Source organism: Adiantum capillus-veneris, chromosome 11 (genome assembly GCF_014529385.1).
Source record: "Adiantum capillus-veneris isolate H3 chromosome 11, ASM1452938v2, whole genome shotgun sequence".
Lineage (NCBI taxonomy): Eukaryota > Viridiplantae > Streptophyta > Polypodiopsida > Polypodiales > Pteridaceae > Adiantum > Adiantum capillus-veneris.
Window position 1 is genome coordinate 67,216,020 of NC_140941.1, and position 288,358 is coordinate 67,504,377.

At 43.7% G+C, this 288,358-nt stretch overlaps 1 protein-coding gene and 1 pseudogene across 5 annotated transcripts; both read right to left on the minus strand.

Moving 5' to 3' along the window:
- Window positions 1-61,862: 61,862 nt before the first annotated feature.
- LOC147447386 (vacuolar protein sorting-associated protein, putative (DUF1162)) lies at window positions 61,863-212,685 on the minus strand. Of its 5 annotated transcripts, XM_086523199.1 has the most exons (48): window positions 212,480-212,540; window positions 212,103-212,180; window positions 198,540-199,413; window positions 193,794-193,906; window positions 193,610-193,715; window positions 193,230-193,273; window positions 168,856-168,927; window positions 168,365-168,429; window positions 168,101-168,275; window positions 167,783-167,851; window positions 167,610-167,689; window positions 165,857-166,012; window positions 165,552-165,615; window positions 165,252-165,359; window positions 164,976-165,170; window positions 164,548-164,672; window positions 163,980-164,139; window positions 163,686-163,880; window positions 163,495-163,596; window positions 145,500-145,558; window positions 145,298-145,400; window positions 144,966-145,205; window positions 144,740-144,889; window positions 144,360-144,658; window positions 142,615-143,854; window positions 142,306-142,437; window positions 126,947-127,093; window positions 126,243-126,851; window positions 126,083-126,154; window positions 125,524-126,006; window positions 125,117-125,306; window positions 124,346-125,018; window positions 124,142-124,258; window positions 123,376-123,649; window positions 122,640-122,753; window positions 122,476-122,559; window positions 122,327-122,377; window positions 122,077-122,241; window positions 78,195-78,502; window positions 77,759-78,115; window positions 77,584-77,668; window positions 77,356-77,502; window positions 77,090-77,194; window positions 76,904-77,014; window positions 76,730-76,807; window positions 76,564-76,633; window positions 62,890-63,122; window positions 61,863-62,282 (listed from the first exon to the last, which is right to left on the minus strand). In XM_086523199.1, exons 3-48 carry the CDS (start codon window positions 198,544-198,546, stop codon window positions 61,887-61,889), a joined length of 8,928 nt encoding a protein of 2,975 aa, XP_086379325.1. In that variant the 5' UTR covers window positions 198,547-199,413; window positions 212,103-212,180; window positions 212,480-212,540; the 3' UTR covers window positions 61,863-61,886. The 5 variants fall into 5 exon arrangements, with proteins under 5 accessions (XP_086379325.1, XP_086379324.1, XP_086379326.1 ...); XM_086523198.1 differs by lacking the exon at window positions 198,540-199,413 and having other exon boundaries at window positions 212,480-212,685; XM_086523200.1 differs by lacking the exons at window positions 198,540-199,413; window positions 212,480-212,540 and having other exon boundaries at window positions 193,230-193,280; window positions 212,103-212,128.
- Window positions 127,361-139,562, minus strand: LOC147447387 (uncharacterized; annotated as a pseudogene).
- Window positions 212,686-288,358: the final 75,673 nt, after the last annotated feature.

Here is a 288,358-nt window from a genome sequence, read left to right on the forward strand (position 1 = left end):
CTGAGAGGTCAGTTTTTGGCCTGTTCGGGGTCCGTTTGAGGTCATCTAAAAGGCCAAGGGTGCCCAAATAATAAATCTAAGTGTGGGAACTGAAAAAACTGAGAGAAGACCAGAAAAAACGTGGAGAGAAGAGGAGGAACAGCCGCAGGTGTGTTTTTGGGGTTTTTGGAGCCTGTTTTGGCCGTAAACTGCTCATCCGAGGTCGGATTTGAGCACTTCGACATTGTAGACTGGGGTTTTGGGCCGTTTTGGACGCGATGGCGCTGTCCATTTTGCCAAATTCCTCACTCTTTTTCTGCTGTTTTTGTTGTGTAAGTTTCTCCTATGAGCGAAGCTTCTGCTCCAGTTTGTGATTGTATCTGGCATATTTTACCCATATTGTGTGAGCTGCTTGCCCCATTGGTGTTGGCCCAAGATTTATTGTATCTAAACATCATAAATTCTCCTCTTTTGAGCTGAGTTTTTGAGTGTGTGTGTGTGTGTGTGTGTGTGTATCTCTCTGTGTGGAGTGGGTAAACGAATAGTCTCTCTCCTCTTGCTCCATTGGTGTGTTCCCTGTCTCAACCAGGTGGGTTGTATAAGCCGAGTGGTGCCCCATAGTTTGTATGTGTATCATCCCAAGAGTGTGTGTCGGGTCGTTATAGAGGCGTTCTCTGTGTTTTCATCCCGCTCACATTCTTTTGGTGCCCCCACGGAGGATCTTCTTCGAGTACCTTCTGCTTCGAGCTTCAAGCTTCGAGATTCGGGATTACAGGTTGTAGAATACAGGTTACAGGTTACACGGACAGGTATAGGTACAAGTGATTCACACAGGTACAGGTAGCTGGAGTACAGTGATATACTAGCAGTGGTGTCACATGCAGTTGTCGTGGGTATGCATCATTTGGCGCCTGTTTGAGCGCATTGTCTGCTGAATTGTACGTTACTTGTGGAAACTGCCATTGTACGCCTTTGTGGAGCCTACTTGGTTTTCTTTGGCAGTCCCAGCCATTTCTGAAACTTGGTCTGGAAGATAGTCATTTCTGAGACTTGACTATACGCGATTTGCATTAGCCTTCGTGTGAGGGTCGATAGCGTGAGGTTTTATTGAGCTGGGGGATTCTCAAATGTGGAGATCCTTTCGGTGATACAGGTAGCTAGAGCACCCTTTTCGTGACCTCACCATAGGCTATGTACTAGTTGAAGGAGTACGAGCGGAAGTGCGACGCGACAGAGAGTGCGAGAAGAAGAGCACGACGATATGGTGAACTCGCTCTACTGTAATGTGTAGAGCATAGTGAGTTCTTATTAGGTTTTTACAAAAGAATATGTGTACATACCTGGCGGCCCGCCCACTTACCTGGGCGACCACATTGGGCTTTATACCCCAACAACCTCCCACATAAATGTAAAGAATGAGGATGCAAGAGAGATACACAAGACAAGCACAAAGCACACAGAGATGGAAAGCTTCTTCTTCTTCTTCACAGAAAAGAGAGTACAAAATGACTAAGTGCTAAAGCTGAAAAGTAGCACATATGTACATGCGGTCACTAAGTGTGAACTCGCTAGAAGCGTACTAGGCTGGCACTATAAGTGTAGTCCAGCTGTAGAATCACTGGCAGAGATCCTCCATGTCGGTCACCTAACGCGCTAGTGAGTAAATGCCGTAAGCGGCCAAGACCCGTAGTGGATGCCAGCTCAAGGTGTAGAGCTCGACATCTCAACACTCCCCCTCGAGCTCTGCATGTCGCAGAGTCCAAGCATAGTCCGGAAACGTCGAAGCTTCTCAGCTCCGAGGGCCTTGGTAAAGATATCCGCTATCTGCTCCTCTGTGCTGACGTAGACCAAGTCGATGTCGCCCGCCAACACTGGCTCTCGAACGTAGTGGTAATGGACCTCTATGTGTTTGGTCCTGGCATGGAACACTGGGTTCCTAGCCAACTGCATGCTGCTGAGGTTGTCACAATGGATGAAAATCTGTTGGTCCACCTGCACTCCCAAGTCCTCAAGTAATGTGCGTAGCCAAGCTACCTCGCACGCCGCAACTGCTGCACCTCTGTACTCGGCCTTTGTGCTTGATAAAGCAACCGTAGGTTGCTTTTTGCTACTCCAAGTAACAGCAGCACTCCCAAAAGAGAACATGAAGCCACTCGTAGATCTCCTATCGACAATGCTACCTGCCCAATCTGCATTTGTATACCCATACAATGCTAATGGTGCATCTGCTGCATAGAACAATGCGTAGTCAAGAGTACCTTGCACATACCTAAGTGTGCGTCGTACTCCATCCAAATGTGGCTTCCTCGGAAGCTGCATGAACTGACTCTCCAAGCCTACTGTGTAGCTCAAGTCTGGCCTCGTGATAGTCAAGTAGATTAGACTACCCACAATCTTCCTGTACATGTTGACATCCTCAACAACATCACCCTTCTCTGCACTCAGCTTTGCATTCACATCCAAGGGAATAGAAATTGGCTTACAATCAGCCATACCATACTTTGACAACATGTCCAAAGCATGCTGTCTCTGTGATAGCCATACACCCTCTGGAGTCCTGATCACCTCAATGCCAAGAAAGTAGCGCAACTCGCCTAGATCTTTCATTTCAAACTCCTGTTTGAGAAGACCCTTCACATGGTCAATCTCCATAGCATTGTCACCAACAATAATAAGGTCATCTACATATATGGTAATGACCACAATCCCCACATCACTCTCACGTACATAGAGTGAATGATTAGCATGAGCTCTCCTAAAACCAATACTGACAAGATACTTGGCAATCCTGTCATACCATGCTCTAGAACCCTGCTTCAAACCATACAAAGCTTTGAGAAGTCTGCATACATAATCTGGGTAACCTAGATCGACATAACCAGGTGGCTGATCCATATACACTTCCTCTTGCAACTCACCATTCAAGAAGGCATTCTTTACATCCATTTGATGCATAATCCATCCTCTAGATGGAGCCACTGCTATGACAGCTCTCACAGTCATCATCTTTGCCACTGGAGCAAAGGTCTCCTCATAGTCTATGCCATACGTCTGTGCATAACCCTTTGCAACCATCCTTGCCTTGTGACTCTCAATGTTACCATCAGCCTTATGCTTGGTTTTATACACCCATTTACAGCCAATAGCTTTCTTGCCACTTGGCAATGGCACCAACTCCCATGTGTCGTTTGCTTCCAATGCAGCCATCTCTTCATTCATTGCATCATCCCAATGCACATTTCCAACTGCATCCTCAAAACATGTGGGCTCCACATCCTGTATCACCTTAGCCATGTAGGCTTGGTGATGCGCTAGATACCCATCATAAGTCAATTTCTGAACTGGATTTCTGACTCTATTATATTTGCACGGTCCTGGGTCACTCCTTTGCCCTCTAGCATCTTCTTATACTTTCCTTACACCAGGTGTCCTGACAGTAGGAATTCCAAATTCTTCATCAAGACTTTGTTCAGAACCATCTGAATCCATGTCTACATGTGAAAAACCTAATGATGCATCAGCCATAAAGGGAGGTTCATCAACCTTTCCCTTTCCTTTTCGTGATACATTCCCTGTACCTGTTGGTGGAGTAACCTGCATACGTAGTCTACCATTCCATGGTTTCTCAACAGAGCCACGAGAAGAGGACTCTTGTGGTCCACTCAAAACCTGTGACTGTGGCCTCACATTTTGTACAACCACATCATCTTTTACATCAGCCCCAATAGTGCCATGTGCATTACTGTACCAGCTGCTCATCTCATCAAAGACTACATCTCTGCTCACTCGTAATTCTCGTGTAGTAGGATTGTAGCACATGTACCCCTTTTTTTCAAGGGAATATCCCACAAGAATACATTTCTCTGCTTTAGGATCCAATTTCCTACGCAACTCATCTGGTACATGCACGTAAGCTATGCAGCCAAACACTTTCAAGTGTGCCAAATCAGGCTTTGTACCTGTAAACTTTTTCTCAGGTGTTACATCATGCACCGCAGCTGTAGGTGTCTTGTTCATAATGTACACAGCTGTATTTACGGCTTCAGCCCAGAAATAATGAGGCATGTTCTTCTCATTCATCAATGCACGTGCAACCTCTGCAATGTGCCTGTTTTTCCTTTTTGCGACCCCATTCTGTTGTGGAGTATATCTGCATGTAAACTGCCTGCGTATACCATGCATTCTCATAAAATCTGAAAAATCATTGGAGAAGTACTCTCCCCCTCCATCTGAACTCAATGTCTTGATTTGCATATATGTCTCCTTCTCAATCATGACTTTGAAGTCTTGAAAGTGACCAAACACTTCACTTTTGTTACGCATGAAGTAGACCCATACTTTCCTTGTATGGTCATCAATGAAAGAGACATAATACCTGCAACCATGTATACTTGCAGTATCGGTTGGACCCCAAACATCTGTGTGCACCACCTCAAGTGGATTTTTACATACATTGCGCTCATGTGGAAATGAGCCCTTTGACTGTTTTCCAAACTGGCATGCTGCACACACTTTATGCATACCATCCACCTTGAATTTGGGAAAACCTTTTACAATCTGTTTTGATTGCATGCTGCGCAATCTCCACTCATTGACATGGCCAATGCGTTTGTGCCAAATGTCAACATCAGCCACAACACCTGTGCCGTGTGCAAATAATGCAGCTTTTACCTCAGGCATGTCTACATTCAGCGTAAACATTCTGCCCACACATTTGCCCTCTGTGATCAGCTTACAGCCATTCTGGAAATCTTCTACATAACAGCCATTTGGATTGAAGCGAACCTGCAAACCCTGCTCAACCATTTTTCCAACAGAAACAAGATTCTTTGTAATGTTTGGGACATGAAGTACATCTGCTAAGTACTTTGATTTCCCACTCTTTGTATTTAGAGGTATGTCCCCTACATGAGCAATGGGGTGAGCTGTTTCATCTCCTGTCTGCACATAGCCTGACACATCTGGTTTGCGCATATCTCTAAACCACTCTCCACGAGACGTCATGTGATTAGAGGCACCTGAATCCACATACCAAACATCATCTTGGGTGGAATTCTCTGCAGTCATTGTATTCATTACATGTTGCATAACAAACATGCGCTCGTTTTTGCTGTCATATGCATCTCTGCTAGTAGATGCATAGTTGCCATGTTCTCTCTTTCCACTTGCTTTTCCCTTTGGACAGTCACGTGACATGTGACCTCTTTCACCACAAGTCCAACATTCTCTGCTATCTGGAGTATGTTGCTGCCTGCTTGATCCTGCACCACGACCTCTTTGACTCCCCCTGCCTTGAGACTGGTTTCCCTTGCCACCTGTATTGTTTTGATTTAATTGACCTTCCAGAAATTGGCCCCTGCAACCCCTTGGGCCTCGACCACGACCTCTACCTCTACCTCTGTTGGAGTTAGAATAGAAGGCCTGTTCAGAATTATTTCTGCCATGAGAAGAAGATGTGTCAAGGTTCTTCTCCTCAAGAATAAGCATAGAAATCAAATCTTGGAACACGGGGATGTCGTCTCTTGTATTCATGGAAGACCTAAAATGTACATACTCATCTCCTAGACCATCCAAGCATGCACGGACAATGTCATCGTCTTCCACTGAGACTTTAATAGATCCAAGAGCCTCAATGATACTCTTGATCTTCAAAGCATAATCATTGATTGAGAGGTTGTTCCTCTTAACCTGATTTAGCTCCGACTTTAGTTGAAGCTTCCTGGCCTTGGTGTTCACCTCGAACACTCTGCCTAAGTTTCTCCATGCAATGGCGGGGGTTTCAGCATCCTGTAGATGGCCCATCATGCCATCTGTGATGCTCATAGAAAGCCAATACATCACTTTTCTCAGGCCTTGTTGCCAGTCCCTCAAAGCTTTCCTTTGTTCTGCTGTAGCATTTGCCTCGGGAATCTCTGGTTCCTTTTCATTGTCTCCTTCTACATAGTCCCAATAACCTTTTCCTTTTAGGAAATTTGTTATTCTGAACTTCCATGCGGGGTAGTTATTTTTCTCAAGCTTCTCAGTAACAATCTGACTGAAACCGTCAGACATCTTGAAGCACTAAGACAAAATAGCTGCAATCTGCAAAAACCTGCAAATCTGCTGAACCTGCTATCGTGGTACCTGTAACGCTTTCTACACTCAACGAGTGTCCACAATCAAGCGTACATACAACCACTGTACTTGTAAAGTAAATCTCTGTATACTGCACTTTGGAGACCTGTTCAAAAACTTGTGCAAAAAACCCCTAAAATTGCATCTGGTCGTGGATTGCGAACGAAGGGATTGTGATGCTCTTGCTCTCTTGCCTGCACCAGGCTCTGATACCATGTAAAGAATGAGGATGCAAGAGAGCTACACAAGACAAGCACAAAGCACACAGAGATGGAAAGCTTCTTCTTCTTCTTCACAGAAAAGAGAGTACAAAATGACTAAGTGCTAAAGCTGAAAAGTAGCACATATGTACATGCGGTCACTAAGTGTGAACTCGCTAGAAGCGTACTAGGCTGGCACTATAAGTGTAGTCCAGCTGTAGAATCACTGGCAAAGATCCTCCGTGTCGGTCACCTAACGCGCCAGTGAGTAAATGCCGTAAGCGGCCAAGACCCGTAGTGGATGCCAGCTCAAGGTGTAGAGCTCGACATCTCAACATTAAAGTCCAATGTGGTACTTTAAGTGTGAGAGAAGCTACTATACAAGCTAATATACAAGAGATGTAGAGAAGTGATGTACTACCCTACACCTAACTGCTTGCGAAAATGCGCAAAGCTCTCTGAGGGAAGTCCTTTTGTAAGTAGATCAGCAGGATTTTCTGTGGTGTGAACTTTGACAAGCTGAAGTTGCTTATCCTCGAGCATTTCCCTGATGAAATGATACTTCACATCCACATGCTTTGTCTTTGAGTGATAAACTGGATTGCGAGCCAATTGTATAGCACTTTGACTATCACAATATAACACAGGCATCTCTTCTTTGATTCCCAAATCTGTTACTAGTTGATTAAGCCAAATTGATTCTTTGCATGCCTCTGATGCTGCAACATATTCAGCCTCTGTAGTAGACTAAGTAACACAATCTTGTAATCTAGAACGCCATGATACTGCTCCACCAGCCAATGTAAAGACATACCCTGACGTAGACCTTCGATTGTCTAAGTCACCTGCATAATCTGAGTCTGTAAAACCCTTTACACTTAGCTCCTGACTCTCATAGCATATACGCATACTCTTTGTAGCTTTCAGGTATCTCAATATTCCTTTCACTGCCTCCCAATGTTTCTTGCCTGGGTTTGACATGTATCGACTTACTACTCCCACTGCAAATGCAATGTCTGGGTGAGTAGCAATCATTGCATACATTAAACTACCCACTGCAGACGCATATGGAATCTTATCCATTTCAGCCTGTTCTTCCTCAGACACAGGACAATCTTGTTTGCTAAGTTTCACATATGGTGGCAATGGAACACTCAATGCCTTTCCCTTCTCCATATTGAAACGTTGCAAAACCTTGTCAATATACTCTCTTTGAGATAACCAAATCAAATTCTTTGATCTGTCTCTCTCAATGCGCATACCAAGTATATGACTTGCCTCACCCATGTCTTTCATGTCAAACGATTTTGCCATCTTTGACTTCAAAGCTGAAATTTCTTCCAAGTGCTTGCCAGCAATCAACATGTCATCCACATACAAAATAAGGATCAGCCAACTGCCATCCTTAGCCTTCTTTGTATATAGACAGTGATCGAACTCACTACATTTGTAGCCTTGAGAAAGCATAAACTTGTGGAATTTATGGTACCATGCCCTCGGTGATTGTTTTAAGCCATAAAGACTCTTTAACAACTGGCATACCCAATCTTCCTTGCCTTTCTCAACAAACCCTTCTGGCTGCTGCATGTAAATTTCCACATCTAAATCACCATGCAAGAACGCTATCTTGACATCCATTTGGTGCAACACCAAATCCAATATGGCAACCAATGCAAGAAAGCATCTCAATGTAGTCATCTTGACCACCGGAGAGAAGACTTCATCAAAGTCAATGCCTTGTTTTTGCTTAAAGCCCTTGGCAACAAGCCTTGCTTTGTACTTTGGCTGACTATCATGAGCGGTGATCTTATACCTCTAAACCCATTTACAGGGTAGAGCCTTTTTGCCCCGTGGTAACTTAACTAGCTTCCATGTCTGGTTTTTATGCAGAGCTGTCATCTCTGACTGCATGGCCAATTGCCAATTCCCGGAGTCCTTCATTTTTGCTTCTTCCTTGTAACATGAAGGCTCATTGCAATCAGTCAACATGACATAGTTCATAGATGGAACAAACCTATTAGGAGGTCGCGTGACACGTCCAGATCTACGCACAATAGGTGGCTCAGGCTCAGCCACAACCTGTGGTTCCAATCTATCCTGTCCTTGCTCCTCTTGAGCCCTGACATTTTGTCTTGCACGTGCAGGTCCATCTTCTTGGAAGACAACTCTTCTAATCTCCTCAACCCTCTCTGGTTTAGAATGATATTTGGATTCATTAAAGTGAACATCATTGTTGCGGACAACCTTTCTGGATTCGGGATCCCAAAGTTTGTACCCCATCTCACCAGAATTACCATAGCCTAGAAAGATGCACTTTCTACTCTTTGGCTCAAGTTTGTTCCTAAATTCCTTTGGAACATGAGTATATGCCTCACAGCCAAAGACTCTGAGATGCTTGTATGAGGGCATTTTGCCTGACCATACCATATCTGGCACTGAATCCTTCTGTTAAACCTTGCTAGGAGATCTATTTACAAGATGAACAGCTGTTGATACAGCTTCAGCCCAAAACCCATTTGGCAGTTGTGCATTAGACAACATACTTCTGACCTTCTCTTGTATGTCCTATTCATCCTCTCAGCAACACCATTTTGAGGAGGATTGTAAGGAGCAGTAAGTTCACGTTTTATACCTTTTGACTCACAAAAGTCCTGAAAGGCCTTTGAAACATACTCTCCACCATTGTCAGTGCGTAAGCATTTAAGCTTCTTGCCACTCTGATTCTCCACAAGTGTCACAAACGTTTTGAAAACACTAAACGCTTCATCCTTGTGCTTGAGAAAGTAAACCCATACTTTCCTCGAGTAATCATCTATAAATGTCATAAAGTAAGAAGCTCCCCCTAGAGATAGGTTAGGCATAGGTCCACACAAATCACTATGAACAAGTGCCAACTGTGTATCTCTTCTACTGCTTCTATGCTTATGTGGCTGCTGTGTTTGCTTGCCATACAGACAATGTTCACAGAATTCAAAATCATTAAATGAAAAGGCAGGCAAATAACCAGAACGAGACAAGATTTCCATTCCCTTCTTGGCCATATGTCCTAACCGGCAATGCCACAAAGCAACGTTCGGCTGCTCGGTTACATTGATTACATTTCTAGAGACATTTGATACATAAATCATGTAAAGTCCTCCAGACTTTACATGATTTATGTAAAGTCCTCCAGACTTTACTCCATGTGCTACTGTCATAGAACCCTTGGATATCTTCCACATGTTCTGTCCAAAAGTGGTGACGTAGCGAGCATCATCAAGTAAACCTGTGCTGATCAAGCTCTTTGTAATTGCAGGAACATGTCTCACATTCTTCTGCGTGAAAGAAGAGCCATTCTGAAACTTCAATTGAACATCTCCAACACCTAAGATCTCACATGTCTGCCCATTGCCTAGCCGAACATGATCTTTAGTGGTCACATAAGAGGTAAACCACTCCTTGTTTGGAGACACATGAAGTGATTCCCCTGAGTCTATAATCCAGTCACTCAGTGCATTTCCATCAGATTCTGTAAGAAGAGCTGAGTCCATTGTATTCTTCAAGAAGTAGATGTCTCCTGACACTAGACTGTCATCCTCTGCAACAGTGTTTGTCACATTTATTTCTTGAATCTTCACTGAGGACTTGTTCTTCTCACCATGGTCTTCAGCTTTCTCTTTGCCTTTTTCTGCTTTCCATTCTCTGCAGTCTCTTTTCATGTGACCCTTCTTGCCACAATGGTAGCATTCTATGTCACTCTTGCCTTTAGCACTGCGGGACTTGCTACCAGACTGATTCCTCTTTCCACCTTTGTACTTTTCTTTGGTCCTTCCTCTGACAACTAAGGCTGTTCCTTTGCCTTTGTCCATTGTCTTTCTATTGGTTTCTTCAGTAAGCAGACTTCCTTGTACACCTGCTATGTTCAAACCATCTGGAGGTGCAGAATTACTCAAAGCTGTGCGAAAAGTGTCCCAACTTTTTGGCAATGTGATCAACAGGAACATAGCTCTAACAAGTTCATCAAACTTGACACCTTGAGCTGACAACTGACTGTAGATTGTGTTGAATTCATTCAGATGATTGGACATAGGTGTCCCTTCTTTCATCTTCAAGTCAACAAGCTTCTTAAGCCAGTATGCCTGTGAAGCTGCACTCTGCTTCTCATAAAGATCACTCAGCTTTAACCATGCTTGATAAGCCGACATCTCGTCTACTGCATTGAAGTAAACGCTTTCTGTCAAAGTCAGCATAATGGTAGAAAGTGCCAATTCATCCATTTCTCTCCATTCATCTTCGTCCATATCTTCTGGTTTTATCCCCTTGAGCTTTATAGGTTTTATCTGCTTCATTTGTACCAACACGTGCCAAATCTGTTGCTTCCACAATGGGAAATTGGTTCCATCCAGCTTCTTGATATTGTAAAGAGCAATGTCCTATGATCCAGCCATAGCTACACTTCACAGTAGTTTACTTTCCTGGGAAAAATTCGGCAGATTTTCCCCTGTAAACTAACCTCTGAACCAATATCAACCTGTCAAATGAACCAAGAAAGCTTCAGATTCTGCAGAAATTTTGGCAGAGTCTCCTTTGTAAAATGGCTCTGGTGTACTAAAAACAGACCAAAAAACAGCTCAAAAAACCACTGTCTCTCTAAAACTGTAAGCCGTGGGTAAACCTGTCCTGCACCTGTACTGTCTCTGACTGTCTTGTCACTGTCCTGTAAGCATAGACTGCGACAATGCCTCAACGGTAGTAAAGCAAAGATGCAATCCCAACTGTCTAACTCACAGTCAACACATCCTAGATGCCTATCTAAGGGTGCTCGAGGGATCGCTCCAAGACCTGTATCACCGAAAGGATCTCAACATTCGAGAATCCCCCAGCTCAATAAAACCTCACTCGACCCTCAACAAAGGCTGTAGTAAATCTGACAGTACATAGACTTCCCACAAAGTCATACATCCACAAATTTCCCACTGTATGCTATAACCGCTGCGGCGAATGTTTGCTGCGTGACTCACAGCCAGCAAACCCTCAACAGACATAAATCATCTCTGACAATACATCCCATGTGGAAGTACCTACAATGTCAGGATGAAATCTAGAATATCAAGCAGCAAACACAAGCTACCTGATGAACTAGTGGATGTCGCCTACAATCTGTGTGTAGATGCGCCCGTGTCGTATGTGACACGTTTCCAAGAACTGTGAGCCGTCCTTCTATGTGTAGACAGCCACAAATCAACACTCTGGGAGTGTCGATATCCTCAGCACCTGCAGTCGTAGGCCAAAAACCCCAAATTTGCAGAGTCAGATCTGCACCCGCCGAGACCACGTAGTCGAAAATGGCCTGCGCAGACCTTTGTCGAAGCCAAACGGTGGCCGAGATGACCTCAGAATGAAATTCTGACAACACCAAGCCCTTCGGGCTTACCCACGAGATTTGGGGCCGTGTCTTCGCCTGTCGAATTCCACTCCAATCTGAGCTGGTGACTCTAGCATCTTGCAGTGCTGCCCCGAGCCTCGATCTGAGCTCTGATACCAATTGAAGGAGTACGAGCGGAAGTGCGACGCAAGAGAGAGTGCGAGAAGAAGAGCACGACGATATGGTGAACTCGCTCTACTGTAATGTGTAGAGCATAGTGAGTTCTTATTAGGTTTTTACAAAAGAATATGTGTACATACCTGGCGGCCCGCCCACTTACCTGAGCGACCACATTGGGCTTTATACCCAAACACTAGTGATTCCTATTTGATGCTCAGGTTCTATTGTTGGCAGTTTATGTATACATATTTAGTCTATGTTTTGGGTTCTCACTGCTCTACTTCTGGGGAGACTCTGTCAAAATTTTTCCAAGTTATGATGGCTGGTATTTTGGTCTTTTAAGCCATTTATGATGTTATGCTACTGAAATTTTGGCAAAATCAGAGATAAGATAGGTGTGCTTTCTTGCGAGCTTCATGGTTGGCTTTATGGATGATCAAAATGGCCCTCAGTTCACTCCTTTTCATTTAACTCAAAGAATCCAGATTAATGTTCATGTGTCCAGGAAGATCTTTTTCCAGCAGCGCATAGTCTTTATGTTCGGGCCAAGAAGATTATGAGAGATCCTGGAATGTCCTTTGCGTGTTGTAATTCTGATGATTAACTATGAAAACTCATTTGATGTGCATGTGTTTATCCTTATCTAAAGTTGAGCTCCATTGAAGTTTCTGGGAATTGAGTCAGTCAAAAGTTTTGGGTTCTTGCACGTGTGTTCGAAGGGGTTCTCAAAGCATCGTAACTTGGGTACCCATGGCTTTCTCTTATCCGGATTTTCATGGAAGAAGTGATGGAGATGTGGAAGAATTTTTGAAAAAGATGGAGATTGCCTGCATTAGCAACCAGATTCATGACCCGGCACAGATGTTACGTTGTCGTGCTGTGACACGTACATAGTGGGAACGCATGCTACAAGATCTATCTTGTATTTTTTTTAGATACATAATTATATTTCCTATAGTGTACATATGCATATTTAAGTATAATAATAAACCTTCTATCTCACCCTATTATTTTTCTCAAGGGTAACATATCCTTACTTTACCATCAGAAAATACTATGGGAAAAGCATCAATAGCTCCGCCTCTTTAACTTGGGGCAAAAAGCATTGATTCTTTATTTCTACTATTTCATTATCATTTCACACCCTAGCTAGATCCTATATCTAGGGTAAACTCCAATATATATATATTCTATGTATTTTTTATACTTTTCTTATATTTCTTTTTAAATAGCTACTAGGAGAGAATCAAATCCTAGTGGGACACTAGGTGGCATGATTTCAAAGATACACTTATTTTAATGCATTATTGCAAGCATGATTACAAAACTTTGTCAAGGAGTAATGTCATGCTTTCATATGGCATGAGGTGTCCTTTGGAATTAAATGAAAGTCAAGGCTAAGGAGACCACATGAAGACTTTTGCTGCCATAAATGGACCTTATTTTGTTGAATTTTTTACACAAGGTTCCAATCCGAATTGGAAAATGATTTTAAAATGAAAATCGTAGCTAATGAGCTGAAGTTTCTGCCCATATTTTTACTTTTTTATTTGGAGTCACGGTTGAGGAGATATGATCAAAATACTGGACCCCAGTCTGCCCACATCATGCAGGGACAGCTCATTTCCAACTTTTCCAATTCCTGTTCACACTGGCTCCTCTCTTCTTGTGTAAACCCTTGGGGGTTCCCTTCACCTATAAAAGGGGACCTCTTCTTCCTTGGAAAGAACTCAAGCATTCAAGCCATTGATGAGAGGAATTCTCGAGGGAGTGAGTAGTAATGCCTAATTGTACTTAGCCATTAACATAAGCTTGGCCAAGCCTACACTTTCTCCTAGAGGGAGACTAGCCATTCTTGCAACAAGCTAACCTTGGAAGATCAACTCTAATCAAAGAAGGTCTTGCACTTGGTGTATCAATCAAAGTGGAATTATCCACTCTTCTTCTCTCTCCCATCAATAATGGTGCCGAAGGGTTTCAAGTAAGATGTGTTCTACATTGATGTTTTCTTGATTTCTTGTTGTTTTCATTTTCATCTCTAATCCAACATATATATATATATATATGTATCTAATCTCATCTCCTTAACCAAGCCTATCTCTCTCATTCTTAGTAATTCATCCTCTCTAGGTTCTCTTTGCTACAGGTACATCTCTCCCCGCAGTATCCTTGTTGCCTACGGGCAAGAATAGGGCTTGGGAGGGAAACTTCTCATCTCTTCACTTCTCTCATATCTACATTTCTCACATACTATCCTAGATGAATAACCCACATGATGATCATTTCTATCGCTTTCACTCTGTACGATCTATTAGAATTAACGTATGGATTAGCCGTAAAATACACTTTCAACAACGTATAGTGTTTCTCTTCGGCCCTGAAAGGCTCAATGAAATACTTCTATCACTGAATCCCATCATACTACCTCTCATAGACTATAATTTTTCTTTTGATGTAAGCGTAGTTATCTTGCTATGAACCAAGAGGATTTGTACACACAATTAATCCCAATCACTAGACAAAATATATATATTATGGTAAGCACAAAACTACAATTCCAAAGAACAATTCGTAGCCTATTTGGTCAGCCAAGATTGAATGCCATTAACTCATCCATTAACCCTTTCATATTACCCATGATACGATATGACCATAGCCTTGATGTTTTCATCTTCGTATTGTTTTGACATTCTCTTTTGCGTTCTTTCTTTGTGTGTGTGTGAGTGCAAGAGAGAAAGAGTGAGTCTTCTTTGATTGCACTTCTTTCCAAACCCTAGTCTTCATGGCATCTATGGTTTAACTCCTTCATATAGTTTTTGTTGAGTTCTCTCACAAACTCTCACAGCCATAAGCCCGGTGCTTTCCTGGCAAGACCGCAAATTTCTCGACAACGTCTTCTCCAAATCTGTTTGAAGAGTGATGCACGAGTTTGGTCCAAAGCATTTGAAGAGGAGTTGCGTGTGGCTGATCCACCTGTAAGATTGAGTTGGGACAATCTAAGCCATGCATTGGAAGTGGAGTTTGTGAAGACAAAAGATCCTGACAAAGTGTGGCAAGAAGTACAGGATTTAGTGCAAAAGGAAGGTGAGCCAGTAGATGCGTACATACGTAAGTTTTCATTGGCATGGGAGCGGATGTGCAAGGCCTTAGCACCACAGGTACCCCCGCTTGACATGATGAAGAAGGACAGGTTCTTGGATGGTCTTTGGGAGAATATACGTTGGAGAGTGGAGCTAAAGAACCCTAGGGCATATGAAGATGCACTAGAGGTAGCAAGGAACAAACAGTGGAAACTGAGGAAAATGAGACAGTTAGGGGTGAAGTCTTTGCCCATGAGGTCTAAATTTCAGCCTATGGATTCTTCACAAGGTTGCATAACAGGGGTTCATCATGAACCAGTGGTTCCTATTACTCCTAAGGTTATGCCAGCAGTGGTCACCACGGCAGTGCAAGATAATGGGCTAAGGCAAGACATGAGGCAAGTAGTAGATTTAATGAAGAATCTCAACCTAAACATGCTAGGTCAAGTGGGAAATAATCGAGGTCGAGGGAGGTTTGCAAATCAGCCAGGAGGTGAGGAAAGACCTAGGAATGGTGTTGGACAAAGCAATGGTAGGTTCTGGAGGCAGACGCCCACATGTTATAATTGTGGAGAGTTGGGACACATCAGCCCGCAATGTGATAAGCCACCAAGGATGGGGGGAGACATGTATCCATTGCCAAGACAGGTGCTAACTAGGTCAAATGATTATGGCATCGAAATTAAGGGAGATGAAGGAACCAGTGGATTAACCCAGGAGGAAAAGGGAAAGACAAAAGTGCTAAGTGTAGTCACCTTGGAAAAGGCATCAAAGCTAGAGGATACATTAGTGATGCCTATTGGGAAGAGGACCACAGAGGACAAGGAAGGAAGAAGTACCCCAGGTCCTAGTAAGAAGAAGGGAAAGAGTCATGAAGGTGAGGATGTCAACGCCAAGAGGAAAAGGAGAGCTCGTCGCAAATTTCATGTTTCAGATTTTCTACTAGGGGATGGGCAATTAAGCTATGACTTGAAGGAGGATCTGACAAGCAAGAAGGCGGATGTTACTTTTGGGCAGCTCATAGAGATGGTTCCTAAGCTAAAGCGATAGTGGAAGAGGATGGTTAACCCAATGGAGAAAGAGCCAGAGAGAGGTTAAGTGAAGGTGTTGGCGATGGATGAGCTACCAGACATTTGTCCAATAGTAGATGTGTGGAATAAAAGAAAAAATATGGGACAAGGTTATGTGGATGGTGGAGCCCAAATATGTGTCATAACACACTCATGCGTTGAGAAGATGAGTCTTACAGTGTCTGGGGTGTCAGGCTTCCGGATCAAATTGGCAAACCATCAAAAAGTAAAATGTTTGGGTGTTGTAAAGAGCTTAGAAGTGGAGGCGTATGATGCAAAGGCGGTGGTTGATTTTCATGTGATGCCAGTAGGATTGGGAGCATATTCTATTATACTGGGCAGACCATGGTTACGTGCAGTGGGAGCTGTTCAGGATTGGCGACGTGGTACGATTAGCCTCTATGGAAAGACACGTGCCAAGAAGCTATATAATATGGACACAAGGAAACGATTGGAGGAGATTTATGAAGATGAGGATGAGTCTAGTGATGAAGACTATTCCAAAGTGACAGATGAGGACAGTGATAGTACTACTAGCAGTGATGAGGATGCTGAGGTTGCATCTCTTTTGATGGATAAAGAAATCCAGGAGGATGGTTTAGTTGCATTTGTAAATGAGGTTGAAGATGAAAGTGAAGGGCCTTATGAAGTGATTGAAGGGTTGATGCAAACCAAGGTTGAATCGTCAAAGAAGCAGGAATTGATGACACAGATGATCAGTGGAGATCTTTCAGCTATGGAGAAGGAGATAAATTTGCACATGCAGGTCTATGCCAAAGTAATTGATGGTTTTCTTGATGCAATGTTGATATATGGCATCTCTATAAGTTTTCTTTGGGAACCAAGTGGAAGCTTGATTTAGCTTTTGATGCAAGAAATGCAAAGTGTTTTTGTGTGGGATCCAGGTGGAATGAGCATCTACTAGTGTTGTTGCTGCTGAGCATGAATGCTCTAGCAGGCTAGGTGATGGGCAAATTATGTCAGGAGCTTTTTGGAGCAAGGGATTGCGCATATGTACATACACATGCATGGTGCATCGAATAAAGAATTGCCCATTTTCCAGAGCCAGGTGGTTACGTGGGGCCCACATGTGTACAGGTAGGACACCATGTACATAGTGCATCGATTTTCATTATTACCAGTACCAGTGTGTTTTTTCTACAATAATGAGGAGTTGGTAGCGCGTAAAACTTCTCGAGGAAGCTATCCACGGGTCGACGACATGAGGTAAGCAGGTGCGTCCGATGGCATCTAGTGGCGTCAGGAGGGCGAATGGGGTCAATACTTGCACGCGGAGAAGTACGGACACAACGCGTTTTGTGATAATTATGCAGAGAGTTCATCATGAGGACCACTTTTTGGGTCCACTCCACGTGGTGGCGGGATGCATTATTGAAAATAAATGAGTGCCAGGTGTGCGTATGGATGCAAAAAGGTGACAACTATGCACTGCGAGGTCAGTTTTTGGCCTGTTCGGGGTCCGTTTGAGGTCATCTAAAAGGCCAAGGGTGCCCAAATAATAAATCTAAGTGTGGGAACTGAAAAAACTGAGAGAAGACCAGAAAAAACGTGGAGAGAAGAGGAGGAACAGCCGCAGGTGTGTTTTTGGGATTTTTGGAGCCTGTTTTGGCCGTAAACTGCTCATCCGAGGTCGGATTTGAGCACTTTGACATTGTAGAATGGGGTTTTGGGCCATTCGAGACGCGATGGCGCTGTCCATTTTGCCAAATTTCTCACTCTTTTTTTGCTATTTTTGTTGTGTAAGTTTCTCCTTTGAGCGAAGATTCTGCTCCAGTTTGTAATTGTATCTGGTATATTTTACCCATATTGTGTGAGCTGCTTGCCCCATTGGTGTTGGCCCAAGATTTATTGTATCTAAACATCAGAAATTCTCCTCTTTTGAGCTGAGTTTTTGAGTGTGTGTGTGTGTGTGTGTGTGTGTGTGTGTGTGTGTGTGTGTGTGTGTGTGTGTGTGTGTGTGTGTGTGTGTGTGTGTGTGTGTGTGTGTGTGTGTGTGTGTGTGTGTGTGTGTGTGTGTGTGTCTCTTTGTGTTGAGTGGGTAAACGAATAGTCTCTCTCCTCTCGCTCCATCGGTGTGTTCCCTATCTCGGCCAGGTGGGTTGTATAAGCCGAGTGGTGACCCATAGTGTGTATGTGTATCATCCCAAGAGTGTGTGTTGGGTCGTTATAGAGCCGTTCTGTGTGTTTTCATCCCGCTCACAACGGTAGCTTTGAGATGTAAATCCCAAAACTTGTCCACATACTTATGGATATACTCATTGGGAGTTAGCTTCAAACTTTTCCATTCGGTAAGCACTTTGTCTTTGGTGTTGCTCGCAAGAAATTTCTTCATTATGGAAACTCGTAGAGTTTTCCATGTCTTGGGAGCTTTTCCATTACCTCGTAGACTAGACCACCATTGTCGGGGAGACTTTTGAAAATGCATAGCTACATGACGTAGATTGGAGAACTCCGTGAAGCCCTCATCTCCAAAGCCCACATCAAATTGCTGGATAAAGGCAAAGACTTTGTGTAGCACCAAAGCTTCCATCATAGTGAGAAAAGAGACACTCTTTCCTCCCGCCTTGAACTTCTTAAGCTTGTAGGGCCTTTTCCAAGTAGCATAGGATTTGCTATGTCCTCCCCTCTTGTATTCTCTAGGAGAAAAACCACTGCTTTCATCGAAAGAGGAGGAAGGTGATGAATATGGAGAAGAGGGTGACCTCTTTCTCGCCTTTTTCTTACTTTGATTCCTATCTTCCCTCTCACAATGATGAGGAGAAGGACTATATGATGATCTTTTCCTCTTGGGAGGAGTAGGGGATTGTTGAGACTGCCGTCTTCGTGGAGCAACATCCTTCAAAGAATTTAGAGATTCACTTATTTCTCTTTAATAGGGTTCCTCATCTTCACCGGAGAGTCTTCTTTTGGAAGTCTCTACAAGGGGCTTCCTAAGCTCTCTCTCCTCTTAGGGATTTTGGAGAATCCCATTAGTGCAAAGTTGTTGGTTAACTGCGGCTTGCAGGGCAAGGTTTCCCATAGCTTTTTTTAAGGTAGTTCACAAACATGGGGGCATCATAAGTAGCACCTTCATGTTCAAAATCAAAGTTGTGAATATTCATTCTACTCTCTTTATTGTTGTCAGAGCCATGCTAACTAAATTTATATCTATGCTACTTTGTGCTTTGGCAACTCAAAACTCTAGTTTCTACTCTTCTTTATTTTTAAAAATTAGCTCCAATCAACCACACCCATGGCTTAGAGACTATTGATTGCAAAGAGTAGTGGAGAGGGTCTAACATTGATCGGTTGATTATTGAGCTTGCTAGTAGCTCAATAATGGTTAAGCCAAAGGCAAGCCCCGAAAGATTACATTATTAAATCCTTAGTTCCCAATGGTGCAACTCAACCTAAGTTCTTTTCAACCGGGATAATAAATCCCTGTCCCACTTACCCTCTTGCAATGAACAGGTCCAACCTTAGGAAAAACTTAAGGGCCTCTCTTCTTAAGCAAGAAAAGAGAAACCAAATGTTATGATACCAATGTAATGGAATATGGCTATAACATTGATTGTAGCAGAATTAAAGTAACAATAGTGAGCATTTCCTTAAGAGAATTCTTAAAGAGCATAAGGAGAGTACTTGATTAAAGGTAGAAAAATTTAAATTGTACCTAGTTAGCTTGGCATGAAAAATACTTGTAAAAGAGAGAGAGAATTAGAGAAATTGAAAACAATTGAGGACCGGATTTACTTGGAGCCGATCCCCCCTCCAAAAGGCTTTTGTATTATAGATTCTCCCATGAAGAGAGACTTGGTACAATACATGCTTTGTGTTCCTTGAGACCTTGTTGATGCAATGAAGGTGGTAATCTTCATGCACCAAAGTTATGCCCGTAACTACCTTGCAAAAAAATTAACTTGTCCCTGGCCTCAATCCCAAGACCTTGTTGATGCAATGAAGGTGGTAATCTTCATGCACCAAAGTTATGCCCGTAACTACCTTGCAAAAACATTAACTTGTCCCTGGCCTCAATCCCAAGACCTCAAACACCTTCAAAGGTGGAGAGAGCTAGTAGGGAGTGAAGGAAGGGAAGAGGAAGAAGATATAGCCTATGAGAAAGAAGTAGTTCCTCTCGTATAATTACACATAGAGCATAGCATAACATAGTAATGAAGATAAAGAAGATGGTAAACATTGCTTTGAAGCATGATTCTTGGTTGGATTTGCATTCCATAGCCAAGAGGTGTTGTTGTAGGCTCTCTACTTCTCAATCTTGGAGAAGGAGATGGAGTTCTTGCTCAACACAATGAGAGAGTGTGTGAGTGTGGTAGAATGAGCTAAAATGAGATCCCTAGCCTTGCCTTGGTCGACCCCTCTCTCTCTTGACTCTAGCTTGATCCCTATTGGCCCTTGCCAGGCTTGGCCAATCATAGGCTATGGTCATTTAAAGCAATAGGGGTAGCATTTGGAAAAGTGTCCTTGTTTTCTCCTTTGAGAGAGAGAGAGAGAGTGAGAGAGAGAGAGAGAGAGATTAATTAATTAATTACATGCATCTAAATTCTCATGGGATCTCCCTAAAGGCCATCCAATAGGATTCAGGCACACCATGAGGGCAACATGTGTAGGTGCTTGACATGTGTCCTTATTGCCTCTTGAGTCTTGGTCTTTCCTTGTGTGTGTGTGTGTGTGTGTGTGTGTGTGTGTGTGTGTGTGTGTGTGTGTGTGTGTGTGTGTGTGTGTGTGTGTGTGTGTGTGTGTGTGTGTGTGTGTCTCTCTTATGCTCCTAGCTTTATGGCTCGCCCCCTCCTTTGTAGGACACAACTTTGACTTGAACACCTCAAGCACCTTGGGCATCAAGCATGACAAGCACCTCAAGCACCTTGGTCATCAATCATGACAAGCACCTCAAGAATCAAGCACGAAAAGCACGACAAGTACCTTACAGCCGGGTCGCACCCAAGGAGAGTGGGAGGAGAGGGGGAGAATTCTTACCATTTTCAAAAATTCTGAAAAGTTTTGTAGGAAATTCGAACGCTGCCAGTAATCCTACTATTACTTTGAAAAAGGGGGGGCTTAAGAGAGGGTTACGGGAGAGTTGCTTTCTCCTTCAATGTAGGGTTAGGGGAGCCAATGAAAGAAAAGCATGTCTATTGGTCTTTGGTGTGTTGGTCTTTTCTGTGCTGCTGAAAGAACGGTGAAACTGTGCATCCCACTCCCCCCACTCCTCCCATTGACACGGGCGCGACCCGGCTCTTAGTCATTTCAAGCATGACAAGCACCTCAAGCACCTTAGTCAACTCAAGCACGAAAAGCATCTTAGTCAACTCAAGCACGACAAGCACCTTAAGCACATGCCTAGCTTGCCTAAGGTCTAAAGTACCTAAAGGTCCTAGGTCTAAGTACTACTAACACTAACCTTTGGAGATCTTTAATGAAGCTAACCCTAAGGTCTTTTAAGCTCCATTACCTGTTCATTGCTCTTTGGTAGACCATCTCCCTTTTGGACCCTTCATGAGATATAGCCTTCTCTCCCTTTGGTCCCGTGCTGAGATAGGTCTAAAAGCACATATGTATATTTTAACTCTTATTCCCATTTATTTTTCCACAATAAATGATCAGTTCAATATGAGAAAATTATTTGGAATAGTTATATATTAGTTTTTATGACAAGATCAAAATCCCAAAGGATTCTCCATGCTGTAGCTGCTTTCGCTTGTGAGAGAGGTGGTACCTCTTGTCATAATAGTTAGATATTAGATTTTATGACAAGATCAAAATCCCAAAGGATTCTCTATGTTTTAGCTGCATTCTCTTGTGAAAGAGGTGGTACCTCTTGTCATACTTGTGTCACCCATTACTGTGAGGTCTTAGCCACTTGATCTTTTTTAAGATGATCTTCTTTACCTTGCTCTATAGGTTTTCTTTTGTTCAAATTCAATGTGATTTTGACCTTTCTTTTCCGCATTAGACTCTTTATTTTTGGCTCGATCGTTAGTTTTTTCTTGATTTTGATCCATAGGAGGATAGGATAGTGGTTTTGGAAATACATGTTGCTCCATCTCTTTCTCCTTCTCCTCATCCTTTGTTGTTGTAGCCATATCCTTTTCAGTCTCTTCATGGATAGACCGTTGGCTTCTTGGAGAGTCCTTGAGAGAATCTAGGTCCATCTTCTATCGCTTTGACTCCTCTCCAGGCCTTTCTTTTGCTTTCATTTTTAGAACATCATAGATCCTTTGATGGGACTATCGGGCTAGCTTTACATCCATCTAGGCATTTTGGAATCTTTCTTGTTTAATCTTTTTGAATTTCTTATCAAGCTCATCATCATCTTCATCATCATCAGAGGGGGGAGGGTTTTGTTCAGCTTCCTCCATCTTCTTCTTTTCTTCTGCTATCTTGGCTGGTCTCTCCGCTCGGAGCCTTTATGCTTCCTCCATAGACTGCTATGCTTGGTGATTTTGGGATTTGATCAGCTGGTTGTGCTATTTTCCAAATTAGTAGTACTTCTATCTCTTTTACTTCTTCAAAGGATTGGTACTCCAACGGGACGTCTTCCTGTTTCTTGATCTCCCCACCTAGGTCAAAGTTTGACTTTGTGGCCTCACTATTTGTTGATGTGTGTGGTCTTGAGCTCTAGCCCCTCGTTCTTCTTTTTGTAGGAGTGCTAGATGAACTTCCCACCATCCTCACTACATGCTTTACCTTGTGTAGCAAGTTCAGTTGAGCGTCCGCTTCAAGCAAATCTTCAATCATCCCAAATGCTTGGTATGCTATCCAAGTTAGCATTGTCCCTGTATTCATGTACATCTTATTGCGGTTTCCACCTTTCAAATTAGCTTCCTAGGATGTAACTTCCCAAATCACACTTTAAAACTCTCCTCTCTACCAAGCCAATGGCCATCACTATGACCACATGGAGAATGGACTTTATGTATCGCGGTGGCTTCTGAACCTTTAGGTGCTCGGAGATTAAACTGAGGGGAAATTTTGATAAGGTCTTGTAAGTGAGTTTATGCCATTGCTGTTTGATAATGCCTTATCATTGTTGATAGCCTTTGTTTTGTGGAGAAGATTGTAGCTTCCTACAAGAGCTTGGTTTATGAGCTCACTGATGATATTCACTCTAACTGTATCCCCCTCTTTGTTGGTAAGGGTAGCTTTGCATTGCACTTCATTGAACTCATGAGCTCATGGGCTCTTTGGAAATTTGTTCCCCATGGAGGCAGTCTCAAGAAACTGTCTGGCTAGAGGCATCTTGCACTATCCAAGGCTTTTGGCTTCTGCTGCAATGTCCAAAGCTCTTTAGGGAAAATGGTTTCTTTGACCTTGGTGCCATCTGTAGCTTGAAAATTGACAATAAAGATATTGGTAGGTATTTAAGGAAGCTCCTCATCTATCACGTAAGCTTTTTTGTTGGAGGAAATGTCAATGATTCTGTATGTTACGACCTTCCACTCCTTTTGAGATTTTTAGCATGGCATCCTACTACCAAAAATTTCACATGTTTAGGCCCAAAAAATTGATTCAGAAAGTCAAAATAATGCAAACTTGACCTTAAAATGAAAAAAAAAAAAAAGCAGAAGTTGAGCAAAACAATTTTAAATTTTACCAAACTTCACCACTAGGTCAAATTGATCGTGTCAATTCTAGGTAAGAGGTACATGGATCGTGATCCATATTGGAACACATTTTGAGGATGTCTCTTCACCATTTAATTTAGCATATTATAGAGATGTTATGGGTGGAAAATTTTGAGATTTGGATCACTGGTTTGTAAATTTGGATCGAAGCCAAAATTTGTAAATTTTCTGTAGACTTAGGGAATTCTAGCACTTCTAGGAGGATTTTGATGTCCAAATGACTTGAAAGTTTAGGTTATGATATATTTGGCATATGGGACTTGATGACTAGGTTCTAGTCGTGAGATGTGAAAAAGGTACATGGATTATGATCCATGTTTGGTCACCAAGTATTTAATATTTACATAATTACCTAAATTTTTGTGTGATCACAAGATCTTATTAACATATTTACATAATCACACTCAACATAATATTTACGTAATTACCTAAATTTTTGTGTGATCACAAGGTCTTATTAACATATTTACATAATCACACTCAACATGATCACAAGCAAGCCGGTTGAGAGCAACCTAGAAACCCACAAAAAGCCCGTTGAGCAAAACAATTTTCCCTGCGGACCCGTCAAGAAACCCTATTGCCCGATGGGCCCGCAACTAAAAATATATTGGGCCTCGATCGTGCCCGCTGGGTGTTATTTTTTGAGCCACACCGAGAGAGAGAGAGAGAGAGAGAGAGAGAGAGAGAGAGAGAGAGAGAGAGAGAGAGAGAGAGAGAGAGAATCGCCTTCACAAGTATGTTGAGAGGAGAGAGGGGGTCGTCTGAGAGCGGTGCTCTGTATCATAGTGCACGACAACAACAGAGTACCTGACCACAGGACCTGGGTGTGTGTTGTGTGGTAGCGTGTCTGTTGTTGTATTGCACGACAGTCATAAGGTACCTTACCACACAATGTGAGTGTGTGCATAAGCTGTCCTATGGAACAATGATTACCACAGGGGCATCACCACGGTGACGCGGGGAATATGGTGTCCTTGTGGGAAGTATTGGCTCACTGTTTGGGTACTATGTCGGTAACGCGGTGATTCTAGTATCCTTATGTGAGTCAACTTCCCTATCCCTTTCCAAAAAAACATATGGGAATCAGTTGATAATACGGCTATATGATGCTAGTATGCAATCCATTATTGCTCTTTAGATTTGGCGGCACTTCATCAGTAATGCAGCTAATTGAATGTCGTTTGTTAAAGCTTCTTTTTTGCATAAATGTGGCGGTCAAGTCATTAACCTGGCCGTACGAACACCATATAATTTGTATGTGCACGTGTAATTGAATTTTTTTAATTTTAAGTATATGAAAGTCAATAACGCGTCTGTGAATAGTATATCATATACAAATGTTTCAATTGTCCGAAATTGTTGTTTTTAAGTGTTTTTGTGAAAATATATACTATCTAATCATATTCAAAAGAATGTTTTATTCATCAATCATCGTTGCTATTTTAAATGCTACATTTACATAAATAATATTCACACTATGCTTTTTTTTTGTGTCTACAAATAGCTAATATGCTTTCAATTTAAAAAAATATATGCATACATTTTGCATGTAAGACATTCATTTTAATCTTTTCAAAGAGCAAGACGTTCTTTGCAATTTACAAGTGGTTTGTATACTACCAATGTTTTTTTTTCCGAGAAAAAGATCCTTCTATTAGTTAATGAAAACTGCCCATAGGGCTACATCCACCTCTGCAAGAGAGGGCTACAACAAGCATGATGGGGAGACTCTCCCAATGAAAATATATACAATGAGGCTAAATCAAGAGATGGGAGGAGGGAAGAGCCACACAGGTGGACAGTAGTGCCATCTGAGCACCCCCTAGACTATGGTGTAGAAAGGCCCAGGGCGCCAGAGTCGAAGGAAAGCCTCGCGGCGCTCCCGCATGCGGTCGGAGCTACCCTGTAGTCCCTCAAGCTGTCCTCTGAGAGTATGGATCAGCTCTAGCCAAAAGTCACACACGGTCTCTGCAGGTGGCACAGGGCGAGCCTCAAAGATGCGAAAACCACGGGCCCGCCAGATGAACCAAAGTGTCAGGCCACTGATGAGCTCCCAACACTCCTCTCTCTCATTGCACCACTCCTGTGGAGTAAGCTCTGTAGCAGGCTGCAGTGTAGGTCTCCCCCCCTGCATCACCATCATCCTGCTGGTGGAAGATAGCTCAAACTCAAGTGTCGGGCCCGTGAGGGTGGACCAAGCCGCTGCCCCCCAAGTGTACTGTCGAGCCGTGGAGAGGGCAGGCATCAGCCGAAGAACTCGTAGCCACACCTGCTAGGCCAAGGGACAGTCCCAAAGACAATGACACTGACTCTCCACCAACTGGTCACAGGCTACACATGCGGCCGAGAGACCACTATGCACAAGCCAGCTCCCTACTGTTGTGGCTCTGTGTGCAACCAGCCACTGAAACAAAGTGACGCGCCTTGGCTGTCTGGAGTCCCACAGCCTCTGCCAAAAGGCTTCCAAGAACTCGACTGTGAGGCCCTCCTCCTGCCAATGAAGTGCTGTAGCGGGGCGGGCCTCTCTCTGTGCTGCAAGTATATGACGTCCAAGCCGAACAGTGTACTGAAACAAGGGGACTCTTGGGCGGTCTGCAGAAGAGAAGGGGTCCCTCCATAGCCACTCACCAGGATCCCACTGTACTCATGCCAGTGGACAACACTCCCAAGCCCATAGCCTCCAGTGTCCTGTCTCAAGAGCTGTTGGGTCAGGATCTATGACGCAAGTCCTCCCACAGATGCCCACAACTCAGATCCTCTGGAAACAGCACTCTGCTACCTGCAGGGCCTCTACTGCAACTCGCTGTAATCATCCCCCACCCTGAAGCTCGAAGAACAGGGCTGGGACAGTCTCTGAGCAGGCCCTGACTGAAATGAGAACCTCCAGTCGTGTGAAGGCTCCCATCCACTGGAGTGCTACTGGATCGAGAGGCGTGAGCCACTCAGCTGGAACTGACTCTAAGATGTCCTGACACATGCTCTGCACCCCTCTCATGCCCTGTAGCTGGAAACCCTGCACCTCCTCTGACAAACCTGTGAACTCTAGCCAGTCACCTAGAGAGCGCGCTGGACCTTCTGCCATGGGACCCCAAGAAACATGAGCCCGACTCCCAACCAAGTGGCCTCTCTGAGTGCCCAGGCACTCCTCCATGCACGTCGGTTGTTTCTGCTCTAGGCCACGCCATAAGAGTTCCCAAGATCGAAGCAAACTCACAGCGAAGCAGTCCTCCACTCTCCTGCTCAAACCAACTCGGCGCAACTCTGTAAAGATCCATCTGGTCGAAGGTTTGCAAGGGCCTCCTGACTGAGGCATCCTGGCACAAAGCCTCTGGAGCAAGAACTCCTTCCAGGGCTCCTCGCCTGGAAGAAGTCCTCTGACGACGAACTTCCCAAGAAGGGCTCTGATCTGCTGTGCTGGATCAATGATCCCAAGCCCTCCCTGAGAACAAGGAAGTGTGATGACCGACCAAGCCACCTTGGCTCCGGCAATCTGAGTGTCATGACCTGACCAAAGGAAGTTCTTGATCAGCCTCTCTACCTAGCTGATACAAGAACTCGAGAAGATCCAGCAAGAAGTGATGTACCACATAGTCGCCAACAACACCTGGTTGGTAACTACTACTCTACCAGCCAGTGAAAGTCGTGCTGAGCTCCAATGTAACAGCTTTCTCTTGATGGACAGCAGAAGAGGAGCAATCTGCTGCTCGGGGGACAAGTCCAAACCAACCTGACAACCCAAGTATCGAACTGTAGTCCCTGGGGGAATCCACCTGAAACCCTCCCCTGGCATCCAATCTAGCACAGGAGCACTGCCAACCGAGAAAGCCACTGTCTTTATCTAGTTGATCAGTGCACCCGATGCAGAGAAGAAGGTCTCCAAAGCCTGCTCACAACTGTGTAGATTGGCCTCCTGGCCCTCTAAGTACAAGGCTGAGTCGTCGGCAAACTCAACGTCCAGAAGCTCATCTCCCCGTATAGGGAGTGCTAAGCCCCTCAGACCAACCTGCTGTGACACCAAAAATCTGCTCATCGCCTCCGCATAGAACAGAAAGAGAAAGGGGGCAAGAGGACAACCCTGTCTGACCGATCATGTGAGCATGAAGCACTCACCTCTACCTCCTGCCAAAAGCACCTGACTGTGAGCCTGTCTGTACAAAGTTGACACCCCTCTGATCCAAGCATCTGAGAAGCCCATCCTGCGTAGAGTGCCCTCTAGAAAGTCCCAGTCAACTCTGTCGTATGCCTTCTCAAAATCGAGAACAAGAATCACAAGGTCCTCCCCACGGAGCCGTGCCAAGGTAGAAGCCTCCTAGAAAGTGAAGATGTTGTCAAGGATACTGCGTTCCTTGAGAAAATCTGTCTGATTCCCATGTATAAGGCTCTCCAAAAGTGGATGAATCCTCAAACTCAGAGCCTTGGCAAGAATTTTGTAGGCTGAGTTGAGGATGGTGATGGGGCGCCACTGTCAAATCTCATCCAAGGAGCCACCCTCTTTTGGAATGAGGTAAATTAGGGCCTCACTCATGCTATCCGGCATCACTCATGTGTGCAGAATGTACTGAAAGGCACTACAAAGATCTGGGCCAAGCAGGTCCCAGTACTCCAAGAAGAAGCTGGGAGTCAGCCCATCCTCACCTGGACAGCTACCACGAGGAAGGGCCCTAAGAGCCGTGTGCAGCTCCTCAAGCTGAAGAGGCATCTCTAGCCTCTGGCGCATTTCCTCAGTCACAAGACAAGGCATCTGTGCCCAAACCTGCTCCCTGCATGCATCTTGTTGCTCTGGCTCGAGCTCAGCCCTGACACTAACTCATGATAAAAGTCAGTAGCGACTGCACGCATATCCTTAGGCTCACAAACAACTGACCCATCCGGTCTCCTCAACTGATTGACCTTGGCATGCGAGTGCCGAGGTCCCACTGTCTCAAAAAAAGCACCAGTCACTCTGTCACCCACCTGAGTCCACTGAGATGCCTGGCGGTGAAAGGCAAACTCATGATGCCTCTCCTCTGTGCAAGCAAGCTCCTGTCGAGCCTGCTGTAACTGCTCCTCCAACCATGGACTGTCTGGATGTTGCTCCTGCATCCTCTGTAGTGAAGCAATGCCTCGTATGAGACGCTGCTCGTCCTCTCTCGCTGCAGCCCGTCGAGCCAAAGACTCCTGGAGAAAAAAGTGGCTAAGCTGAGCTAGGCCTAAGGCCACTCTGTCTGCAGGTAGAGCCTGGCTGTCCATGCCCTCTGTCCAGAGAGCCTCTACCCTCTCTCTGAGTGCTGAGTCCAACAAGACCCACTCAGGGATGCAAAGCATCGTCCTCCCACTCCTCTGCCTGTCTGCCACTGTGAGGATCACTAGTGCATGGTCCGAGAAAGATGTCCCTGTCAGGATGCCCACTGATCCCCCCAAGTCACTGAAGTGGTCACTAGTGTAGAAGCGATCTATCCGCAATAGATTCACTCCTCCCACTCTGTGGTCCAATCTAGAGAAGGCAAGACTCTCTGGAGGCCTCACAAAGCCAGAGTGCTGCCATGTATCCGAGACCCTCAAAGTCATACACAACCTCTCCCAAGCTGCTAACTCGACTCCATGCACAGTAGCATGGCTGCCTCCAATGCTGTCAGAAGGGGGTCCTCCAACATGTTGAAGTCCCCTCCTACACACCAATGGTCAGCCTTTGGCAAAGACTCAACAATCTGTGACCAAAACTCTGCACGAGCACTCGCCACATTGGGCGCATAGATGTTCAGGAATCCCACAAGGCCACCTTGAACCTGCATAGTAATCCACTGAGCCCTTCCTGGCACAATAATCCATCTGCCCACAATGGTCTGTTGCAATGAGTCCACAATAGTCATACATACCCCACCCTGGATGCCTCCAGGTCCAAAAGCAGCTGACCAAAAGGTATCATATCGTCCAAGCAAAATCTGACCACATCGCCGAATGCGGCTCTCAAACAGATGGTGCTCCTGAAGCATAAGGAGATCAATCTCTCCTCCCACAAGGAAACGCTGAAGCTCCTAACGGAATCGGCCCCGTTGTCGCTGAAACCGGGGCCCACCTAGTCCCTGCACATTCTGCGAGATGATCCTCATGGGGAGCGAGAGAGAACAGATGGTGCCGCAGCAGCAAGACGGGCTATCTTCGAGGCTAGCTTGGATGGGGAGTAATCTGCATCTGAACGTCCTCTAGATAAGCAAGACTGCAGTGAGTGCCTAGCCCAAGCCCAAGCAGAGCGAGCCGTGCATAAAGCAGCCTCCTCTGTCCAGGAGTCCTCATGAATGTATACATAGCAAGGCAAACACTGCGTATCAACAAAAAAGTACACCACAATGTGCCTACATCCTGCTGAGTCTGGGGGTGTCACCGCAAACGTGGCCAGTGGCCACAAAGTCTGCAGCAAATCTGTAACTCCAAGTTCTCCCATGTGGTGAGAGAACTCGAGAACCTGTGTATGCAACCATCCCACCACTGAGTCGAGGGACCACTCTGTCTCAGTCCTACCACAAAGGGGGAAGGAGAAACCAACTGCTAAGTCCAAGGCCTCTATCCCCCTAGCGGCGAGGAACAAAGCATGGACCCTGAAGTAGGCTGCCTCGTGGTCTGCTGTGGAGTCACCGAGAAAGCGAGTGAACCCGTAGTCGAAGAAATCCCAGCGGCGTTGGAGGTCAATGCTTGTCAGACCACGAGGGATATCTGCAAGGGAAGATGTCTGAATCTGCAGAGGGGGCCGCAAGAAGGGCTGACCCTCTCGCGCTAGGCAACTCATGGCAAAGGCGCTGCCAAGAGATCTCCTAGCCGCCGGCGAGGGACCAGTCTCCTAAGACGATTGAGGAACTGGAGCAGGAGGGGGGGGAGAAGGAGCTTGGGGGGGGGGGGGGGGGGGGGGGGGGGGAGGAAAAGCGGGGTGGGGCGATAGAGGTAGAGGGGCGAGGTGGGGAGTGGACGGGAGCAGAGGGCGGGGGGGAGGATGAGGAGGAGGAGGGGAACTCTGAAGGGGGGGCGGCTGGCGAGGGTGAAGCAGGGGTGGAGGCTGGCGTAGGGGGCTCCTTCTGCTCAAGAGGACCAAAGCGGTTCCTCGTGGGAACCCACTGCTGCTGAGTAGGCACCTGAGGGCCACTCTGAGTGCCAGGCTGTCACTGTGGCCCTTGGCGTCGACGGCCACGGGCCTCCTACCACCCCTCCTCCGCTGGAGCCCAGGCTCGGAGGGTGGCTCTGAATCTGTGCGCTGTGCCGCTGGCTGTGGCTGCAGCCCAGTCTTGGCAGGCTGGGGCTGAGGTTGACGTGCAGGTCCTGGTCTCCTCCGTGGACAGGCCCTCGCTAGGTGGCCCATCTGTCTGCAAATGAAGCACTGGTTCGGGAGACCCGAGTATTCCACACTCTGTCTAAACCAACCCCCACTCACCCGAGGCAGAAGGATGACCTTCAAGAGCGTGTGGGTATCTCTGACCAAAACTCGAACTGAGGGGATGCCAGCCGCCTTGGCAGCTACTGATGCTGCCGTACGAGGTGACTCCAGGACAGTCTCGATGGTGGAGCCAATCCTGGAGAGAAGTGGTAGGTACTCCCTCCATAAACCCGGAAAGCAGACTAAGATAGGGATGTCTGCCTCCTCTACTAGCACATCCAAAGTCGGGTCAAAACCATGTCGCCACTGTCAAAAGTGGGCGCGTGATGCTCGGATGGCCAGTGGACTCATAGCTATGACCTTGGAAGCCATCTCGGAGGTCTCGAACTCGATCTGGTAATACCCCCGTCCGCGAATCTGGACATCCAAGATCTTGCCCACCTCTGCAAGAAGGCGGGCCTGGAGAAGGTCTCGCAGCTCTCCTCTACTAGGATGGGTGTCGAGAATTTTTCAGATGACCAAAGTCGCCTGCAAATGCTCAACCTCAGCGGCTAGGCTCGCTTTCTCTGTCGGCGATAGAGCAAGTCGAATGGGGGGCTCAGCGGGGTCGGGCGAGGGGGCTTCGGATGAGTCCCTCTGTGGCGGAGATGGAGCCTCCATCTCTATCTACTACTGTGGCGAAGAAGTGGGCGGTGAAGAGACTCTACAACCGAGCACAATGAGCACTGTCCGAAGAAACAGTGTTGCAGAGCCAAGTGCAGGAACCTTCGGGAATGGTGAAGACGGGGGGGGGGGGGAGAAAGGATAAGGCAGAGAGCGAGAATTCAAGGGGCAGCGGGCGACGCGGGGGGGGGGATGGCGGCGCGAGAAGGGGCAGCGGACGGGCTGGGGGGCAGCGCGAGGTGCGGGCAGGGTCTGCTGCGCGCAAGGGCAGGTGGGGCGGGCTGGGCTAATGCACGCGGGTAGGGCTGATGCACGCGGGCAGGCGGGCTGGGATGGGCAGATGCGCGCAAGGGCAGGCGAGCGACAGGTGATGCCACTACCTAGCAAACTTCTTCATCATTTCTGTGTTTATGTTTGTGTGGACAGTATTGATTGTCTATCTACTACCAATGTTTTAAAATAGGCAAAATGAGATTGGCAATATACACATCATGATGCATATGTCTTCTATTGAATCAATTGTTTTTTGAAGTGATAACGTGCAAAAATAAACTCACCTCTTATGTTCTTTCAGAATATTTTGAAATGTTTTGGGTTTTTAACATGATCTGTTGGATTTGGATGATTTTCTTAGGAGTTACTTGTTCTTATTGCATTTTGTATGATTAAAAATAGCATTTTAAAGTGAAAAGGATTATCAATATAATCTTGCACAATTTTTTGAAGTCTTTAAGTCACGAGTATGGTTTGTCTGAACTAGTGTGAGAGTGCAACGTGCAAAACATGTGAGAGTGCTGAAATGTTTTGTGTTTTTAACCTGTATTGTTTTAACTGGATGGTTTTCTTAAGAGTTACTTGCTTTTTTTGTGCATTTTACACGAGTAAACATAGCATGTTAAAGTGAAAATGGTTTTCAATCTGTATCAATATAATCATGCATATTCTTTTGAAGTCTTCAAGTCACATTTGTGGTTTGTTTGAACAAGTGTGAGAGTGCCAGTGCGCCCATGAAACTCTATGATTGGTCATGTCATGTACCAAAATCTTTCATAATACATAATGCACTCCCTATATAAACCAATGCATAAAACAAGGCAATGAAATCTTCAATACAATCACACAATTGAGGACTATTTGTACCCAATCAAGGATTGTAGCCCCCTTATGCATCCAATCCAATATATAAATGCTATTTCCACCCAATTAAGGATTATAGCTCTCATATTGTGTAGTGACAATGTATATCAACTCAAATTTATGATGGTGAATAATGCACGACTTCAAGGATCTTTATATACCTAGTACACTAGTATAGGGTATCTGACCCTTGACTATCGACTCGTCATTTACATATGCCCATCTTCTAAACCAACTTCGACCCTTTTATGGACCAATGGTCGGCATCGCAATGAGCATGGCTCTCCAAATTCTCAATTGTTTTGGCTTAATACCTTTATGTTCGGTGAAGGATTTAAATATTTTTAGAAGTGGTTACTAAATTAAGAATCACGTTCGGACTTTGTAACCTTAGCTCAATTCACAAGAAGATGACTGTACGTGATGCTCAAATACACTCCCTAGGGATTTGCCTAGTCAAAGGGCCAAGGTTAGAAGAGGTTTTACTTTATATAATTATGCATGTCGGGCAGTGTTCTTTACCCAGAGGGCCCGTCGGGAAAATAAAAAAGACCAGTAGCTTCGGAGGAAAAATAATGGAACCCGGTGGGCAAACCAGCTCTATTGGTTTTTGCAGGTCATTATCAGCATCACACTAACAATTAATGTGATCATGTCTTTTTCTTGTGTAATTATTGGTGTTATTAACGTATCACACGATCGTGATCACGTCAGTGAAATCCCTGTTCGTCACATATTGAGGTGAAACTTGGTGGACATGTTCCTATAGCCTATCTTAGCACACTAGTAAAATATTTTCAAATTTGGATCTAATTTTCCTAAGTTTACCCAAATTCCCTGTTTATGACCTAGTTTTGTCGACTTTTGCCATATTGGTTTTTTGGAGCCCAATTTAATTGATCCCTGTGGCTCGTGGGTGTTGATTTTAGCTGACCTGAAGCTTTGAGATTGGCTTTTATTCTCAAGTCTAATTGTCTATCAGTTTCTATTTTGATCAGAGTTTGATTAATCTCCCTGGTAGAGCTGAATAGATTGGCACTTTGGTAAGCATTTCTTGACTCCTTCTGCAACTTTAAAGCATAACATAAGTTCACTTTTCACTTTTAAACTTTTCTTTTTGAAATACCCTAACCTTGCACTTTAACACTCTGAAACTACCTACCTCTTGAAAATTTGGCCAGCAGTGTGCAATTTCTTCACTACTTGGTCACCTTTACCTATACACACACGATGGACATGAAATCTGCCAAATCTACCCCTAAGGTACATGGATCGCGATTCACATTAATAAACCACTTTTGGTATGTGCATATTAGTGGGTATATGCATGAAAATGTGTATATAAAGAGGTTTTTACATGACTTTGGAAGATTTTCTGATGTGATATTTGGTTTCAAGTATGGCGAACGATGTATATATGTCAAATAGTCATTTCGCGTGCCGACGGTCGGGCACACGCACGTGCTTGGATATGTATTGAAGCCTTGGATGTGGTCCTAAGTAGCTTCTTTTAGCTCTAGGGAATGTTTTTGAGATTTGTGGAATGTAAGTAATGCAAGTGGGCACCGTGCACCCTTGACCCGCCGCCTGAGAAGTTTGACACATGCAATAACTATCTATTTGCGGTGCCTGATACATAGCAATGCGTGCACCGTCCTAGAAGTGGTCAAAAGTGGAAAGTGGGTATGTGGAAATGTAGTTTGGGTATCCAAAGCCTACAAAATTTGGTGGACTTGGGAGCCTGTTTGGTATTTTTCCCGTGAAAAATGCCCATCCGAGATCAAAGTTGGCAACAAATGGTCCTAGAACAGTAAAAAATAGTGCGAAAAGCCCATATTTTGCCACATCACTCACGGTGCCATGGTTTTTCAAGTTGAAGGAGGATTTGTGGAGTTATTTCTTGGCACTTTCACCTCTCTATGTGTGGGAGGAAGCAGGGTTTCCATAGGTGGTCTTATGCAGTCTTGTCTTGTTCGCATCCTGTTTTTGAGTGTGTGAAGGATTGAATGAGAGCTTTTTCTCTTCAATTTTGCAGTTGTGAGATTCTAAGGTCTCCATGGATGTGTGTGTGTGTGTGCAAGTAATTGAGGGAAGAAGGTGCGAGTTTCTGCAAGACTATGTGACCCTGCATCGGTGCCATTAGGGTTGAGGCTACTCCAAAAAGTGAAACAGAGTGGAGTTTGGTGAAGCTTTTGCAATGGTTTGAGAGAGGTATTTTTTTGGCTGGAGTCTTTTAGTTTTTGATGGTTTTACTTGTATATTTTGGTCACCATCAAGTGTGATTTCAAGTGTTGATCAACTCGACTCACCTTGTAGTGTTTGCGGGCAAGTAAGGGCTTGTAGGTCGAGGTGTTTGGAGTTTGAATGGAAATTGTGGGGAGAATTTTCATTGATCTCTTGAGCGGTGGTGTGTGTGATGTGGAATTTAAGTAAATAACTTGTGTTGCACGTCGTCTTTTGCTCCATCATCCTTTGATGATCCCGCTGGGGAGGTAAAATTGCCGATTGTGCGCTCAGAATTTGAAGTTCGAGCGGTGATATATCCATATTTTGGGTAATGCAATGATGGTGGTGCCTTTCCAACCATCAATTTTCACAGGTTCTGAGGATGCAGAGGATTGGCTTGCATCTTATGAGTTTGATTTGACATGTTTATGCCATGCAGTTCCAAGTGAGGTGCAAAAGCTTGCAAGTATCAATCTGATGGTCAGAGGTAATGCAAGATAATGGTTTGAGGGTTTGTCAAAGGATGAAAAAGTGAATTGGGACAAGCTTAAGAGATGCTTCTTGAAGCCGTTCAAGAAAGTGATTTCTCACCAGGATGCATGGAAACATGTCACTAGTTTGTTTATGCAAGAGCACAAGTCTGTTGCAGATTTTTGGTCAAGATTTGATGATGCTTGGAGAGTTTAGAAAAATGCTCTATTGTATGTGTAAGCCATTTCTAAGAAGGAGTTCTATTCCGGTTTTACAAATAGCCAAAGAATACAGGTATTCACAAGTTTGTTGCCATCGGTCCTTAAGATGAAATTGCAAGAGAAAGAGCCAAATCTATGTGTGAAGCATTGAAGATAGCACTATGAAAAGAGAGAAAGCTACGTGTTTCTACAGACATGAAGTGCCCTTTGTCAATACCTAGTATGGATAGTGTGGATGACCTTTATGTGCATAGAGTCATGCTTGTAGATGCTCATGATGGCAAGGATAACAGTTTGGAGATAGGTGCAAATTCCCATATGCTCAAAGTTGATGCAAATGAAGTATGTGAAGCAACTTTGGAGATCATACACATGCCTATGGTCCAAAATGGCAAGGACATAGTAGATGAATGCAAAAGTGTGAGCACTAGCATGGGAAGTGAAGATGATGAGAGTGAAATTGACAAGGATGAGGCAACCTATGATGGTGACATATATGATGCTTGTGAGAGTTGTTGTGATGATGTATGCGATGATGATATAGAGTCACTAGATCCATTGAAGGATATGGTAGCCTTGCACAAAGAGAAATGTATATTTTGGGAAGGGCTTTGCAACAACATGACATGTATGCTTGTAACGAGGATGAAATGATGGGCTATGGTCATGGAGTTATCACATTAATTGAAGACGATGAAGGAGAAAGTGGTGCTATGCTCGTTAATTTGGCCTTGGGTCCATGCGCTTTACTAGAGCCAACCATCTAGTGGTTGTGATGCAAAGGTATTAGGTCATGAAGGTGATAGGAATGAAATCTATGTATGCAAGGATTTGATGCTAGTGCCATCTATAAGAGAAGTTGTTGATGATACATACCCTCTGGTTTCTCAATATAAACATCTTGATGATGCAATAGAAAAGGAACTTAGAGTGATCTTTTGCTTGCATGGTGATTTGATGGATGCATTTCACATGCTTTGATGTATGGATGGGCCATATCCTTTTATCTACAAAGATCATGATTGGCAGTTAGTGAGCCTTGGTGCGGGTTTTCATGTGATGAGGAATTGGTTATGATGTGCTACGTAGTGTTGTATCCATGTTTCCATCCTTTTGAGTTTCCATATGATCATGAAAGAAGTTTGCGGTCACTTTTATACATTTTTTCCACAGTTTGATGCAAGTGTTGAGTATAAATGCTCAACTTGGGGTTGGGCAATGATGATAAACCACTTTTGGTTTGTACATAGTAGTGGATATATTCATGTAAATGTGTATATAAAGAGGTTTTTATGTGACTTTGGAAGATTTTGTAATGTGATATTTGGTTTCCAGTATAGGGAATGATGTATATATGTCAGATAGTCATAGGGAATGTGTTTGATCTTTCTAGAATGTAAATAATGGAAGTGGGAGGTGTGGGCAGCCTCGACCTGCCTGAGAAGTTTGACACATGCAATAACTGTCTATGGGGTATGTGAAAATTTGGTTTGGGTATCAAGGACCAAGCCTACAAAATTTGGTGGATTCTGGAGTCTATTTGGTATTTTTTCTATGAAAATGGCTGTCCGGGGTCAAAATTGGCCAAAACTAGGCCCAAAAACGTTAAAAATGGTCAAAAATGGTATGAAAAGCCCATATTTTGCCACATCACTCATGGTGCCGTGGTTTTTCAAGCTGAAGGAGGATTTTTGGAGTTAATTCTTGTCACTTTCACCTCTCTGTGTGTGGGAGGAAGCAGGGTTTCCACATGTGGTTCTATGCAGTCCTGTCTTGTTCATGTCCTATTTGTTAAGTATGGAGCCTGATTTACCCTTGTAATTTTCTGTGGTAAAAGCACACATTTGTAAGGCCCCCATTATGAGGAGAAGCCATCGTGCGTGAAGGAAAATCACTCACCGGAAACCAAAATTTTCACGGGCAAGAATCAGGGGCAACTTTAAAGGCCGGAATATTATGGCCGGACGCCGGAATATTCTTTTTCGCCAGAATATTATGGCCGGACGGCGGCCGGAAAGTGGTCAGAAAACAACCGGTCGGTTGGCCGGTGGCCGGTAGTCAATGGCCGGTGGTCAGAAGTCAATGGCCGGTGGCCGGTGGCCGAATTCAAAAGCGGACTTGTCTTCTCAAGGGCGGCCACACATGGGCGGATTGGAGGGTCCGATTTGGACTTATTCACACAAGGGCGGCTACACATGGCTATCTCTCATAAGAGAGGGCAGCCCTTTTGGCCTATAAAAGGAGGCCATTTCTACACACATTTCATAGTGTGAAGTTGATGCAACAAGGTGAGTGTGAGGTGGTGAGAGTGAAGCAAGGCGGGAGCTCCATTAAGGGTATAATCCCTTTGTAAACTACTTCTTGTTTTGAAGTACTAAAGCCATTGAGTGGCTGCTTTCCCGTGGATGTAGCCCACATTGGGTGAACCACGTATATCGTGTGTACTCTCTCTCTCTCTCTCTACTCTATAATCTCATGTATATAAATCTGTCTCTCTCCATTAAGTAATCTACTCAATTATCTATTTAGCTACGTCTTATTTCCTAACAACTGGTATCAGAGCAAGGTTTGCTCGTAGCTAAATTATCTCAAGGAAAGGATTCCTTGAATTGAGTGGGAGTTATGGCGGAGGAAGGGAAGCTCAAGATTGAGAAGTTCAACGGCAAAAACTACCAACATTGGAAGATGAAAATTGAAGACTGTCTCTACCAGAAGGACCTCTATTTGCCACTAGGCGGTCTTGCGAAGAAGCCCGCAACAGTGGCAGATGAAGCATGGATTGTCCTTGATTGAAAGGCACTGGGAACAATCTGGTTAAGCTTGGCGTCAACAGTGGCCTTCAATGTTTCGGAGATGAAGACCACGGAGGACTTGATGAAGTCACTTGACGACTTCTACGAGAAACCATCGGCATCCAATAAGGTATTTCTTATGAAGCGCTTGTTCAATCTAAAGATGGCAGAGAATGGTTTAGTTGCAGAACACCTAAATGACTTTAACACAAACATAAGTCAACTTCAATCAGTGAAAATCAATTTCGATGACGAAGTGCGAGCTCTCCTTATACTATCATCTCTACCGAATAGTTGGGACAGCCTTGTGATGGCTGTAAGTAATTCTATCTCTGGCACAAATACTCTTAAGTTTGATGATGTTGTGGGTGTTCTCCTAAGCGAGGAAATGCGAAGGAGAAGCACAGGAGAATCATCAAGTGCTGCACTATCAGTGGAAACAAGAGGAAGGCCTAAGGAGAGGTTCAAAAACCAAAAGGGTCGTGATCGCTCAAGGCGGAGCAAGTCACGCACAAAGTCAGTTCTGGAATGTTGGAACTGCGGCAAGAAAGGCCACGTCAAGAAGGATTGCTGGTCCAAGAAGAAGAAGGAGACAGAGTCTCAAGACAACAAGCCAACATCGGAGGCCAATGTGGCAGGTAAAGTAGAGCAAGATGCTCTAATTCTCTCATTAGACAATGTAACTAATTCCTGGATAGTAGATTCCGGGGCTTCATTCCATGCGACACCACACAAGAAACATTTCCAAGACTACACCAAAGGTAATTTTGGGTATGTATACTTGGGAGATGATGAAGCTTGTGAGATTGTCGGCATGGTACAGTTTCTGTCAAAACTGCTAACGGAAATGAATGGAAGCTTAAAGATGTTAGGCATGTTCCTTCTCTTCGCAAAAATTTGATCTCTACAGGACAATTGGACGATGAAGGTCACAACATTGCATTCGGAAACAAACGGTGGAAGATCTCAAAGGGATCTTTGGTGGTTGCCAAGGGTGAAAAAGTCGGTACACTTTACTTGTGTACTATTAGCACGCAACCTTCAGCTTGTGCAGCAACTACAAAAGTTGACAGTGCGGTGTGGCACTACTGACTTGGGCATATGAGTGCCAAAGGAATGCAAATCCTTCAAACAAAGAAGCTTCTACCAGGTTTGAAAGAAGTGGACTTAGAGTTCTGTGAAGATTGTGTTTATGGTAAACAAAAGAGGGTAAATTTTCAAAAATCAGGAAATGAAAGAAAAAATAAAAAACTTGAGTTGGTTCATTCTGATGTTTGGGGTCCTGCAAGTACACCATCACTTGGTGGCTCATTGTACTATGTAACATTCATAGACGATGCGACTAGGAAAACATGGGTTTATGTCATGAAGAATAAATCCGATGTATTTTCCATATTTCAAAGGTGGAAAGCCTTTGTGGAGAATGAAACAAGTACCAAGGTTAAATGCCTCAGATCCGACAATGGAGGCGAATATTGCAGCCAAGCTTTTGAAAGCTTTTGTGCTAGCAATGGCATTCGGAGGCAAAGGACAACCCCAAGGACACCTCAACAAAATGGGATTTCGGAAAGGATGAACAGGACAATCATGGAACGAGCACAAAGCATGCGGCTACATGCAGGCCTACCGCTTGAGCTTTGGGCAGAAGCTGTAAGTACGTCTGTGTACTTAATCAATCAGTCACCCTCAACGGCATTGGATGGGGGAGTTCCAGAAGAGGCATGGACAGGTAAACCGGTGAATTATGCATTTCTCAAAGTGTTTGGGTGTGAGGCTTTCATGCACATAGATAGAAGCCTAAGATCAAAGTTAGATGCAAAGTCCAAAAAGTGTTTCTTCATTGGCTATGGAGAAGGAGAATTTGGGTATCGCCTATGGAATCCTGAAGATGGTAAAATCTTAAGGAGTAGGGATGTAATTTTTAACGAACAAAATATGTACAAAGATTACTTGGAAAGAAAACAAACAAAAGAAACAGGTGATGAGTACATGGAGCTTGAGGACGGTGAAGACTCAAGGACTGCAAACGGTGACAATGTGCAACAACGTCAACCAAATGAGGAGCCTCAACCTATTCCCGGAAGATCTACAAGAGCAAGTAGACCTCCAGAAAGGTTTGTTCCTTCCTTCAACCATCTCTTGATCTCAAATTCTGGAGAGCCCGAATCATATGAAGAAGCTATGCAACATGAATCCAAAGAAGAATAGACGAAGATCATGCAAGTGGAGATGGACTCACTACATCGCAACCAAACATGGGAGTTGGTTGAGTTGCCTAAAGGTAAGCGGGCACTTCAAAACAAATGGGTGTACAAGCTAAAGGAAGAAGAAGGTGGGAAGAAAAGGTACAAGTCTAGGCTTGTGGTAAAAGGTTTTTCTCAAAAGAAAGGTATTGACTTCAATGAAATATTTTCTCCTGTTGTAAAAATGAACTCAATTAGGCTTGTCTTAAGCCTTGTGGCTTCTCATTATCTAAATCTCGAGCAAATGGATGTAAATACGGCATTCCCTCACGGTGACTTAGAGGAGGAAATCTACATGCTTCAACCAAAGGGGTATGAAGTAAAAGGTAAGGAGAAAATGGTTTGCAGATTAAAGAAGAGCTTGTATGGTTTAAAGCAAGCATCAAGACAATGGTACTTGAAGTTTGATCGATGGATGTTGGATCATGGATTCACAAGATGCAACTCGGATCACTGCGTCTACACGAAGAATTTGTGAGATGGGAAATTCATCATCCTAATGTTGTATGTTGATGACATGTTGATTGCAAGTGCTAACATGCAGGACATCAAAGACCTAAAAGAGGAGCTGTCCAAATCTTTTTCAATGAAAGATTTAGGTGCTGCAAAGAGGATACTTGGTATGAAAATATCAAGGGACAGGATGAAGAAGACAATAAAGCTATCTCAAGAAGATTACATCAAGAAGGTACTAGAAAGGTTTGCAATGCAAAATGCAAAACCAGTTTCTACACCTTTGGCTGGTCATTTTAAACTAACGAAGGATATGTGTCCAAAGACACAAGAGGAGATAGCCTATATGTCTAAAGTTCCATATGCTGCAGCGGTAGGTTCTCTAATGTATGCTATGGTCTAGACAAGGCCAGACATTGCACATGCAGTGGGAGTTGTGAGTAGGTTCATGAACAACCCAGGTAAAGAGCATTGGCAAGCTGTGAAGTGGATACTTAGGTATCTAAAAGGGACAACAACAAATGCTTTGTATTTTGGAGGAACTGATATTTTTCTAGAAGGGTATGCTGATGCAGATATGGCAGGTGACAAAGATACTCGAAGGAGCACTACTGGCTATGTGTTCACGGTTGGAGGCACAGCAGTAAGCTGGGCTTCAAAGCTACAGAAAGTGGTTTCACTTTCTACGACGGAAGCAGAGTATGTAGCAATGACGGAGGCAAGCAAAGAAATTCTGTGGCTTCACAGATTCTTAGAAGAGCTTGGATTCAAACAAGACAATTGTGTCTTGTACAGTGATAGCCAAAGCGCTATCCATCTTGCGAAGAACTCAGCCTTTCATTCAAGGACAAAGCACATTGAGGTGAGATATCACTTCATACGCACTCTTTTGGAAGAGGGACAGCTAAAGCTAGGAAAGGTGCATACAAGTGAAAATCCTGCAGACATGTTTACAAAGGTGGTCAACAAGGAGAAGTTGAGCTTTTGCTCATCTTCAATCGGCATTCAAGGATAAGAAGCCAGAATGGAAAGCAGTCACAGGTTTGGTTTGGAGATCAGTCTCCAAGTGGGAGATTGTTAAGTATGGAGCCTGATTTACCCTTGTAATTTTCTGTGGTAAAAGCACACATTTGTAAGGCCCCCATTATGAGGAGAAGCCATCGTGTGTGAAGGAAAATCACTCACCGGAAACCAAAATTTTCACGGACAAGAATCAGGGGCAACTTTAAAGGCCTTAGGGGCAAGAATCAGGGGCAACTTTAAAGGCCTCGCCCCAGAGACTTTTTTTTTTCTCCGGAATATTATTTTTCGCCGGAATATTATGGCCGGACGGCGGCCGGAAAGTGGTCGGAAAACAACCGGTCGGTTGGCCGGTGGCCGGTAGTCAATGGCCGGTGGTCAGAAGTCAATGGCCGGTGGCCGGTGGCCGAATTCAAAAGCGGACTTGTCTTCTCAAGGGCGGCCACACATGGGCGGATTGGAGGGTCCGATTTGGACTTATTCACACAAGGGCGGCTACACATGGCTATCTCTCATAAGAGAGGGCAGCCCTTTTGGCCTATAAAAGGAGGCCATTTCTACACACATTTCATAGTGTGAAGTTGATGCAACAAGGTGAGTGTGAGGTGGTGAGAGTGAAGCAAGGCGGGAGCTCCATTAAGGGTATAATCCCTTTGTAAACTACTTCTTGTTTTGAAGTACTAAATCCATTGAGTGGCTGCTTTCCCGTGGACGTAGCCCACATTGGGTGAACCACGTATATCGTGTGTACTCTCTCTCTCTCTCTCTACTCTATAATCTCGTGTATATAAATCTGTCTCTCTCCATTAAGTAATCTACTCAATTATCTATTTAGCTACGTCTTATTTCCTAACACTATTTTTGAGTGTGTGGAGGAGTGATTGAGATCTTTTTATCTTCAATTTTGCACTTGGGAGATTCTATAAACATTTTGAGGTTTCCATGGATGTGTGTGTGTGAGAAATTGAGGGAAAAAGGTGCAGCTTTCTGCAAGACTAAGTGACCCTGTATCGGTGCCATTAGGGTTGAGGCTAATCCAAAGGGTCCAATAGAGTGGACTTTGGTGAAGCTTTTGAAATGGTTCGAGAGAGACCTTTTTTGGATGGATTTTTTGAGTTTTTGATGGTTTTTCTTGTAAATTTTGGTCACCATCAAGTGTGATTCCGAGCATTGATCAACTTGACTCACCTTGTAGTGTCTGCGGGCAGACAAGGGCTTGTAGGTCGAGGTGTTTGGAGTTTGAATAGGGATTGGTGGGAGAATTTTTATTGATCTCTTGAGTGGTGGCGTGTGTGGCATGGAATTTAAGTAAATTTCTTGTGCTGTGTTGAGTTGTTTGGGTGTGTGAGTGTGCACACGGCGTCTCTTGTTGCATCAACGTTCTGGGCCCAAATTGCACTAAACTTGAGGGAAAGATTCTAGACAAGTCCCCTAGGGTATTGGTCATAATTTTTGGTGTTTGGATTAAATGTTCATTGCATGGGTCAAAATGACCATTTGCATATACTAAAATCTCAAGATTTGAGGTTTTTTGGGTCTAGTAGACTCCATTTTGACTAGAATCTATAGGGAGACTCCCTCATGTTGGGACCTAAGTGCAGGTAGAATTTTGCAAGATTGTGGAATGGTTGGGTACATGGATCGTGATCCATGTTTGGCAATATTTTTGAACTTTGATCATTGCAATGGGAAGGCGTTGTGGAGAAGAGTAAGCAAGTGAAATCTTTTGGAAATTTGAGGTGGAGGAACATGGATCGCGACAATCCTGACTTTGATTAAATGATTGCATCTGCCTTTTCTTGGGGAGACCATTGGTCAACTCTTTTGGATTTTGACTCCATTTTCACCCCCTAATGGTCCTCTGATAGTTTGCTAACAATCAGACATTGATTTGATTCATACACTCAATTTGGTGTTTCTTGCACATTGTGAGTTACAACAATTGTTAAGGAATGGTAGACCACCATGCCTATCAAATCTGGTGGGTTGTGGTGGTCCAAAATTCCCGTGGAAAACAAGAATGTGGCGGCAGACTCTATGTCACAAAGGAGCTCTCTCTCTCATAGGTCACTTTGGCCTTTTGAAGACGTTAATATAACATTTCATTTCTCTCTCTCTCTCTCTCTCTCTCTCTCTCTCTCTCTCTCTCTCTCTCTCTCTCTCTCTCTCTCTCTCTCAACAAGTGGAAATGAGCCTAGTTTGCCCTACTTTGCCTATATGTGCTCGACTTACATACAGTCCCAAGTGCATACTTACCTTTCTTGCCCTGATTTTCCATGGTATATCACTTGCGGTAATTTGGCCTGAAATTTGACTTGTCAAATCTTTCCGATTTTGATATTCTTGAAGCTCTTGCTTTGTTGATCTGGTGTTTGCTTTCAAAACTCAATTTCAGCCCCCTTGGTTTATTTTAGTAAATTTTTACCTTTATTATCTAAAAATCAAAGAAAATTAAAAAATATATATTATTATTCAGCCAAAATTATTCCACACACTCACATATATACACTCTTCCTCTAAGCATCATGTACATTGAAAATCAATGTGGCTCATTATCATGCCTGATAGGAGGTAAAACCTAATAAAAAGCAACTAAAAGCTAAAAATTTAAGCAAAAAATACACTTTATACACTATACACATGAATTCTCAACATCTTACAACTCATGATCTTGCAATAGGTTGCTATAGCTGTTGCTACTCCCCCTTCCCATTTTGAATAGTGGTGGCGGACGAAGGTTTTGTGCAACGTGCATGGACGCGAACATTGTGTTTATGCAAGGCCATGTAATGTGGCCGTATTATGCCAATGGGAGAGATGCATGGGGAAACAACATGTTTTGTAGGATGCAAGTAACGAATGCATGGTCTAGTGGCATTTTCTGACAAGGTACCTCGATCTAAACTATGTGGTCCGAACAAAATCATTTAAAGATGGGGTGCTCTATCTTTAATCGTTTGTTTGGTGAGTACCGTTGGTTTGATTTTCATGGTTGGTGTCGTCTTTGATACCCCCTTATACTTTGGCTATGGAGAGGACTAAGTTGATTGTTTGGGTGGTTGCTTTGGTCTCCATTGCGAGGTTGTCTTGATTGGTTGGGGTTGACTGCCCTGGTTGCCCTACGATATCCATTGATACTCGAGCTATCTTGCTTTCAATTTTTCAGGTGGTTTGGTATTAAGGGGTTGGACTTCTCAAATATAATCACCCTATGCCAAAGGAGTGACATAAGAGGTTTCATAAGTCTGAAGTTTAAAGTGTCCTCTCTTGCCAATCTGAAATTGCATTTTAAGTTTGCATCCATGGTACGCCTAGGATGATTGCTTCATTAAGATCTGTGTTTAACATTACATGAAATTGATGTGGGCATCAATGGCGGTTGATGTTGATTGATATGTTTGCTTGGACCAAGCCGACCATCTTGCCTCTATTTGCAACTTTGAGCTTGATTTAATTTTTCCTTAATGGTACATTTGACATCTTCATGTATGTGGAGTACTTCATGGCATTGGCTCGTACTCCAGTGTTCACAAGTACTCACTCAGTTGATCCATCTGCCAATTATATACAGATGCGTATATCAATACCTCCAAGCAATTTCAACTCTATGTGAATTGATTCAATAGGAGGAGGTGGGGTTGCAAGTTGCTAAAATTGGACGTTGTTTTGTCGTTCTTTGTGCTTTAAACTCTCCAAATTTGCTTCCTCGTGAGCTTGTTCTTGATTAGCCTCAGTTTTTTTCTATTTTCTGTTGCTTTGTGAATCTTTTCTAGCATTTTTGTGGTTAGTGGTAGATGGTATCTCTTCAACCTACAACCACTAATTCAATTGAACATCTCTTCTCCCTCTAATGTAGCAAATTTGATGGCTCCACTGGAAGATATACATGTCGCTAATCACATAAGGTCCATTTTCTCGATTTCTCAACCTTTTGGAGTGTTGTTTTAAGATATATACTAATATGTAATCTATAGACTATGTATAGATTAATACATAGTCACCCTTTTTAAACTCCTTATTGATCTTGTGTTGATCATGGAACTCCTTTATGCGTCATATTTGCACGTAACCTATCTTGGCTACTCGAAGTGTAGGAATCAAGAATTCCATGGATAGTATGGAATTAAGACCGACCATATCAAAAGGTGTTGTTTCAATTTTTGTTTTATAAGCAACTAGATATGGCCAAAAAGCTAAGTGTAATTTTTGGTCCTAGTTTTCTCTTAACTCACTCATTATCTTTGTGAGCACTATGCATAAAATCTTGTTTGTGCTCTCTACTTGTCCATTAGCTTGAGGGTGATATGGTGGAGATTTGCAATGAATTATCATGAACTCATCCAACAAGAACTCAATCACTTTGTTTAAGAAGTGAATCCCTATGTTGCTCACTATTTCAATTGATAGTCCACATCTTGTAAAGAAATTCTTGTACAAGCGCTACACTATCGTTTTTGTATCATTTTTTGTGTGTCTCTTTGGCTTCAACCCACTTGTTTAGATAGTCTATGTCCACAATGATATATTGAGCATGCGTACGGTATGCGGGAGGAACTATTGGTCCAACAAAGTCCATGCTCCATTTGGCAAAATCTCTTGCTCCCATTACAGGTCATAAAAGCATTTTGTCTCACCGCATAGGTGTTGGGCCCTCTATTTACCAAGACTACTATCTTATTGTAATGATAGTAAGAACCATGGGACGGAGTCAACCTGACTATTTCATGGAGGCTACAAGAGGTTGTCAGACTCTCGAAAAACACATTCAATCCCTACTTATCCAAAACAACACTCAATCGCATTTCAGGCAGCAAAAACTGGTTAATATAGCGCAAGGAAATCTCATCATTTCACTAAGCAAACCAAGTCCAAACGAGATAAAACTTATAGGATGGGAATATAACACCTAAGGGCACATTCCCATACAATCAGATCCCCCTTTTGACCATTTTCCTTGCCAAGATCACGATTAATAGCTGCAAGGCAGATTTAACTTAATCATTTTTTATCCTGAATGCACCTGCTAGCTTAGCAACGATGCCCTATAACCTCACTTATGCATAAAATGCAGATTTGATTTGTAAAACATGAGTTATGAGTAGATTTAGGGAGAGGTTAGTGACAACAAAATCAGAGATTTTTCGTGAGAAAGTTACAAGGTCATGTAGAGATTTCGCCTACAAATGCAATGCAAGAGTTGGCACTTCAAACAGACCATCCGTGAGGGAGATACGAGCTTCAAACAGAAGAGGGAGAATACACAATGTTCTTTGTAAATGCACGTACCTTCATTATCCAAAAAACTTGAAAAAGCCTTAGAAAAGTTGGCTTTTATACCTTGCGACAAGGTTTAGGGTCAAAAATAAGGAATTGAGGGATCAAGAGTTACAATCTGAAAGCTTACATTCCTGCCTCATGGATTTAAGTTGGCAGTGGACTAGAGCACTAGTAGGGAGAGTTTGATCTTTTCCAATTTTTAGAGGTCTGTTGTGGCTGCTTGGAGATCTTGAAAAGTGGGTGATGGCTTGAACCCAAAGCTTGATATGTAGGTTGTCGATCTGTTTTTACGGCTCGATCATTGGATTAGCAGATAAACAATGCCATGTACTAAAAAAGGAGCTCAAATAAAAATTTTCTTATGAGGATCAACAAAATGTTTTTTGGTTTTGGGGGTGAGCCTCGTAAGGGCACCAAATGGTGGTTCAATAACCCGTATGTGGTTTTTAGAGAAAGAATGCCGAAGTATATATAGTATATGGAGAACTCTTATAAGATATTTTAGAGAGAGAGAGAGAGAGAGAGAGAGAGCTCCATGGCTTTGGCATGGCTTGCATGTACAGGGCTATCACTGCGTTGTCAGGAGTTTTTTGGAGCAAGGGATTGCCCATATGTACATACACATGCATGGTGCATCGAAAAAAGAATTTCCCATTTTCCAGAGCCAGGTGGTTACGTGGGGCCCACATGTGTACAGGTAGGACACCATGTACATAGTGCATCGATTTTCATTGTTACCAGTACCAGTGTGTTTTTTCTACAATAATGAGGAGTTGGTAGCGCATAAAACTTCTCAAAGAAGCTATCCGCGGGTCGACGACATGAGGTAAGCAGGTGTGTCAGATGGCATCTAGTGGCGTCAGGAGGGCGAATGGGGTCAATACTTGCACGCGGAGAAGTACGGACACAACATGGGTGTTTTTTTTGTGATAATTATGCAGAGAGGTCATCATGAGGACCACTTTTTGGGGCCACTCCACATGGTGGCGGGATGCATTATTGAAAAGAAATGAGTGCCAGGTGTGCGTATGGATGCAAAAAGGTGACAACTATGCACTGCGAGGTCAGTTTTTGGCCTGTTCGGGGTCCGTTTGAGGTCATCTAAAAGGCCAAGGGTGCACAAATAATAAATCTAAGTGTGGGAACTGAAAAAACTGAGAGAAGACCAGAAAAAACGTGGAGAGAAGAGGAGGAACAGCCGTAGGTGTGTTTTTGGGGTTTTTGGAGCCTGTTTTGGCCGTAAACTGCTCATCCGAGGTCGGATTTGAGCACTTTGACATTGTAGACTGGGGTTTTGGGCCGTTCCGGACGCGATGGCGCTGTCCATTTTTCCAAATTCCTCACTCTTTTTCTGCTATTTTTGTTGTGTAAGTTTCTCCTATGAGCGAAGCTTCTGCTCTAGTTCGTGATTGTATCTGGCAAATTTTACCCATATTGTGTGAGCTGCTTGCCCCATTGGTGTTGGCCCAAGATTTATTGTATCTAAACATCATAAATTCTCCTCTTTTGAGCTGAGTTTTTGAGTGTGTGTGTGTGTGTGTATCTCTGTGTGGAGTGGGTAAACGAATAGTCTCTCTCCTCTCGCTCCATCGGTGTGTTCCCTATCTCGGCCAGGTGGGTTGTATAAGCCGAGTGGTGTCCCATAGTGTGTATGTGTATCATCCCAAGAGTGTGTGTCGGGTCGTTATAGAGACGTTCTGTGTGTTTTCATCCCGCTCACATTCTTTTGGCACCCCCACGGAGAATCTTCTTCGAGTACCTTCTGTTTCGAGCTTCAAGCTTCGAGATTCGGGATTACAGGTTGCAGATTACAGGTTACAGGTTACAGGGATAGGTACAGGTACAGGTGATTCACATAGGTACAGGTAGCTGGAGTACAGTGATATACTAGCAGTGGTGTCACTTGCAGTTGTTGTGGGTATGCATCATTTGGCGCCTGTTTGAGCGCATTGTCTGCTGGATTGTACATTACTTGTGGAAACTGCCATTGTACCCCTTTGTGGAGCCTGATTGGTTTTCTTTGGCAATCCCAGCCATTTCTGTGACTTGGTCTAGAAGATAGTCATTTCTGAGACTTGACTATACGCGATTTGCATTAGCCTTCGTGTGAGGGTCGATAGCGTGAGGTTTTATTGAGCTGGGGGATTCTCAAATGTGGAGATCCTTTCGGTGATACAGGTAGCTGGAGCACCCTTTTCGTGACCTCGCCATAGGCTATGTACTAGTGATTCCTATTTGATGCTCAGGTTCTATTGTTGGCAGTTTATGTATACATATACAGTCTATATTTTGGGTTCTCACTGCTCTACGTATGGGGAGACTCTGTCAAAATTTTTCCAAGTTATGATGGCTGGTATTTTGGTCTTTTAAGCCATTTATGATGTTATGCTGCTGAAATTTTGGCAAAATCAGAGGATAAGATAGGTGTGCTTTCTTGGGAGCTTCATGGTTGGCTTTAATGGATGATCAAAATGGCCCTCAGTTCACTCCTTTTCATTTAACCCAAAGAATCCAGATTAATGTTCATGTGTCCAGAAAGATCTTTTTCGAGCAGCGCATAGTCTTTATGTTCGGGCCAAGAAGATTACAAGAGATCCTGGAATATCCTGTGCCTGTTGTAATTCTGATGATTAACTATGAAAACTCATTTGATGTGCATGTGTTTATCCTTATCTAAAGTTGAGCTCCATTGAAGTTTCTAGGAATTGAGTCAGTCAAAAGTTTTGGGTTCTTGCACGTGTGCTCGAAGGGGTTCTCAAAGCATCGTAACTTGGGTAGCCATGGCTTTCTCTTATCCGGAGTTTCATGGAAGAAGTGATAAAGATGTGGAAGACTTTTTGGAAAAGATGGAGGTTGCCTGTATTAGCAACCAAATTCATGACCCTGCGCAGATGTTACGCCTTCTCCAAATTTGTTTGAAGAGTGATGCACGAGTTTGGTCCAAAGCATTTTAAGAGGAGTTGCGTGTGGCTGATCCACCTGTAAGATTGAGTTGGGACAATCTAAGGCATGCATTGGAAGTGGAGTTTGTGACGACAAAAGATCCTGACAAAGTGTGGCAAGAAGTATAGGCTTTAGTGCAAAAGGAAGGTGAGCCAGTAGATGCGTACATACGTAAGTTTTCATTGGCATGGGAGCGGATGTGCAAGGCTTTAGCACCACAGGTACCCCCGCCTGACATAATGAAGAAGGACATGTTCTTGGCTGGTCTTTGGGAGAATATACGTTGGAGAGTGGAGCTAAAGAAGCCTACGACATATGAAGATGCACTAGAGGTAGCAAGGAACAAAGAGTGGAAGCTGAGGAAAATGAGCCAGTTAAGGGTGGAGTCTTTGCCCATGAGGTCTAAATTTTAGCCTATGGATTCTTCACAAGGTCGCATAACAGGGGTTCATCATGAACCAGTGGTTCCTATTACTCCTCATGTTATGCCAGCAGTGTTCACCACAGCAGTGCAAGATGATGGGCTAAGGCAAGACATGAGGCAAGTAGTAGATTTAATGAAGAATCTCAGCCTAAACATGCTAAGTCAAGTGGGAAATAATCGAGGTCGAGGGAGGTTTGCAAATCAGCCAAGAGGTGAGGAAAGACCTAGGAATGGTGTTGGATAAAGCAATGGTAGGTTTTGGAGGCAGACGCCCACATGTTATAATTGTGGAGAGTTGAGACACATCACAATGCTTTTTGGCCAAGACTTTTGCAAAGAGCCGAGATGTGTGTGAGTTTTTTTGTGCAAAGGTGTGTACCTGCAAAGGCCGTATGGTACACATTTTTTGCCCAATGATTGAGTGGGCGTGCTGTTTGATGTAGACGAGTTGTATATGGTGTTTTTTGAGCACGGTGAAGCTTCCATAGCAGTTTCTCGAGTGTCATTTCTCTTGTCCCTTCTCTACTTCTTCTACTTCTGTGTTGATGCCGATATGTGTGAGCAGGTGTGCTCCTAGACCCTTTTTGTGTGCCGAATGGAAGTGAGAGAGTGGTTTTGTGTGCGACAAGAGTGTGTGGCTTGAAACAAGTTGTGAAATGTGTGTGTGGACGAGCATGTTTGTGCATCAGTGTATGTGCAGGCGGTGGTTGGCTAGAGGAGTTGTGTTTTTTGAAGGTGTTTTTCAAGAGGATAGGGGTGATGTGAACTCCCTGAGCTATAGAGAGGCCATTGTGTTGTGTGCTAGCTGTGTTCCCCCATTCCCCCTCTCCATCTTCTGGTGCCCCCACTGAGGAGCACTCTGATTGCTCCGTCGTGATGAGTTTCTGATTAAAGATGTGGCAGATTTCAGGTCCAATTTTCAGTGGAGTTGAAGGTGCAAACGAGTGGCTTGCATATTTTGAGCTGTTTATGCTCTCATTCTGGATGCAAAGTGATGAAGAAAAGGTGTAGACGTTGTTGCTAGTGTTGTGAGGTAAAGCGAAGGCATGGGTCAATGGTCTAGAAGTTGCAGATAAGCAGGATTGGGGTGGCTTTTGAGAGAAATTTCTAGGATTCAAGGCCTATGGCAAGAAGTAAGTGAATATTTTGGTATCTTTGTTGATAAGTTTGAAGCTTGTTGGAGCGATTTGGTGGCTGTCACCCAAGTGGAAAATGCAGTCTGTTTCAAGCTGAAGAAGTTTCTAGCTTGCATGCATCCTTGTGTTCAGCAGAAGGTCGATATGAAGAGCCAAGAAGCTATGCCAGGGCTATCAAAATTGCAAGGGTGAAGAGCAGGAAAGTGAAGAGAAAATTGGAATAAGGCTGGATGAAGCTTGCAGAGTATATGCCTGTTGTGGCAACAGGGTGTTTTATGGACGAATCGAGGATGGTGCCAAATGTGCAAAGTGTGGAGCTCGTTGAGGTAAGGCCTTTGATTGATTATGTTCCTTGGAAATGTTTTGTTTGTGAGATGCCTATGATGATTGCGGAGGAGCTCATCAACAAAGATGAGCCTTTTGTTAAAGAGAGCTTGTACGCAAAGGAGTTAGCAGATGCCAAAGTTCAAGTGTAGCTTAAAAGGTGAAGCCCGTTCTTGTAAAGTATTTGTATGGAGAGGTAGCATAGTGTGGCCAGGTTGCAGATGCCAAGATCCTGGAGGTAGATGAAGAGTATGTGCGGTGTCAAGATAGTGATCAAGCTCTTGACAATTTCTTATTGTCTTGCTATTTGTTTCTTAAACAAACTAGAGTTTGTAAAGATTTGAGACTATTGGATTTCTTTTACTACTCCTTTAGCTTGAGGAATTTGACCTAAGGTCAGCACTCTTAGTTATGGTCATCGGAGTTGTAGAATCTACATGGATTTTTATATTTGTGTGTATGTGGGTACATGTTGGTGCTAAAGCAAGACAAAGCATATAAGGTAATTACATGCATTCTAGAAACCTTTGATTTTTTTAATGTGAGCTGAGCTTCTGCGGCTATTTTTGTGGTAAGGGATTATGATCCAACTACTCAATACAACAACCTGTTGGATCGTGTCATTCATCATCATCCCACTTCTCCGACTCGCAGGATCCAACTTGGGTATGTTAAAGACCTAGGGCTGTCTGGGTTTATAGAGACTTGAGGCTACTTGTTGTTAAGACTTAGGGCTACTTGCTTTGTACTTTCTAATTTTGACTTAGTTCTAAGCACTTGGTTATGGCACACTATGTAAGGCAAGGCTGCTTGAGGCTTTTTATTGTACCTTTTGAATTTATTGATATCTTTGACCTAATGATAAGCTCTTGTGCCCATTTTCCCGATGATAACATAAAATGGACCTAAGATAAGTACGGCTTTAGTATGACTTTATGTGTTTAAAGTATACCTTCTTATCTTTGACCTAATACAAAATTATTGGGTATGTCATACTATGGAAGTGGGGGTTGTTGACTCATAAGATGCCTAAGTGTTAGATTGCATAGAGAGGCATCACTTGCATTTTGGAACTTGGATTTTGTTTTTATTGTTTTTAATACACAAGAATCGATTGAGTGGTGAAATGGGGTTAGAAGGGTTGGAAGCTGGCAATTGATATAGCCTTGCTCGTTGAACATGTAAAAAAATAACTAGTTTGCTAAGATTGAGAGCTACTGGTTTTTGGTATTATACATTCTGACTATGACCTTAGTTTAGAGCTCTTGGGTATGCTAACACATAAAATAGTCATGCTACTTAACTAGTCCAATACATAGAGAGTAACCACTTGCATTTTGGAACTTGGAGTCTTTCTTTGATGTTTTTCTCAAAAAAACACAGAATTGAGATGATAATTGTCATGGCTCTTGGGATGGCCTCACTTATGGTACCCTAAATGGATCTTGGGTGTAGGTCTTGTGTTTTTAATGGTATCTGTTAAATCTAGTAAAAACTAATGATTTGGATTAACTTTGTCTCTCTATGGACTAGACAAACACCTTCTTTGAATCTTTTTCTCTTAATAATAGAAAGGGAAAAGAATCAATGAACTAATTTTTTCTATATCATCTTAGGATCCTATATATTTACATTAAAAATGAATGGGAAAGGGACAACTATGCTCACTCCCCTTTGATGATTACAAAATGAAGGAGGTAAATGTTGTTTTTTGATACTACTCTGAGATATGGTGAGTAGATTATATGGCTATGTTAAAGGAATTTGATTAAGGGAAAAAGGTATTTGGGTTGTAATACTTTGATGGACATGATCAATGGTGTCTATTTTAGGCTTTTTATATGCCACACTTATCTTGTTATGGGTAGCTTGATACCCATTGATTTTTGTACATAAGACTGTAAGGAAAATACCGGGTATGGTATGGTTATAATCTTATTGCAATGGAATGTCTTATTCAAAAAAAAAAAATATCTCTTAAGTATGTGTATTGACACTACCTCATCTTTCTAGAAAAAGTCTAAGGTCATATGAGAAAATGGATCTAATGCTTTAAGAAAAGTTAAATATTTTTTTTATACTATTGTGGTGGAGGCACTCTAAACCTCTTAAGAGAACTTGTTGCCACTGGCCTTTACTTATTGGCTTTCAAGAAGTTGATTTTTGTCTTAAAAATATGAAATAAAAATTTGACTTATGAAATTTTGAAAAAAATATTGCGAAAATACCGAATTCTATACTTGGACATTTAAAATAATATATACACCAAGAAAATCCAAATTGAATATGATACTCATAAAACCATATTTTGCATTAAAAGGGGAATAATGGAATTTTAATGAAGGTCTAGACAGATAATGAGCTCTTGATAGATTATAATAAAGAAGAAGAAGATGATGAGCTTTTAAAACATGGCTTGGAACCTTTGAGGATGTCACTGTCTCTTAGTGTTTCAATAAATCTATTAGACCATTGGTTTGATAAATTTTAAAGCTTTACTCCAAGCTCCTAAAGTTTGAACTAAGTAGGCTTGTAGAGTTAAACTAATATTGAATACATTTTGACATGGTTAATAATTGATAGGCTCTTTGACATCTGTAATATGGATTCAAAGCTAACAAAAGTTGTTGTCTTGTTTATATGGATCCATGCGAGAATCTTATCCTTGCTTGAAGGTGTTTAGGTTTGTTGTAGTTTGACCTTGAAGATGAAGACCTAGTTCACCTATAAAGTCACTTCGTGTCCTAATGAACATGATCATTGGAATGGACATTCACGCTAATTGAATTATCAAGGAATGCATTAAATACAAAAATATTCTTGTGCAAATACTTTCTTGCGTGTGAAGCCAAGCGTCTTTTGAACATAATATTGTTATGTATCTAAGTCGTCTATTTATAACCACAACACACACACAAAATCTAAACACAAGGTCCTCTTAGGAGATTAGGTGCATTAGAACACTAGCTCTGGAGTACACTTTTTCTCTGGTTTTTGCACAGAACCCCTCTCAATAGTTCTTGCGTAGCTTGACAAGTGTTAACCAAAGTGTACAAAGATCTTAGATGGGGGTCTTATTCACAATCACAATAGTTCCTTGACTTGAGTGGTTTCAAAATGAACTACCAAATTTACTCTCCCTTTTTAGATTTTCTTCTAAACTTGATGTCTTTTTAGGAAAAGACTACATTTAAATGGATAGCTCAATTGAGGGTAAACTTCCACCTTGCTATAAGAGAAAAAAATCAATGGAGATCATTCTTAAAGCTCTAAATGTGTCTCATGATAGCTAAAATGTGTCTCATGATAGCTAAGATCATGGTCCACACTCCTAAATTATAGTGCTAATCATAACTTGGCCCTGTCCATGGAAGGACCTTCCACTTAAAGCATAAAATTTGTAGCTCTCCTATGGGCCAAATCCCTTTTTTGCTTAAAGCTCTTTGGTTTGTATGCATCTGGTGGAATGCACCCCTAAACACGCTTATATTGAGATGCTACTCTACAATGGTATGACCATTCCCCTAAAAAAATTACTTTCAATGGGTGAAATTACCGTGGCATAATTTTGTACAAACCCTTGATGGAGATCCCCCCATTTGAGCATGATGGGTCACTCTGTAATGGCTTTCTCCCACCTACCGCTTAGCCCATGTACCCGATTAATGCTTAATGTGTGTCTATATATATATATATCTAATCTATCCGAGCCTACAACTTGGCTGACACACTCTACTGTCCTCTCCTCTCTCCCCGTTCCTCCCTAAATAGATACTACTTTTGGGCTTTGAAATGTTATACCCTATGGCTGGTTTATTCCTTTGCACAATTTTTTTCTAAAAAACATGTTGGTTTATTTAGTTAAGTTGGATAGGCACTTTTTATTGATAGTCTAATTTTTTTACCTTTAACTCTAAGATGATCTGACCAAATATAGGGGCATCTTTTTCATAAGATGATGATTGGCATTTGATGATGATGCCTAATGGCTGCTAGCATACAATTTTACTGCCTCCGTGGTTCCTTGTAGCATAAAATTTCAGTTTTTAAAGTGATGTTGGCCATCTAGGTGATGTCGGCCATTTGGTGGCTCGGAATGCCTAGTTGATTTGGTGCTATTAAGCTTTCCTAGTTAAATTTTGTTGATAGATTTAAAACTCCACTTTTCCCTTTAGGTCTATAAAGGTTAAGTGGTATTTTTAGGTGGTTGATGGCCACTTGCTGGCTCAAAATGCTTAGCTAATTTAGTGCTATTAAGCTTTCCGACTTATGCTTCGGGCAGTTCTGATATGATATGCCTTGCATGTAGACGGTCAGGAAGTTTTCTATGATGAAAGGATTCAGATAAAACAAGGTGATGATCTATATATTTAGCTATTGCAAAGACTTGCATGATAATTTTGAAACTATATTGTTGTTATTCTTTGGGGAGCTTTACGTGTTGGCTGGAAAGAATCATGAGGCCAAGTATTTATTTTTACATGGCTTATACCTTGGTAGGTTTTGGATACTATATTTTCTACTGCAATAACCTCTGGCATGAGTGAGTATTTGGTATTGGGGAATCTATACCCTCACTTAGACGTGGCTGTTGGTTGTTTCAAATTTAGCATATAGTTGTACTGACTTAAAATCTACCTTAGATATAGGTGTTTTCTTGACCTAAACTATAGGTATAGATATTCTATGACTATCGGTATTCAAAACACTACCTCTATGTTGATAGTTTTGGTTTTTTACTTTAATTATGCTATATAATAGTTTGGTTTGAATAAAGTGGTGTTGGCTACTTACTAGCTCGGAATAATTGGTCGATATGGAGCTGTTAAGCTTTTCTACTTGGTAATTAGTTGATGCTTATTGGCAATTACTATACAGTTTACTGACTCTAAATGGGAGATTTTTACTTCAGATGTAGGTCTTTCTTGGCCCAAACTATTTCCTAAACTAATGGGTAGTGGCTGGAATATCTTTTGGTTAACACTAAGAGTGGACCTCACTAATGGGGTTGATTGGGGATAAAGATGGCATATGTGATCCTAGGTTTAACAACTACATAATTCCTATGGGATAATACATAATGTGTAGCTCAATACTTAACATGTTGATAGGATCCTTATGATGCTTGCTTACATAAGGATTCTATGTAAGCAAGCATAGGATCCTATCAACATGTTAAGTATCTCTCGGATAACATATTGATTACTGTTGATGAAATCCATTAATTACAACTAAGCTCTGTAAGAATCGGTAATGGTTTCTATTCCCCTTTTAGGTTATAAAGGGGGTGTTTCATCTCAAACCTAGCTTATCAATGGCACTTACTTTATGACAATTGATTCATAATTTGCTTAATGCCTGGTTGATAATACCTTTTACTACCTAGCTTGTATTGATGATATTGACTAGGAATGATTTAACATTTGTAACTCCTGAACTATATTTCTTAAAAGAGTTACTTGGATTGCATAGATAGTGATTAAACCATTTTTTTGAGTTAAATGTTCATGCATGTAACACGTGAGTTAAAACTTGTTTACACTAGTTGGTTAATGATCATGCCTGTACCACGAGTTAAATCTTAGATTTCAGTTCTTGTTTAACAAAACCCCTTGAAAAACAAAAGGGATTTACAAAAAGGCATCATGTCTTAACTTCTTTGGGATACAAAAGTGGGTAAAAACGCTTGGATCAAAAAGGGTGATGGCCTTCTGATCAAAATTTAATCTAATCAATAAATATACAATTTCCTTTAAAAAATTGGGGTGACTACTAACCTTAATACAACCTATTATAAAGATCTCACTTGGATCAGAAGGGTGATGGCCTTCATCTCACAAATTAAAAGGAATTAAAATTAAAAAAAACACTCTACACTTAACAAGATGGGTAATGGCCTTCTAATCTTAAAAAAAGTGACAATCATTTTTTTTTAGAATGGATACTTGCTGATATTTGACACTAAATAGATGGTAGCTATAAGTTAAAAAGGTTTTACGTAGGACATGGATAACAACTGATAGATTTGTTGACACCTGTAATATGTATTCAAAGATAAAGAGTATGTTGTCTTGTTTATATGGATGCAAGTGAAGACTTTATCTTTACTTATGATCTTTTTGGATTTGTCATTGTCCATTACTGTCAAACTTGGCCTCTGTCACTTTAATATCAGTTGTTCTAGACTATCTTATGTACAAATTACTAGAATGATACCTCATTCTCACTATGTACAAAAATGAATCAAAGATTGAATCGTTTTTGTGCTAATCCTTGTTCTATGTTTAAAGAGAGTTGTCTTTTGAATTTTTATGTTCTTTTGTGTATTTGTATAAGTTTAGAAACAGCAACACACACAATCCTAAGATACATTACATGTCAATGTGTATGATTCTTAAGAGGGAAAATAGGATAACCATTCTACTAGATGGGTGACAAAAAGGTTACTTTGTTTTTCTCCTCTCCTCTCCTCTCCTCTCTCTCTCTCTCTCTCTCTCTCTCTCTCTCTCACACACACACACACACAACACACACACACACCTATTACATTGTCCACTTTGAAACATGGGCTAAGAAATGGTGCATATTTCTATCCTTCTCATAATCCTTCACTTCTCTCATCATGTGTAATCAAGAACCTCTTGAAGTAGTTGAAAGTTTCAAGTACCTTGGATTTGAAATTTCTACCAATCCCAAATGGCATGAATGTGCTATAGCACTATGCATCTGAAAACATGCGCTAACAAGGGAATATAAAATATTTTATTCTCAAGAAATATCTCTTCAAAACCTTGGTAAATCCTATACTTCTTTCGAGGTTGAAGTATGGCGTGGAACCACATCTTCACTTGGAAAGATTTTGAAAATGCTCAAAATCATTTTCTTACAGCTTCTCTCCAAGCGAAGGCACGAACATTTCTCAGGACCACTTTCCAATGAGGTTATAGGCATGGATAGAGTTATCTACATGATAAAGATGCGCCAAAGCTCTTTGAGGAAAAAAAAAGAATTAACAAAAAAGATGAACTAAACTACTAAGGATGTAGTGCAGAATTTTATTGTTTTTTTGTGAATATAGAAGATAACTAACCATCAAGGATCGTGAAGGAATTATAACCAATGATAATTAATCTACGCAATTTAATGAAGGTGCATTACTATAAATTACTATCATGTGTACCCATTTGTAGACCATTAATTGATTGAGAATACATATTCACAAGTAGAAACATGAAGGACAATCTTTTCTAGACTCGAACTTTATCTCATTTGGAAGAAAGAATTTTGTTAGGCTAGACAACTCATGTTCCCTCATCTATCAAGGGTTACTTTCTCTTCATGTATTATTACTTGATGCTTAACAAGCACTAGATGATGTAATATGGGGATTGGCCCAAGGTCAAGTCTTTTTGGAGATTGGGGATGCAAACAGTATTGAACAAAGCTTTGAATATGTACTTCAACATCTACCCAAACTCAATAGTCTAGGTTGGTATGGAGTCAATTGTTTCTAAAATATGCTAAACAGACAAAAGCCATGCTCTTTCAAAACATATGGCATTTTGGTAAAATGTCCAATTCTTGGAGGTTAGGGTAATCAACCTTTTGCGTAAAGTCTCTCTTTTTTTTGAAACAATGAAGGCATACATCACATTAAGGTGTTATCAAATCTTCTTCGATATATATTACTTACAAGATGCAATACCTTGCATAATATCCTCAAGTTCCAAATAGGGATATACTATCTAAGTGCAACCCTCCAAGTCATGGCTATGATGTAATTGAATATGAATTGGCTTGAGATCGTTTCAATTTGTCTTTTTGGAGAACTTGATGCATTATATAGGCTTTGATTTACACATCATAGCTGATTTGTATAGATAAACCAAGTGTTCATTTGAGTCCTTTGGTGTCCAATGTGGAAAACATTCCATTTGTTAAACTACTTACAAATATGGTTCAAGAAGGAAAGATAGGTGGATCTACATTTCTTATGCTTATGTGGTGCAACCGTGTTGAAATATGACTACACCTTCGAACAAGTAAGTCCTATGGTATGCATTGCTTCTCAATTTTTTGGAATATTATGTCTATCTATTGCGCACCTTGAGGACATTACAAAAATGGAATAAGCAAATTCATGGTGGGATCTATTGAATTCTTCATTGGTTGAGTGTGATTTGACTGACCAACTTCGCACCAGCTGGTAAATTCATGGGAAAGTAAGTACATCACCACCTAGAGACCATATTATGCTCAAGAGTCAAACTCTCTCTAAAAATTCCTAGCCACATCTCATTACATCACCTAGCCAATACGACATTCTTATGGAGAACAAATCAATCACAATTCCAATCTAAGGATAGGACGAATCCGTGACACACCTATATAGATAGCTTAAAATGCCATCTTTTCAACACACTATACTTCATCTACCTACACAATTGCAACAAAAGATTCGATTGTTTTGAAACCTTCATAGCCTAGGATTGTGTGCTTGGGATGCTGGCCTTTACACACGTGGGGATAGCAGAGAGCTACTGACAATGAGTTTGGTGGAAGTAAATGTAGTATTTGATGTAGCCAATAAAGTGAGGAGTAAATAAAAGGGATCTAAGTGGAAGAAAATTCTTTATGATCCTTGACATTCATGAATTCCTTATTAAGACACTGTTTGGTTGATGAATAACGATGAGGCTTTAACTTTCACATTAGGCTTGAAATGAATAGACCTTTCTCGTGACAATTATTGTTTCCTTACAAATACTTCCAAAAACTAGTCAACAAAAATGCATACCATGTTTGGTGCCTCCCATATAACGGAGTTTGATTCTTCGATGTTCCATGCAATGATGGGACACAATACGTACTACAAAAAACACTTCTTGACTTGAGAATTTTTGCTGGGAATGATGTAAATGCAGTGATCTTTGCTCTCTTCTGACCAATAGGCCGTTGGCAAAGCTGGGACGTACATAACAAATTTATTTTCGATTTGCAATCTGGAGTAATAGGCCATATTAGGGGCCCATGTGGTGCTGTGGTGCATTGCTTGGGGTATCTCCTTGCTCATAAGTGACCTATCCCCATTGTTTGCCCCCGTTCATTGAAGTTAGCAAAGTCATGCAAATAGATGGCAACCTAGATACCTTAGACTCCAAGGCGGCTTTTCGTTAAGGTTGTTACATTTTAATTCTCAATATGTGAGAACATGCTATTCAATGGTTGCATGCTATTCATTAAGCACATCCACAAGTCATCATATAGCCAATGAGGCTATGAGTAGGCCATGGGTTGAATACTTTCTTTCTTTTCGTTCCTAATCGACAATATTGAATTGCTAGAGGTACAATTCTAAGCTAAGACATTCTTGGAAGCAAGGCCAAGTTTATATCTTCAGGTAATTAGTGCTGCAACTAGCCTTATAATCAAATGCAAGGCGGAGATGAAGTCGTGCAATCGTATTGATATTCCGTGTGGGGTTAATTCTTCGCCACTGCATATTCAAAATGAGAGTGAGAGAGAGAGAGAGAGAGAGAGAGAGAGAGAGAGAGAGAGAGAGAGAGAGAGATTCAACTTCCCTGGAAACAAGAGAGGAATTTTAGAACTGAGCATAGGTTCTACTTTTTGAGCGTCCCTCCAACACATCCCTCAAATAGGCTAAGAACTCTTCTGCATCCTCACTTTTAGCCATTGAGATAGACTCATGCAACAAGGGACTGGAGGTGGGTAGCTGTCTCTTGTAGAGAGATGGCTGTTTTTTCTTGGAGGTTATAATTCTTGAAGGACACCTTGGGGATCCCATCAGTATATTTAACACCTCTCCATTTCTTTCAACATGTAACACATCATCTAAAAAAATTTGTGTATCTATGGTCCACTGAGAACCTACCCTGCCATTATGAGTGCTTGCTGAATTCTTCACAATTAAGAGAAACCGTTCTGTCAATAGAACATATCCCCCCTGCTCCATTACGGGTCTGCAAGTCACATACACCTGCAAGTGCAAAAAGCAGAGTAGAATATTTGATTATATACATTAAAAAAAAAGTAACGTCCAATAGTACAAGCACCACTAGAAGAGAGTACAAATGGAAGATACTAGTCATGCATACTCCCATCTAGGCTTATCATAGTAGGATACAAAAACTTGGAGAAAGGTCTGAGGATATTTGATTCTCTTATAGAGCATCTTTGTCAAATCACCCCTTTGTCCGGGAATTCATCTACCTGTAACCTCGAAATAGTTAAGAGTTACTCTGACAGATGTCCGAGTGTTGATTGTCTTATCGAACATCTTTCTCAAACCAACCCTTGTTGGCTACCTTTAGATCGTTAGAGTTACTCAGACAGATGTCCGAGTGTATTCAATTGTGTTATCAAACAACCCCTTTCTCCGGGAATTCTACTACCTTAGGATAGTAAGAGTTACTGCCACAGCCTTTCCATAAAAATATATAACACTTGTCCTCTTACCTTCCGGCACAGAAAACGTAATAAACATACACATGTATGCATGAGAATTGACAAAAGAATAACTCAAAGCCAAACATTTAAACTTACCTAGTCACAGACCAAGACAAATGAAGAGAATTGTCCCATACCTCATTCTGAAGGCGTGAACCTGCTGCTTCTAGTAGAACAGCATTCCCAATGGCCTCGTCCCATGAGTATGCAAGTATGGGGAAGCCCTTGTTTAAATATCTTGGTGGCCGCATGCGTGTAGTTTGCTGTATAGGTTGACTCCAGCTCCGAATGCTTTGGGCTGTTCTACCAGCAACCTCTAGAATACTAGCTATTGGTCTAGCAATTACGCCTACTGCACCAACAGCGACACCTGCAAAATATCAATCGGGCTGTCAGCAAATAATCAAAACCCTTGAGATACCTTTAAATTTAAGGAGTATTTACACCATGTAAAATAAAAAATGTAAATGGCCATGCTTCGGTGAGGCCAACAACCTACGCTTGCATAGGGCCTCTTATGATATGGCAAGCTTTCCTACAAGGAATGATGCAAGAGCTTGTAACAATTACCAAGCAGCAAAGAGGGTTCCTTAAGACTAACAGCTTAAGAGCAAATCATGATCTTCTCATCATCTACACTGAGAAGAGGTTCAAGCCCAGTATGCGAAATCCTCTTGCACTAAATTTCACTGTACTCAACATCCTTCGTTTCTTCGGCCGTGCAGCTGCCCATGTCTCAACCCTATCGTGTGCAGGCTGTTCAAGTGGGATCAAGGGTAGAGGTTAAATTGGTGTGCGCATGGATTCTAGGTCCGGTGGTCGGATTTTGGGGTCCATTTGCCAAACATAAAACTCTTTATGCGATACACGATGGCTTCAGAGAGTACCGTCAAACTTATACAGAGATTCAGATGTATGCATGCCATGCACGGCCAGAGTGGCCATATATGTCAGTTGGCACCCAAATTGGAGGAGCACTATATGTCACTGTCCTGCTTACTGCAAGATTAGAGAATTGTTCTGCTGCCTCTTTCATTAGAGATCCGCCTCTTTCAAGTGGGGTTTCAACCCCTCTCTAGAGTTATGGATTACATGGATTGGTGATATATCGGCTTGTGTAACAGACTTGGACACCCTAAGTCAGGAATTTGGCACGACACACGAAAGAAAATCACTCAAAAACACTTGACAAATTTAATCACAATTCACCTGAGTCGACACGGCCCGGCGTAGTTCCATGCCCAAAGATATTGGCCCAAAGTATGGCGCCCCTTTCGGTATTTATTTTTATGTTAATGCTTGAGCAAAGATACAGAGTCCGAGGGTCCTCTCTGCTCAGCTGCTCGTCAGCAAGACTGAGTTCAAGAGGCCCTCAAGTTACAAATTTAAAGGCCCCAAGGGCTCTCAAAAGCAATACATCAAAAGCTTCAACTCAAAAGCATCATTCCCAAAAGCTGACACTGCCTTAGGGCAGCAATGCAAATCATGGACTTCCGTACAACTTCCATGTCATTAGTCAGTGCAAATCGCGAAGCGTCCGTACAACTGCCAAGTCAGCCCCTTTCTACGCGATCTTTTTCTCTTTTAATTATCTCTAGTCCCCATGGCCCCCATCAAACGGGACCCTATTTGGAACAACTTATAACTTTAACTCTAGTCAATTTTCGGACGGACAAGCCATGTCATTATTTTGTGACATACCCCCCTCTTAAAAGAATTGTAATCGAGGGCAATTACACCTGCAAAAACACACATAAGTTATAAACCATTCCAGTAGACTTCAACTCTAAGTACTGACGCACTAGATGACACAAATCCAACACCTGCACAAAGACATCAAATCACATTCACATCAAATCACATAGAATCCATCGAGATTTAGGACCAGGGTTCCTGGCAACGTGTATAGCAATCGCATTTAGATCCACATCAGACCTCACTGATGCGGATTAACTAATTCTTATTGCTAAACACGCTTCTTGGCTTTTCGTGCATTTGCAAAAGAAGACTGTCGACCCAAATAACCAGGGTGATCTGTTCCCTTGCTGCATCTCTTTGAAAGCTTCGTGGTCTTCAATATTTGGTTGACTCGTCGTTCGATCACATCATCAAGTTCATCTTTAGTGTACACCCGCGGGGCAAGTGGTTTCTTCATTGCGGACTTTAATGGTGACTCGATGGCCGTACGCCATCGGCAATGCATCTCATCAATTGGATGTCGGGTCAAAGATTTCGCGTACTGGGGATCCTTTGATTACTGGAGCATCTACTTGGCACAAGCATCAACTTGCTGTTGACGCTGCATCTCCATTTGTTCATACTCCGTAGGCTGTGGAGCCCCATACTCTTCTTCCGACTCCCCCGGTCTCTGTCTTTGAGAGAGAGAAGCATGGCTTGTGCTAAAGCTAGCCCCCTGCTTCAAACAGCCTTCTTGCTTCCTTATAAATCATGACAAGGCTTGATTGTAACGCTGAATCGTGGGCTTCTCTTGTGGCTGACCGGGGGAGGGGGGGAGGGGGGGGGGGGGGGGGAAGACCCTCTACTTGAATCACAAGGCCCCTGCTAAAAGCTTGCGCTAACATGCTGACGTGGTAGACAATACAAATTTTCGCGTTTTACGATGATGACGTGGCAACTGTACGAATCTCCACAAAACGCGCTGGTTGCTTTTGAGGCCATATGCTTTTGAGTTTGAAGCTTTTCATGTAATTGCTTTTCATAGGCCAAGGGCCTTTAACTATGTGCAGAGGGCTCATACTCTGGGACGCTTCAGTGTGGAGGTACAGAGCTTGGAGTACCAACATTGTACTGAGTTCAGAGGGACAATGAATTTTCTCATTCCAAATTGGAGCACTTGATATCCTAGGTCGTTGGCTTCACACAAAAATCTCATCCATTAAGGAGTATATTATCATTCTAGATTAGAGTTCTTGATATTTTGGCGTAGCAAAATTAGCCATCATACAAGACCGTACTGATTCGTAACGGGTGTCTTGATGCACTAAAATTACATACCTAGGCAATCTCATCCAATTAGGAATATTTAGTGGTTGGCACATCACAATGTAAAAAAAATGCTCACATATGCATGTTACAAGACACAACGAACAACGCCCCTAAGCACTTCCCTGAGACATACGGTCTGCGATATGAAGCTACTCAACGACTATCTCATCACTCCCCCCGTAAATGACCTAAAAGGATCAAGGCCATGAGCTCACAGGACTGATATAACCAAACGCTCCCCAAACCCCAAGTTGCATCGATTGGAGGTTTCAAGCATACAACCAAACGCTTCCCAGACATATCGTCTGCGTTGTTTGGAGGTTTTCCAGCATACAATGAAACACTTCCCAGACATCCCGTTTGTGTCGTTCCAAGGTTTCCAAGCATACAATGAAACGCTGCCCAGACATCCCGTCTGCATCATTCTGAGGTTCAAAAAATACCAAAACAACATTTCTCACTGCTCCACCCGAGAGTAAATCACCAAGCCTTGAAACCAGTATTAAAACCGAAGTTAAATAATACAAATCATCACCAAGGCAGGTTTAAAACAGATACCATCCATTTCAAACAAATTCAAAACAAGTTCTCAAACAAAATTTAGAAAACTGAAAAAGCATTCTCGACATCAATCAAGCTTGAAAGTCGACAGGGTTCCGTCTTGAAACCTGCAACAAAATTAGGGTTAGATTTCTTCCATAAAATTGTAGCTGACCGCATCATGATCCATAAGCTCTTGAATCGTTGAAACTGGCTTGGTCAGACAATGTTCCTGTAGCGATGATGATATTGAATGATATAACAATCACACTGGGCCTCCAAGTTTATCAGCTCGAGAAGAGACACTTGTTGCAAGATGTCCAAATTTTTTTGAAGTTGTAATCTGCTAGGGTTTTCGTGGCAAGCACTTTGCCAGAAGCTGCACTCTGCAGGAAAATGCCAGAAAATATGTAACTTCCGGTAAAAATTTTCCTGACAGCTTGCCAAAGTCCTTGGAGTATACAGCTTGATAGCTATAGACATCCACCACTTCATTGGCATTGAGAAAAACGGCGGCTCGAAAAAAAATCTTTGTTTGCAAGTAGTCTATCGCCCCGTAAGACAGAGCGATGAATACGGGAGCACGCTTGATGCGCGATGGACTAAGGGTGGGAGTGGCTAATAAGTCCGGCGCAGGGACACGAAGATTCTTTGAATTTTTTTTTTCTGTAAACTTTGGAAGCGCCATCTTGCTTTGTCTGCTCTCTGATAGGACCCGTATGCTTTCAGGAAAGCACATGCGTGAAGTTCTGATACCATTGTACGGGACGCGCACCATGTGCCAACGGAAAGGAGCAGATTTGAACAAACTTTAGACGCTTCAAAAACAACTGAATTGAAAGAGATGCACAACACATGAGACGAGGAGTGGCGGAGTTCCACCCCAAGAGAGCACTGGCCCCAACCATAACCTAGCGCCCCGCCCCTTTGCGTATTTCTTTATATTGTATCAACAAGATACAACTCCCATGGCTTTGCTCTACATCTCCCACGAATAGATTGCCAAGGTGAGAGCCAATGGGTCATATTTAAAGGCCCCTGGCCTCTAAAAGCAATTTACATGAAAAGCATTCGAGTTCTAAAAGCATCTGGTGTGAAGAACTGTGCTTTATTACTTCATATGTGTTTACTATATTTCTGAACAAAACTAGAGAGATAGCTCTGATAAGAGACTTAAGAGACTATGTTTGATTCATTGAATGCTTGAACATTGAGTACAATAGGCTCCTTATATAGGAGACGAAGAGTCACAAATGAAAAGACACGTCTCATGGTGAAGAGACGCGACTTTAGACGTAAACACACATCCTTTGGACAAAGAGCTGCAACCATTCGTTGAAGGAGTGTGGCTTTTGGCAAAGAGGCATGTCTCTAGAGCGAAGAGTCGTGACCATCCAAGCGTTGGGGTTGTCCTTGGATGTCACTTCTCGTATCTGCAATTAGTACAAGATGTAATAATGTAACATAGTCACAATCGTGTCCCTCCCCATTAAAATAAAACCAAGCTGTAGTTGTACAAACTCCGGGAGAAGGAAAATGTATTTCTGCTTGCTTCTGCATCCAAAGCTCTAATTGTTAAGTCCCTTAGAGCGGATAATGTGTCGTGCTCTCTACAGAGGGTGCTCCTCCGTGCAATGTGCGCGACAATCTCACTCAAAACAGACTGAAAACAAAGCAACGATAGATAACAACTGATCTCACAGAGACACAACAGCAGACCAGAACATATGACTCGACTATCTCAAAGAACCGATACAAACTCTGGCGTGGCAGCACACTCAGCTCCATCCCAGGACTCACAGGTACAATGGGGGTGTCGAGGCTCAGATGTGAAGGGATGGTGAAGACGTGCTGTGTATAGACTCGCTACTGTAGACGACGACGCTCGACCATATATGAAGAAGAAATTAAACAAGACCCAACATCTACTACTCATGTGTCCCACCATAAAGAGCCACCAATGGCTCATAAATGTCGGCCATCTAAGTCTATCTCCAAACTGAGGTGATGACCTGGCCACGATGTCCACTAGATCACCGTCCGTATCTTGCCACGTCACTGCCAAGCCCAGAGAGTCCGTCCAGTGTGAACCAGACCAGACCAATTGTACTAATTGTGTGTCCTGTGAAAGTGACATGACACTGTAGCCCTGCTACAGTCCCATGTCATGGCACTCTTATTGACCATAACTATCTTGCCAATCTAAAAATTGATCATATCTGCAACTTGATTATTGTCAAAGTCATTTGTAACTTCGAGCTTTGCCCAAGAAAAGATTGAATCTTTATCTGCTTCAAGTGAAACTATTGGTAAACTGACTTGAGTTATTTTGTTGAGTGATGACCACTGATTGGAGATCTGCAAGGTATTCCATTGGTTTATCTGGACATCATGGTTTTAGACGCATGGCTTCACCATGGACAGGCTGCCCCCTTTCCAGTACTCTCTTCAGGCACCCTCGATGTTTCTTACACAGGTGGAGATTACTAGACTCATTCGTCAGGACCTGATCCAGCTGGATACCGCCACAGGAGTTGGGCACAAGGATGGCTTTCTATAGAGAGCATCTTCTCCACTTCACAAGAGATGGGTTTGTGATTCGACCCAGCTACATGGACACACACATGTCTCATGGTTTGCGGTGTGCCATTGGTCAGATACGCACATCCTCACATCAGCCGGAGATTGAGACTGGTAGATTCAGAGGGATACCAGCAGACAACAGGACATGTCGATTGTACAAGTATCTGGTCTAAGTGCATCAAGACATTTGTGAGAGATCAATGTGATCTACATGTTATGACTAAGAAGATCACTACCCTGGGACGATGATGATATAGCTTGATAGAATCTGATTGTGGAATTGGATTTTGTGTTGACGCACGCTAGAGCATTTACTGTCTAGGTGATGTTCATTGACATGTATGCACGAGGTCAGTATCTACTAAAGAATCAGATTGAACTTTTTGCAGGTATAATCGCCGCCATGTACCTTTCTTTAATTGGGGGACTATGTCACAAACAGATGAAGTGGAAAGACTCTAGACCAAAAGAAAGGGTTCACCTGAACTCACGCCAAAAAAGTGGACCAAAATCTGGCCACAAATGTCCATAAAATACACCGCATTTTGCGGCAGATTTTGCGCCACAATCGTGGGCTGCTGATGAATGGCATCTGGCGGCAGGTTTTACCAAAGACAAAAAGCAGTTAACTTTGTAGTCTTTTGGGAGAACTAAGAGTAACTATCTTTTGTTTTTAAAAGCAAGGCAAAGAGCTTATAAAAGAATGCCTTGGGGGAGCTATTTCACAGACTTGGACAAAGGTGAAGCTCTTCCCGGTAGTTGTAACTTTTAAACAATATTGAAAAGGGGCACCTAGTTAGGGGCCAGTGCATCTGGGAGTGGAGCTCTACCACTTCGTGTCTCAAGTGCGGAATCATTTTGTTACTCTGACTTTGTATCAGATTCACCACATTGTAACGCTCTGGTCTCCTAGGTCATTTTGGCCTTTTGAAGACGTTAATATAAAATTTCATTTCATTTCATTTCTCTCTTTCAGTTCAAGTGAAATAAGTGCTGAAGTTTTTCAGTTGGCATGTGGTGCCGCAGTTGTTAGCAGCTTGACAGACTTGGGCATTAAACACTACACCATTGCTAAAAAATGATACACAGTTGCGTTGAAAATCAGTAAGCACTAAAAACACTATGCTGAGGGGTTAAAGAGGCCTTCCATTAAGTTGAATTAGAAAAAAAAGGAGGTCAATCTAGACAAGCAGAGCGATGTGGATGAGCGGGACGTGGAGGATGACCAAGACGAAAGGAGAGGGTCGACTTGGGCAAGCTGGCCGAGGCAGCCTAGTGGGTGATAAGGCAAGATGGGCACATGCCAAGTTGCGGAGGGTGGACTAGGGGTTAAGTAAGGCAAGGTAGGCCAAGTCGGATCTTCGGGGGGTGAACTACTGGTAAACTAGGGAGTGTGAACTAGGGGTGAACTCGGGGTAAGCTAGGGAGGGTAGTGAGCTAGCATTACCATGGTAAGCCACACCTCCCATAGCATGATGCGCGTGATAGTGTGATGGTAAGCCCCGCACCCTGCAATGTGGGGGTCATGGGTTCAAATCCCTCGGGGGGAGTGGATGGTGAACTAGGGGTGAACTGCGCATTTTTCCCCTCGACCCTAGTTTATCCCTAGTTCACTCCTAGTGAGGAAAGTACTCTCAGTTAGGTTGTACTTCTATCCCCAAGGTGCAAGGCACATTACTAAAAGTCAATACTCAATGTCACGGAAACGCCAACAATGAAGAAAGAAAACGAGACACTGAATACGTAAGTGCTCCACTGATGCGATTCACTGAAGACTGAAAACCAACACTGGATACTAGATGGCAGAGATTTAGACTGCAGGAAGAAAAACCACCAAGAAGTTAACAAAAAATAGATTAGATGGCAGAGATTTAGACTGCAGGAAGAGAAACCCCAAAGCAAGCAGATCATAAGGGAAAACCACCAAGAAGTTAACAAATAATAGATTGATCGCGGAGGTGCTCTATTACGTAATAAACCTTCTCAGAAATGAAATGAAATGAAATGTTATATTAACGTCTTCAAAAGGCCATAGTGACCTATGAGACCAGCAAGTTACAAGGTGGTGGATCTGATACAAAGTCAAAGTAACGAAAATAACCTAACAACAGTACAAAACAAAGATATATACTATGGGATCCTAGGTTGGTCGATGTGAGCTAAGCAGAAGACTAAGCAAAAATGGGCGGTTTATCACAAAAAATCTAGCATCGGTCGTTGGCGAATCTCATCAATTTCCTCCATGGTTAGTAATCTGACCGGGCGTCGTGCATGGCTGGCCAGCGTGCTCCGAATCTTTTGACGTAGCCTCCGTCGGTGCTGTGTAGTCCTTCGCAGTCATGGGCACCTGGATTTCCCCAGTTCAATCGCTCGGTCGATCAATGTGCCGCTGGTGTGAGACGAGGGGGAGCTCTGCTGTGGGGGTGGCTCTTGTGGCTGTCCTATGTCTGCTCTGAAGAAGTCTATGATCCGTCTTTGAGACTGGCTAGCCCTGCCATGCCTCAGGCTCTCTCTGTGTCTGCGCAGCTCGAGCAAGAACAAACCTAGGCATCTCTGGTCTTCGTATCCCATTACTCTTGCGAGTGGTCCAAAACCCTTTCTGAACAAGCAATGGAAGCGGCCTCGTATCTCGTAGTAGACAGGGCAGCGGCATGTATAATGCAGCTCTGTCTCCGGTTCCATGTCACACAAGGGGCATGTCCTGGCCTCTGTTGGTACTCCGTTGTATCTCCAAGTTTCAATCCGCAGCTGGTGAGACGATGTGCGTAGTTGGCCAATAGCACATCGTATCCCATGAGACAAGTGGGTATCCATGTATCTTGGTCTCGTCACAAAACCATCTTCCGTAAGTTGGAGAAGGTGGTCTTTGTAGAAAGCCATCTTCGTGCCCAATTCTTGTGCTGGTTGTATCCATGTCCTCCTGGTGTCTAGCTGGGTCAGGTCTTGGCGGATGAGCTTGGTGATCCCCGACCGTGTAAGAATGAGAGATGGTGCATCCAGTGAATACTGGAATGGTGGCAGCATGTCTATGCTGAACCCATGTGCCTGAAACCATGATGCCATCTCCCCATACCAGCATGTTGTATCTCCTTGTATGGCTAGTTGTCGAGAGGACTCAAGTGCTATGCGAGCATATCTGTCTCTGGGAAGTTCCCATGTGCGGTTTATGAAGGAGACTGATCTGGTGAGCACCTCCACCACTAGTGGGGGGGCCGCTAGCTCTGCGTGGATAATGGCCCGTGGTACTGATGCCTTGGCTCTAATGACCCGCGAGATCATAGAGACGAGAGGTTTCTCCATGTTCCCCAATCCGTCTCTGCGACCCGACCTCCCGTGGTGATCTAAAGAGGGCCCCCATATCTCGGCCCGATAGAGCAATGCCGAAGCCACCAAGGTATCAAAGAGCCAGAGCTTCATCCGGGGTCCTGAAACTGAACCTGCGAACACATCCTCTCCAATCTACCCAGTGCTGCATGGGCTCTAGTCAGTCTAGTCTCTGCTGCTCTTCTAAGTGAGAATGTGGGTCCGCAAAAAACCACTCCAAGGTAGGTGTAAGCGTCTGTGTACTCCACAGTCTCCTCGCCCTATGTGAATGTAGGTGCTGACCTCCTGATCCACTGTGGGGTGGTATTAAACACCACAACCTTGGTTTTACTAAGGTTAACAGACAAACCACTTTCGTAGAGTATCCAGTTGACGTTGCATTCCCTCTGGGGATTCCGAGATCAACACAATATCATCAGCATATAACAGAAGTGGAATCCATGTCCCTACCAGCTGTGCACCTTTATCCCCATCGCTGTCAATGTAGTCAGAAACCTCATCCACATACATATCGAAAAGAGTAGGAGAGAGCGGGCAGCCTTGCTTCACCCCAATAGTGGAGTGAACCGGTGTAGAAAGTCCCTCCGGGGTGCGTACATGCCCTACTACTGATCTGTACAACGCCATGATTCCCCAAATGAGCTCTGTGGGTACTCCCATTTCCTGTAATATACGCATCAATCTAGCTCTGGGTACTGTGTCAAAAGCTTTGCAGAAGTCCACAAAGCTACAATAGATCCGTCTCCCATGAGATCTGCCTTCCTCGATGATGGCCCTGAGTGTGAAGATATGGTCAAGAGTAGAGAAGCCTCTCCTGAACCCTGCCTGCCCTGTTGCACGCATTCCTTCCCTCTCTGCCCATCTACTCAGCTATTGCTTAAGAATGGATGCATACAACCGTGCCAGTGTGTGCCCAATCATAATAGTGCGATAATTCCCAGGCTCCATGGGGTCTCCTGCCTTGAAGATAGGTACAATCGTAGATAGACTCCAACTGTCCGGTAGGCCCTCACACATGGCACGGTTAAACATAACTGCTAGAAGCTCTGCTAGTAGGTCTTTGGCATGCATGAAATGCTCAACGACTAGGCCATCATGATCATATGCTCTCCCAGTCCTCATCCTGTCAATGGCTTTTTTCACCATCTCAGCGGTGAAAAAAGCATATGTGTGTGGGCATGGGCGGGGGGGTTGGGGAGGGGCGGTTGTCCAGGTACTGTGTACAAGGATGATGCGTACTGACCACAGGTCTCTATGGAGGAAATTGCGGGGGGGGGGGGGGGGGGGGGGGGGGGGGGGGGGGGGGGGGGGTGCTTTGAAAGAGCCGCCATGCCTCCCGCGAGTCCTGACTCAAGAATAGCTGATAAAGATCCTGCTCGAGTCGAGCCAAGAAAGCTCTCTTTTTCCGCCGTACCAGGCGTCGGAAGTCAATCTGTGACTGTTTGTGAGTGACATCCCCCAAAAGCACCTCCCTCTGAAGTTTGGCTCTAGTCTGGCGGCACTCCTCATCGTACCAGCTGTTCTGGGGCATGCTTCCTGATCGGCGGCTCTGCTCAGGCTGGGTGTGTGGGTATGCTTCTGTTGCTGCCTCATGCAATGTCTGTGTCAGTATAGTAGTTAGCTCCTCCAAAGGTCGCCCCGGGTCCTCAGTGCATAGGCGTCTGTAGATCCCGTCCATGTATACAGAATCCGTCTCCCGTGTGAACGTGTAGCAAGTAGGGGCTGCTACCCGTGGCCCGTGTGCTACATTGAACTGGAAAGAGATGGTCATCAACACCAGAGCATGATCTACTGCTACCCCGACTGGTCTGGGCCCAACTATGAGATCCTGGATACTAGCGATGAGATTCGGCTGTGCCATGACATAGTCCACTGTGCTGGCTCCATGTCTGTGTGGGAAGCATGTAAAACCTCCTGCAACAGGAAATCTCTGTAGGCCGTTCAAGATGGCCAATCCATGTGCAGTGCCCATGTCTATCAAGTGTCGCCCATACTCAGTATATTCCACATCGTGTGATAGTCTGGACAGGCCCGTCTCCATGACATCTAGCTCTCTTGGCATCTCCTCTGAAGTATGATAAAACACTGCCTGGTGATGGGCAGTCCTAGCATTGAAGTCCCCTAGTATGATAATGTCACCATCTCTAGAGAACTCCCATATGTCATCATCTAGAATAGAGAAAGGGGACTGTCCTCTGGGTGATGCATAAACTGATGTACTCGGGGGAAAGTAGCAAATAGCTAGGTAGAGATATCTACTTGTCTCTGCTTTCAATCTCACCCACATGTACCTAGCCTATTCATCTCTGCGGGCTATATGTATCAGTGGCTGCAGATCCTCTCTAAATAACATTGCCACTCCCCCCGAGCCCCGTCCTCTGTGCTCTGAGCGTGTCTCCTGTCTGTAAGCTGTCTCCCACCTGTATCCACTGATGTGAGGCATGGGTTGCCCACGGGTCTGGTGTGTCTCAAAGTAAAAGATGATGTCTCTTCCAGTGAAGCTATCCTCAAAAGCACCTACATCAAGACGCATAGATCCATTACAGTTCCAGCCAGCCACTTTGAGTGTGGTCCCATAAGTCTCGCACCGTCATGTGGAGCATCGCTCTAGTATTACCACTTTTCCATCTCGGTAAAAGGCAATCTTGCCTTTTCCCCTTGCCGCTCTAATTTCCGGCATTACTTCCTGCATATGGACGATCTGTGAGAGGGTGAGATCATCCCCGAGAAAGATGCTAGTCTCTTTAAGAGTTGGTCTTTTCTTCAAGAAGGACTTCTTCGCTTCCATGGAGGGAAAACGGAGGATGAGTGCTCTTTCTTTTGAGGTTTCTCCATTGCTTCTATTTTTCTTTATGTTGCCCACTTTCCATGCCCTTGTGTGCGTCGGCTCATGCACCCCCATCAAGGCTGTGAGTTCTTTTACTTCTTCGTCAACATTGCCTTTGTCTTTAAGACCGCAAATTCTAACATGTAAAGCGCGCATCCGTCTCCTTTGTTCCTCCTCTAGTGTTTGATTAATGATAGTGGGTGTGGACGTGGGCGTTAACTCCTTGCCTTTTCCTTTCTTGGCCACCTTGATCCATTTCTCGGCTTCATCAACCTGCTGTTGAGTTTTGGTAAGAACATCCACCCAAGAAGTCGTCATTTCTTTGTGTTGCTCTTCTCCCTCTTTGATGGCCCGTACTTGCTCCTTGATTGTGTTGATTTCTTCGATTACTGAGGGTTGCAGTTCGCCCTCTTCCAGCGTATTTCTTGATCGGGCTTCGGCGAGATCTTTCTTGAGCGACGCAATCTCTGCCTCTTGAGTCGTCACTCGGTCTTCCAGCGTACTTATCTTGCTCTCTTGGATCAGCATGCGTCCTTCGAGTATGTTTATTGTGCCCCAGAGCTTGCGGTTCATCTTGGTAGTGGCCTCCGTCATTTCCTCTTTGCACTTTTGTATGGCATTCTCTAGGGCGTCGGCTTTATCGTTCAGCTTCCTCATGCTTGATCGCCATCCGTCAAGGGGTCCCTAAGCGTACATGTGCACCCACACTAGTAGCAGGCACGGCAGCTGGACGAGTGGGGTGGCGTGGAGCTACGAGAGAGTGCAGACGAGAGATAGAGAGAGGGGGGAGGGGGATATCAAAAGGAATAAAATGAAATGATATATTAGAGTGCAGACGAGAGAGGGAGGGGGGTATCAAGAAAGAAAAAAGAAAATAAAATAAATAAAATGGAATGAAGTGATATGCTAACGTCTTCAAAAGGTCAAATTGACCTATGAGAGCCAGTTTATACACCAACAGACTCCCGTATCCCGGCCCCAAAAAATAAATAGATGAGAAAGAAAGATTTTATTAACGTCTTCGAAAGGCTGAACTTAGTCTATGATACAGATCAAATGTATATGTGGTATAGCCTCTGTTTTAGGGAGTATTTCTGCCAAATTTTAGAGAGAGAAATTTCAAAGAAACTCTGCCTGGAAAGAGAAAGATGTTTAGAAAGAAAATACTCTGGAGAGAAAAAACAGGTTTAGCAAGAGAAATCATCTCTACAGAGCAGAGAAAGAATCTAAAGAGAGAAAGTTCAATGCCAGAATTCAGGCTTTGACACAGTTTGGCACGGATCACCTTCCTGGAGAGAAAATACATATAGATGGATGCAATTGCATCTTTGACACAAGCTCCAATGGTGCCAAAAAATGATCACTCCCATAAGAGTAGTGGTGCTTGAAATGCACACTCATTCAAAGGATACAAATATTGCTGTGAATGTGTTGGCCATAACTTGTTTTTCTCACAAGATGCAAACCAATTTATAGATAAGCCATTTAAATAGTCATGATACTTATTTCGGAAATTTCCTCCAGGACTCACCAGATAAGATTCCAGGAAGCCCATGTTTCTCAGCACCCGTCACTGGAGACTGTAGCAACCCAGTGAGGCCCTGCCAATGAAACAAGAGGACCCATGAAAACAAGAGGCCAGTATGATATAACCAATTAGTTCAGGGCAGTTGCACTTGTAAAGCAGAAACACACACCTCTAGCAATTCGCTAATCACACCATAATCTTGAAACCCAGGATCTTGCTGATGTCCTAGTGCCAAACTCGTTACACCCTGCACCAATTTTAACCAATACTTTAACAGCACAATGCAGACTCAGAAAACATGGACGTGCACATATATCAACAACAACACGACAACCGTACTTACCTTTTTTGCTACCCTGCTAATTAATGTTGCAGCATTACTGACGGCAAATACTGTATTGTTCACCAGACTTTGAGTTCCTTCAGCAAAACCTCCAACCAGTTGTCTTGGACTCTGCTTAGATACGCATTCAATCTTTGCTACATTGGATAAACTTGACCTGAGTATTAGCACTACAAGTCAGAGCACCTGTACAAAGCTCTTTGCTGGTGCAGCAACGAAGTCATGAACACCTGATCCTAAGCTCTTCATGAAGCCCATAGGGTTTCCCAGAAATCCCGCAGAACCAAGAATCTAGAATTCAAATCGGTGGAGTAAGCAGTGGGAAAAAGTAACTTCACAAGATAGAAAGTCCATTCTTATTCTGTCCTTTGTTCCAACATCAAAATGAAAGAAGAAACAGTCTTCATTAATTTTCTCTAGTCTTTGTTCCAACATCAATGATGCAGTATTACCTTGTAGATTTCATGTAGCAATTGCCGAGTGTAGTGCCTGACAATCATCCCCCTGATTGCATCCCATCGCGCTAAGGGATGCGCAATAGAAAGTTCTCGCAATTGAACAGGAGCTCCCTCAATGTCAAACAATGCCATTAAGCTTCGCTGCAAATGCCAGCAGTCATGATACTACCTTTCTCTCATATCAATCAATCTACTAAGATAATTTCTCCAAAGGACAATTACCTGCACAAATGGTCCTGATTCCCCAAGAAAACTGTGCGACTGTCTAACAGACACATGCCTGTCTGTCCATGGAATGCTAGAGAAGCTGAACCAGTCCAAGTTTTTGCATGAGAGACCATGTCTTCCCCGTAAAATTGAAGAAACACAAACATCAAGGGAAAGGTGCATACTTTACCTTACAGTTACCTCAATGGGTGCTATTGACAGAGACTCTATGTACACTTTTTTCCCACCTCTTGCTAAGAAGAGAACTTTTAAACTTTGACTATGCAAACAATGAACTGCTCGAGCAGGCCAGCACCTGTATATTGCTTCAAATTTCAGGGTCTTCAGAACATGGAGTTGAGTGCTTTTTGGGTCCAACAGTAGCCTATATTTATCAAAAGCCATAGTACTGCTCTCAGCTAAAAAGCTGGACTGAGCATTATTGTCTTGCTGCACTGTATGAAAGCCCATATCATGTGAACCTCTAAAAAACTTGATTAAGCAGCTGACTATTTGTTCATCTAGCTGCACTTCAATTGGAGCTAATCTGCACCAAGATAACATTTCTTCAAACAAATAACTAGAGAAAAGTAATGGAATGAAAGAAAACAAACACAAAACAGCACCGAGCATGTATTTTTTGGAAACAATCTACAGAGCTCACGAAGTGCCTCCACTTTGCAACCACTAAGGTAAAAGCTGATTGATCTGAAAAAACTCCGGCGCTTTTTGAGGATCCTCCTAATGATCCCTCCTCCTTTGCAAGGGTTGATTCATTCAAGCAGCACACACCAGCCAGAACCATGACAGGATATTGAGCAAGTGGGAGCTGATTATCAAACTGAATATACGAGACACTTAAGTTCAAATTTTGTTCATGAGGACTCTGCAACAGCTGCAATGTGACCTCTTTGGCAGTGGCAAATAGGATTTCCTGTGATTAAACGTTCAAGAATGAGCACACTTATTTCTGTTAAAATAATGATTAATTGCTGTTAAGGAACAAATAATAAACGTTACATCCAACCAGCAAAAAATATGACCTCACATGCTTAAACAAAATTTGTGCTACTCATTCCTTTCCCCATTTTTGAAATATTTTAGTCCTGTTTTGCACTGCAAGCTCACAGAAGCTGACTGGTGCAGTCCTTGACCCTGCAGCAAGGTGTTTATCCTTTTACAGTTTATTTTCTTGGTGTTGTGCACCTCTGCGATGTAATTTAATATGAAGCCATCATCATAAACATTCAGGGACCAGCACAGTGCTTCTAAGCTGTAATATAAGGGTTGCAACTGATGGTCATAAGCGAACGCATAGTTGCCATGCGTGACAATAACAGTGGATCAGAATTGACCAAATCAACTTAAAGTAAGTTTTTAAAAAGGAGAAATGAATAGTGCTATTCCATGCATGGGGTCGATGCGGATTGAGCTGCAATCGCTACTTGCTGTGCTTCCTCCCCACGTGCTTGCCCCCCGCTCGCCTATGGTGAGTGGCAGCTGGCTCTGTCAGAATGTGGAGTATTTGGGTCTCCCGAACTAGTGCTTCATATGCAGATAGATGGGCCATCTTGCAAAGGCATGTCCTCGCAGGAGACCTCGACCGGAACTTCTTCAGAGATGGGAGGTCAATCATTTGATGGTTGGAAGCAGGTACATGGCCATCGCCGCCAAGGACGAGCTCGCCACACGGTCCCCTTGGTGAGCAAGATACTTCTGAGGAGCTGCTGACGTGGAAGGTCTGTATGGATTTTCCATAAATTGCGCTGCTGTGTTGATGTGGCAGGCTGTATGGATTTTTTAAAATTACGCTGGTTGCTTTTGGGAGTCCCCAGTGCTAGCTTTTGAGAGCAAATGCTTTTGGGTTTGGTGTTTTTGAACTAATGCTTTTTGGGGCTCTGCTTTTGAGCATCCCTTGTAAGTTTATAAGAGCCCCTGGGGACTCACGCTGCCGAGCATTTGGACGCAAAGGTCCGTCGGGAGATGTTCCTTGCAATGATTAATGATAAAGAAATTCCGAAAGGGACACTAGACTTTGGGGCCAATACGTCTAGGCACGGAACTACGCCGGGCCGTGTCTACTTCTCTCTCTATCCCGCCAAACAAACCCCCCCCCCCCCCCCCCCTCCCCCCCAAATTCCGAATCAACTTCAGATTCATTTCCTTTCTCCTTAGTGTTTTAGGGTTAGTGTTAGTGTTAGTTCTTTGTAATTTCCGTACTCAGACATGATATCAGATTCACCAATTGTAACTTTTTCGGTCTCATAGATCATTTTGGCCTTTCGAAGACGTTAATATAACATTTCATTTCATTTCTCTCTCTCTCTCTGACTTTGTATCAGATCCACCACATTGTAGCTTTCTGGTCTCATAGGTCACTTTGGCCTTTTGAAGACGTTAATATAACATTTCTTTTTTTTTCTCTCTCTCTCTCTCTCTCTGGTCTCATAGGTCACTCTGGCCTTTTGAGGATGTTAATATAACATTTCATTTCATCTCTCTCTCTCTCTCTCTCTCTCTCTCTCTCTCTCTCTCTCTCTCTCTCTCTCTCTCTCTCTCTCTCTCTCTCTCTCTCTCTCTCTCTCTCTGAGAGCACTCCCCTCCCCCAGTGATTACTTCTCCTGATGTGTGGGGCCAGTATGCGGCATCGTTATATACGGTTCCTGGGCAGGATCCCCTTCCAGATCCTACAGAGCCATGTCCACCTACGAGCACCTTCTTTACCACTGAGATGGTAAAGAGAGCCATTGACAGGATGAGGACCCGGAGGGCTTACGATCATGACGGTCTAGTAGCGGAGCACTTTATACATGCTAGGGATATGCTGATGGAGGTTCTTGCAGTGTTGTTCAATCGTGCCATGTGTGAGGGATTACCTGAGACTTGGAGGTTGTCTACTATTGTGCCTATATTCAAGGCAGGTGATCCTACAGAGCCTGGAAATTACCGCACTATTATGGTTGGACACACACTGGCACGATTGTATGCATCCATTATTGAGCAGCAGTTGAGTAACTGGGCAGAGGGTGAGGGTGTACGGGCAAAGGGACAGGCAGGTTTCAGGAGGGGTTTCTCCACTCTTGACCATATTCTGACACTCAGAGCTATCATTGAGGAGGGCAGGTCACATGGGAGACGGATTTATTGTAGCTTTGTGGATTTCCGCAAAGCATTTGACATGGTACCGAGAGCTCGACTGATGCGCAGACTGCAGGAGATGGGGGTGCCCACAGTGTTGATTTGGGGGATTATGGCTTTATACAGATCAGTGATGGGACATGTACGCACCCCAGAGGGGATATCTGACTTAGTTCACTCCACTATCGGGTGAAACAGGGTTGCCCATTGTCTCCTACTCTATTTGGTATGTATGTTGATGAGGTGTCTGATTACATTGACAGAGAGGGTGATAGAGGTGCCCAGCTGGCAGGGACGTGGATCCCATTGTTGTTATATGCTGATGATATTGTCTTGATCTCTGACTCACCAGAGGGTATGCAGCGACAGTTGGATGCATTACACAGTTTTGCAGAGGATAGTGGATTGTCTGTAAACCTTGGTAAAACCAAGGTCATGGTGTTTAACACCACACCGCAGTGGATCAGGAGATCGGCACCGACCTTCACGTATGGTCAAGAGATTGTGGAGTATACAGATGCATACACTTACCTTGGGATAGTCTTCACTGGGCCGAGGTTTTCTTTGGGAGAGCAGCAAAGACTAGACTGACCAGAGCTTATGCGGCCTTGGGAGGCTTGGAGAGGATGTGTTCGCAGGTTCAGTTCCAGGAACCTCGGACAAAGTTATGGCTCTTTGATACTTTAGTAGCCTCAGCTATGATGTATGGGGTACAGGTATGGGGACCTTCTGTAGGCCAGGATGGTTGGAGACGTATGGAGAGGCCCTTGGTATCTATGATCTCCCGATTGATTAGAGCCAAGGCCTCCGTACCTCACGCGATCATTCGAGCAGAGCTAGCTGCCCCCCCCATGGAGATTGAGGCGCTTACCAGATCAGTGTCCTTTGTGCACAGCCTATGGGATACTACTAGAGACAGATATGCTAGATTGGCCCTTGAGTCTTCCAGACAGTTAGCTCTACAGGGGGACACTTCATGTTGGTATGCACAGATGACTTCATGGTTTCAGACGCATGGCTTCACCATGGACAGGTTGCCCCCTTTCCAGTATTCTCTTCAGGCACCCTCGCTGTCTCTTACACGGGTGGAGATCACTAGACTCATTCGTCAGGACCTGATCCAGCTCGACACCATGAGGACATGGATAGAGCCGCCTCAGGAGTTGAGCACGAAGATGGCTTTCTATAGAGAGCATCTTCTCCACCTCACAGGAGATGGGTTTGTGATTCGACCCAGCTACATGGACACACATATGTCTCATGGTTTGCGTTGTGCCATTGGTCAGATACGCACATCCTCACATCAGCTCGAGATTGAGACCGGTAGATTCAGAGGGATACCAGCAGACAGCAGGATATGCCGATTATGCCAGAGAGAGCCAGAGACAGAGTTGCACTACATATGTCATTGCACAGTGTTCTATGAGATACGGGGGCGTTTCCACTGCTTATTCAGAGAGGGTTTTGGTCCTCTATCTAGGGTCATGAGTTATGAGGATCAGAGATGTCTTGGACTATATCTACTTGAGTTACACAGGTATAGAGACACTTTACTGGGGAGAGCTAGAGAGAGGCAGTCCCAGAGACACATTACAGATTTCTTTTCACTAGATATGGGACAGCCAGAGGAGCAGCCACCACTGCAGAGCTCGTCCCACACTCATTCGACCACTACTGGCACTCTCATCGACCGAGCATTGGAGCTACAGAGATACAGACGACCGCGACTGAGGAGAGGAGCTACACAGCATCGACGGAGACTACAACAGAAGATTCGAGCCATACTCTCTCGACATCCAGAGTGCAGATGAGGATGGATCCTCACCATTTCTTCCATCTTTGTTTCACACACTGTTACATCCAGTTTACCGGGTACCTATTGTATCAGCTGCTACACCCACGTAGTTTTAGATTGTAGTAGTAGTAGTAGTATTTTGTTCCACTTCTAGTTCTTTTGTACCCAGACATGGTATTAGATTCACTATTTTGTAACTGATTGGTCTCATAGGTCATTTTGGCCTTTTGAAGACGTTAATATAACATTTCATTTCATTTCATTTCTCTCTCTCTCTCTCTCTGACTTTGTATCAGATCCACCACTTTGTAACTTTCGGGTCTCATAGGTCATTATGGCCTTTTGAAGACGTTAATATAACATTTCATTTCATTTCATTTCTCTCTCTCTCTCTCTCTCTCTCTCTCTCTCCCTGCGCGCTGCTCCCTGCGCGTTGCTCCCTCCTGCGCGCTGCCTCCCCTGCGCGCTGCCCCACCCCTGTGCGCTGCTCCCTCCTGCGCGCTGCCCCCCCCCCCCCCCCCCCCCCCCCCCCCCCCCCCCCCCCCCCCCCCTGTGCGCTGCTCCCTGCACGCCAAGACGACCAGCCCATCCATTGAGCACACACACCCCATCCCCATCCCCTGCCCGCTGCCCCCTCCTCTCTGACCGTCTTGTTTATTGCCGTACCCGCAGCCATCTCTCTCTCTCTCTCACACACACACACACACACGGATACATACCCACACACACACTACACACATACACACATACACACACGCTGAGTGTTCTCTTCCCCTTCTCCCCTCTTCTTCACAATATGAAGAGAGGGTAGCTACGAAGACAACCATGTCTTCCCCCATCATCAAGACGCCGACACCGACAACGAAGACAACGTCCTTTATGCTCACGAACAAGAGGCTTGCACAATTGGAGAAGGACATGAAAGAATGGCGGATGGAGAGAGAGATATGGAAGGAGGAGAAAGCCACCTTCATCAAGCTATGGAACGAAGAGAAGGAGGACATGAGAGCGGAAATCCAAAATCTCAAAGAGGAGAAGGAGAGAAGGGAACGGGAGAACGAGAAGGAGAGGGAGAGATGGAGGAAAGAGCAAGAAGAGATGAAGGCACAAATTGATCTCCTTCATGCTTCCATCACATCCCTCACCCCCGAGGAAGGAGAGATTAAAGGGGAGGCTAAGGAAGCCCTCAAGGAGGAGATCACCAAAGCCCTCACCGCAAGCATTGAGGACAAATTAGAGGCCACCAAAGAAGGATGGGTCGAAGTGGTCAAAAAGAACATCAAGAAGGTAGCAAGAGAGGAAGCCCAAAAAGATGAGGTACTCATCGTACACACAACCATCGAAGAGGAGAAGATGCGACAAGCTCGCCGTCTCAATGTGCGAGTGACCGGCATCAAAGAAGAAGAAGGGTCTACACCCGAAAGCGATGGGAAAGCTTTATGCAAGAAAGTGGGATACAAGGAAGAAGAGATCCCTTTCTCCAAAGTTTGGAGAGCCGGCAAAGATCCAAAGAAAAGAGCTCTCATCCTCCAATTCGCCTCCGAGGAGTCTCGAACTTCCTTCCTCCGAAAGAGGGTCATCTTGAGAGGGATAGAAGGCCCCCCGATTTATCTTGATGATGACCTCACAAAGATGCAACAAGATCACCGTCGCGCGTGCATGCCTCGAGTCCACCAAGCCCGCAAAGAAGGGAAGAAGGCAGTATATCGAGATGGTAGGGTTATCATTGATGGCAAGACCATCGCATAGGGACTCGCGGCCTGTGGGACACACGAGGAGATTCATGTCACGGTTTGGAATTGCAATGGAGACCTATGGACACACCCAGAGAGACTTGAGGAGGTGATGAGAGGTCAAGACATCATTCTACTTACAGAGACACACGAGAGCCCGGAGAGAGGGTTACCACGGATACATGGATTCCAGTGGGAGTCTCTACATCGAGGATGTATGCGCCAGCACACCACTCGCGGCTCAGGAGGAGTGGCCATACTCTTTAGACAGGGGCTTCACAGCAGACTACAGATTGTTGCCCGGGACCCACAGGCCCGCTACATGTGGATTCGCCTCGAGCTCTCACGAGACAGGATCGTCTACATTGCCCTTTGCTACTTTGCTCCCACATGCTCCAGATTCGCCCCTATTGAGCAGGAGTCACCGTACGCATGCCTCACGGAGGAGATTATGGAGTATTCCACACTGGGTGAAGTCTTCCTTATGGGAGACTTCAATGCTCGTACGCGCAGTGAACAGTGTGAGGCATATGACCATGAGGACCCAGAGGCACTACACACTCTAGATGAGGAGGCTACTATGAGAGATACAGCAGACAGAGCTCCAGTCACAGCCTACGGACGACATCTACTTCGACTTGGCTCCCAGCACCGTCTTGTTATTTATAACGGGATGGTCCAGTGGCCCACCTCAGGGGGCCTGACTTGTATGCCACATGGAGTTGCAGCAGAAGGGGGGAGTACAGTCGACTATATTCTGGGACCCAGGGAGGCTACACACCTTATCACATCCTTCACCATTCCACCCATACCCATCGGAGCCGACCACACATACCTCTCTTTCTCCATCACCGGAGATACCATCCCACACAGCTCCACAACACACACTCCACACACCACCATCCATTTCACACATGAGCTCGCCTCTATTTACTCGGCCAAGGTCGAACATGGCCTATGCCTCCTCCACCCATCCACACCACTCTCAGTTCTCACATCACATATCTCTTCCGTTCTCCACACTTCAGCTATTAGCTCTTTTCCACACACCACTCACACAGGACGCACTCCCCCCCCCGGGACTATGCCTCAGAACCGCTGGTATGATGATGAGTGCAGAGAGCTATACCGACGCCTCCGTGCACGGAGAGCCTTAGGAGAGATCACAGAGAGAGAGGCCAGACGGCATATGAAGACGCTGACACGCCAAAAGCGGCGAGCATTCGAAGAGGCACAGGAGCTTGAACTATACCACCTATTCATGAGCATGGATAGCGCGACGGCATGGCGCACCCTGCGCGAGCCACGTCCGACTACAGCTATTGAGGATCCACAGATATGGCATGATTATGCAGAGCGACTTTATGAAGTGCCAGGGCAACCTCCTATCCCACAACCACACGAGCCACGCCCCACGTGCTCCTCCTTCTTTACAGTAGAGATGGTAGAGAGGGCCATACGCCGCATGCAGCACAGACGATCAGCTGACCATATTGGATTACAGAGTGAGCACATCATTTATGCGGCCTCCACTATAGCCCCGTTGATTGCACAAAAATATCAAATTATCAAGGAATGCATTAAATACAAAAATATTCTTGTGCAAATACTTTCTTGCGTGTGAAGCCAAGCGTCTTTTGAACATAATATTGTTATGTATCTAAGTCGTCTATTTATAACCACAACACACACACAAAATCTAAACACAAGGTCCTCTTAGGAGATTAGGTGCATTAGAACACTAGCTCTGGAGTACACTTTTTCTCTGGTTTTTGCACAGAACCCCTCTCAATAGTTCTTGCGTAGCTTGACAAGTGTTAACCAAAGTGTACAAAGATCTTAGATGGGGGTCTTATTCACAATCACAATAGTTCCTTGACTTGAGTGGTTTCAAAATGAACTACCAAATTTACTCTCCCTTTTTAGATTTTCTTCTAAACTTGATGTCTTTTTAGGAAAAGACTACATTTAAATGGATAGCTCAATTGAGGGTAAACTTCCACCTTGCTATAAGAGAAAAAAATCAATGGAGATCATTCTTAAAGCTCTAAATGTGTCTCATGATAGCTAAAATGTGTCTCATGATAGCTAAGATCATGGTCCACACTCCTAAATTATAGTGCTAATCATAACTTGGCCCTGTCCATGGAAGGACCTTCCACTTAAAGCATAAAATTTGTAGCTCTCCTATGGGCCAAATCCCTTTTTTGCTTAAAGCTCTTTGGTTTGTATGCATCTGGTGGAATGCACCCCTAAACACGCTTATATTGAGATGCTACTCTACAATGGTATGACCATTCCCCTAAAAAAATTACTTTCAATGGGTGAAATTACCGTGGCATAATTTTGTCTCTTACGCATTAAATTATCAAGGAATGCCCGGTCAGACTACTGACCATGGAGGAGATTGATGAGATCCGCCAGTGACCGATGCTGGATCTCCTGTGATCTAGCTCTCCCAGCTAGCTATTTTAGCTGCTTAGTCCACACCCAGCAATCTAGGATTCCATAGTATTTTATTTTGTCATTTTGTCATCTTGTCATCTTGTTACTCTGACTTTGTATCAGATCCACCACATTGTAACTTTCTGGTCTCATAGGTCACTTTGGCGTTTTGAAGACGTTAATATAACATTTCATTTCATTTTCTCTCTCTGATGGCTTTCTACAGAGAGCATCTTCTCCAGCTCACGGAGGACGGTTTTGTGAGGAGACCCAGATAGATGGACACTCACTTGTCTCATGGGATACGATGTGCTATTGGCCAGATACGCACATCTTCACACCAGTTGAGGATCGAGACTGGGAGATATAGCAGAGTACCAGTAGAGGCTACGACATGCCCCCTGTGTGACCAAGAGCCTGAGACAGAGTTGCACTACACATGCCACTCCCTCGTCTACTACGAGATATGCGGCCGCTTCCACTGCTTGTTCAGAGAGGGCTTCGAACCACTCTCTAGAGTCATGCGGTACGAGGATCAAAGATGCTTGGGTCTATTTTTGCTCGAGCTACGCAGACACAGAGAGAGCATGATGATGGGAGAGGCCAACCAATCTTAGAGACGGATCACAGACTTCTTTAGAGCAGACATTGGACATCCGGAGGAGCTACTACCACATGAGAGCTCGCCGCCTCACACCAGAGGCACACTGATCGACCGAGTGACCGAGCTAGGGAGATGTAGCAGGGCTACAGTGTCACTTCACAGGACAGGCAGACAGTTGGACAGTTAGTCACAGTTGGTCTGGTTCACACTAGACGGACCCTCTGGGCTGGGGGTGACACGTGGCAAGGTACCGACGGTGACATCGTGGCCAGGTCACCACAACCACTCAGTTTGGAGATAGACTTAGCTAACTGGACATTTATGAGACGTTGGTGGCTCTTTATGGTTGTACATATGAGTAGTCACTTGAGCCAGTGGGATTATCTTGTACATAGTCGTCTAGAGTGGGTCTTTACACAAAGCACGTCTTCACCATCCCGACACATCTGAGCCTCGACACCCCCATTGTACCTGTGAGTCCTGGGCTGGAGCTGAGTGTGCTGCCACGCCAGAGTCTATATCAGTCTTTGAGATAGTCGAGTCATATGTTCTAGTCTGCTGTTGTGTCTTTGCGAGCTCTATTGACGTCTATTGTTCCTTTCTGTTCAGTCTGTTTGAGGGAGATTCAGTCTATTTGAGTGAGATTGTCACGCACATTGCACTGAGGACTACCCATTGTAGAGAGTACGACACATTATCCGCGCTACAGGTGCTCACATTTTGGCGATCACGGTGGGACCTCAACTGAAATCTCACTCTGTGAGGTGCAAATCTTGAAGCTAGTTAGGGTTATCTAGCTTCGCCGATCGCCTTGCATTGTTCTCCTATCGCCTGGTCCAATTGGTCTAGTCCCCTCTGGCCTGATCCAACTGGTCTAGTCCTCTCTCGCCCTGGTCCAACCTGTCCTCGTCCCTGGTCTAGACCTCCTCGACCCCGGTCTAGTCCTCCTCGTCCCTCGTCCAACCTGGTCTAGTCACTTGCCTGGTCTAGTAGAGTCTAGACCAATCTTCAGCCAGCCAGTTCAAGGTTGTCTTGCCCAAAGGTTGGTTGGATTGGTAGTCACTGCATGACACATACAAGGCGGTCAGTCGAGTGTCAAAGCGCACTACTGAGCCCTCTGAAGAACTACAACAGAAGACGACCTTTGGTACCGAGTAGAAGTTCATCAACCTCGTCACCTATCCCTCCACATACATCACCAATTCCTTCATCCGCTTCCACATCTTCCAGATCACCTTCTCTAGTAAAGCTCTCTCCTATTTTGCTACAGGCTACTGTGCTACAGGCTCAGCAAGGGGCCATGGAGCCGTTGGCTAGCATTTTGGCTAAAGTAAACATCAAGTTTCCTACATTCAAAGGACTCTCTTCAGAAGATGCTGACGACCATGCAAGGAGGTTTGTATCTCTCTGTAGGGGTCGTGGTCTTAACAGGGAAGATGCTTACTTGGTACTCTTTCCATCCACCTTGAATGGCTTAGCAGACAAATGGTACAGCCAGTTTGCAGAGAACCATTTTGCAACTTGGGCAGCCTTAAGGCAACAGTTCTGTGCAGCTTTCAGGCCCGGTGACTACCAGGAGAAGGTGTTGGATGAGTTAGCCAACATGGTGCTCCAGCCAGAGGAGACTTTTGCAGAGCTTATGACTAAGACCAAGTCTCTGGTTGCCAAGCTTCCTCAGCAACCCGGTGAATTCATGGTGAAGAAGTGGGTGGAGAAGGCGCTTCCCAAAACTTCTCAACAAAAACTCCGAGAGAGTCTCCGGCCCGACGCCACTTTGGAGGAGTTCATCGTAGCTGCTACCAGGATAGAGGGGGCTAGGAAGCTGTTCAACAACTCCCCTCACACACAGACCTCCTCTGTGTTTCCGGAAAGTCCTGCTGATCCATTGACTTCTTTACATAAAGAACTTGAAGCCCTAAAACTACAACGCGCTCTTCAAGAGGAGAAAAATCTCTCTCTTCGTCAGGAGAAACCCCACATCTTGAGGCTTTGGATCAAATCAAGAGAGAGCTAGAAGAGCTTCGGTCTCAACAAGAGACTAAGGCTATGGTATGGTGCAGCTCGTGTCACTCTCCAGGGCATCCTCCACAGGACTATCCCCTTCAGGGTTATTGCCACTTTTGTGAAAAATCTGGACACGAAGACAAGGATTGCTACTATATCAAGGGGTTGCGGCAAATACAACAAAGTCTAGGTCCTTCTCTGCAACAAGGACTAGCACCTGCATCGAACATGGTCTCACCCTATGGCCATCAAAACCCGTTGCCACCTCTGCTGACAACACCACCTATGCAGCAAGGTATGCACAATAACTTTGCATCTCCCAGCTTTTATCATACTAGTACTCCTTCAATTCCCCGAAGCTTCTACACGTCAACCTCCGGTCCCATGCAGCAAGGGCAGAGACCACCTCGCCCCTCAAATAGGCCAATTTTGTGCTACAGGTGCGGGGAGTATGGACACTATCAGAGCAAATGTCCCGTACCAAAAGGGTCCCCTCCTTGCCGACATTGCCTTGAAGCTAAGCATCACTATAGTAAGGAATGCCCAAAACAACGAGCGTCCAAATCTGCAAGCACAAGCCAAGAGGAGTTTACATTTCCAAAGCTTAACCTCATCACAGTAAGCTCTATTCCACAGGCACCGCCTTCCACTCTTGTAGTTGCCTCTCAAGAAGGGTTGAAGCAAGTGGAAGAGCCGGCTGGGGTGCTCACACGGGCACAGAGAGCTGCTCTTGGCCTCAGCCTCCCTAGTGGTCCAATCTTTCCATCTCCTGTCACACAAATGAGTCAACCTCCAGTAGTAGCTGGCAAACCAGCAAGTAGTGTCAAGAGCCAGCCTACCTCGCTTCTATCAGATATTGATGGTGCTTTCATCGAAGCAGTAGAGGACTCGCAGAAGCTTAACATACCAGAGCAAGCTCTAATCAAAGGAAACAAGCCCACAGCAGAGTCTATCTTGAAAAACACTTTCCAACAAGTGTCACTGTACGACATGCTTCGACTTGATGCAAATTTTAGAAGTGACACCCTTTCCATCATCCAGTCTCTGTACCCTGGTGCAAGGCCTAGTGGCGGGTACCTACCTGTGCAGCCCTTGGAGTCCTACCTGATTTCATATCCAGCTGCTCCCCTCACCGACTATAAAAGTCCTCATCTCACTGTGTCTATTCTTGGGCATCAATTCTCAGGCGTCATAGTGGATGGTGGATCTGGGATCAATCTGATGCCAAAATTTACTATGTTGGCCTTAGGCTTGCAGCCTACCCGCCCTACTCCATTCACTGTTACATTGGCAGACCAGAGGACAGTCTACCCTGTGGGCATAGTAGAGAAGGTGCCTCTGATGATACAAGACTTCACATTTAGCTTGGATTTTGTGGTGGTCAGTCTTCCTCAGGTGGAGGGAGGATTTCCTTTGCTGATTGGTCGACCATGGTTGAGGCATACTAAGGCACTTCATGATTGGGGCAACGACGCCATGTGGATACATACTCCTGGCTCCCCCATGCAACCAATTCGGCTCGAAGGAGGTATGGATCCAATGGTTCATCACAGCTCATTGTCAGTACAGTCCAACCCCGACCCTGAGCAGCCCATCCCACCTGACGGGTATGACGACGACCTGCTGTAGTGGTTGGAAGCTACCACCTCGATGCCATGCTATATGGTCTCTATTCAAAACTTACATGTGCCGGGAACACTCTCTCTTCCAACTCCTCAGGCGGACACAGATGTCACAAGTCCTATACTAGACAGTAGTCCTACAGCAGACAGTGGACCAGTCCAAGGAGTAAGTGAGTCAGCCTCAAATTCTCAAGATTCAGATGATCCTCCTATGGAAGCCCTCGGCCTCGGGGAACCTATCACACATCACCGAAGGGGGAAAAAATCTCCTCTGCATGAACTCGCCAATGATTCCCCCCTTCCTCTAACATCTCCCAGGTCGGATGCCCCGCCCACTCTAAGGCACCCGGTTATGTCTGTGTCTGAAGATTTACCCTTCGATGAGCTTCCGTCTGGATGGTTACAAGAAGAGTATGCGGAGTTTCCAAACGCCAACACATGATGTCTCGAAGCTCCAAGAGGCAGCTCATGTTTCAACTTCTGAAGTACCCTCCACAATTACACCTCCTGACCCTGTCAAAGAAGTCAACCTGGGCGACCTTGACAACCCTCGGCACGTCCTCTTAGCAGCTTGGTTATGGGAGCATCCCGCATTACTCAATCAGGTAGTCTCTTTCATACACTCTTTTAAAGATGTTTTTGCTTGGTCCTACAAGGATTTGGAGGGGATCCCACCAGAATTGGGTGTCCACACTATACCTCTGGTTGAAGGGGCTAAGCCTGTAAGAGGCCGAGCTTACAAGCTCAACCCGAAGTATGCTGAGGCGGTCAAGTCGGAGTTGGAAAAAATGAAAGATGCAAGGATCATTGTACCTGTGGAGCACTCTGAGTGGTTATCACCCATGGTGATAGCGCCTAAGAAGCAGTCCAACAAAATCCGTGTGTGCGTAGATTACCGTGCTCTGAATAAGGTAACTATCCCAAATGGTTTCCCAACACCTTTCACTGAGCGTGTGCTCGAAGATGTAGCAGAGCATGTATTGTACAGTTTCATGGATGGGTTTAGTGGATACAATCAGTTGGGCATCCATCTAGGTGATCAGCTGAAAACGGCCTTTGTGACTCCCTGGGGTATTTTTATCTACAATAGAATGTCTTTTGGGTTGAAAAACGCTCCACCTTCTTTCAATCGAGCGGTGTCTCTCATCTTTTGTCTTCTGCTTACGGATCATCTTCGCATCTTCATGGACGATTTTTCGACCTTCTCGGGTGCTCAATGTTCAACCCCAGTGGAAAATTTAGAGGAACACCTCGCTCAGCTCTCTGCTGTCTTCCTCAGGTGCAGAGAGGCACGGCTAAAACTCAATCCTAACAAATGTCACTTTTTGGTCACTAAAGGCACACTTCTAGGCCATGTGGTGTCTGCCGAAGGTTTAGCACCAGACCCAAAGAAGATCGTGGCAATCTTGAAGTTACCACCTCCTATCAATTCGAAAGGTGTTCAGAGCTTTGTAGGCCACACAGGATATCATCGTAGGTTCATACGGATGTATGCACAGGTGGCTCAACCATTGACCCGACTGACTAGTGCTACAGTACCCTTTAAATGGTCAAAACCTGAGGCTGAAGCATTTGAATACCTCAAAAAGCGTCTCATTGAAGCACCTATTTTAGTGGCTCCAGATTGGTCTCTTCCTTTTCATGTGCATACGGATGCCAGTCAGCTGGCTGTGGGGGCTGTGCTGACTCAGGCTAGTAAAGAGTACAACCTGGATCGTCCTGTTCACTATGCAAGTCGCCTGCTCACCAAAGCACAGCGCAACTACAACACCACCGGGAAGGGTTGGCTATGGTGTATTCTTTACAAAAGTTTCGTCATTACTTGTTAGGGGTTCACTTCACTATCATCACACATCATCATGCGCTACGCTATCTTCTAAATAAACCCCAAGTTGAAGGAAGAGTGTGGAGATGGCTACTCATATTCCACGAGTTCGACTTCGAAGTAGTTCTTAGTCCAGGCAAGCGGCACGTCATGGCCGACCATCTCTCTCGCATACACACAGGTGAGCCCAATACTGGGGTTGATGATGATTTTCCTGACAGTCATCTTTTTAAGGTGGACACAACCCCAGAATGGTATGGAGATGTGTTACATCTGCTCTCTACTAGCCTATATCCTGAGAATGCTTCTCCCTTGCAAAAAAGAAGACTCTTGCTAAAGTCTAGACCGTTCTCTTTGATTGGTGGACAGCTCTATACTTCTGAGCCACATGGTGTGCTGCGCAGGTGCGTCTCCCCTCATGAAGTAGACCACATTCTGGAGGATGCACACAGTGGTCCTACAGGTGGACACTACCCTGGTCACATCACAGCACAAAAAATCTTACAGACGGGCTTGTGGTGGCCCTATATATTTCGAGATGCTATTGCTCATGTCAAGATTTGTGATGTCTGCCAGCGATGTGCGCCTAAGCCTAGCAAGCAATCGAATCGCCCTCTCCAGGTATCTATGGCGTGGTTGCCCTTTGAGAGACGGGGTTTGGACTTTGTTGGTCCAGTTACTCCATCTGCTCAACCAGGCAATCGTAAGTATCTCTTGGTAGCAACAGATTATGCAACGAAATGGGCCAGAGTGGTGGCTACCATCGATTGCACAGCCGCCACTATCGCAAAATTTTTGTATGAAAATATTTTTTGCAGGTTTGGGTGTCCTCTGGAAGTCACTAGTGATGGAGGTAGTCATTTTGTCAGCGACTTGATCTCCACTCTCCTCACGACCCCCATTGTACCTGTGAGTAATGCGCAGGAGCTGAGTGTGCTGCCACGCCAGAGTTTGTATCAGTCTTTGAGATGCCTCAACACCCCCATTGTACCTGTGAGTCCTGGGTTGGAGCTGAGTGTGCTGCCACACCAGAGTCTGTATCAGTCTTTCAGATAGTCGAGTCATATGTATGGTCTGCTGTTGTGTCTTTGCGAGCTCTGTTGACGTCTATTGTTCCTTTCTATTCAGTCTGTTCAAGGGAGATTCAGTTTGTTTGAGTGAGATTGCCACGCACATTGCACTGAGGACTACCCACTGTAGAGAGCACGACACATTATCCGCGCTACAAGAGATCCAGACACCCACTACTACGGAGGACTACACAGCATCGACGGAGGCTGCATCAGAGGATTCGGATCACTTTGGCCCGACATGCACGACACCCGGTCAGGCTATTGATTATGGAGGAGATTGATGAGATACGCCAACGACCGATGCTGGATCTTTTGTGATCTGTGATTTAGCTATCCCACGTAGCGTTTCACACCTAGTTGTTTCGGATTCCATAGCATTTTATTCTATTTTATTTTGTCATTTTCATTACTTTGACATTGTATCAGATCCACCACATTGTAACTTTCTGGTCTCATAGGTCATTCTGGCCTTTTGAAGACGTTAATACAACATTTCATTTCATTTTCATCTCTCTCTCTCTCTCTCTCTCTCTCTCTCTCTCTCTCTCTCTCTCTCTCTCTCTCTCTCTCTCTCTCTCTCTCTCTCTCTCTCTCTCTCTCTCTCTCTCTCTCTCTCTCTCTCTCTCTCTCTCTCTCTCTCTCTCTCTCTCTCTCTCTCTCTCTCTCTCTCTCTCTCTCTCTCTCTCTCTCTCTCTCTCTGTGTGTGTGTGTGTGTGTGTGTGCAATGCGTCCAAATGTCTCTGCATACCCTCTGGTGAGTCTGATATCAACACGATATCGTCAACATATAATAAAAGAGGGATCCATGTCCCTGCAAGCTGAGCACCTCTATCTCCTCCTCTGTCAATATAATCAGAGACCTCATCAACATACATGCCAAATAAAGTAGAGGACAATGGGCATCCCTGTTTCACTATGATAGTGGAGTGAACTATGTCAGATATCCCCTCTGGTGTGCATACATGACCCTTCACTGAACTATACAATGCCATAATCCCCCATATCAATTCTGTGGGTACCCCCAATTCCATAAGTCGGCGCATCAATCTGGCCCTCGGTACTCTGTCAAAAGCTTTGCGGAACTCCACAAAGCTGCAATAGATCTGTCTACCATGTGCTCGACCCTCCATGATAGCTCTGAGTGAAAAGACATGATCCATTGTAGAGAAACCCCTCCTGAAACCAGCCTGTCCAGGTGCCCGTACGCCCATAATCTCTGCCCAACTGCTCAGCCTATGCTCAAGGATGGATGCATACAATCGTGCCAATGTATCCTACCATGATAGTACGATAATTCCCCGGCACTGTGGGGTCTCCTGTCTTGAAGATAGGTACAATAGTAGACAATCTCCAAGACTCAGGAAAGCCCTCACACATGACACGGTTGAACAACCGTGCAAGCATCTCCGCCAACAAGTCCCCCGCATGAATAATGTGCTCAGCTACCAAACCCTCATGATCCTGTGCCCGTCTGGTCTTTCATCTTGTCAATGGCCTCCTTTACCATCTCAGTGGTAAAGAAGGTGCTCGTAGCCGGACATGGCTGTGGTGGATCTGGTAGTGATGGCTGTCCAGGTATAGTGTATAATGATGCTGCATACTGCCCCCATACGCCGGTCAGGACATCAGCACCTACAACATATGGTCAGGACAGTATGGAGTACACTGATGCATACACATATCTTGGGGTGGTCTTTAGTGGACCGAGGTTTACACTGAAAGTGGCAACAGACACTAGATTGACTCGAGCCTATGCAGCCCTAGGCGGTTTTAGAGAGGATTTGTTCGCAGGTTCAATTCCAAGAACCTCGAACAAAGCTTTGGCACTTCGACACTTTGGTCACTTCAGTTATGCACTACGGGGTTCAGGTTTGGGGACCATCTGTTGACAGTGCTGGATGGAGTAATATGGAGAGGCCCTTGGTATCTATGATTTCTAGGCTGATTAGAGCCAAGACCTCAGTTCCACATGACATCATACGAGCGGAGCTGGCTGCCCCATCTATGGAGATTGAGGCACTTACCAGATCAGTATCATTTGTACACAGCTTATGGGACACCACCAGGGATAGATATGCTAGGCATGCTCTTGAGTCATCCACATAGCTGGCATTGCAGGGAGATACATTATATTGGTATGCACAGATGAGCTCATGGTTTCAGCATGGACAGGCTGCCCCCTTTCCAGTATTCTCTTGATGCACCATCTTTGGCTCTTACACGGATGGAGATTAATAGACTCATTCGGCAAGATCTTATCCAGCTTGATACCAAGGAGGACATGAATAGAGCCATCACGAGAGTTGGGTACGAAGAGGGCTTTCTATAGAGAGCATCTTCTCCTACTCACGACGGACGGATTTGTCACACGGCCCAACTACATGGACACACATCTATCGCATGGGTTACGATGTGCCATAGCCAGATACGCACATCTTCACACCTGCTTGGGATTGAGATAGGTAGATTCAGAGGCATACCAGCAGACAGGAGGATATGTGTCACAAGACGGGCACCACGTGCCAACAGAAAAGAACAGACTAAACAACTTTAAGCACTTCAAATAACAACTGAACTCAGAGAGAGAGAGAGAGAGAGAACACGCGACACGAAGTGGCGGAATTCCACCCCAGAGAGTATTGGCCCCACCTTGGCGCCCCTTTCGGTATTTCTTTATATTGCATCATCAAAGTACAAGCCGGTACTTCAGACTCTGCACCTTCTCCAGGAAGCATGCCAGAGAATGAGCCCTAGTCTCATATTTAAAGGCCCTTGGCCTGAAAAGCAGTTTACAGTAAAAAGCCTTCAAACTTAAAAGCTTTTGGTCCAAAAGCAAAGCCAAAAAGCTGCCAGCGTAAATCAAAGAGATCCGTACAGCCTGCCACGTCGTCAGCCAGTGCAATTTTCGGAAATCTCCCTACTGCCCTTGAGGTTAGGGTTAGGGTTTCTGCAGTTTCAGGGTTTTTGGCAGCAAAATTAGGGTTTGCAGGTTTTAGGGTTAGGTTTCCAAAATTAGGGTTTCAGTAGTTAGGGTTTCTGGCAGAAATTAGGGGGGGTTTCTAGTCTCGGGCAGCCACGTCATCACTTTGTGACAGTTTAGGCCCCTCGGCCACATCTGTAAGTTGGCTCCATTCTTTAGGCTTTGACACGTCAGCAGTTTGTTACAATATGTCAGTTATGCCATGCAGAGCCGGAGAGAGTTTCACTTCATATGTCATTGCACAGTCTAGTATGAGATTCGGGGACGCTTTCACTGTTTATTCAGAGATGGTTTTGACTCGTTAGATAGAGTCATGAGATATCAGGATCAGAGATGTCTCGGATTATTTCCACTTGAGATACAGAGACATAGAGACTCTATTGAGAGGGCATAGACAGAGACAGTCCCAAAGACGCATCTCAGATTTCTTTAGTCCGAGTACCACAGAGCTCGGTTCCCACCGATACACACCCATACACACACCAGTGGTACTCTCATTGATCGAGCTATAGAGTTGGGGAGATCGAGACGACCACGACTGAGGAGGGGAGCCACGCAGCACCGACGGAGATGTTCACTTGCAGGAGCCTCGGACGAAGCTCTGTCTCTTTGACACTTAGGTGGCTTCTGCATTGCTCTATGGAGCTGAGATTTGGGGACCTTGATTGGACCATCACGGGAGGACAGGTTGCACTGATGAATGGGGGGACATGGAGAAGTGACTCGTCTCTATGATCTTGCGGATCATTAGAGCCAAGGCTTCAATACCACGTGCCATTATCCGGGCAGAGCTAGTTCCCCCCCCCCCCCCCCCCTCCTCTAGTGGTGGAGGCGCTCACCAGATCTGTCTCCTTCATACACCGCATGTGGGAACTTTTCAGAGACAGATATGCCCACCTTGCACTTGAGTCCTCTCGACAGTTAGCCATGCATGGAGACACAGCATGCTGGTACGGGTGGATGACAGGCGCATGGATTCAGCATAGACAGATTGCCCCCCTTCTAGTACTCATTGGATGCACCCTCTCTGACTCTTACACAGTCCGAGATCACCAGAGTAACAACTCCTGACGTTTCAACCTACTGAAGAACAGAGCTACCGGCCGAGGGGCCTAAACCCTAGAAGAAGCAGAAGCAACAGAAGAAGCAACAACAGATTTCCCAAAATTGCGTAGCTGTTGATGACGTGACAGATTTCCGAAAATTGCACTAACATGATGACGTGGCAGGTTGTACGTGTTGGGGTATAAAGCCCAATGTGGTCGCCCAGGTAAGTGAGCGGGCCGCCAGGTATGTACACATATTCTTTTGTAAAAACCTAATAAGAACTCACTATGCTCTGCACATTACAACAGAGCGACTTCACCATATCGTCGTGCTCTTCTTCTCGCACTCTCTCTCGTGTCGCACTTCCGCTCGTACTCCTTCAACTGGAATCAGAGCTCAGATCGAGGCTCGGGGACGCATTGCAAGAAGCTAGAGTCACCTGTTCAGATTGGAGTGAGATTCGACACGCGAAGACACGGCCCCAAATCCTGTGGGAGAACCCGGGAGGGCTCGGTGTTTTTAGAATTTCATTCTGAGGTCATCTCGGCCACCGTTTGGCTTCGACAAAGTTCTGCGCAGGCCATTTTCGACTACGTGGTTTAGACGGGTGCGGATCCGACTCTGCAAATTTGGGGTTTCGGCCTACGACTGCAGGTGCTGAAGATATCGGCACTCCCAGAGTACTGATTTGTGGCTGTCTACACATCGAAGGATGGCTCACAGTTCTTGGAGGCGTGTCACATACGACACGGGCGCATCTACACTCAAACTGTAGGCGACATCCACTAGTTCATCAAGTAGCTTGTGTTTGCTGCTTGATATTCTAGATTTCATCCTGACATTGCAGATACTTCCACATGGGATGTATTGTCAGAGATGATGTATGTCTGTTGAGGGTTTGTTGGCTGTGATCACGCAGCAAACAACCGCCGCAGCGGTTATAGCATACAGTGGGAAATTTGTGGATGTATGACTTTGTGGGAAGTCTATGTATTGTCAAATTTACTGCATCCTTTGTTGAGGGTCGAGTGAGGTTTTATTGAGCTGGGGGATTCTCGAATGTTGAGATCCTTTCAATGATACAGGTCTTGGAGCGATCCCTCGAGCACCCTTAGATAGGCAGCTAGGATGTATTGACTGTGAGTTAGACAGTTGGGATTGCATCTTTGCTTTACTGCCGTTGAGGCATTGTCGTAGTCTATGGTTACAGTACAGTGAAAGGACAGTGAGAGACAGTACGGGTGCAGGACAGGTTTACCCACAGCTTACAGTGTTAGAGAGACAGTGGTTTTTTGAGCTGTTTTTGGTCTGTTTTTTAGTACACCCGAGCCATTTTACAAAGGAGACTCTGCCGAAATTTCTGCAGAATCTGAAGCTTTCTTGGTTCATTTGACACGTTGATATTGGTTGAGAGGTCAGTTTACAAGGGAAACTCTGCCGAATTTTTCTCAGGAAAGTAAACTACTGTGAAGCGTAGCCATGGCTGGATCATAGGACACTGCTCTTTACAATATCAACAAGCTGGATGGAACCAATTTCCCATTGTGGAAGAAGCAGATTTGGCACGTGTTGGTACAAAAGAAGCAGATAAAACCTATAAAGCTCAAGGGGATAAAACCAGAAGATATGGACGAAGATGAATGGAGTGAAATGCATGAATTGGCACTTTCTACCATTATGCTGACTTTGGCAAAAAGCGTTTACTTCAATGTAGCAGACGAGATGTCGGCTTATGAAGCATGGACAAAGCTGAGTGATCTTTATGAGAACCAGAGTGCAGCTTCACAGGTATACTGGCTTAAGAAGCTTGTTGACTTTAAGATGAAAGAAGAAACACCTATGTCCAATCATCTGAATGAATTCAACACCATCTACAGTCAGTTGTCAGCTCAAGGTGTCAAGTTTGATGAACCTGTTAGAGCTATGTTCCTATTGATCACATTGCCGGAAAGTTGGGACACTTTTCGCACAGCTTTGAGTAATTCTGCACCTCCAGATGGTTTGACCATAGCAGGTGTAGAAACCAACAGAAAGACAATGGACAAAGGCAAAGGAACAGCCTTAGTTGTCAGGGGAAGGACAAAAGAAAAGTACAAAGGTGGAAAGAGGAATCAGTCTCATAGCAAGTCCCGCACTGCTAAAGGCAAGAGTGACATAGAATGCTACCATTGTGGCAAGAAGGGTCACATGAAAAGAGACTGCAGAGAATGAAAAGCAGAAAAAGGCAAAGAGAAAGCTGAAGACCATGGTGAGAAGAACAAGTCCTCATTGAAGATTCAAGAAATAAATGTGACAAACACTGTTGCAGAGGATGACAGTCTAGTGTCAGGAGACACCTACTTCTTGAAGAATACAATGGACTCGGCTCTTCTTACAGCATCTGATGGACATGCACTGAGTGACTGGATTATAGACTCAGGGGCATCACTCATGTATCTCCAAACAAGGAGTGGTTTACCTCTTATGTGACCACTAAAGATCATGTTCGGCTAGGCAATGGGCAGACATATGAGATCTTAGGTGTTGGAGATGTTCAATTGAAGTTTCAGAATGGCTCTTCTTTCACGCTGAAGAATGTCAGACATGTTCCCGCAATTACAAAGAGCTTGATCAGCACAGGTTTACTTGATAATGCTGGCTACGTCACCACTTTTGGCCAGAACATGAGGAAGATATCCAAGGGTTCTATGACAGTAGCACATGGAGTAAAGTCTGGAGGACTTTACATGATTTATATATCAAATGTCTCTAAAAATGTAATCAATGTAACCGAGCAGCCGAATGTTTCTTTGTGGCATAGTTCAAGAACGGAATGGAAATCTTGTCTCGTTCTGGTTATTTGCCTGGCTTTTCATTTAATCATTTTGAATTCTGTGAACATTGTCTGTATAGTAAGCAAACACAGTAGCCATATAAGCATAGAAGGAGTAGAAGAGATACACAGTTGGCACTTGTTCATAGTGATTTGTGTGGACCTATGCCTAACCTATCGCTAGGGGGAGCTTCTTACTTTATGACATTTATAGATGATTACTCGAGGAAAGTATGGGTTTACTTTCTCAAGCACAAGGATGAAGCGTTTAGTGTTTTCAAAACGTTTGTGACACTTGTGGAGAATCAAAGTGGCAAGAAGCTTAAATGCTTACGCACTGACAATGGTGGAGAGTATGTTTCAAAGGCCTTTTTTTTTTGGGTCTAAAAGGTATAAAACTTGAACTTACTGCTCCTTACAATCCTCCTCAAAATGGTGTTGCTGAGAGGATGAATAGGACCATACAAGAGAAGGTCAGAAGTATGTTGTTTAATGCACAGCTGCCAAATGGGTTTTGAGTTGACGCTGTATCAACAGCTCTTCATCTTATAAATAGATCTCCTAGCAAGGTTTTGCAGAAGGATTCAGTGGCAGAGATGGTATGGTCAGGCAAGGTGCCCTCATACAAGCATCTCAGAGTCTTTGGCTGTGAGGCATATACTAACGTTCAAAAGGAATTTAGGAACAAACTTGAGCCAAAGAGTAGAAAGTGCATCTTTCTAGGCTATGGTAATTCTCGTGAGATGGGGTACAGACTTTGGGATCCCGAATTCAGAAAGGTTATCCGCAGCAATGATGTTCACTTTAATGAATCCAAATATCATTCTAAACCAGAGAGGGTTGAGGAGATTAGAAGAGTTGTCTTCCAAAACCACGGGGCACAAAGGGTCTACCCTGTAAATGGGTTTAGAGGTATAAGATCACCGCTCATGATAGTCAGCCAAAGTACAAAGCAAGGCTTGTTGCCAAGGGCTTTAAGCAAGAACAAGGCATTGACTTTGATGAAGTCTTCTCTCCGGTGGTCAAGATGACTACATTGAGATGCTTTCTTGCATTGGTTGCCATATTAGATTTGGTGTTGCACCAAATGGATGTCAAGATAGCGTTCTTGCATGGTGATTTAGATGTGGAAATTTACATGCAGCAGCCAGAAGGGTTTGTTGAGAAAGGCAAGGAAGATTTGGTATGCCAGTTGTTAAAGAGTCTTTATGGCTTAAAACAATCACCGAGGGCATGGTACCTTTAAGTTCCAAGACTACAAACGTAGTGAGTTCGATAACTATCTATATACAAAGAAGGCTAAGGATGGCAGTTGGCTGATCCTTATTTTGTATGTGGATGACATGTTGATTGCTGGCAAGCACTTGGAAGAAATTTCAGATTTGAAGTCAAAGATGGCAAAATCGTTTGACATGAAAGACATGGGTGAGGCAAGTCATATACTTGGTATGCGCATTGAGAGAGATAGATCAAAGAAGTTGATTTGGTTATCTCAAACACAGTATATTGACAAGGTTTTGCAACGTTTCAATATGGAGAAGGGAAAGGCATTGAGTGTTTCATTGCCACCATATGTAAAACATAGCAAACAAGATTGTCCTGTGTCTGAGGAAGAAAAGGCTGAAATGGATAAGATTCCATATGCGTGTGCGGTGGGTAGTTTGATGTATGCAATGATTGCAACTCGCCCAGACATTGCATTTGCAATGGGAGTAGTAAGTCGATACATGTCAAACCCAAGCAAGAAACATTGGGAGGCAGTGAAAGGAATATTGAGATACCTGAAAGCTACAAAGAGTATGCGTATATGCTATGGGAGTCGGGAGCTAAGTGTAAAGGGTTTTACAGACTCAGATTATGCAGGTGCCTTAGACAACCGAAGGTCTACGTCAGGATATGTCTTTACATTGGCTGGTGGAGCAATATCATGGCATTCTAGATTACAAGATTGTGTTGCTCACTCTACTACAGAGGCTGAATATGTTGCAGCATCAGAGGCATGCAAAGAATCAATTTGGCTTACATCGACTAGTAACAGATTTGGGAATCAAAGAAGAGATGCCTGTGTTATATTGTGATAGTCAGAGTGCTATACAATTGGCTCGCAATCCAGTTTATCACTTAAAGACAAAGCATGTGGATGTGAAGTATCATTTTATCAAGGAAATGCTTAAGGATAAGCAACTTAAAATTGTCAAAGTTCACACCACAGAAAATCCTGCTGATCTACTTACAAAAGGACTTCCCTCAGAGAGCTTTGCGCATTTTCGCAAGCAGTTAGGTGTAGGGTAGTACATCACTTCTCTACATCTCTTGTATATTAGCTTGTATAGTAGCTTCTCTCACACTTAAAGTACCACATTGGACTTTAAGTGGGAGGTTGTTGGGGTATAAAGCCCAATGTGGTCGCCCAGGTAAGTGGGCGGGCCGCCAGGTATGTACACATATTCTTTTGTAAAAACCTAATAAGAACTCACTATGCTCTGCACATTACAACAGAGCGAGTTCACCATATCGTCGTGCTCATCTTCTCGCACTCTCTCGCGTTGCACTTCCGCTCATACTCCTTCAGTACGGATTTCCGTGTTTTGCGCCAACTACTGTACGGATTTTCATGATTTACGCTCGCAACTTTTTGGCATTGGTTTTGGACCAGAAGCTTTTAAGTTTGAAGGCAATTCATGTAAAACTGCTTTTGGGGCCTAGGGCCTTTAAATATGAGGCTAGGGTTCATTCTTTAGCATGCTTCTTGGAGAAGGTGCAGAGTCTGGAGCACCGGCTTGTACTGTGTTGATGCAATATAAAGAAATACCAAAAGGGACGCCAAGGTTTTGGGCCAATATTCTCTGGGGTAGAATTCCGCCACTCCGTGTTGCGTGTCGTCTCTCTCTCTCTCTCTCTCTCTCTCTCTCTCTCTCTCTCTCTCTCTCTCTCTCTCTCTCTCTCTCTCTCTCTCTCTCTCTCTCTCTCTCTCTCTCTCTCTCTCTCTCTCTCTCTCAGTTCAGTTGTTATTGAAGTGCTAAAAGCCTGTTCAATCTGTTCTTTTCTATTGGCACGTGGTGCCCGTCTTGTGACAATGGTATCAGAGTATCATGCGTGTGCTTTTCTGAAAGCATACCAGTCCTACCAAAGAGCAGATAGAGCAAGCTAAAAGTCTGTTCACTCTGTTCTTTTCTATTGGCACGTGGTGCCCGTCTTGTGACAATGGTATCAGAGCATCAGGCGTGTACTTTTCTGAAAGCATACCAGTCCTACCAAAGAGCAAATAGAGCAAGCTAAAAGTCTATTCACTCTGTTCTTTTCTATTGACACGTGGTGCCCATCTTGTGACAGTGGTATCAGAGCATAAGGCATTTGCTTTTTTGAAAAGCATACGGGTCCTACCAAAGAGCAGACAGAGCAAGATCGCACTTCCAAAGTTCATTGGAAATTTTGGCTTCGTGCTTTCGTGCTCCGACCCCGAGCTTACTAGTTCAGATCCCGGACTTACTAGCCACTCCCACCCTTACTACATCGCGCATCGAGAGCGCTCCCGTCTTCACCGCTCATATCTTACAGGGCATAACCCATTAAGATCACTTGCACGAGAAGGAGCCAAGACTTGTTTCAAGTCATTGTTTTTCTCAAAAGCACTGTCATGCACATGTTGATGTATACAGCTACCAAGCAACACACTCTAAGGACTTTGGCAAGCTTTCAAGAAAATTTTTACCCGAAGTTATATGGTTTCTGACATCTTCCTTCGGAGTGCAACTTCTGGCAGAGTAGGGTATCGTGAAATGCTTGCCATGGAAAGTCTAGCAGATTATAACTTGAAGTTTCTTGACATCTCCCAGTAGATGTCTCTTCACGAGCACATGATCTTGGGGGTCCAGTGCAATTGCTATCTTGGGACTACCTTCGCCGCCAAAGAAACACTATTTGTCCAAGAGGTGAGGGACCATGCTGTGCTCGGCCACGACCCTATGAATGAATCTAACCCTAATTTTTTGGTGCAGGTTCCAAGATGGAAAGTCAATCGACTTTTCGAGCTCGACTGATGTCAAGATTGCTTTTTAAGTTTGAAATTTGTTTTAAAACTTGTTTGGTGATCCTGTTTGAAATTTGTTTGAAATAGATGGTATTTGTTTTGAACATGTTTTGGTGCCGATTTGAAATGTTTGACTTTGGTTTTAATATTGGTTTCATGGATTGGTGATTTTACTCCCGGGTGGAGAAGTGAGAAATATTGTTTTGGTATTGTTTGAACCTCGGAACGACGCAGGCCGATGCCTTCTGTTGTATGCTAGAAAACCTCCAAACGACACAGGCTGATGCCTAGGGAGCGTTTGGTTGTATGCTTGACCCTCAAGCAACGCAGATTGCGGTCTGGGGAGCGTTTGGTTGTATAGTCCTTTGAGCACATGGCCCGGACCTTTTTAGGTTATTTCTAGGGGGAGTGACGAGGTAGTCGTTGAGTAGCTTCATACCGCAGACCGTTTGTCTCGGGGGAGTGCTCAATGGCGCTGTTTGTTGTGTCTTGTAAGATGCATATGTAAGCATTTGTGTTGCATTGTGATGTGCAAACTACTGAATATTCCTAATTGGATGAGATTGCCTAGGTATGTAATTTTAGTGCATCAAGACACCCGTGCAAGATCAGTACGATCTGGGTGTGATGGCTAATTTTACTACGCTGGAATATCAAGAGTTCCGATCTGGATGAAAGAAGAAGCTAACTCCTTGATCAAAAGAGCCGAAAGGAGAAGCTAACTCCTTGATCAAAAAAGCCGAGAGGAGAAGCTAACTCCTTAACAAAAAGAGCAAACTGAATGTCCCTCGAAATGACCCTCAGAATTTTTTTTTGAGCTAACTTGAGTTGTTTTGCAGATATGTTGTAATCACGGACGATTACTCTCTTTCAAGAAGGGGAGATGTAACAAACTGCTGACGTGTCGACCTACTGAAGAACGGAGCTACCGGCCGAGGGGCCTAAACCCTAGAAGAAGCAGAAGCAATAGAAGAAGCAACAACAGATTCGAAAATTGCGTAGATGCTGATGACGTGACATATTTTCGAAAATTGCGCTGGCATGATGACGTGGCAGGCTGTACGGATTCCGCGTTTTGCGCTGACTGCTGTACGGATTTCCGTGATTTACGCTGGAAGCTTTTTGGCATTGCTTTTCCAAAAGCTTTTAAGTTTGAAGGCTTTTTATGTAAAACTGCTTTTGGGGCCTAGGGCCTTTAAATATGAGGCTAGGGCTCATTCTTCAGCATGCTTCCTGGAGAAGGTGCAGAGTCTCGAGTTGGGCACGGAGATGGCTTTCTACAGAGAGCATCTTCCCCAGCTTACGGAGGACGGTTTTGTGACGAGGCCCAGACACCTACTTGTCTCATCGGATACGATGTGCTATTGGCCAGATACACACATCTTCACACCAACTGTGGATCGAGACTGGGAGATACAGTGGATTACCGGCAGAGGCCAGGACATGCTTCTTGTGGGACATGGAGCCTGAGACAGAGTTGCACTACACATGCACTGCCCCGTCTACTACGAGATACATGGCCGCTTCCACTGCTTGTTCAGAGAGGGCTTTGGACCACTCTCCAAAGTCATATGGTACGAGGATCAGAGATGCTTGGGTGTATTTTTGCTCGAGCTGAGTAGACACAGAGAGAGCCTGATGAGCGGAGAGGCTAGCCAGTCTCAAAGACGGATCACAGACTTCTTTAGAGCAAACACTGGGCACCGAGAGGAGCTACTACCACAAGAGAGCTCTTCGCCTCACACCAAAGGCACACTGATCAACCGAGCGACCGAGCTAGGGAGATCCAGACACCCACGACTGGGGAGAACTACACAGCATCGACGGAGGCTGCATCAAAGGATTTGGATCACTTTGGCCCGACATGCACAACGCTCGGTCAAGCTATCGACCATGGAGGAGATTGATGAGATCCGCCAGCGATCGATGCTGGATCTTTTGTGATTTAGCTATCCCACCTAGCTGCTTCACACCTAGCAGTTTAGGATTCCATAGTATTTTATTTTGTCAATTTTGTTACTCTGACTTTGTATCAAATCCACCACATTGTAACTTTCTGGTCTCATAGGTCACTTTGGCCTTTTGAAGACGTTAATATAACCTTTCATTTCATTTCTCTCTATTAAAGATCAATGATTTTGAAGTTTCCGTTCATGTGTTGCTATTGATTTCTTGCTTGGAGTGTCCAAGCCTGTTACATCTAGAACGCCGTTTTGCGGCAATGATATTCACACACCAGAATCTTAATTTGAGATGTGTACCAAAGCTACGAGTTTCTCTATTGAGAAAGGGTTTTGGGGTACTTGTTGATCATAAAGTACGCTATGTGGATTGACCACTAGAGAAGCAAGTTGTTGTCACGGGACGGGCACCACGTGCCAATAGAAAAGAACAGACTGATCAGACTTTTAGCACTTCAATAACAAACTGAACTGAAAGAAAGAGAGCACACGCGACAAGGAGTGGCGGAATTCCACTCCAGAGAGTACTGGCCCCAAATGTTGGCGCCCTTTCGGTATTTCTTTATATTACTTGAACTTGGTACAATGCCGATACACACGCTCTGCACCTTCACCCAAAAGAGTGCAAGAGAATGAGTCCTCTATACATATTTAAAGGCCCTAAGCCTTGAAAAGAAGTTACATGAAAAGCAATCAAACTCAAAATCATTTGGCCCATAAGCACCAGCGCCCAAAAGCTGCAACGCGTTTTGCGGAAACCCGTACAAGTGCCACGTCAGCAATCATTTCGTACATACTGCCACATCAGCATGTTAGGGCAGATTGCGATAATCTGTATAGGCTACTGCCACATCATCAAGGTTTCTACGCACGCGTGTGTGTGTGGGCTTGCTTTATTTTTAACGCCTTTATGTCACTCGGGCCCCAATGGACAAGGTCCCATAAGTTTGTAGGACTTCTTCTTCTTCTTCTGCTTCTTCTTCTTAGGGTTTAGGCCCCTCGGCCGGGACCTGTAGGTTGGCTCCGTTCTTCAGTGACTGACATCCCCCCTTCTTGAAAGAACGTAATTGTCCACGATTACAGCATATCTGCAGAACAACTCAAGTTAGCTCAAAAATTTCTGAGGGTCATTCTAAGGGACAATCAGTTTTCTCATTCCAAATCGGAGCTCTTGATTTGCTGGGTCGTTGGCTTCCTATAAGAGTCTCATCCAATAAGGAATCTCATTCCAGATCAGAACTCTTGATATCCTCGATCGTTGACTTCTCATAAGTATCTCATCCAATAAGGAATATTCACTGAGTGGCACATCACAATGCAACACAAATGCTCATAAATGCATGTTACAAGAAATAGAAACATAAAGTCCCTGATAAACACTCCTCCCACAAATAACCATCTCGGTCCTGGCCATGAGCTGTTCAACGACTCCCTCATCACTCCTCCCGCAAATAACCTATAAAGGTCCGGACCAAACGCCCCCTCGACCGCAGCTTGCGCCATTTGGAGGTGCTGAGAGTAACCACTGCTCAGACTTCTTAATATTCCCCCCATAAAAAACCACAAGGGATGAGTAACAACAACAATACTCCCGTTGTAAATAACCAAAAGGGTCCGGGCCATGAGCATGAACAAGCATTCTCAGACATCATTTCTCAGTACTCCACCTGGGAGTAAAATCACCAATCATTGAAATGAGTATCAAAACTAGAGTCAAACAATTCAAATCGGCACGAAGATAGATTTAAAACAAAAAATCATCCATTTCTAACAAATTTCAAACAAATTTTCAAATAATACTTTCTCAGACAGAGATCAAAAGTATCAAACTATAAAACAACTAGAGACTTTATTCAAGGTTCTGTTTTGGACAACCGAACTTTGAGGACGACTGGCTTGCCCTTCTGCATTACGGTGATGATTCGGTTCCGAACCTGGAGTCGCATCATTCTTGTCATGCCAAGGCATGCACAAGGGAACGTCACAATTGCCCAACTTCATAATGTGGAAATCATCTTTTCCATGATAAGCTTGGATGGTCATTGGAAGAGCACCAATGAGAGGTGCAACGGAACAACGCAGACCGATGTCTGGGGAGCGTTACGTTGTATGCTAGAAAACCTCCGAACGACGCAGGCCGATGCCTGGGGAGCACTTGGTTGTATGCTTGAACCTCCAAGCAACGCAGACTGCGGTCTAGGGAGCGTTTGGTTGTACAGTCCTCTGAGCTCATGGCCCAGACCTTTTTAGGTTATTTGCGGGGGGAGTGACGAGGTAGTCGTTGAGTAGCTTCATACCGCATATCGTTTGTCTCAGGGGAGTGCTCAACCCTGCTGATTGTTGTGTCTTGTAACATGCATATGTAAGCATTTGTGTTGCATTGTGATGTGCCAACTATTGAATATTTCTAACTGGATAAGATTGCCTGGGTATGTAATTTTAGTGCATCAAGCCACCCGTAGAAGATCAATGCGGTCTGGGTGTGATGGCTAATTTTACTAAGCCAGCATATCAAGAGTTCTGAACTGGACGAAAGGAGAAGCCAACTCCTTGATCAAAAGAACCGAAAGGAGAAGCCAACTCGTAGATCAAAAGAGATGAAAGGAGAAGCCAACTCCTTAACAAAAAAAAATAGCAAACTGATTGTCCCTCTAAATGTCCCTCGGAAATTTTTGAGCTAGCTTGAGTTGTTTTGCAGATATGCTATAATCGCGGACAATTACTCTCTTTCAAGAAGGGGGGATGTCAGAAACAACTGACTTGTCAAACCCCTGAAGAATGGAGCCAACTTGCAGATCCTGGCCGAGGGGCCTAAACCCTAAGAAGAACATGAGACAGAAGAAGAAGTCCTACCAACTTATGGGAACCATGTCTGATGGGGCCCCAAGTGACATAAAGGATTAAAATAAAGCAGGACCCGCACACATGCGTAGCAATTGATGATGTGGCAGTTTTCGGATTTTCCGTTGACATTGCTGACATGGAAGATTTTCACAAAACACGCTAATAGTGCTAACATTGCAGTTGTACGGAAATGATTTACACTGGCAGCTTTTTGGCATTGCTTTTGGACCAGAAGCTTTTGAGTTTGAAGAATTTTCATGTAAACTGCTTGTCATAGGCCAAGGGCCTTTAAATATTGCAAAGGGCTTATTCTTTGGCATGCTTCCTAGAGAAGATGCAGAGTCTGGAATACCGGCTTGTACTGTGTTGATACAATATAAAGAAATACCGAAAGGGGCGCCAAGGTTTGGGGCCAATACTCTTTGGGGTGGAATTCCGCCACTCCGTGTCGCATGTCGTCTCTCTCTCTCTCTCTCTCTCTCTCTCTCTCTCTCTCTCTCTCTCTCTCTCTCTCTCTCTCTCTCTCTCTCTCTCAGTTCAGTTGTTATGAAGTGCTAAATGTTTGTTCAGTTTGTTCTTTTCTATTGGCACTTGGTGCCCGTCTTGTGACAATAGTTCAATGGTATATCGCTCGTACTGGGCCTCCAAGGAAACGAACCTAAAAAAGGATGCAAGAAGGTAAACGTCAAGAAACCTTTGGTTATAGTCGTCCATGGTCTTTGTGGCATGCATTTTGAAATTGCCCCATTCTGCCAAGATCCAAACTTCAAACAAAGAAGTCATATAACTACGTGCAAATACTGACTTGAAAGCTTGCCAAGTCCTTGGAACATGCAATTGTGTCGCAATTGAACTCCACCACTACATAGCATTATCTTTAAGAAATCCCGCTACTCGAGAAATTTTGGATTCTTCTGTATAGTTCCCCACAGCATATATGTTGTCAAATTGTTGTAGGAACCGCAATGCTTTCTTCCAATCTTTCACCCCGGGAAAAGTGAAAAATTTGACTATTGTGCCGCCATCCTTTAGGTGGGTATCCCGGGTACGGATAATAAGGGTATCCATATGAGCTCCAACCATTGTAGCTTGGTGGCGGACGGCTGGGAAGGTTTCTGGTCGGAAGCTCTCATAATTCTGATGTCGGAGGAGGAGGTACGACCTAGGCATCAAAGGGGGTAACATGTAATTCAAAAATTGTTAAAACTTTGCAGCATCGGAAGATTCTGCTGAGGATACGGCAAAAGAATGTCCCGAAGCTTGTCGAGAAGAAACTGCAAATATTTTGATGAATCCATGAACGCCATGTCTTGGGTTCTTTATGGCTTATGCCCTGTAAGAAAAAGCATGAAGACAGAAGCGCGCCCGATGTGCTGTGAAGTAAGGGTGGGAGTGGCTAATAAGTCCAGCGTCGCGACACGAAGATACTTCAAATAAAATTCCAATAGACTTAGGAAGCGTTGGTTGCTTTGTCTGCTCTTTGGTAGGATCGGTATGCTTTCAGAAAAGCACATGCCTGAAGCTCTGATACCACTGTCACGGGACGGGCACCACGTGCCAATAGAAAAGAACAGACTAAACAGACATTTAGCACTTCAATAACAACCGAACTGAAAGAAAGAGAGCACACGCAACATGGAGTGACGAAATTCTACCATAGAGAGTTATGGCCCCAAATGTTGCGGCCCCTTTCGGTATTTCTTTATATTACTTGAACTAGGTACAATGCCAGTACTCACGCTCTGCACCTTCACCAAGAAGAGTGACAGAGAATGAGCCCTCTGCACATATTTAAAGGCCCTTGGCCTTGAGAAGCAGTGAAACTCAAAATCATTTGGCCCGAAAAGCACCAACACCTCAAAGCTGTCAAACTCAAAGTCATCTGGCCCACAAAGCACCAATGCCCAAACGTGCCAACGCGTTTTGCGAAAATCCGTACAAGTGCCACGTCAGCATTCAACGAGAAACACGGAATTTTGTACATACTACCACGTCAGCATGTCAACACATATTGCAAAATCCGTACAAGCTACTACCACGTCATTAGGTTTTCCGGGTGCTTACGCATGTGGGCTTGCTTTATTTTTAACGCCTTTATGTCACTTGGGCCCAATGGATGGGGTCCCATAAGTTGGTAGGACTTCTTCTTCTTCTGCTGCTTCTTCTTAGGGTTTAAGCCCCTTGGCCGGGATCTGTAGGTTGGCTCCGTTCTTCTATGACTTGACACGTCAGCAGTTGTGACAGTTAAGGTTGCAACTATCACTGGGATGGGCACCACGTGCCAACGAAAAAGAACAAACTGAACAACTTTAAGCACTTCAAATAACAACTGAACTGAAAGAGATGCACAACACACAAGACAAGGAGTGGCCGAGTTCCACCTCGAGAGAGCACTATCTTTATATTGCTTGAACTTAGTACAATGCCGGTACTCGCGCTTTGCACCTTCTCGGAAGAGTGCCAGAGACTGAGCCCTCTGCACGTGTTTAAAGGCCCTAGGCCTATGAAAAGTAGTTTACATGAAAAGATTCAAACCCAAGAGCAACTGGCTTCCAAAACTCGCGCAAAAAGCTGCCCAGCAGCGGCATAGTTCCACCCTGAGAGAGCGCTGGCCCCAAACCTTGGCGCCCTTTCGGTATTTCTTTATATTGCTTGAACTCAGTACAATGCCAGTACTCGCGCTCTGCACCTTCACTCGGAAGAGTGCTAGAGACTGAGCCCTCTGTACATATTTAAAGGCCCTAGGCCTATGAAAAGTAGTTTACATGAAAAGCTTCAAATTCAAAAGCATCTGGCCTCAAAAACTAGTGCTAAAAGCTACCAAGTGTAAATCAAAGAAATCCATACAGGTGCCACGTATGGCACATCCAGCGTAAAACATGGAATTCCTTATTGTCTGCCACGTCAGCAATCCAGCGCGAATTGCGGGCCTTCGTACAGCTGCCATGCCATTAGAAGGTTATGAAAGAGTGTGGGTGTGTGCGGTCGTAATTAGGTTCCCTAGGCCCCATCGGACGGGGTCCCATGGTAGGACTTCTTCTTGTTTTGCTTCTTCTTCTACTACTTCTTCTTCCGTTGCTGCTTCTAAAGTTTAGGCTCTTTGGTTGGGATTTGCAAGTTCGATCCATTATTCGGTGGCTTGACACGTCAACAGTTTGTGACAACCCCCCTTCTTGAAAGAAAGTAATCGTCCACGATTACAACATATCTACAAACTCAAGTTGGCTAAACATTTCCGAGGGTCATTCTGAGGGTCAATCCAAGGCACAATAAGTTTTCTCATTCCACATTGGAGCTCTTGATATCCTAGGTCGTTCGCTTCCTTGAAAATCCTCATCCAATAAAGAGTCTCATTCCAGATTGGAGCTCTTGATATCTTTGGGTCGTTGGCTTCCCTCATCCAATAAGGAGTCTCATTCCAGATTGGAGCTCTTGATATCCTGGGTCGTTGATTTCCTAGAAAAATCTCATTCAATAAGAAATATTCAATGGTTGGCACATCACAATGCAACACAAATGCTCACATAAGCATGTTACAAGACATAGAAACATAAAGCCGTCGACGAACACTCCCCCCGCAAATAACCATCTTGATCCGGGCCATGAGGTGTTCAACGATTCCCTCATCACTTCTCCAGCAAGTAACCTAAAAAGGTATGGGCCATAAGATATAGAGGCCTTTTACAACCAAACCCCGCCCAGACTGTAGCCTGCATCATTTGGAGGTGCTGAGAGTAACCATTGCTCAGACTTCTTACTACTCCCACCGTAAATAACCATCCAGGTCCGGACCATGAGTAACAACAACAATACTCCCCCTCTAAATAACCACAAGGGTCCACGCCATGAGTAGAAAACAACACTTTTCAAACATTCAATACTCCCCCCACAAATAATCACAAGGATCTGGGCCATAAGTATGAACAAGCATTCTCAAACATCAATTCTCTTGGATACTCCACCCGGGGGTAAATTACCAATCATTGAAACCAGTACTAAAACCAGAGTCAAACAATTCAAATTGGCACCAAGACACGTTCAAAACAAATACCATCCATTTCAAACAAATTCCAAACAGGATCACCAAACAAGTTCTCAAACTCAAACTTAAAAAGCAATCTCGACATCAGTCGAGCTCGAAAGATGACTGGCTTTCCATCGTGAAACCTGCACCAAAATTAGGGTAAGATTTCTTCCATAAGGTTGTAGCCGACTGCAACATGGTCCATAAGCGCTTGAATAGTTGAAACAAGCCTCCACAGACAGTGTTCCTATGGCGGTGATGGTAGCCCCAAGATATACCAATCACACTAGACTTCAAAGGTTATGAGTTCGAGAAGAGACACCTACTGCGAGATGTCCAAAAATTTCAAGTTGTAATCTGCTCGGGTTTCCATGGCAAGCATTTCAAGATACTCCACTCTGCCAGCAAGTACACTCCGAAGAAAGATGTCTGAAGGCATGTAACTTCGAGTAATTTTTTTTCTTGAAAGCTTGCCAAGTCTCTGTGTGGCTAGGTAGCTATAAACATCCATCATTGCATGGCACTGCCTATAAGAAAAGCAATGGCTTGAAAAAAAATCCTTGATCCTTCTCCAGCAAGTGATCTTTATGGCTTATGCCCTGTAACACATAGCAATGAAGACGGGAGCGCATCCGATGTGCGATGAAGTAAGGGTAGGAGTGGCTAATAAGTCCGGGGTCGGGACACAAGGATTCTTTAATATCATTTAGTGTGAACTTTGGAAGCGCCCTCTTGCTCTGTCTGCTTTTTGGTAGGGCCGGTATGCTTTCAGAAATAAGTCTGGGTCGGGACCTAGGATTCTTTAATATAATTTTGTGGAGCTTAGGAAGCGCCATCTTGCTCTGTCTGCTCTTTGGTAGGATCGGTATGCTTTCAGAAAAGTACACTCCTGAAGCTCTAATACCACTGTCACGGAGACGAGAACCACGTGCCAACGGAAAAGAACAAACTGAATAATATTAAGCACTTCAAATAACAACTGAACTGAAAGCGATGCACGACAGATGAGACGGGGAGTGGCGGAGTTCCACCCCGAGAGAGCGCTGACCCCAAAACTTGGCGCCCCTTTCGGTATTTCTTTATATTGCTTGAACTCAGTACAATGCGGGTACTCGCGCTCTGCACCTTCACCCGCAAGAGTGCCAAAGACTAAGCCCTCTGCACATAATGAAAGGCCCTAGGTCTATGAAAAGCAGCTTACATGAAAAGCTTCAAACTCAAAAGCATCTGGCCTCAAAAACTGGCGCTAAAAGTTGCCGAGCATAAAATGCGTACGGGTGCCACGTTAGCACAATCAGCGTAAAACACGGAATTCCGTACTATCTGCCACATCAGCAATCCAACGCAAATTGCCGGCCTCCATACAATTGCCACGTCATCAACAAGTTACGCAAGAGAGTGAGTGTGTGTGGTCGTTCTACTTTATTTTACTATCTTTAGGTTCCTTGCGCCCCATCGAACGGGGTCCCATAAATTGGTAGGACTTCTTCCTCCTCTTCTGCTTCTTCTTCTTCTGCTGTTTCTTCTAGGGTTTAGGCTCTCCAAACGGGATTTGCAAGTTGGCTCCGTTCTTCAGTGGCTTGACATGTCAGTAGTTTGTGACGGCAACATATGCTTCTTGATAAGCAAGTCAAGTACTATTAACGTATGGCTAGAATGAGCATGAACTCTTATGTTCGTAAGTGTATGATCGGCCAGCCGTTCCAAGATGGAAAGAACTATCTTAACCACATACAAGAGAACATCCCTGAGAACAAAAGCAGGTTTGCTCTTTTCACTAGACACGGCTGGATTATGAGAAACAACCTTGAATGTTGCTTTCAGCGGATCATAGTTGTGGACATCAGTGGAAGGACTTCTATCATAGACCGCGACCGACAAAGCTTGGGTCAAGTCACTGGTGGCTTTGGACTTGGGAAAGCCGTCCTTTGGTGTGAGTACACTGGGACTAGGGGGAGTGGTTCTGGCGGAATCCCTTTACTCCAATCGATCACCCGAGTACTCCTTTCTTCTAGTACACAGCTCGGCTCGCTCGTCACATATTGACAACACGGAGAGAGGCTTGTCCTCCTGCAACGTCTCATTGGTAGGAGGAGGGTCTCACGTCCGAGTTCTTGGTAGGATTTTGGGAGCGCTTATGGGATAGCAGACAGCCAAGGCTTCACCATGTTCCAGTGGCTAGTTGCACATCGAGCTACCGCAGTAGGGAGCTCGGTGGTGTATAGTGGCCTCTCAACAATATGTGCCGCCTATGACCACCCACTTGAGACTCAAGGTCACTCTGTGTGGGACTGCCCCATGGCACAACAGGTTTGGCTTCAGGTTCTTCGGCTGATGCCTGCACTCTCTACAATCAGCTAGTACACTTGGGGTGCTACAGCTTGGTCCACACTCACAGGCCCAAAACTTGGTTTTGAGACGGCTTCTGCCAGCAGGATGATTGTGATACAGGAGGGCTGGCCTACAGTACACTATGGTTCATGTCACAAACTGCAAGACGGCCACTCCCACCCATACTCCATAGAGCATCGGGCGCGCTCCCGTCTTCATCGCTCTGTCTTATAGGGCATAAGCCATGGTGAATTCAGAAGAATCAAAGATCTCTCGAGCCACCATTTTTTTTTCCCTCAGAGGTAGTGCTATCATAGTTGCCACGGAGTTTCGAATGAAACGAGTTTCAGAAGTTTTTAAACGGTTTCGTCCGAGAAAGAAACGCCAAAACAGAAGTTTCGTGCAAACTAAAGAAATGTACGTAAGTACAAGTGGTATAAGTTGAGATCCAAGTTTTAAGCATTACCTTACAATTAGACATGAAAAAGAGGGAGAATAGGACTACTTTCATCATTAGAAGCAAGACAGAAGCTACATTCATGACATTGAGGATTTCATGACCGAAACAAAGAACAAGAGGCTTCAACATGTAATGCTACAGCTTGACATGCGAAAACTTACGAGCCTCGACTTTACCTTTGAAACGTCCAAACTCATACATAAATGTTTCTGAAACGTTTCGTACGTTTCATGAGTAAAGAAACACGTTCGTTTCTTGGCAGTGGTGGAAGTTTATAGCTACCAAGCCACTCACTCCAAGGATTTGGCAAGCTTTCACAAAAAAATTTGCCCCAAGTTATATGCCTTTACACATCTTTCTTGCACTGCAGCTTCTGGTAGAGTAGTGGGGAATGTTGAAATGCTTGTCACAAAAACCCTAGCAGATTATAACTTGAAATTTCTCGACATCTCTCAACAGGTATCTCTTCTCAAACAGATAAGCTTGGAGGTCCACTGTAATTGCTATGTCTTGGGACTCCCATCATCGCCATAGGAAGACCATTTGTCAAGACTTGTTTCGACTATTCAAGAGTTTATGGACAATGCTGCGGTCTGCTACAACCTTATGGAAGAAACCTTACCCTGATTTTGGTGCAGGTTTTAGGATGGATTCTGGAAAGCCAGACGTCTTTTCGAGCTTGACTAATGTCGAGATTTCTTTTAAAGGTTAAATTTTTTCTAAGAATCTGTTTGAGACTTGTTTGATGATCCTGTTTGGAATTCGTTTGAAATGGATGGTATCTAATTTAAACTTGTCTTGGTGCGGATTTGAACTATTTGACTCTCGTTTGAATACTAGTTCCAATGCTTCGTGATTAACTCTCAGGTGTGGTGAGAAATGATGTTTGAGAATGCCTGCACATACTCATGGCCTGGACCCTTAAAGTTATTTATTGGGGGGGGAGGGGGGGGGGGGATGGTATTGAATGTTTGAAAAGTGCTTTTTTTACTCATGGCCCAGACTCTTCTGGTTATTTACGAGGGGAGTATTGTTGTTGTTACTCATGGCCCAGACCCTTGTGGTTACTCTCAACACCTCCAAACGACGCAGGCTGCGGTTTAGGGGGTGTTTGGTATTAAAAGGCCTCTATATCTCATGGCCCGGACCTTTTTAGGTTATTTGCGAGAGGAGTAATGGGAAAGTGGTTGAACAACGGATGGCCCGGACCTGGATGGTTATTTGTGGGGGAGTGTTCATCGGCAACTTTATGGTTCTATGTCTTGTAACATGCATATGTGATCATTTGTGTCGCATTGTGATGTGCCAACCATTGAATATTCCTTATTGGATGAGCTAATTCTAAGAAACCAACGACCCAAGATATCAAGAGCTCCAATATGGAATGAGACTCCTTATTGGATGAGATTTTTCAGAGAAGCCAACGACCCAGGATATCAAGAGCACTAATCGAGATCAAGAAAATTAATTGTCTCTCGGAGATTTTTGAGCTAACTTCGGTTGTTTTGCAAATATACGGTAATCGCGAACGATTAATTTCTCTCGAGGAGGAGGGATGTCACAGACTGCTGACGTGTCAAGCCACTGAAGAACAGAGACAACTTGCAGATCCCGACCGAGGAGCCTAAACCCTAGAAGCAAAAGCAACCAAAGATATTTTACCAACTTATAAAGTCTTGTCGAGTGGCCTATTTTTAAAGAAGAGTTCCCACCAAGTTCCCACCAAAGGAATAGATCCCGACTGAGGGGCCTAAAAGCTACTAGAAGAAGAAGAAGAAATAGAAGGAATCCCCGACCAACTCACAAATCAGCGGCCAAGGGGCCTAAAAACCTTAAAAGTCAAAGAAAACTTGTTTAACGCGCCTAAAACTGGCCGAAACGAAGTCGTACAAGCTTATAACCTCAAAATATGATGGCATGGTATCTGTACGGACATTCCGAAATTTGTAGCGGATGTTTAGGGAAATTTTGAAATTTTAGGAAAGTGTGTTTTTAATCAGCTTTTCATATTTGATGCTTTTAGGATTTGAGCCTTTAAATATGCGCCTTTGAGGACCCTCTGGCACTCTACAGCGTACAGATTGCAGAGGAGGTGCTCCTCGGCTGTTGTACTTTGCGAATCAGCAATACTAAAGAAATACCGAAAGGAGCACCATCATTTGGGGCCAGTGCTCTCTTGAGGTGGACCTCCGCCACTCCTCATCTCGTGTCGTGCATCTCTTTCAGTTCAGTTGTTATTTGAAGTGCTTAAAGTTGTTCAGTCTGTTCTTCTCGGTTGGCAGGTGGTGCATGTCCTCGTTACAGTTCATCTGGCGTACCTACTGCTTCCGCATCTTCGAGGCTTGACCCATCCGCCGGCGGAGAGTGTCCGTGACATTTGGATGGAGCTGGTCCATACCCTCAAGGCTAGTTTGAGAGATTTTTAGGTAGCTCTCACTGCATGCGGGAGCGCCGCGAGGCCTTCTTATGACTTTGGAGCCCAGGGCCCTTCTTCACCATGGTTCATGGTGCGCCTAGCTGGAGAAAGCTAATACAACAATGAACAATGAATTTGTAAGTTGCCAAACAAACTCTTAAAGGTCGTCCTCCTCCAATCACTCGCAATTATATTCCACCTTCGATTGACAAAGAAATACGAATCATTTGAATCTAGCTTGTAATGACAACAATGCCTTGGTGAAGCTTGGTAAAAAGTTGTTAATACCTATAAGTATGCTCTTAAGAATGGTGCTTATTTGGGGGGAGTGTTTAACTTAGTTCTAACGTCCTAGAGCAAAGAGTGTAAGTGCGTTTCAGCGAAAAGGTAGTCCCTTTGAGGACTTACATTACCCTTCCGCCTACTAGCATTTCTTGGCCAATTGGCTACAGCTCTCACCCGTTCTGTGGCCAGACCCGCTTCGAACCCATGACCTTTGGGGGAGTGTTTATTAACGCCCTACAAATGGTGCTTCTTTTCATTTATAGGTTCTCCTTCGGGGTCTCATGAGTTATTTTTAATGCATATATACATAATGTACATATGCATCGTCCTTTACAATGTCTCACATACAATGTGTGCGGGTTATGCAATCAATGGAGGCTAACCTGGTACTATGTATATGCATGTATATGTTTATCCAAGAGAATGATCATCATGAGTTTGCATGTCAATCCTCTTACTCTGTGGGTCATTGGATTGCTATGCTAGTTCACATGATTATTTGGGTGTTCTCACGTTGATTCGGAATGATCTACAACCTGGTATTGCTTACAATGACCTAGCCGATAGATGGATGGTTGTCCGGTGTCACTTACAAGTTACAAGGTCATGTAAATGAATCTCATGGGCTATATGCCAATTGTAACAAACTACTGACGTTTCAAAGCCTAAAGAATGGAGTCAACGTACAGATGTGGCCGAGGGGCCTAAACCCTAATTTCTGCCAGAAACCCTAACTGCTGAAACCCTAATGCTGGAAACCCTAACCCTAAAACCTGCAAACCCTAATTCTGAAAACCCTAACCCTAAAACCTGCAAACCCTAATTTTGGAAACCCTAACCCTAAAGCTGCAGAAACCCTAACCCTAACCCTAAGGCAACTGACAAATTCCGAAAATTGCGCTGACATGATGACGTGGCAGGCTGTACAGATTTCCGCGTTTTGCGTTGGCTGATGACGTGGCAGGCTGTACGGATTTCCTTAAATTGCGCTGGCAACTTTTTGGCTTTGCTTTTGAACCAGAAGCTTTTGAGTTTTAAAGGCTTTTTACTATAACTGCTTTTCAGGCCAAGGGCCTTTAAATATGAGGCTAGGGCTCATTCTCTAGCATGCTTCAGTACGAAGGTGCAGAGTCTCAAGTACCGGCTTATACTGTGTTGATGCAATATAAAGAAATACCGAAAGGGGCGCCAAGGTTTGGGGCCAATACTCTCTGGGGTGGAATTCCGCCACTCCGTGTCACGTGTCATCTCTCTCTCCATTTCAGTTCAGTTGTTATTTGAAGTGCTTAAAGTTGTTCAGTCTGTTCTTTTCTATTGGCACGTGGTGCCCGCCTTGTGACACCAATTTTGCACCTATGGAAAGAGGCCGTCCTTGGCACAGAACAATTTGGCATAGGGCTGGAGATTTTTATAATGCTCTTGCCAGACATGACAATCCATACGGACCTTCATAGTGAATGCCTCCCTAGGAGAGCCATACATGCTGGGTTAGAGGACCGCTCTCAGAATTTGAGTTGCTGTCTAGGAGAGGATGGCCTCACCCCTGGTGTTTTCGTCAGATAATGGACGTTTATGCAGCGACTTAAGCATGTGATGGACAAGGTGTAATGCCTTGGATTAATTATCTCGTCACTAAGGAGGGAGATTCTTCAGGTGACATCCGGCAAAGAAGGCCTATGATGATCCTCAACTCAGCCTATAAAATTCTAGCGAAGGCTCTAAGTGTGGGGGTCCAACCAAGATTCCGATCGCAGACAGTGCTTGTACAGATGAAGAGGAATACTTCTTCATTGAGGTGCAGGATGCTCGGCTTTCTGGCTTTCAGTGTGAGGCAGAAATGGTCTCAGAGTGCACCTTTGGATTAGAGTGCTCGCCGTACCACAATGATATTGGCTTCTTGACCCGGATCCTGAGGATGCAGTCAAAGGGGGTGGCACTTCTGGGCCTTCCGATGTCAACCTCTAGCTCTGTTCCAGTAGGACCCACGTGAGTGACTGTGATGAGATCCCATTGCCTCTCCCAACCACTCTAGGTTCCTTTCTCTAGTATACAGCTTGGCTTGGCAGACATTTTGATGGCCACAGATCCGACCATTCCAGCCACTGGCACATGTAGGGGCTTATGGATAGGTCACGGTAGAATTTTGGACTCTGCTTTGGGCTAGTAACTAGGCTCCTAGGATTGCTGTCTGTCAGTAGCTGGTCGCACATAAAGGAACTACAGTGGCTTGCATATTGTGGACACCCCTTGGTTTGCCTTGGTGACGGGCATCCTTTGGAGACTCGGAGGCATTGTCTCTGGGACTGCCCAGGTAAATTTTGCTCTGGACTCTCACAGTGATGGCCTTTCTTCTACCAAGCATGAAATTCGCTTTGGGAGTGGCAGCATAGTCAGACAGCTCAAGGAAAGAACTTGGATATGAGACAGAGCCAGACAACTTAGGGGTCAGGCTCCCGGTCGGACCCTGTTGCAAGTCTTCTTCATGCCCAAAGAATTGCAAGTTCTTGTTGTGTTTGCTTTTCGGTTGCACCTGAGACAGTGCCCCCTTAATTTAGCTTTGTAGGTTGATCACTCATTTTTTTTTGTATGTCTTCACACTCATTTTTTGGCTGTGTTTTTCAGAAGCATTTTTCTTGCTGCTTGGTAAAATTTCTTCATCCTTATCACAGAATGTGCTGTTCTTCACTCCGATCAGATTTTGGATGTTTTGGACAATTTGGAGAACTCATAACCTCCGCATGTTCATCAAGAGGTTACCGACAGTTTTGGATTCTTCGAAAGTACTCTACGTCAATCACTTCACTTCAGCATTGACTTGGATGACCCCTCTCTTCATAATTATGAGGTTTACTATGATTGATTCCAAGTTACTTACCTTCATTAGTGATGTAGTATTTGTCATGGGTTTTCCTTGTTTTGGGGCTTCCCATCAATCAGTGAAAAACATCTTTACTTGAAAAAACACATATATGTCTGTGTACATGTATGTGAATGTATGTATACATATGCCCATTACAACAGAAGGATTCCAATTTCACTGCAGCCTGGTAGCCAAAATACTCTTAGTGATGCTGTGCACCTGAGGAGATATGTCAATGACAGAAATGCCGATAGAAGTGCAGCAGCAGTTGAATGTAAAATTGCAGCCTATGTATTCCTCAATATTCTGAGTAGGTGGTCCCGTTGTGGAGATTCCACAAAGATCTTTCCTTGGATGCAAAACCAAATCTTGAAAGCTCAAAACCTGCACGTAATCCACACAAGTTGTGAAAGAGCCAGAAATGAAAATCACATTCATGAAAGAAAAATTCAAAATTTAAAATCCTTACCCGAGTGGGGCCCTCCGCAAGAATACTTACTGAAAACCACCTTTCAGGTTTCTATGGACATAATAAACAACTTGTTTAGTTTCTTGGACTATATAAGTGAAGTAACTAACTGAATCAAAACTTGAAACTCCATACATATAACAATTAACCTGGTTTGTAGCAGGTACACGGACAGTAGGATATTCTCTCACGTCATCCAGGTCAAAGGTACCAAGACAACCTTCGCCTGGTATCTGAAATTTGTTACAATGTGGGCTATGAGCTGACTAGGTATTAGTTTGCAATGCTCGTCTTTCTTAAACAAACTTCTTACCTCCACTAGGAGCTGGTGTGGACGCCATGGCTCATCCCATGCATACAAGCAGGAAGAATAAGGAAGTAAAGTACTTTCGAAGTCTGGGCACCTGCTCTGGAAAAACCTTAGCCTCTGTGGACAAACAAAGGGGACTAAGCTCCATTTGGGGAATGATGTACCATTATTGACATCCTCAAATAGATTTACGGCTCATACAAACATGTAGAAAAACCTTAGAAATACTCATTAGTAGCTATCATATTGATATACTTCAACAGATACAGAAACACATTTGTAGGTAATGCATCAGATGATAAAACTTCAAAGGATAAGCTATGCAAAAGCTTATCCTTGAGAGGCTAAGCATACATACTACTGACATAAAACTTACATTTAGAATCAAGTCTGTGAGCCCATCATAAACATTAAGAATAAAATAGAATCCTATTTAAAGATGAGGAATCAGAAACACAGAAAACAGGTTCTTATACGTTTTCAAAGCATGTGGACTAAAAGACTTGTAGCATCAAAAACCATACAGCATTACAGCAGCACGTGCATTTAAAACATTCTAACAGAGTAACAGGAAAAACTGTCACATCAAGATCTATACATTGCACAAGCTTTAGCAGCATGCATAATGCAAAATCGTTGACTCAAGAAGCGTCTCCACTGCGTAAAAAGATCCTTCGCCATGACACAGCAGAATTACATGTTTCTCATACTTAGCTAGTAAACACTACAACAACCTTACCTCCAAAGAGAAATTTTCAATGCGGTATGGCATAAATCCACTCTCGTCATCTGATAGAAGGATCAAATATGTTCCGAGGCTGTTGTCAGTGCTGGAAATATCATGTGAATCATTCTCTACTGACCCAGCATTCTGAACTTCAACCCTAAGTATCTGAGTGGCCCCAGTAACCAGGTTTCTCATTTTTAACTGCGTGTCGCCTAGCTGATCAGGCACAAAAGCTCCTGACCAGTCCCAACCATGATTGTCAAACCGAAGACTCACGAGCAAGGGCCTGGTTATCACATGGAGTAAATGAAAAAATCGATCAATCTATAATTTGGGCATAAATAGAATTTAATGACTCTTTGGAGAAACACACCCAATCAAACAACAAACAAAGTCAACACAGTTAATGCACTCAACAAACAGAATTGGATCAAGGAAAGAAGTTGTGCAGTGCCATGTAGGGACCAAATTGAGCCCTTTGTTGTGTGTGCAGTCTATAGTTCAAGGGATGTCCATGAAATTTGAGGCACTTTCCCTAATTGATTGTAGCTAGATAATAAGAATATAACTGTGTATGCCATAAACATGTTCAGATCAAACATCTCTACTGATCCCTCCATACAGCCAGCTTAGTCTTCCCTGTGCACCAAGTTTTGCCCTAGGCTATACCTCTGTTTCTGAATCCTAACTCTTTGTGTTGACCAGATTGTTCAGTGTTCAACTGTAACTCTGGTGCTGTGTGTGAGATACAGTTTAGAAATATGAAGTATAACCTGACCTGCTCATATCTGACCATAGAAGACGCGCTTGTTTTCCTTTCAACACATATTCAAAATTGTCAGTTCCTTGTTGTCGAAAACACAGATCTTGATTGCAAATATTGGCAAGGATAAACCTGTTCAGAGTAGAGTTTAAGTAAACATCACAATCGAAACTGCACAAAAGAAGTGAAAACTGATAAGATAGAGAGCAAGCCAGAAACCTTGGCTGAAAAGTTATGGTTCTAGTTTTTCCAGCAGATGCTCCCAGCACAGGGGCAGAGACTACAGAAATAACCCAGCCTCCTTCCCCCTCTGAGAGCGGTATGACAATTGTAGTCATACCTCCTGGTGGATTTAGTGAAAAAGGGCGTGACCAGTGGGCCCTACTTTCGGTTTGATGCACAAAAGCCTGTGCTACCCTTGCTCTCAAGCGGTGATCTCCCAGATCCATCTCTCTGACTGGAGAATACATATATGGTTTTATATACTGCAACTCCTTGGCGTTGTTTTCAACATCTATAGAATTAGCTTCGCTAGGTATACATGAGATAATTCTCTTACCACCACCCACTGACCTCATAGCTGCAGTACCACAGAAATGACCATGGGTATAGACCCTATTTGCAGACCAAACAGGTTCATCCAGAACTGTTTGGAGACCAACAGATCTCGTTTCAAAGCTCCCAGCCTCATTTTCCAGCACTGAAAAGCTAGCAATTACTTGCTGTGTGATTTTAACTCCATCCCTTATTTTAAGTGAATCGACATCACCATCTGAAATATCTAAGTTCACACCACTGTGATTGTAGATCCAGAATGGTACATATACTGAAATTTCCCTTGCACCCGACATCATATTGAACAATATTTCTGTTTTGCAATATACAGAGTGACCTGACAAGAGAGGCATTAGGCGTTTTTGAGCCTCTTAACCCCAAGACCAACCAAAAAATAGATAGAAGTAAAAAAACATTTGAAATTTCATCACATACCATGAGCAGGGTCTGGAACAAGACAAACTGTTTCTAGAAGAGTAGTCTCATTTTGTACGTTCTCCTTGTGACATTCTAACAAGGTTGTGGCACTTGCTACCTTTACGGAGGCAGGTGAAAAACCCGACACATTTATGGTCAGGACCAGATCATGCCCTGTGTTGGCCTCTAGCACAAAGATGCTGTCGCACTACAAGATGGAAAAGCAAGAATCATTAGTGATTTCCTCAAAAGCATTTAATATGTATATTGACTTAACAGGAAAGAAAGTCTTCAAGAGGCCAAAATAACATACAAGACCTAAGTTACAACACACACACATGGGCGTGGATGTGGATGTGGATGTGAATGCAATATTAATCCAGGACGAGCCCTACAAATAAGCAAACAGAGAAAGAACTGTGTACCTCTGGGACATGAAGGCTGAGATGATGTCCTGCACTGCTGTCAATGGCCAATGTGACCGGCAAGGGAAGGCAGTTTTTGAATACGAGGGGTGCTTGAAATACAAGTTCCCTAGTAATGGGACTTGAAGCCTGTTGACCCATAGGAATGTGGACTTTTGCCAGTGAACTTGTAAAAGATCCACTGATGCTTCTTTCCCTTGAGGTTGTCGACGGATTAAAAAGCTGTTCTGAGACAGCTGGCAAGGTTGGACTTCTACTCTCCTGGACCATTATGCAGCATCTGAATATTGCATCGCTTGGATTGGTGGGATAGCTTACAAAGGAGCGAAGAGTTCCCAATTTGAATGTAGATAGAATGTATGAAAGAGACTGTGTTTCACTCCAAACGTGGCTACTACCCATGGGTCTCCATCTGATTTGACCAGTTTCTGCCAAATGAACAGGCAAAGGGATAACCTCCCCCGGGAAAATTGGCTCCATAACCTGAAACAGTCCAAGTATTGATGCATGATGCCTGTGTATATATTTCCAGTTGTTCCTTGAAATGACAGAATCTTACCTTGGGTAGGACACCAAAGGGAATATCAAAGCGAACCTCCATAGGAATAGATGTTGCATTCACCAAACTTACCTGTTTGTGAATGAAGAAAATGGTATACCAATATAAACACTTGGCTGAAGTGATAATGACACAGAAGAGAGAACCACCAACAACTTACAGTCGAATAGATTCTGATAATTTTGCTATAATAGTGGCCCGAAACCTCATATATAACAGGCAATTGAAAAGCAGTGTTGCTCCCCTCAGTATCTCCATTTTCATTACTCTTTGCATCTACTTTCAATTTCTCCTTCTTTCTTTTGCTCTCAGCAAGTAGGTTACTAGAAGATAAAGAAAATGGCATATAAAAACTATGAGCACCTACAAGGTCCATAGACAAAGGGCATGAGGCAGTTGAAGTTCCTTCAAGCTGCACACGTATCATTCTGTGCAGGCCACCATAAAGTCTTTTATCAGCCAACCTTTCCGAAGAGCTATTTGATCTCCTGACATGAAACACTTGCTCTGGTTTCTTTTCAATGGTGATGGGGATCGAACAACCTGGATCGACTATATTCTGGCTGTTTGCTCCTAACTCATTCCCATCAACAAAGCCATCTGCTTCTTCAAGCTTTGAAGCACCAACCAGCCAGTACTTAAGGCGAACTCCGGTATCATTTTGTAGCCAGTATGGTGCATACCCAACAAAAGACTTGTTCTGAGAGAGCTTTGGAGGGTCAAAGCTTTTGATAGCATCAGTGAATACGTCCACAGCTCGCAGGTAAGACTAAGCAATTGCAAAAAAAAAACAGGAAAAATTATGAGTTGATGGAAAGAGGCTAACAAACAAGCCACAATAAGGGAGCTGCAAACGGATTGTACCTGAAAGAAGGCTTTAGTGAGATTGATGTTCAAGTGACCAGGTGATAGGAGCTTGAGATCTATATGCTGTGCAAGAATGTTCATACCAAACCTTAGGCTAAATTCACACGACAGATCCCATGGCTCCAAAAAAGGCTCCCATGCCACCTTTACTAACACTAGAAAGTTAGTCATATATCCAAGTACAGTTTTTAAAGCTTCAACATGCCAGGGGCGAGAGAGAGAGAGAGAGAGAGAAATGAAATGTTATATTAACGTCTTCAAGAGGCCAAAGTGACCAAAGAGACCAAAAGTTACACTTGGTGAATCTGACATAGTGTCTGAGTACAAAAAGTACAAAGAGTTGAAAGACTGAAACTGAAACTGAAACGAGGTACGTGGGGAGGGTGATGGGATGAGGGCTGATATAATGGGTTAGCTGATACAAAGCTGAAACAAAGATGAATCAAATGAGATACAAATCATCAGATGAGATCCCTCATCGGTCTCTGCCAAATCTCATCAATATCCTCCATGGTCAATACTCTGAATGGTCGTCGTGCCTGTCGAGCTAGGATGGTCTGGATCCTCTGCTGCCATCTCCGTCGATGATGTAGGGCCCCTCGTGGTCGTGGGCACCTAGATCTACCTAGCTCAATGGCTCGATCGATCCACGTATCTTTGGTGTGGGTGGGATATGAGAGAGAGAGAAATGAAATGAAAACGTTACATTAAAGTCTTCAAAAGGCCGAAATGACCTATGAGACCAATTTGTTACAAAATAGTGAATCTGATACCATAGCTGGGTACAAAAGAACTAGAACAAAAACACTACTGCTACAAGCTGGAACAGTGTGGATGTGAAAGCTGATACAATAGGTACCCAGTAAACTGGATGTAACAATGTGTGAAACAATGATAGAATGGGGGGAGAAATGGTGAGGATCCATCCTCATCTGCACTCTGGGTGTCGAGGAGAGTATAGCTCGAATCCTCTGCTGTAGTCTCCGTCGATGCTGTGTAGCTCCTCTCCTCGTAGTCGTTTGGATCTCCGTAGCTCCAGTGCTTGGTCGATAAAAGTGCGAGTAGTGGTCGAGTGAGTGTGGACCGAGCTCTGCGGCGGTGGCTGCTTCTCTGGCTGTCCCATATCTATTAAAAAAAATCTGTAATCTATCTCTAGGACTGTCTCTCTCTAGCTCTCCCCAGTAAAGTGTCTCTATGTCTGTGTAACTCAAGTAGATATAGTCCAAGACATCTCTCATCCTCATAACTCATGACCCTAGATAAACGACCAAAACCCTCTCTAAATAGGCAGTGGAAACGGCCCCATATCTCATAGTACACTCTGCAGTTACATATGTAATGTAACTCTGTCTCTGGCTCTATCTGGCATAAATGGCATATCCTGTTGTCTGTTGGTATCCCTCTGTATCTACTAGTCTCAATCTCCAGCTGATGTGAGGATGTGCATATCTGACCAATGGCACAACGCAAACCATGAGACATATGTGTGTCCATGTAGCTTGGTCGAATCACAAACCCATCTCCTGTGAGGTGGAGAATATGCTCTCTATAGAAAGCCATAGTCGTGCCCAACTGCTGAGGCGGTTTCAGTCCCTGAATTTCTAGTTGGGAGGCTCATTTGCAAGCTCCTGCCACAGGTTAAGAGCTATTGTGTGCAAGCTTTCCCACTCATGTACAGTGTAGTGCAAGAAGTGATGTCCTGCACACTCTACACAGCTCTCTCTCCCCCCTACGTGTAGTAATGTGATGCCCCACAAGAGAGCTCTTCATTTGACTCATGTATAGCTGTGTGGTTACATGCGTTTTTGCTGAGGCAAGAGCCTCTCTGAGCAGGAACAAGAGTAGCTAACTGCTGCTCTAAAAGCAAGCACCATTGATGGTAGTGATGGTGATAACCTCACCGTACAAGTGCGATTTCAGCGCTGGTTATGTGCTGTATTTTGATTGTTTTTCAGCCATACGGATGCCAGAACCCTTGGGAATAGTGCCCCACTACTAGAAGACAGTTCAGGGACTATTTAGGGCTGAAAACAGGGCAAAAACAAGTAAATACAGCATGCTGAGTTTACTGTTTTTGGGTAGAAATCGGTGGGTTTATGCCAGTGAAGTGAGTTCCAGCAGGGGAATTGGTTTCGGGCAAGTTTTGGGGCTATTATGCTGCCGAAATTTTGCCAAAACAGGTGGTCTATAGCTGGATACGGGTAAAGAATTCCCAGGACTCTACTTTGTAATTTACCCTCATAGAGTATAAAGAAATACCGAAAGGGACGCCAATTTTGGGGCCTACAGGTTGTCAGCATCTGCTCGGAGCATTCTAGCTTCTGAGCCGTGTGTGTGCTTAAGTGTTCATTCCCGTCGCAGGTTACCTTTGCAAAGTCCTCTCTGTGTATGTCTAAAGTAAAAATTTTGGGTGAAAGCCAAAGCCTACCGCCCCACGGGCCGGTTTCAAGGTTCCGTTGATGGGACATCAATCACTTTTTCCTCAAGAAGTGAGCCTCAGTTGTTTTGGGTAAAGATACAGAGTACAATAACGCGGGATTACACTATGGCCGACAAAGGGAAGGGCATGGGGAAGAGGGTCCCTCTTCGAAGGACAGACAAAAAATTCCTATGATGTTCGAGATTGGTGAGAGCTCATGGCCATGTTAGTCTATACGTGCTGTTGATGTGATTGTCCCTCCGGTACAGGGCTTTATGACTAGGCAACTCGCGGATGATGCGTTCAAGACTCAGTTAGTTGCCGCGGTGAATGTGTTTTTGCAACTGGTACAGAACCCAAGGTTTATGGATTTCTTGCAAGCGCCACCAGTGCTACAGCAAAATAGGCAACCTACACCGCGAACAGAGCTTGTTGAGGCAAGCCCCACATGCGTCTCAGTAGGATAGGGAACACTCACATGTTGCGGAGTCAGGGGCTCCAGAACAGGTTCCTCATGTCCTTCAACAGGTGGTTAGAACGCCTATTCCACAAGTCATGCAAGTTCAGCCCGCGGCCTTTCAGAGCCCGCATGCTGTCTTGAAAGGACAGGGAACTGGTTACCAGGCAATGCATCCAGTTTTTCCACCACCCACGATACATCCTGGATATTTCGGGGGTGGATCTGTGTCCCAGGGTATGGCTAGTTATGCGCCTGGAAGTGAGACGTACATGCCAGGAACAGTGTTTGGGGGTATGCAAGGCATGATGCCAAACCCCATGTATGGTAGCATCGGCATGCAACAAGGTTTTTAGAGCAACCAGGGCCAGTTTGGGGTGCCACACGCTCATTTTGGCATGGCTGGTTTTTTTGGACAGCAGTTAGATATGGCACCTCTAACGCAAAATGTTAATGGCCAAGCTGTGCCGATGATGCGGACTACAGTGCCCATGTTGCAGACTATTCCTTATGACAATTTGGGGGCACTGGAAAAGTCGAAAGCTTACAAAGAAGGTGGCGCAACTGTAAAGTTTAGCGCTTTCAGTGGCTTCCAGGACAAAGCAATGGCTCTCGCTTTCCTCCAGCAGTTTGATACAACTTATGCAAGAGGGAATTTACAGAGGCCTCTAAGGTCAAGAAGCCGCCACTTTCTTGAAGGACAATGCGCTCACATGGTGGACGACATTGTTAATGCAAGGACGGGCACCCGCCACTTGGGTCTACTTCAAGCAAACGTTTGCATCTGCTTGGCTGTCAAATGAATTTGAAGACGACGTCATGACAGATTGGCACCAACTTACTTCGGCTACATGCAAGAGCTTGCTGGAGTACAATCGAAGGTTTTGTAAAGCGTTACCCTCAATGACCTCCTACAGATTAGTGCCATTGACAGAGCAGATAGAGAAGTATTGTTGTGGGCTGCCTAAAGGGCTTCGGGACTACTGTACCAAGAACACAGTGGCTACCCTCACCCAGCTCATGGAAGTTGCTAACACTAGTCTTGCCTTGTTGAAAGGAGAGGACAGTGGGTTTCCGAGCAATGAGAAAGGAGGGCAGCAAAAGAAAAATTCAGCGAAGAAGTCCTTTGTGAAAACGGCTCCTGAAGCATCACAGGGGTCAAAAAAGGCTCTCAAAGACAAGGATTTAGCCGGGACTTCTGGAGCGCAGGCAAAGAAATTGAAAAGGAAGCCTTTTGTGCGTAAGTTGCTCGAGGAAAAGAAGGTCCTAATGGCTGAAAACAAATGCTTTATATGCGAGCAGCCTGGTCACTTTGCTACCAATTGTCGACAAAGGAAAAGACCAGCTGAATGCCAACGAGTTATGTAGAGCATGGGGTAAAGTTAGAGATCAAACGACACTCATCTTTTTTGATCCAAGTGCCAAAGCAAACTTTATCTCACCAGAGTTAGCTATGAAGCTGGGCATCAGAGCTGAAGAGATGGGATACACGGTAGAGGCAGGGTTGGCATGTCCTAGCAATTCAAGGTGTGTTACTCCTATTATTGGAAAGCTGTGTCTGCTTATTCAGTTATATGTAGACAAAAGAATTTTATATCATGCCATTGGAAGGGTGCGATGTGCTACTTGGAATTCCGTGGACGTTCAGAGTACATGGCGTGCTGGATGCCTTCGACAAGACGATCACCCTTCAGCATAGGGGCAAAACTCATGTTTTGGATGTAAAGCTCAAAGGGGAGTCCGTCCCTATTGTATCTGCTTCGGCTATCACTTCTGTAATAAAGAATCATCTTTCTGTGTACTTGATTTTTGCACGTGATGTCTCAGATAATTGTCAGTCAAATTTATCTGTATTAGATAAAGAAAGGTCGTGCGTATGTGGCCAATAGCACATCGTATCCCATGAGACAAGTGGGTGTCCATGTATCTGGCTCTCGTTACAAAGCCATCCTCCGTAAGCTGTAGAAGATGCTCTCTGTAGAAATCCATCTGAGTGCCCAACTCTTGTGCCCGCTATATAGTCACGCAAAGTCACAAGGGACGCGTCCTGAGGAGTGGGGACGGGGGACGGGGCTCAAATGGATTTTAGTATAAAAAAGAGGGCGGGACGGCAAGTGGGGACGGGAAGCCCAAAAATGGGCGTCCCCCTGTGACTATGGAATCAGGTCCTTGTAGATGAGCCTGGTGATCTTGGATTGTGTAAGAGTCAGAGAGGGTGCCTCTAGTGAGTACTGAAAGGGGGGCAATCTTTCCATGTTGAACCCATGTGCCTGAAACCATGATGTCATCTCCCCATACGAGCATGCTATATCTCTCTGCATTGCTAACAGTCGAGAGGACTCAAGTCTACGAACTCAAGGAGTTCGGTTTAGCAAAGTTTACGAGGATCCCTCTCACTCATGTTGCTACGTGTTTATAGTTACCTCCACACACAAGTGCATCTCGTACTTAAAGGATGTTCTTTTTCCCGACATACTTTTTTGAGACATATTCCACATGTGGAGAATATGAGTCTCTGGGACTAACGCTCCCACCCGCTATATCAATTATGTGTCTAGACCATTTTGAGCACACTGTATCACGAACAATTTTAGTGGCAAAAAATTGTCGGATACTTAGAATAAATTGGCGGATGAGCTTGGTGGTCTCTGACTGTGTAAGAGTGAGAGATGGTGCATCCAATGAGTACTGGAATGGTGGCAGCCTGTCTTTGCTAAACCCATGCGCCTGAAACCATGATGCCATCTCTCCATACCAGCATGTTGAATCTCCTTGTATGGCTAACTGTCGAGAGGACTCAAGTGCTATGTGTGCATATGTGTCTCTAGGAAGTTCCCATGTGTGGTTTACGAAGGAGACTGATCTGGTGAGCGCCTCCACCACTAGTGGGGGGGTCGCTAGCTCTGCTCGGATAATGGCCCGTGGTACTGATGCCTTGGCTCTAATGAGCCGCGAGATCATAGAGACGATAGGTTTCTCCATGTTCCCCCATCCATCTGTGCGACCTGGTGATCCAATGAAGGTCCCCATATCTCAGCTCCATAGAGCAATGCTGAAGCCACCAAGGTGTCAAAGAGCCAGAGCTTCGTCCGGGGTTCCTGAAACTGAACTTGCGAACACATCTTCTCTAATCTACCGAGTGTTGCGTGGGCTCTAATCAGTCTGGTCTCTGCTGCTCTTCTGAGTGAGAATGCAGGTCCGCTAAAAACCACTCCAAGGTAAGTGTAAGCATCTGCGTACTCCACAGTCTCCTGGCCGTATGTGAATGTAGGTGCTGCTCCCTGATCCACTGTGGGGTGGTATTAAACACCATAACCTTGCTTTTACCAAGGTTGACAGACAAACCACTTTCGTGGGCAAACCTATGCAAAGCATCCAGTTGACGTTGCATTCCCTCTAGAGATTCGGAGATCAACACTACATCATCAGCATATAACAAAAGTGGAATCCATGTCCCTGCCAACACTGGACCTCTATCCCCATCGCTCTCAATGTAGTCCGAAACCTCATCCACATACATACCGAAAAGAGTAGGAGAGAGCGGGCATCCCTGCTTCACCCCAATAGTGGAGTGAACCGGTGTAGAAAGTCCCTCAGGGATCTGTACAATGCCATGATCCCCCAAATGAGCTCTGTGGGTACTCCCATTTCCTGTAATTTGCGCATCAATCTAGCTCTCGGTACTGTATCAAACGCTCTGCGGAAGTCCACAAAGCTACAATAGATCCGTCTCCCATGAGATCTGCCTTCCTCGATGATGGCCCTGAGTGTCAAGATATGGTCAAGAGCTAAACCCTGCCTGCCCAGCTGCACGCATTCCTTCCCTCTCTGCCCATCTACTCAGCTGTCGCTCAAGAATGGATGCATACAACCGTGCCACTGTGTGTCCAATCATGATAGTGCGATAATTCCCAGGCTCCATGGGGTCTCCTGACTTGAAGATAGGTACGATCGTAGATAGGCTCCAAGTGTCCGGTAGGCCCTCACACATGGCACGGTTAAACATAACTGCTAGAAGCTCTGCTCGTAGGTCTTTGGCATGCATGAAATGCTCAGCGACTAAGCCATCATGATCATATGCTCTCAGAGAGAGAGAGAGAGAGAGAGAGAGAGAGAGAGAGAGAGAGAGAGAGAGAGAGAGAGAGAAATGAAATGAAATGAAATGTTATATTAACGTCTTCAAAAGGCCAAAGTGACCTATGAGACAGAAAGTTACAATGTGGTGGATCAGATACAAAGTCAAAGTAACAAAATAACAAAATACAAAACAAAGATATATACCATGGGGTCCTAGATTGGTCGATGTGAACTAAGCAAAATGGGCAGCTTGCTGGGATAGCTGAATCACATGAGATCTAACATCGGTCGTTCGCAGATCTCATCAATCTCCTCCATGGTTAGTAGTCTTACCGGGCGTTGCGCATGCCTCGCCAGAGTACTCCGAATCTTCTGAAGTAGTCTCCGTCGATGCTGTGTGGTCCTCCGCAGTCGTGGGCGCCTCGATTTCCCCAGCTGAGTCGCTCGGTCAATCAGTGTGCCTTTGGTGTGAGACAAAAGGGAGCTCTGCTGTGGGAGCGGCTCCTTCGGCTGTCCCGTGTCTACTCTGAAGAAATCGGTGATCCGTCTTTGAGACTGGCCAGCCTCGCCACTCATCAGGCTATCTATGTGTCTGTGCAGCTCGAGCAAGAACAAACCCAGTCATCTCTGATCCTCGTATTCCATGACTCTTGAGAGAGAGAGAGAGAGAGAGAGAGAGAGAGAGAGAGAGAGAGAGAGAAAGAGAGAGAGAGAGAGAGAGAGAGAAATGAAATGTTATATTAACGTCTTCAAAAGGCCATAATGACCTATGAGACCCGAAAGTTACAAAGTGGTGGATCTGATTCAAAGTCAGAGTAAAACGATAACCTAACAACAATTCAAAACAAAGAAATATACTATCGGGTCCTAAGTTGGTCGATGTGAGCCAAGCAAAAACTAAGCAGAAAATGGGTGGCTTGTTGGGATAGCTGAATCACAAGAGATCTAGCATCGGTCGTTGGCAAATCTCATCAATTCCTCCATAATTAGTAGTCTGACCGGGCGTTGTGCATGCCTGGCCAGCGTGCTCCGAATTTTCTGTCGTAGCCTCCGTCAATGCTGTGTAGTTCATCGAAGTCGCGGGCGCCTGAATTTCCCCACTTCAATCGCTCGGTCAATCAGTGTGCATGTTCAATCACTCGGTCAATCAGTGTGCCTCTGGTGTCAGACGAGGGGGAGCTCTGAAGTGCGAGTGGCTCTTGCAACTGTCTCGTGTCTGCTCTGAAGAAGTCTGTGATCCGTCATTGAGACTCGCTAGCCTCGCCATTCATCAAGCTATCTCTGTGTCTGCGCAGCTCGAGCAAGAACAAACCCAGACATCTCTGATCTACGTATCCCATGACTATCCAGAGTGGTCCAAAACCCTCTCTGAACAAGCAATGGAAGCGGCCTCGTATCTCGTAGTAGACGAGGCCGCGGCATGTATAGTGTAGCTTTGTCTCAGGTTCCGTGTTACACAAGGGGCATGTCCTGTCCTCTGCTGGTACTCCGCTGTATCTCCCAATCTCAATCTGCAACTGGTGAGAAGATGTGCGTAACTGGCCAATAGCACATCGTATCCCATGAGACAAGTGGGTATCCATGTATCTAGGTCTCGCCACAAAACCATCTTCCATAAGCTGGAGAAGGTGGTCTCTGTAGAAAGCCATCTTCGTGCCCACTTCGTGTGATGGTTGTATCCATGTCCTCCTGGTGTCTAGCTGGGTCAGGTCTTGGCAAATGAGCTTGGTGATCTCTGACTGTGTAAGAGTGAGATATGGTCCATCCAATAAGTACTAAAATGGTGGCAGCCTGTCTATGCTGAACCCATGTGCCTGAAACCATGATGTCATCTCCCCATACCAACATGTTGTATCTCCTTGTATGGCTAATTGTCGAGAGGATTCAAGTGCTATGCGAGCATATCTGTCTCTAGGAAGTTCCCATGTGCGGTTTATGAAGGAGATGATCTGGTGAGCGCCTCCACCACAAGTGGGGGGGCCGCTAGCTCTGCTCGGAAAATGGCCCGTGGTTTTGATGCCTTGGCTCTAATGAGCCGCGAGATCATAGAGACGAGAGGTTTCTCCCTGTTCCCCCATCCGTCTGAGTGACCCGGCCTCCCGTGGTGATCCAGTGAAGGTCCCCATATCTCGGTTCCATAGAGCAATGCTGAAACCACCAAGGTGTCGAAGAGCCAGAGCTTCGTCTGGGGCTCCTGAAACTGAACCTGGGAACACATCCTCTCCAATCTACCCAATGCTACGTGGGCTCTAGTAGGTTTGGCCTCTGCTGCTCTTCTGAGTGAGAATGCAGGTCCGCTAAAAACCACTCCAAGGTAAGTGTAAGCGTCTGTGTACTCCACAGTCTCGTGGCCATATGTGAATGTAGGTGTTGACCTCCTAATCCACTGTGGGGTCGTATTAAACACCATAACCTTGGTTTTACCCAGGATGACAGACCAACCACTTTCGTGGGCAAACGTATAAAAAGCATCCAATTGACGTTGCATTCCCTCTGGGGATTCGGAGATCAACACTATGTCATCAGCATATAACAGAAGTGGAATCCATGTCCCTGCCAACTAAGCACCTTTATCCCCATCGCTGTCAATGTAGTCAGAAACCTCATCCACATACATACCGAAAAGAGTAGGAGAGAGCGGCCAGCCTTGCTTCACCCCAATAGTGGAGTGAACCGGTGTAGAAAGTCCCTCCGGGGTGCGTACATGCCCTACTACTGATCTGTACAATGCCATGATCCCCCAAATCAGTTCTGCGGGTACTCCCATTTCCTGTAATCTACACATCAATCTAGCTCTGGGTACCGTGACAAAAGCTTTGCGGAAGTCCACAAAGCTACAATAGATCCGTCTCCCATGAGATCTGCCTTCCTCGATGATGGCCTCTCCTGAATCCTGCCTGCCCAGTTGCACGTATTCCTTCCCTCTCTTCCCATCTACTCAGTTGTTGCTTAAGAATGGATGCATACAACCGTGCTAGTGTGTGCCCAATCATAATAGTGCGATAATTCCCAGGCTCCATGGGGTCCCCTGATTTCAAGATAGGTACAATCGTAGATAGGCTCCAAGTGTCCGGTAGGCCCTCACACATGGCACGGTTAAACCTAACTGTTAGAAGCTCTGCTAGTAGGTCTTTGGCATGCATGAAATGCTCAGCGACTACGCCATCATGATCATATGCTCTCCCAATCTTCATCCTGTCAATCGCTTTCTTCACCATCTCAGCGGTGAAAATAACACATGCGTGTGGGCATGGATCGGGGGGGGGAGGTTGGGGAGGGGCGGCTGTCCAGGTACTGTGTACAAAGATGATGCATAATGACCCCAGGTCTCTGTGGAGGAAATAGCAGGGGGGGGGGGACTGCTCATCAAAGAGCCGCCACGCCTGACGCGAGTCCTGACTCAAGAATAGCTGATATAGATCCTGCTCGAGTCGAGCCAGAAAAGCCCTCTTCTTCCGCCGCACTAGGCGTCGAAAGTCGATCTGTGAGTGTCTGTGAGTGACGTCCCTCAACAGCACCTCCCTCTGAAGTCTGGCTCTAGTCTGGCAGCACTCCTCATCGTACCAGTTGTTCTGAGGCATGCTCCCTGATCAGCAGCTCTACTCAGGCTGGGTGTGTGGGTATGCTTCTACTGCTGCCTCATGTAATGTCTGTGTCAGTATAGTAGTTAGCTCCTCCAAGGGTCGCCCCGGGTCCTCAGTGCATAGGCGTCTTTAGATTCCGTCCATGTATAGAGAGTCCGTCTCCCGTGTGAATGTGTAGCGAGTAGGGGCTGCTATTCGTGGCTTGTGTACTACACTGCACTGGCAGGAGATGGTCATCGACACCAGAGCATGATCCACTGCCACCCCGACCGGTCTGGGCCCAACAGTGATATCCTAGATACTAGAGATGAGATTCGGTTGTGCCATGACATAGTCCACTGTGCTGGCTCCATGTCTGTGCGGGAAGCATGTAAAACCTCCCGCAGCAGGAAATCTATGTAGGCCGTTCAAGATGGCCAATCCATGTGCAGTGCCCATGTCTATGAGGTGTCACCCATATTCAGTATATTCCTCATCGTGTGATAATCTGGAAAGTTCCGTCTCTACAACATCTAGCTCTCTTAGCATCTCCTCTGAAGTATCATAAAACACTGCCTGGTGATGGGCAGTCCTAGCATTGAAGTCCCCGAGGATGATAATGTCACCGTCCCTAGAGAACTCCCATATGTCATCATCCAAAATAGAGAAAGCGGACTGTCCTCTAGGTGATGCATAAACTGATGTACTCGGGGGAAAGTAGCAAATAGCTAGATAGAGGTATCTGCCTGTCTCTGCTTTCAGTCTCACCCACATGTACCTAGCCTGCTCGTCCCTACAGGCTATATGTATCAGTGGCTGCAGATCCTCTCTAAATAACACTGCCACTCCCTCGAGCCCCGCCCTCTGTGCTCTGAGCGTGTCTCCTGCCTGTAGGCTGTCTCCCACCTGTATCCGCTGATGTGAGGCATGGATTGCCCAGGGGCCTGGTGTGTCTCAGAGTAAAAGATGGTGTCTCTTCCAGTAAAGCTATCCTCAAAAGCACCCACATCAAGACGCATAGATCCATTGCAGTTCCAGGCAGCTACTTTGAGTGTGGTCCCATAAGTCTCGCACCGTCATGTGGAGAGTCGCTCTAGTATTACCACTTTTCCGTCTCGGTAAAAAGCGATCTTGCCTTTTCCCCTTGCCGCTCTAATCTCCGGCATTACTTCCTGCATATGAGCGATCTACGAGAGGGTGAAATCATCCCCGAGAAAGATGCCAGTCTCTTTAAGAGTTTGTCTTTTCTTCAAGAATGACTTCTTTGCTTCCATGGAGGGAAAACGGAGGATGAGTGCTCTTTCTTTTGAGGTTTCTCCACTGCTTCTATTTTTCTTTATGTTGCCCACTCTCCATGCCCTTGTGTGCGTCGGCTCATGAATCCCCATCAAGGCTGTGAGTTCTTTTACTTCTTCGTCCACTAGCCTTTGTCTTTAAGACCGCAAATTCTCACATGTAAAGCGCGCACCCTTCTCCTCTGCTCCTCCTCTAGTGTCTGATTAATGATGTTGGGTGTGGACGTGGGCGTTATCTCCTTGCCTTTTCCTTTCTTGGCCACCTTGATCCATTTCTCGGCTTCATCCGCCTTCGTTGAGTTTTGGTAAGAACATCCACCCAAGAAGTCGTCATTTTTTTGTGTTGCTCTTCTCCCTCTTTGATGGCCCATACTTGCTCCTTGATCGTGTTGATTTCTTCGATTACTCAGGGTTGCAGTTCGCCCTCTTCCAGTGTGTTTCTTGATCGTGCTTCGGCGAGATCTTTCTTGAGTGAGGCGATCTCTTTCTCTTGGGTCGTCACTCGGTCTTCCAGCGTGCTTATCTTGCTCTCTTGGATCAGCACGCGTCCTTCGAGCATGTTTATTGTGCCCCAGAGATTGCGGTTCATCTTGGTAATGATCTCCGTCATTTCCTCTTTGCATTTTTGAATGGCATCCTCTACGGGGTCAGCTTTATCGTTCATCTTCCTCATGCTTGATCGCCGTCCACAAGGGAGTTAGATGTACGTGTGCACCCACCCTAGCAACAGGTGCGGCAGCTGGGCGAGTGGGGGAGCCGGCCGCAAGGGAGTCACTAGATGTACGTTTGCACCCACACTAGCGGCGGGCGTGGCGAGTGGTGGAGCGTGAGGCGGTATGGCCAGGGAGGGGCAGCGATAGTTACCTATCTGATTGCGGGCACAGAAAATTGCTTACAAAAAATGAACTAGTTGTCTCAAAAACAAAAGTGAAGGGGGGGGGGGGGGGCAGGGGGGGATGATTAGATATTGGGAATACTCCTCCATTAAAATCAGCATCATTCCAGAATATGTGCCCTCAATATGCTCAACTGTGTGTGTGTGTGTGTGTGTGTGTGCGCCGAAAACAAAAGGGGGGGGGGGGGGGAAGTATGGTAGAGAGAGTGGGGGGAGGGAGGGTGGGGGTTATAATATTTAAAAAAAGAAAAAAAAATTACTTCCTACGCGTTAAAAATTGGGGGGGGGTGTGGGGGGGGGGGGGGGGGGGGGGGGGGGGGGGGGGGGGGGGGGGGGGGGGGGGGGGGGGGGGATACCCGGCGGGGCAGCAGGCGAAGCGAGGGGGGGGGGGCAGAGGCAACGTGAGGGGAGGCGGCAAGAGTTCCACTGCGCGCGGGGCTGCAGGCGGGCACAGCAGCAGCAAGGGGTGCAGGTCACACAGGGGGCAGTGAGGGAGCAGCGAGCAGGGCAGCGGGGGTGAGCGAGCAAGGCGGGAGAGAGAGAGAGAGAGAGAGAGAGAGAGAGAGAGAGAGAGAGAGAGAGAGAGAGAAATGAAATGAAATGTTATATTAACGTCTTCAAAAGGCCATAATGACCTATGAGACCCGAAAGTTACAAACTGGTGGATCTGATACAAAGTCAGAGTAACAAAATAACTTAACAACAGTACAAAACAAAGATATCTACTATGGGGTCCTAACTTGGTCAATGTGAGCCAAGCATAAAACTAAGCGGAAAAATTTGGGCGGCTTGTTGGGATGGCTGAATCACAAGAGATCTAGCATCGATCGTTGACGAATCTCATCAATTTCCTCCATGGTTAGTAGTCTGACCGGGCGTCATGCATGCTTGGCCAGCGTGCTCCGAATTTTCTGTCGTAGAACCCGTCGATGCTGTGTAGTTCTTCGCAGTCGTGGGCGCCTGGATTTCCCTAGTACAATCGCTCGGTCAATCAGTGTGCCTCTGGTGTGAGACGAGGGGGAGCTCTGACTTGGGAGTGGCTCTTGCGGCTGTCCCGTGTCTCTGCTTTGAAGAAGTCTGTGATCCGTCTTTGAGACTGGCTAGCCTCGCCATTCATCAGGCTATCTCTGTGTCTGCGCAGCTCAAGTAAGAACAAACCCAGACATCTCTGATCTTCGAATCCCATGACTCTTGAGAGCGGTCCAAAACCCTCTCTGAACAAGCTATCTCTGTGTCTGCGCAGCTCAAGTAAGAACAAACCCAGACATCTCTGATCTTCGAATCCCATGACTCTTGAGAGCGGTCCAAAACCCTCTCTGAACAGGCAGTGGAAGCGACCTCGTATCTCATAGTAGACGGGGCACCGGCATGTATAGTGTATAGTGTAGCTCTGTCTCAGGTTCCGTGTTACACAAGGGGCATGTCCTGTCCTCTGCTGGTACTCCGCTGTACCTCCGAGTCTCAATCCACAACTGGTGAGAAGATGTGCGTAACTGGCCAATAGCACATCGTATCCCATGAGACAAGTGGGTATCCATGTATCTGGGTCTCGCCACAACACCATCTTCCGTAAGCTGGAGAAGGTGGTCTCTATAGAAAGCCATCTTCGTGCCCAATTCCTGTGCTGGTTGTATCCATGTCCTCCTGGTGTCTAGCTGAGTTAGGTCTTGGCGGATGAGCTTGGTGATCTCTGACTGTGTAAGAGTGAGAGATGGTGCATCCAATGAGTAATGGAATGGTGGCAGCCTGTCTATGCTGAACCCATGTGCGTGAAACCATGATGTCATCTCCCCATACCAGCATGTTGTATCTCCTTGTATGGTTAACTGTCGAGAAGATTCAAGTGCTATGCGAGCATATCTGTCTCTAGGAAGTTCCCATGTGAAGTTTATGAAGGAGACTGATTTGGTGAGCGCCTCCACCACAAGTGGGGGGGCCGCTAGCTCTGCTCGGAGAATGGCACGTGGTACTGATGCCTTGGCTCTAATGAGCCGCGAGATCATAGAGACAAGAGGTTTCTCCGTGTTCCCCCATCCGTCTGAGCAACCCGGCCTCCCGTGGTGATCCAGTGAAGGTCCCCATATCTCGGTTCCATAGAGCAATGCTGAAGCCACCAAGGTGTCGAAGAGCCAGAGCTTCGTCCGGGGCTCCTGAAACTGAACCTGCGAACACATCCTCTCCAATCTACCCAATGCTGCGTGGGCTCTAGTAGGTCTAGCCTCTGCTGCTGTTCTGAGTGAGAATGTAGGTCCGCTAAAAACCACTCCAAGGTAAGTGTAAGCGTCTGTGTACTCCACAGTCTCCTGGCCGTATGTGAATGTAGGTGCTGACCTCCTGATCCACTGTGGGGTGGTGTTAAACACCATAACCTTGGTTTTACCCAGGTTGACAGGCAAACCACTTTCGTGTGCAAACGTGTGCAAAGCATCCAATTGACGTTGCATTCCCTCTGGGGATTCGGAGATCAACACTGTGGGGTGGTGTTAAACACCATAACCTTAGTTTTACCCAGGTTGGCAGACAAACCACTTTCGTGTGCAAACGTGTGCAAAGCATCCAATTGACGTTGCATTCCCTCTGGGGATTCGGAGAGAGAAATGAAGAGAGAGAGAGAGAGAGAGAGAGAGAGAGAGAGAGAGAGCAAGCATACCTTTTCGAAATCATGATAATCTGCTTCAAGCACCATCGCGATTGTGCACACCAACTGATCGGAAGACAACCATCTCATTTTAGAGTTCAAGCTCTTTACTCTAAGCTCAAAAATAGGCGCATTATAATCCCACTGCAAGAAAATCTCCACTTAGTGACAAACTTCGCACAACTATGACATCGAAACAACCACCACCCCCCACGCCCACCCCCACCCCGGCCCCGTTTCCCCCTTTCCTCTCTTCTTTTATCTTCTCCTTCAGGCCTGGTCCATCAACAAGAACACAATGTAGAGAATTCAAGGAGTTACCCTTTCATCTGTTAGTAGGATTGAGCCTCTCTGCAGTGATGCTGTCACTATAATTGCTTCAAATCCACCACCGGACTCAGCATGTGGTGTCTCTTCAAATCTAAAAGCCCTTAAAAACTGCAAAGTAGAATGTGAACACCATATATCCAGCCTTTTCACCATGCATGAGTGTACCATAATCATTTTCCTCCTAATAGTATTCTGAAGTTCTAAATCTAAGTTCAACTGCATGCCTGTAACTTGCAGCAAAGGAAAGCAATGTGCACTTTCAGAGATGCAGTCCTTCAAGTTAACCTCGCACTTCAGCAATGATGCTTGAAAGTTGCATAGAGATTCTTTGTAACAAAAACTCTTCACTTGGAGTGTAATCTTGGCAGAAATGGACTTATCGAAGCAAGTTGTTGAAGCCACCTCTGCAAACTGATTGCCTAAAATAGATGTCTTCTCCTCATTAGGAATATGTTTTTCAGAAGTAGTGCCATGATACTCGGGACAAAGCAGATCTATTGCAATCATAGACGTTTGGACTATAATGGAACCACGAACATCTTGATCGATCGTATAGGCATCCAGCTTGTCCATTTTCTGCCCATCGGCTGTAGGTGGTACATCTGTCTTATACTTATCACTTCCATCAATAGAATCTCTAGAATGATAAAAAGAGAGTGTTTGCAGAAATGTTCTCCAATTAGGGAAGCGCAGGTTCACATAGGAAAACGGGATAGAGATAAACACATTCTTGTTTCTCTCTTCTGAAAATAAACTGATCTCCAGTCCAGCTAAAGCTTCTTTAGGTCCCAGATGTAGAATTTCGGCGTGCTGCTGTTGCTCTATAGCAGATACTATACACAAGTGGTTTGCTGTGCAAAGATGACAACCTGAACACTTAATCTGACGACCCAGAACACATACATCAGCCCTTATACTCAACTTCATAGCCTTGCAACTCAGAGAATCTATATTGTCATTTTTCCACGAACCAGCATGTTCCATAACATCAGCCTTCATCACAACAAAATGTTCTGTAGCAAAGCCATCTCCTCTTAGAATAATTATCACCTTGGAAGCTTTCCAATCCCATCTCCAGATAGGACTTGGCACAAACAGACCAACTACTGATAAGTTGCTTACAGAATGTAAAGACAGAAAAGGACCATTATCAAATGCTTCCAATGCTTTGTCGATATGCAATGTGGCAACAGAAAATTGCAATTTTCGCTGGAGACCCGAGTCCACAAACCTGAGTGTGTGCAGTTAGGGTAAATAGGTCAGAAGCTTTGCAGACAAACATGTAGCCAGTGTGTCTAGCACATAATGATACAGATGCAGATGCTCACTTTTATTGACATGCATTATATTCCTGAGGCCCCCAAAAAGAAACTTTGTTGACGAAATGCGTGTTTAAGCCCATAAGCACCTATGCCCACGTGTGCTTGCACATAAATCCAGCTGCAAGTGCTAGCTTCTTGACATAGAAACCATACACAGGACTTAATAGCGAATTGGGGCAAACAAAACATCAATGGCACTTGCCCCATGCATGTGCACACACAAGCAATTGCACAGAATAAAGCAAATTGGGACAAAGAAAGAATCAATGGCACTTGACCCATGCATGTGCACACACAAGCATGCACAGAATAAAGCACACCTCATCTCATAAATGATTTCCATACTCAGAAGAGGTCGATGTCATACAAATTATGCACATCAAGTTCAATATCTACAGACATGAAAGGACTCACGTGAGAGATGCGTCTTCCCCTTTTGCAAGTAAAGTAGTGTATGAGTGTACTTTTTTATCATCATCAGAGTGTAAAAATAAAGAAATTGATTTCGACATAAGCTCAAGTTTAACATATGGCGCTGGGCTCTCATTGTCACACAGCCCATCAGCATTATTTTCCAGCTCAACAGCAGAAAGAATTGAAGAATCTCCTTGACATTGCATGTCTTCCTCAGCATCATTGGAAAAAAATGACTTAAATATTTTCCATTTCTTGGGTGAGAAAGTAAGTTGCAGGAAAGGAATATCTCCATGCAGCTGTGTTCAATAAACCATCAATCACATGATGCTTTAACCATCTCCTTCATACGGGACAAAAAGAACACCACCGTCCAATACCTTGAAGCGAGTTAGTGCCGGCTCATCTGGCAAGGCACAAATCTCAAACACGGCCTCAGCATCAAAGCATTTTGCAATGTGAAATTCTAAAAATTGTGAAGGACCTCTCCACCTCCTTTGCCAGTTACACAAGTGGGAAGTTACTATTGCCTGCGAAACATCCTTGCATTTCACAATTTAACATTGGTCTAGAAAATAAACATCTTAGTGAGACCAAAATAAATACCTGGACCCCAGTGAGCTGCAGGTGGAACTTATTATAGATTGCTGGATAAATCAATTCATCCAACACAGCCTTCTTGGTGCTACACTTCTCTTTATCTTCAACTGAGGTCTGTGGCAAGAAATTTAAGCCTGCTTCCATACTCAATAATTGAGACTGTTGTTTCTTTTCGGAAAAGGCTTCTAAGGAGCGATCACTGTTACCATCTATTGAGGTTACTTGCAATGTGTTCATCATAATTATCTACGACAACAAAACGAGGACATGAAAACTACATAAATATTCAACGATAAGCGCTATCCTAAAACACAACATGATCATCCGACACATCTTACAAGATGATTGCTGTCCAGGGATTTCAAGCTTTTTGGGAAAATTAGAACTGGCCTTTGAATCTCAATAAGCATGCCCACTCGTTTTCCCATAGCCAAAGTCAACCTGGAGAATGGAAGAAAAACAGAGACAATAAGAAACATCTTCAAAAGCTTTCCGGAGCTTTCAACTATATGGCACAAAGCTTTGAGACAAATCACAAACTCTGCTTTGCTTTGCAACCGGACTTCACGGCTTTGCAACCGGTTCAATGATGAGAAGATCTGCAAGCAAGTTGGTATAGCTTAAGTGGAAACACTTCTTGAAAAATATCTTCACTTCACAAAAGAGCAATCCCAGCAACCTGACCTTTGGCAATAGACATCTACTTCCAAAAAACACATATAATGACTAAAGCTGGAAAATAAGGATAGGAAACAGACACACAATTACATCCGTCATCTGTGCCTGCGCATGTGCACGAGTGTAAATATGTGGGAGGTGTGTGTGTGTGGTGCAACTGTCTGCCTTGCACGGGCCCGTGCGTGACTGTCTGCCCTGCCCGACCAGCGGCCCCTACGCGTTCGCCTGCCCCGAGCTGTCACCCTCTTCTGCAGCAACGGGCAACCAGCAGCTGCTGGCAGATTTGCACATGTGTCTGTGTGCGCGCGTGCGGGTGTGAGTATGTGTGGAACATAATGACAAGAGGAAACTAGATAAATGGCAAACACGTGCTCGTCGACAGGCTTTTGTGGATAAAGGCTGTGCTTCAAAACAATTTTTCAAGCATCTGGATTCTGCATCATACGAGAGTTTCCCAAGACATTAAGCAAGTCTTGCTTCCTTCATGCGCTTGGACATCATCTAAACGGGAACTTGTTGATGCCTTGGTCTCACATTATTGGCATGTCCAGCAAGCACGTCAATTGTTGCTTTCTCATGTACATCCAATCCTTTCTTCACAAGATGCATAATGCCTTGAGGAACCATTCACTGATTCTAAATTGCATTGTGCGCTGCTTGCGTTGGGCCATAGGATGGGTTTAGTGTGGAACTCTTCCTCTCCTTATGGAAGTCTCTTAAAGAGACATTGCTTTTCATGTTGAATGCGGCATGCGAGAAACAAGAGTTGCCAGTGTCTTGGAAGGAGAAGCAAGCACTTTTTGCGAGCAATTTTCTCATTGCTGGCCAATTACTTTGATGCTTGTAGTTTACAAGCTATTGGCTAAGTTGTTGGTAAATCGGATTAAAGATCACCTTCTTGCAGGAATTCATCAGGCTCACTGCGGTTTCATCCCACGTCCCAGATCACTGACAACTTGGCTAATGTTTTGATTGGTATGGAATATGTAGAATACACCCAACAGGATGTACTTGTTATGCAAGTTGATATTGAAAAGGCTTTTGATATTGTCCAATGGGATTACATTGCTGCTACCATGCGGTGTCTTCGGTTCGGTCCTAAGTTAGCTAATATAGTGTATTTCTTGTATGCTCGTAGTACGTCTTCGGGGATCCTTTAAGGGGAACTAACAGAATCTTGGCCTCTTGATTGTTTAGTCAAGCAAGGCTGCCCCCTCGGTGCATTGATGTATGCTATTGCCACTCACCCGCTATTGATGCATCTTGATCATTTGACTTCAGCCGGTCGTCTTCATGGCTTGCAGATACCCTCAGGTAAGAACTTTATTGGGCAGGCCTATGCGGATGACTCATTATTTATGCCTCGTACGTAAACACCCGGCATGTCCAAGAGATTGACGCTTTGGAACTGTATGGGCTCTACGGCTGGTCTTAGAGTCAATTTCCGCAAATAAGCTTCTGCCGCTTAACCCTGTGATTGGCATAATTTGTTGTTGCCACGTTCCTCCGAATGTGATTAACAGGCACTTGGGATATCCAATTGGGTGGAATGTCACACTCAAAAAGTGAATTGGGTCATGCAATGCTTGAACGTTAAATTGCATTAGTGGAAATTATCCACTTGGCCATTGCATGTTTGCCTGTGAATCATTCAAAGTTTCTTGATGGCTTATATTCAGTTCTCTTTGTCACTGCTGCATTGGCCTCACCATTGACTCACTTGTGGCGGACCCGTGGCCTACATTTCATGTCGATGGGGAAACTTTGCACTACTAAGCGCTTTGGGACCTCAATATCCTCCACTTGCGCAGGCGCGCTCTTGCTAGGAAGGCTATGTTGTAGCCTACCCTTGTGAAACAAACTCACCCTTGGACTCTTATGCTTGCCTATTTGTGTCAGCATGTGGTCACTTCCTCCTTCGACCATTGGCATTCATCTCTCTGGGAGGTCATGTTTGGCAAGATGGAAGGGTACATTCATGGTTGTTCTCTTGCTTCCAGTTTGATTTTCGCTTGGAAGAATGTGACAAGTCATTTATCATGGCACAGTCGACAGCAGCAGGAAGGGAATTTGCTTCGCTTGGAGAGTCTTCATTGGAGTCAGGCATTCTCTCTTACTTTGGTTGACCGTTCGCCTCATCAAGCCTATTGTCACTAACTCCTGATGTGTCAAGTCAGTAAAGAGCAGAGCCAACCTTCAGATCACGACCGAGGGGCCTAAACCCTAAGAAGAACAAGCAACAGAAGAAGTTGTCCTACCAACTTATGGGACCCCGTCCGATGGGGCCCAAGTGACATAAAGGACATATAAATAAAGCAGGACCACACACACACAAGGAAGGAATTGCGTAGCAACTGATGACGTGGCAACTATACGGAAAACCAGGAATTTGCGTTGGACTGTTGACGTGGCAAACTGTACGTGTTTTGCGCTGACTGCTGACGTGCGAGTTGTACGGATTTTCGTGATTTACGCTGGTAGCTTTTGGGCATTGCTTTTGGACCAAATGCTTTTGTGTTTGAAGGCTTTTCACTGTAAACTGCTTTTGGGGCCTAGGGCCTTTAAATATGAGGTTAGGGCTCATTCTCTGGCATGCTTCCTGGAGAAGGTGCAGAGTCTGGAGTACCGGCTTGTACTGTGTTGATGCAATATAAAGTAATACGGAAAGGGGCGCCAAGGTTTGGGGCCAATACTCTCTGGGGTAGAATTCCGCCACTCTGTGTCGCGTGTCATCTCTCTCTCCCTCTCAGTTCAGTTGTTCTTGAAGTGCTAAAAGTTAGTTCACTCTGTTCTTTTCTATTGGCTCGTGGTGCCCGTCTTGTGACACCTATTTCCTCTCTTGTCCTGGTCTTTGTGTAGTCGATGATGTGGTTGATGAGGTGGGCTACACCATTCGGTTTCCCATTGCCGCTCGCCAGTTTGGATTGGGTGTGCATTATCGTCAGCTTTGGAGAGAGCTTCAATACATGCTGGTTGAATTTTTACCATTCCACCTTTGGCTGATGGTAGCCGCACGTCTTATTGGAATTTCCACGACATGCCTGTTCAGGTTATTTCTGCCAATAAAGTTTATGCTCTTCTTCTACCGTGGCCTTGGCTTGCTAACCACTGTAATGCCCTATGGTCCATGCACAAGTCTGATATTTGGTGGAAGAAGCCTCTCTGTGCCCTCTGAAAAAGACAATTGTCTTTGGAGGAGCGTTTGTTTCTTTGGAGATGCTTGCTTGGAGTTCTCCCGGTGGGCCACCAATTGCTGACGTGTCAAGCCACTAGAGAATGGAGCCAACCTGCAGATCCCAGCTGAGGGACCTAAACCCTAAGAAGTAGCAGCAGAAGAAGTTTTCACCACCTTACAAGTCCTCACCGCCTAATTTTAAAGTTCCCACCAACTTATGGGACCCCTTATGATGGGGCCCAGGTGATCCAAAGACAGTAAAATAAAGCAGGACCTTCATACAAAGAAAACCCGTGTCTAAAGGACTGTTGATGTGGCATACTGTACCGATTTTCACGTTTTACGTTGATCACGGGACAGCTGTACAGATTTTCGTGAAACACGTTGGCAACGTTTGGCGCTAGTGCTTTTCGGACCAAATGCTTTTAGAACTTGAATCTTTTCATGTAGCAGCTTTTGAGAAGCCAAGGGCCTTTATATACGTGTCATGGGCTCAGTCTCTGGCATGTCTCTGCATGGGAGTGTGCAAAGGATGGAGTACGAGCGATGTACTAAGTTCAAGCAATATAAAGAAATACCGAAAGGGGCGCCAGCGGTTGGGCCCAGTGCTCTCTTGGGGTGGAACTCCGCTACTCTGCATCTCGTGTGTCGTGCATCTCTTTCAATGTTATTTGAAGTGCTTAAAGTTGTTAGTCTATTCTTTTCCCTTGGCAAGTGGTGCCCGTCCCCGTTTCACTTCTCTTGGTGCACGTCATATCTGCTCTTCACGCTGGTCTGTTGCTCTACTTAAGAGGAGACTGTTAGTCACGTGTTGTGAGATTGTATTACTAGAGCTCTTCTTAAACACTTATCAACTTGTATGCTGCTATGTTTCCCTGCGATGCTCTTCCACAAATGGTTTTGGTCTTTTGGCATTCTTCCGCCCTCCTTACATCGATTTGCGGTCGTCTTCATGTGGGTCAGATATTGGGATAATTTCACCCTATGACATCAACGTAACGGCTATATGTTCCACCGCTCTGATGTAGACCCTTTTCAGTTTTTTCAGCTCTCCCTTAGGCAATCTTTATGTTTTTCCTTGGATGTTGGTGATATCACCTCGGAGATACACCACCTCTCCTATCAATGCTTTTAGCCATCCTTTTCAACTAGACACTTTTGTGTTCTTTCCTTTGTATATGATCTTTTCCGTGGGTTCTCCTCCCATCGAGATTTCTCACTTGTAAATTAATCCCAAAGATCTACAAACAAACAGTGAGTATGTGTGGTATGTGTGTGTGTGTGTGTTTGATGGCCAGATTCTGCAACTTCTCTTCCCCTAGCTCAGCTCTATACAATCTTTGTTCTCTGCAGCTTTGTTGTCTTTTGGGGGGGGGGAACAGGATTTGCCACTGTCATGGAAAGAGGGTCTACTTAAACTGTTGCGTAAGCAAGCGCTTTCCGAGCAATTCACTCATTGGCGGCCTATTACTTTGATGCCGGTGGTTTACAAGATATTGACTAAAAAGTTGGTGCATCGGATTAAAGACTATTTGTTTGCAGGACTTCATCACGCTCATTATGGTTTCATTCCACGTCGTCAAATCATGAACAATTTGGCTTATGTTATGATTGGCATGGACTATGCTAAGTGCACGAAGCAAGATGTGTTGGTCATGCAAGTGATGTGACATTGTGCAGTGGGACTTCATTGCTGCAACGATGAGATGTCTAGGGTTTGGTCCTAAATTGGCCGATGTGGTTTATTTCTTGTATGCTTCTAGTACGTCTTCAGGGATCCTAGAAGGCAAATTGACGGAATTGTGGCGGTTGTTCGGTTAGGCAAGGCTGCCCCCTTAGTGCTTTGTTCAATGTTGTATGCTATAGCCACTCACCCTTTGTTGATGTATTTGGATCATTTGACCTCTGCGGGGGGTCTTCATGGTTTGCAGTTACCCCCAGGTCATACCTGCATTGGACAGGCTTATGCGGATGACTCATTATTTACGCCTCGCAACGAGTAGAGGATGTCCAAGTGATTATGGAAGATTTGGATTTGTTTGGGATTGCAGCCGGCTTAAAGTCAACTTTTGTAAATCAAAGCTTCTGCCACTTCGTTCTTGCGATTGGCACAGTCTATAGTACGTCTTCAGGTATCCTAGAAGGCGAATTGACCGAATCGTGGCCACTTGGTTGTTCGGTTAGGCAAGCCCCCTTAGTGCTTTGTTCAATGTTGTATGCTATAGCCACTCACCCTTTGTTGATGTATCTGGATCATTTGACCTCTGCGGGGCATCTTCATGGTTTGCAGTTACCCTCAGGTCATACCTTCATTGGACAGGCTTATGCGGATGACTCATTGTTTACGCCTCGCAACCAGCAGAGGATGTCCAAGTGATTATGGAAGATTTGGATTTGTTTGGGATTGCGGCCGGCTTAAAGTCAACTTTTGCAAATCAAAGCTTCTGCCACTTCGTTCTTGCGATTGGCACAGTCTATTGTGGCCAAGTGAGATCGTTCCTCCAAATGTTATCACCAAGCATTTGGGATATCCAATTGGATGGAACGTCACTCACACTCAAAAAGTGGATTGGGTTATGCAACGCTTGAATGTCAAATTGCAGTACTGAATGCTTTCTACTTGGCCATTGCATGTTAATCGTTCAAAGTATTCTGATGGCATATGTTCAGTTCTTTCTACCACTGTTGCATTGGCCTCGCCACTATCGATTCTCTTATGTCAGCCATTCTGTCTCATTTATGGTGAACTTGTGCACACAAAGAATGCTTGCGATTGATGTCGATGGAGAAGCTTTGTACACCTAAACGCTTAAGTGGTCTGAATATTTTGGACTTGCGTAGGCATGTTCTTGCGAGAAAAGCTATGTTATTGCCTACACTTGCCCAACAATCTCAGCCTTGGACTCTTATGTTTGCATACTTGAGCCAGCATGTTGTTACGTCTTCATTTGGCCATTGGCAATCATCTATTTGGGAGGTTGTATTTGGTAAGATGGACGGACATATCCATGAATGCCCGCTTGCTTGCACTTTGCTCTCTACTTGGAAAGAGGTTACAGTTCATCTTTTATGGAATGCTCCGCGGGAAGGAAATTTGCTTCGTTTGGAGAGTCTTTATTAAAGTTGGGCTTTCTCTCTTACTTTGGTTGACCGCTCGCCTCGCCAGGTGTGCTTCCTCTCTTACCGTGGCATTCAGGTAGTTGAGGATGTGGTGGATGCAACCATATTCACTTTGGAGTTTCCCTTCGCCGCTCGCCGATTTGGATTGGGCACGCATTACCATTAGTTTTGGAGAGAGCTGCAGCAAATGCTAGTTGATTTTTTTCCCAATTTGTCTTTGCTCGATGGCGATCGCATGTCTGACAAGAATCTCTGAAAAACGCCCTTTCAAGGTATTTCTGCTGGTCGAGTTTATGCTCTTCTTCTCCCTCAACCTTGGCTTGCTGATCATTGTAATGCTCTTTGGCACATGCATAAAACTTGGGACACGTCATATTTGCCCTTCATCTTGTGTCCGTTGCTCGATTGCAGAAGAGAATGTTTGTCACTTGATGTGGGATTGTTGTATTACTCTAAATTTCCTTCACCGCGTATCGGCGTGCATGCGGCTCTGTTTCCCACGACTGTCTTTCATAAATGGTTTTGGGCGTTTGGCATTTTCTCGCCGGTGTTGCAGCGCTTCGCGGTCTTCTTCAGGTGGGTAAGTTTTTGGGCTTACTGGACCCTATGGCAACACCGTAATGGCTATATGTTCCATCACATTCATGCAGATCCCTTCCTGTTCTTCAAGCTTTCTCTTAGGCAATCTTTGCGGTTCGCCTTGGAAGTTCATGATATCACCCCAAAGATACATCAGCTTTCCTAAAAATGCTTTTAGCCTTTTTGTACAGCCAAACACTTTCATGTTCCTTCCCTTGTACATGATCTTTTTGGTGGGTTTTCCTCGCTTTGAGGTTTCCCACTGGTAAATTAATCAAATCGATTTACAAAAAAAAGTGTGGGAGGCATAGTGTGGATACATGTACTTTGGAGTGAGCACTTCTACATAGGGTTCTACAGTTACATGACAGATAGCCCCCGCATTTACAAGCCACACAAAGCGATTAACCCCACCACTGCTATGTCCCTCATCAAGGAATGGTTGCACGAAGATTTTCAGGATGTCTGTAGGGCTTGGGAGGGTCAAAAACCTGAGAAAGAAATCTTTATTCCCGTTCAACGGTTGATGGATCCTATCGCCCAGTATGCGCTAAATACGGTAATACTTTTCTTTCCTAGCCAAATGCCTACGGCACTGGATGTGGGACAATGGGTGGATTTTTTGCTTAAGCGTCAAGTGGATCAAGGAGTTTATTTTGGGGCCCTGGATGTGGGACAATGGGTGGATTTTTTGCTTGAGTGTCAAGTAGATCAAAGAGTTTATTTTGGGGCCCGAGGATTCTATAAGATCTTGTTGGCAGATACTGAGGCAAGAGGTACCATACTTGAAATGTCAACGTTGTTCATTAACACGCAAATGACACATGTATTGTCATGGGTCTTACCAAGGATTATCAAAGTCTCATTCGACATAAATGTCCGGTATGGGAGGAGGTAGTGGATTTTCCCTGGACGTGGCGTCACTTTCTTCCGTTGTTAGCTGCCTTATTGGGAAAAGTGGTTTGCCCTCCCAGATTGGATACGAATACCAATAGATGTTGGGATACACATATCCTACGCCAGCCGGTAGAATGATCAACTCAGGCAACCCCTTGAAACGACCCTTTCAGTTGAAATGGGACAAATTTGCTAGCTCATGTTTTCGTTGTGATAAATTTCGTCATATGCAATCAAAATGTCCGAAGACGCACCTCAAGTCTTCTCCTTCAGCTTTACCACCGCCGCAACCTTCCCCTCCCCTAAAGTCCCCCCCACATCGTAGGCATAATGGTGCTTTGACTTCCGCAACACCTTCCTCCATGGACAAAGGGAAAGGGAAGCAAACTTTGAGGTCCAAAACTACTCCTTCGACAATATCAAAAGAAAAAGACAAAGAAAGAGGAAAAGGCAAAGACAAGGACACATCGAAGGATGCCTAGATAGTACCCAAAGAGAAGGCACTTTGCTTATGATGTGGGAGACATCTCTCTTGAAGCTTATAGGATTTACTTTGACTGTTTTAGTTTCCAGAGCCTTTCATCCTTCATCTTGTGTACCTCTTATTTACTGTGGATTTTCCTCGCTTTAATGTTTCCCACTTGTAAATTCAATCAAGATTTGTTTTTTTCTATAAATGTGTGTGTGAGAGTACGCGTGCGTCTGTTTTCCGTGTTCGTTTTTTCTAACGCTCGTAGGTTTTTGTATAGTTACTTTACTCTGTCAATATTAATATTAAAACTAGCCATTGTCATGGCATACCTACAGTTGCTTCTTTAGGAAATGAAGATGTGCCGACGGGCACCAATACTTGATTCTCTTGCTCCCTTGCCCTTTGTACATATTGCATTGTATGCATAGTTCTTTGAGGTGCATTTCTAATAACATGCGAGGGTTATGCAATAACGACATATGGAGGTTAACCTGGCACTATGTACATACATGTAAGGCAAATGTGGTAATTGTTCAAGAGCATAATCAGCATCATTTTGCCAGTCTAAACTTCTTATTTTGTGGGTGACAGGATAGCTTATGTAGGCAATGTCAGTTCTTATGGAATGTTGATGCTTGTTCAGCATGAATTACAGCCAACTCTTGATTTTTATGACCAAGATGGCAGGTGGATGGTGGTTGAAATCGGCCTGTATCCTTATTAAAGGGCGATAAACTTTGGCTTTCACTCGATCTATGTAATAGGAGCACATCACGTGCCAGCAGGAAAGAACAGATTGAACACCTTTAAGCACTTCAAATAACGACCAAACTGAAAGAGATGCACGACACATGAGACGCGGAGTTCCACCCCAAGAGAGTACAAGCCCCAAACCCTGGTGCCCCTTTCGGTATTTCTTTATATTGCCTCAAATCACTACAAGCCGGTACTCCCTTGCTCTACACTTCCACGCAAGGGAACGTGCAAGAGAATGAGCACATGGCACATATTTAAAGGCCCTAGGCCCATAAAAACCAGTTTACATGAAAAGCTTCAAACTCAAAAGCTTCTAATCCAAAAGTTGGCGCTCAAAAGCTACCACCAATGCAAATTACCCAAATCCGTACACCTACCACGTCAACAACGCAATTCGCAGAAGTCTATACAATCTGACATGTCATCAACGAGCGTGAAATCCGGGCATCCGTATAGTTGCCACGTCATCCGTTTTTACGCTAGGTCTTCTAAGTTGTGGGTATTTTATTTTTAGGCTCCATCAGACGGGGTCCCATAAGTTGGTAAGACTTTATTATAAGTTGTTGGTCCCACTCGACGAGGATCTGTAAGTTGGTGAGAACTCCTGCTTCTTCTACTGCTACTAGGGTTTAGGCCCCTTAGCCGAGACCTGCAACTCGGCTCAACTCTTCAGTGGCTTGACACGTCAGCAGTTTGTGGCATACCCCCTTCTTGAAAGAAGAGTAATCATCCGCGATTACCGTATATCTCCAAAACAACTCAAGTTAGCTCAAAAATTGGGATAATCACTTTCTCATTCTAGATCGAAGCTCTTGATATTCCGATGTAGCAAAATTAGCCATCACAGACAGCGCTGGTCTTGAATGGGTGTCTCGATGCACTATAATTACATACCCAATTAGGAAAACTTAGTGGTTGGCACTTCACCATGCAACACATAATGCTGTCCACAGGATGAAACATCTGAGAGTTACATTGGTGCCATATGGTCTACATGACCCAAAATCTGACCCAACTGAAGAAGACATCAAATAGAGATTGTGACGGTTGGAGGACTCCAAAAATTTCAGAACTGTCTGTGAAAGATTGCCGAGGAGAGACAAAGGTGCAAAGCAGAAAACACTTGTCTCATGAAAGTCGGAGAGCAGTGGCAATCCCAAAACAAATGCACCACACTCTCGTCAGCCCCATGACATCGGACACAACGAGAGGACGCGATGGGCCGCACATGTAGCAAAGTGCCAACCGATAGAGCAACCACCATGCATCGCCATAAGAAAATGTGCTCTGTGAGAGGTAGACGATTTTTCCAAATGCGAGAATATGTTCGTTGCCACCACAACTGAGACTTGGAGAGTGACCATAGCTGATTTCGATGAGACTCGATCCATGCATCAGACTGCAGTAAAGCATAAACTGACCGAACTGATATGCAGTCCAACCAAGTATGGATGAGATTCCAATCCGAAAGCTGGGAATCCACAATTGATGGAGGCACTAGGGTTCGTACTCCTAAGTGATCCAGAAGGAAGTAAAAACTCGCTTGAACTTCGGTCACTTTGTCGGTACTTCCTTGTGTAATAGGAGAGTGGACCACCATGTCTGTGCTTTTGCTTTCAGATAGGATGTGGCCCTCCGAACTTTGGAGTGCTCTGAATGACACCCTCCAGAATAAGCTATGTTGAACTGTTGAATAAAAGCCAGGGCCTTGTGGATATCTTGGAAGCCTCAAAAAGTATCAAACTTAATCGCTTGTCCACTCTCCTTGAAATCTTTGGTTTTCTTGCTCTCGTCCAGGAGAAAATCATATTGCTTAGCTCTGTACAAATGCTTCCTCTTAGAATAAAACATCAGTTCATCGGAGTCCAAAACTCTTAGGAGAGGATGAAGTCTCCTCCGAGCTATCTAAATATTTCCGAGATCTTCAGTGGGATCAGCTTTTCTTGGCCTTCTTCTTGTTCTTTCTGTGTCTTCGGATCTTTCGTCGTTTCTAGCCCTTTTCTGTCCTCATCAATGGAATCAAAAGAGGAAGAGCTATCAGAACTATCAGAAGAGGATGCGGACGATGTGGACACACCCTCGAAGCGTACACGCTTCTTTGGTTTTCATGCATTTGCAAAAGTAGACTTGTGACCCAAGTATCTAGGATAGGCTATGGATCGATTGTGTTCCTTTAAATGCTTCTTGGTCTTTAAAAGCTGGTTGACTCGTCCGTCGACAATGTCATAATCTCGTCGATACTCGGTTGGATTGCATATCGAAGAGGTCACTATATGCTTTGTTGCATTCTGATGCATGGATTGTGTCTCAAGGTAATCAGCCGTGGTCACTCTCCAAGCGTCAATTGTGGTGGCAAAGAACGTTGTCTCGCATTTGAAAGAATCATCTACCTCTGAAAGAGTGCATTTTCTTATGGCGATGCCTGGTGGATGCTCTACCCGTTGGTACTTTGTTGCATGTGCGGCGATCGCCCCCTCTCGTTGTGTCTGATGTCATGGGGCTGAGGAGACCAAGCAGCATTTCGTTTGGGATTGCCGTTGCTCCAGGACTTTCATCAGGTTAGTGTCCTCTGCTCTGCGCCTTCATTTCCCCTCCGGAATCTTTCACAAACGGGTCTGAATTTTTGGAGTCCTCCAACCGCCACACTCTTCATTTGAGGCCTTCTTCAATTAGGTCAGATTTTGGGTTATGTGCACCATAAGGCGCCAACATAACTTTCAGATGTTTCATGCCATGGAAATTGACCTTTGCTCTTACTTCAAATTTTTGCCTGGACAAGCACTACACTTTGCTCATGATGTGGGAGACATCTCTCTTAAAGCCCATAGGATTTGTTTCTAGTTTACGGAGCCTTATGGTGCTTCGTCTTGTGTGTGTGTGTGTGTGTGTGTGTGTGTGTGTGTGTGTGTGTGTGAGAGAGAGAGAGAGAGAGAGAGGAATCACGAATTCTGCCCTCCTGCGCGAGCTGCTCTTGTGCGAGACTTGCGATGCGCGAGTCTACCCCTACACCAAGTGTTCCCCCGTGTGAGTCTGCCCTCCTGCGCAATTTATGTCCACCTATGCGAAGTCTACAATTGTCTTCGTTTCCAATTTCAGGCACGTCTCGGCCTCTGCTTGCTCTACGTGAGGGGTGTGTGTGTGGGGGGGTTTTAGGGGGGGGAGGGGGGAGATTTCCGCTGTTGTGTGTGTGTGTGTGTGTGTGTGTGTGTGTTTTTCTACTACTGTTGCACGGTAGTCTACCTTGTCTGCAGCTCGGTTCTCGTCAGCCATCTCTACGTATGTGTGTGTGCGTAGGTGTGAGAGTGTGTGTGTGGGTGTTCAATCACTTGTAAATTTATCAGTAGGTTCTCTCCAAGCTTTCTCAAGGCAGGTTTCTATACAGTCTTCTGTTGAAGCAGGGACAGGTTGTATGTACAGTTTGATGTGGTTTTTGCACAGTGATAAAATTCGATAAAACAAAAAAAGAAGTGAGTACTCAGCTGGTAGTCTTTACTTGCAGTAGAGTATCATTTGCGGAAGGTGCTAGTTGGTTTATGATGGAAGAAGAAGCTGTCTACAAGCGTAGGAAACAGGTCGATCTCTCCTCGATGGATGCATCAAACATCATCAAACAGTGCCTGTTGAAGGATTTTGCAGATGCCCGAAATGCCTGGGAGGGTCACCAACCCGCTACTCGGCGCAAGATGTACGTCAATGGGTTGACTTTTTGTTGGAAAGACAAGCAGTCCGAGGGGCTTATTTTGGTGCCCTTGGCTTTTATGTTGCTTGCTGGTGGACATGGATGCTCGCTCGCAGCTGTTGGAAATATCGCCATTGTTCTTTAACATGCAAATGACACATGTATTGCCATGGGCGCTTACAAAAGACTATCAGAGTTTTATAAGACATAGGTGTCCAGTTTAAGTGGAAATGGTTGGATTTCCACGAACTTGGAGGCATTTCTTGCCTCTATTAGCTGCTCAGTTGGGTAAAGTGATTTGTCCACCAAACTTGGATACTAATTCCAACAGATTTTGTGTGTTGTGGGATACGGATCAGTCGACGCCTTCAGGAATCACGTTTGACTCTAGTGATCCAGTGGTAGGCAAAAGGCCATTTAAGCTTAAATGGGGAAAGTTTGCAAGTGCATGTTTAACTTGTGGTAAATTTGGCCATATGCAGTTTCAATGTCAAGAACCTTTGTTGAAATTGCCGTTGTCAACTATTCCTCAAAGCGGTTCTCATGATGCTCACTCTGGATATAGGACTCGATTGGATCGTTGGTATGTGTTGAACACTCCGCAATATGATATGTTTGCATGTGATATGAGGATTGATCGTTCCTTTACCTTATCTGATCATTTTCCTCTGTGGCTCTTTGTCCATTTTGAGGCATTGGCTACATATTCCCCGCTTCCCCGCAAGCAGTCGTTGCATATTAATAACCCATATCTTTCGCACAAAGAATTTCAAAGCTTGATTGAAGTGGTGATTCCTCCTCTCATCCCTCAGATGTTTATTGATGTGAATGTGGCTTGGTATCGTTTTGTCATGCAGATCCATCCAGTCATCAAGGATTATGGCTCGTGGTAAATGTATCATCTAAGAGAAAAAGTGCATGAAGATAAGGCGACTTGTCAAGCCTTGGAAAGTCTTGCAGATACTAGACCGCTTACTAATTCGGAACAAGAGGAGTTATGTGCAATTAAAGCCTCATTGATGCATAATAACAAGAGGAAACTTGAAAAATGGAAGGTTCGATTGAGACAATATGCCTTCATGGATAAAGGTTGTTCATCAAAGCAGTTCTTTAAGCATTTGCATCATTCGCGGCAATCTGTGACTATTAAAAGGGTTAAGGACAATAGAGGGTAATGGACGGCCAATAAATTTCAGAATGCAAATTTCATGGTAGATCATTTTCAACGGGTTTTTGCCGCCCCTGAGGCTCCCTCAAGTGAGGTTTTGCAAGCTAGACAGTTGTTGTTGTCACATGTACATCCCATATTGACAATAGATGATGCGGATACTCTTGAGACCAGCTTTACTGAAGCCAAACTGCACAATACTTTGTCACATCTTGGTCATTGAAAATCACCTGGATTGGATGGTCTTACGGTTGAATTTTTCCTTCGTTTTGGGAGTCCCTTAAGCAGCATCTGCTTTTCATGATAGATCATGCATGGACTACACAATCTTTACTGCACTCTGACAAGGACTGGTGAAATTGTTACCCAAGCAGACACTGTGTGAATCCTTTTCACATTGGCGTCCCTTTACCCTTATGCTGGTCATTTACAATTTTTTGTCGAAAATGATAATCACAAGTATTAAGGATCACTTATTCTCTGGCATACATCCGGCTCAGTATGGATTTATTCCTCGCCAATAAATTATGGATAATATTTCCATCGCTTTCATTGGAATTGAGTATGCAAAATATACAGGACAAGATGTACTTGTTATGCAAGTTTATATAGAGAAATCATTTGACACTGTTCATTGGGAATTCATTGCAAAGATAATGGCGGCATTGGACTTTGAGTCTAGAATGTGTTGTGTGGTTTATTTTTTTTATGAGCATAGTCAATCTGCTGGAATAATTAATGGTGAGCTGACTCGATTATGGGATCTCGATCGTTCGGTCAAGCAAGGATATCCTTTGAGAGCTATAATGTATGCTATTTCTACACATCCTTTGCTACTGCATTTGGACTCCTTGACAGCATCTGGCCATTTGCATGGATTGGAATTGCCATCTCGTTCTCATTTTGTGGCACAAGCGTATGCGGATGACTCCATGTTTTGGCCTCGAAATCAGCCTGAGGATGTTTGATGTATCATGGAAGCTCTACATGTTTATGGAGTGGCTGCAGGTTTGCATGTGAACTTTTGAAAATCTAAATTGTTGTCGTTGCATCAAATGGATTGGCACTCTGTATTATATCCAGGTGAGATTGTAAAGCCTGATCAAATTGTGAGACACCTTGGATACCCGCTGGCTTGGTCAGTGAACAATGCCAAGTTATTGGATTCGGTTGAGAATAAACTTAAGTCTAAATTGAACTATTGAAAATTGTCTACTTGGCCGCTGCATGTAAGACTCAAAGTTGTGCAGTCTATTTTGGTGGCATATATACAATTTTTCCTGCCATTGCTGCATTGGCCACCACTTCGTCTTCGGGCTTTTATGTCTCGAATTTTAGAGCACTTTTCGTCTACTTGCTCTCAAAAAAAAGGCATGCGATTGCTCGTGATGGATAAGTTGTGTACTCCCAAGCACTGTGGTGGTCTCAATATTCTATATTTGTGTTCTCATGTTACAGCAAGGAATGCCACTTTGCTATTGGTGCTGATAGAGCAAAAACAACCCTGGACGCAAATGATGGCATGTCTATGTTCTAGTGCGGTTTTTACACCAGTTTTTGGCCATTGGCAGCCTTCATACTGGGATGTGGTCTTTGGTAAATTTGAAGACAAAATACCTGGATGCCCCCTTGCTTCCAATCTTGTGGCTCACTGGAAAATAGTTACGCCGGACTTGCAGTGGCATGGTAGAGATGATGTGAGTGGCAATTCGCTTAGACTGGAGAGTCTACATTGGAGTCGGGTTTTTCATCAGACTCTTGATTTGCCGTCTCCTAGACAAGCTTACTTTCTCTCCCAGAAAGGTATTGAAAGGATATTAGATGTGCTTGATGCGGATGGACAGGTGCTCTCCTTCAAACAGGCTGCTATTAATTTTGGACTTGGAATGCACTACAGGCACATGTGGAGCACCATTAAGGATCTGGTTGATTCTATACCACCGCTGATTGCGGAGGATCAAATTTTTGATTGGCATTACATTGGTTCCTCGTTTCACTCTATATCTGTAAAGAAGGCGTATTGCCATTTGCAGTCATCCTCCTGGATACAAGAACACTGTAACAAGGTGTGGATATAAATAAGGATGCTACATGGTGGCGAAGTAAAGTTATGAAAGTGTGGCATGCAAAGCTATCTTTTAAGGAGCAATTGTTTATGTGAAGATGCATAATTGGGGTGCTCCCAGCGGGAAAATTTCTACGTTCTAGAAGATTGGCCTCCTCGCGTTGTGTTCGTTGTGGTGCAGGCGTTGAGAATATTCCACATTTATTGTGGTATTGTTCTCGTACGCAACAATTTGTGGATTGCATCTCTATAGCTCTTCGCACACATTCAACTAGGATACATTTTGGTAGATTTTTTTGACTATTTGGAGTTCTTTCGCCATTATTCAGCCGTATGCATACTTTTTGGATGGGTTAGATTCTGGGTGTTATGAATAGTGTGGAGAGCACGTAATTTCCTCATATTTCAGCAAATTCAAGTGGAGTATGTATCCTTCTTCAAAACTTCTCTTCGTCAGTCTCTTCAGGTTGCCTATGAGTTAGATGAGCTCCCCTTCAGGCATTATGAGCTCTACTTTGACTGTTTCTAATTTACCGCTTGTAAAATTTTCAATGGGTTTTCCTCGTTTTGAGGTTTCCCATTAGTAATTCAATCTGACATTACTAAAAAAAGTGTGTGTTTGGTTTTGTGCCAGTGTGTGCGTGCGCATAGACATGTATGCATATATATCTGCCCACACGTACGCGCAGCACACACATGCAAAAATTTCCATCTCTCACTGGGATAAAAAACACACGAAATGTGAACCGTAATTGTATGAGTCAAAAGAGAAAAAATAACCAGAATCGCCACATGATGAAGCAAATACAACATTATAAAGTCCCTGATTGTTTTCCTGAGATCCCATATTCAAGGCTTCTTGTACCTATTTCAAGAGTTGGTTTAACCCGTTTAACTTTTCAGGCCAAGGACTGTGAGGCAGCAAGATATTGAGTCTACTCAGTTAGCAAAGGAGTTTGATTATTCAATGGACTTTGCATCACTATCAGATGTTGCAATATCCATGCGGTTGCTAGCCCATTTCTATGCTCTAGGCCCATAGAGATCCGACAGTCTCTTGAGAGATGGGCCTTGATTTGTTGACAACTTTTTCCATGTAGTATTTTGTTGCACGGGGCCCGACATTTCCAGGTCCAGAGAGAGCACCTATGTTCCGATACAGGTTAGCTGACCACGCATGATTTTCCCTGGACTTCACACTCTATGACGTTTTACAAGAGCAAACGCTCGGGGAGGCCAAAGAGTTCATAAATTCATAGACTATGGAACACATATGTATTGAGTGCCAGATCAGTGATGGCTCTTCATCTTGGTACCTTTCCTTGGTCTTCACTATGGGGGATGAATGGATTCCTCCCATAACTCTTACAGTACCGCTCTATAGGAGATCTGCATCCTTTCTTGGTGTATCACATAGAGATTAGATGAATTGGATGCAAATGATTTTTGAGGCACAGCATAAGGGCCTTTCAGCCCCATGGAGGATACAAGCGGCTACAGGACAGCTGTCTACAACAGACATTTGGGATCATTTTTGGTGTCAACCACTGGACTACACCGGTTCACTACACTGCCAGATAAAGCTTTTGGCAAATTTGTGTAGGCTTTACGCAGCCAGATTTGCTTCTACACCATTCTTGATGATTAATTGTATCTTATCATTGACGTATCTTGTTGTTGTTTAGGTGTTTTATCCCTCTGATGTCATTCTCTATTCTTGAGGGGTTTTCCCACATTTCTTGTATATTGATCTAAGGTCAAATATTACGTAATGTAAAGGTTACAAGTCCGACTTTTTCGCAAAAGGAAAAACTCTTCAGGCCAAGAAATCTGTAAATTTGGTCACTGTCCAGATCTTGTAAACCATGAGGCTTTTCACTTATTGGGCTTCATTTATTCAGCGAGCACAGCACATATTCTTTCATTGTAAATTTAAAAAAGCATACTAGATCCTTCAGTGTTTGAAGAGAAGTTGGACGATTTATAAAGCTCTTCATCTGGTTCATAAGCATTGGACTGTAGACAAACTCCATGGGCTGTGTTGTTATCTGTGCACCCCAATGGAGCAAAAAAGAAGCATGAGATGGGAACGCAAAAACACAACCTAAGCGACTCACAGGCTACTGTAAAACTTCACCTTAACCATGAGGTCGAACTCACTGTCCTCTGGAAGCATCTCAACTTCAAGAACTAGAAATGGCTCTTTCTGGGCTTGTTTGGAATGAAAACTGTTCAATGGTTCTGCACCATCAGTTTGCCTGATTCCAGACACAACCTCTGCATAACTTTGTTGATATTCACCTGTATGCAGGAAGCAAGGCAAAATTGTCCCCTGCGTGCCTCGCATGAAGGGGGTAGGAGCGGCTTGTTAACCATATAAATACAACTTGTAATATTAGGGGAATTTCCAGTGACAAGTCAAGCAACACACCTCATTTCCCAAAACAATAGGATAGACAGACAAGCTTTGACATTGATCTGCCCCCTGTAATGTCTTCACAGCAATGAATACGTTTGTGGATTTCTGCCACACCCTTATTCTAACATCAATGGCTTGCATGTCCAAAGATGCAATCCCTTCTTTTGGGTGCCTGAAATAGGATATCAACAACGTCCTGATCAAATCTAGCGCCACCCTGCTACATTCTCAACATGCTTCTGAAAGCTGCCAAGATGGACATGATAAATACTTCGAGGAGTCTTTATAAAGAGTGGCAACAATTGCAAAGATATCAATCCACCAGAGGACCAAAGATGCAGTCTATTCTCTCTTATGCTGATGGAAAGTACAATTAAATGAGAAGCGCACAGGGAACTAAACATTGCCCATCATCAAAAGCTTAAAAAATGAAATTTATTTCAGTTTCTGCTATCCAAGAAGCTTAACTTTGGTTATATCCTCTACCCCCGGTTCTGACATCCGCAAGCATAAAACACAGCACTCACATACAATCAAGAGTTAGAAGAAAGATTACAATAAGATTGGAAGATGAACCTACATTCGCCTTAAATATATTGACACTCCGCTGATGCATGACGTAATCGCAAAACGGCAGGAACCTTTCGGCAAAACATTATCATCCATTAAGCCTCGAGGATGATACTTGGTTGCTTCAAAGATATCCTAAAATAGCAAGCGGTTAGTTAAGATTCGATACATATCAACAAATTTCAAAATACAGAAAACTCTTTCTAATTCATTTATAGTAGATACCATAATGAAAACAAATTTTGCCTCAGACTAGCACTTGCAAATTTCCAAGTTACTCGTACTAGACACAGGGATTTACACCCACGCACCCACATGCATTGAACTCAGGGTATTACGCTTCAGAAAGAGCCACATTAAGATTGCTGTAATTACCAATAAGTAGAGCATCCACATTTCCAACAGTCGTAATTTTACAAGAGGAAACCCTAATTGTACCTCTATTATGTCATCCGGCAGAACACCTGCAAACTGCTCACTTGCTGCAGAGCTTCCAGCCGCCCCCAGCATACCAAGAGAGACGAAGTTCAACCAGCTGCGATGCTTCTGAGATGATAAGTCATCTGGCTTTACTTCAGACCTGGACTCCATCTTTTCACTACCACCAGTCTCTTCTTGTGGATCAGAAGTACCCTGAATTCACAATTACCCACTTTTATTTCTCTACATTCCCTGAGTGGAAGAAGATATCCTCAAGCTAACAACCGCACCCACCTGATTCTGTAAGCTTCTTTCTGCTGTGGAACGAAAAGCGAGAATTTCATCAAGATCCAGCTCCCTCTCTAGTTCCTCAAGCTTACGCAAGCTATGTTCAGCAGCTGGCTTCACAACCAATCTTGCAGTTAAAATGGAGGCTATAGCCTATGGAAATGAAAAGGCATAGTTGAACCCATTATACTAATGTACGCACGATCTAAATACACAACCTCTAGACCTGGCAACCTTGGTAAAACTTAAAGAAAATAAGACAACAAATAGTAAGAATATGAGCAATACAAACGGCAAAGAACTCACCTTGCCACTCCACAGGAAGTTTAATTTCTCTTTGTATAACAGTACATACTTTCTCCGCATGTCACTGAAGAACCACATTGGCTTAGCATACAAAATAATCATAATCATGAATTGTCAACGTAAAGATCCAGAAAAAAAAACCTTCACAAACATGTTATCACAAGATAGTCTAGCTCTTAGACTCTTACATCCGCCACCAAAGATACATCCATGCAGTTCAATGCATATTCTTTCATAAATCAATCAGCACTGCTGAACTTTCAAAAACATGTTATCACAACGTAGTCTAGCTTTTAGACTCTTACATCCGCCAGCCAAGATAACTCCATGCAGTTCGACGCAAATTCTTTCGCACATCAATCAGCACAGCCTGAACTGCATAATGCCACCAAACCTTCTGCCATCCATCCTCTTTTCTTGCATAACCATGTTGACCAATTGCAGGCCTGACATGCCCATACCTGTAAAAGACTGTCACAGGTTATACATACCTAAACAACAGATACGCAATTCTGCACTAAGCACCAGAATCCAAAAGCTTGGTTATCATAGCAGCCAAGACGGTCACATAAAATGGCGAGTATGACACCCGTAGCAAACATAACCGTATTCCTGATGGACCATTATTAGAAACACTGTTCTTTATTATAGATTTAGGCCAAACAGAGGGTTTGACTCTTTAAAGTTCCTTACATATATTAATATATGTTAAGAATCTTTCAAAATCTCACATATTTCGAAATGACACCATTGACAACTTGACGTGCTTGATAAACATGAATACTTTTTTCAAGACTTAAACATGCAAACCATGACCAGTCTGTGACAATTGCAATAATTGTGGTGTAGCATGTACAATTTCTCTTCTTTGCCAGCCATTGGTGCTGTACTGAGCAATTTTGTGCTTGTTTGACTTTCCATTTGCTTTGAGCTTTTTTTGGAGTTCGAGTCTCCCAGTCATTAGATAATAATTGAAGTATAGGTCAGCATCCTAGCAAGCCTGGTCTTTCTGCCACCTCTCTTCCGACAAATGTCCATCCTAATCTTTCACATAAGCATTGAGATCAATGGTTGTATCTCAATTTCCTCCACACATCTCGGTCTCTGCAGAATCAGGCGTCTCTGCATAGCCAGCCATACAAGGATAATAGAAAGCATGAACACCAGAGCATTAGTAAATAGAGGAGCCTCAGTGACAGTAACCCAAATCTCCAATTCTGTACACTCCTTTTGCTCCCCAAGGAATACTGGTTCTGTAGATAGGTAGTGCTTTCTCCTATCACTAAACTAGCCATTCCTCTCCTATCCTTCACGATATTATTTCGCTATCAGGTGACAGCTATTGCCCATTTACTTCCTTTCATCCTATTAAGCAACATGTGTCTGCAAGTAAACGACAGTGGTTAACTGAGCTAATAATCCCTCTCCAAGGCGGCCATAATCCTTAGATGGTGGCTTCCATATGCTCTACAATTTTGATTATTTCAGTGTCAATCAAGACTGTTAATAAGGCTTCCAAGAATTGCCCTGCAAGCACTTTGCCATCACATGCACAAGGCATGTGCATGAATTACACAGCCTCCATGTAAGCTTTTACAAATCAAAAGCTAAGTTACGTAACAACCAGCAGAGACCAAAGCTATTGACTTCATGTCTTGGAGAGTGACTCACCTGTGGTTTCAGGCACAGGATGTGTTGGTTCGGAATTAGCATACAACACCACAATAAGCAACCTTGAAAAATGTTGAAGTTTGTAGAAACACCTTGTATAGTAGATCTCAATTAGTATACAGAAAGGGTAGGCACCACGATTCGTTCATGTTTTTCCCATTATCAAAATTGTGATCAGTATGCCCATTGTTCTACGCATGATCTCTTAATTTATGCCACAAACACAATTTCGGATCAACAAGGGGACATTGTATTTTAGAACTGATTTACATTTCTTGCAAACATGTAAAAAACCCTAAACGCTTCAAAGGCAAACCAAACCAGAAAAACAAAACAAACCAATTTGAATCACAAGATTTACACAGCATAAGGCACTTATATTCTTACTTCTCGCGCATCTGACAAATAGCAAGGGCATCCCATAATAAAAGCATTTCATGCAGTTGACGATCCTCTAAAGTCAAGTCCTGTAACACATAGTAAACCTTTACAACCCATGTCAAACAATACAAACTGCCTGTTTTCATTTTCCAAGATAATTGTTTGTGAGGTATACAAACCAGTTTGTTTATTTCGAAGGTTGTTGAATATCGTGGTGTGCTTCCATCCAATAGAGGGTTTTTGTTTATCTGCAAAACAATAAAAGTTTCTTCATATCATTTTGAAAATGTGTATAACTAGATAGATATTGCAAAGATACAAGAGAAATAGATTGAATGTTGCTTTTGAGTAAACAGCTCGAAATACACTCACCACAGGCTCCATCAAATTAAAATGAAAAAGGTAAGTCCACATGCACTTGATACTCACGACAGAGTTTAGCAAGTCCTAATTTACCGACATAATACACCTTAACCAAAATGCAGAGCAGAACCTACCATAAACCTGAGAGAGGCAGTGAATGGGTGTATCAGATGTATGAACTCAGTTTGCAAATGAGCATCACTGGATAAGTTTTTCGTTTTATCTTCATCAGAGTTCCAATAGATGCAAAATTCCTTCATCTCCACAAGCTTAGTGACTAGATTTGGCTTTGTCCGTGCTGGACCCCCACTGGGATTCAAACAAAACTTAAAACCATGAGCTTGTATCTCAAATTATACAGGCACAACTCAATTTCAGCTAGCACAGAAAAGACCTACCCTGAAATTGTGTGCTCAGTATTCATGGTAAGATGGGAAAACTTTATTCCAAAGGAAAATGCCATCTGTAAATCAACCAGAGGACAGGGATCCAACCAAAGAGTTGTCAAGGTTTGGGGATGTGGTACACGCAAGAATGCCTTTTGGCAGCAGAGAATCAGAACTTATGGTTGAATGCAGGTATGCGATCCTAAGAGCTTCCTTTCTACATGCGTAAAACACAAGGGAAATATACATAAAGTCAAAGAATCGCAGTAATATTCCTTAGCATTTCATTTAAATGCTAGATTTTAAATGCTAGATTGTATAGAAGAATTTAAAACACAAAAGATCATGGCTAATTAATATCTAAAACTAGCAGAGATGACTACTACTCAGATGAATTTGGTGATGTCCCGTCAATGAAAAGATGCAGCCTTCTTAGCAAGCCAAAACCAATAAATCAAAAAGTTACAAGTAGTGATAGCATAATGATTGATTTCTCATCATACCTCTGGGTCAGTCTTTTGATCCATGTACCGAAAGTGCACATTTTCAGCAATGACTTGAATGTTGTCTAAGATCTGGCAAAATAAGTACTTAGATTAACTCTCCCACATTTAATATTTACAGGCCTGCCGATTTATGAGAGAAATGAAATGAATGATATACTAACGCCTTCAAAAGGCCAAAGTGACCTATGAAACCAAAAAAATTACAAAGTGATTAATCTGATACAATGTCTGAACACCAAAACAGACTAAGGGGTACCAAGGGTACCAAAACTGCTGCTGTAATATCCTGAACTGCTAGAAGTGAGCTAAGCAGCTAACCGGAACTGTGTAGGGTATGAATAAGAATTGATATAGTGAGTGGACTGATACAATGAATGATACAATCTCAACAGAGGTGAGTGGATAATGGGTGGCTGTATGATCACCAAAGTCATAGGAAATCCCTCATCGGTCGCTGGCAGATCTCATCAATATCCTCCATGGTCAGTACTCTGACTAGGCGCCTCGCATGTCAAGCTAGAATGATCAGGATCCTCTGCATTAGCCTTTGTCAATGTTGTGAGCCCACCCCCGCCCCCCCCATTCATGGGCGTTTGGATCTCCCTAGCACAATTACTCAATCTATCAACATGCCTCTGGTGCGGGTGACATCTAAGATTTACTGTGACAACTGCTCTTCTGGCTGCCCAATGGCTGGTCTAAAGAAATCTGTAATCTGCCTCTGAGATTGGCTCTCCCCAAGAGGACATGGATACAACCAGCACAAGAACTGGGCACGAAGATGGCTTTCTACAGAGACCACCTTCTCCAGCTTACGGAAGATGGTTTTGTGATGAGACCCACATACATGGATACCCACTTGTCTTATGGGATACGGTGTGCTATTGGCCAGTTACGCACATCGTCTCACCAGCTGCGGATTGAAACTGGGAGATACAGCGGAGTACCAGCAGAGGCCAGGACATGCCCCTTGTGTGACATGGAACCTGAGACAGAGCTGCATTATACATGCTGCTGCCCCGTCTACTACGAGATACGAGGCCGCTTCCACTGCTTGTTCAGAGAGGGTTTTGGACCACTCTCAAGAGTAATGGGATATGAAGATCAAAGATGCCTGGGTTTGTTCTTGCTCGAGCTGCGCAGACACAGAGAGAGCCTGATGAATGGCGAGGCTAACCAGTCTCAAAGACGGATTATAGACTTCTTCAGAGCAGACACGGGACATCCACAAGAGCCACTCCCACAGCAGAGCTCCCCCCCGTCTCACACCAGAGGCACACTGATTGACCGAGCGATTGAACTGGGGAAATCCAGGCGCCCACGACTGCGCAGGACTACACAGCATCGACGGAGGCTACGTCAAAAGATTCAGAGCACGCTGGCCAGGCATGCACGACGCCCGGTCAGACTACTAACCATGGAGGAAATTGATGAGATTCGCCAACGACCGATGCTAGATCTTTTGTGATTCGGCTATCCCAACTAGCCGCCCTTCTTTGCTTAGTTTTCGGCTTAGCTCACATCGACCAATCTAGAATCCCATAATATATATCTTTGTTTTGTACTGTTGTTAGGTTATTTTGTTACTCTGACTTTGTATCAGATCCACCACCTTGTAACTTTCTGGTCTCATAGGTCACTATGGCCTTTTGAAGACGTTAATACAACATTTCATTTCTATGTTTGCGCACCTTGAGTAAAAACAGTCCAAGACATCTCTCTGGCCTTGTATCTCACGACTCTAGAAAGTGGTCCAAAACCCTCTCTGAACAGGTCATGAAAGCGGCCATGTATCTCATAGTACACCACGCAATGACATATGTAGTGCAGCTATGTCTCTGCTCCATATGACATAAGCGAGCATATCCTGGCCTCTGCTGATACTCATCTAAATCTGCCAGTCTCGACCTAAGGCTGATGCGAACATGTGTGTATCTGGCCGATAGAACAACATATCTGATTAGATAAGTGTGTATGCATGTACGGCCTAGTCACAGAGCTGTCCCCTATGAGTTGGAGAAGATGCTCTCTATAGAAATCCACCCTCGTGCCCAACTCCCGTGTCGGCTGTATCCGTATCCTCTTGGTGGTATCTAGCTGAATCAAGTCCTAGCGGATGAGTCTAGTGATCTATGACCGTGTGAGAGGGTCCATAGAGTACTTGAAGGGGGGAAATTTGTCCATGCTGAAACCATGTAATTGATACGATGATATCATCTGTCCATATCAGCATGTTGTATCCTGATGCAACGCTAGCTGGCTCTGGGAGGTCCCATAAACTGTGCATAAAGGAGATTGAACTTGTCACAAAATGATGATGTGGCATGTCCACATGATGGATATGATGGAAAAAATGACTTTCTATAAGTTATCCCAACTTTTGGGGGTTCTGTCGATGGGGCCCATGGGGACACGAAGAAATTAAAAAGAATTAGCGTGCAGCTGTTGACATGGCAGAGATTTCCATAAATTTTGCAAACGTGGCAGGTTGTACGGTGGCCCGTGAATCACCTTGACAGCAGCGAACGGATTTTCCATGACTTGCACTGGCTGCTGGGAGCACTAGCTTTTGGGCCTGGATGCTTTTACAACTCAAGCTTTTCATGTATTGCTTTTGGAAGGCCATGGGCCTATAAATATGTAACTAGGGTCTCTTCCTCTCTCAGATTTTCCTGGGAGCACTGCGCAGAGAGGACCCTCGGACTTTGTTCTTTGCTCAAGCATTAATACAAAAATAAATACCGAAAGGGGCGCAACCTCTGGCCACGGAACTATGCTGAGCCGTGTCGTTTCTTTATTGAATTGTGATAAAGTCTGTGATGTGATTTTAATAAGTTTCTTGTGTGTCGTGCCAGATTCCCGACTCAGGGTGTCCGAGTCCGTTCTAGTGGTATCGGAGTTTATTCCATTTTCCTTCTACGGAGAATCCAAACCCTTCTATCGCGACACACATGGATTCAGTCGATGAATCCCGCAAGGAGCAAACTATTGCACCTGACAAATCAGGTTCGGGAGACAACATGGAAGATTCAAATGGACGACGACCACCTTCTGTTGATTTCGAAGAAGAGTACGGGCCACCTCGGGCCACAGAGTGGAGATGCAACGTCAACAGCATGTTGATGCCTGTGCTCGGTAGCTGCTCCAATATTCTAAAGATCCCCAATATGCGAAATTTCTGACCAAGCACCTGCTTGACGACGTGCATTCTCGGTGGCGTCCAGCCATCGACTCACCTTTGAAGCCCGCTCTGAAGAAAACACCTGCTTTGCGAGTGTACATTGAACATGAACTTGACGACGTAGTCGAAAGACGAGTCAACCGACTCTTGAAGACCAAGAAGCAATCAAAGAGACGCAGTCCAGCAGCAGACTACCCTCGCTACTTGGGTCACAAGTATACTTTTGCAAATGCACGAAAGACAAAGAAGCGCGTACGCTTTAAGGGTGTTTCCAGTTTGATTGTTCTTATCCTGATCCTCTTCTGATAGTTCCAACAGCTCTTCCTCCTCTGATTCCAGTGATGAGGACAGAAAGGGCAAGAAACGAAGAAAGACCCAAAGACAAAGAAAGAAGAAGAAGAAGGCTAAGAAGATCAAATCCCACCGAAGATCTCAGAAATCTGCAGAAGTTCTCAGGAGGACTCATCCTCCTCTGAGAGTTCGGACTCCGATGAGCACATGTTTTACTCTAAGAGGAAGCACGCCAATCAATATGACTTTCTCGAGGACAAGAGCAAGAAAACCAAAGATTTCAAGGAGGGTGGACAAGCACTAAAGTTTGATACTTTTTCACGCTTCCGAGATACCCACACGGTCCTCGCTTTTGACATAGCTTATTCATGAGGACGCTATTCAAAGCACTCCAAGGTCAAGAGGGCAGCATCCTATCTGAAGGGAAGTGCACAGACTTGGTGGTCCACTCTTTTGTTACGAAAGGAAGCACCCACGAAGTGCCTGCAGTTCAAGCGGCTTTTCACTTCCCCTTGCCCCTTGGCTCACTCAGGAGCACGAACGTGATGTGGTTCATCTTCGGAGGACCAAGAAGATACTTTGGATACCTATTGCCAAAGATTTTGGGATACTTTTCTACCGGCCTCTTCTTTTAAGAAGATCACCTTTAAGGAACAGATCGAGCCATTTTGTTGTGGTTTACCCAGACAGATACGAGATTACTGTTTATTGCAAAAGTCCGAGTCTATTCAACAACTGATGGGACATGCGAAGCAGGGATTTGCAATGCATGCAGGTACTCTTACGTATCCAACTAATCAACTCCTGACAAGAAGGACGAGACAAAATTCCAATAACGGTAACAAAAGACGAGGAAGGTTTTAGAAAAAGAAAGACATAAATCCCCGATTGACAGACGAACAACGATCTGAATATCTAAAAGCGGGGAAGTGTTTTGAATGTGGAGAACATGGACATGTGTCAGCACGGTGCCCGCACAAGGCACCCAAAGGACAACCAGAAGACAAGCCAAAGAGTTCCAGAGCAGTCAAAGAGAGCGGAAGAAAAGGAAAGAAGAAAGCAGGACTGGTACCAAACTGTGTGGAGACCGACCCGGATCAGATGGACGAAAGCACTGAAATTTGCAGAGCATGGGGTAAAGTGCGAGACCAAGAAGCCCTAATCTTCTTTGATGGAGGAGCCAAGGCCAACATTATTTCAACAAAATTGGCAGCTCGACTTGGAATTATGCCCGAGGAAAAGGGGCCACAGGGGGAGGGTGTTCTAGCGAGACCTGGACGGGATGTTGCCATTACACATGTCATTGGCAAACTTCGTTTGCATTGTCAAGGGTATTTAGGGCACAAGGACTTTTAAACCATGCCTTTGGAAGGGTGTGGTGTACTCCTAGGAATTCCTTGGTTCCACAAGAACAACACCCTGGTCGACTATAGGGCAAGAAAAGCCAAGTTGAAGAATGAGAAGGGCCGAGAGATTGTACTTGCTATAAAATTGAATGGCGAGTCTCTCCCACTTGTATCGGCTTCGACTGTTTCCAAATTAATGAAATCCAATCTTTTTGTTTACTCGATCTTCTTGAAAGAACTGAATGATGAACAAAGGTCAAATATGTCTAATCTAGAAAAGGAACGACAAGAATTTCTACATGCACAGGCTGACTGTTTCTCTGAAGGCCTACCAGGCAAGTCACCTCCTTCACATCCTGAAGATCACACGATTGGTTTGATTCTCGGTGGTACACCACCGAATCGGCCACCTTACCGAGTTAGCCGAGCCCAAAATGAAGAAATAATGAACCATGTGGAAGAACTTCTTGAAAAAGATCTCATCCAACCTAGTACTTCACCATTTTGTTCACCGGTGTTGCTGGTACTAAAGAAAGATGGATCTTGGAGAATGTGCATGACTAAAGAGCTCTCAATAAAATCACCATCAAGAACAGATTCCCTATCCCAAGGATCGATGATATTCTCAACAGACATCAGGATCCACTTGTTTCAGCAGAATTGATCTGAAGAGTGGATATCATTAGATCCAAATTGCTCTTGGAGACGTCTACAAGACAGCTTTCAGGACGACTTTTGGTTTGTACGAATATTTGGTAATGTCATTTTGCATTACGAATGCTCTAGGGACATTCAATTGTATGATGGATAGGATTTTTAGAGAGTACCGATTGTTTGTGGGCACGTTCTTTGACGACATCATCGTCTTCTCCAAGAGTGAGGCAGAGCAGCGACACCGTCACTTACAGGTTTTCGAGGCATTGCAGAAAACATACATTGATAATAAATGCAAAAAAGAGCGAGTTCTTCTTGCCAAAGATAAACTTTTTGGGACACATCGTCTCAACGGAAGTGTAAAAATGGACTCGGCCAAGGTTGAGACCATTCGTGATTGGCCCCATTTGAAGAATGTTCATGAAGTTCGAAGCTTTCTAGGCTTGTGCTTATACTATCACCGGTTCATTCGAAAATTTGCAGAGATGGCTTCTCCCTTGCATGTGCTGATCCAGAAAGGGGTTCCTTTTACTTGGGAATCGATAGAGATTGCAACCTTTCAGACCCTCAAGGAAAAGTTGACAACGGGACCAGTTTATTGTGATGCTTGTGGTCGCAGTCTGGGGGCACCTTGATGCACGAAGGCCATGTCATTGCTTAGAGGGCAGGTTGCACAAATTTATGAGAAAGAGTTGTTGGCAATTATCCATGCTCTTGCATAGTGGCGACATTTCCTACTCGGAGCCGACTTTACTATCCTCACAAACCATCAAAGTTAACACTACTTGTTGCAAACGCAGCTTTTGGAAAAGCAAATAAGATGGGCTAACATTCTATCATAGTTTCATTTCCAGATAGTCCATGTTCAGGGACAAAAAAATTTAGTGGTAGATGCGTTGTCTCATAAGCCCTTGGTATTGGCTATTTCTGTGATACATCATCGAAGCTTCGAGGAAATGGTAGATTAGTACGCCACAGATCCTGATTTTGCAGACATCTTTCAATGGACACAAAGTGGGGAGACAAATGTAGGCTATTCCTTACGAGACGGCTATTTGATGGAGAAAATGATGTTGAGTGTTACACAGCCTTTGTGGAAAAAGGTTTTGATAAAGTGCCATTGTGCCCCTATTTCAGGCCACCGCGGCATAGATACCACCTTGAAGGGTGTTGAGCATTACTTCTATTGGCCGATGCTCAAAAAGGATGTGGACGAGTTTGTTCGCAGTTCCTTAGTACGCCAAAAAGGTAAAGTTTGACAAACATAAGGCACTAGGACTTCTACGGCCTTTACACATACCCTCCCGTCCCTAGGAAAACATTGCCATGGATTTTATTTTTGACCTTCCCAAGACTCAACGTGGGCATAATGGCATTTGGACAGCCATCGACAAATTCACTAAGCAGGCCCACTTCATTCCGATGAAGAAGGCTATAAAGCCTGATCATTTGGCGAGATTGTTTGTTTCACAATTTTCTTGTAGGGTGCAGCGGAAGTGAATGTTGAACTTTGCTCAAGATGAGTGCTCCGAACTGTGCTCAAGGGTTCCTTTTACTTACGGAAGGGACAGCCTTCCATTCCCTTAATGAGAGGGTGCAAGTGATCACAAAAAAGTGAATAGACACTGTGCGTGAAGGTGCATGACACAAAGAGATAGAGAGAGAAGAGTATTAATACGACACCAGACAAGTTGTCAAACCCTCCTCCAAGGGCCCCTCTCTCGATGGCGAGAGAGGTCTATGCTATCGATTGCACAATCTGGTACAAGATGCCAATGCAAATCTATGTGATGCTATGTCGAGGTCGACGGTGGTGCTGACGATGACGAGACTATGGCTGGAAACTGAATGCTGTGGATTGGTTCTTGTCGCAACCAGTCGGGGTTGATCTGTGTGCTTAGTGCCTTGCCAAAGACGCTGACTACGCTAGGTCTGTTGTCCTACAACGCTGAAGTGCTATCCTTCCAAAAACGCTGGTCTGCTGGTCATTTAAATCGCTGGTCATGCTGAAATTGCTGCTGCAAAAACGCTGTTTCTGCTGCTAGAAAAACACTGGATAATGTTGTCTATAGGCGTTGCCCTGCTGGTCCTGATGGTGTTGAATTACTGCTGCCAAAACGTTGTGCTGCTGATGCTATGCTGCTGCAGAAAACGTTGTTGATGGGTTGTAATGCTGCTGCAAAAACGCCAAGGGCAGGGCTGAAAAACGCCAATGAATCCAGGCTGAAAACGCTAAGCTGAGGGGGTCCTTGTTCTTGCTGAGAGTGGGAGAGAGAACCTGCTGCAATGAATTGCCTGATGCCCTTTCTCCTCCTCAGCCAGATAGTGCTTGCTTATATATTTCATTAGCAAAATTGCCCTCCCTAGTTCCCAACAAAAGTCACTTAATAAATAAGTGAAAAATGTCAAAAATAGGAAAAATAGGTTTTATGTACGGAAAATGCTCCTGATGGATTCTGATGGTAATGTTGATGATCATGCTGTGTGCAACAAGAGGATATGCATCTAATCTAAGTGTCTGGACATGCACGGTCTACGAACAGACTCACAAAAGTGCCAGAACACTTCCTATTCTAGATTGACTTGACTGAACTGAACCCTGGTCATGCTGTAGCTTGTCCACGGATACATAGGGTTGGATGTATCACATGACATCCCCTCCTTTTCCAAGTGAGGTACTGGTACCAAACTGTATGGCGTCGAGGGAGATCGCCAACAACATCGGGAATCCTGGAAAGGACTCTTCGCCGGCCCACTGTGATGTGTGGGTCATGCGATACTTGAACTTCATAAAGGTCTGCAACGCTTGCTTCTTTGGGCCGCGCCGAAAGCGACACAAAGTCTTCTGAGACTGCTGATGCTATGTTGCTGCAGAAAACGTTGTTGATGGGTTGTAATGCTGCTGCAAAAACGCCAAGGGCAGGGCTGAAAAACGCCAATGAATCCACGCTGAAAACCCTGAGCTAAGGGGGTCCTTGTTCTTGCTGAGAGTGGGAAAGAGAAGCCTGCTGCAATGAATTGCCTGATGCCCTTTCTCCGCCTCTGCTAGATAGTGCTAGTGCTAGGTTGCTTATATATTTCATTAGCAAAATTGTCCTACCTAGTTCCCAACAAAAGTCACTTAATAAATAAGTGAAAAATGTCAAAAATAGGAAAAATAGGTTTTATACACTGAAAATGCTCCTGATGGATTCTGATGGTAATGCTGATGATCATGCTGTGTGCAACCAAAGGATATGCATCTAATCTAAGTGTCTGGACATCCACGGTCTGCGAACAGACTCACAAAAGTGCCAGATCATTTCCTATTCCAGACAGACTTGACTGAACTGAACCCTGGTCATGCTGTAGCTTCTCCACGGATACATAGGGTTGGATGTGTCACGTGACATCCCCTCCTTTTCCAAGTGAGGTACTCGTACCGAACTATATGGCGTCGAGGGAGATCGCCAACAACATCGGAAATCCTCGAAAGGACTCTTTGCCGGCCCACTCTGATGTGTGGGTCGTGCGATACTTAAACTACATAAAGGTCTGCAACGCTTGCTTCTTTGGGCCGCGCCGAAAGCAACACAAAGTCTTCTGAGGCTACTGATGCTATGTTGCTGCAGAAAACGTTGTTGATGGACTATGATGCTGCTGCAAAAACGCCAAGGGCACGCTGAAAAACGCCAATGAATCTAGGCTGAAAACGATGAGCTGAGGGGGTCCTTGTTCTTGCTGAGAGTGAGAGAGAGAAGCCTGCTGCAATGAATTGCCTGATGCCCTTTCTCCGCCTCTGCTAGATAGTGTTAGTGCTAGGTTGCTTATATATCTCATTAGCAAAATTGTCCGACCTAGTTCCCAACAAAAGTCACTTAATAAATAAGTGAAAAATGTCAAAAATAGGAAAAATAGGTTTTATGCACTGGAAAATGCTCCTGATGGATTCTGATGGTAATGCTGATGATCATGCTATGTGCAACCAGAGGATATGCATCTACTCTAAGTGTCTGGACATGCACGGTCTGCGAACAAACTCACAAAAGTGCCAGATCACTTCCTATTCTAGACTGACTTGACTGAACTGAACCCCGGTCATGCTGTAGCTTGCCCACAGATACATAGGGTTGAATGTGTCACGTGACATCCCCTCCTTTTCCAAGTGAGGTACTGGTACCGAAAAGTGTGGCGTCGAGGAAGATCACCAACAACATCGGGAATCTTGGAAAGGACTCTTCGTCGGCCCACTCTGATGTGTGGATCGTGCGATACTTGAAGTTCATAACGGTCTACAACGCTTGCTTCTTTCGGCCACGCCGAAAGCGACACAATGTCTTCTGAGGTTCCTTCAATGCTTCAACTTTATATACCTTCATAAGTTCAGAATAGTCTGAACTCACGAATTATAAGAGGGAATAAAGCACTCATAAAACTATAAAAGCAAGGGACACAAGAAAAGAAAAGAAAAACAAAAACAAACAAACTAAATCACTTTGCTTGCTACGAAACAAAACTAGATAAAACAAAACATTATTAACTTAAAAATGTTTTTAAAAAAGGCATGTGTAAAATAAGTTGACGCAACGTATTTGGCTTAAACCATCACGAGAAACCTGTTACATTGGAGCTCATCACGACTTTCGCTGGCTGGTAGAGTAGTAGTTGCCAACCAAGTGTTGTTGGCGACTATGTGGTACATCACTTCTTGCTGGATCTTCTCGAGTTCTTGTATCAGCCAGGTAGAGAGGCTAATCAGGAACTTCCTTTGGTCAGGTCGCGATACTCAGATTGCCCGAGCCAAGGTGGCTTGGTCAGTCATCACACTTCCTTGTTCTCAGGGAGGGCTTGGGATCATTGATCCTGCACAACAGAGCAGAGCCCTTCTTGGGAAGTTTGTCGTCAGAGGACTTCTTCCAGGCGAGGAGCCTTGGAAGGAATTCTTGCTGCAGAGCCTTCGTGCCAGGGTGCCTCAATCAGGAGGCCCTTGGCAACCTTCGACCAGATGGATCTTTACAGAGCTGCGCCGAGTTGGTTTGAGCAGGAGACTGGAGGACAGATTCGCTGTGAGTTTGCTTCGATCTTGGGAGCTCTTACAGCGTGGCCTAGAGCAGAGACAGCCGACATGCACGCAGGAGCGCCTACGACAGCCCCTCGTCTGGAACCCCATGGTTAGCACTCAGCGAGGCCACTTGGTTGGGAGTCGGCCTCATGTTTCTTGGGGTCCCATGGCGGAAGGTCCAGCGCGCTCTCTAGGTGACCCTGACCCAGCAGCTCTTGAGACTGGACACTGGAGGCTTTGGGCTTGGGAGTGTTGTCCACTAGCACGAGTACAGTGGAACCCTTGTGAGTGGCTATGGAGGGACCCCTTCTCTTCTCCAAACCGCCCAGGAGTCCCCTTCTTTCAGTACACTGTTCGGCTTGGACGTCATATACTTGCAGCACAGAGAGAGGCCCGCCCCGCTGCAGCACGTCATTGGCAGGAGGAGGGCCTCACAGTCGAGTTCTTGGCAGCTTTTTGGCAGAGGCTGTGGGACTCCAGACAGCCGAGGCGCGTCACTTTGTTCCAGTGGCTGGTTGCACACAGAGCCACAGCAGTAGGGAATTGGGTTGTGCATAGTGGTCTCTCGGCCGCATGTACAGCCTGTGACCAGTTGGTGGAGAGTCAGCGTCACTGTCTTTGGGACTATCCCTCGGCCCAGCAGGTGTGGCTACGAGTTCTTCGGCTGATGCCTACCCTCTCCACGGCTCGACAGTACACTTGGGGGGCAGCGGCTTGGTCCACCCTCACGGGCCCGGCACTTCAGTTTGAGCTATCTTCCACCAACAGGATGATAGTGATGCAGGGGGGGCGACCTACACTCCAGCCTGCTACAGAGCTTACTCCACAGGAGTGGTGCAGTGAGAGAGAGGAGTGTTGGGAGCTCATCAGCGGCCTAGCTCTCTGGTTCATCTGGCGGGCCCGCTGTTTCCGCATCTTTGAGGCTCGCCCTGTGCCTCCAGCAGAGACTGTTCGTGACTTTTGGCTAGAGCTGATCCATACTCTCAGAGGACAGCTTGAGGGACTACAGGGCAGCTCCGACCACATGCGGGAGCGCCGCGAGGCTTTTCTTCAACTCTGGCGCCCTGGGCCTTTCTACACCATAGTCCAGGGGGTGCTCAGATGGCACTACTGTCCTCTTGTGTGGCTCTTCCCTCCTCCCATCTCTTGATTTAGACTCATTGTATATATGTTGTTTTTTCATTGGGAGAGTCTCCCCATCATGCTTGTTGTAGCCCTCTCTCGCAGAGGTGAATGTAGCCCTATGGGCAGTTTTCATTAACTAATAGAAGGATCTTTTTCTCGGGGAAAAAAAAAAAAACGTATTTGGCTTAAAACAAGTACTCAACTTTAAGCAAAAAAAGGATAAGACATCTTAAAAACTTAATCCTAGAAATCAAACTTCACACAACAACTTCTAACGAAACACATTCTTAAGTCCTCAGGTAAGCTAAATACGAAATCAAAAAATGAATACTACTACAAACCTACGAAGAGCAAAGAACCAAACTTGACAATATGTGATCTCAACTTCGCTGCTTGTCCAAACAAGAAGAATAAGATTATCACCTTTATCATGCATAGCTTGGACAAACCATCGGCGACTCTCTTTTCAAGGAAACAATTGGTATCCCTATGGGTACCAATTGTGCTATTTTTCTTGCTAATTTCTATCTTTTTACTTATGAGTTTGATTTTATGGAGCGTCTTGTCCTTGCTAACACTTGCCCAATATTTTTGCACAAGTTATGCAATGTAAGACGCTTTGTAGATGATCTTTTTGTCCCTGACGTTCCTTCTTTTCAAGATTTTATGTACTTGAATTTGAGTTCTTTAGGCCGAGGAATTTATCCCAAGGAGTTTTGTGAACTTAATTGTACCACAAATAGTGATTGTTGTGCCTTTTTGGACCTTAAGATTTTCCAGACTCCCTTGGGATTAGAAGTAGATATCTATGATAAGCGCCTTGAATCAGAATATGCCAATCTAAAAATCATCCGTATGCCTCACATTTCTTCGAACATTTCTCTTTTAGCTAAGTACGCTGTCATTTGCTCTCAACTATTTAGATTTTCTCGTCTTTGTTCTAGTAAATCTACTTTTGTTGCTCAATCTTGCCATCTTATTTCTTTACTAGTTGAAAAAGGATACTCATTCAAAAGAATCATGAAAAACGTTCGTTCATTTTTACATCGTAGTAAGTACTTCCAAACGGTATATAAAAAAGGTAATTTAGGCTGGCACTTGAAACCAAAAGACTTACAAAAGTCTTGATGTTTCAAGATAACCTCTTGCATAGAAAGATCACAATCATTGTAATTCTGAGAGTTTACCTCACCTAACAAGCATTCTAAATAGAACTTTTTGCACGTACAACAAAGTCATTAGAGCACTTATCTACATAAGAGATTACAAAATCGCGATGAAATCTCCTAAGAGCATCACGATCAGAAGAAGATAAGCTATTCCTTCCTAAAGAAACGTTCCGAGAGCAAGATGCTAATTTCAAAGAAGCTTTCTTGAGGATTACAGACTTCCAATGGGTAAAAATACCTTGAACTCCTAAAGACTCCTCAAACTTTACTACGAAACTAGAAATTCCTTTTTCTATGGCTTTGAGAAGGCAAGAGTCGTTTGAGGAAGGGAGCCTATATTTAGTACCTCTTGAGAAAAGGTCTTTCAAGGAATCCGAAGGAAGGATAGAACAATCGGCAGTAACTAACCAATTGTCAACGTTCCATCTCTTCAATCTCGAACTGAGTAGGCCGAGGTGGGCGTACTCTTCCTCTGATTGCTCATGAGAATCTTCTTCATGATCTCCTCCCGTATTCGCAGATGCAAAAGAAGTCGACTGTTTCTTGTTGGAATCAATAAATGCCACGAGAAAAGAATCAAATTTCCCAGTAGAAGAGAAATCCGCCGTGCTCTGATACCACTGTAACAAACTTGCACACCCCAAGTCAAGATTCTACCGCGACACAACATAGAATCACTTCCAAACAGTTCACAAAGTCAACACGGCCCGGTGTAGTTCCGTGCCCAGAGGTATTGGCCCCAAAGATTGGCGCCCCTTTCGGTATTTCTTTAATCTATGTTCAAAGTACAAGAGAGTAGGCATGCGCTCACTCTCAGACTCTGCGTCCAGATGCCCTGAGAAGTGAGGCCTAACCCACTTATTTATTGGTACAAGGGATGCCCAAAAGCAGAGCCCCAAAATCTCTCAAAAGCAACTGTCCCAATAGCAATTTTCTTAAAATCTTTTATCCAAAATCTGCCAGCTAAATCAGCCAGTGCAATTTACGGAATTCCGTACAAACTACCACGCCAACAGCGTGATTTGCGGCGCAATTTCCGAGGGCCCGTACATTCTGCCACGTGTCAACCTGTCGGTGCATAATCCGGGTTGCTACCACGTCATCAATTGCAGTTGTGTCCGGGGGGGCAGCCACGTCATTAGTTTGCGACATTTAACCTAGACCATCATCCAAAGTGATCAGATTTGCTAAAAAGGGGTGTTTTGTTCTTTTTAAGTTAATTTTAGGAGCAAGTTATCCAAAGGTCATCACTCCTTTAGAATAACAATGAATTAATGTAGTTTTTATAGATATGGTTTTTATATAACCCAATTTTATTAAGACCTTACATAGCATTTTAACATACATATCATACTGATCGGAAGCCACTACGTCTTCTGATCCAAGTGTTTTAATCCCAAAATCAGGCCCAAATTTTCATTCCTTCCATACTCCAGGGTCTTTCAAACAAATAGCCCAAGAATTTATCAATCCTGATCAAATGATTGTGATTTCCTTATAACCACTTTTCTTGAACAAATATACAATATCCATCACATTCCGCACCAAACAATAGCCAGTAGGTATTAAAAAACAAACCTCACAGGCCTCAAAGCCCCTTCTTTTTTCTCTTTTTTGTTTAAAAAACAACAGCTCTTAGTATGCGGTAATAAAACCTAAAAAGCCGAATGTGCAGCCTAGTTAGGATAGCGGCACCGTTAGTAAACAACACGCCAGAACACATTTCAATGCAACTTGAGCCCCTATTGGGCAAAGCATACAATGTTCTTTACTGAAAAAATTGCACAGAGTTTCCATTGCCTTGCTTGACATCATACAGGGTATCCCCCCCCCTTTTTTTTACCCTTAAACACAAGCCATATCTTTTTGAGAAAAGACGAGTATCAAGATAACTAAGACAAAGCCCCAAAGTAATCCAAACATATATTGGTTACCAATATGAATTCAATAGCGGCCAGTAATCTACAAGGCCAAGCGCGAGCAATAGGTGTCAAAACACAAGTTATTATTTGGAGTAAGACCACTATAGTATCATATGCAATATACCATATGCAAGGCAAAATAAAAAGTGTGTGCAAACGAGGACCACCTTTACCTTGCTATGCAGGGCAATCAAAAAAAAAGACCAAGGTGTGTTATCACAGGGCCTGTGAGCTATAAAAACAGCATTAAATTATGCAAAGCCCATTTTACCAGTTAGACTGAGAGCAAAAACAGAGTATGATGCGATTTTCTCTGATGTCGAAGGTCAAATGGTGAAATGCCCGACATCATGTGTAAAAGAAGCTTTTAGTTACTTATGCGATTAAAAAAACTAGAATTTAATCGTAACCAAAGTCCAATGGGCAAGCAAATGCTTTTGTAAAAAAAACACTTTTCAGTGCAAAGTGTACAGAAAGACAAAGGTGGATTATGGAGAGTACGGAGCTCTAAAGCTCCTTTATGTTCCACTAACTCCATAATCATGCAGAGAGAGATTGACCAAAGAAAGCCGTCAAATCTTCTCTTTTCACATAAACTCACACACATAGTCAAGGCTAAGTGAGGGGTATGAAGCATCCCTCACCTTGTTTATATACTGATAAGTCTTCATCCAATGCAATGAGTAGAGCTAGTAGGGCGAATCACGTATAAATCCACTTATCACCAAGGCATACAGTTGCTAGTGGCGGTCGCCATGGAATGATGTAGAGGAGGGGGTGGTGGTAGAGAGTAGACAGCGTGAAGACGACTCAGAACTCCTAGTGCACAGAGGAAAACTTTCAAGCGGATGAGTTAACACCCAAATATGGGCCATAATGTCCTGGGTTAGGGAGCCAAAATATCAAATCACGGACAGAGTTATATTAACTTGACCCAAGAGGCTAAGCCTCCCCTTCAAGGGTAATGCCACATGCGGGTTGGGACCCTATGTTAGTGTAGTGTTTATAACTCGAAAAACCTTTTCGACTAGGTAGGTGTTTATAATGCCACAAAGGTGCCAACCGTGGGTGAAAAAACTAAGTAAAAAACCAATGTGTGTGTGTGTATGTGTGTGCGCGCACGCGTGTGTGGACTGTTGTTCGGGCCGGGGGGGGGGGGGGGGGGCTGTTATATTAACATCTTCAAAAGGCCAAAATGAACTATGAGACCAAAAGGTTACATCCATGTGTGACTCTACTACAATATCTTGGGAACATAAAAATTAAAATAAATGAGAGTATTGTCACAAACTGATGACGTGGCTGCCCAGTGCACACACACACACACCCCTATGGCGGGCTGAAGTGCTGACGTGGCTGCTTGTCCCGGAAAATCCCTGAAAAGCTGACGTGGATCAGTCCGTACAGCTGCTGACGTGGCAGCCTGCGATTTGCGGCGTGATTTCCGGCAGCCAATACCAGCGGCAGGTTTTCTTTGGGCAGCTTTTAGACTTGCTTTTCCTACGCAAGTTGAGAAAGAGAGAGAAAAGCTTTTTGCTTTATTTTTACTAAGCAAGAATGAAAGAGAAAGAGTCTCTTGCTTTATTTTTCAAGAAGCTTTTACTTGAAGCTTTTGAAGCTTTTGATTTCAGCTTTTGGGGCTCTTCTTTTAGCAACCCTTGTACTCTTTAAATAAGTGGGTAGGCCACTCACAACTCAAAGCATCTGGACGCAAAGTCTGAGTGTCAGCGCCTGCCCGCACTCTTGTACTTCGAACTCAGATTAATATAAAAAGAAATACCGAAAGGGACGCCAGTCTTTGGGCCAATATCTCTAGGCACGGAACTCCGACGGGCCAATCTCGAATAAATTGTGAACTGTGAATTGTTTTGAAGTGGTTATTTGGTGCTGTCGCGGTAGATTCTTGACTTGGAGTGTCCAAGTCTGTTACAATGATATCAGAGCACGGCCGATTTCTCTTCTACGAGAAATCCGATCCCAATTTTTTTTCCGCTGCACCTATGGCTTCAGGCAAAGATCAATCGACTCCCTCTGCATCCGGAGATGCGGAAAGGGATCACAACAAAGATTCAGGCAAGGAGTATGGCCCACCTCAACCTACTCAAGCGGAGAGTTGAGAGATGGAGCGTCAACGATTGATTGCCGACGCAACAAAGATGATGCTTAATTTTTTCAAGGACTCGAAAATGGCAAAATATATGAGCAAGACCTCTTTGGAGGAGGTGCACATGCAGTGGCAGAAAACCACAAAACCACCCCGAAAACCCGCTCTCAAGAAACCTCCTACTCCTAAGAAGTATACAGAGAAAGAATTAGAAGAGGTGGTTGATGCACGAATTGCTCAGCTTTTTGACGCGCAAAACAAAGCTAAAAAGCATGGCAAAAAGCAGAAGAAAGGCATTGACTTCCCGGGTTGTTTGGGTCGTCAGTCGACATTTGAAAAGGCAAAGAAACAGAAGAAGCGTGTTCGATTTGAAGGAGAACCCAATTCTTCTTCTTCTTCTTATTTCGGCAGTTCTTCTAGCTCATCTGACTCGAGCGAAGAAGACCGAAAAGGCAAAAAGCGAAGCAAAAAGCCACGCTTTGGAAAGGGCAAGAAAAAGACAAAAAAGTCTAAATCTTACCCCGTGATTGACAGTTCTACTGAGGACTCGTCTACAGACAGTTCGGACTCTGATTACAGCAACTTTTATGCAAAGAAGAATAATTTTTACAAAGCCAACCAGTACGACTTTCTGGAAGACAAAAGCAAGAAAGTCCAAGAGTTTAAGAAAGGTGGACAGTCAATTAAATTTGACACGTTTTCTGGTTATAGAGATGCTTCGAAGGCTTTGTCTTTTGCAGCAGTTTGACAACGTTTTTGCGGGAGGGCGTTACTCAAAGCACTCAGTTCGGAGAGTTGTCTCCTACTTTAAGGGGAATGCTTAAACTTGGTGGTCCACGCTTCTATTAAACAAGACTGCGCCAGTTAAATGGCTGAAATTCAAGAGGCTTTTTCTTTCTTCTTGGCTGACTCCAGAGTATGAACGTGATATACGAACTCCTTGGAACCATCTTCGGATGACCAAGAAGGATACAATGGACGCTTATTGCGAGAGATTCTGGAGCTCTTTTCTACCCGCCTCTTCATTTAAGAAGATCTTGTTCAAGGAATAGATTGAGCGGTTTACCTTGGGTCTTCCTACAGAGATCCAAGATCACTGCTTGGAACAGATGTCAGCTTCCATTCAGGAGTTGATGAGCCATGAGAAACGGGGTTTTGCCATTCACTTTGGCAGTCTGACCTACCCCACAGATGAGATCATGACACAAAGAGTCGAACAGACTTCGAAAATGAGAGTAGAAAGAGAAAGAGCGACCCAGAACAGAAAGATAAGGATGCACGACCCAAGCTTACTCCTCAAGAGAGAGCTTTCTACATAAGGAGGGGAAGTGCTTTAAATGCGGGGAAACTAAGCATATCTCCGTGAAGTGCCCTAGCAAGGCACCAAATGAACAGGATGAAGAAAGGCCAGAAAGTTCTAGAGCAGCTGAGGGACGTGGCAGAAAAGGTAGATAAAAAGCAGAACCGGTACCACATTGCGTGGGGCCTGAACTGAATCAAATGAATGAAAGTTCAAACTTTGCCGCTTTTGGGGCAAAGTGAAAGATCAGGAAGCTCTTTTGAAGGAGCCAAGGCCAACTTCTTTTCACTTGGAATTGGCAGCTCAATTTAGAATTACGTCCGATAGGCTCACGCCATAGGCGGAGGTAGTTCGAGTGGCACCCGGACGGGATGTTGCCATTACACCGAGCATTGGCAAACTTCGTTTGCAATGAAGGGGTGTTTTAGGACACGAGGAGTTTTACGTATTTGCCTTGGAAGGTTGTGACGTTCTACTCGAAATCCCTTGGTACCACAACAACAACGTCGTGGTTGACTACCGGGCTGAGAAAGTGACTTTGACAAATGAAGGGCTCCGAGATTGTACTTGATGAACTTCAGTTTCTTTACTCTTTTTTTTTTGGGAGAGAACTGAACGATGGATAAGGTCGAATATGTTTTGACCTGAACAAAAGAACGCCAAGATTTTCTCCACACTCATGCCGATTGCTTTTGAGAGGGCCTGTCAGGCGAGTTACCACCGCTCATCCTGAAGATCATACTATTGATCTGATACCTAGAAGCACGCCACCGAACCGGCCACCTTACCGTGTGAGCTGAGCCCAGAACGAAGAGATTATGAACCAGGTGAAAGACCTCTTGGAAAAGGGTCTTGTCCAGCCTAGTACTTGACCGTATTGCTCTCCAATGTTGTTGGTTTTGAAGAAAGACGGATCTTGAAGAATGTGCGCATCGATTATAGAGCTCTCAACAAAATCACCATTAAGAACAGATTTCCGATTCCTAGGATCGATGATATACTCGACAGATTACAAGGATCCTCGTGCTTTAGCAAGATTAATTTGAAGAGTGGATATCATCATATCCAAACCGCGCCGGGAGACGTCTATAAGAAAGCCTTTCGGACAACTTTTGGGTTATTTGAGTTTTTGGTGATGCCTTTTGGCTTAACCAATGCTCTTGCGACATTTAACCGAACGATGGATCGAGAGTACAGGCTATTTGTTGGCACTTTCTTTGACGATATCATTGTTTTCTCCAAGAATGAGACAGAATATAGAGATCATCTGCTTTAGGTCTTTCAGGCATTACGATATCACAAGTTAGTGATTAAAGCGAAGAAAAGTGAATTTCTCCTACCAGAGATACACTTTTTGGACACATTGTGTCAGCAGCAGGAGTGCAAATGGATCCGGCCAAGAAAGAGACTATCCGTGATTGGCTCGATTTGAAGAATCTCCATGAAGTTAGGAGCTTCTTGGGATTGTGTTCGTACTACAAGCGGTTTATTAGAAAGTTTGCAGAGGTTGCTTTCCCTTTGCATATCTTGACACAGAAAGGAATCCCTTTCTCCTGGGAACCCATAGAGTGACTGCCTTTCAGACTTTGAAAGAGAAATTCACTACGGGACCAGTTTTGACTTTGTCGGAGTTGCAAAAGTCGGTTGAAGTATATTGTGATACTTGTGGTCGTAGTCTGGATGCGGTCTTAATGCAAAAATGCCAATGTCATTGCCTACGAGAGGCGATTGTTCTCAAGGCCAGAATTGACAACACAGATTTGTGAGAAAGAGCTTTTGGCGGCTATCCATTGTCTTATTCAGTGGCGACATTACCTACTCGGAGCCGATTTTACGATTTTCACAGATGATGGGAGTTTACGCTTCTTCTTGTCACAGAAGCAGCTATCGGACAAAGCAGATGCGGTGGGCAAAACTTCTTGTCACGGCTTACTTCCGGATTGTCCATGTGCAAGGGCAGAAGAAATTGGTGGCAAATACTTTGTCCCGAAAGCCGTTGGTTCTGGCTATTTCTGCAATACATCAAAGGAACTTCGAGCATATGGTCGGTCAGTACGCCACAGAACAGATTTTGCAGATGTATTCAGTTGAATACAGAAAGGGGAGATAGTAGCGGATTATTCCATTCGGGATGGCTACTTGATGAAGAAAACCATGTTGTGCGTTGGACAACCGTTGAGGAAAAAGGTTCTAACCCAATGCCACTGTCCGCCTTTTCCGGGTCACCGCGGCATTGCGACCACCTTGAGAGGGGTAGAGAGAAACGTCTTTTGGCCGAGACTCAAGAAGGATGTGGACGAGTTTGCGCGCAATTGCTTGGTATGCCAGAAGGTCAAGTTTGACAGGCATAAAGCATAGGGATTGTTACACCCTTTTAGCCATACCCACCCGCCCTGGGAAAGTATTGCAATGGATTTCATCTCCCCAGAACACAGCATGGGCACGATTGTTTATTGCACAGGTCTTCAGATTACATGGCATGCCTGAGACAATTGTCTCCGACAGGACCCCAAGTTCACGAGTTTGTTTCCGAAGGCTATTTGGGAGAACATAGGCACGCGGTTGCAGTTCTCGTCATCGTTCCACCCGCAGATTGACGGGCAATAGTAGATTGCTAATTTAGTGGTACTAGATTTGCTGAAGTCTTCTTTGTCGGATCAGAAGACTACTTGGGAAAGGTTTTACCTTTGGTGGAATATGCCTAAGAAACACGATCAACTCTTTGATGAGGAAGGTGTCATTTGAGATTTTTGACTTTGCTACGAAGGTTCTACCCTTCCTTAGCACGAAAGATAAGATTTTTCTTTGAAGCCGACCAGTTCACGAGGGACTTGGTCCAAAAGGCTTTGCAGAAATTTCAGGAAAGACAGAAAAAGGCAGCAGATCGCCATTGTCGCGATTTCAAATTGAAGGAGAAAAATTGGGTGCTCTTACATTATGGGAAGGCACGACCGAGAAAGAAAACAAAAGGGAAAGGAGCGGCTTCTTTGTAAGCTTAGCATTACATAGTGTGGACCTTTCCAGGTTTTCCGAAAAGATAAATGATATCTCCTTAGGACTGAAGCTGCCAGAATACTTGGAGGATTCACAATGTTTTTTTAATTCGAGTCTCTTAATGCCTTTTGAAGCCGGTGTGCCTGAACAACCCAAATTGGACGAAAGCGAGCAGATACTCGTTCCAGAACAGACATTAGCACAAGAAAGAAAGTAAGAAGGTAAAGTGAACTGATGGTTCTTGGTTAAATTCAACACCTACTTCACATTGGATGCGAAGCGAATGGAGGAGGAAGACCTAGCAGATATTCCTCGGAATGTGAATCTTTACCTTGAAGCTTTTGGTTTAGCATTGTTAGGTGCAGGGGAAGAGAATTTGAACTTTGCTAAAGATGAGTGCTCCGAACTGTTGTCAAGGTTCCTTTTACTTACAGAAGGGAGAGCCTTCCGTTCCTTTAGTGAGAGAGTTCAATGGACACAAACAAAGTGCATGAACACTGTGAATGAAGGTGCTGAGACTGAGAGATAGAGAGAGAAGAATATGACACCAGAATGTTGTCAAACCCTCCTCCGAAGGCCCCACTCTCTATGGCGAGAGCGGTCTACTTATGATTGCACAAATCTCTACAATGCTTTGGACTTGCCGACGATGTCGACGACAATGAGGACGATGACGAGACGGCCTCAAATCTGAACACGCTAAGGGCTTAAATCAGCAAATCTTTATCTGCTGAATTCTGACTCTATGTCAGTGACGATGTCGATGACCACGATGCGACAACAACGCGCTGAAAACTCAGATGCTGAAATCTGCGTTTTCCGGGCTGAAACTGTAAACCTTGATGGATTTCACTATGCGGCGAGGATCTGCTGCGGGAAGGCGAGATCTGCGAAATTCGGGACTTCTTCTGTGATGTCTGACTGCTGAAAATTGAAAACGCTGATGCTACTGTGGATTCCGTTGCGATGGAACTGCAAAACGCCAAGGGCTGATCTGCAACCAAAAACGCTAGGGCTGAATTCTGTTATCTTCTAAGGAATCTGCTAACACTAGGGCTGATTTGAAGTCTTCTCGCAAAAACGCTACGGCTTTTGTTGATTCTGCTGTTGCCGGATGTCTTGCAAATGCAAAACGCTAAGCTGATTTGTGGTTCTACTATCGACGGGAATCTGCAAGTGCAAAAACGCTGGCTGATCTGGTGCAAAAACGCTAGGCCTTCTATTGAGAGAAATGCCAGAGTTGTCGCGGGGGTTGGTCTTACTAACAAGTTGCCTGTTGACCAAGGTGCTCCTGCTGCCTCTTCTGCCAGAAAGTGCTAACTTTGGTTTGCTTATATGTTAACTTGGCAAAATTGCCCTACCTACTTTCCAACAAAAGTCACTTAAAAATAATAAGTGAAAAATGTCAAAAATAGGAAAAATAGGTCTATGAACTTTAAAAATGCTCTTGATGGGATTTGATGGGAATCTAATGATCATGCTCTGTGCGACCAGAGGATATGCATCTAATCTAAGTGCCTGGACATGCACGGTCTGCGAACAGACTCACAAAAGTGTCAGATCACTTCCTATTCTAGACTGACTTGACTGACTGAACCCTGGTCATGCTGGAGCTTGTCCACGGACACATAGGATTGGATGTGTCACGTAACATCCCCTCCTTTTCAAGTGAGGTACTGGTACCGAACTGTATGGCGTCAAGGGAGATCGCCAATAGCATCCGGAATCCTGGAAAGGACTCTTCGCCGGCCCACTCTGATGTGTGGATCGTGCGATACTTGAACTTCATAAAGGTCTACAATGCTTGCTTCTTTGGGCCGCACCACTCTTCCATCTCGGTAGAAAGCAATCTTACCTTTTTTCCTTGCCGCTCTAATCTCTCGCATTACTTCCTATATATGGGCGACCTGTGAGAGGGTAAGATCATTCCCGAGAAAGATGCCCGTCTTCTTAAGAGTTGGTCTCTTCTTCAAAAAGTACTTCTTCCTTCCATGGAGGGAAAACGAAGGATGAGTGCCCTTTCTTTCGAGATTTTTCTTGTTACCCACTCTCCAAGCTCTTGAGTGCATCGGCTCATGAACCCCCATCAAAGCCATGAGTTCTTTTACCTTCTTGTCTACATTATCTTTGTCTTTAAAGTCGCAAATTCTCACATGTAGAGCGTACACGTCTTCTTTTCTCCTCTTCTAATGTCAGGTTGATAAGGGTGGGTGTGGACGTTGTTTCCTTGCTTTCCCTTTTTTTGGCAACCTCCATCCATTTCGCAGCCTCATCTACTTTCTGTTGAGTCTTTGTAATATAACGTCCACCCAAGCAGTCGTCATTTCTTTATGCTGCTCTTCCCCCTCTTTGATGGCTCGCACTTGCTCTTGATTGTGTTTAGTTCTTCTATCACAGAGGGTTGCAACTCTCCTTCAACCCTGTTTCGTGAGCGTGCCTCAGCGAGCTCCTTCTTGAGTGATGCAATCTCTCCATCTTGGGTCGTCATCCGATCTCCCATTGTCGTGATCTTGCTTTCTTGGGCCGAAACGCGATCCTCGAGCATTCTTATTGTCCCTAATAGTTGGCGGTTGATATTGTTAATGGTTTCAACCATTTCTTCTTTGCACTTTGAAACTGCATCTTCTAAGGGGTCGGCCTTATCATTTTGCTTCCTCATGTTTTATCGGTGTCAAAAAACGAGAGAAGAGAGAAAATTGACTTTACACGCACAAGTGGTTCCACATTATGCATACATGTTCCACACTAAGCATACATGGCGTGCATTTCTTACAATTTCTGCAAAATACGATCAAAACGACGCTTTATGCAATTTCTGCAATTTTCTGCCAATTCTGCAATTTTTGAAAATCAGCAATTTCTGCACTGTCTGAATTCTGCAATTTCCTGTAAAACCTTGTAAATTTTTTGTGAATTTTCTGAAAATTCTGCCAAAAAAAATGCTTTTTTCCCCTGCAAAATTCTCATTTCTGATTTCTGATTTGCTGCAGTTTTGGCCATTGTACCTGCTGTACCTGTTGTTTTTTTTTTTTGGGGGGGGGGGGGGCAGGGGGGTGCAAGCGCGAACTGTGGCGAGGGGCAAGGCTGCAGGGGGGTGGAAGCGCGAGGGGGGGAGGGTGGGGGGTGGAGGTGGGATTGCAGAGCGGGGGGGGGGGGGGTTTACGCGAGGGGCTGTGGCGAGGGGAGGGCTTACGGGAGGAGGTTACGAGAGAGAGAGAGAGAGAGAGAGAGAGAGAGAGATTACCTTGGTTGATAGGTACGAAAAGAAGGACTGGTTTGAATGATCATCTGTAACCTCAAAACCAGCCAAAGAAAAGTTAGAAGAATAAATATGTCGATAGAACACAAAAAAGAGGACACTAAGTCCACTGTGAGTATGTTGATGCATTGAAATATTTTTTACCACTTCCTCCACATAAAGAACAATGGGGATGCTCAATTTAGATGATGTGGGCAAGGTGATTGGAATCGACTAAAGGATAAAAGAAAACTGTATTATAGATAGGTTTGGGAACCACCCCAGGGACAAACAGGTGCCATTTATATAGAAAACCTGTGACCTTACTGAAATTGGAAAGACTGTAATGCAGGCATAATCAGTAGGTTCCAGGTATAAGCATGTACCTGAAATGTGACCTGAAATTCTGGCCGATAACTTAGCCAATTCTGCAGCTGCAAGCTTTGCTTTCTTTGCAGCTGATGATCTAGCTTCCAAAGCTTCACTTTTCCACTAAAATGCAAGCAAAATATTAGACACCAGCAGTAAACCTAAAACTCCCTTTCGACTGGTTTTCCTTGTGATACATGCCTCAAATTCATCACGAGGGCAGGCACATATGTAAATGTCTTCAAGACCAATGAGAATTGGCTCTCTTCCAAGCTTTTTCCAAGGAACTTGTATCTTCAACCTCCCTACCACCCCTGAACATTCATACGACAGAACACCAACTTATAAAAGATGCAACTGCCTTGGAGAACCAATAAATTGTTAAATCTAGATAAATCCAAGAAAAGCTGAAGCCTAAGTTCACTCTAAACAAGAGGTTGGCCCAAAAGAACGTTTGGTCTAGGCAAAAGTTTAAGTTGCTAATTGAACAAAACATAAACACTTGCACTAACAAGTCTAAGAGGCTGAAAAACTGAGAGATATGTGCATATGTGCCAAAAACGCCAAACTAAGTTTAGTTTAAGGTGCAAAAGTTAGATAATTAAAAAAATGAGCTCTTTTAAAAACAGATAAGGCGTGAACCGTATCAGACTGAAGCGAATCAATATCCAATAAACACAAATGTTTAGTTCTTCAAGAATTGTTTTCGAAACAAAATGTTTCATTTTACTAATTAATCGGTGTTATTTAAGTGAAAGAAAAATTCCTTCCTAGTTCTGTTCTTAATAATTATGGCTTTTGTTTTGTCTTAACTTTTTAACTAGAGAACAAAAAAACCCTTACCTCTCCATAGACACAAGTTGTGTCATACAAAACTTTCTTAAAAACACAATAAATATTATCTCTTATACTAACAAAAGAGATCCTTTCAAAGCGTCACCGCATCCCTCTTCGTTTGACGCCAGTGAGGCCCGTTTACTAAAAGCCAAACTAAGTTTAGTTTAAGGTCGATGAAAGGAGACACTTGCACTCACATCTCTAAGAGACCTAAAAGAGAGAAAAAACATAACTCTCAACACATTAACACCAAAGACCAAGCATCAAAGAAGTTAATAACAAAACCCAAAATGACCTTATTCTTTCAAAGAATACAATCAAACAAGAGAGACACACTCAACAAGTGTCTACAAGCTGCTCTTGTAACTTTTATAGCGAGGTCATTGGTGAAAAGTCCATTTTCAATGCTCAATTAATCTTCTTCAGAACTTCATAAATGAAGTTTTCGTATGTTGTGATTCATGAAGATGCGCTAGATCCACCCATGTCTAGAGAATGTACATAAGCAATGTCTAAAGCAGACTGCATTGGGCAATCATTCCCTGTATCAATGACCGAAACTAGCAAGTTGAGGCAACTTGCTTTTTCAAAGCATCTGTTGCCTTGGCTCTTAGATAGGTACCCTTGCCCTTAACATGATCATAAAAGATGTATGACCAGCGTCCCACAACTAGAAAGGCCTTTCATCATGGTTATATATTGGTGCTACATAACAACCGCATAGAAGCATTGTTCCCTCGCCGGATCCAGTTTGCACACATGACACAAGCCATACTCACACATAAACGAATGTAGAGAGCGCACATCAAACTCATACCCCATCCATAGAGCCAACACGGGCTCACCCCCAAGCCTGAGACCTGCAGCCAATAGGCTAGCCTCTATCACAAGGGCTAGACCATCAAGCCCACACCAACACAAGCCCACACCAACACAGGTGCAGATAGAGCTGCCAAGGGCCTAGAGTCCAAATGTGGTGATCACACAAGATTGCTCATTAATGACCTTAGGGTCCTATTTATAGGATTCCTTAACCGCTCTAGACATAAGGCCATGTTCACACTTGGCTAGATATAGCTCACGCGCCCATCCTAATGTCTGGGACGAAACACTTCCCCCCTTGTTTGTGATTGTTGTCCTCAACAATATCCTCAGTTATAAAACCGGGGAAACGACTCTTCCGACAATCTTACCGATTCCCAAGTAGCACTAGACTCGAGACGATGCTTCTACTTGATCAAATCCTCAGGGTAGGTAGCCTTGCAATACTTTTTGACCCTTTGATCAAGATTCAAGCGTGCATAATGAGGTACCTTCCAAACTCGGAATTTCCTCCATAGGTAGGACTTGTTCATTTTGTCCCAACCGCTCCTTTAAAGCGGCTTACGTGGAACACAGGGTGAAAAAGAATGTCGGAGGGTAGATCCGGTTTGTAAGGTAAGGCAATAAGCCGCTTAATAATCTGGAATGGTCCCCAACACCACGAAGGTAATTTCGAGCACTAGCCAGTACGGATTGTCTCAGAATCCTTCATTAACTTTAGGTACACCCACATCCCTGGTTGGACATCTCAAGGCCCGATCCAAGGTTGTCTTTAAGCTTTCCTTAGCGATATCAAGCATTTCTCGCATGTCGCCCAAGCAAGGTGGTACCAAACGTACTGTACGTGGCGTATATGTACGTACTGTACGTTGTTCCATACAGGAAAAAATTTTACGTACGTAAAAATACGTGCTCTTGTAAAAAAACCGCAAAGTACTAAATTTTCTAGGACATTTCCAATAAAAAACAAGAGAGAAGCCAACAACTTATAGAGACATTCAAAGACACGTTTTACAAGACAACCATATACTGTGTAACTATTGCAAGAGATTTGGATTTTTATTTAAAATCAGCATTGTACGGGCTTTCCACACCCAAAAAAAAAAAAAAAAACCGGCGTACGGACCGTTCCGTACGGTACTGATCCGTACATAACGTCCGTACGGTACGGTACGGTACGGAACGGATCAGTCACACGTTTTGATCCAACCTTGCGTCCAAGAGATCGCTATAGCTATACTTAATGGCTTACAGAGATTCCCAGCAGCAGTCGGCTTTACCTGCTTCCCACATCGTCACGAGGTTAGCACAGTGGATTATATTATGGCCATGCCGAGCTTTCTTTCTTATATTGAGGACTTCACACTTGCACCCCGGCCCTTTGGGGTAGTAGTGGATCATGCCCTTTTTTGACACTGGACGTCTCTGGCTTTTTGACACTCTAGTGGCTTCTGCATTGCTATACGGAGTTCAAATGTGGGGGCCTTCCGTGGACCACCACGGGAGCAAAGGTTGCTCTCATGGATGGGGAGGTATGGAGAAGCCTCTGGTCTCTATGATTGCACGGCTTATTAGAGCCAAGGATTCAATACCACATGACATTATTCGAGCAGAGCTAGCTGCCCCCCCCATAGCGGTTGAGGCGCTTACCAGACCAGTCTCCTTTATACACCGTCAGTGGGACCTTCCTAGAGACAGATATGCCCGCTTAGCACTTGAGTCCCCTTGACAGTTAGCTTTGCAGGGAGACACGACATGCTGGTATTGGGAGATGACATCATGGTTTGAGCTACATGGATTTAGCATGGACTGACTACCCCCCTTCCAGTACTCATTGGATGCCCCCTCTCTCACTCTTACACAATCCGAGATCACCAGGCTTAATCGCCAGGACATGACTCAGTTGGATACCAGAAGGACTTGGATTCAACCGACACAGGAGTTGGGCACAAAGATGGATTTCTATAGGGAGCATCTTCTCCAGCTCACTAAGGATGGTTTTGTGCCGAGGCCCAGATACATGCACACCCACTTATCTCACGGGATATGGTGTGCTATTGGCCAGATACGCACATCTTTACACCAACTTCGGATGGAGACTAGCAGATACATCTGTTAGGTGCAGCGGAATGAATGTTTGAACTTTGCTCAAGATGAGTGCTCCGAACTGTGCTCAAGGTTCCTTTTGTTCTTATGGAAGGGAGAGCGTTCCGTTCTTAATGAGAGAGTGCAATGATTACAAACAAATGAATGGACACTGTGCGTGCAAGTGTATGAGACTGAGAGATAGAGAGAGAAGAGAGATACGACACCAAAGACGACGTAAAACCCTCCTCCGAAGGCCCCACTCTCGTCGGCGAGAGTGGTCTACTATTGATTGCACAAACTGGTACATACTGAATGCATGTGACTGATGCAAGTCTAGGCTATGTCGACGACGACAACGGGGATGACGAGGCCGACACTAGGGCTGAAATCTACAAGTGTGTATCTGCTCTCCAAAAACGCTATGGGCTGAAATCTGCTGTTGCCGAAAACGCTATAGAAAACGCTGATTTTTCTGGTCTTTATGGCTGAAGATCTACATCTATTGTAAGGCTGCAAACCAATGTTCTTTGGGTTGAATCTGCTGGTCTTTTAGGGCTGAATGTGCAGGTTGCTTCATTGCTGAAAAACGTTGCATGGCTGAGGTCTTATCTGTTGGAAACGCTAGGCCAGAAGTGGGCGATCTGGGGATTTTACTAACGCTAGGGCTGAGGGGTTTCTTGCGGTGAAGATCTATTGAAAAACGCCAATGTCTGAGAGTTTGTTGGCGATGATGTCCAAAAACGCTAGGCTTGCTTGTTGGAGAAAACGCTAGGTTGATGGCTCTTCTTGCTTGGAGGGAAATCCACCAAGGGGTGCTTGAGAAGTTGCCTGTTGAGCTTGGCTACTGCTGCCTCTTCTGCCAAATAGTGCTAGCTCTAGTTTGCTTATATACAAACTTAGCAAAATTGCCCTACCTACTTTCCAACAAAAGTCACTGAAAAATAATAAGTGAAAAATGTCAAAAATAGGTAAAATAGGCTAAATGCACTGGAAAATTCCCCAAAGGGTTCTGATGGGAATGCTTATGATCATGCTGTGTGCAACCAGAGGATATGCATCTACACTAAGTGACTGAGCATGCACGATCTACGAATAGATTCACAAAAGTGTCAGATCACTTCTAAATCTAGACTGATTGGACTGACTGAACCCTAATCATGTTGTAGCTTGTCCACGGACGCACAGGGTTGGATGTCTCACCTGACATCCCCTCCTTTTCAAAGTGAGGTACTGGTACCGAACTGTATGGCGTCGAGGGAGATCGCCAATAGCATCTGGAATCCTGGAAGAGACTCTTCGCCAGCCCACTCTGATGTGTGGATCGTGCGGTACTTGAACTTCATAAAGGTCTGCAATGCTTGCTTCTTTGGGCCGCGCCGAAAGCGACACAAAGTCTTTTGTGGCTCCTTCAATGCTTCAACTTCGTCTAGAATCCTGCTTCTTTCCTCTTCAAGAATCTCCATGGCTGAAAATTCCTAAAACCACTTCCAACACAAAAACATGAACATACCCATTCCATGTAAAGTGACTGGAAAAAATATTGTCTTCCTCAAAGACTGTGCATGCAATGTAGATGAACAAATAGACGGAGTGCCCAACCGTTCACCACACACGCGCAAACAATGAGATCGAATCTTGTCTTTCTGATCTAAATCAATCAACTGTGGCAAATCACAATGGACATGCCCATGCTTGATGCTCATACTTTCTTGTGCTCTTTCTACAACTGTGTCGTGCCAAGAAAGAGACATGGAATGTGACTTTCTTGAATGCAAACATTTCACCTTTTCATGAACAATCCGCATACATCCGTGCTCATTCATGAGTGTAACGTGCTCAACGTACAATATGTTATGCCTGTGAAAAGGGATCACATAAAGATGCTGACTAAAATACAGGAAACGATCACGAATGAAACACTCGAACAATGCGTGCTGACTAATCATTCGTACACATAATACTTCCTGTGAGGGTTCCTTGGACCTAGGCTCGAGAGTCAAGATCGGTTCTTCCTGAGGGGGTTCTTTGGACCTAGGCTTGAGAGCCAAGATCGATCCTTCGTGATTGATCGAATCTGCAAAAACGATTTTAGCTTCGCTAGAAAAAGCATCAACTAACTCATCATCCTTATGAACAATCACGTCATCTTCATGCAAATCATCATGCTTGTGAGAAATCACATCTTGATCATGCAAATCATCATGCTCATCATTATCATCCAAATCATCATGCTTATCATTGTTATCCAAATCATCATGCTTATCATTGTCAATCAAATCATCATGCAAATAATTGTCATTCAAATCATCATCATGCAAATCATGTGTTTCTTGCTTTGGAGAAGAAGAGACTGAGAGAGTCTCCTTTTCCCAAATCTCTTGCATCTGTGCCTGAACTTGAGAAAAGAGTCGCAAGAACTCTTTCATGTGTTGGTCGCTCTTTTCTTTGATGGCTTTGTTCTCGCGATCAAATTTGGCTTGACTTTCTTTGTTCTCGCGATCCAATTTGACTTGTCTTTCTTTGGCTTCCAAGTCGTACTTACGCTCTATGGCTGCCATGCTTTCTTCGTATTCACGATCTATGGCTTCCATTTCTTCTTCGTAGGCCTTTCTTTCTGCTTCTCTTTCTTCGCGTTTAACTTTCTTTCCAGAAACAACTACTTCAAAGCCTCTATAGGAGTTAGTGCAATCCTTGGCGTAGATGGAGAATGGGGAGGGTCGGAAAAACCTCCTGGTAAGGAAAATTCTTCTTCGCCTCTCTCGTGCTCATCACCTCTAAGCGAAGTATCCATTCCGCTTAGAGTGATGACCATCCACTGAAGTCGTGGGTTCTTGTGGGTTCTTGTGGTCTTGGGTTCTTAAGTTCACGAGGAACCTGGATTCTTGAGGGCCTTGGGTTCTTCAGTTCACGAGGAACTTGGGTTCTTGGGGTCTTGGTTCTTGGGGTTCTTGAGTTGCTTCTTTTTCTTGCAATTTGTGTTTGAGAAGGATCTTCTCTTCACCCGAGTTCTACTCTTTTCCGCGGGCGCACCCCTTGGCGGCCTTGCGCTCACACCAAGGTTGCTTTTTCCCACCTCACGTCGATTGGCCGGACGCTAAAGGCACGGTCCGCTCTCAATGAGTGAAACGAGGCACAAGGGGAGGCTGGACAAGCCCTTCTTTCTTGGGTTTCCTATCACTCTTCAAAAACACGATTAGGAATCGACACGCCCAAGCGAACTTGGGTTCGTGCGACCACAACAAGAAAAAAAAAAAAAAATCTTGTGATTCTTGTGGTTCTTTCCTTGAGTGATACACAACACTGCCAAAGCTCTGATACCAATGTTAGGTACAGCGGAATGAATGTTTGAACTTTGCTCAAGATGAGTGCTCCGAACTGTGCTCAAGGTTCGTTTTGTTCTTATGGAAGGGAGAGCGTTCCATTCTTAATGAGAGAGTGCAATGATTACAAACAAGTGAATGGACACTGTGCGTGCAAGTGTATGAGACTGAGAGATAGAGAGAGAAGAGAGATACGACACCAGAGACGTTGTAAAACCCTCCTCCAAAGGCCCCACTCTCGTCAGCGAGAGTGGTCTACTATTGATTGCACAAACTGGTACAAACTGAATGCATGTGACTGATGCAAGTCTAGGCTACGTCGACGACGACGACGGAGATGACGAGGCCGACACTAGGGCTGAAATCTGCAAGTGTGGAGCTGCTGTCCAAAAACGCTATGGGCTGAAATCTGTTGTTGCCAAAAACGCTATGGAAAACGCTGATTTTTCTGGTCTTTATGGCATAAAATCTGCATCTACTGTAACGCTGAAACTGATGATCTTTGGGCTGAATCTGTTGGTCTTTTAGGGCTGAATGTGCAGGTTGCTTCATTGCTGAAAAATGCTGCATGGCTGAGGTCTTATCTGCTGGAAACGCTAGGCCAGAAGTGGGCGATTTGGGGATTTTACTAACGCTAGGGCTGAGGGGTTTCTTGCGGTGAAGACCTGCTGAAAAACGCCAATGTCTGAGAGTTTGCTGGCGATGATGTCCAAAAACGCTAGGCTTGCTTGTTGGAGAAAACGCTAGGTTGATGGCTCTTCTTGCTTGGAGGGAAATCCACTAAGGGGTTCTTGCTTGAGAAGTTGCCTGTTGAGCTTGGCTCCTACTGCCTCTTCTGCCAAATAGTGCTAGCTCTAGTTTGCTTATATACAAACTTAGCAAAATTGCCCTACCTACTTTCCAACAAAAGTCACTTAAAAATAATAAGTGAAAAATGTCAAAAATAGGTAAAGTAGGCTAAATGCACTGGAAAATTTCCCTGAAGGATTCTGATGGATTCTGATGGAATGCTTATGATCATGTTGTGTGCAACCAGAGGATATGCATCTACACTAAGTAACTGGGCATGCACGGTCTACGAATAGACTCACAAAAGTGCCAGATCACTTCTAAATCTAGACTGATTGGACTGACTGAACCCTGATCATGATGTAGCTTGTCCACGGACGCATAGGGTTGGATGTGTCACGTGACAACATCGGATTGTAAGCACAGGCCAGGACATGTCCCTTATGTCATACGGAGGTTGAGACAGAGTTGCACTATGTATGCCATTGCCCAGATTACTATGAGATGCGAGGTTGCTTCCATTGCTTGTTCAGAGAGGGTTTTGGACCACTTTCTAGAGTCATGAGGTATGAGGACCAAAGATGTATGGGATTGTTCTTGCTAGAGCTACGAAGACACACAGAGAGCTTGTTGAGAGGAGAGGCTAGCTAGTCTCAAAGATGGATCACAGACTTCTTCTGTAGAGCGGACATTGTGCAACCAGAGGTGCAACGACCACAGTAGAGCTCATAGTCTCCTCACGCCAGTGGCACGTTGATCGACCAAGCAACTGAGCTGGGGAAATCTAGGCGCCCACAGCTGAGGAGGGCTACATAGCATCGACGGAGAGTACAGCAACGGATTCGGGTCACCGTGGCCCGATATGCACGACGCCCGGTCAGACTACTGACCATGGAGGAGATTGATGAGATCCGCCAGCGACCAATGATGGACTTCCTGTGATCCTCATGAGGGTTGTATATAGTGCTCACTCTTGTATCTGCCCTTGTACCACTTTTGTCTCAGCCTTGTATCAACCTTTGTATCAGATATTGTATGAGCCCCCCGCCCCCCCCCCCCCCCCCCTTACCCTTTTGTAGGTAGGGATTTTGGATTTTTTGGATTTTTTTTTTAGCACCCCACTTTTTATCTTTATCTTTTTGTACCTAGACATTGTACTAGACTCCACCATGTTGTAACTTTGTTGTCTCATAGATCATTTTGGCCTTCAAAAGACGTTAAATAGTATTCATCTCTCTCTCTCTACCATCGCACCTGCCTCCCCTGCCGTTTTACCCACAGTTGCGCCAACTGTGCACACTACCATCGCACCTGCACTTGCATATTGAAGTCTGCTCCATCACGGCAGGCAGCAGCACCCTCGTCCGTCAGCAATCCAACAGCTCTGCACCATCCCAATTGTCCAGCCTCCCCATCCAGCCATCCAACCCCACGCCATTAGCCAACCCAACATGGAGGGGTTGGGGTTGGAGTGACCTCCCCCCCACCTTCCCCCCCTCTCTTCTTCCTTCACTATTGGAGGTCGCCATGACTTCCATGGAGGACCAACTCAAGAAAATCGAGGCGGGGCTCCATGCCCTTGTGAAGGAGAACAAGACTAAGACGGACTCCACACTCACTCACATCAAGAACAAGCTATTGAAGAAAATGGAAGCAATGGAGAAGACCATCAAAAGCCTCGAGTTAGAGAATGCGAAACTCAAGGAGGAGATCATCTCCTTGAAGGAAGAAGTGGCCGCATCAAGAGAGCTCAAGGAAGAAGGAGAAATACAAGAAAAGAAGAAATCACCAAGGAGCTCACCAAAGCAATGGAGGTCAAGATGGAAGCCACCAAGGAGGGATGGGTGGATGTAGTCCGTAACAAAATCAAAAAGGAAGTGAAGGAGGAGAAGAAGCATGAAGAGACACTATGGATGCACGCCACCCTCGAAGAGAAGAAAATGCGAGAGGCCCGCATGCTTAATGTGCGGGTGAGCGGCATCAAGGAGGAGGGTGGGGCATCACCGGAGAGCGATGGGTGCACGTTGTGTGCCAAGTTGGGATACACAACAACCCCCTTCACTAAAGCATGGAGAGTAGGGAAAGACCCGCAAAAGAGGGTCCTCATGCTACAATTCAAGGACCTCATGAACAAGATTGCCTTCTTAAAAAAGAGGATCGCACTGAGAGGATTGGCGGGAGAGCCAATATACATTGATGAGGACCTCACCAAAACCCAAGTGGAGCATCAAAAGCTTTGCATGCCAAAAATCATGCAAGCAAGGAGGGAGGGTAAGAAGGCATTCTATCGGGATGGGCGGATCTTTGTGGATGGCAAACCCATCGCATAGGGATTCGCGGCCTATGAGACTATGGAGACCATCAAGGAAGCGGCACCTTCTGAGGTTACCATCGGGGTATGGAATTGTGATGGTTGTTTATGGACTCAGCCAGGACGTCTAGAGGAGGTGATGGAGGGGAGGGATATCATCATGCTCACAGACACATGAGCGCCAGGAGAGAGGTCTCCCACATGTTCGCGGCTATCATTGGGAGTCTTCATTTAGGAGGTCCACAGGGAGGCAGCCAGCATCACGGGGATCAGGAGGGATCGCCCTCCTAGTACGGAGAGAGCTACAGGACAGAGTCACACTGATGAGCAGGGACACAGAGGCCCGCTTCACAGAGGCCCACCATCTCTATGCATAGATGATGTTGTGCTTTGGGTAAGCACTTAGTGAGAGCATCTGCTGGATTTTGTGATGTATGGACCTTAACCAATGTAATAAGGCCATCCTCAAGCACTTCACGTATGAAGTGATACCGCACATCAATATGCTTTGTGCGTGCATGAAACATGGCGTTCTTTGCCAGACATATGGCACTCTGGCTATCACAACCAAGCATAGGTGCCTTGGCAGGCAAACCAAACTCACTGCATAGGCGTGCTAGCCAAATAGCTTCTTTGGAAGCCTCAGTGGCTGAAATATATTCAGCCTCTATCGTAGACAATGCAACAATCTTTTGCAATCTAGAACACCATGAAACAGCACCTCCCGCAAGAGTAAATACATAGCCACTTGTGGATTTCCGTGTATCCACATCACCAGCCATGTCAGAGTACAAAATCCTTTCAATTCCATTGGTCCTTTACCATAGCAGAGGCATTTGTTTTTAGTCTTTTTCAAGTACCTCATAATGGACTTCACTGCATCCCAATGCAACCTGCCTGGATTAGCCATAAACAGGCTCACGACTCCCACTGCATGGCTATGTCAGGCCTAGTAGCAACCATAGCATACATAAGTGAACCACAAGCTGAAGCATAAGGCACACTTTGCATGTCATTGGCTTCTTCCTTTGACTTGGGACAATCATCCTTGGAGATTTTGACATATGGCTGTAATGGCACACCAAGAGACTTTGCTTCAGCCATGTTAAATCTGTCCAGCACCTTTTCAATGTACTTTTCTTGCGACAAATACAATAGGCGCTTGTTTCTTTGCCGTGTAACACGCACTCCAAGTATATGTTCAACTGCCCCAAGATCTTTCATTGAAAACGCAGATTTCAGCTGCCCTTTAAGAGCATCAACAGTGCTTCTTTTCTTTGCAGCTATCAACATATTGTTTACATAGAGCACAAGAATGATAGGGCTGCGATCCTCATCACGTTTGGTATACAAACAATGGTCTGCATGGCTTCTTTTGTAACCATGTTTAAGCATGAAGCGATCAAACTTCTTGTACCACTGTCTACATGATTGTTTCAGCCCATACAAGCTTCTATTGAGCATACATACCAAATGTTCCTTACCGGGGATGACAAAGCCCTCGGGTTGCTTCATGTAAAGCTCTTCTTCCACATCACCATGCAAGAAAGCGGTATGTACATCCATTTGGTCCATTTCCAAATCGAGAGCAACCACAATGGCAAACAATACACGCAAAGTGGTCATCTTCACAACAGGAGAGAACACTTCCTGAAAGTCTATGCCCTTGGTTTGAACATATCCCTTTGCCACAAGCCTTGCCTTATACTTGGGTTTTGCATCAACAGTTTTGATTTTCTACACCCATTTGTTAGGAATAGCCTTCCTTCCTTCGGGCAATTCAACCAAATGCCAAGTATGATTAGCATGCAAGGCTTTAATCTCTTCCTGCATAGCAATCTCCCACTTGTCTCTGTGCTCACATGTCTTTGCCTCTCTATACGTAAGAGGCTCTCCCTCATCCGTCAACATAATGTAATGCAAAGAGGGGCCATATCGACTCACAGGCCGTCTTTGACGAGTAGACCGCCTCACCCAATGATCCACATTATCCGGCAATGGGTTTACATCAGGTGGCACGACAAAATCATCAACAATGAGCTGCTGTACATCATTTTCAGCACCATTTTCAGCATTGTTTCTTGGCTGCAAATGCCCTTCAAGAGCCTCAATTTGCTATCCAACATCATCTGGCTCAAACACCACTGGATCATCTACATTTTCAGCCATTTGTGGTGCATTCTAAGGGTCAAAATTAGGCCTATCAGGTGGCTGGTCATGTTGAAATTTCACCCTTTTATGGTCATGCTTTGAGGCACAATTGTTTTGAAGCAGCCTTGCCTCATTAAAAACAACATCCCGGCTGCGTACAACCCTTTTGAGCTGAGATAACCAAATCCTGTAACCCATTTCGCCTTCTTCACCATATCCCATGAAGAGGCCTTTAATGGACTTCGCATCTAGTTTACTCCTCAACTCAGGTCTAACATGCACAAAAGCTTCGCAACCAAAAATGCGTAAGTGATCATATGAAGCAGGCTTGCCAGACCAAACCTCTTCAAGGATGTCACCTTTCAAAGACATGTGAGGGGATCGATTGCATATATGCACTACAGTTTTCAAAGCTTCTCCCCAAAATCCATGAGAGAGATTAGCTGTGGACAGCATGCATCTCACCCTTTCACAAAGTGTCCTATTGAATCTTTCAGCCACACCATTAGAAGAGGGGCTGTATGGCACAGTAAGCTCCCTCTTAATGCCCAAATTTTCACAAAACTTGTTAAATTCAGCACTTGTGTACTCCCCCCCATTGTCTGTACGCAAGCATTTTAGCTTTCTACCAGTTTGGGTGGTCACAAATGCATGAAATCTCTTAAACGCAACAAAGGCTTCATCCTTAGACCTAAGCAAATAAACCCAAATTTTCCTAGAATGATCATCAACAAAGGAGACAAAATAACATGCACCACCCATAGACTTAGTAGGCATGCTACATACATCAGAATGTACAAGGTCAAGCACACAAGATTTACGAGAGACACCACAGTAATAAGAACGCTTTACTTGCTTGCCATATTGACATTCATTACAAAAGTCAAGCTTTGTGCCTTTAGCATCAAGCTTGTTCAAAGTACAAAGCTTAGAAAGGCCCTTTTGGCTCATATGGCCAAGCCTCTTGTGCCACAACTCCGTGTGAGAGTTAATTTTAGCCAATGCATTAAACTTGCTCAACACGGCCTTTCCATGCATGCAGTAAAGTGTCCCTTTCTTTGTGCCCTTTACAATCAGCCTTGAGCCTTTGGTCATTTTCCATGATCCTCTCTCAAACAAGATGTTGTAACCATGCATATCCATCTGACCAACAGAAAGCAGACTCTTCTTGATTCCCGGCAAATATCTAACATCATGCAAGACAAGCTCATTCGTGCCATCTATGGAGAGATGCACGGTGCCAATATCCTCAATGGAACATGCATGATTGTTTCCAAGGTATACATGGCCACGCTTGCCCGCATCAAAAGTAGAGAAACACTCCTTGATAGGAGTCACATGAAATGAAGTACCGGAATCAACAATCCAAGTCTGGGACAATGTATCATTGACAGTCAACAAAGCATCAATAAGATCACTCTTGGTGATCTGCATGTCCTGTGAATGAACATTTAGAGAGGCATCAAAGTCATAAGCATCATCATCTGACAAAGTGGCACACAAAATGTCCTCTACATCTAACAGCTCCTTAATCACGACACTAGAAGCCACATTGGCCTTCTCTTTGTCCTTTGAGCTATCCTGTGCATCTGCCTTGACTTCCTTCTACTCTTTCTTTTTGTCTCCGCCATTCTTTTTCCTTTCTAACTCAGCTTTATAGTACCTGCAATCGGGTTTCTTGTGACCTTTCCTGCCACATTGATAGCAAGTCACATCACCCTTGCTTTTGCTTGCATTTCCCCTTTCTTTACTCTTACTCTTACTCCTTTGTGCATAAGCATTCTTCTTTTCTGTCCTGCCTCTAACCATGTTGGCAGAGCTGCCTCCCTCTCCACTTGCTTTCCTTCATTCAAGATAGAACCCCTAACACCATCAAAGGTCAAATTGGGGTTATTGGACAACGAAACCACCAAAGTTTCCCATGACTCATGTAAGGTCATAAGCAAGAAGATAGCTTTCAGCTTATCATCAAAAGGGGGTAAGCCAGAATCTTGTAACTGCGACAAAGTACCTGCGAATGATGACAAGTGCTCTCCCGCGCTCTTGGACTCATCTAGTTGCATGCCAACAAGTTTTCACATCAAGTGCACCTGGTTGACAGGCGTATTTTCAAACATTCCCTTTAACTTCTCCCACACATCAAAAGCAGTCGTGAGACCTTTCACATCAATGACGATCTCATCGGTCATGGCCATTTTAATGTTTGTAACGGCCTTTCTGTTCATGCTAACCCATGCTTCATCCGTCATAGTATATGGCTTTACTTGTTCAAGTGCCCCTTTGCAATCCTTAAGAAATAGGATTCCTTGAATCCTGTCTTTCCAAAGATCAAAACCTGTTCCATCGAACCTCCTAATCTCGAAGAGGTTCTTCACATCCGAAGAAGATGAGGCCATAGTTGCACGAAATAAGAGGGATAATACGCTGAATTTTTGGGCAAAATGCGCAAAAGTCGGAATATAGCCTCACAGAGATGTGCCCTACAGCTCCAAATGGTCACAGGAGCAATTTAGGGCAAAATAGGACGATTTGGGCACAAATTTCAATTTCTGAAATTTATGCGCAGGAAATTTCAACGAGCGAATTTGTGCTTCAAAACAACAAATTTAGTTGTTTTTAACTTCAGAAGACATACATAAGGCTAATACACAGCCTTTAGAAGCATGTAAGCGCAAAAGCCCCAATTTGTAGCATCAAAATTGCATGAAATTGAGCCACAGATGGTCATACATCGACAAAATTTGTCAAATGTGCGTAGATTGCATCTATTTGCACTTTCCCCAATGTAATCGCACCATAAAAACACTTGCAAAAACCTGCGTAAATCTGAAATTTGCTTAAAACACCTGTTTTAGGGCTTGTTTTTCGGCAATTTCAGGGTTTTCGGGTAGCGGGGACCTAGCAAAAGTATTCCCACGCCTTAATACATCATTTGCAAAACCTGTATTTTGCTGTCATAACCTGTAATTTCCTATTTTTGACCTAATTTCAGTCTGTTTTATGTCAATTTTGGTTGCCGAGAGCTCTCTAGTGTCCGGGGACGAGTCCTTTGGCGACGAAATTACAAAAACTCGCGTGAAAACTAACCATGCCTTTCTCAACTAACTCATGCACTTGCCGCATAATCTCCTCTTGTTGAGCTTGAGAAACTCTATAAGGAGGTTTGTTAGGCGGTGAACTTCCTGGAAGAAGTTCAATTGCATGGTCATCATTATCTCGTTTAGGAGGTAGCTCACAAGGGATGTCGTCAATAAAAACATCTTGAAACCCCTTGAGAAAATTGGATAACTCTAATTCCTTTTGGTTGCTTGTATTTTATTTTGTTAAAGCATTAGGTTCATTTTGAGAATCTTTAACAAAAATCATGTACACGGAAATAGAGCTCTTTATTGACTTGTTGAAAGTTGGGGTATGTACAATGGGGATAGTGTTACCCATTTCCTTAGCATCTATATACATGTCTTTTTCCATGAACTTAAAGGAGATTCTCCGTACTTGACCTTCTTGGCTGAAATTCAACGTTTGCAGGTTTGGGGGCAAACCCTAATCGGGCTCTTATACCAGTTGATGAGCGCGCGGCGGTGTGTGCAAGTGAAAGAGCACGCGAGAATGTGCAGGGAGTGCACCTTGGAGAGGAGCTGTGCAGAAGGCAAGGAGGGCGCTAGCAGATCGAAAGAGGGAAAGAGAGAGCACGAGAGAGAGAGCACGTAAGTTCTTCAAGGGGATAAGTGAGTGAGTTTGTAAAAACTCACTATCCCTTTTATTATTGTATAAGGACCAATTTAATAAGTTAGTGGCCAAGTTCACAAAGGTTAGTAACCTTTAAAATGTACATTAAAGGGGGCCATTTGGGCCTTTAACCCAACAATTGAGAGCCACACCGAGATGCGGTTTGGTGGCGTTGGTGCAGAACGGATTCTGTTTTGGTTGACACCGGAGGATTGGAGGCAGGAGATACAGGCAAGATGGCACAGACAGATTGGTCTGGCCTTTCCTCTTCTTCGAGGATCTTCACAGCGGAGACTGCTCAGTCTGGCTTCCCTTCTTCATACAGGATGATTACAGTGCAGACAACTTGGTCTGACCACACCTCTTCTCAAAGGCCCTTCACAGCGCAGACTGTTGAGTCTGGCTTTCCCCTCATCTTGAATTACCCTACCTGCAGATAGGACACCATCCAGTGGTGGTCCGTGCGGTCTATCGGTGACTGCTGCAGCTTAGGGTAGCTTCTACATTGCATACTGCATAGTCTGGCTTTCCTTGATTCGGAGGACGTTTACAGTGCAGATTGCTACATCTGGCCTTCCTGGAGTTTTACACAACTTAGCCACCTGGCCACATTGGGTTAGAAGTTCAGGCATTGACAGGCTTCTGGTCATTCTCATGACAGTTCCTGGGTTTTCCCATTTTCTCCAAACGGTTTGACTACAAACACCACAGATCCTATTGGGCATGACACTCACATGTCTATTGGCACTTTTCTTTCACAACAAGGAATTGCTTTCACACTTAAGTCGAGACCAGCACACTGCATTGGCGGAGTACAGCAGTTTGCTACACTACTAGTGACGGCACTTTACCATGGAGATCTCTCAGAGGTTGTGACACCCCATACTGCTACACACGTCGCAACAGACATCTTCATTTTTTGCCTCACATCTTCGGCTTCATGCGGTTTATTCAGCATCAGGTGTTGAGAGGGGGTGTTAGACTTACACCACTCTGCTGCTTCACAGGTCCAGGGCATGCATGTATGGCTAGTGTGCCTCTGGACTGGCCACCCTTTGTGTAACAGACGTGGACACTCCAAGTCGAGATTCTACCGCGACACCACAAGAATTCACTTCAAAACAGTTCATAATTCACACTTGATTCGACACTTGCCCAGCAGAGTTCCGTGCCTAGAGATATTGGCCCGAAAGACTGGCACCCCTTTCGGTATTTCTTTTTGTATTAATCTGCAACTCAAAGTACAAGTGAGTGGGAGGCTCTCACTCTCATACTCTGCGTCCAAATGCTCTGAGAAGTGGGAGGCCTGCACACTTATTTAAAGGTTACAAGGGATGCCAAAAGCAGAGCCCCAATAGCTTCAAAGTTAAAAGCCCTCAAAAATAAAGCAAGACTCTCTCTCTCTCTCTCTCTCTCTCTCTCTCTCTCTCTCTCTCTCTCTCACTTTGCTTGTAAAAATTAAAGCAACTAATAAAAACTCTCTCTCTCTCTCCTTGCGTAGAGTTTTACGTAAGCCAAAAGCCGGAATTAACGTAGCCAAAAAGCAGCCCCTTTTCCGTACGTTTTCCGCCAAATCAGCCTGGCGCGTTTTCAGCCGGATGTTGCGTCGCAAATGGGGGGAGTCCGTACACTACTGCCACGTCAACGTTTCATCGGAATTTTCGGGCCTACCTGCCACTTCAGCACTGCAGCCAGCCAGGGCGGGGTGTGTACAATCTGCAATCCTAGTATGCCACGTCACTAGTTTGTGACATACATTTCGTCTATCAGCTCCTGCACTTAAACAAGTCAAGAACAAATCAGTATCATATTATCGGGAATTCCAGTTCATAAAGTCATAATTGTCTAGTGTCCCTTTTCCCCGGTCGGAAAAGAGCCATAAGTTGAAACAACTTTAAAAGTCATTTTATCAGCTAAACATTTGTGCGGGTGGCCATACATGATGCCACATCATCATTTTAGAATTTCTTGGCTTCTGTCAAGCACATGGTTCACATATTCAAAACTTTGCACATATTGCCACACCCTTGTCTGAAATGTCCAAAGGTGTCAAGACTCGCCGTCGGCGCATATTTTTGACCGAGGCGGCCAAGAGTGCTTCTTGTTGCTTGCAAAAGGAATGAAGACGTGACTTAAGTATGCAAAGCCATTGTACCTAAGGGGAAACGGTCAGCTCTAGTCAACAGCCAAGTCCCAAGTAACCAGAATAATTATTTGTCCTTAATCACAAACCAGCCAAAATTAATCTAATGAGAAATTGGCTTAACATCGAGGACTTAATTTTTTTTCCTATGGTCCATTTGTACTTAACGACACCAAGAAGTACCATGCTAAAACATTTCCACCTTATCTTCAGATACAACTACTTGACCATACCATCCCATAGGATTTCCCTATAGTAGCTATGTGTGAAAAGACAAATTTCTTGTGAAGACTAGCAAAGACTAAAAAATGGGTGATTACCTTTGCTTATGGCAATTGGGAGCTGCAAATAATCAAAGGCTTCAAGCCTGAGCTCTAAGCTCTCCAGCTGAGCGACACCTGATAAGAGTATTGATTATCATTAGATCAAATTACATTGCACCTATTGCTTTCAGCAATCAACACAAGTTGACCTCAGCAAATTCACTACTCCGTAACACAGCGAGAAAAATTTGTAAGGTTGGAAGCTGATCTCGTAATACCCTCTATGTCAATACCCACAAAACCCACGCTATACCAGGGCATCATTGATATATCTGAGTGGTGTTCTTGTTTTTCTGTGCGCGTACGTGTGTGTCTGTGCGTGTGTGTGTGTGTGTGTGTGTGTGTGTGTGTGAGAGAGAGAGAGAGAGAGGTACCGTTCCACAGCCCCAGCCGGAACTGTTCGGGGTGGATTCCTTGGACATAGTTACTGAGATAGTCTGCAAGTAGCTGGGAGACAAAGCCCTCTAACATGCTCGCCATGGGGAGCCTCATTCTTCCTCCGCCCAAGTTCTCGGTTACATTTCAAAGATCTTCCTCACACGAAATGTAGAGAATCCACCACCCATGAAGTGAAGAACGAAAAACGAAAAAAAATGTCTGGATTGTATACTCGAAGTGTGCATTGTATGGAAGTAGATTGAAATACCAGTCTTTAGTACATTTTTTCAAGCCTAAAATTGAACTAACGCATCGTAGACAAATTGAGGGAATATTTGGTTGGCCTTCTATCATTCGTTTAAACTTTAAAGCAAGACCAATGGGGTGGGTGGGTGGGTGTGTGTGTGTTGCAAAACAGGTTAGTCAAAGACTACAACACTTAGTTGATTCCCAGTCCCTGTTTGACTCCGAAATGATGGAGCTATGTGAAGCTAATGTATGCATTCAACAAAATGATAAGTGGAAAATTAGGCACACGCGTGCATGTCAACAACAGGCTTTTATGGATAAAGGTTGTGCTTCGAAGAAATTTTTTAAGCATTTGCATCATTCAAGGGTCTCACAATCTATTAAGCGGGTTATGCTTCCCTCGTGTGCTTGGACTTTTTCGAAGGAGGAACTTACTGAGGTTATGGTTTCACATTATTGTCAGGTGTTTGCAGCCCCATCTCAGCCATCTTCGGCAGCTTGTCAAGCGCGTCAATTGTTGCTTTCTCATGTTCGTCCGATCATGTCTTCACAGGAGGCACAATGCCTTCAGGATCCTTTTTCTGCTTCTGAATTGCATGGTGCCGTGCTTGCATTGGGCCGCTGGAGATCTCCCGATTGGGATGGACTTACTATGGAATTTTTCCTTTCCTTTTGAGACAATCTTAAACAGCCCCTACTTTTCATGTTAAATGCGGCATGGGAGAAACAGGATCTGCCAGTATCATGGAAAGAGGGTTTACTTAAATTGTTGCCCAAGCAAGCGCTCTGTGAGCAATTCTCTTATTGGCGGCCCATAACTTTGATGCCGGTGGTTTACAAGATATTGGCTCAAATGTTGGTCCATCGCATTAAGGACTATTTGTTTACAGGACTTCATCGGGCTCAGTATGGTTTTATTCCTCGACGTCAAATCGTGGATAATTTGGCTAATGTTATGATTGGCATGGAGTATGCTAAGTACATGCAACAGGATGTGTTGGTTATGCAAGTTGATATTGAAAAGGCCTTTGACACTGTGCAATGGGACTTCATTGTTGCCACAATGAGGTGTCTAGGATTTGGTCCTAAATTGGCCAATGTGGTTTATTTCTTGTATGCTTGTAGCACGTCTTCGGGGATCCTGGAAGGGGATATATTAATTGACAAAATCGTGACCGCTTGGTTGTTCGGTTAGGCAAGGTTTCCCCCTTAGCGCTTTGTTGTATGCTATTGCCACTCACCCTATGTTGATGTATCTTGATCACTTGACCTCTGCACAGCGTCTTCATGGTTTACAATTACCATCAGGTCATTCATTTATTGGATAGGCTTATGCGGATGACTCGTTGTTTATGCCCCGCAATCAATAGAGCGATGTTCAAGTGATTATGGAAGCTTTGGAATTGTTTGTGATTGCGGCTGATCTTAAAGTCAACTTTTGTAAACCAAAGCTTCTGCCACTTCGTTCTTGTGATTGGCATGTTCTGTTGTGGCCAAGAGAGATTGTTCCTCCAAATGTGATCACCAAGCATTTGGGTTATCCAATTGGATGGAACATCACCCACACGCAAAAAGTGGACTGGGTTATGCAACGCTTGAATGTTGAATTGTATTATTGGAAGCTTTCTACTTGGCCACTCCATGTTCGCTTGAGAATCGTTCAGAGTATCCTCATGGCATATGTTCAGTTCTTTTTACCATTGTTGCACTGGCCTCGCCAGTGTCTTGATTCTCTCATGTCGGCCATTTTGTCTCATTTGTGGCGAACTCATGCTCACAAAAAGGCATGCGTCTGATGTCAATGTCGAAACTTTGTACACCAAAGCGCTTTGGTGGTCTGAATCTTTTGGACCTACGTAGGCATGTCCTCGCTAGGAAGGCTATGCTATTGCCTACACTTACGCAACAATCTCAGCCTTGGACTCTTATGTTTGCACACTTGAGCCAGCATGTGGTTACGTCCTCATTTGGTCATTGGCAATCATCTTTTTGGGAGGTGGTGATTGGTAAGACGGATGGCCATATTCTTGGATGCCCGCTTGCTTCCACCTTGCTCTCTGCCTGGTAACAGGTTACGAATCACCTATCGTGGAATGCTCGGACTCAAGGAAATTCACTTCGCTTGGAGAGTCTTCATTTGAGCCGGGCCTTTTCTCTTACTTTGGTTGACCGCTCGCCTCGCCAAGAGTATTTTCTCTCATGCCATGACATTCGAATGGTTGAGGATGTGGTGGATGCAGATGGTTTCACTTTGGAGTTCCCATTTGTCGCTCGCCGCTTTGGATTGGGCATGCATTGTCGCCAGTTCTTGAGAAAATTGCAGCAAATGCTGGTCAGTTTTTTGCTCGTTTCACCTTTGTCAGATGGTGATCACATGTCTGACTGGAATCTTCGGGAAATGCCCTTTCAAGATATTTCTACCGATCGGGCATATGCTCTTCTTTTGCCGCAACCATGGCTTGATGATCATTGCAATGCTCTTTGGCACATGCATAAATCCGATATTTGATGGAGAAGGCTTCTATCTGCATTATGGAAAAGCCATTTGCCACTGTAGGAGCGTTTGTTTCTTTGTCATTGTTTATTTGGTGTGCTCCCAGTGGCTACCTTTCTTAGGATGCGCCATATCCGCCCATCATCCTGTGTCCGTTGCTCATCTGTCGAAGAGGATGTCTGTCACCTCTTGTGGGAATGTTGTATTACTCGAGATTTTCTTCGTCGGGTATCTGCGTGTATGCGGCTCCATTTTCCCACGACGGTCTTCCATAAATGGTTTTGGGCTTTTGGTATCTTCTCACCGACATTGCAACGCTTTGCACTCTTCTTTATGTGGGTCAGGTTTTGGGCTTACTGGAGCCTGTGGCGACAGCGTAAAGGCTATATGTTCCATCGCATTCATGCTGATCCCCTGCCTTTCTTCAAACTTTCTCTTAGGTAGTCTTTACGGTTCACTTTGGAAGTTGGTGATATCACTGCAGAGATACATTAGCTTTCTTATGAATGCTTTTAGTTGTTTTGTACAGCCGAACACTTTTGTGTTCCTTCTCTTGTACTTCATCTTTTTGGTGGGTTTTCCTCTCTTTGAGGTTTCCCACAGATAGATAAATCAAATTGATTTACAAAATAATAAAAAAATGTGTGTGTGTGTGTGTGTGTGTGAGAGAGAGAGAGAGAGAGAGAGTGAGTTGACAAGTTTCTATCTCCCCAACTAGGGCACCAAATGTAAGTTTGTGTCCAAAAAAAAAGAGAGAACAATGCAATGATTTTTCAAGATGTAAAAAGTCGAAGATCATGGCTATTGTTTTAAAAATAGCAAAATGGACTTTTTAGACCGCATTCTCTTTCTCTTTCTCTTTTTGGCCTGCCCCAAAGGGGTAAGGCCTTAGTGATGCCTTCCCTTTTTCATTAGGAAAAAGGGAAGATTTTTTTTAATACATAATCTTTTGATTGGTTGATGGAAATAGAAGACACTCATTACACATACAGGCACTCTGTTCAAGGATTGAGGACTTAACTGAATCTATGCTGGAAAATCTCTTTTAATTAGCCATTGAATCTAGATATACTAGAAATTTCAAAGTAAAATTGGATGCGCCGTCGCCATCACCTAAGATCTCTACACAACATCCCTCCTCGCCATGCCTCAATGTAAACTTCTCATTCACAAGGAGCCTTCTTGATGCACAGTAGCTCGCATGAAATTTGCTTCTAGCAGGCTTGCAGCCCTGTCCAAGCTCAGGTCATAACCCTCCTCTGCAATCTCGGTTGCAATGGTGGTTAGCACCAGATGCACATGTTGGTGCTTGCATAATGTAGCATGCTCTTGAGAGAAAAACATAATACACGTCGTTGTAGAAGAATAAAGGCATGTGGCAACATCGCACGTGTGAAAACACACACACACACACACACAGGGCTGTAGTGTTCGGACACCCTATCACCTACAACGGATGTTGTATTATTTACTTGTAGAGTCAGGTACCGGGCTTTTTGGTCCAATAGGAAAAGGGTAAGAGTGATCGCCGATGCGAGGCACACTCTAACTGGAACATTCAAGGGATTAGTTGGCTAAGCATGGGCGCCCAAGTGTGAATGGGGTGAGCTCATATAAAAGTCAACTAAACCTAAAATTCACTCATTCTCTCATTTGTGCAATTGAAGAGTGCTCTTGCTCCATCTCCATCTTCTTCTTCTTCATCTCCTTGTGTGTGTGTGTGTGTGTGTGTGTGTGTATGCATGAGAGAGAGAGAGAGGGAGAGAGAGAGAGAGAGAGAGAGTGTGTGCGATCGAGCATTGCGACGACGGCACAACGGCAGTGAAGCGGTTGAGCGCGGCGTAGCTGCGTCTCCTTCTTCTTCACGGCGAGGAATCCTCCACAAAGCAAGGAGTGACACACCATCGTCATCTTTGAGCTTATTAGTTTAGGCTTTTTGTGTGCTTGGAGCCATTTGTGGCTCACACACGATGTATCGACAAGTTCCTTGCATTGACACGTGCGACATACGCGCACATTTTTGGCGTCGTAGCCGGGGAATGCCATACACTAAGCTTGAATGGCACTCTGTGCTTCTTTTGTGGTGCAATTTCAATTGTAGGAAAGGTAAGGAAGGAGGATGTGTGTGTTGAGAAGAAGGATTTTGTGTTATACTGTGTATTTTTTTTGTTAATGGAGTTTTCAAAGGTACTGTGTTTATTCTCTGTGTATTAAGGTTGTTAGTTTTCTTTGTTAATGGAGTTTTCAAAGGTACTCTGTTTATTCTCTGTGTATTAAGGTTGTTAGTTTTCTGTGTACAGTAAGTAGGAAGTAGATATGTGAGAGCTAATAGAGTGTGTTAGTGTGTAACAGTAGGTGTATTAGTTAGAAGTAGGTAGATAGAGTGTGTGTGCTCTCGTGCCGGCCGCGACGACCTTATCCTTTATTAAAATAATAATAATAATAATAAAATTTAAAGGTAGGATCGGGATCGGGAATATCTCCCAGATCCAAGCCCAAGCTCACGCTCAGGCCTAGGCCTCAGTCGCCTTTTAAAATTACGAATTTTAGCTTCACACGTAGCTAAAAATCAATTTTTTGAGGACCAACGGAACTTCAGATACCCAAAAATTGTGTTGTAAAGCACATAGCGACCCTCTAAGTGATACGCTCGTTTCGAGTTATCACACACTTTAATCAAAAAAATCAAACATTAAAAAAATTTAAAAACGTAAAAAACACGAGTGAAAACGGACTCTTAAAAAAGGTGAGCGGTTAACCTTCGAGGTTATTCATGGATGCTTGTAGGGTGCCAAAGGCACATGCATCTGCGCTCTGGTTGTGTGCTAGGAGACGGAGCAACTAGAGAGAATTTCGACTTACGTGAGTTCTCAATATCCACCTACCTTAGGTTCGGGCCCTCGGCGGGGACCCAAGGTAGTACAAACCAAGACCCGAACATAGCGGCTAGTGACTCTTCCTCTGACTATGACGTCATGGAGGGTTTCCCAATGCCTAATCCTGACAGCTCAAGCCAAGACATGCATGCCATGGGCCCGCGGTCCGGGCCGAGCGTGCTTAGCCGCCTGAAGGAAACCTTTAGTAGAGCCACTCACTCCGAACATGGAGCTAATGATGTAAATGAGGGGGTGAGAAAGTAAATTCTCCATTCATGACCAATGTAGACCCTATACCGTTAGAGAATGTGCACGTGAATACTTCATTCACTGCACCTCCTGACTCTTCAGAGTTATTTCCCTCCGAGGTCATATTACCCGATGGTAGAAGCCTTGCCGAAGTGCAAGAGGTTGAGCGATATATCATTACGGCTAGGGAAAAGAAAGTCGAGAGCTTACGTAAGGCGGAGCAACGAAGAGAGTTAAAAGCGAAAACCCCTATGTCAATATCCTTGCTAAGAGAGCAATCGAGTGCTCCTCACTTAGCAACCGCTAAGGGCCAACCCCTAGAAAGCAACATTGCATCTAGCTCAAAGGACACCCCTAGCACCTCAATCCTAGATAGAGTGTTCCTAAATGAGAACTGGGAGTACGAACTACAAACGGAAACTCTGACTGACCTATATACAAGTCACACCTATCACGTGGGTTAGTTAGATGTCCTACAATCCACAATGGGCGCTACTAGTGTGGAGGATCAACAACAAAGTGTTTGTGAGGTCATCCATAGGGTTATCGAGTTAGAGAGACAGAACAAGGGGATCAACATGCCTTCAACGGGTCTCATGAGATTCTTGGATATAGGAAAGGCTAAACAACCGACTATCGCAAATGGAGACTCCCTCGGTAAGTCCGATGGATCCTCCATATATTGTTTCTCCAGGGGTCTCGGTGCAATCTGAGCCCACAAGTGATAGCTTTACCTTTCCAAGTCTAGCTCATCTTTCCCTTGATGACACCACGGCTACCATGCCTACCTCAATGATGGGCATGCCGAGAAACATGCCATGGACCTCATTTGTTAGTAAAGCACCACTACATGGTAGCTCAATGCCTGCAATAGTACTTACAAGTGTGTGCCAATCGTATGCACCCATGGGTCCTCGTACTCATGTAGTCCCTACTCCTCCCATTGTTTCAACTACCTATGCTCCACAACCACAACACCCAAGCTCTTATTTTCATGGGACTATACCGGCTAGCATTAGCATGTCACATCCGACGTCTTCTATGCCGAGGTCCACACATATGAAATATGGACCACCACATGGCACAACATCGTACCCAACATGGAACCCAAGGGCTTCCTATGCGCCAAGCCCAATTCCAATACCTACTCCACATGTAGTTTCTGGAGCGCCTCCACCCACGGTGCCTGCTCACTTAGGTGACTTGGCAACATTTGCTCAAGCTATTGGTCGATCTATTGCTGATAATATACGTAACACGCATGATAGAGAGCCTAGAAGTAAGGCAGTACAAATAGCCAAGCTCACACAAAAATTTAGTGGAGACGGGGATGTGAGAAAGCATATCGAAGTGTTCAAACAAATATGCGATTCTCTAGGAGAACACAATGACCTGCATAAGAGCAATGCTTTAAGCCTAACCTTAAGTGGAAAGGTTGGGGATTGGTAGAGAACCCTAAGGGTGGAAGAAAAAACGATTTACCCTACTCTTAGGAGACTGTTCTTAAAAGAATACATACGAGAGGGACTACTTTGGGGTGTAGCCTCTCAGCTCCAGAAAGCCCAACGAGAGGAAGGAGAGTCGGTGAGAGACTTTATCAGTCGCTTAAAGCATTTGAATTCTTGATGTAATCCAAATGAGCGCTTCAACAATAACCACTTGCTTGATAGATTCATTAGGGGATTACGACATGAGGATTTCTATAATGGCTTAGTCATTAGAGGTATCACCACTTGGGAAGCAGTCACCACCAATGCAATCCAATTGGAGGATAATTTAATGATTCAAGGAGAAAGAGTGTCTATTGAGCTTAAATCTAATAGCTCGCAAGCATCAGGGCATCAGCCAATGACCCTAAAGCCTATTGCTAAGGAGCCAAAGATATCTGAGATGACTTTATCAGATCTCACCAAGACTATTCAAGAGAGTCTCAGAGACAATCATGCTTCGCAAAACAATTATATGTATCCAAGAAGGGAGCAGCAATGGTGCTCAGTATGCTATGGACCGCATAGTACCAGTGAATGCCCTAATTTTAGAGTAAAATTCAATGGGAACTGCAATGCCTGTGGGAGGTATGGTCATCAAGCTAAGGATTGCATAGTATTTAAGTGCGCGATGGCCAATAGACCAACCTTAGCATGGACAGACACACCTCGAGTGCCTGCATTGATGACGGCCCCACCTCTTGAACAAGCATCACAACACATGGTCCCTAGGGCCCAAAATGTTGTTCAAACAACACCTTTACCACCTCCAGTGCTAGGACCGCAACCACCACATCCAAGAATCACTTCTGTGAATCAAGTGGGTTGTGAGTCATCTATTTCTTGTTTGGAAGGCTGTGAGGAAGATATAGATCCTAATATTGCCTATGGGATGAATGTGCTTGAAGAAAGTCCACAATACTTCATGGAGGACTATTGGGGACAAGTCAAACCTGTATATCAAGTAGCTGCTCTTGCGGCAAGAGGCCAAAATATCAATTACATTGCTAAGAGACCACCTCTTCAATGCTATGAGTGTGGAGGTCCACATCGTGTAGCGGATTGTCCTATTAGGCACGCTACACTAATGCAAACCAATCAAGCGAGCACGTCTACAATGCCGATACTCATGTGTAATCGATGTGGCATAGATCGTTTGATTGCCCAATGTCCAAATAATCCAAATGCACCGAAGATCACGCCATTAAACTTGATTGAAGTTACCGAGGAGCCATCACAAAGTACACCCGTGGTACCAATAAACGTACTCACACGATCGATGCTCCAAAAACAAAATTATATTCTTGAGGAAAGAGACACGAAATCAATTGTCCAATCTCAGAAAAAGAAGAAAACACGAAGAAAGAGATCGCAAAAAGCAGCGAAGTCAGACCCAAGTTCAAAGACCAACATAGGGAATGGTGACGACCTCGTATATATGAATGAAGCTGAAGAGGATTCTGATTCAGGTGAAACCATGGAGACCAAAACAACCACTAAGAGAGAAACCAACAAGGAAGATCTTCACGAATGGCTAGGATCCAAGAAGAAGATAGGAACTCATCCAAACCCTACAGAGGAGATTGAGAAAGTCAAGCAATTAAGGAGTTTGGTAGAAGATACCCAAAGGGATCTAGAACAGCACCTAGGAAGATCCAGATTACAGACACCGTGTTCCCTACGCAACAACAACCTCACCAAGTCCATAGACCCTTAGCCATACCTAGTGTCATCCAAGAAGAAAGTGACTAAGTCATGGGAAAGTGGGCATACTCACTTCTTGATGGAAAGAATGTTTACAGAGGGACTACTTGATCCTATCGAAGAAATGGAGATCCCATCTTCCCCACGTCAAGGGACTAAAGTCCAAAAGGTGCCGTTAAACATTGCCAAATTGATGGATTTCATGTCTTCAGAAGTTAGAACTACCATCATGTCCAAACTATATAAAGACCCTGAGCTAGTCTCATCTCTTCAAGCCTTCCTCAATGGAGAACTAAAGTTTGGGCTACCACAATTTGCACAGATGGATGGATCTGGGGAGATGCCAATAGAGGAGGAACACATAGATCCACAACCCAACCTAGATAAGAACCTTGTTATAGAAATACCTGTTAACAAGTTGGGACAATACTTTGAGGGTGATGAATCCAATGCGACCATACCAATCACTACTAAGGGATTAATTGTGAAGGGAATCCTTGATGATGGCGCTAGGGTTAGCATTGTGACTAAAAATTGTTGGGAAACTATGGGAAGACCTCACCTTGCGACCACAACCATAGTAGTGAAGATGGCCAATGGGTCTATTGTTAAACCTATTGGGATGCTAGAAGATCTCAAGATCAAGGTCTTTGGACATAAAATAAGGATTACCTTCATTGTTATGGATTTCTCCAAATTGTTGGGAAACTATGGGAAGACCTCACCTTGCGATAGTAGTGAAGATGGCCAATGGGTCTATTGTTAAACCTATTGGAATGCTAGAAGATCTCAAGATCAAGGTCTTTGGACATAAAATAAGAATTACCTTCACGGTTATGGATTTCTCCAAACACACTATGACATCGGAGATGATCTTAGGATGTCCTTTCATGAGGGAAGCAAAAATGGTACATGACTGGTCTAAAAACCATATCTACTTGCAATTCCAAGATTCTGTCATTCGAGTGGATCTTGTGACTGGTCGAGCACATCCTCTAGGAAACAGGTTTATAATTGATCATACATCTGACACCACAGTTCACTCAGCCCCATTGCAGTATTGTTACACGTGTAAAGCGGACACTGATGTTGGGGAAGATTCTCCTTATATGGATGTACTACCTAGGATGACTGAGTCGGACAATGTGGATTGGGTCCACCTAGCAGCAACCATAGACACTTGGGGAAATAGGGGGACAACCTTGGTAACACCTGAGGGGGATAAAATACCACCACTTGTACCCTTAAATATGCTAGAAGCAATGCATATAGCTTCTGATGATCTACAAGATGAAAGTTTGACTGGCATTGGAACTAGTAGCACCTCACAAGACTATAGCCCACACGATTTGGGGTCAGAATCATCAGTTGAAATTGACTCTGAGGATGAAGAATCTGAGTTAAATCTTAGTGCACATGCGGGGACAAACCATTCAGGGCCCAGTGGTAACCTAGATGACAATCTATCCAAGGGAGCAGAAGACACAAGTAGTGATTCATCTAGTGAATCTTTACTAGAGATCGGCCGTAATCGAGAATTAAACAAGAAGAGTAAGAGATATAAGAGGCGACGATATTGAGCAAATGTGCGTGCTAGAATAAGTGAAAAAAAATCTACCGCAGAATGGCTTAATTATATAGGGGCATGTGATGCTCATCGGAAGTTGGTAGATAACTGGGGTGAATACCTTCAAAGCATTATGTGGTGTAGTCTACAACCCATTGACATCCACAAGTAGAGGCTAAGAAGCCAAAGTTGAGCCGTACCGTAAGGAGACGACAAAATCGAGAGTTAGGTCAACAACAAAAGGAATCGGAAGTGAAATCATAGTCCGTTGGAATTAGGGTTGCAGAGAAACGCAAACAGCTTGGAGAAGACGAAGGAAGCTCAGGGCACACAATTGAGAGTGTATAACTTAGTGTGCAATGGAAAGATAGATAGCCCTAGAGTGATGGGCGTATATACAATGCATGGTTGCTTCTTGCTCAACCATGAAATACATGAACTGCCAAGCATGAAACAAAAACCACTTGTGGACACTCGCATGTCAAAACAACCAGCCCAATCTGAGTCTGAAAAAGCATGTAAGTTTGGCGGCAATGATCCCCCCTTGGGATAAAACAAGCCAAGATGTAAAGTGCCACTAAGGTAGCGGAAAATCCTCTTGACAGCCTGCCAATGCTTAGACCCTGGGCTATGCATGAATCTGCTGCTTTGTGAGACTGCAAACTGAATATCCGGCCTCGTGTTGCATACATAAATGAGGCAACCAACAGCAGTTTGGTAAGGAGTGACATCAGCAGGATCACCAGCATCATGTAGACTCAACTTCAAACCTGTTTCCATGGGAGTGGCAATAGGTTTGCAATCCTCAAGTCCAAACTCACATAGCAATGTCTCTATGTAACTTTTCTGACACAAGACAATACCACCATCACACTGCTTAAACTGTATACCCAAGTAATGATGCAACAATCCCAAATCTTTCATCTTGAAAGTAGCATTCAAATCAGCCTTAAATTTAGCAATATGTCTCTCATTTGGTCCAGTGATCAGCAAATCATCAACATGAAGGGGATCGGGGAGCACCACATACGGAGAGTGAGAGAGAGAAGGAGACACACGACACACAGATATGGGTGGGGAGACTCAAAGAGTGAGCAGCCCCCTATACACTCATGCTATGTATAAGGTATACAAGTCAGTGGGCGCCCAGACTCTAGGCGGTCGGGCAAGGCACAGACGGCTATACCCCAACAACCTCCCACTTAAAGGCGACTGTGCCTTTAAGCAAGAGAACCTAGTCTGAAGACTACAAAAGGTGAGAGAAAACCGCTCTCAACCGATGCCCACTGGCTGGCTGTGATCGTGTGCATCCGGCTGTCCTGCTCCCGTGTAAGTCCATACACCACCAGACGTACCGCACACGTACTGCAAGTATGTACGCAATACCTGCATATCTCCCTCGTGCACTATGCCATCATCAGTCAACAAACGACTGACAACCCCAACTGCAAATGCTCCCACTCCAGCTGCGATATCCGGTCTCAAGATCAGCATCTCAAAATAATCTAATGCATAAGATGCATGGCGAGAGCCTGAACGAGTACGACTAGACAAAGGTGCATCCAATTTACTTTCACGCAAAGTGTGCACCAGCCATTTTGGCATACCTCTAGCCTGCTCATTTTCAGCCCTTTCCTCATCAAGTACATCATGTACATCTGCATCAGTAATAGGCTGACCTAAAACATTTTCAGAAACCCCCATAGGCTGTACATTTGCCTCATTGGAACTTACATTCGTATTTCCACCACTAAAAAGAGGCAACAAAGTGTCATAAATGTCCTGTGAGCTTACATTACTGTCTCTAGTACATGACAGCAAGGGCTGAACAGAATCTTCCACAAAGACTACATCCCGAGAAACCAGAATACGTTTTGTTTGCGGATGATACAACCTGTATCCTTTGCTTTCAACACTATAACCAACAAAAATACATTTGACAGCCTTATCATCCAATTTTCTGCGCTGCACTTGTGGCACCAAAGCATATGCCAAACAACCAAAAACATGCATGTTCTCAATAGAAGGTTTTCTATCATGCCATGCTTCATATGGAGTAATAGACTGCAAAGCTTTCGTAGGACACCTGGTAAGTACATAAGTGGAACACATGATGGCCTCAAGCCAAAAGAATGCGGCAAAGCTTGACTTTTGACCATACATCGTGCCATTTTTGTTAGTGACCTGTTTTTCCTCGCAGCAACACCATTTTGTTGAGGTGTATAAGGCACTGTACATTAGTGTTTTATCCCACGACTAGCCAGAAATGCATTAAATTCATGAGACATATACTCCCCCCCTCGATCGGAACGGAGGGTGCCCATAGTACATTTCGAGACATTTTTAGCCATAGCCAGAAATTGTTTGAAGCACATAAAAACTTCGGACTTCGCCTTAAGCGGAAATACCCATGCATGCCTGGAGTAATCATCAATGAAAGTCACGAAGTAGAGGTAATTGCCCAAGGACGGAGTTTGAATGGGCCCACAAACATCACTATGCACAAGCTGCAACCTGCATGTGGCCCGAACTGAACCATCCTTTGGAAATTTAGAACGCTGCATCTTACCCAAAATACAGCCTTCACAAACATGTTTAACAGGTGCTTCAAGAGGTGGCAAAGAAGCAACCATATCAAATTTTTGCAAACGCAGCAAACTGGCAAAAAGCAAACTGACCAAAACGTGCATGCCAAAGTTTTGCATCTGAAATAGCCTTTGAATCTGCAACAGCATTTGCAAAATTTTGTCCACACTTGTCATACAAAGTGAGCTTATACAGCCCACGGCACAAAAGCCCAGATGGAACAATTTTATCACCAAAATTGAGATCATGAACTGTACATCTGTCATCCACAAATTTGACTACAAGTCCAAGTCTAGCAAGTGCGGATACAGACAAGAGATTCTTCTTGATCCTAGGTACATAAAGTGCATCAACAAGTATGAAGGAACTGCCATTAGCAGCAGTGAGCACAATCTATCCAACTCCCCGAACTGGATAAGAGGCGTTGTTGGCACAAGTGACTGAATTCCCATGAGGGACAGATTCGAGAGAGGTAAACAATTCACGATGTGAGGTAATGTGCTTTGTAGCACCACTGTCGAAATACCACACATGTGAATCTGCAGCAACTGACAAGCATGCATCATGGACAGCAGGATTGTAAGTGCACTCTGCGCTAAAAGCCCATTCTGCATCAATATTAGCAACACAGTCTCCTTTCACAGAAGACTCAACAATGGCTGCATTTGTAGTGGAACCAGCATTTGCAATGGAACCACCCTCTTTCTTCTTAGCCTCTTTGGCCTTCAACTTAGGACACGACTTGATCAAGTGATCATTGGCTTTACAATAGTGGCAACGCATCTTCTTTTTGCCCTTATCACCAGAATTGCCAGACGAAGTACTGCCAACAGAAGCATTAGGAACAGAATCTTTGCCACTCACAGCAGAACCATAAGAAGTGGTTGCATTATTGTTACAACTCTTTCTTTGAGAAGCAATAAAAGCCTGTTCAACTGCACGCTGCCTAGTCCTATTTTTTCTAGAAAGTGACTCTTGCAACAGCAATGTGCATAATGCATCAAACTTGACAACTTCAGGATTTCCTTGGGTCATCAGTCTCCAAGTACTAGCAAAAGTCTGGTAGGAATCTGGTAAGGCATCAAGAACAGTCTACACAAGGGAACTGTCTGAAATGACTTCACCTGCAGAAATAAGCTGCTCATTGATATCCTTGACACTAGCAAGGAAAGTGTCCATATCAAAGCAATTTTAGCCTCATTGCGGATTGCATAAAGACCTGCTAGAATATCCCAAGCCTGTTTTGCAGATTTTGCTGAACGGATGTGAGGAACAATGGTGCGCTTCACAGACAACGCAATCAATGCATGAGCCTGCGCATCCTTAACATCCCAACGAGCTTGTTCTGCTGTAGGCAAAACAACACTAACAGCTGCAATCCTTGCAGCAAGACCAGCAACATCCTCAACATCGCCTACATCCTCAGAACCAGGACGTACATCAATGCCCTGCACAATGTTCCAGACACCCTTTGACACAAGAACATGTTGCATCATATAAGCCCACATAGGGTAGTTGTCCCCATCCAACCTGTCCTTAGCAGCAAACATCTTGAACACATCTGTGTTGTTGTTGTCAGCCATGGTAAATGCTGCACCTGATGTGAAAACTGCCCGAAAATAGGAGAAACGGAGTGGGAACAACCTGTGCTATATAGCACAAACCGTATAAGACTATAAGGCACCTGTTATGCAGAAAACGGCACTGACAGAAATTCTGCACAAAATGACGATATAGCATGTGCAGTACTGCCTGTAGTGGAAACGAAGGCTGAAATGAGCCCAAATCAAAATTCTGAGCAGACCAAGCTCTTCAAGCCTTCCCAAAATATTTTTCGACCTACGAACGCTCGCCAAAGCTCACTGAAATCGGAGAAAGTGAGCAGGCGTGTGCTGGAGCAGCTGGCGACTAAGCCCGGGAGGACGTGACATGCTCTGATACCAATTGTTGGAATTAGGGTTGCAGAGAAACGCACACAGCTTGGAGAAGACGAAGGAAGCTCAAGGCACACAATAGAGAGTGTATAACTTAGTGTGCAATGGAAAGATAGATAGCCCTAGGGTGATGGGCGTATATACAATGCACGGGGGAAAAAACCTCCTAAAGAGGGAAAAAATGCGTCGGCGGTCCTAGTGTGTTCACACACATCACTACCACATGTATATGGTAACACAGTCCACAGAACAACAGGACTCCACAGACTTAAACCCTGCACCTGAACATTTCAAATCCTATACCACAGAGGAACGTAAGGTTGTGTATACAAAGGCTCAAAGAAAACCTATCAATGGGAGCAATGGAGTCTATGACAGTCCAGCGATAGTTAAGGAAATAGAGTTAGCATACCCAGGAGGAGAGTCTAAACCTATTTTCAATTACCAGGATCTGACCGAGACTGAGGAGTGTGTACTTAAAGAACTTCTCAAGGAATCCAGGGATATATTTGCCTGGACATATCATGATATGAAAGGTGTTCCAGCTTCCGTGGTGCAACACACAATCCCCATGAATAGCATGGCTAAACCAGTTTAGCAACGACCCTACCTAATGAATCCTAAATATGCAAAAATCGTTCAAGAAGAGATTGAAAAGCTTGTGGAATGCGTATTCATATACCCTATTGAGCACTCAGAATGGGTGTCTCCAATAGTGATTGTGCCAAAAAAGAATGGGAAACTCAGAGTGTGCGTGGATCTCAAAAAGGTCAATGCCGCCACTAGGAGGGACCATTACCCCTTGCCATATTCAGAACATGTGCTTGAAAGAGTTGCAAGGAAGAAAGCTTATAGCTTTTTAGATGGGTACTCTGGCTACAATCAAATCACAATTGCGATGGAGGACCAAGCTAAAACTTCCTTTATAACCGAATTTGGAGTGTTCACATTTCATGTTATGGCTTTTGGCTTAACCAATGCCCCGGCTACCTTTCAAAGATTAATAAACACTGCTTTTAGAGAATATTTGAGGGAGTTTTGTGAAGATTTCATAGATGACCTTTGTGTTTATTCCTCTTGGAAAGAACATCTATCATGCTTACGAAAAGTGTTTGAGAAGTGTAGATGGTATCGCATCTCCTTAAACCCTTTCAAATGCCAATTTTGGGTTAAACATGGAGTCATTTTAGGGCATATAGTGTCCAAAGATGGGATTTCCACAGATGAGGGAAAAATTAAAGCCATTGCTGAAATGCCACCACCTACAAACTATAAAGGAGTTCAAAGGTTCATGGGCCATGTTGGTTATTATCGACGGTTTAAACTTTGCCGAGATAGATCATCCTTTGTACAAGCTTCTTATTGAGTTCCAATGGACTGCGGAGTGTGACCATGCTTATGAGTCATTGAAAAAGACCTTAACTAGTGCTCCTATTCCACAAGTGCCTGATTGGAATGTAATTTTTCATGTGCATATTGATGCATCGAACTTTGCTATTGGGTGTGTTCTAGCTCAACCAGGAGAACATAAACTGGACTACCCCATTAGCTTTGCAAGTCGTCAGTTGAATGATGCTGAGAGAAACTACACCACTACAGAGCGAGAAGGCTTAGGTATGATTTATGCAGTGAAGAAATTTCACGACTACCTTCTAGCCAACAAGTTTGTGTTCTATGTTGATCATCAAGCCATTGTGGTGAGACCTGGTAAAAAACATGTCATGGCGGATCATTTGTCTCGCATACCCAATGGTGAAGCCCCTACTGAAGTCGACGATGAGTTGCCCGATACTTCTCTATTCTTAGTCGAAACCATACCTGAATGGAGTGAGAAGATTGTGAACTTTCTAGTAGTCCGGCAGCTCATAGCACTCAATCTCGATATATTATCGTTGCCACTGACTATGTGACAAAGTGGGCGGAAGCTAGGGCGACACGTAAGGCCGATGCGAGGTCAACTGCCAAGTTTCTCTTTGAGAACATTATTACAAGATTTGGTTGTCCCTTTGAGATTGTGAGTGACAATGGTACTCATTTTATAAATGGAGTAATAAAAGAACTCACTACCAACTTTATGATAGCTCACCATAAGTCCACACCTTATTATCCACAAGCAAATGGCCAAGCTGAGAGCACCAATAAGACCTTAATCTCTATCTTAACCAAAATGGTAGAAGCTCATCGCACAGATTGGGATTTAAAGCTTACATCAGCTCTATGGGCTTATCGTACTGCATACAAAGTTGCCATTAACTGCACATTATTCAAGATGGTGCATGGCCAGGAAGCAGTTATGCTTTGGAAGTTTGTCGTTCCTTGTCTTCGAGTAGCTTCTCGAGAAGGTTGGGATGGTAACCCCTTAGTTGAGCGATTATATATCCTTGAAAGGCTAGATGAAGAGAGGCAATTAGTTGTGTAAAATGCACTTGTGGAGAAAGATAGGAGGAAGAAATGGTTTGACCGTCATCTAAAGAACAAAGATATCAATGTTGGTGATAAAGTCCTTATGTATGGAGTGCGTAACAAAAAGAAAAAGTTGAAATATGCGGAAAAAGGACCATGTAGAGTATGTGAGATCACCCCACAAGGAACCATTCGTGTGGAGACTCTTGATGGAGTTGAAACCATTGGATTCCTCAATGGGAGCAAATTTAAAAGATCCTATGATCCTTTAAGCCAAGAGGACCTGCGTGCCATCCATACAAAAAAGGTAGCCAAGGCACAAATAGAATTGAAGAAGATACAAGCTCAAGCTGAGGCTAAGGAGCGACAACAACGTATAAGACGAAAACGAGAGGCTAACCTTGGAGTCACACATGCATTCCACGTTGAAACCGACGAGGATTGGTTGGACTCTGACACACCTCAACGATACCCTATTGAGCTAAACAACACTTATGGAAAAGTGCTATATAACGCCTTATTGGACATGGGTGCTAAATATAATTTGCTATCATATGGGGTGTGGTGTCAATTAGGGAAGCCACCTCTATGAGAGGATTATCCAAGTCAAGGGTGTCAAGAAGAAAAAAACTTCGGTTTTTGGAATCTGGCACACTTCTGTCAGTTATGACAATGGGGTTGTAGCTCAAGACTTTTTGGTCATGCCTGTTGGAACTATGGAGGGTAATATAAATCTAGGACGCACGTGGATGATAGCCACCAAATGCACTATTGATTGGGGGACAGGGGGTGTCACAACACAGAAACCAACTCTTAGCCCTGCCACTCAAGCCATACTCCCTGAGATATTGCCTCTTAAGGAAATAAAACCCAAAACATTGCATGTCCAAGAGGTTAAACCATATGTCCCCATAGCCCGTCTCTAGAGCTTCAACTGATGTAGCTGAAATAAAGCTTGAGACACACAAGACTCATCCCAATATAACAAAGAAAACATACAAGTGGGTCCCTAAAGCTTCTTTAGCGACCATAGCCAGTGCTAAAAGACAGGAGCCTGGTAAGAGACGTCCCATTCGCCCCAAGAAATATAAAGAAATGTTGCGTTGGATTCCTAAAAAACTATTGGAAGCCCAAGGCTACTATGAAGGAAATGATCAAATCTGGGTGCCAAAACGTAAATTGTGCTCTTACTTGTCACCGGACCCATGTGAGCTCAATCCTGTGGCTCCAAAAGAAATTGAAGATCGCGGAAAGGAAAAAATCACGGAATGCTACACACCTGCTCTAGAGTTGCTCAAGAACAGGGAAATCAAATCCTTTATACTCACAAAAACAAGATAAAAAAGTAAAAGAGCAAGAGCCATAACACAAAATCATAAAAATACATTATGCACAAGAACACGATCCTTGTAATATTTGCACTCTAACCATCATCTATTTGTGTGTACAAATATGGCTAGTACGCTAGAGTCATCTACTTCTGCCTTGGGTGAGAGGTACCCTCGTTACTTTTCACAAATGTTCCACATGGTCTTTTCGGTGCTTGCATGTGAATGGGATTTGGTAGGTATGCTAGCATGTGAGAGGACTTTCGAGGAGTTAGAATGGCTGATACGTCTCTTGACCATGACTGACCCATACTTAGTGAAAAGCGTTTCTCCCATTGCACAAGCCTACCCTTTTGACCAAGATGACTATAGGCGTCTAGTGACCTTCTTAGTAAACATGGGTACCTATGATGAAGAAGATGACTACACGGATGTCACATATGGTCTCATGGATGATGACTTTGTTTATCTCGACGACGAGGATAGGGGTTTAGCTTTAGGGTTTCCCCCCAACTCTACAATATCCTATTCCCTTGACTCTCTCGGGGGAGTGCAAATAATTATGTTAGGGTTCTATATGTTTTTTTGTTGTGTTCAATAAGTGTTGGTACCTTTTCCCACTGATGTGCCTCCTAGAGGTATTCTTGGTGTTTCCTAGTGTGTACAGGAATGTGTTGCTGTGGTTAGGATTTGGACCTTCATGGGATCTTTCTCTCGTTCACACTTCAAATCAAGAGCGACCATCAACACAAACAAGTGTTTCTTGTCCATTAACATTGCCCCTTATCTTTTTTGCATCCATGTTTGTCTGCTTTGATTGTGATTGGTAGCATAATATTCATCGCATTTTCTTAGTATCAAACATTTAATTGAATGTAGTTTTTTGTCATAATCACTTGTCTAGGTTTAAAAATTAAGCAGTTCGACTAAGCTAGTTTGACCAAGCTAGGCGATAGAGATCTTCTCTTAATACCATGGGGAATGCCTTCCTAATAATCAATGGTTACTTAGGTTCTTTATCCGATTTAGGCAGCATTGTGTGAAATGTACTAGGGATTTTTAGTGGGCTTAGTCCCTATTGACCTTTAGCTTAAGTATTATAAAGGGAGTTTACTAGTGTGATGAACCTTGGAAGGTGTAACAGTGTCATATGACCCCCCAAAGTTATAAAATTAAAATGCTGAAAATGAACAAACAAAAAATCATAGTGCCACAATGTAAAATCTTAAACTGGAAGAGAAATCTCAGCTTGATTTAGTACTTCACTCACATGTATCGCCTATGGTACTAGAGCCCTAGAGGTTCCCAGTGTGGGCGCTTTTCCTTGAAAAGCAAGAAACCCAAGGCATACAAAATAAGCACACACATCAAAATTGAATCACTGTGAAAAGACTTTGGGGGGTCAAAGAAAAGGTAATCAATCAGGCGATGATTTCATGAGAAATTCCTTTTATCGTAGCTTAACTACAAGGTCTTCTAGGTATAGCCTCTAGTCAGCCCTCGAACATGAAATATTTGGCTCTCGCGATTAAATAACTTAATTGACCAGAGAAAATTAAGAAGCTTACGTGTACAAGCCTAATTTGCTTTATAGAAAGCTTATGTGGTAGATTCCTCAGCCAGCTGTAGGGTCAGGTTATCCCTTTCCCTCTCAGCATCTATCAGTGATTTGCTGAGCTGCTGACATTCCTCTTCAACTCCTTGCATTCTTTGTGTTGCTGCCTGATTTTCTTCCTCCATTGCCTGGCATCTTTGCAATGCCCTTGCTAGGCTAGCCTGTAGCTCAGCTTCTCTCTCTTTCTGCCTTTGGCTTTGTCCTTGTAGAGAGTCTACTTCCAGCTTTATCTTTATTTCCGTGGCCTTGAGAGCTGCCATCTCACTTTCTGAAGCCATGGACTGCCCTCTCAACCCGGTTAGCTTTGTTATCACCACATCCCAGTCGTTGGAGGGCGGGTGCAGATCCACTGTATCTGTGGCAATTTCTTTTAGTTCCACTAGCCTGATGCCTTGCATTTGTTCTTTAGGCCCTGTGCTTGCCAAGTCGAATGCAACTGTGGCAGCTTCTTCTTTTGTGTATCCTGCAGCTAGCAGGTCCAAAAATGTGTGATATGAATCATCTCAATCTTGTTGCTCACTTCGAGGCTTAGACTCTTCCTTTGTCTTCGGCTCCTGGCTCTGCTCTTGCTTGGCCTCTTCCCGTTCTTCTGGTTTGTCTTCAGCCTCTTTATCTTCTTGTGGAGGGCTGCTAAGAGGTGGTGAGGGCGGGGGGCTGGGTTTAGGGCTGGCTGGTAGAGAGGTAGGCTTTCTCTTTATATCTCTATCTGCTTTAGTTTTTCTTTATCTCTCTTGGCTCTCTTGCTCATCTAGCAGTTTCTGCCGTATTTGCTCCACTTCCTCCTCTGTGAAAGGTACATGCGGTATGTTTTCTGATGCGGCATCAAGAATCTCAATTTTTTTTATATAATCCCTTAATCTGTCCCTTTGCACTCTTCGGGATGATCCCGACATTGACTCTAGAGATGGCTTCTAGAGTTCACTCAAATCACCTTTAAGGGCTCTCTCTGCTCTGAAGCTCTCCATCAGCCTCTCTAATTGTGCCGCTTTTTGTGACTTTGTTTCTTTCACCAGCACTTGGGCAAACTCTTTCTTTCCTTTCTTTTGCTCTGGTTGCTCCTCTTGAACAGGCTCTAGCCGTCTCTTCAATCTTGTAGCAACCCTTGGTGCTCTTTGTGGCACATCTTCTTTGTCTTCTTTTAGCCTCATCCAGTCATTCTAAGACGGGGGGTCAGGCCATCTCCCTTTTGCGTGCAGTGCCCCATTAATCACCTTAGTGATTAGTTCTCCTGGCACAATATATGTTGGCTTCTTGTTACCCATCTTTACTAGGTTGCCATGTATATACGCTGCATAATTGATTATCTTTGGGGTGCCTTTCGTCATTGCCCAAGTGAATGTCCTGGCAATTGCACCTGGCGGCATTCTGTACTTTTGTGGCCGCTTCGTGCACATATGGAAGTATTGGTTGTACAACTGGCTCATGATTGCCACTCTTGGGTTTTCAACATCTTCAAAGGTGTAGTTTCCTTTCTTCTCATTGTACACCTTAACCTCACCCCTTCTTTTAGTTACACTATCCCCCTTGTTGGAGAGGTCTAGTGCATCTGCTACAACCTACTCAGTGATGATTATTTTTATTTCAGGCCTGCCTTGTAGATCTGTTACTTTGGCCACTCCATCTTCTTTGATGGTTGTCACAAACTCCCGGACTCTCTTTATGTCAACCCCTGCCGGTACTGCTTCAAAGTAGTTGTGGAGATCAATCTTCTCCAAGTACCCGGCCATCTTGCTTCTTACGAACTCATTGAGTTCTCGCGGCAGCATTGGTAGCTCGATCGCATTCCCTTCAGTGTCTTTGAACACTCCTTGGTAGATCTTTAGGTCGTTGGACTCTAACAAATCTTCTTGGATCCATGTGCTGGTGGGCTTTAGTGTTCCTTCTGGTATGACGAAGGGCTCCACTTCTTCTAGGTAATCCTTGATGGTCATTTTTTTTCTTCTTTGCCGGTGACTTCGCGGCTGCCATAGATCCTGTTGCACTCAGTAGTCCGAAGTTAGCGTTTTTTCCATATTAGCTGAGAAACTGAGTTTTAACTATCCAAATGACTTGAAAATTGAAAATAAAGCTTAAAAGGAACTTGTGAAACTGTGCATGTGCTCACAATGCAAATCTGGCCAAAAATTTTCATTTAGACATCCTACGCGTAGGATGTCTTTTTCATCAGAATTGGTTGATACTTGACATGCTGGTAGTGTATGGTTTACGGAACATGGCTATGTGCTTGGATTTGGATTTGGGCATCAAAAAGTGGATTTTTTGGCTGATTCGGGCTTTAGGTCACAAATTGGGTAGAAATTCCATAACAGGTAGCAACTGATGTCTAAATGGGTTGAAAATTGGTATATGGGCTCTTTGCACCATGGTATTGGCTCCCATGATGTCACTCTTTGCACAGAAGGTCCAAATTATGTTGGAGACATCCTACGCGTAGGATGTCTATTTCATCAAAATGACATGAGATTTGTTCTGTGGGTAGTCCTTGGCCTATGGAACATGCCTATGTGCTTGGATTTGGATTTGGACAAGGATTGATGCTTGTAAGAGCCTGTGTGGTGTTTTTGGGCTCCAAAAGTGTATCTTGAAGTTGTTCGGGGTAAAAAATGATTAGAATGGCTTCAAAATTGATATATGAGCTCTTTATGATGATGGGATTGGATCTGGAATGAACAAACATCCTCTGCAGGCCCAAAAAGTCAAATAGACGACCTACGCGTAGGATGTCTACTTCACTAATTTTTGCTTCTGACCACACAGATTGGTTGGTGATGTGTTGTGCAAGTTTCATGTGATTTGGACAAGATTTGGTAGGTCTTGGCCCATTATTGCCTCTATGCCCTAACTTTGCGTTTTTTCATGCATATGAGGTCAATTTTGGTCCAAATGTGATGAGACTTGGTGGATAGCATGTAAAGGTCATTCAGAAAATGTGTATGACGAAAAATGTTGGGATCTGTGCCCAAAAATTCCCTTGAGACATCCTAGGCGTAGGATGTCTCCTGATGATTTTTTCATGGATTGTGCCCCTAGTGCCTGCCCTTGGTCCCCCTCAGTCCCTTTTAAGCCTAATTTCAACAAAAAAGTAAAATGGATAGAGAATAACTCCTTGTGTGGACTTCAGATCCTCCGAGCCGTTTCCTGACTTTTGGAGTGCTTTTTGGCGATGAAATTTCTTGATGTTCGTCTCCATAGCTTCCCGATCCCCTGGGGATCCTTGTCGTATGGTTTTTGTCTACTTTGGCTTCACCGGAGCTTCATTTGGCAATTTGTCACTCTAGAAGCACTCGTGGCTGCGTTTACATATCTTCGATGATTTGTGGTGGTCTACCAGCATAGGACTTGGTTGTTGATGGACTAGGAAAGCCGCTCGTGAAGTTTGGTGGCAAACGGGCATGCGGTCCCCAAAAATCATAATAAATCACAAACATCACCGCAAAACATTATATACACTCTCATGCAATTTTTTATGGCTTCACCGGAGCTTCATTTGGCAATTTGTCACTCTAGAAGCACTCGTGGCTGCGTTTACATATCTTCGATGATTTGTGGTGGTCTACCAGCATAGGACTTGGTTGTTGATGGTCTAGGAAAGCCGCTCGTGAAGTTTGGTGGCAAACGGGCATGCGGTCCCCAAAAATCATAATAAATCACAAACATCACCGCAAAACATTATATACACTCTCATGCAATTTTTTATGGCTGGATTCTCCGTTCTACCAATATTTTTCCCGAAAAATGGCTATTTCTACTTATATACACACACCTAGGGGCTTGATTTGGTGTTTGGTCCAATATACCTATAGATACATGCTGTATAAGGGCATATGTACTTGGGTTAGTCCAGAAAATTTCGCAATCAAACAACAAACCTTAAAATAGTCGAAAATCATGCCCTTTTTTGCTCTTTCTGCTATTGGTTCCGCATTTGAGAATGCCTCCCCCCCTCCTAGCCAGAGTCCTCCTAGACGACAAAGTATCGCCTCGGAGTATGTGCCATGCATAGGTTGAAAAGGTTGTGCTAATGCTTGGTCGATGAATGTGGCTCTATTTTATGCATACTCGGTCAATGCATGCCAAAATTAATGTTGTGCAAGAGAAGAGAATAAGCAAGATGCTTATTGGCATTCGCCGTCGAGGTTTCCTGTTTTCTTTGCAAGTAACAGCTGTAACTCTACTGCTCTTTGTTTAATTGTCTTTTTTGCCACAGTCAATTGCTTTGCCGTTACTTTTGATATAGCCGAAGTTGTTTCTATGGAGAGGATTGGCTTGGCCGGAATGGCCGTGGACCGTATTGCCTTTGCTTTCCATTGGTATTTTGTTCGTGCCGGTTTTTGTAGATGTTTTGCTACTTCTTTTGTTGCTGATTGGCATCCACATAAGTTGGTTGCCTTTTTTCAAATGCAGCTGTCTCATGTGATTGGTCCATTTGGGACCCTTTTTTGCGAAGGGTAATCAGGCAGGTCGATGGCTTGGACCTTAAGTGAGGGGCCCAAAAATTTGTTCAAGGACCAAACTCAAGGCCTAGCACTTGTCCAAGCTGATGTGAAGGGGAAAAAAACCCCTCCTTCCCCAAAAAGCCCATGAGCCTCCCATCGCTCCAAAGGAGAGAGCTCCTCTCTCTTACATGACTTAATAATAGACCCTTCCCCATCCACCTCTTATACCCCTTCCTTTGAGCCACTTTCCCCTATGTGGGATAAGGTTATTGTCACATGGCACATTCTTTTCCACCTCCTCCCAACTTCCCACACATCAACTTTAATTTCCAGCTTCACCTATAAACTGGGCAACTTTTTTGGAGGCGTAATGCATCACTCCGGCCATCAAATGCAACACCGTAAAGCACAGCTCGGAGCCCGCAACTTGGACTACCTTCAAAAATCTAAAATTTCAGCATTTCCTATTTTAGATCATCAAGTTGGCCCAGTTGCCTTTGTCGCATGCACCTGCAATCACTTTCTAAGTTGAGTCCGCTCACTTCGGATGCTCATAACTCATGATGTACAAGTCCGATTAACGAGCTATAAAGCACGCTGAAAATATTTATTTAAAACCATGTCATGGGAACTCAAAAAACCCAAAACATAAGCATTCAATCCTTGCAAAATCACAGCTTTGTACTTGTAGTTTTATATCAAAGAAAACCAAGACAAAATCATCCAGATAAGGTTTGAAAATATCCTGCATAAGTCGATTGAAGCTTGCAGGAGCATTTGTTAGACCAAAAGACATTACTGTGAATTCGTAGTGTCCATACCTAGTGTTAAAAGCTGTCTTTGGAATATCTGATTCCTTGATCCTGATTTGGTAATATCCTGACCTTAGATCAATCTTTGTAAACATTTTGGCGCCATGGAGCCTGTCCAAGAGTTCGTCAATCCTTGGAATTGGATACTTGTTTTTGACAGTTACTTGGTTCAGTCCACGGTAGTCTATGCATAGCCTTAGGGTTCCATCCTTCTTCTTTTGAAAAAGAACCGGTGCACCCCAAGGAAAAGTACTGGGCCAAATGAATCCTTGTTCAATGAGTTGCCTAAGATGTTCCTTGAGTTCGATGGCTTTGAGATAGGTTCACATCCAGGGATAGTCTCAATCTCATGATCTACCTCTCTATGTGGTGGAAGATTCGTAAGGTCTTCAGGGAATACATCATCATACTCCCTCAACCTGTTTGGCCGAAGTGACGTATCTGATTGGTCCACCTTCTTGAGCTTTACCGCATAAATTTACAGCCCCTTTCTTAGTCCCTTCAAAAGTATGCTAGCCTTAACTAGAGTAGCCCTAGGTCTCCCATTTTCCCCCTGGATTAAGACTTCATTACCCAAGTTATCTGTAAAGGTAAGGTTCCCTTGTGCACAATGGATGTGGGCCCTATTTTGCTTTAGCCAGTCCATCTCTAGTATCCCATCAAAGAATCCTAAGGGTAGGGTTCGAAATTGGGCAGAGGCTGGGTGTCCCCCTAAATCAAAGTCATTTTTTCCTGCAGAGTGCTGAGATACTACTTCCTTGCCGTTTGCTAACTCTACAACTAGTTTGCTTGCTGGATACTTATCTAGCTTTAGCTTCCTCATGCATCTGGGTGAAAGAAATGAAAGAGTACTACCACAATCTATAAGGAAGTTAACTTGTTCACCTCAGAGAGATCCTAGCGTATGAATGACTGTGTATTGTTCGCAACCATTGGGGTTGTCAATTGTAACATGCAAGGTTGCTCTCTCCACTGCTTCGTATCCCACAGTTGGTTGTACCAGTGCGGCATTAACTCTGGCGGTAGCTCCATGCCCTCGCCCTCTGTTCATCCTTCCACGTCCTCCTCTTCCATTAGATTGGCCACGCCCATGGACATTCAAGGGTGTGGCATTGGCGCTGGTTTCCTTAGTGTTCTTGGGGCACTTGGATCTGTAATGCCCAAACTCGCCACAACCATAGCATCGAACATTTGGGAATTCCATGGTAGTGGTGGTAGCCACAATAGGGTGCTGGTCATATGCTTGGTTGGCTGGTTTGTTATTCCAAACATTTCTCCTTGCCCTCTTTGCCAAATGATTCCTCCTATTCTGATTAACTTTTTGTACTTCAAGAGCTAAAGGTTTGGCCCTCCACAAAGCATCCTGTAGTGTTGTCAGTCTGAGAGCTTCCAACCGAGTATTCAAGGGGTTGATTACACCTTGGCAAAACCTTTCTACCTGTTGTTCCAAAGTCATCTTAGGAGCACATCTCCGAAGAGTGACGAACTTTGCATAATATTCTTTGACACATGAAGTCACTTGTTGAAGTGAAAAGAACTCGTTCATCTTCAAGGTTTTATAGGAGGTGGTAAGTAACGTCCCATTACTGCAGCTTTGATGTCTTCCCAGGATTGGAAAGATCCCTTAATATCCAAGTCCTTGCAATGTTACTTCCACCATATCTTGGCATCGCCAGACAAGCGGAACATTGCAAGCATTGTTTGATTCACGGGTTGGGTTCCCACAGCTTCAAAGTAATCGTCCATCGCTTCCATCCACACTTCCGCATCTCTCTCCACATTTTCCCCCTTGCCCTAAAGATCGGAGGTTGGGCTTGTTTGAGGAGGAGCTTCTTCTCTTGTGATGCCGAGTAGAGAGCAGCAGACGGTGGCTACATGGCTTACACGAGATTCTTGATACTATTACTTGGATTTCAATTAGACACGAGACTTAAATAAAATTCAAGATCCCACTTTATCAAGAGACAGAGATTCATAGACAAAAACACTTTATTGATGAAAATTTATTACAACCGAAATCCCTCAAGGCTTAGGATAACTCATGATCAATTTATTACATGGATTTTTGGATTGCGTATAAGATATGCCTAGCACATTCTGTTTACATGATACTCTACTTTATTCGTGAACTAGTTTCTATACTCATCCTTGAGAGGATAGTAAACTATAGTGTCGAGCCGGGATTCTTCTTTTGGTACTCCAAAAGTCCTAACTCTGTTTGCTAGGATTACATTAGTGACCTTCTCCAAGAGCCACTCGTTGAGGGTTTGATTGGTGTCGTCAGAGACAGTCGGGTCCAATCGTGTAGGCAGCAAACAAGTAGAATATCTCCACCACCCTCAACTCTTCTCCCCAATGTATCTTCTTCAAATCGATAGCCAGGCATCCTAGCTTCCGAGTGTTGATGTAGTAAACCCCTCCTACAAGTGTCCAATCAAGTCCCCATCCTCTATCGATGCGAGTGGAGTGCGGTGTATGAGCCTTCATCAGCATCTCCATGACATCTCTCCTGAATTGGTAAAACGGGGATCGTCGAGCTTGTTTGTAAATAAGCTCAAACACTTGGAACTTCCGATATTCTAGCACGGGGTCTTCCTTCAACACCAATGCAAGGAATTCGGATCAGCTACCTACATACTTTTAGTTCCTTTTAAATATTCGAACAATACGACTTTATTTCTCAGCCTAACCTTGGCTCTGATACCAGGTGTGAGGTCCCCACCCCGCCGTCTCAAACGGCTGATCTGATGGTAAACCTGGTGGCCACTAGATCTATGGCGGAACCAAACAAAGTGGTTCAACTAGCGGTCGATCTCTCATCACAAAGTGAGTCGAGTTCGAGCCTACTAGCAACAAGATCTAGCTCCACCTCGCAAAGGAAGCGTACTTAAATTATCTAGCGATCATAAGACCCACCTTCCAAGAGGAGTGAAATCCCGAGTTCCTTTTTTTCCATGTTTCAGAGGCATGTACACTCGAGACTTCGCCGCTCTAGGGGCAATGAGTAATACTAGTGTCGATTTAAACGCTATGGGGACAGAGAGTTTCCGACCAATTGGGACTACACACTTCTCATAGGCATTGGCAACCTGAGCCAAGCCCCCACTTTCCACCCCCACACTCACACTTCCTTGTGTGTCCTAATTACTGCCACAATGGTTGTTGAACATAGAAGTTCCTTGATTTAGATTCCGATTTACAAGGTTCGTTAAGATAGCCCTTCAACCAGTATTACAAAGCGGCACCAAGACAAAAATTCTAGTAAAAATTTTACTCAAACTTATTCATTAAAATTCTAATGTTCTGGAGGTACAACATCCCCCCTCCAGCGAGAGTTTACTCCTCCCGTTGTCGCCTAGCTGCCCATACAACTAGGTATGTCCACCGCATAGAAAGCACGACATGGACATTCCCACCGCATAGAAAGCAAGACGTGGGTTCCCACCGCATAGAAAGCAAGTCGTGGGTAAAGGCCCTAAGCTAGTAACTCTAGCTACTGCGAAATCGTCGCGAGCCACCCCTTGTGATCACTAGGGGGAACAGGACTAGTTCAACATTGGAAATAGAATGAACATGTCGAGCTAAATTTTCCCTAGCAGACATTCTTTCCTATTGCGAAGAGTATATCCATCAACCATTCTTTCCTACTTAGAATTTAATAAACAATTGAATTCAAATGCCGAGGTTTTCATCGGATTTCTCCAACATGTTTAGGGATATGTTCTTTCCTAACTAATCGTATTCAATGTTAAATTGAACAACTTGAATAAAAATGTGTCCTACCTCCTCCATTTCCTCGTCAATAGCCCGTGAGATGGTCGATACTTGTTCGTCCATTGGAGCTTTTCCTTTCCCATTCACGTTGTTCGTTCGCGCCTCGCGGTCGTGGGCACCACCGAAGCGAGTTCTCTTTACCGAGGCCATTTTATACTCACTACTTAATTGATAAACTTGGAAAAAAGAACTAATGTCCGAGAGTACCATAACAATCAAGATGACATATTAGAATCACTGAACAATTCATTCTATACGAGATGGTTAGGTTTCCTTCAAGACATAGTATTTTATGGATAGTACCTTACATTTTCTATGGGAACTGACTCTAAAATTTAAATACTTGGCCTAGGTAATTAAGCATTTCAAAAATTTACTAATCAAATTACTAGAGAGATGAATTAGACATGCTCAATCACCTTCCTAATGCAAGTAGAAAGATGCAGAATTACTGTATGTATAGGTGAGAGAAAATTCTCTTCTTAGTGGCTTAATGACAGATTAATTCCCCTTAATTACACCCTAATTTATGAATAAATTGAATCTAACTTAGTTACACCAATATTGTATGGTAATAGAATGAATTTAGTCAAATCCACATCATTACCAGCTTGACAATTAATTGCTATGCTGACTAGCATTAGATTTCACTTACTAATCATGCATTAATCTATGATTAGGAGAGATTAATGGCTGCATAATTAACTATTGGATGATGATTATGTAATAGAATAATGATATGGAGAATTAGAGAGCAGCTATTGAGAAATATAGCTAGGATTAAGCATAATAGATGAGGAATTAAGAGAATGATGAAGAGTTTTGCAGAAAAGCATAATTTAAATCGATATTACCGTGATTAGAGACTAAAATCCTCTCGAATTTCTAATCCAATGGAGTACTCGAGGCGAGAATCGGGCAGCACTTCCCACCTTTGCCTCTAATTCTCCAAAAACTATGTGTGCCGGCAGCACCTCCCCAAGGTGTGTGTATAAGTGTGCGTGTGTGTACTAAGTGGGTGTGTGAGCATGTGTGTGTGTGTGTGTGTGTGTGTGTGTGTGTGTGTGTGTGTGTGAGCACACTTTTAAATAGGCTCCTCCATGCTGAAAATCAACCAGGCTTGCTATTTGCATGTGAGAGCTACTCCACTTATGCATGGCAAGTTCAGTTACATGCCTACCAAGTGTCCAGTTAGCTAGTGTAACTGACTCTCACACTCACTCTCAAGCTTGGAAACTCTCCCACAACTCTCAAAAGACAAGAGGGTGTCCCCTAGTTGCTAAAGCAGACTCTGAGTGGCCTAGGACCTGTTCCCACATCGCCTCGAGCCCCGGTGCCTCCCCGCTCAACTTTAGGAAAAATTGGGTTTAGGCTTAAACGGGCCATACGAGTCGGAATTTAATGCCGTAAATTGCTATACTAAGCTCTAACTAAGGCGTATCTGTCCAAGTAGTTGCCATATTTAGCAGTCTCCGAGATCCGAAAATGTATTTTTTTCAAATTCGAGATACAGGTGTAGTTTTTCGAGATGGTCAAAACTGGACGGGTCGGGTGACCAAAACTTACTATTTTTGGACGTTTTTCACAAAAATTATTTTAATTCACATTTCGAAGCTTTAAAACATTCTAAACATCATGGCACTGACAGAATTTGGAAAACTGCTAAAAATAGTAACTTTTTCCATTATGTTCATTCCATGGTACAATGGTGCTCTTTTTGTGTCGGGTTCAGAGACCTTACAAGCTCCCCAACGTGAAGAATTTGAGATGTCCTCATCTCAAGAATGTGTTTGGGTAATCTTTTATGAGCGTTGGTTCATCCTCCCAAGTTGCATCTTCTTCAAGGTAATCCTTCCACTTTACTAGATGCTCCGTGATAGTTCTGTTGCGTAACTTCCTTTCCCTTGTTTCAAGTACATAGTGTTGGAATTAGGGTTGCAGAGAAACACACACAGCTTGAAGAAGACGAAGGAAGCTCAAGGCACACAATAGAGAGTATGTTACTTAGTGTGCAATGAAAAGATAGATAGCCCTAGAGTGATGGACGCATATACAATGCACGGGGGAAAAAACCTCCTAAAGAGGAAAAAAATGCCCCGGCAGTCCTAGTGTGTTCACACACATCACTACCACATGTATATGGTAACAAATCCCTCCCTGGAGTGATGCGGTGAACGAGAGCTGGCACATGAGTAAAGGGAAGTGCCATGCCCTGAGGACAGGATCAGTCCACAAAGAGGAGTAAGCCCAAAGCTTTGCGGAAAGCTTCAAGCTTCTCACGAGACAATGCCTTTGTGAAAAGATCTGCAAGGTTGTCCTGTGTTGGCACATAAGGCAAGCTGATCTCTCCTGCTGAGAGCCTCTCCCTGACATAGTGGTAATGCACCTCAATGTGCTTTGTGCGAGCATGACAAATTGGGTTCCTCGCAACTGCCAATGCGCTCTGACTGTCAGTGTAGATAGTGATGGCAGTGTCCTGTCCAACACCCAAATCAACCATAAGGCGTCTGAGCCATATACACTCAACCGTAGCTGTGAAGACTGCCCTGTACTCAGCCTCACAACTCGAAGTGGCCACAGTAGGTTGCTTCTTGCTCAACCATGATATACATGAACTGCCAAGCATGAAACAAAAACCACTTGTGGACACTCGCGTGTCAAAACAACCAGCCCAATCTGAGTCCGAAAAAGCATGTAAGTCTGGCGGCAATGATCCCCCCTTGGGATAAAACAAGCCAAGATGTAAAGTGCCACTAAGGTAGCGGAAAATCCTCTTCACAGCCTGCCAATGTTTAGACCCTGGGCTATGCATAAATCTGCTGACCTGTGAGACTGCAAACTGAATATCCGGCCTCGTGTTGCATAACTAAATGAGGCAGCCAACAGCAGGATCGCCAGCATCATGTAGACTCAACTTCAAACCTGTTTCCATGGGAGTGGCAATAGGTTTGCAATCCTCAAGTCCAAACTTACATAGCAGTGTCTCTATGTAACTTTTCTGACCCAAGGCAATACCACCATCACACTGCTTAAACTGTATACCCAAGTAATGATGCAACAGCCCCAAATCTTTCATCTTGAAAGTAGCATTCAAATCAGCCTTACATTCAGCAATATGTCTCTCATTTGGTCCAGTGATCAGCAAATCATCAACATAAAGAACCACGATGAGAAATACATCACCCTCACGCTTTACATACAATGTGCTTTCTGTTGGACTGTTACGAAAGCCTTGTTTGACCAAATGAGTGTCAGCTTTCTCATACCAAGCACGAGGAGATTGCTTCAACCCATACAAAGCCTTGTTACATTTGCACACTTTGTCCTCTTGTCCTTTTATGACAAAACCGCGAGGCTGCGTTACATAAACTTCCTCAAATATGTCACCATTCAAGAAAGCATTAACAATGTCTGATTGATGTACATCCCAACCAAAATGAGCTGCCTATGCACATATAAAACGCACAGTAGTCATACGACAAGTGGGGGCAAAAGTCTCTTCATAATCTATGCCTTTTTGTTGTGCATAACCCTTTGCAACAAGTCGAGCCTTATGGCGATCATTCTCACCATCTGGTTTGCGTTTCAACTTGTAAACCCACTTTGTACCAATGGCCTTTTTGCCAGGAGGCAAATCACATAAAGTCCATGTGTCATTTTCTATAAGTGCATCATATTCTGATTGCATGGCAGCCATCCGATTTTCTGAATTCTGTAATTCATCAAAAGACAGAGGCTCCTCAACATCATGTAAACTATACACACCCAAAGCATAACAATCTGATGCATAAGATGCATGGCGAGAGCCTGAACGAGTACGAATAGACAAAGGTGCATCCAATTTACTGTCACGCAAAGTGTGCACCAGCCATTTTGGCATACCTCTAGCCTGCTCATTTTCAGCCCTTTCCTCATCAAGTACATCATGTACATCTGCATCAGTAATAGGCTGACCTAAAACATTTTCAGAAACCCCCATAGGCTGTACATTTGCCTCATTGGAACTTACATTCGTATTTCCACCACTAAAAAGAGGCAACAAAGTGTCATAAATGTCCTGTGAGCTTACATTACTGTCTCTAGTACATGACAGCAAGGGCTGAACAGAATCTTCCACAAAGACTACATCCCGAGAAACCAGAATACGTTTTGTTTGCGGATGATACAACCTGTATCCTTTGCTTTCAACACTATAACCAACAAAAATACATTTGACAGCCTTATCATCCAATTTTCTGCGCTGCACTTGTGGCACCAAAGCATATGCCAAACAACCAAAAACATGCATGTTCTCAATAGAAGGTTTTCTATCATGCCATGCTTCATATGGAGTAATAGACTGCAAAGCTTTCGTAGGACACCTGGTAAGTACATAAGTGGCACACATGATGGCCTCAAGACAAAAAGAATGCCGTAAAGCTTGACTTTTGACCATACATCGTGCCATGTCCGTCAGTGACCTATTTTTCCTCTCAGCAACACCATTTTGTTGAGGTGTATAAAGCACTGTACATTGGTGTTTTATCCCACGACTAGCCAGAAATGCATTAAATTCATGAGACATATACTCCCCCCCTCGATCTGAACGGAGGGTGCCCATAGTACATTTCGAGACATTTTCAGCCATAGCCAGAAATTGTTTGAAGCACATAAAGACTTAGGACTTCGCTTCAAGCGGAAATACCCATGCATGCCTGGAGTAATCATCAATGAAAGTCACGAAGTACAGGTAATTGCCCAAGGACGGAGTTTGCATGGGCCCACAAACATCACTATGCACAAGCTGCAACCTGCATGTGGCCCGAACTGAACCATCCTTTGGAAACTTAGAATGCTGCATCGTACCCAAAATATAGCCTTCACAAACATGTTTGACAGGTGCTTCAAGAGGCGGCAAAGAAGCAACCATATCAGATTTCTGCAAACACAGCAAACTGGCAAAATTCAGATGACCAAAATGTGCATGCCAACGTTTTGCATCTGAAATAGCCCTTGAATCTGCAACAGCATTTGCAAAATTTTATCCACACTTGTCATACAAAGTGAGCTTATACAGCCCACGGCACAGAAGCCCAGATGCAACAATTTCATCACCAAAATTGAGATCATGAACTGTACATCTGTCATCCACAAATTTGACTTCAAGTACAAGTCTAGCAAGTGCGGATACAGATAAGAGATTCTTCTTGATCCCAGGTACATAAAGTGCATCAACAAGTGTGAAGGAACTGCCATTAGCAGTAGTGAGCACAATCTTTCCAACTCCCCGAACTGGATAAGAGGCGTTGTTGGCACAAGTGACTGAATTCCCATGAGGGACAGATTCGAGAGAGGTAAACAATTCACGATGTGAGGTAATGTGCTTTGTAGCACCACTGTCGAAATACCACACATGTGAATCTGCAGCAACTGACAAGCATGCATCATGGACAACAAGATTGTAAGTGCACTCTGCGCTAAAAGCCCATTCTGCATCAACATCAGCAACACAGTCTCCTTTCACAGAAGACTCAACAATGGCTGCATTTGTAGTGGAACTAGCATTTGCAATGGAACCACCCTCTTTCTTCTTAGCCTCTTTGGCCTTCAACTTAGGACACGACTTGATCAAGTGATCATTGGCTTTCCCAAAATATTTGTCGATCTGCGAACGCTCGCCAAAGCTCACTGAAATCGGAGAAAGTGAGCAGGCGTGTGCTGGAGCAACTGGCGACTAACCTCGGGAGGACGTGACCTGCTCTGATACCAATTGTTGGAATTAGGGTTGCAGAGAAACACACACAGCTTGGAGAAGATGAAGGAAGCTCAAGGCACACAATAGAGAGTATGTTACTTAGTGTGCAATGGAAAGATAGATAGGCCTAGAGTGATGGGCGTATATACAATGCACGGGGAAAAAACCTCCTAAAGAGGGAAAAAATGCCCCGGCGGTCCTAGTGTGTTCACACACATCACTACCACATGTATATGGTAACACATAGTTAGGTTGGAGCTCGAGAACTCCTTGTGCTGGCATGACTATCTGATCTGAGTCCAAGAATTGATTAAGATTAGGAATATAGGGTTTGAGTAAGCTGACGTGGAATACATCGTGTTTGCAGGTAACTTTAGCTTGTTGCTTTTCTTCGGTCGGACTCGCAGAAAAACCTTATCTCCTTCTTTGAAAGTTCTTTCCGAACGGTTCTTATCTGCATAGTGTTTCTGCCTATCCTGAGTTGCCTGAATGTCTTGGCGAATAGCTCTAGTTTGAGCTTCCATATCTTCTAACATCTTCCTAGAGGCTTCTACCCTGATGGTTGGATCTGAAAAGTTAAGCGGTGCTAAACAATCCTGTCCATAAAGAGCTTTAAAGGGTGACATTCCAATGCTTCTGTGTTCAGATGAATTATAAGCATATTCTACCAAAGGAAGATATTGTAACCACTTCTTTGGCTCTTGCGAACAATAGGCCTTGAGAGTGTCCTCAATGACTTGATTTACTCTTTCAGTTTGCCCATCTGTCTGCGGATGATACGCTGTACTGAAGGCTAATTGTGACCCAATAGATTGGAAAAGAGAAGTCTAAAATTTTGATGTAAACTTGGCATCTCTATCACTGACGATATGCTTGGGTAAACCATGTAACCTAAAAATCTCCTTGATGAATACCCGGCTAAATATCTGAAGCAGTAAAGGTTGTCTTTACGGGTATTAGATGAGCCACTTTTGTGAGCATATCAACAACCACAAAAACAAAGTCATAACCTCCTGTAGAAGGTAATCCTGTAACGAAGTCCATACTGATGCATTCCCATTTCATCTAGGGTATGTCAAGAGGTTGAAGTTTCCCTGGTAACTTGATTCTTTCGGCTTTTATCCGCTGACAAGAAAGACATTGCCTCACATAGCGAAGTATGTCTCCTTTCATTCCAAACCAAAAATAACTCCTCCTGACAGCATGAAGAGTCTTAGCACAGCCTGGATGTCCAGATGTAGGGCTATCGTGTGCTTCATACAGAATAGCCTTCTTTAAAGTTGGGTCTCTGGGTACATAGAGTATATGTCTGTAGTAAAGACATCCTCCCATAAGAGAGTAATCTTTAGCTTCAGGCATCTTATTCTGCTGGACTAATGATACTATACGCTGGTATTCTGGATCTACCAAAGATGCTTCTTTGATTCTGTCCCAGATAGGGTTATTTGGAATAGAGATAGCTCCGAGAAAAGATTTTTGGCTAAGTCCATCTGCAACTGCATTTTCCTTCCCTGGTCTATACTTTATGTCAAGGTCATATTCCTGTAAAAGCTCTATCCATCGCCGTTGTCGCATATTGAGAATAGGTTGAGTAATATTTTAAGCTCGTGTGGTCTGTAACCAGCTGAAACTTGCGCCCGAGAAGATAATGTCTCCATAACTTCAGCGCATGAATAACCGCTAATAGTTCCAAATCACGAGTAGGATAATTCTTCTCATGATCCCTCAACTTTCGCGAAGTATACGCCACCGGCCTTCCTTCTTGAGTAAGAACTCCGCCTAAAGAAAACTTGCTAGCATCGGTCGCTACTTCAAACTCCTTACTGAAATCTGGAAGTTTTAAGATAGGAGCTGAGACCAAGAATTCTTTTAGCTTAGCAAAGCTAGACTCATGCTCGGTCTTCCATTCGATCCTCATTCCTTTCTTCAGGAGTTCCGTCAAAGGTGCAGCAACACGTGCATAATCTTTGACAAAAATCTTGTACCATCCCGTTATCCCAATAAATCCTCTTACTTCACTGCCGGTAGATGGTTGAGGCCAATCAATGATATCTTTGACTTTACCTGGGTCCACTAAAATCCCTTCAATCGATATGACAAATCCAAGATAATTGACCTTTGGTGAGCAAAAGGTACACTTGCTCGCTTTAGCGTAAAGTTGATGTTCTCAAAGAAGATCAAGTACTTTGTGAACATGTTCTTCATGATCTGCCTTGTTCTTAGAATAGATCAGAATGTCATCAAAGAAAACCAAGAAAAAATCATCCAGATAAGGTCTAAAAATATCTTGTATAAGTCGATTGAAGCTTGCAGGAGCATTTGTTAGACCCAAAGACATTACTGTGAATTCGTAGTGTCCATACCTAGTGTTAAAAGCTGTCTTTGGAATATCTAATTCCTTGATCCTGATTTGGTAATATCCTGACATTAGATCAATCTTTGTAAACATTTTGGCGCCGTGGAGACTGTCCAAGAGTTTGTCAATCCTTGGAATTGGATACTTGTTTTTGACAGTTATGTGGTTCAGTCCACAGTAGTCTATGCATAGCCTTAGGGTTCCATCCTTCTTCTTTTGAAAAAGAACCGGTGCACCCCAAGCAGAAGTACTGGGCCGAATGAATCCTTGTGCAATGAGTTGCCTAAGTTGTTCCTTGAGTTCGATGGCCTCTGGAAGTGACATTTTATAAGGTCGCTTTGAGATAGGTTCACATCCAGGGATAGTCTCAATCTCATGATCTACCTCTCTATGTGGTGAAGATTTGGGATAGTCTCAATCTCATGATCTACCTCTCTATGTGGTGAAGATTCTTAAGGTCTTCAGGGAATACATCATCATACTCCCTCAACCAGTTTGCCCGAAGTGAGGTATCTGATTGGTCCACCTTCTTGAGCTTTACCGCATAAATTGCAGCCCCTTTCTTAGTCCCTTCAAAAGTCTGTTGGCCTTAACTAGAGTAGCCCTAGGTCTCCCATTTTCCCCCTGGATTAAGACTTCATTACCCAAGTTATCTGTAAAGGTAAGGTTCCCTTGTGCACAATGGATGTGGGCCCTATTTTGCTTTAGCCAGTCCATCTCTAGTATCCCATCAAAGAATCCTAAGGGTAGGGTTCGAAATTGGGCAGAGGTTGGGTGTACCCCTCAATCAAGGTCAATTTTTCCTGCAGAGTGCTGAGATACTACTTCCTTGCCGTTTGCTAACTCTACAACTTGTTTGCTTGTTGGATACTTATCTAGATTTAGCTTCCTCATGCATCTGGGTGAAAGAAATGAAAGAGTACTACCACAATCTATAAGGAAGTTAACTTGTTCACCTCATAGAGATCCTGGCGTATGAATGACTGCGTATTGTTCGCAACCATTGGGGTTGTCAATTGTAACATGCAAGGTTGCTCTCTCCACTGCTTCGTATCCCACAGTTGGTTGTACCAGTGCGGCATTAACTCTGGCGGTAGCTCCACGCCCTCGCCCTCTGTTCATCCTTCCACGTCCTCCTCTTCCATTAGATTGGCCACGCCCATGGACATTCAAGGGTGTGGCATTGGCGCTGGTTTCCTTAGTGTTCTTGGGGCACTTGGATCTGTAATGCCCAAACTCGCCACAACCATAGCATCGAACATTTGGGAATTCCATGGTAGTGGTGGTAGCCACAATAGGGTGCTGGTCATATGCTTGGTTGGCTGGTCTGTTATTCCAAACATTTGTCCTTGCCCTCTTTGCCAAATGATTCCTCCTATTCTGATTAACTTTTTGTACTTCAAGAGCTAAAGGTTTGGCCCTCAACAAAGCATCCTGTAGTGTTGTCGGTCTGAGAGCTTCCAACCGACTATTCAAGGGGTCGATTAGCCCTTGGCAAAACCTTGCTACCTGTTGTTCCAAAGTCATCTTAGGAGCATATCTCCGAACAGTGATGAACTTTGCATAACATTCTTCGACAAATGAAGTCAGTTGTTGAAGTGAAAAGAACTCGTTCATCTTCAAGGTTTTATAGGCGGTGGTAAGTAACGTCCCATTACTGCAGCTTTGATGTCTTCCCAGGATTGGGAAGATCCCTTAATATCCAAGTCCCTGCAATGTTGCTTCCACCATATCTTGGCATCGCCAGACAAGCGGAACATTGCAAGCATTGTTTGATTCACGGGTTGGGTTCCCACAGCTTCAAAGTAATCGTCCATCGCTTCCATCCACACTTCCGCATCTCTCTCCACATTTTCCCCCTCGCCCTTTAAGATCGGAGGTTGAGCTTGTTTGAGGAGGAGCTTCTTCTCTTGTGCTGCCGAGTAGAGAGCAGCAGGCGGTGCCTACATGGGTTACATGAGATTCTTACTATTACTTGGATTTCAATTAGACACGAGACTTAAATAAAATTCAAGATCCCACTTTATCAAGAGACAGAGATTCAGAAACAAAAACACTTTATTGATGAAATTTTATTACAACCGAAATCCCTCAAGGCTTAGGATAACTCGTGATCAATTTATTACATGGATTTTTGGATTGCGTATAAGATATGCCTAGCACATTCTGTTTACATGATACTCTACTTTATTCATAAAGTAGTTTCTAGTCTCATCCTTGAGAGGATAGTAAACTATAGTGTCGAGCCGGGATTCTTCTTTTGGTACTCCAAAAGTCCTAACTCTGTTTGCTAGGATTACATTAGTGACCTTCTCCAAGAGCCACTCGCTGAGGGTTTGATTGGTGTCGTCAGAGACAGTCGGGTCCAATCGTGTAGGCAGCAAACAAGTAGAATATCTCCACCACCCTCAACTCTTCTCCCCAATGTATCTTCTTCAAATCGATAGCCAGGCATCCTAGCTTCCGAGTGTTGATGTAGTAAACCCCTCCTACAAGTGTCCAATCAAGTCCCCATCCTCTATCGATGCGAGTGGAGTGCGGTGTATGAGCCTTCATCAGCATCTCCATGACATCTCGCCTGAATTGGTAAAACGGGGATCGTCGAGCTTGTTTGTAAATAAGCTCAAACACTTGGAACTTCCGATATTCTAGCACGGGGTCTTCCTTCAACACCAATGCAAGGAATTCGGATCAGCTACCTACATACTTTTAGTTCCTTTTAAATATTCGAACAATACGACTTTATTTCTCAGCCTAACCTTGGCTCTGATACCAGGTGTGAGGTCCCCACCCCGCCGTCTCAAACGGCTGATCTGATGGTAAACCTGGTGGCCACTAGATCTATGGCGGAACCAAACAAAGTGGTTCAACTAGCGGTCGATCTCTCATCACAAAGTGAGTCGAGTTCGAGCCTACTAGCAACAAGATCTAGCTCCACCTCGCAAAGGAAGCGTACTTAAATTATCTAGCGATCCTAAGACCCACCTTCCAAGAGGAGTGAAATCCCGAGTTCCTTTTTTTCCATGTTTCAGAGGCATGTACACTCGAGACTTCGCCGCTCTAGGGGCAATGAGTAATACTAGTGTCGATTTAAACGCTATGGGGACAGAGAGTTTCCGACCAATTGGGACTACACACTTCTCATAGGCATTGGCAACCTGAGCCAAGCCCCCACTTTCCACCCCCACACTCACACTTCCTTGTGTGTCCTAATTACTGCCACAATGGTTGTTGAACATAGAAGTTCCTTGATTTAGATTCCGATTTACAAGGTTCGTTAAGATAGCCCTTCAACCAGTATTACAAAGCGGCACCAAGACAAAAATTCTAGTAAAAATTTTACTCAAACTTATTCATTAAAATTCCAATGTTCTGGAGGTACAACATCCCCCCTCCAGCGAGAGTTTACTCCTCCCGTTGTCGCCTAGCTGCCCATACAACTAGGTATGTCCACCGCATAGAAAGCACGACATGGACATTCCCACCGCATAGAAAGCAAGACGTGGGTTCCCACCGCATAGAAAGCAAGTCGTGGGTAAAGGCCCTAAGCTAGTAACTCTAGCTACTGCGAAATCGTCGCGAGCCGCCCCTTGTGATCACTAGGGGGAACAGGACTAGTTCAACATTGGAAATAGAATGAACATGTCGAGCTAAATTTTCCCTAGCAGACAGTCTTTCCTATTGCAAAGAGTATATCCATCAACCATTCTTTCCTACTTAGAATTTAATAAACAATTGAATTCAAATGCCGAGGTTTCTGTCGGATTTCTCCAACATGTTTAGGGATATGTTCTTTCCTAACTAATCGTATGCAATGTTAAATTGAACAACTTGAATAAAAATGTGTCCTACCTCCTCCATTTCCTCGTCAATAGCCCGTGAGATGGTCGGTACTTGTTCGTCCATTGGAGCTTTTCCTTTCCCATTCACGTTGTTCGTTTGCGCCTCGCGGTCGTGGGCACCACCGAAGCGAGTTCTCTTTACCGGGGCCATTTTATACTCACTACTTAATTGAAAAACTTGGAGAAAAGAACTAATGTCCGACATTACCATAAGAATCAAGATGACATATTAGAATCACTGAACAATTCATTCTATACGAGATGGTTAGGTTTCCTTCAAGACATAGTATTTTATGGATAGTACCTTACATTTTCTATGGGAACTGACTTTAAAACTTAAATACTTGGCCTAGGTAATTAAGCATTTCAAAAATTTACTAATCAAATTACTAGAGAGATGAATTAGACATGCTCAATCACCTTCCTAATGCAAGTAGAAAGATGCAGAATTACTGTATGCATAGGTGAGAGAAAATTCTCTTCTTAGTGGCTTAATGACGGATTAATTCCCCTTAATTACATCCTAATTTATGAATAAATTGAATCTAACTTAGTTACACCAATATTGTGTGGTAATAGAATGAATTTAGCCAAATCCACATCATTACCAGCTTGACAATTAATTGCTATGCTGACTAGCGGGAGATTTCTCTTACTAATCATGCATTAATCTATGATTAGGAGAGATTAATGGCTGCATAATTAACTATTGGATGATGATTATGTAATAGAAATGATATGGAGAGTTAGAGAGCAACTATTGAGAAATATAGCTAGGATTAAGCATAATAGATGAGGAATTAAGAGAATGATGAAGAGGTTTGCAGAAAAGCATAATTTAAATCGATATTACCGGGATTAGAAACTGAAATCCTCTCGAATTTCTGATCCAATGGAGTTCTCGAGACGAGAATCGGGCAGTGCTTCCCTCCTTTGCCTCTAATTCTCCAAAAACTATGTGTGCCGACAGCACCTCCCCAAGGTGTGCGTATAAGTGTGTGTGTGTGTGTGTGTGTACTGAGTGGGTGTGTGAGCATGTGTGTGTGTGTGTGTGTGTGTGTGTGAGCACACCGTTAAATAGGCTCCTCCATGCTGAAAATCGACTAGGCCTTCTATTTGCATCTGAGAGCTACTCCACTTATGCATGACAAGTCCAGTTACATGCCTACCAAGTGCCCAGTTTAAGTGTGTGTGTGTGTGTGTGTGTGTGTGTGTGTGTGTGTGTGTGTGTGTGTGTGTGTGTGTGTTTAAGTATGAAAAATCCCCTCATAATTGAACCAGACTTAGAAAATTGTATTAAATAATATATTAAATAACAACATTTTAAAACAAAATGTCATAAATCGTTTCATATACACCAATACAACACATTCTATATCTCATGGATAATTCAATCATTTAGATCAAAAATTTGATCTTTGATCCGTACAATATAATATTTTAGTGTTGTCTTTTATGTGCCCATTCTTTGGGATGAGCTTCCACTACATCTACATGTAGAAGGATCTAGCTAGTACATTAGCTAGTACTTTGGACGATCTTCCGTTACTGCTGCAATTTTCGTTGTAATCCCAAGGAAAGAATCTCTTACCTGTCACCATCCAAGAAACACAAGCCCGTCAAAACTGGCATTACTTGGGAAGACAGGTGTCAACGACTCCCTCCCCTTGTTATTGGTGTCAAAAATTACAGCAAAAACTAACAACATAACATAGATCGAATATTATATTAAAAGACTGAGCAATTTATTTTCGATATTGTTTTACATCTTTTAATTCCAGAAAAAATCGGATAGCATCTCCTTTGTAAATTGGATCAATTTTCAAAAGTCCAGTCTACTACTATCTCATCCGAGACCCCCACTTGAGGATTAAGGCTCTTTTTACATTCATTGAACTAATTTCAGAATAAACGTTTGCTTCAAAAATTATGCATCTATCCAGTAAGAAAAGATAGCATCAAAAAGTATTTTATAATTGTGAATTCACCACTATATACTTACCTTCATCCAAAGTGAGTTCCTGCATACAAAGATAGAAGTACATGTCTGTAGGACCATTTTGCTAGGCGGATGTTTAAGTTTGGCAACATGTTACTCATATACAGATTACATTTTCAAAAGATCCAGTCATTAGCTCTTCTTCCAAGATCCTTACCAGAGGCATAAGCATATCTATAAAACTAATTGAGCTCGAAAGATCAATAACACCTCAAGCTAGTAAGTGAAAAATCAATTTAACCCAATCTATGTAAACCAGATCTGAGTGCCGAACTGGAATCCATGTGGGTAACCCAATGGAAGCTATATGTCTACTGTGTGTGTGCTTAAAGGATCCCGCACCTAGCCTACCAGAGCCATCCTGATAGGTAGATGTTTGAGTCTCATTTTGCCTTCAACATGTAAAAGTTTAAGATATATCAGAGCTGAAACCATGTTTATGATCAACCCAAGAACCAGACAATGTTTATTTTCAGCATAAAGTAAAAATCCACAAGAAATACCTACAATCCAAAGTATTTTCATTTCAAAATGTTAGTAAGTGAAAGGGCCAAAACCACCAGCATCTAGAAGTCCAGCAAGTCAAGAAAAGAACGTGGGTGCCAGAATTTTGCTTGTGTTTCTGATCATTAATCAAAATTGTACCACCCGTATCCGAGCAATATGTACCTAGCATGGAAAAATGTATCCCATAAAAACGTGTAATGTTCATTATGGTTGGTAGGGAATCAACTCCAAATTTCTATCTTCCATAACTGGATGTTGGTCTTCTAAATCCTTCAAGTGATAATGTATGCCTATCCTCCATTGGCTAATATCCAATGGGAATTTAACTACGGCAACAATAATCCTGCTAACTGTCTGATGAGATGTATATGGACTGCAGGATCCATAAGCATATACCTCATATGTAATGTCAATAAATTTTCTTTGCTATGAACTATGTATAAGTAGGTCCCCATGTAAATGCAATCAGATAGCGGTCAAAGTTTCTCAAATGTTGATCCAAGTTTTTCCACAATACATACTTGTATGCTTAATAATGAAGATAGACTGATTTTTAGAGAATCAAAGATTGTAAATGTACTTTGTGGGTAATCTACCTCAGTAGATCATTATTTACTCTACCTCAATATTGCATCCAGCAATTAGACACCAAGATTTCATATGATACCACCATAACTACTAATTCACTTCAAACATCATAAGCAAATTGTTGAGAAAAAGTATGCAACACCCCAAATACTGAGTAGGTGCAAACTCCAACTATTGAGTAGGTACTTGACACAGGTTTCAGAGCTCACGTTTCAGAGCTTATTTTTCACCATAGAGTGAGTTTATATTTGTACAACAGAATTTCAAAAAAAACCGTATTCTGCTAGATTTTGATCCTATTTTTCACAACTCCAGTTACTGTTTTTTCCACACAGAACTTTATCTAAGGTTCCATAGTTATCTTTTACAAGATCTTCACCTGAGATAACTGATATTATACGCAGAGATCCCAACAATTGGGTACCAAACAAATTTATGTTTCTATGTATTTTTGTCTCTTTTTCTCTATTCATCTAAGCTTAGATATAGAAAACTATAAGAAAAAGATGTATTTAAGAGAAATTGCAAGTATTTATACTTCCCAAAACTCCTAAGTAGGTGCAGATGCACCTACCTGTATGATGATGATTCCCTTCCATTTGTATACGATGACGCATGTGGATTTGACCGTAGTAGATGGTATTTGGCGGATACACATGTATCCTGTATGAACTCCGAGCTCCATGTATTATGTATGAAATCCGAGATCTGTGGCAAGCCAGGCATAGAAACCCAGGTCCCTTACTCTGAGGTACTACGAAGATTAAGAAACTCAAAGCTGCATGTGATAGCAACCCTTCAAAACCTTTGATCTGCCTTACTACACATATCTGTTGACCAGATATGCTTCTGTCATAGAATGCCGACTGGGGACTGCATGTACATATCGGAGGTTCATCTCAGTCCATCACACCGAAGATAAACCATACCAAAACGTCCAATCCCATCCTCTTGGTTGTGTGTGTGTGTGTGTGTGTGTGTGTGTGTGTGTGTGTGTGTGTTTGGAGATGGAATCATGCCTAAAGATGCTCTTATGTAAGAGACGAGCCTGCAATAATACCAATCGTTTGAGGAGGAAGGACATCGTGTGTCCGCATGTGTGTGTGTGTGTAACTCTCTAGGAAACGCATCAGTAGCAGATGAGAAGCATGATATTGTGAACACTCTTACATTAAGTGAACTCGTTGTGCAAGTGATCCGCAGAGAGACGCCCTACGTGAGCTCTTATGTGCAAACCAATGCTTTTTAAAAAACACGTGGTGTGAGGAAATACCCAAATGCTTGCCCCATGTGAGCCATCATCAATATTTAGAGATAAGCAACTATCCAAAAAAAGTTCCTTCACATGGGTTTAACGAAGCCTCCGTCCACCATTCCAAATATTAAGTTCTCTAGGTGCGCAAACACAACAATGCCAGAGGGGTTTCGAGCTACAATTAGACTTGTCGATGTGTAGTGAGGCAGATCAAAGGTTATGAGGGCAGAACCTGCGAGCAGGGATTACGTATGTGGTGAGCCAAGACGATGGGAACACGGGTTAATTTAGAATTCCGGTCAAGGGTGAGAACAAATAGTAAGTAGTTGGTAGGAGAGAGTAATCCTCATCGATATTTACAGATAAGCAACTATCCCAAAAAAAAGGCCCTTCACATGGGTTTAGTGAAGCCTCCATCTAGGGAAGCTACAAAGCCAAGGGTTAGCCAACGACTTGTCCGGTAGATAAGTGTGTGTGTGTGTGTGTGTGTGTGTGTGTGTGAGAGAGAGAGAGAGAGAGAGAGAGAGAGTTTTAAAAACATGATAATGTGTGGTATGTGTGTCACATATACTGTGTGTGTGTGTGTGTGTGTGTGTGTGTGTGTGTGTGTGTGTGTGTGTGTGTGTGTGTGTGTGTGTGTGTGTGTGTGTGTGTGTGGAGGGGAGTAAATAGGAAGCGTCAAATTTTGTTTGCCATGGTAGGTTGTAGCGGCCTACTTTTCTGTTTTCATGGAAAACAGCTTGGCAATGCAGAAATGAATAAACATATATATATTAAAAGACTAGCTTTTGTTTGAAGGTTGCTAGGGAGTATTCCCATAAATAATTTGCACATGTGTGTGTCTCTACAAGAGAGAATGAGAGAGAAAGAGTACTTGAAGCATGAGTATGTCCATTTGGCAAATGGAACCACTAAGCGATGACCATGAGGATATTAGTGCTCACGTATCTCGATTTGTAGTGTTATTTACTGAGTGAATATTTTGGGTGTGTGTGTGTGTGTGTGGAGGGGAGTAAATAGGAAGCGTCAAATTTTGTTTGCCATGGGTCTACTTTTCTGTTTTCATGGAAAATAGCTTGGCAATGCAGAAATGAATAAACATATATATATTAAAAGACTAGCTTTTGTTTGAAGGTTGCTAGGGAGTATTCCCATAAATAATTTGCACATGTGTGTGTCTCTACAAGAGAGAATGAGAGAGAAAGAGTACTTGAAGCATGAGTATGTCCATTTGGCAAATGGAACCACTAAGCGATGACCATGAGGATATTAGTGCTCACGTATCTCGATTTGTAGTGTTATTTCCTGAGGGAATATTTTGGGTTGTAAATTTTAGGGTTAAAATTAGCCGTTTTAGTTATGAATCCTGATAAATACCTTGGATTTTAGCATAAATCCCAATTGTATCACCTTAAAAATCAATAGCTAGAAAATATTTTTTATCAAGCAATTATGATATACCCTTCTACTTAAGGTCGGGATAGACTGAACTCTGTGTGTGTGTGTGTGTGTGTGTGTGTGTGTGTGTGTGTGTGTGTGTGTGTGAGAGAGAGAGAGAGAGAGAGAGAGAGAGAGATGGTACATTGAAGGTTGAGTATGGGGTCTTAATACAAAAAAAGGACTCTTTCATTTTCTTGGATAGTAGCTATCCTAGTGAGCTTTAAGTAGGACAAGGATAATAGTTGATAGGCTAGGTTGCATTTATACGCCTGTGTATTCAAATGTATACATATAAGATGCTAGTAAATAGGATATATCAATATAATAGAGTTATATCCATATAAAACATGTTTCGATCAAAATGTACTTCGATCAAACTATATTTCAATCAAAGTATAGTTCGATCAAGACTTGAATTTTATATATTAAAAAAGCATCAAGATTTTGAACAAACTATAAGTAGTCCTCATTTGTTAGTTTGCCACTGCACTTATTAGCATCTTCTATATCCTCTTACATCTATGGTTGTTGCTTCAATTGATTTATAAACTTTTAATATTCATTTATTGTTTACAATTCACAAATATTATTTTTGCTACCCCTATTATTGTAGAGCATAGTCTCACACCTTGAGATTAGTTTGCAGGTTTGTAACATGTCCCAGACTATGTAGACCATAGTATCACATTGTAGGGAGGTTTAAAGCTTAGGTACTTGTTCTTGATTGTGTAAACTATTGCGTCACACTATAGGGGGTTAGAAAAATAGACACTTTTTCTTTGGTTGTGGAAACCATTGTGTCACACTATAGGGAGATTTTAGGGAGTGCTAGATTCCTCATCTCTAGCTATGCAGACCATTGCATTGCACAGTAGGGAGGGATTTATTTTAACTAAAAGCTCTATCTTTGGCTATGCATACCACCATGTTTCACTATATATAGGACTTAAGAAATGACACACTTTTCTATAGTGAAGTAATTGACCACTTATACGATACAATTCATTACAAACTCCAAAAAGAATAGAAGATGTGCTCAATTGTCATATCTGCCATGTTTACACACACATACCTGCTTCTTTAAGGGTTACACTAGTTATGTAACCCTTTAAACAGGTTTGTGTGTGTCTCTTCAAATATAAAATTTGTAATTGTGCACATTTTCTATTTCTCGTTGAATCCATAATCTATCATTTTGAACAATTGGATTTACTTTAGAGTTCAAATAAGTGTGTTTTGTTTTTTCCTTGATTGTGCAGACCATCATGTTGCACTACAAGGAGGGATTAAATATAAACAAATGCTCTACTTTTGGCTATGAAGACCACTGTGTTGCATTGTGGAGATCTTTTAAGGAGTAATACACACTTACCTGCAGTGAAGTAACTAATCACTTGTCCAAATCAATTCATTACAAATTCAAAGAGAAATAAAAGATGTGCACACTTTGCACATAACACACATACAAACTTTCCTTGGGGCAGTGATAATCTATTCACATCTTCTCAAAGGTCTTTTGTGCAACAGGCGATTGAGGTAGAAACCATATATAGCAAGCGCGACTCCATCTCGACAACACTGCAAGGTTCGTTTTCTGCATCTAATTTTCCACGCGCATGCGCTTGCTTGGTGCAACATATAAATGCTACGGGGCAGGGCACGGCTTTCGTTTCTTATAATTTTTTGGAGAGACCACAGTGCCAACTCTCCACCATACTTTTGTATGGCACCTCTGTATGACGTGCACTGTATACGTTGCACTTTCAATCTATGACATTTCATTGCAAGATGATATGTTTAACTATTCACATTGCTTTTTTGTAGCTTGATTCAAAAATCGGCCTGTAGATTGGACAATCGAAAAGCAGCAGTACAACATTGCAGGTTAGTAAAGCACCTCATTTATTGGAAGAGAAAGCGTTGTCAAACATCTATACATTTTCTCGATGACTCATAGGTAGCCTCTTATTCTTGCAATCATTATTTGTTGGCGATTTATTTGGATTGATGTTCAAAAAGGGTATTATTTTACGATAGTATATTGTTTGGACAATATCAAGTTTGGTACTCTACTACAAAGAAGTGGTTCCATACACTACCAAAAGCACCAAATCGGTACTCAGCTATTGTAGAGTAATACTCCACACAATGCCACATTACCAAATTTGTTAAATCTTATAGGGTAGTAGTTATGTATGCTACCAAAAAAGCTAGGTATATTCCCCAAACCATTCTATAGTACCAAATGGGTAGTATGATGCATAGTAGTCATTCAATATACTACCAAAAGAACAAAAATAGTCCTAAGGTATTCCTCTTTACACTACCAAACCCCATGTGGACTCCCAAATTTGGTAGTCCTTTATATGGTAGAGGGTTCTCTACATCTATTTTTTGGTACCTAATGGTACCCTCTGCAATACCCAAGCATGCAATTTCCAACACCAAATTTTAAGCTCAATCAAATAGCAAGTCACATACACTACCAAAAGTGCCAAAACTTGTACACAAACCTATGTGAAGTACCAAATTTGGTATTGGTTTACCTAGCAGTGGTTCTATATAGTACTAAAAGAATCAAGGACCAGTACCCAGTCCCTCCTATTGGCCTTGCAAGGATAGATATAATTCAATTTTGGTACGAAACAGTATCAAATAGGTAAAATTTACAAGTTTGCTACTCAATACTGCCTAATTGGTACTCTATAATAGTTTGATACCAAATACAAACTTTGAAGTACCATGTTTGCGCTAGCTAGTACCAAAATTAGAATTTCAATGCTATTAGGGTACTCTCTTACACCAATTTCGATACTATTATGGATGCATGAGTTTTTATCAAGAAGTTTGGCGTTTTTTTCTGTGAAAGGTCGAGCTCTAACCTGGACTATTTTGATGTCATAATTTTAGCTCTATAAAATATTCAAGACTACTCATTCTTCAGTGCAGTTGTCACTAAGATCCTTTGAGACACTTGAATCATACTTTGCTCAAAAGTTGAAAGAGCGGTAGCTTATTGCTCTGTATATCACATCTAGATGTTATATTTTAAAGAGGCTTTCAATCAAAAGCAGTAAAACAAGTTTGGGAATCATGGAAAAGGTCATTTGTGTACATGCTCCAATTCTTATGCAAGGAGTGATTCAAGTCAATGTTTTACAAACCAAGAAGTATTTCACCACATCAATAATATGTGGGAATTTATATTCTGCCGAAAGCCTCTAAACAATCAGTACCATGCAAAGAAATGTTGTTTAGAGATTGCCTCAAATGTGGTGTAACCAAGACATTTTTTCTATACAAGATTTCAACAAATAGTAGGAGAGTGACTGTGACGTTTTAAGGATGTTGTAGCTAGACAGGTTGGCGCCATTGGTGCTTAACTTTTTTTAAAAACCCTTAAAATTAACTTAAAATTATAGTTTTTGAATAAAACACACGACAAAGCATCAAAAGACACCAAGACTAAAGGCATTGGTGTTCCAAATCAATGCAATTGAACGTTTTGGTCAAAAACTTGACCAAAAAAAATGCTCTCAAACAACTTAGATTCAAAACACCATATTTAATCAAGGGACCGAAATTTGCATCAGTTACAAGCTTTCACAAAAATACATAGCGAAAACGCAATGTCCTCACAAAGGAATCTCTTTTCTTTTCTGGACTAAACTACCTTGTCATTGATTACAACGAGGTATTGCTTGGGCAATGTATATCTCAGTTTGAGATACTCAGGAAGATGGTTGAGGTGCTAGTTGTTATTCACAGAAATGTCGTGCACCACATCATCATGGATACATATTTGTAGGTCAACAATTTATTTAGCAGCACAATAGCGTCTGGTGCCTCCCATTCCATTGTAGTTAGCTTCCACATTCTGTAGGGAAAGACCATTGATAGGCTTTACTTTGCAATATGGTGTTTGTACACCAATTATAGGGCACTTAATTTTATCTCCCTGATGGATGACCACCTTGGTCTCCCATCCAACTACGAGGAAGCCGTTCATCACACTATCCCCTTTGCAAATCCACATTGTTGGTGTCATGTGGACAATCTGCAATCGAAAGATATACATGAAGAGACTTAAACCATGTTACCATTGCTTTGTGGGAAACATAGGTGCACTTCCTAGCTACAAGCACGTCCGCCTCGGTTCTCCTTTCAGTTACTGCTATCCCATACCCACCATTTCAGTCCACACGCATCCACCCATTTGCTCATTCCATAATCCCATTTTTAATTCCATGGCAAATAAAGAGGCCCTCTTAGATCCCATTCCCTTCCTAATGTATACACACGGTGTCAATTTTGATACATCATATAACCAAATTGGACAACACACAATCCAAATAGTGTACACAACCCAATTTATATACCACAATAATAAATTTGGTACAATGCAGTACCAAATTTGGTAATGTATAGTGTTCCTAACTTGTGATCAAAAATAGAACCTAGAACAGAGGTACAAAAAGTCAACACATGTGATCATGTACAGTTGCCGATTTTGCCAGATTATCGAAATTGATATAACAAAATACCAAACTTGCCAGGAAGGAAAATAGAGACAATGCACAAAGTACATCAAAAGTGGATTTTCATGAGCCGGGGTATATAGCAAAAGGGACTTTGGTTATAATGTTCACTCAATATCAAGGGGTCAAACCTATAGGAATACCCTTATAACTATATGAATTGGTTAACAACTAGAGGGGAGAGTGGAGACGTCATCCTCTATGTCAAACAGGGTTTCTTGTGATAGTAGGGTATGAGTCGCTTATCCAACCGAGAAACTCATCAAGATACTATCCATTATTTGCAATGGGGCTTGTTAGTCATAATATGCTGGCTCAAAAGGTTGAATATATAAACAAGCATCATAGTCGTTCTTCAACAAGTTATGTTGAGCTTATATCTAGTATCATATGCAAGAATTGTGTTGGTTGTTTTAAATAGTGGTGATTCACCCATACTCTCGTTCAAGATTATTTACTTTTCATTGTACTCTTTTGGCACACATAGAACTTCTCAAATATTGTCAACCCAAACCTCACATTTGTCCTAGCCATATATGTCTAAACATGAAAAGTAAGAGGTCAATTTACATCACATACTATTAAAGAGAATGCATAGTTAAGGGTCACAATAGCTAATACAATTCTTTTATTTTCATCAATTAAGGAAAGCACGTGTACATGATGTTCATGAAATTATGCTTGGTGCAACATGACCACAACATAATATATGCCTACTTCCTTAGCATGAGGATAAACTCCTTAGCATTAGGTCTCACAACACAATAGGCCCAGTAAGTGACTTACACACCTTAGGGTCTTACTCCATCTAGGAAGGGAAACTCCCATAGATCTTTTGGTTTTGTGTGATAACTCTTTAATAGCACACTATTGCCATTAAGAATTTTTACTAGCTGATGACTTATAGTCCTTTGATCTTTGGGGAGCTCCATGGCTATCTTCTAACCACTAAGGATGCTTTCCTACAATACCCAAAGTTCAAATTAATGAATAAAAAGACATTATTTGCATTAAAGCTTTGAATATAAAACTATAGCTATACATTTCTAAGTATAAGAACATACCACTCCAAATAAAATGTACTATGTTTGGTCATATATACTACCAGTCTGACACAACACTGTACCAATTTTGATACTATGCAATGTCAAAACATTACAACATATTACCAATCTAGAATTACTCCAATTCAAAATGGAACCATGCAGTTTCAATTTGTTACTAAAAAGTTAAAGATAGAAATAATCCACTACGAAAAGGACTCTGGAAAATACAAAAATTGGTACTACTAGCTAGTCAATTTGGTCATATGAATTACCAAATTTGGTGTTGTGCATTATCAAAACTAACATTTTATTCTATACTATATTATCAATCTCCATTACCAAAACCTTACAAGAAAGACAACATCAATAACATTAAAAAGTTGGACCAAGGGAGGCAATAAACTTTGTTTATGCCTTCTTTACATGGGTATAATTTGTATCCCATCTATTGGGGATTTCATGAGCCACATTCTTTTTTAGATTCACAATAGCCCAAGTGCAAGTCATCCTGGGATTATGAGGACTTATTAACTAGTAACTTCCAGAATTTTGCACTACAATGCAAGAAGCGTCATGTCAATAAACATAAATGCCTCAAAGTTGGAAGGTTGCTCCATCCTTTGGATATTCCTCCAGGGGACAGAGAAATCATTTCCGTGGATTTCATCATAGGATTTCCTAAAATGAGTTGAGAGAATGATTTAGTTTGGGTAGTGGTGGATAGGCCAACAAGAATTGCAAAATCCATACCCACTAGAAAGGATGAAGTAGGTCAGATACAAAAACACCCAAGCTAGCTAGTTTATTTGTTGAACATCTCTACAAGCCATATGATCTACCGACATATATGGTGTCAATTGAGATACTAAATAGAACAACCAATATTCGACTCAAAATAGTCAAACTTGATAACATGTCTAAAATCATGAAGAAAACATTGATTTGTAGGTACACACTCACAGTCTTTTATAATATTAGACATAAGTATTGGCTTTTGATTCAAATTAAGGTTTATTAGAGGCCAACCAATAGGAAGAGAGTGGTGGACACACTCTAGCCCACTCTACGTCCTCAAAAAAGTAGGGGGACAAGGTAGCCTTACACCTCTTAATGGCCTCTTACCTAGGGGAAAGGGATTTGGTGTAGAGGGCCACTGTGATCTCCTTCCCCCTACTTACTGGCTCAGATTTAAAAATACACTAAAAATTTGAAATTTTGAAAAAAAAGTCAAAACTCATATTTTTCCTTTTTAACACTAGACTGGTACTTTTATGTCCTTGGACACTTTTGTGTCCTATTAAGTGACCATTTGCTTGAATTATTTGAAGAGTATGAAAATGAATTTCTAGGTGCTCTATATCCACAAAGTTGCCTTATGAGCTGAAAAAAACTTGACTTTTTTTTTGGAATATCATCCATTAACCTTACTCTTGCACAACATTTTTGAACCTAAACTGTGTGGAAAAACGGGTCCTATTTTTGTCCTTTTTTTACACTTTTGCAACTATACCACTCTAAACTTCATGTTTGTGAGGTTTAGATTGCTAGAGGATAAGCCTTTGTAGTTTTCAACATGTTTTGACGCTTCTAGAGAGAACTAATTGTTAAAATTGAAAGTTATGGCCAAGTTACAAGAATTGCCTAATCCTGTTTTATAGCCAAAAGTAGTACTCTTATTATTTTTTTGGTGGCTTTCTTGATATCCAAATGCAATTTTGATTGTGTAAATGTCATGTATAACATAAAGCTAATCTTCCTTGAGTTTTTAGGGACCTAATATGCTATATAGCATAGTATATAATGATGGTTGAGTTTTTTTATTGCTGAAGAATACGATACATTTTAGTATAGCAAGTGTAGCTTTCTCAATATTGCTAGTTTCTTAGGCCAATTGTGTCTATTTTGTAGGTAGTAATCATATCTAATCATATACTATGACTTTGGCTAGATATTGAGTAGTTTCTATGGGATTCTAGAGGTCATAATGCCAAACCCAGTTTTGTCATTTTTGTTGTATTTAACACTTCATCATTGTCCTCAAAATTCCACTTAGTAAGAGAGCCATTATTCTTTTAACATGCCCCATGGCTCCTTTTGGATCCAAAGGCCCAAAGGGAACTAAAAAAACATGTATATAGTATTTGTATTGAGCGTGACTATAGAAACTTTGATTATAGGTCAGTAGAATGGCAAAAATGCAACTTTTTTGTACCTATTATTTTTGCCCCCCAAAAAAACCAAAGGCCCGAAAGGACACTTTTATGTTCTGTTAGGTTACCATACTAGTGTTAAAAGCCTTCCAAACCTATTTTATGGTCAAAAAAGAATATTTTGACATCCAAAAGTTAAAGCACATGCACTTAAAAAGCCAAAAAATTCAAAGCATCACTTTCCATCCTCCAGAGTCTCCCAAACCTATCATGTAGCTAAAAAGTGACTTTCTCTCTTTGCAAACCCTTTCCCAAGCTCTACATTGTTGTAACAACCACATGGACCCTATAGTCACACATTCTGTCTCTACTAGCTTTCTTCCACCTCCATTGTAGCACCAAGAAAGTTCCTTCCCCTTCTCTTCCCCCTGTCCACCACATATTTTCAAACCAAGCTAGCTCCTCTCCCTTCTCTCACCTCCATTGCAGCATGAAATAAGCTCCTCCTCCTCCTACTTTCAATCACTCGTACTACATGCAAACCTCTACTCCAAAAGGCGGCAAAAGAATGATCTCAATGGGCTTGTATGCCACAAAAACAGGCAGTGTAAATGGTGAGTGGACATTGCAAGTGTTCACCTCCAACACAAGGATAGAATGGTAAGGAAACTATCTTTGTAATTTACATCTAGAGCTTGACATCATCTCCATCTCTAACTTTATCATGCTAGAGACAATCAACCTCTTTATTATGGATTTCAATGCTTAGGGCTTCACACCTCTATCATCAAAAGTAAGCAAAGCTCTTCACACCATTGGGGTGTGATATTTTGTTGGTGGCTTTGGTGCATTATCTAGTGTTGCATAGCATGTGATTGAGCTCACAATGCAAGTAAGTTACGTTATCTATGGAGAGTTGTCAGAGCTCCTCTTTTTAATTTCTTCCTTGTATAGTTGTCATTAGATTATTAGAATGATATCATTTTTTGCTTTATCCCTTTATGCTCACAAAATTGAGTGTTTACTTATAGAGTCAGCTTGTTTTGAGGGGACACGAGCAAGCAACCATGTGTAGAGATGAAAAACACTCTATTCTTGGCCCGTGAGGAACCTTGCAATACCATGTTAAAACTTTTTTATAAGAATAATATGATTTGTATTAGCTACTCTCTAGGAGCTCCTAGAAAATCCCTTCATAAAGTACTACAAATCTTTCCTAGTGTCATAGACACACAAAGATTCACATGTATCTGAAACTCTAGATTAGGAAGACAAACACTTGTAAGAGAGGCCTAGCAACAACAGCATTGTCTCCCTTTGTAAATTTTAGCATGAGGTTGAAATCCTCTATCAATGATTTTGTATCTATAACCATTTTGGTGCAATGTAAACCTTTTTTTATGGTATCGTGTTGAGTGAGAGTATTTAATCAAGATTATTGGAGTTTCATACATCTTTGAGAAACATTGTTGACCTTTATGGATATTCCAAATTTTTATTATCGTTTTCCTTTAAGATGTTTCAAATCTCAAGTCTTATCACTCCACCATAAAAAAATCCAAGTAATATGTTGATTGCAGCTTAAAGATTAATAGTTATTCTTATTAATGTTAATCATAACCTTTGTCAAGATGACATTATTTGGGGATGTTGAATATATCATGGTTCATTAGCAACACTTGACAAGTTAAGAAATCTAAGTTCTTGCTTTCCAACATGTTATTGTTTCCATATTAGTATGTCTACGCCAAACTTGACTTAGAGCAAGGATAGCTTGAGATGGAGGTGTTGATGGCGGTGATTGATAAGTGAACAATTAACTTATTATTGATTCATGTTTCAACATACATATATTCTAAAGCCTTTGAGTTCCCACCTTTTGAGTAGTGTTGACTAGGAAAAATACTTGCCAAGTTTTTGGTATCAAATCTTCTTAAATATCCTTATTCATTGGCTAGTTTGCTACTCAATATGATACCAATAGCTACTCCTTGTGAACTAAATTGTTAAATTGTAGACCTGACTCCTACCATGTAGCTAATTTGTATAGAGAAAGTGTAAACATAAATAAGAGATGCATGTATTGTCAACATAAAAGATGTGTGCCACTAAAGCCTATGTAAATTGCTAATCCAAAAACCTTTGGTTGGATATTTTAGCAATAGGGGCCACATGTTATTTCAAATACCAAAGCAATGGCTTAACCAAAACATCACCAAGAATGGGGTGAGACAACAAGGGAGTAAAAATTGGCCCGTTGTTTGATCGATTTCTAGTGTTGAATGTTTAGTGCACAGGATTTTTGAGGCCTTTGAACACATAGAAAAATGGGGGGGTTCTCGCTCTTAATATAGCAAAGATCACATCTATAAGACCCCAAGGCCCCTCTTGTTGAGGGACCCTAGGACCTTAAAATGGCCCGCAGGATCTTTTTTTCTAATGCATGGCCATGAGATAGAGACACGGTGTGTGTTGTATTGAGAGCATATATTTCATACATATTTGAGCACCTACCACTTTTCTTTTGGTAAGTCCTCAAATTTTAGGTTGTTTTCACTAGCTTGTAGCTCCCAATCGGCTTCGAGTCTACCAAGACTTGTATCACATTAGTATGTTCATCTCGGTGGGTTCTTCGACTGTTGTGTGATGTTAAAAGTCATATCCTACTCGAATTCTCCAAAAAAACAACCTACAACTTGACATTTTTACAAAAATGATGTAAAACAGACATTTCTTACTTTTTTCTTATTGTATGGGCTTTAACGATCATCAAAACCATGCAATCTACAAATACTCAAAGAAAAGATCTTTTTCCTTGTGTTAAGTGCTACATTTCTTACATACAAATCTTTCTCATAATCTCACCTTAACACCTTCAAAGTGGTTCCCAAAGAGTGTCTTGGGTCAAAATTTAGTACTAAAGGAAAACAATCATAATCACTATGTACAAACTTTAAAACAACCATAATTTCCTTCAAACAAAATACTGTTGAAACTTTGAAAATTCACCCCCCTAGACCCCCCACGATGACAAAAATCTAAGGGCTCAAGGAGAGATATGATGGAAATGGGACCTTGACCTATGGTCAAGCAACACAATTGTTTCAACAAACATAATGTTTAGTTTTGATGTCACAAGTGTATGGTAGGAATCTCATCAAGGTTTATTCCTTAAAAATCATTTATAGATCTCCTTTACTTTATCGTGTTTTTCTCATGTCCAATATTACCAAAACAAAAACAAATTTGAACTTTAAATGATTATAATCTCATTTAACTTATCAACAAGCTAAAAATATGGTAGAGCTAGAGTGCTCTTACACATCAACAAATAATAGAGTTCAAATTTCTTCTCATTGACTTTTATCAACATACATCAACGAACAACTTACAAGGGGTAGTGTAGTCATAGTTCTTGCATCCATTCCATGACATGGTATATTCATGGTGACCTATCACATAAAAATATCTTTGGTGGGGGTGCCCCCATGCTAAGAAAGGATGTCTTACTCATAGAAAGATGTTGTATTGTACTATTAGGGATCTTCCCATGTTAGCATAATGGTATTGGTGTAGTGGGAGCCACATTTTGACTATACAATCGCTTTAGGAGAGTTTTGTGCCTCTTTAGGAAGAGTCATGTTATGTGACCAGCTTGAGCCTTTATCATGGAGACCACTCCACCAACATCATAAAACTCCACCTTGTACGATGCCTTGCTTTTAGAACCTTGCTCAAACAAAAACATGCATGAGTTCATCATATAAGCTTGCTAAGTATATTAATTTCTACTAATTTTCAAGTATTTTCATCCAATTTGGATGTGGAAATATACATTATGGTGAATACATGAATACCATACCTACCAAATAACAAAGCCCCTTGTAATTATGTTTTCGAATGCGCATAAAGAAAACAAACTTACTTGAAGTTGTAGAATGTGTTCTTAGAGTAGGCTCACCAATGCATCCGGTGAATACCTTCATGAGGTTGACAATGCTTCATAACATGTAGTTGATGCATCAAAAGGGAGATAGAGTTGACATAGATGTGAAATACCAAAGGAAAGGGGAAAAGAGAGAGAGAGAGAGAGAGAGAGAGAGAGAGAGAGAGAGAGAGAGCTAGAGAGCTCAAAGGCAGAGGACAAAAGGTATAGAGAAATGAGAGGATGAAGAGAGAGAAAGATACAGTAGGCATACAAAATGTGAGAAATGGTGTGGAAAAAGGGGAGAGATGAGAGAGGGGTGGGAGAGAGACGAATGTGGGAAGGAGAGAGGGTGAAGAGAGAGAAAGATAGAGTAGACATGCAAAAGGTGAGAGGTGGTGTGGAGAAAGGGGACAGAGGAGAGAGGGGTGGGGGGGGGGGGGAGAGAGAGAGAGAGAGAGAGAGAGAGAGAGAGAGAGAGAGAGGGGGGGGGGGGGGGGGGGGGGGGGGGGACTACATGGGAGAGAGAGAAGGAAGAAAGAGAGAGAGGGGGGGGGTGGGTGAAAGAATTTAAATTTTGAATTCAAAGTGGGGAGATAATTTTCTAAGTGAGAGTGCTAATTTATTTAAAAGGGCAATAATTGGTGCAAAAAAGAGTGAAAAAGTGGTTCTTTTATTTAAGTATATATATGGGGTCATTTTAGGAGGGAAAAGGGATCATGTTGAAATTTTTGAAAAAAATTCAAAACTTGACTCCCCTTGACCAAAAATTGATGATGTGGCATAGTGGGTAGCTATGAGCCATGTCACAGCTTGCTACTCCATCCTTAATTAATGTTCCACCACCTTTTCCCCTTTCCTTTCAAAAAATTAGTGAGAGAATATGACTTCCTAGGTCCACATCCTACCAAGGCCTGAGAAAAAGGCTACAAATGTCTACTAAAGAATAGCCTCATGAATGAACTTGTCCCCTTAACCCTTTACGAGATTAGCTTTAATCCCTTAAAATAAGGGATCCTTATGTGGACCATGCAAGGTCCATGTTTTTCCTAATGCTTACCATCCATGTGAGCATTCGGATAATGCATACAAAACTAGCAACCCAGTTACATCCTTGTAAATCTGCAAATAATAAAAGTGTGATACGTATAAAGTAGAAACTTTGCACTAGGTAGGCAAGATGGTGTGAAATCATGCCAAGCTCGTTGTGCTTGCATGTTGGAATCTTAGACAAGGTGTGTAGGGAAGGTTGACTCCTTTGTTGTGGTCAACCCCTTCCTCTCTTTATCTAGATTGAAGGTCTCTAGCTGGGGTAATGAGCTAATTGATAAATGCATCTAGCTTAATAAAGTTTCTTGAGGAGGATGCTTCCTACCCAAAGACCATAAGATTCTTCATAGCTTTCTCTATAGTAGAGATGTACAAGGAGAGCTTTTATCCCTTCTTGGGGCTTTGTGGACATTCAGTTTAGGAAGGAGATTATGGACTTTATGAGAGGAAAGAACACATATAAGGTATGCATCATAAGCTAGAGGGTGTGATCGAACCATAGAATATCCCTTCCTAGCGTTGCGTTTGCCAGTGTGCTCACATCCATAGTTTATGAATGGCCGATGAACATTCCATAGCTATGTTCTATATATGGGCTCAATTTCGATAGTGGAAATGACTCCCTTGACTCCAAACAAACATCCTATGTCACATTACTGAAGGGATGTGCGAATGCGGTGTGTGTGTGTGTGTGTGTACGTGTGTGGAGAGGAAGAAGGGGAGAGAGAGAGAGAGAGAGAGAGAGAGAGAGAGAGAGAGAGAGAGAGAGAGAGAGAGAATGTGGGGTGTACTAGAGTGTCCTAAAGCAGCATTCATGTATATAAAGAATAAGTGAGTGGGTTAGTGAGGTTAGTGGGCGGAAACAAACACGAGACATTCATCCTAGGGCAAGGCACATGCCCCCTTTACCCCAAAAAAACCCCACGTAAAGGTGAATGTACCGACAAGTGGGTCCTACTAGCTAAACTACTAGTATGTATAAGAAACTAGGTGAGAGAGACTTTCAACCTATGCCCGTCGGCTCGCTTACGCGATCTACATGCAATCGTATCGGCTATAGTGATAGGTGAGTATGTGCATCCATCCTGTAGCTTGCATGTAAATCCCATATACATCTTTGTATGGTTTTCATAGTGCCACAAATCGTCACCCTAGCATCAGTAATCGTATGACTGACAAACCCTGCTACAAATTCTCCCACTATAGCTACTAAGTCGAGCCTTGTGCATAGTCTACACCATCAAGACTACTGGTCATGTATGGATATGTCATCACCAACGTTGGGATGGCTACATCCCTCTCATCCATAGGCAAAACTATGTGTCCTGGCATCAACTCATTAGCCTCTAGCATGAGCATATCGAAGAACTCTATGTCCATCATCTCTACCTATATCTCTAGGGAGCAGACCCTCTCTACCTCTGTCTGCACAAACTTCGATGACACATGTTGTGTCACACTAGAGCATTGCCGCTCTACCTCTATCTCTACAAAGTCTACTGACAAGTCCTTCACAGCTACATGCTCTGTCTCATGAGCATGTTGGAGCTCACCCGCAAATGAGACACGTCTCGTCTCTTGCTCAACACATGCTAGCAAAAAAATCAAGACTATGCCCTCTCATACCTCAGATATATGCATAGGATATACCAAGCCACTACGAGCTCCCGTGGCAATCACTAGTGACCTGCAATGCATCTTGAAAGACCGCTCTCTAAGCAGAATCTGATACCCACAACCTGTTAACTGTCTCACTGAGATAAAAGTCTATCTCAAATGAGGAACACAGCACACATGTTTTCTCTCCATATTATAACTTGGTGCTCCATCTTGTGGGACTTTTTCTTGAGGTGGGTATGAGGGGGACAAGAAGCACCTATCTTACCTTTTTGTTGTTTTGGGGAAGATGAGTGAATGCAAGATGTCGCTTGTCCTCCATTTCCTTTACCCAAGGTTGCATAAGGAGTGTCATAAGAGAGTATAATGTATGTGTCTTTTCCATAAGTGGGTGTTTTTATGCTAAGATTTTAGGGAGATCTTTTATGTTTGTTTTAAAGGAAAAATTGGATTTTTTTAAAATACTAAGTATGGATTGAATGCAATTTTTGATATCTGAGTATGGATTTTATGCAAAAACAATAATTTATTATGCACGAGAGTGAGTGAATTTAATGGCGTACCCCAAAATCACTTCAATTCCATCCGAAGGTGTGAGTGACCAAGAATGTGCACGTTTGTTCAAATTCATCAGTAGAAATTTCAACTTCCACTTGGTTTTTATAGTTATAGTGCCAATTATTAAGAACAATCTTAACCTTATAATGTGATGGAACATGGTGGAGAGTTGTGCAATCTGTGCATAAATGAAATCATAAGTACTACCATCATTAGGCAAAATTGTGATCCTTGCCTTGCAATGAGTTCTTCAATTTTAGCAAAGTATAAGGAGAGATAGAGATACATGGAGTTTCTTACCATCATGATCAAGATCATGCCCCTCACCATAGTGAGCTTTAACTTGGATGTCATTTGGAGGAGCTTCTTCAATTAGATTGAGTATTGCACCATCGGTACGATTGTTTTAGTAGCCTTTGTCTAGACAAGGATAGGACTAGGGCGAGCACCACCATAGGCTTGCGTAGTTTAGGGGTTTCCTAAAGGTAGGCTAGGGTGTCTATAAAAGGGATATGGTTGGGTGGAGAGTAGATGCTCATTCCCCTACCCTTTTAGTTGTATCACAACTCAAGGGGATTGAGACAAGGGGGGAGAGGTGAGGTGTGGAGAGGCCTAGCATGCATGCATACCCTCCGTCCCCCCCCCCCCCTCTCTCTCTCTCTCTCTCTCTCTCTCGTCCTCAAGCATTGCATGCTAACAAAGATGGGATAAACACATTTTTACTACATAAATGGACAGACATCATCAGCCACAAGCAATCCCAAATGTCATTCAATCTTTAGAAACAAGCTTAGCACTTGAAGGTAAGGCCTACAAGTGGTGGTTGTCCCTCAAACCAAATAGGAAACCTACAACTTAGAAATATTTCCAAATGGCCTTTCAAATTCTTCTTCTACTAGAATGTATTTTAGCTTTAGGACTTTCTTTTTGTAGTTGTCAGCATTGACAACATCTTGCTCCAGTTGTTGCTTAAGGTGAGCAATATCAGAGTGTCACGTCTTGTCTAGGCCTTCATCATATGTCCCAAAGCATTTACAATTGTGTTCCAACCAATTTGAATAGTGACAACATAGCCATCTATGATTGTGTTGACATTAGTAATGTTTGTGTCATATTTGACGACTAGAACATCATAAGGTACTGCCATTTTTTTGACGGTGTCAATAACCAAATCACCCACCAACCTATTCTTTTGTAAGGCCTAAATCTTGTCGACAACTCTTTGGATTAAGGTTGTGGTGATTGTTATACCTCGTCTAGTAATAGTGACATCTTGTTCCGATGTCCTTGCTTGTTCAGTTGTTTGATTGGGGCTTTTTTGCAAATGAATGGCTATTTTGAGTGTCGTACCTAGTAGTATGATGGTTGTAGCTATAAAGGCTCCACGCACCTTTTCAACAGCCACCTGAACCTTCTTCTCCCCAGATGTTCGTGCGGTTTTCTTGCTAGCTGGTCCCAAAATTCTTTAGTCGAGCATGGTTTTTTGAAACTTTTTGAGAGGTTTCTCTCGGACTCTTTTCTAGCATGTGTGTCTTGGTTGTTTGGACTACTGATTCAACCAAAGCTAGAATCTAGATTTTTTGACCCTCTGGTTTTGCTAATTGTAGATTCACATTTTTTATGTTTACATGTTGTGGAACACATGTAATCCAATAGAAATACTGCCAAACATACCATGCCTGAAAAAGATGCTAGGTTTTAATTTTAGAGTTTATATGATAATGTTGAGATGGAGAATCAAACTCAAATATTGACGATTTAGTGCTATGGCCGTTAGCATGATGCTTCTTTCTAGATTCATAACTCAAATTGATTGGACATTGAGGATTTAGTGCTATGGCCAGTAGCATGATGCTTCTTTCTAGATTCATGTGTTTCATTCAAAAAACTACAGATGGTATTAGCACTGCAAGGTTGAGCGTTCTGGACAAAGGAAAATCTAAAGATGTGTGAGATCATAGCAATACTTAACTAAATATTTCTTCCATTAATTGTGATTGTTGATGTATTAGCATTGAATGTGTCTACTATGACTTGTTGAATAATGGCCATGTCAAGGGGGAGTTTGCTGCCTCCATGAGCACTGTCATGTCCCAGTTTTGGAGTAGTTCTTTTTCGCTATCCTTGAAAGCATACTTCCCAATTTCTTGATAAGAAATTTCTATCTAAGATTGTTTAGCCAACGCCTGGGTCATTTCTTCTCTGGCATGTTGCTGCTCTTCCAACCGTGCTTGCACTGCTTTGGAGGAGACAACAATGCTCTTTCCCATCTCTGAAGTTTGCAAAATTGGTTGCCTAGAGAAGGAGAACTCACTGGATGAGCTTGATGATGAAAACCAAGCATGCACAAAAGGGTTTATGTGATGTTGTAGAAGGCTCTATAGAGGCATGCTCTATATGTGTAGGAGGTGAGGGAATGGTTGCAAGGTCGCACACTAAAAAAGAGGAAGTTAGGTGGACAAGGTATCCCTGTATTAGCCCTAGAATATACAGTGGCTTATAAGCTTGCAGCTAAAACCCTCAGTTTGGAAACAAACCAACATATGTATCTAAGAAAGTATTCAATATGTCACTTGCCAGAGCTCTTGACAACAAGTGTCCGATCAATTTGAGTTCCATATTTGTTATGGAATTGATATCTTATTATTTATTGCAGTTGTGACAGGTGGAAAAGGCTTGATCGAGCTAGGCTATTGCAAAAGGATATCATATTTTATATACATTTTATTATTCAAGTGCTCTTTATGAGCTTTGGCCATTTATGACCGGCCGGCCAGTTTGTAACCAATTTGACCATTCAAGAAATCTATAAAACAAATACGTGCAAGAGGGAAATGGTCACTCTTGCACGGGGGGAGATTGCACCCAGTGTCTGTGTATTCTTCTCTCCTCTCCTCTCTTCTCTCTCGCCGTGCTGGCATAGCACTCCACTCTAGGAGGCGCACCTACACGTGCTCTTTTTGCTTTGTCTTGCTCTCAGTCTCTCTCTGCTCGCATATGTCGCGGTTTATGTGCTATGGGAATTGCCAGGTATGCAGATCAATTGTTAGTTTATGCTAGATATTGTGTTATCTCAGGTATTTTGCAGGGCAACCACGTTTTCCGTCTGTAGAAGTGGTATCAGATCTAAGACTATATCCTTGGATTTGCAACCATCATGGCTATGGAGAAGTTTTCATAGAGAAATCAAAGCTAAGTCATGTTTCTCTTTAAACTTCTTTCTTCATATTTACCTTTGAATACAAGATGCATGTGTATAATTTATCTGATTAGATTGTTTGGTTTTCCTAATCACGTGAGTTATATTATCCGACTAGAATTATTTTAACCATGTATATCAAGCTATGTATGAAATTCAACGAAGTAACAGTAGAGAAGAATTAGGTCATTTTTAATGTCGTAAGAACAGTCCACAGAGACCTAGTCAGATATCTTTTTGAGAAGAGCTGAACTCGATACCTGTTACTCCTGGGGGAATTTGGATGACCATTTCTCCCATGATTGCGAAGCAAAAGGGGGGTGCTACATACATAAATAGGTTTATAACACCTGAGGGATGTTAATACATAATATTAGCTATCACATAGTAATAAAGCATATTTTCTGAGTTTTCGGTGGGCTCGAGTTAAGCGTGATCGTCAAAGTCGCAGCCAGTAGTGCATGACACTGGCCGACAACATCATCGTCCACCACCCTAGTCCATCGGCTTGGTGGTCCTCCGACCTTGGTACCCTCAGCAGCATACAAAGCAGCACACTAATTCTTAGAGTTGTACGCCGATTCTGTCAACCTAGAGCACTTCAATTGTTGTTCTTTTTTTTTCTCCTGCACAATATACAGTCCAGCGCCAACGCCATGCATATTTTTATTTTCTCTCACTCTCTACTGGATCACCAACGCCATGCACACTTTGAGTGACGCACTGACGCCTACTATGCATGCATACTAGCACCCAACCAGAAAAAGAACACACACACTTGATAGAGATAACATGGGAGAAGTCGTACAGTGCAATTGACATATAGTAAGTGACAAAGAGTATTTTTTTTAAAGATTTTGACAGACAAGCTGCCGCCATGCAAGAGAGAGCGAGTGTCTGACCACAGCCGACAAAGTAGCGTTAACTACTTTTCTCTCTCTTCCTTTCTCTCGCAGCATGGTTTTGCTTGTGGTGACAGTCTCTCTCTAGCCACCAACCACTTTCAGCCTCTCTCTCTCTCTCTCTCTCTCTCTCTCTCTCTCTCTCTCTCTCTCTCTCTCTCTCTCTCTCTCTCTCTCTCTCTCTCTCTCTCTCTCTCTCTCTCTCTCTCTCTCTCTCTCTATCACTCTCCTCACACATGCAGACGATAGGATAGCCCACGTTTATGAGAGGCCACAAATCAATCACTGTGCCCATGCAGTGTAATTTTGTAGCTACACAGCTCACTTGCATGCAAAGGCGGCCACCTTCAGTGTTCTGTCTAGACAATCGTCCTCAGCCACCGAATGTTGTACCCAATGGCGGCGGACGCCATTCTCATACAGACCAATAAGAACAGCTGCCAACTTTATATATATATATATATATATATATATATATATATTAGCACGTACCACTCCTTTTCCACTTCAGTTCGCACAGAGTCCAGACCACCACCCACTATCTCGACTTACACTCCAACTGCCCCCTCCCTCCCTTGCACATCCAGAACAATAGCATCTCTCTCTTCCTTCCTACCAACTAGCCCTCTTCCTCTCCTACCTCCGCAGCTCAACTCTCTGTGTCCTCGTTCTCAAGCCACAGATGTAGAGAAAAAATTGAACACTGCATCTACTGTTGTGTGTGTGCACACCTTCCCCTCCACTTCCTTCTCCCTCTCTTAAGATCCATGCATCTCCTCTACTCTCTCATGCAGGGATCGGCTTGCAATTCTACAGATCTTGGGAGGTGCGCACACATACTTTGAAGCTGGGCTCGTTACCTTCTTGGCTAGGTTTGATGCAGGGCTAGGGATCTGTTTCCTGTTGCAATGTGTATGTTACTGTCCTGCAATCCATCGCCGCTGATGTCGTATTCCAAATATGGAGAGTCGCAATCCGCCAATGTCTACTTGGAGAGACACTTCATCAATACCGGAGGTCCTTATCAGCTTATGATCCGGCAAAGCATCATGAATGAGTCAGTGTTGATCGTAGTCAGGCAACCCAGCCTCAACGAGGTGCCATCTTATAACTTCATCTTCAAGCTGGGTGTCCATCCTGCCGCACTAGAGTTTGTGCTTGATTCGATCTTATTCCCTGAAGGAAGGGTTGCGGGGACGGAGAAGCAGGTTTAACGATAGAGGACGCCTACGTACAGCAGCGAACATTGACGCAACTCTACAACTACCGCTGCAATACTTTCTGCGACACCGCCCACTGTGGAGCACCATCGGGCATTCACGACAATGCTGATGATGATTTTAGCATGCAGATTTTAGACTTTTGACTTAGTTTCACACTTCACTTCGTTTTATTTTATACCCAGATATTGTCATTAGCTCCATTGAGATTGTATCATATGTAATTTTGGCCTTTCAAGGCATTTAATGTAACAATTTATTTCATTTCATTTCTCGCTCTCCCCCTCATCTACTGCATCGACCCCCCCCCCCCCCCCCCCCCCCCCCCCACGACAGTGCCAGAAGTACACACTGACGAAGCTCTGGAGCGACTGTTGCAATACTTTTCTTAGACGACGCCCAATGCACACCATCCTCAAGCATTGACACCGACACTAATAGCGTTTTTTTTTTCAATCTTTTGTTGTACTTCATTTTATTTTGTACCTAGACATTGTATTGGATCCATATGGATTGTCTCAATTTGGTCGTACAAGCTTTTTGCAGACGGTTAATACAGTAAGGAAGTCATGGTGTACTTTGTAATCATATGTGCTTGCATCTTTGATTGTCAACCCCAGCGTTCTATTGTTGCATACTCTAGATGTGGTAGCATAAACAAATTTAAAATAATAATAATCACAATAATAAAAATCATCACCTTACACAGGTTCCATGACTATCATTGGCCAATTCAAAAATTGACAACCATATTAAAATTAGAGACGATAATCACGATCCCATACCTTGGTTGATGAAGTCGGATACTCCTCGGCTACAAGGTATCCACGGGGTTGCGCAATCTGGGACGATTAGCCTCATCGACACAACATGATATTGAATTGTATCAAATCATTATTATAATTTTGGCTAGGCAATGATAATTTTCTCATTACTGGTTTTTGCATAATGTATTTGTTACTCATTTCTCTGCTTGCCGCATGTAGTAAGAATAAAAATAAAAGTGGATACAATAAAATTTTTACACACCTTGGGTCACATTAAGGCAAAGAATCCTTCCACATTACTGATAGGTCCTTTCCTTTTATCTCGTATAAATAGTCAAATTTTTCTATGTACAATTCGTAAACCTTAAAGCAAGGACAACCTTAACCAATACCTCGTGCTAATTGCCCAACACCACCCCATTTTAATATTGTTGGATTTTGACCAATGCAGGTAGCAATATTACAATTTTGTGTGCTTATTTTTGAGAACTCTCACCTAGCACATGAGCTGAGTATTCTAACAATATAAATTGAACCGTTTGCTTTCTGATTTCAAGTATGTATTGAGACACAAATGATGGGATAGCAAATGGTTTTTTTCAAGTAGTATGAGAGTTACATTGCTCAACACATGGCTATATATACTACAAGTACCTCACGCTTGCCACACACAGAGAATTTCAAGTAGTATGAGAGTTACATTGCTCAACACATGGCTATATATACTACAAGAACCTCACGCTTGCCACACACAGAGATACGTACACATTTTGATGCAAAATATCCTTCAGGTATGTACATCACATACGTCATTCCTCTTTTCATATTTCATTCCTCTCCATTGTGTTCTACGTTGAATACTCAAACACTACTAAGGACATGGCTTCTCATTGTATTGGAAAGAATTTTTATTGAGATGATTTGTCAATAAGCTATGCAACTACTCATGTGAGCTAAGATGCTCTGGGATAGTAAACAATAGTTTGTAAGTATCCACTACTCCAACATGCTCCAAATTGGTCTTACACCTGTGAAAATTGTTATATTTTTATGTCTAGCTTAGTCCATTGGTCACGCACACACAGATTCGCCAATTTAGGCAGTGTGTAAATACTCATCTTGGTGCAGATCCGCCGATTTAGGCAGCACATGGATACATTGCAAATTCCTACTTTTAAAACAATATCAAATGCACATTCGCCGATTTAGGCAGCATTAGTGCAAATTCACCGATTTAGGCAGCACGCCTTATTGGTGTAGACTCGCCGGTTGAGGCAACACCGCTCACAAAATCATGTTGCAGTGGTTGGCCACCATTGTAACTGGTATGATTTTGTTACCCGGGTACATAATGAGAGTGATTTGGATTTGAACTTATGTTGTGGAATTAGAATTGGATGGGGAATCGGTATCTGATGATTATTTTATCACGGCAGTGTTTATGTGATGAGACTTGACATGATGAGATTGATGATGAGTGTGACCAAAGATATCCTGATTCATCAGGATATGACATATACTGCTTATTCTAGTGGTATGGGACACTAAAATAGGTAGTATGTGGATGCCGACAGGCATAAGAAATATTGTCTAATTTTATGGATTTCTCTTTTACTATTTGCTACAGATTTCTAATCATTGTTTTTGACAAGTACTGTTTGCAGATTTTTATCTTCGCAACTGAGGACAGTTGCTTTCCAACGGAGAGGTATGTTATGGAATTGATATCTTATTATTTATTGCAGCTGTGACAGGTGGAAAAGGCTTGATCGAGCTAGGCTATTGCAAAAGGATATCATATTTTATATACATTTTATTATTCAAGTGCTCTTTATGAGCTTGGCCATTTATGACCGACCGACCAGTTTGTAACCAATTTGACCATTCAAGAAATCTATAAAACAAATACGTGCAAGAGGGAAATGGTCACTCTTGCATGGGGGGAGATTGCACCCAGTGTCTTTGTATTCTGCTCTCCTCTCCTCTCTTCTCTCTCGCCCTGCTGGCGTAGCACTCCACTCTAGGAGGCACGCCTACATGTGCTCTTTTTGCTTTGTCTTGCTCTCAGTCTCTCTTTGTTGGCATATGTCGCGGTTTATGTGCTATGGGAATTGCCAGGTATGCAGATCAATTGTCGGTTTATGCTAGATATTGTGTTATCTTGGGTATTTTGCAGGGCAGCCGCGTTTTCCGTCTGTAGCAATATTGTATAACAATGAAAGATCCAAAGTGAAATCCCAACATTTGTTCAAAGTGTGATACATCTGGCAGTTCCTTTATTGGACTACATGTGTGTCAGATCACCCCCCGATAGTGACATTTGCACATAACTCAGAAGGGAAGACTAAGCAAGTACTAAATTATATAGGACTAGAGGGTCAGATAGAGAAGTCCACCCCGACATCTAAAAAGCATGGTCTTATAACTGCTCAATCACGCTCGTATGAGTGCCCCACCAAGAAGCAAATGTTCTAAGGAATTATGGGACCAACTGGCGGCAAGAAGATTGATCCGATAGGAGGGTCTTCAATAGACCTGGCTATAGTACCCTTGACAAGAATTACCCCACAAATGGCCATTGGTATATGTCAATAACTAGACACGTCTAGCCAGATGAAGGATACACAAAGATTTGAAGCAACAACAACCACCATATGCAAACCACAAGCCATCACAATCAATACAATCGTAGTTCAATGACTACCTAATAGGCTACAGACATTGCAGAAGCAAATGATTGGTGGATGATCGACTCATTGTCACTACACAACAACTACCTTTATCGTACATGTACTTGTGATGAGGTATGTGTTAACCCTCACAGCTCACAGACACCCCATCACCTACGACGGACGTGTATTATGTATTTGGTAGAGTCAGGTACCGGGCTTGTCGGACCAATAGGAAAAGGGTAAGAGTGATCGCCAATGAGAGGCGCACTCTAACTGGGACATTCAAGGGATTAGTTGGCTAAGCATGGGCGCCCAAGTGTGAATGGGGTGAGCTCATCTAAAAGCCAACTAAACCTAAAATTCACTCATTCTCTCATTTGTGCAATAGAAGAGTGCTCTTGCTCCATCTCCATCTCCATCTTCTTCTTCTTCACCTCCTTGTGTGTGTGTGTGTATGTGAGAGAGAGAGAGAGAGGGAGCGTGTGTGTGCGATCGAGCATTACGAAGGCACGACGGCGGCGAAGCGGTTGAGTGTGGCACGACTGCAGCTTCTTCTTCATCGCGGCGAGGAATCCACCACGAAGGCGAGCGTAGAGCGGTGAGTGACAAACCCTTTGCTCTCTTGAGCTTGCTAGTTTAGGCTTGTTGCGTGCTTGGAGCCATTTGTGGCTCGCACACGGTGTATCGGCAAGTCCTTTGCTTCGACAGTGCGGCAAGGAGCGCACATTTTTGGCGCCGCTGCCGGGGATATGCCCTACACTAAGCTCGGTTAAGCACTTTACGCTTTCTTGTGGTGCAATTTCTATCATAGGAAAGGCAGGGAATGAGTGTGTGTAGTTGTGCGGAGATTTCTGTTTTTTGCGTTTTCTGCGTTTTCTCGTTTGCACTGCACAGTTAGTATTTCTTGCGTTTCTATGTTTTCTGCATTTTCTTGTTTGCACTGCACAGTTCTGTCAAGTTTCAATTTTCTGCAGTTTCTGTGTTTTCTGGTTTGTGCACAGTTAGACGCACAGTTAGTTAATTAAGTAGGCTAGTAATTAGGTGAGATAGAAAGTAGGTAGGTGAGGTCAACGCGCACCAAAACGCGTGCCAAAAAAAAAAAAAAATTGAAAAATAAAATTTGAAAAATAAAAACGTGAGTGAGGGGGAGGTTAAATTTTCGAAAATAAAAAACGTGAGTTTTAAAACGGACGGGTTGGTTTGTATAAAAGTTAGATCGGGATCATTTCCCAAGCCCAGGCCCAGGCCCAGTCCTCAGTCCTTAGTCTTATGATATATACTAGACTCACTCTTATATATATACCCTACTCCCTCAAGAGGGAATGAGAGCATGTTGGACAAGTCCTCCACTCTCCTCCCTTCTCTTCCCACTTGCACCCTTAGACTTGCTATTTGGAGCCTAGTTCCCCGGCTAGGAAAAGACTGTTTCGGGATTTTCTGGAGCAAAATAGAACCAAACGGTGGGCTGTAAAGCACAACGCGTCCCTCCTAGCGATACGCTCGTTTCGAGCTATCACACGGCCCATTCCACGACACGCTCTAAAAAATCTAGCAAAAAAACAAACAAAAAACACGCAAAAAACTAGTCACAAGGCCTCCTTGAGCAGCTTTTTAACACCTGAGGGTATCAAAAGCACATGCACTTATGCTCTGGGCGGGTGCTAGAACACGAGCATATTGAGGGTGCCTCTGTTCATACGGACACCCATTACCCATCCACGATAGGCTCTAGACCCTCAGCGGGGACACAAGGTAGCACCACCCAAGACCCTAAAATAGCCGCTAGTGATTCCTCCTCCGACTCAGAAATCATGGAAGCATACCCTACCCAAAACACTGAGAGAGAAGGCTATGCACCTCCCGAAGCTCCACAGCCTAGTACTAGTATGTTTAGCTGTTTCATGGAAACATTAGGTAGAGCTACTCGCTCGGAACCTGATGCAAATGAAGCACACGAAGGGGGTGGGGAAGTGGACTCTCCTTTCACATCGCACGTGGACCCCACACCCCCAAAGAGTGTCCATGTGGATATCCTGCCAACTTCTTACCAAGAAGGCCCTGTTGAGCTGCCTCCTTCAGAAGTTCCCTCTAGAGTACCGTTGGTGACAAGTAAAACCACGGGGAGCAACATTGCTTCTACCTCACAAGAAACCATTAACACGTCGACTCTAGAAGGATTGTTCATTAATGATCATTGGACATACGACCTCCACACTGAGGTGTTGACGGATCTACACTCTGGCCACGCCTACCATGTAGGATGGATAGAGATTGTACAATCCACCTCTAGTGCCACGAGCATCGAAGATCAACAGAAAATGATCTGTAATGTTATCCATGGCATTATTCAATCAGAAAGGCAAAACCGAGGGGTAAATATACTCTCAACTGGCCCCATGAGATTTTTGGATACGAGCAAGGCTCAACAGCCTACTCTATCACAAATGGAGACTCCTCTAATGAGTCCCATGGACCCATCTTACGTCATTTCACCTGGGGTCTCTATGCAATCTGAGCCTCCGAGCGACAACTTTAGCTTCCCTAACTTGGCTCAACCCTCTATTAAGGAAAACACAGTGCTCACTCCAGGGATAGCCTGACAGAGAATGTACCGATGACATCTACGGTTAGCGCAGTGCCACTACCTAGTGTCGTAGTACCTAATATGGGGCCTCGACCGTATGTGCCTCTAGCCCCTTATGCACACATGGCCCCCACACCTCCAATTGTACCACTTGCTTATGCTCCTCGAGTGCCGCTCCCTAGCCCTTATCCGAGTGGACCTATGCCCGGTTATGTTCCATATCCTGCATCATCCACACATATGCCAAGACCGGTACCCGTCCCTCTCCCACATATGATTCCAAGAGTACCTCCACCGGCCCTGCCTCCTCACATAGGTGACTTGGCAGCGTTTGCTCAAACCATAGGTCGATCTATCGCGGAAAATATGCGTCATGCATCTGATAGAGAGCCTAGAAGTAAGGCAGTACAAATTGCCAAACTCACGCAAAAATTCAATGGGGACGAAGATGCTAGAAAACACATTGAAGTGTTTGAACAAGTATGTGATTCCTTAGGGGAACGCAACGAACTACATAAGTGCAATGCCTTAAGCTTGACATTAAGTGGGAAGGCTGGAGATTGGTATAGAACCCTAAGGGTGGACGAGAAAACAATCTACCCTACCCTTCGAAGGTTGTTTCTAAAGGAGTACATACGAGAAGGTGTGCTTTGGGGTGTAGCATCTCAGCTACAGAAGGCCGAACGTAAGGAAGGAGAGTCAGTAAGGGACTTCATTAGTCGTCTAAAGCACTTAAACTCTCGCTGCCCTGTAAATGAGCGCTTCAACAATAACCAACTGCTTGATCGATTCATTCGAGGGTTGAGGAATGAAGGAATCTATAATGGACTAGTGATTAGAGGTATCACAACCTAGGAAGATGTCACTGCCAATGCAATCCAATTAGAGGACAACTTGATGATAGCAGGCATGAGGGTGTCTACTGACACGAGATCCACTAGCTCACAAGCCATTGAGTATGAACCCATGACTGCAAAGCCCATTGCCAATGAGCCAAAGGTATTTGAGACATTCTTGACAGACCTCACCAAGGCAATCCAAGAGTCTCTTAAGGATAATCGACCCCCTCAAAATAGTCACATGTATCCAAGAAGGGAGCAACAATGGTGTTCCATTTGCTTAGGTCCACATAGCACTAGTGAGTGCCCTACGTTTAGAGTAAAATTTAATGGAACTTGCAACGCATGTGGTAGGTATGGTCACCAAGCTAAGGATTGTTTAATGATCAAACGTATGATGGCAAATAGACCACCTGTAGCCTGGACGGATGCACCTCGAGCTCCTGTATTGATGCCTGCTCCACCTGTTGAGCAACTACCGCAACACATGGTCCCTAGATCTCAAAATGTTGTACAAGCTACACCGCTACCACCTCCTGTGCTAGGACCGCAGCCCCCGCATCCAAGAGTCGCCCCTATGAACCAAGTGGGTTGCGAGCCATCTAATGCTTATGCAGATGGCTGTGAGGAGGAAATAGACACTAGTATTGCCTACGGACTTGATACATTGGAAGAGTGTCCTATATACTACATGGAAGATTGTTGGGGGTAAGTCAAGCCGGTTTATCAAGCTGCTGCTCTCGCATCCAGAGGTCAAAATATCAACACCCAGGCTAGGAGGCCACCTCTTCAATGCTACGAGTGTGGTGGACCACATCGGGCAGCGGAGTGCCCTATTAGGCTGCAAAAGAATGCTGCACAGATGCATATGAATCAAGGGAGCACGTCTGCAATGCCAATACTCACATGTAATCGTTGTGGCATACATCACTTGATTGCCCAATGCCCCTATAACCCAAATGCGTGTAAAATCACACCCCTAAATTTGGTCGAAATTGCTAGTGTGACATCGCCAATACCACCCGTCGCACCCGCTTATGCGATTACACGGTCCATGCTTCAAGGGCCAGGCCATATCCTAGAAGAGAGAGATACCGCGTCAGTTATCCAAGCAAAGAAAAAGAAGACACGAAGGAAGAGGTCGCAGAATACAGGAAATTCAAAGCCAAGTTCCAAAATAAACATAGGAACAGGAGATGACCCCGTGTATATGAATGACCTCGAGGATGATTCAGATTCAGTCGAGACAATGGAGACTAGAACCAATAGCACAAAGGGAAAGACCGACAAAGAAAACTGTAACATGGAACCAAATGAAAACCGAATAAGAGAAAACCATAAAGAGCCTCTGAAAACACCACAAGTGTTTCCAAATCCAATCCAAGACCCCCAAGATAAACCGCAGGGGCAAAAAGGGAAGAATCGTAAAAAGAAGATTGGGACGTACCCAAACCCAGTAGACTAGATTGAGCAGGTGAAACATCTAAGAGGTTTAGTGGAGGAGACTCAAAGGAAACTAGAACCAGAACCCATGCATGTCAAAATTCATGACACAGTGTTCCCACGCAAGTTC

Excerpts from the sequence above, each read along its gene's own strand:
- LOC147447386 (XM_086523198.1), bottom strand. The coding sequence starts at position 212,597 with ATGAGGCTCCCCATGGCGAGCATGTTAGAGGGCTTTGTCTCCCAGCTA. Across the intron at positions 193,274-193,609 it reads AATTTCAGGTCACATTTCAG|ATGATCATTCAAACCAGTCC; the intron begins GTACATGCTTAT and ends TTGAGGTTACAG. Across the intron at positions 77,503-77,583 it reads AATCAGGACCATTTGTGCAG|CGAAGCTTAATGGCATTGTT; the intron begins GTAATTGTCCTT and ends TGGCATTTGCAG.